General features: G+C 43.0%; 1 protein-coding gene and 1 long non-coding RNA gene across 2 annotated transcripts; both read left to right on the top strand.

Moving 5' to 3' along the window:
- Positions 1-5,117: 5,117 nt before the first annotated feature.
- Positions 5,118-135,889, top strand: STAT2 (signal transducer and activator of transcription 2). The gene is made up of 24 exons (XM_082244373.1): positions 5,118-5,179; positions 22,788-22,964; positions 34,751-34,895; positions 39,488-39,583; positions 48,343-48,435; positions 53,050-53,128; positions 57,688-57,773; positions 64,128-64,276; positions 66,708-66,866; positions 70,945-71,037; positions 72,726-72,785; positions 75,287-75,307; positions 75,399-75,486; positions 77,611-77,667; positions 78,702-78,785; positions 82,887-82,985; positions 86,883-87,018; positions 91,355-91,404; positions 93,161-93,255; positions 102,979-103,118; positions 119,848-120,036; positions 122,336-122,390; positions 132,117-132,367; positions 135,462-135,889. Exons 2-24 carry the CDS (start codon positions 22,834-22,836, stop codon positions 135,569-135,571), a joined length of 2,466 nt encoding a protein of 821 aa, XP_082100499.1. The 5' UTR covers positions 5,118-5,179; positions 22,788-22,833; the 3' UTR covers positions 135,572-135,889.
- Positions 135,890-135,937: 48 nt separating this feature from the next.
- LOC309545555 lies at positions 135,938-136,495 on the top strand. The gene is made up of 2 exons (XR_014224897.1): positions 135,938-136,162; positions 136,193-136,495. It is a non-coding gene; the product is annotated as an uncharacterized lncRNA (long non-coding RNA).
- The last annotated feature ends 107,298 nt before the right edge of the window (positions 136,496-243,793 follow it).

Genomic DNA, 243,793 nt, shown 5'->3' with positions numbered 1-243,793 from the left:
GACTGGCGTACCGGGGGGCCGCCGGCCCTGGGGCCGCTTTGAGCATTGGGACCACGCCGCGGCCGCGCTGTGATGGCGGCTGCAGCCCCGGCCCCCGCTGTGCTCCAGTGACAGATACACTCTTGGAGTCTTTCCTACGTCAGCCGCTATGAGCGGCATTACGTCACATCCGGCGGGAGCGGCTGTGCGGCGGTGGATCATCTGACTGTCTGCATGACGGTCACGGCGCCGATCCCTCCCACACCTCACAGAAGCCAGCAGCAGCAGTAGCAGCATGATCGCAGCCAGGTCACACTGTATGACTGAGAGTGACTGAAGGAAGAGTGGAGCGGAGCGGAGCAGAGCCTGAGACAGCACAGCCAGGCAAGTGTAAATGGGCTGGGGCCTGGGGGACCTCGTCCTCTTGCATTTGGGGGAGAGAATCAGCATATTAGGGCCCCTAATGCTAACCTACCCCCCCCCCCCCTCATACAATGCTTATCTGCCATCCCCCCTGGGGCCCCTCCCCCTAATACAATGCTGTTCCCCTCCTCCTAATACAATGCTAACCCCCCTCCCCCTAATAAAATGATGACCTCCCCCTAATACAATGCTGATCCCCCCCCCCCAAATTTAGGGGGAGGGAGGGGAAACAGCATTGTATTAGGAGGAGGGGAACAGCATTGTATTAGGGGGATCAGCATTGTATTAGGGGGAGGGGGATAAGCATTGTATTAGGGCCCCTGATAATTCTGACATGTCCTGTGCCATGTCCGCACAGCCCCTGACATGTCCTGTGCCATGTCCGCACAGCCCCTGACATGTCCTGTGCCATGTCCGCACAGCCCCTGACATGTCCTGTGCCATGTCCGCACAGCCCCTGACATGTCCTGTGCCATGTCCGCACCGCCTCTGACATGTCCTGTGCCATGTCCGCACAGCCCCTGACATGTCCTGTGCCATGTCCGCACAGCCTCTGACCTCTCCTGTGCCATGTCCGCACAGCCCCTGACATGTCCTGTGCCATGTCTGCACCGCCTCTGACATGTCCTGTGCCATGTCCGCACAGCCCCTGACATGTCCTGTGCCATGTCCGCACATCCTCTGACATGTCCTGTGCCATGTCCGCACATCCTCTGACATGTCCTGTGCCATGTCCGCACAGCCCCTGACATGTCCTGTGCCATGTCCGCACAGCCCCTGACATGTCCTGTGCCATGTCCACACATCCTCTGACATCTCCTGTGCCATGTCCGCACATCCTCTGACATCTCCTGTGCCATGTCCGCACATTCTCTGACATCTCCTGTGCCATGTCCGCACATCCTCTGAAATGTCCTGTGCCATGTCCGCACAGCCTCTGACATGTCCTGTGCCATGTCCGCACAGCCCCTGACATGTCCTGTGCCATGTCCGCACAGCCCCTGACATGTCCTGTGCCATGTCCGCACATTCTCTGACCTCTCCTGTGCCATGTCCGCACATCCTCTGACCTCTCCTGTGCCATGTCCGCACAGCCTCTGACCTCTCCTGTGCCATGTCCGCACATCCTCTGACCTCTCCTGTGCCATGTCCGCACATCCTCTGACCTCTCCTGTGCCATGTCCGCACATCCTCTGACCTCTCCTGTGCCATGTTCGCACATCCTCTGACATCTCCTGTGCCATGTCCGCACATCCTCTGACATCTCCTGTGCCATGTCCGCACATCCTCTGACATCTCCTGTGCCATGTCCGCCCATTCTCTGACATGTCCTGTGCCATGTCCGCACATCCTCTGACATGTCCTGTGCCATGTCTGCACAGCCCCTGACATGTCCTGTGCCATGTCCGCACATCCTCTGACATCTCCTGTGCCATGTCTGCACAGCCCCTGACATGTCCTGTGCCATGTCCGCACAGCCCCTGACATGTCCTGTGCCATGTCCGCACAGCCCCTGACATGTCCTGTGCCATGTCCGCACAGCCCCTGACATGTCCTGTGCCATGTCCGCACATCCTCTGACATGTCCTGTGCCATGTCCGCACATCCTCTGACATGCCCTGTGCAATGTCCGCACATCCTCTGACATCTCCTGTGCCATGTCCGCACATCCTCTGACATCTCCTGTGCCATGTCCGCACTTTTACCACTTTTAACTAGAATTTGCTCTTTTATATATAAAGCCCTATATGCTTTTATAACTATCTTATCTATGATAGTACACTCTTCAAATTTGCTTTAAAATGCATGGCTTTCCCTTTCATGAACAAGAAAGTAATGGCGTTATGCTGTTGGGCCGGTATAATAATGCTATGGGGCTGGTATGAAATTTTTTCCAGGGCTGAATTTTATTCCCAGTCCGGTCCTGGTTGTCAGTAATATTTTTGTGAGTTTTCAGTTTACAATAAAGGAAGGCTATGGACCTAAAGGAAGAATAAAGCACTGGGCAAATTGGGAGTTTATGAATAGGAACCGCATGAGCCTGTCCGGTTGGTGGGCTGATTGGGAGGACAATGGTGATAGAGGACTCTAAACCTAGGGGCCAACTGCAGTGCCATTGTTACTTAGTGGGTAAAGTTGAATAAAATCCAGTTAAACATGCGTGTGTGTGTATATATGTCACTACCATTTTCCATATCCCTATACATACAATGTGTTCACTAGGAAGACATTATCAACACTTCCTGCTGGCACTACCAACTTGAGATTGCTGTCAATGGGCAGATGTGGTTCCCAGAGAAGTTTTATTTTTTTTCAAGGTTCTGGACACTCATGCATACTGTAGTCCCCCTTGCAACCTTGTCCATGAGCCCTTAGGCCCCTTTTACACAGGCGGACCGTTCAGATCCACCTGTCAGTTTTTCAGGTGGATCTGAACGGATGCCCCATGCATCTGTATGGGGCATCGGATGTCAGCGGAGACATGTCCGCTGACATCCGATCCGATCCGTCAAATCCGGATGGATGGAAACCCTATTTTACATCCTTCCAGTGGATCAGATCGGATGAGAATGGACAGACGGTCCGTTCTCATCCGATTCCCCCATAGAGAACAGCGGGACCTGACAGCTCTGTCTCTGCATACAGCGCGGAGACAGAGCTGCCTTCCTCCTACTCATCATGGGATCGGCGGATCGATCCCCCGCTGAGAAAAACTGAGTCCACCAATGGACTCCCATGTGTGAAAGGGGCCTTAGGCCCCCTTTCACAGATGCTGTCCGTTTTTTATCCATCCATTGACGGATGAAAAAGGGACATCAATGCATCTCATCTCGTCATCCATTTTCATCAGCTTCCGTCAATGTCCGTTTGTTGGAACGAATGAATACCCTATTTTTCATCCGTCAAAAAAACGGACCGGATGAAAAACGAATGTAAACGGACAAACGGTCCATTTTTCATCCATTTTGCATTGGTAGCGGATGTAAAAAAAAAAAAAAAACGGATGAAAAATGGATAAAAAAACAGATGAAAAACGGATACATTGTGACGTGACTGAACTGATGAACTGAACAGACCATATGTGTGAAAGGGGCCTTAACCACTTGCCGACTGCCGCACGACTATATACTGCACCAGTGGCGTACTGGTACATCGCTCGCCCACAAACCTGTAGGGGTGAACGCGCGCGCGCTCCCGCCCCCGCTCGTTCCCTGCCATCCCCGCGTGTGTGACCGGCGGCACCAATGTCCTCCGGCCACTCACAATCTCACTCAGGAGAGGGAGAAAGACAGACGGCTGATGTAAACACAGCCGTCTGTCATTCTCCCTTAGATCATCACTGAGGCTATGCGATCCTGCTATGTAGGATCGTATGTCTATGTGATGATCTAACAAGCCACGCCCCCCTGACAGTTAGAATCACGCCCCTAGGGACACACTTAACCCCTTGATCACCAATAAAGTTAACCCCTTCCCTGCCAGTGTCATTTTTACAGTAACAGTGCATATTTTTAGCACTGATTACTGTAGTAATGTCACTGGTACCCCCAAAAGTGTCAAAAATGTCAGTCAGGGGTCCGATCTGTCCGCCGCAATGTCGCAGTCCCACAAAAAAGATCGCAGATCGCCGCCATTACTAGTTAAAAAAAACAATAAAAATGACAAAAATCTTTCCCTTAGTTAGTAAACGCAATAACTTTTGCGCAAACCAATCAAAATACGCTTATTGCGATTTTATTTTACCAAAAATATGTAGCAGAAAACAAATTGGCCTAAAATGTTAAAAAATTTTAATTTTTACATTGTCTTTTGAGAATTTCATATAAAAAAATTTGAAAAATATTGTTATTTTTTCAAAATTGTCGCTCTTTTTTTGTTTATAGCGCAAAAAATAAAAATCGCACAGGTGATCAAATATCACCAAAAGAAAGCTCTGTTTGTGGGAAAAAAAAGATGTCTATTCCATTTGGGTACAGCGCCGCACGACCGCGCAATTGTCCGTTACAGTCACGCAGTGCCGAATCGCAAAATAGGGCCTGGTCTTTGAGCAGCCAAATCCTCCGGGGCTTCAGTGATTAAGCTGCTGGGCGGTTTGAGCCGCTCCCTAATCTTCTAAAAAAAAAGAATGTTTTCATTGCTTTCTGAGGCTTTCTTGCAAATAGCTCCTCACCCCCTCTCTTACAGGTTGTCACCCGGACAGGAAGTGAGGGGCAATCCCTTAATGGGGTCACAGAAAACACTAACAGAAGTTGTTACACTTCCCCACTTTATTTAGAACCTAACCACTGGCCAGCTGCAATACTTATATATATTTTGCAGTTTGCTAGCGGTCTCCTTGGATTATGGCTGAAGATATCTGCCATAACCTCTGTTTCAGAGTACAGCCCCATATCAGCACCACATGTCTGTAATATTGCCAGCAATTCTCCTCCCACCCACCAAATACATATATAAAAAAACACAGGGCCGCCTACTTCCTGATGTCATACCAGGGAAATGGGCTTGTGGAGGTTTCAGATCCCGCCTGCTGCTGCCAGTCTGCTCCTACGTGACCAATCATGTGCCGGTATCACCACTCAGCTGCTCGGATGGGCGGAGTTAGCCTCCGCCTTGCTCCAGGTGCCCGCCCATCGAGTCTCCTGGCTCGCTGTTGCAGTATGATTGACGTTGGCTGCAGCCAATGAGTGCGAAGCTAGGGTGTACTGTGTTGGTGACACGGAGCTGTGCGGCTGTGAGGGGTGGGGTGTGTGCAGAGCGGTCACCTGGACGAGGCTCGGTAAATAAATCCCTTGTATAAAGTATAAGGAGGATAGAGCTATGCTGCATTGTGCAGTGTTTATTATAGGGATGGATATATGGCATTGTATACCTTCTGTAATAGCGAAGTGCTGTGTACATTGGTGGAGATGAGCGTGTGACTTGTTGTGGGGTCATCAGAGGAGTGCTAGATGAGTGACAGTGTTGTAATACTGGATCAGTGCAGCTTGGCTGGAGATTTCTTTACTTGTCTGAATAGTTCTATGTAATGTGATCACAGAAGAGAAAATCGCCAATAAATGCAGCTATATATATATATATATATATATATATATATATATAATCGTTATATATCTAGGGCCCTTTCATACTCGGCTCCATTCATAGCTGAGCGTATCATTTCTAGGTGTTGTTTGCAGACGTAAAATCTACTTTTTTGAGGTTCAGTCTCCATCGCGGTAAAATTGCGCAAACAGAATTGCGGGACGCGTGTCGCCCAAAAAAAGTGCAAGAACTTCTTTTGGACGAAAGGCGTCCCGCTGTTCTGTTTGTGCATTTTTACCGCAAAACGCCAATCGTCGGCAAAATCGCGCCGTTTTTGTGGTGCCATTGCAAGTCACAGGAATCGCACAGGTGTCCCGTGACTTGCAATGGTTCGGGATCATGGGCAGAATCGGGGCAAAACATTGGGCGACAATCGTCTGCAAAATTGCACCGTGTTTGGGGTACCATTGCAAATCACAGGAATTGCATGGGCGTCCCACGACTTTCAATGGTTCAGAAACGCGGGCAGAATCACAGCAAAACATTGGGCGACAATCGTCCGCAAAATCGCGCCGTGTTTGGGGTGCCATTGCAAGTCACAGGAATCGCACAGGTGTCCCGTGACTTGCAATGGTTCGGGATCGCGGGCAGATTCATGGCAAATGTTTTATGCAGGAGGTGACCAGCGCTATGGAGTTTATAATAAATACAAAAAAAGACCTAAGGTGTAAGCTGCCAACAACCAACCCTGAAAGGGTTAAAAGTGATAAAATTGTAAGAAAGGTTGAAAACGGCGCTACCTTCAAAGTGCTAATGTGCCAAATAAATAAATAAATAGTGTATAAAATAAAGTGCTGGTGTGTATTATTTTAAGTGCTCATATTCTGAGTGATAACGGGTTAGATATTGCAACACTTATCAATCATAAGTGCTAGTGCCAGAAAAAACTTGAAAAGAAACCAAACCCGGTGCTTTTATTCAAAATAATAATGTGTATTACAGTGGTAAATCGTGGAAGTTTACATAAATAACATATACACAAAAGGTGCTTATTTTATTGGAAGAATGACTGTAAAATAATAACCTGTTATTATGACGTGCTGTGATCAAAAAGTGATGTGAAACTTCACATATATATGCAAGTGAAAAAATAAATGAAGTAGTGAGTCCTCTCTAGTAGAGAAATGAGAAAACAGGTGTTGATAAAAAGAAAAAGGAGAGCACGGGTTGCAAACACCAATGTAGCCACTAGGTGTCGCACCCGGCCAGTATACCACCTGTATATCAATAGGGACCAATATGGAATCCTGGGGTTCCCTCACCACGGTCTCTCCTCGTCCCGAGTACCTCAGAATATAAAAAGAGAGAGAGAGGGGGACCCCTTGGTGCGATGTATGGTGCCAATCTTTAAAGGGCGAGGTAGTAACTCACGGTTAGGCTGTCCTCGATCAGTGAAGAGAAGCCGGGAAGCTTCCGCGTTCCACGGCCCAAGCTCCAAATACCGGAAGTGACGTAGTGACGTAAGACTCCACCCTACGCGTTTCGTAATACAACGTCTACTGGAGCGGCGTCAACATATCGGGCTCCCGGTGTTAAATAGCCGCACTGTCTCCTAGGTAACCAAATGGCTTCCGCCGCCATATTGGTACTCTCAGACCTGAAGCCGGACGGAGGACACCTTTAGCCTCACTGCAATGCCGGCGATTCTGGTTCTGTAATGGAGGGGCAGCTTTCATCATTTCGGGGACAGCCAATACCGATCAAGGTGTATATGTAAACTTGCAAAACATAGGATAAAAATAAAAATAGTTTTATTTCAAAAAATCCTTCTCCGCAAAAAAAAGGAGAAATAAAAGCAAAAAAGCAAAAAAAAAAAAAAACTTTATTTAAAAACATGGCGACAACGGAACTATCTTATAGCCAAACTAATAACCAATTCCATGGGATATATAACACTTCTCTCTGCAGGCCCATTCTGATATTCAGTGTGCAAAGGGGAACAGCCGAGGGGCATGTCAGAAAGGTTTTCCTAAATAACAGGGTAATCATGGATGGTTAATGATTTAAAAGTTATATAGATAAAAAATGTAAAAAATAAAAATAAAAATAACAAAAATGAAAATCAATAAAATAAAATATAATAAATATTTGTATTAAAATAATGTCTATACTTTGGAGTTCTAATGATCTGATGTTCATGTTGATGTTGCTTCGGATATTTCCTAAGTATTTAAACGGGATCAACCATATTATCCAACTTACATATTTTAATCATGTTGATTTTATATTGATGCTGGATGAGAAGGCTTATTCCTATTCCTCATTATGCTGAATAAAAATTCCACGTGTTTATTTTATGTTTGTACCATGCTGCTAGGTAGAATTAAATATATAGTCCAATGGTTTTTATGTTTAAAATTATGTGTTGAGGTTGGACGAGAAGGCTCCTCAGAATTGTAATTCTTTTGTGGTCTTTTATGATATCTTGGTTTAGTGAAAGGCAATTTACTTTTATATGTATGTATATATACACGTCTAGTGCGGGTGACCCCAAATACATATACAATCGCTGGATAGAACAATTTGTTCCACTAGGAAAAAGTTTTTATATTTATAGCAATTATTTTCCGTATGGTGATAATATACCAAAAAATTGAATTTGAGGCAAAAAAGTATGTTGCTAGGAGTTTGTTTACAGGCAATGTGAAAATATACAATGAAATGCAGATATGCTTGGAGATATAAAATACAAATATCCAAAAATTGATATTAAAAACCAAAAACGATTATTGGAGTTCTCAATAAGAAAAAGATAAAAAATTAAAAAAATTAAAAAATTAGGGAAGAGGTATAAAATTTAATTAATATGGGAGATTGGGTAAAGACTTAAAACCTCTAAAAACTTTTAAAAGACGGGAATCTTTTAAAATCCTATTACAAACCCCTTCCTTAAACAGAAATTCTTTCAAAAAAGAATTATAAAATAGGATACTAAAAGGAAGAATTTTTATAAGAATTTTTTAAAAGGAACTCTTTGAAAAGAGTTCTTTAAAAAGGATTTAAAAAGGGGGGGGGGGAAAGGGGGGGGGGTTTACAAGATAAAGGATAAAATGTATATAAAATTGTGGATTAAATGTCTGTTATAAAACAATTTAGATCTATATCTACATTCAACCCATCAGGGCGAAGAGACCTCATCAGAAAAATCCTTCCTTTTAGTATCCTATTTTATAATTCTTTTTTGAAAGAATTTCTGTTTAAGGAAGGGGTTTGTAATAGGATTTTAAAAGATTCCCGTCTTTTAAAAGTTTTTAGAGGTTTTAAGTCTTTACCCAATCTCCCATATTAATTAAATTTTATACCTCTTCCCTAATTTTTTAATTTTTTATCTTTTTCTTATTGAGAACTCCAATAATCGTTTTTGGTTTTTAATATCAATTTTTGGATATTTGTATTTTATATCTCCAAGCATATCTGCATTTCATTGTATATTTTCACATTGCCTGTAAACAAACTCCTAGCAACATACTTTTTTGCCTCAAATTCAATTTTTTGGTATATTATCACCATACGGAAAATAATTGCTATAAATATAAAAACTTTTTCCTAGTGGAACAAATTGTTCTATCCAGCGATTGTATATGTATTTGGGGTCACCCGCACTAGACGTGTATATATACATACATATAAAAGTAAATTGCCTTTCACTAAACCAAGATATCATAAAAGACCACAAAAGAATTACAATTCTGAGGAGCCTTCTCGTCCAACCTCAACACATAATTTTAAACATAAAAACCATTGGACTATATATTTAATTCTACCTAGCAGCATGGTACAAACATAAAATAAACACGTGGAATTTTTATTCAGCATAATGAGGAATAGGAATAAGCCTTCTCATCCAGCATCAATATAAAATCAACATGATTAAAATATGTAAGTTGGATAATATGGTTGATCCCGTTTAAATACTTAGGAAATATCCGAAGCAACATCAACATGAACATCAGATCAGAAGAACTCCAAAGTATAGACATTATTTTAATACAAATATTTATTATATTTTATTTTATTGATTTTCATTTTTGTTATTTTTATTTTTATTTTTTACATTTTTTATCTATATAACTTTTAAATCATTAACCATCCATGATTACCCTGTTATTTAGGAAAACCTTTCTGACATGCCCCTCGGCTGTTCCCCTTTGCACACTGAATATCAGAATGGGCCTGCAGAGAGAAGTGTTATATATCCCATGGAATTGGTTATTAGTTTGGCTATAAGATAGTTCCGTTGTCGCCATGTTTTTAAATAAAGTTTTTTTTTTTTTTTGCTTTTTTGCTTTTATTTCTCCTTTTTTTTTGCGGAGAAGGATTTTTTGAAATAAAACTATTTTTATTTTTATCCTATGTTTTGCAAGTTTACATATACACCTTGATCGGTATTGGCTGTCCCCGAAATGATGAAAGCTGCCCCTCCATTACAGAACCAGAATCGCCGGCATTGCAGTGAGGCTAAAGGTGTCCTCCGTCCGGCTTCAGGTCTGAGAGTACCAATATGGCGGCGGAAGCCATTTGGTTACCTAGGAGACAGTGCGGCTATTTAACACCGGGAGCCCGATATGTTGACGCCGCTCCAGTAGACGTTGTATTACGAAACGCGTAGGGTGGAGTCTTACGTCACTACGTCACTTCCGGTATTTGGAGCTTGGGCCGTGGAACGCGGAAGCTTCCCGGCTTCTCTTCACTGATCGAGGACAGCCTAACCGTGAGTTACTACCTCGCCCTTTAAAGATTGGCACCATACATCGCACCAAGGGGTCCCCCTCTCTCTCTCTTTTTATATTCTGAGGTACTCGGGACGAGGAGAGACCGTGGTGAGGGAACCCCAGGATTCCATATTGGTCCCTATTGATATACAGGTGGTATACTGGCCGGGTGCGACACCTAGTGGCTACATTGGTGTTTGCAACCCGTGCTCTCCTTTTTCTTTTTATCAACACCTGTTTTCTCATTTCTCTACTAGAGAGGACTCACTACTTCATTTATTTTTTCACTTGCATATATATGTGAAGTTTCACATCACTTTTTGATCACAGCACGTCATAATAACAGGTTATTATTTTACAGTCATTCTTCCAATAAAATAAGCACCTTTTGTGTATATGTTATTTATGTAAACTTCCACGATTTACCACTGTAATACACATTATTATTTTGAATAAAAGCACCGGGTTTGGTTTCTTTTCAAGTTTTTTCTGGCACTAGCACTTATGATTGATAAGTGTTGCAATATCTAACCCGTTATCACTCAGAATATGAGCACTTAAAATAATACACACCAGCACTTTATTTTATACACTATTTATTTGGCACATTAGCACTTTGAAGGTAGCGCCGTTTTCAACCTTTCTTACAATTTTATCATTAGATTCATGGCAAAACATTGGGTGACAATCGTCCGCAAAATCGCGCCACGTTTGGGGTGCCATTGCAAGTCACAGGAATTGCACTGGCATCCCGCGACTTGCAATGGTTCGGGATCGCGGGCAGAATCACAGCAAAACATTGGGCGACAATTGTTGGCGAAATCGCGCTGTGTTTGGGGTGCCATTGCAAGTCACAGGAATCGCACGGGCGTCCCGTGACTTGCAATGGTTCGGGATCGCGGGCAGAATCGCGGCAAAACATTGGGCGACAATCGTCTGCAAAATCGCGCCGTTTTTGGGGTGCCATTGCAAATCACAGGAATCGCACAGGTGTCCTGTGACTTGCAATGGTTCGGGATCGTGGGCAGAATCACGGCAATTCTGCCCACGATCCGAGATGCCTGTATGTGAATGAAGCCTCAGAGGCCCTGTTCACACCTGAGTGTTTTCAGGTCATAAAACGCTTATCTGTGAAGTCTCAAAACCCCCAACAAGCAAAATTCCATTCATTTCAATGGCCCCTGTTCACATCTGAGCGTTTTGTCACCTGAAGCAAAACTCCTGAAGTTCACAAAAAGTACATGAGCTTCTTTTTTGGCCTTTTTTGATTACCAGCATTTTTGTTAGATGTCAATTCCTGCCTCCAAACATCTGCAAAAAACACCCAAAAACCGTCTGAAAACGATCCGTTCAGGTGTGAGTGGAGCTTCAGGCGAGAAAACGCTCAGATGTGCACAGGGGCCATTGAAATCAATGGGACTTTTCTTGTTGGGCGTTTTGAGACTTCAGAGATGAGCATTTTATGAGCTGAAAAACGCTCAGGTGTGAACAGGGCCTTATATGCAATCTAAAAGTTGCGATTTTACCATGATTTTGACTGAACTTGAAGCAATGCCTAGGTCTTTGGACCTCCAAAACGCATAAAAAATCGTCTCAAATTAGTGCAGAGACTACTTTGAAGTAATTGCAACTTGAAGTCACACTGACATGTGAGAACCACTGAGGGTGTCAATGCAAAGTTAATGACACCCCCCAGATCAGTTCACAGATCGCAGTGCGAACTGCTAAATTGTGGCGAATTGGATTGCAAAGGTGTGAACACCCATGCAATCCAATTCCAGTGCGGGCCAAAAAAAGGGTCCTGCCCCATGTTGGTGGGAATTGATGCAAATTCATCCATACAATCTGTATGTCTCAATTCGCATGTCGCAGATATCTCATGTGATCTGCACAGCAGTGCAGTGTAAATCGCATGCGATGTCTGACATCCCACCAGTGTGAACCCAGCCTTAAACCCAAAAACAAACATTTATTATATTGCAGCTTATCAATTCTAAGATGTGATGTCTGTATCAGGTTTTTTTTTTTTTTTTTTTTGCTTTTTCTTAGGCTTTCTTCTGATTTCACCTGTTGATCCAGCCAGTAAGTCTGTTGTTTTTCCAAATAACTAGCTCTATTCTAGAGGTATCAGTTACAGGAATGAGACAAACCATTTAAAGTGTTCCTAAACCCCCAGCAGTAAACTCAGACTGTACAGTGGGTACGGAAAGTATTCAGACCCCCCTTAAATTTTTCACTCTTTGTTATATTGCAGCCATTTGCTAAAATCATTTAAGTTCATTCTTCTTCCTCATGAATGTACACATAGCACCCCATACTGACAGAAAAACACAGAATTGTTGACATTGTTGCAGATTTATTAAAAAAGAAAAACTGAAATATCACATGGTCCTAAGTATTCCGACCCTTTGCTGTGACACTCATATATTTAACTCAGGTGCATTCCATTTCTTCTGATCGTCCTTGAGATGGTTCTACACCTTCATTTGAGTCCAGCTGTGTTTGATTATACTGATTGGACTTGATTAGGAAAGCCACACACCTGTCTATATAAGACCTTCCAGATCACAATGCATGTCAGAGCAAATGAGAATCATGAGGTCAAAGGAACTGCCTGAAGAGCTCAGAGACAGAATTGTGGCAAGGCACAGATCTGGCCAAGGTTACAAAAAGATTTCTGCTGCACTTAAGGTTCCTAAGAGCACAGTGGCCTCCATAATCCTCAAATGGAAGACGTTTGGGACAACCAGAACCCTTCCTAGAGCTGGCCGTCCGGCCAAACTGAGCTATCGGGGGAGAAGAGCCTTGGTGAGAGAGCTAAAGAAGAACCCAAAGATCACTGTGGCTGAGCTCCAGAGATGCAGTCAGGAGATGGGAGAAAGTTGTAGAAAGTCAACCATCACTGCAGCCCTCCACCAGTCGGGGCTTTATGGCAGAGTGGCCCGACGGAAGCCTCTCCTCAGTGTAAGACACATGAAAGCCCGCACGGAGTTTGCTAAAAAACACCTGAAGGACTCCAAGATGGTGAGAAATAAGATTCTCTGGTCTGATGAGACCAAAATAGAACTTTTTGGCCTTAATTCTAAGCGGTATGTGTGGAGAAAACCAGGCACTGCTCATCACCTGTCCAATACAGTCCCAACAGTGAAGCATGGTGGTGGCAGCATCATGCTGTGGGGGTGTTTTTCAGCTGCAGGGACAGGACGACTGGTTGCAATCGAGGGAAAGATGAATGCGGCCAAGTACAGGGATATCCTGGACAAAAACCTTCTCCAGAGTGCTCTGGACCTCAGACTGGGCCGAAGGTTTACCTTCCAACAAGACAATGACCCTAAGCACACCGCTAAAATAACGAAGGAGTGGCTTCACAACAACTCCGTGACTGTTCTTGAATGACCCAGCCAGAGCCCTGACTTAAACCCAATTGAGCATCTCTGGAGAGACCTAAAAATGGCTGTCCACCAACGTTTACCATCCAACCTGACAGAACTGGAGAGGATCTGCAAGGAGGAATGGCAGAGGATCCCCAAATCCAGGTGTGAAAGACTTGTTGCATATTTCCCCAAAAGACTCCTGGCTGTATTAGATCAAAAGGGGGCTTCTACTAAATACTGAGCAAAGGGTCTGAATACTTAGGACCATGTGATATTTCAGTTTTTCTTTTTTAATAAATCTGCAACAATGTCAACAATTCTGTGTTTTTCTGTCAGTATGGGGTGCTATGTGTACATTCATGAGGAAGAAGAATGAACCTAAATGATTTTAGCAAATGGCTGCAATATAACAAAGAGTGAAAAATTTAAGGGGGTCTGAATACTTTCCGTACCCACTGTATATGCATGCTTATTATACTCACTGTGGAATCTAAGTGATTAATCATCTGTGTTGTGTAAAAAGGCTGTTTGATCCTGTCTTTTCTGATCCTCCCCCTTCTTCCACTGTCCCCAAGCCATCTCCCAATAGAACAGAGCCTTAGTGCTCTTAGCTTAGTTTGATGTGTATTGTTGAAGAGTTTTTTTTTTTTTTTTCTTGGTAGGGTACATGTGATCAGCACAGGGTCAATCAGCACTGTCCAGACAGAGGGTCAGGGGTCCTGCAGCCTCATAGGACAGTCAGACTAGAATGAAAACTCCTCCTACAAGCTTTAACCAGACACTGATAAAAGTTTCAAGACTGCTATATACTGCTGATGAGAAAAGGTATTTATCAGTTTATATTTACTGAAATAATTGCGTTTCCATGTTCTGTGTACTGTGGGAGACCAGATATAGTGAATGCAGGGTCCTGGGTTTAGTAACACTTTAACACAGACCATGTGTTACAAAGAGAGGTAAAGCCGCCCAGCAGTAATCATTGTATTCTGTTGGCCTGGTAGGCTCCCTGCACCCCCTCCCCGGGCCTGCAGAATACAATAGCGCTGTGGGAGGCATGGAATAAAGGGATTTTCACCTGTGGTTGAAGGAAAGAAAATCGCTTCCTCTATGACTTTCCTTAGACAGTGACACCAGAACTATTGTCCCCATTGGAGGATTTCCACTCAATTCTGGTGACACCTTTGCCATGGACAATGACAAAACACTCTACTTTTTCTAGTCTTTTTCTGTGTTTAAAATGAAAACTTTTTCCTTTCATTTTGGAGAAAGGAGGGACGTTTTGGAACCCCTGTTGGGTTTTTATAGCTGTCTTTGCACCATTGGAGAGATTCATCTTCTTTTTGTTTCCTGGTGATTATTGTCACCGGGACTAAAAGTGAGGAATGGGGGGGGGGGGCTTCCAATGGGAACTCCTGTTCTGGGGTTTTAGATTGACAGTGCATGCTTCGACAAGTGATCGATCTTTTTCGATTGGAATAATCATAATATGGATGAATATCTATTCGTTCAATATGACAGATGGGAAAGATAAGTTGGAAGATATGATCATAAGTTGTCAATTGCATCTTTGTTTTGCACTATGCATTCTTATAATCTGATCGATACAATCAAATTTATGTCCAGTGCAGCATGATTAATCGGTTTCCGCCCTGGCCAATCGACTCAGTTTGATTAACTTCTTCCTGCCTGCATTATAGCCGAAAGATGGCTTTACGTCCTCCTGTGCGTGAACTGCCTGCATGCTCCCTGTGGGGCGCACGGAGCTCGCTCTGTGATCAGCGAGTCCATGAGACTCGGCTGATCACAGATCGGCCCTGGCCCCTTACCATGTGATCAGCTGTCAGCCAATGACAGCTGATCATGCAATGTAAACAGCAGCCGGTGATCAGGCCTTTTTTTTTTCTCCTCCCGCTGTAAGTGTGAAAAAAAAGCTAATCGCCGGCTGCTATCAGAGGGACATCGGTCCCGAAGAGGAAGAGCAAATGTGCCCACCAGTGCCACCTACCAGTGCAGGTCAGTGCCACCTATCAATGCCCACCAGTGCCCCCTACCAGTGCAGGTCAGTGCCACCTATGAATGCCCACCAGTACCACCTACCAGTGCAGGTCAGTGCCACCTATGAATGCCCACCAGTGCCACCTACCAGTGCAGGTCAGTGCCACCTATGAGTGCCCACCAGTGCCACCAACCAGTGCCCCCTACCAGTGCAGGTCAGTGCCACCTATGAGTGCCCACCAGTGCCACCTACCAGTGCAGGTCAGTGCCACCTATGAATGCCCACCAGTGCCACCTACCAGTGCAGGTCAGTGCCACCTATGAATGCCTACCAGTGCCCCCTACCAGTGCATCAGTGCCACCTATGAATGCCCACCAGTGCCACCTAACAGTGCCCCCTACCAGTGCAGGTCAGTGCCACCTATCAATGCCCACCACTGCCACCTACCAGTGCCAATCAGAGCACTATCATCAGTGCTGCCTATCAGTGTCACCTACCAGTGCCTTATCAGTGCAGCCTATCAGTGCCGCCTCATCAGCGCACATCAATGAAGGCAAAAAATTACCGGTTTGCAGAATTTTATAACAAATTGTAATAACTTTTATTTTTTCAAAATTCCCGGTCTTTTTTTGTTCAGCAAAAACGTAAAACCCCAGTAGTAATTAAATACCAGCAAAAGAAAGCTCTATTTGTTTGAAAAAAGTATAAAAATGTCATTTGGGTAGTGTTGCATGACCGCGCAATTGTCATTCAAAGTGTGACTGCACTGAAAGCTGAGAATACACCTGGGCAGAAAGAGGGTTTAAGTGCCCGGTAGGCAAGTGGAATGCCGCAACCGCGAGCCAGGCGATTGGCTTATGGTTGTGGCACCGTCCCATAGACTTTTGCAGGTGGCGACACCTGACAAACCATGTTAAATGTGCAGCAGCTGCAAAGATTAGCATACGCAGCATGTATACAGCCCCCCTCTGACTATGTTATTTTTTTACGTGGGTGGCAAAACCATGACTCAAATGCCTGTTCTTACTGCCCCCTTGCTGCCTGTGTAAATGAGGCCTTACAGCTCCATCCACAATAATACAAATAAAACCAATTTGGCTTTAGATATATTTGTGAGGAGTCAGGTGGGTGTGAAATGAGTGTTATTTAGTGACACTTTGTGATTTTTAGCAGGGGGGTTTTCAGTTCTGTAATGTCAGATTGTGCAGAATACAGGAAGTGGTTGTTAGAGAGAGAATGTGACAATGACTCTTCTTTCCCACAACACACACTGCTACTCTGTGGCATAGGAGTTGGTCAGTGGGTGCTTGCAGGGCCTAAATTTGAAGTACTGTAACTGGTAAAAAACTGCTTCGGCCCTCTTGGCAGGGTTCTAACTTGTCCCAACCCCCACTGCTGGCCCTTTTGCTGGACAGCTTGGCCCACATATCAGGGCTCATACACAAAGCCAATTAGGGACATTCACCGCCTAGATCAGCGTATTTCTGCATTGGGTGCAGCTTGTAAAAACTAATGTCAGGCTTTAATGCCGATTCCATCTAAAGTGGGGTACACACTATAAGAAAATAAGTCGAACGATCGTCCGATTTTCCTCGTCGTTTCACAGCAAATTGAAACCGATGAACGAACATTCGTACGAAAAGTCTCATTCGACACAGGCTTTTTTTTTTAGTTTATTGTTTCTGATCATGCGCAGTTTTTCTTTTCTAATTTTTCTCGTACAAAAATCGTACGAAAATGGTACACATTAACCACTTAACCACTTTAGAGGATTTGGCTGCTCGATGACCAGACCCTATTTTGCAATTAGGCACTGCATGAATTTAATGGATAATTGCGCGGTCGTGCGACGCTGTACCCAAACGAAATTGACATCCTTTTTTTCCCACAAACAGAGCTTTTTTTTGGTATTTGATCACCTGTGCGATTTTTATATTTTGCGCTATAAACAAAAAAAGAGCGACAATTTTGAAAAAATAACAATATTTTTCACATTTTTTTATATGAAATTCTCAAAAAAAAATGTAAAAATCAAAATTTTTTTTACATTTTATGCCAATTTGTTTTCCGCTACATATTTTTGGTAAAAAAATCGCAATAAGCATATTTTGATTGGGTTGCGCAAAAGTTATTGCGTTTACTAACTACGGGAAAGATTTATGTTTTTTCTTTTTTTTGCGGAACTGCGACATTGCGGCGGACAGATCAGACCCCTAAGGGCTCATGTACACTGCAACTTGTAAATCGATGTTTAGGAGCAGTTGGGCGTTTTTTTCAGAAGCCCCTGAACCCACCTATATGTTATCTTATCTGTCCATGTACATCGGGTCATTTACAGGCAGTTGCGTTCAGTGTCGTTTTTTTTTTTTTAAAGCAATTATTTGCATTAGAACGTGTGTTTCCCGGCGTTTCAGATGCAAAAACGCGGCCAAACGCGACCGAACACGTTCACCCGCATTTAGCGCTTGCATTTTCAGGAGGCCTATATATATATATATATATATATAATGTGTGTGTGTGTGTGTGTGTATATAATACACACACATATATATATATATATATAATATATATATATATATATATGGCAGAGTGGGGTCACCCTGGCATGACAGTCACGTCACTCTAAACACCGGTCACCCTGACATGGCAGAGTGGGGTCACCCTGACATGGCAGCGTCAGGTCACCCTAAACAACGGTCACCCTGACATGGCAGAGTGGGGTCACCCTGGCATGGCAGAGTCAGGTCACCCTAAACTCCGGTCACCCTGACATGGCAGAGTGGGGTCATGCAGCTGCCATGCCAGGGTGACCTGACTCTGCCATGTCAGGGTGACCGGAGTTTAGGGTGACCTGACTCTGCCATGCCAGGGTGACCCAACTATGCAGATTTTGGGTTAGGGGTATACATACGTGTGTGTGTGTATATGTATATGTGTGTATATATATATATATATATATATATATATATATACACATACACATACACACACACACACACACACGCGTATGTATACCCCTAACCCAAAATCTGCATAGTTGGGTCACCCTGACATGGCAGAGTCAGGTCACCCCTACATGGCAGCTGCATGACCCCACTCTGCCATGTCAGGGTGACCGTTGTTTAGGGTGACCTGACGCTGCCATGCCAGGGTGACCCCACTCTGCCATGTCAGGGTGACCGGTGTTTAGAGTGACGTGACTGTCATGCCAGGGTGACCCCACTCTGCTATATATATATATATATATATATTCATTCAACTGAAAATGGCTGAAAGACATATTTCTGTTGCATTGTGGGTATTTGGGAGGGTCTCCAGAAGTGTTTTGCAAAAATCGCCTCTGAACGCAAACGCCACTGAACGCGTCCAAACGCGGCATGCAAACGCGACAAAACGGCCGTTTTAAACGTCGTTCTATAGTTGTCAAGTTCCAGCGTTCAAAGGACTTTTTCAAACGTCCCGTGTACATGAAGCCTTACCTGAATTGTGGCAATGCCAGATTAAGATCATGAGGGGGGTTGAATCCCCTAATACTTACCTGAGCCCCATCTATCGTGGTATGTTCACGAGCCCCTCAGCTGTCCAGGACTCTCCCTCCTGATTGGCTGAGACACAGTAGCGGTGCCATTGGCTCCAGCTGCTGTCAATCAAAGTAATTTAGCCAATCAGGAGAGAGAGTGGTTGGAGTGAAGGACAACTCTGTGTCTGAATGGACACACAGAGCTGCAGCTCGGCTCAGTTGCCCCCATAGCAAGCTGCTTGCTGTGGGGGCACTCAACAGGAGGGAGAGGCCAGGAGCAGCAAAGAGGGACCCAAGGAGGATCCTGGCTACCCTGTGCAAAACCAACAGCACAGAGGAGGTAAGTATAACATGTTTGGTGATTTTATAGAAAGAAAAACAAGACTTTACAATCACTTTAAATACCCTAAAGTGTTACTAAACCCACAAGAGTAAAATCAGTCTGTATATGCAGTAAAGCATTGTTGTGTTATGCTCACTGTGGAACCTAAGGGGTTATTCCTCCACATTGTGTATAAAGGCTGTTTGATCCTGTCTTCTCCCCTTCTTCCACAGTCCCCAATTCATCTCCTGATAAAAGTTTTGGAGTCAGGATGCACATATTCAGTTTGGTGTTTATTGCTAGAGGGTTTTTTTTTTTTCCTTGGGAGAGTGCATGTGATCAGCACAGGGCCAATCAGCACTGTCTAGACAGAGGGTCAGGGGTCCTGCAGCCTCATAGAACAGTCAGAGTAGAATGAAAACTCCTCCTACAAGCTTTAACCAGACACTGATAGAAGTCACAAAACTGCTATATACTGCTGATGAAAAAAGGTATTTAGCAGTTTATATTTACTAAAATAATTGTTTTTCCATGTTCTGTGGGTGACCAGATATCTGGTGAACTAACACCATGCACCCTCCCCTACTGACCCAGTCCCTGCTGTAGTTGCCTCCGTGGGTGATGAGCTGTCAGTGCCCATGCAGCTGGTCCAGCAGTCTGTGGATTTGAAACCCCCCTTCTTCTCCCTCTTCTCTGTGCAGCACTTCCAGGACAGATGAGAGCGATTCTCTGTGGTGGTTCTGACCTAACAGAAGAGTGAGAATTTCAAATCCCTGGACCACTGGACTAGTTGCGTGGGATCTGACAGCTCACCACCCATTGAGGTAAGTACAGCAGGGACTGGTGTGGACTGGACGATATACAGTTCACTTTTAGATTTTTCTGTAAAGGGGAACTAACACTTTAACGCAGCCCACGTTATTGTAAAACGTAACATGCATTAATGTGCCTTCATTCCTGAACCGCAGAGATGTACCTTAGTAAATCAAGGCTAAAGTCTGTCTTATGCATCTTGAATAATGGAAAAGAGCTAATTGAATAGCCATCAAGTTTATTTTTGGCTAATAGATCATAACATAAGAGGTGAAATAATTGAAGAAATGCGTTATTTAAAAGTTGAATTTATTTGAGTTTACTGTTCATAAAGTGGAACTCCAGCCATGTTTTGAATACAGTGGGGGGAAGTTCAAGAATTTCGGATGCTGTCTATGGCCCCACTAGGGAAATTCATCTTTACTTCCTACGTCAGTGATCGTTGGCATGGGGCAGAAAATAATAGGAAATGTCACATTTTATAGTAGTCACCATATTTAATTGTAGACACCAAATATGGGATTTCTTCTTCTTTCCTGTCTTACGACTAGGACATGGAACAAAGGGAAATCTTCCCAATGGGGACAAAGACAGCAAACAATCTGGCAAGGTCCAACCTTTCCTATATTATTATTATTATATAGTATTTATATAGCGCCGACAGTTTACGCAGCGCTTTACAACTTGAGGGTAGACAGTATAAATACAATACACTTTAATACAGTAGGAATCAGAGGATCAATCTCCTTATCTCTCTCTCTAAGAAGAAAGATGTTTCTGGCTGGATTTCCACATTGACAGAACATAGAATAGCCTTGGAATTGCATTACGTTAGTCTTTATAATGTACAGTGCCTTGCGAAAGTATTCGGCCCCCTTGAACTTTGCGACCTTTTGCCACATTTCAGGCTTCAAACAAAAAGATATGAAACTGTAATTTTTTGTGAAGAATCAACAACAAGTGGGACACAATCATGAAGTGGAATGAAATTTATTGGATATTTCAAACTTTGTTAACAAATAAAAAAACTAAAAAATCGGGCGCGCAAAATTATTCAGCCCCTTTACTTTCAGTGCAGCAAACTCTCTCCAGAAGTTCAGTGAGGATCTCTGAATGATCCAATTTTGACCTAAATGACTAATGATGATAAATAGAATCCACCTGTGTGTAATCAAGTCTCCGTATAAATGCACCTGCACTGTGATAGTCTCAGAGGTCCGTTTAAAGCGCAGAGAGCATCATGAAGAACAAGGAACACACCAGGCAGGTCCGAGATACTGTTGTGGAGAAGTTTAAAGCCGGATTTGGATACAAAAAGATTTCCCAAGCTTTAAACATCCCAAGGAGCACTGTGCAAGCGATAATATTGAAATGGAAGGAGTATCAGACCAATGCAAATCTACGAAGACCTGGCTGTCCCTCTAAACTTTCAGCTCATACAAGGAGAAGACCATGCAGATCAGAGATGCAGCCAAGAGGCCCATGATCACTCTGGATGAACTGCAGAGATCTACAGCTGAGGTGGGAGACTCTGTCCATAGGACAACAATCAGTCGTATACTGCACAAATCTGGCCTTTATGGAAGAGTGGCAAGAAGAAAGCCATTTCTTAAAGATATCCATAAAAAGTGTTGTTTAAAGTTTGCCACAAGCCACCTGGGAGACACACCAAACATGTGGAAGAAGGTGCTCTGGTCAGATGAAACCAAAAATCTAACTTTTTGGCAACAATGCAAAACGTTATGTTTGGCGTAAAAACAACACAGCTCATCACCCTGAACACACCATCCCCACTGTCAAACATGGTGGTGGCAGCATCATGGTTTGGGCCTGCTTTTCTTCAGCAGGGACAGGGAAGATGGTTAAAATTGATGGAAAAGATGGATGGAGCCAAAAACAGGACCATTCTTGAAGAAAACCTGATGGAGTCTGCAAAAGGCCTGAGACTGGGACGGTTATTTGTCTTCCAACAAGACAATGATCCAAAACATAAAGCAAAATCTACAATGGAATGGTTCACAAATAAACATATCCAGGTGTTAGAATGGGCAAGTCAAAGTCCAGACCTGAATTTAATCGAGAATCTGTGGAAAGAGACCAACCTCACTGAGCTCAAGCTGTTTTGCAAGGAGGAATGGGCAAAAATTTCAGTCTCTCGATGTGCAAAACTGATAGAGACATACCCCAAGCGACTTACAGCTGTAATCGCAGCAAAAGGTGGCGCTACAAAGTATTAACTTAAGGGGGCTGAATAATTTTGCACGCCCAATTTTTCAGTTTTTTTCTTTGTTAAAGTTTGAAATATCCAATAAATTTCGTTCCACTTCATGATTGTGTCCCACTTGTTGTTGATTCTTCACAAAAAATTAGTTTTATATCTTTATGTTTGAAGCCTGAAATGTGGCAAAAGGTCGCAAAGTTCAAGGGGGCCGAATACTTTCGCAAGGCACTGTAATTCCTATGTACTGCTTGTTTAGTTCATTTACAAAACTGAAGTCAACAGAAGAAAATGTAATATGTTTTTTTTTTTTTTAGATTTCTATAGTTATATAAAATTTCTTTCCAGCTAATTTTATCGCTCCTCGGGTGAAAGTGCTTTGGTGGTTTACAACATGAGCCAATGGGACTCCCTGTTGAACCTACCTGGACCCTTCAAAGACCACCTCCTAGGACTCTACAGTGACCAGATTCTACTAGTGGAGGTCCGGCAGTATCTGGCACAATGGATTGAATCACAAGACTGGTGAGGGAGGCATATAAGCTTACAAATACTACTTATAGGGAACATTTCCAGGGGGAAACATGGAAGCAGCAGATAAGGACCTTTGTCTTTACTTTGGCTTTCCTTTTCTGGGCTTTGGGGTTCCTGGTCAGCAATGGCAGCTGCAGTATTTCTCTCCGTATTTGAGTAAGATTGCTTGGTATATAACTAAATAAGTCCTTGAGTCTATATAGGTTGGATTTACCCCATGCGTTGCAATCAGCACGCGTTAAGTGCGCTTGAGCTGATGTGCATTGACATGCTGTTTTAACACACACAGGGGAAGCAGTCTCTGCCAACAGAACACAGAGATTATTGCTAGCAGCTATACCAGCCGCTAGCAATCATCACATTTAACATCCGACCGGCTGGTTGTACTCAAGTTGATTGATCAACTTGGGTACATTCGGCCTACCCATACATGGTTTGAACCGTCTATGGCCGGCTTATGTGAATTTCATGACTCCTTTCTCATTTAAAAAAAAACATTAACATATTCTAATCCAAAATATTATTATTATTTTTTTTTTTTTTTTTTTTTAGAATCGTTCTCCTTTTTGATCAATAAATCATGATAAAACATTCCTTGAACAAACAAATGCCTTGCCCATGCATTAAAGCTGAATTCCAGGTATGGAATATTTTTGCATAGCTACATTGATCCAGTTTGGACCAATGTAAGTATGGATGTGCCATTCCTGTGGGATCCTGCTGGAAGCAGGAAATCACTGTAATATCCGCTGCCATTGTAGTGAACCCCACTAGCTTCTGGATGCTATGATATGAGACTTCACTTCTGTTTACTGAACACAGGCCATCACCTGCTTGACATGGGTCTGAATACTTTACATTTTCTGAATGAATGCAAAGTGTTCTCTGATTGGACGAGGTGGAAATTGTGACTTCACTGCCCCACCTCTCCACCTCATCCAATCAGAGAATGCTTTGCATTCATTGAGAAAATGCAAAGTGTTCCCTGAATGGTGCCCCCAACGAGCGAGCGGCAATCAGTGTTCACAATGCAGCAGGACTGCTGCTCAGCATGGGACCCAGAAGCCCATGAAGATCACTGTAGTAGGGATGCCTACTACAGTAGTGTCCAGCTTCCAGGGGAATCCCAAAGGTATGACACACACATATATATATATATATATATATATATATATATATATATATATATATATATATATATATATACATACATACATACACAGGACTATGCAATAGTTATAGGCAGGTGTGAAGAAATTCTATAAGGCAAGAATGCTTATAAAAATATTATTATTAAGGATTTCTATAGCGCCAGCAGTTTAATCAGCGCTTTACAATATTAGAGGGAGACAGTACATATACAATAAAATACAAGAGAATTTTGATTTATTTGTATCAATTTACAAAATACAAAGTGAGAAAACAGAAGCAGAATCTAAATCAAATTAATATTTGGAGTGACTACACTTTGGCTTCAAACCAGAATCAATTCTTACACTTGCACAAAGTTAGGGATTTTATAGGATTAGAGACAGGTGTATGATTAGGTTGAAACGCAGTCATTAACTGAAATAGAAAAAGCTGTGCTAAAAACTGGGTGAGGAAAAGCCAAACTCTGTTGCTAAAGCGAGTTCATGTCACAGGTAATACACCATGGCAAGACTGAGCACAGCAACAAGACACAAGGTAATTCTACTGCATCAGCAAGGTCTCTTCCAGTCAAAGATTTCAAAGCAGACTGGGGTTTTAAAATGTGTTCCTTTTGAAGAAGCGCAAGGAAACGGGCAACACTGAGGACCATAGACACAGTAGTCGGCCAAGGAAACCTAATGAAAAAAAATGAAGACACATCTTGCTTATTTGCTTTTGACATTGGAAGATGTCCAGCAGTGCCATCAGCAGAGAACTGGTGGAAACCAAAGGGACCTAGGTACACCCATCCACTGTCCAGAGAAGTCTGGCCAGAAGTGGTCTCATTGGAAGAATTGTGGCCAAAAGGCCATACCCCTGACATAGAAACAAGGCTAAGCTACTAAGCTATGCATGAAAACGCATGAACCGGTTTGCAGAAAAATGGCAGCAGATGCTCTGGACTGATAAGTCCAAATATGTGGCTGTAGTGGGAGGCAGTTTGTTCACCAAAGGTCTCGAGAATGACACAATAATGAGTGTCTGCAGGAAACAGTAAAGCATGGTGGAGGTACCTTGAATGTTTGGGACTGCATTTCTGCAAATGGAATTGGAGATTTGGGGAGGATCAGTGGTGGGTTTCTCAATGCTGAGAAATACAGGCAGATACTTATCCATTGTGCCATACCATCAGGGAGGTGTATGATTGGCCCCAAATGAATTCTGCAGCAGGATAATGACCCCAAACATACAGCCAATATCATTAGGAACTATCTTCAGCGTAAAGAAAGAGAGAAGTGCTTATGCCGCTGTACAGAACACTGGTGAGACCTCACTTGGAGTATTGTGCGCAGTACTGGAGGCCATATCTCCAGAAGGATATAGATACTCTAGAGAGAGTTCAGAGAAGAGCTACTAAACTAGTACATGGATTGCAGGAAAAAGCTTACCAGGAAAGGTTAAAGGATCTTAACATGTATAGCTTGGAAGAAAGAAGAGACAGAGGGGATATGATAGAAACTTTTAAATACATAAAGGGAATCAACTCGGTAAAGGAGGAGAGCATATTTAAAAGAAGAAAAACTACCACAAGAGGACACTGTTTTAAATTAGAGGGGCAAAGGTTTAAAAGTAATATGAGGGAGTATTACTTTACTGAGAGAGTAGTGGATGCATGGAATAACCTTCCTGCAGAAGTGGTAGCTGCAAATACAGTGAAGGAGTTTAAGCATGCATGGGATAGGCATAAGGCTATCCTTCATACAAGATAGGGCCAGGGACTATTCATAGGATTCAGATATATTGGGCAGACTAGATGGGCCAAATGGTTCTTATCTGCCGACACATTCTATGTTTCTAAAGAAGAATAAGTAGTCCTGGAAGTGATGGTTTGGTCCCCAGAGAGCCCTGATCTCAACATTGAGTCTGTCTGGGATTACATTAGGAGACAGAAGGATTTGAGGCAGCCTTCATCCACAACCGATCTGTGGTTCTCCATGATTTTTAGAACAACCTACCTGTTGAGTTCCTTCAAAAACTGTGTGCAAGTGTACCTAGAAGAATTGATGTTGTTTTGAACGCAAAGGGTGGTCACACCAGATATTGATTTGATTTGAATTTTCTTCTCTTTATTCTCTTTTTTTTGATAAAAATAAACTAACACTTCTATGTCTAAAAGCATTCTTAACCACTTGCTGACCAGCCACAGTACATATACTGCAGCTGGACGGCACATGCAGTACATGTACGTCATTTTGCCTGCTCAGGCTAAGAGGGGCACTGCGTGCCCGATTTTGGATCCCGGGACTTAAGGCCCGGTGATCTTGTGATAGCTATGCGATTACATGATTACGATGTCAACAACTCTGTTATGAATGAAATCATAACAGCTGTGTTTCCTATGCTGTGATTGGCCCACAGCTATTACATGATACCTGGGCAAATCCCAGAACTCTGTACCATGTGATAACTGTACCCAATTACAAATCACTAGTAATCACAGCTGTCATAATTGGTTGAACCATTCATGTCAGTTTAGAAAATCTTGCTGTTACAATGATCTTCATTGTAACAGCAAACAAAGTGTAAAAAAAAAAAAAAAAAAAATTGCTGAGTACATTCCCAGAGTAGTACGGTGTTACTAGGGTGACACTACTCTGCTTAAAGAACACCAGTTAGTGTCCCTGTCACTGCCACATACAGTCGTATGATTATTCTGAGCTGCACTGATGTAAAAATAAATAAATAAATAAATAATTGTGAAAAAAAAGTATTCAATTTCCTTATTTTTTTTTCTTAACAAAAATTGTGACAAAAAATTACAACTTCAAAAAACTTGCCATGCCTTTTACTAAATACCTCAGACTTTCTTCTTTACAAAAAGAAGACCGTCTTTGTGGAAAAGAATTTGTACTGTCCTGACATCTAAGGGCTTCAAGAAATTAGATAGGCCGTTAGTATATCAGAATAAATCAACCTTTTAAAAAAAAAAGTTATATGAGATAGATAGTTTGCAGACGCTATACCTTTCACACAAGCCAATTCATATACACTTGTTGGCATTTTTTTTCCCCCAAAGACATGTAACGGAATACGTTTTGGCTAAAACTTATGAAGAAATTTGATTTTATTTGTTTGACCTCATATTATATGTAAATCTAAAGAAAATTGTATAGTATGTATTCAGATTTACATGTATTCAATTCACACATACAATACATTACTTATGGCAAAATCTATGAAAATAAGAAATATTTATGCTCATATGCGCATACCAGAGCAAAATACTGACCAGGAAAGCAGATTTTTCAATTTTTTTTTTTTTTAGTAAAAAACACTTTTAGAAAACACACAGAGCTTGTTTATGCACCTGTGTGTACAGGCACAATATCGGTGAAAATAAAAAAAAAAAAGAAATGCCGTACTGAGCTTTTTTAAGCTGCAGTGTGCAAGAGACCTTAGGTGGTTTAAAGGGCAACTTAATTTTCAGTGAAGCTGCCTTTTACTGTTTCCCCCACCCCTCTGAGTGTAAAGGGCTGTACACACCACCGTACACATTTGGCCCATGTGTACGGCAGCCAGTACGACATAAGGCGGCCGAACCTTCAGTCGAGGGGGCATGATTGCAAAAAGTCTGCCAACTGACATCTGATCAGCTCTCTCATTGAAGATGTGTTCTGGCGGGGTGCCCATTCAGCTCAGAGGGGGAGATCGCTGTGATTACATCAGATTGTTAGTACAAGATCTCTCCCCGAGCTCCTCAGTTTTTTGGTTCAGGGGTTGAACTAAGTAAAACTCAGTGTGTACTAGGCTTAACCCTCATGGCAAAATTCCTACCCCTTCTATCCTGCTTCAGATATCTTTACTGTGTGCCATTTCTGTGGGTGGAACTATACTTCTCTATAGGACTGGGACAACCATGAGTATGGGCCAGCCAAAGGAATGAATGGGGTGACTGGCACATCTGAGTATCGGTTAAAGTAAAAGTCCACCTTAACACTAAAATCCCTGCACCTACAGGCATTCATGATCTAACACTAACCTATCTAACCCTATAAAGAAGAGATCAGTATACATACCTTTTTTGAAGCCGATCCGATCGGATCCCACGCTGAGCTGTTAGCCGGGCGTTGGCTGTGGAGGTGGGTGCAGAGGATACATTAGACAATGGAAGCCCCATATTAAGTCTATGGGTTCCCATTCATTTCACAGCCATTGTCGGCTGTGTCCTCTGCAGAGCTTCTTCCGCTGGAGACTGGATCGGATTGACTTCAAAAAAGGTATTTATACTGATTTCTTCATTACAGGGCTAGATAGGTTAGTGTTATTTCATTGAAGTCTATAGATGCAGGGATTTTAGTTTTAAGGTGGACGTACACTTTAAACAATATTGCCAGGCCATTTTTACAAAGATGCCCCTGCAGTACAATGCATGGTCTGCTTTTGAGGTCCAGGCCTCCTTTTGAAATATTAGTTTTGAGGGGGTGAATCTTTAAACACCTGTTTTGTTACTAAGGCCAGTATATTTTCTCTTACGTCCTCCGACAGTCGCCGCCTCTTCATATTCGTCACATATGGGGTATTAGACTTTGCTCCGAAGGAGTAGCTAGGCAACAGAATATGTTAACAATAAAGCTTTAACATATCCCACCCTCAAGGGGTGGTCCCCTCAGTCAATACCCTCCTACTTCCTGCAACCATATCTCAGTTTTAATGTCTAGCTTGTCAGGAGTGGCTGGCTCTCTCTGTGCTGGGACTTTTTGTCCCAGACTCTTTCTTCTTTTTAATATTTTGTTTGAGTTTTCTCTCTACCTTTATTTAGCTGTTATTTTTGTCAGCATTAGTTAGTTCTTCGGACGAAGAGGATCATGCGGACTGGGTCTCGGGCTGATCCCCCTGATCGCAGGTCGTGGGTCAGTGGCTTCCCAGTCTGCCATCGAGCGTTCAGCCAGGTAACGCTCCTGGCACAGTGAACGACCCATCCCTGTTCGGTGCAGGGATGATTGGTGAGGTGGCCACCTCACCGGACGCTGTGCGGTTTCTGAACCGCCATTGTGTGCGTCTTGAATTGCGACTCTCCCTGCCTCATGTGCAGCGGCTTGTTCGCCTGTGCGGGTTCCCCACGCCATGTGAGGTAAGTGTATCTATGTGGGGACCTGTCTGTCTGGGGGGGGTCTCAGTCTGGGACTGTGTAACCTGCCTTTAATCACACTGCTTGTCTCCCTATCTCTCGGCTGCATGCTGTGGGCTGCAAGGGGGGGGGGGAGCTGTATGACACTGAGTGTGTCAGACTGGGCTGTGTGAGGAGCTGTGTGCTGTGGGGCATGTTTTTAATGGCATGTTGGGGCATATACAGCGATCGCTGAGGCGATCTAACATGTATCCATATAATGGGATAAAATTGTGTGTGATTTTATGCACTGTGGAGCGGCGATTTCGGCGCCAAACGACGCCATTTTACCGGCGCCCGCTCCGGCCGCATGGTTTACATGCACGGCGGCCATTTTCTTGTAGCCTCCATAGGCTTACATAGAGCGCCCTGGCAGCATCACTTCCTCTCTCCTGGAAGCACCGATCGAGGCAGCAGCAGCAGCAGCGGAGTCTCCTCAGGTTTTATCCTTCTATTCCTGTGTTCCATTGCCTGTATTCAGTCTGTATATTCCCTGTGGGGGTCTCATTGTGCCTGAGTGTGGTGCGGTGGGCTGCGCTTGCCGCGCTTGCTGTAAGGGGGCAGTTAACCCTTGGTTGTCTGGCATACAGGGGCAATGGATTCTCAGGAGGGCAAGTTTCCCACAGTATTGGTGGAAAGCCAGGGGACCGCTGTTTCCCCCCCAGGGGGGGATTTAGCCACTATTGTGGCTGGCCTTGCTGCACAGGTGCAAATGCTGGTGGCTGCTCAATCTACTAAACGGCCCAGAGTTGCTCTGTCCTCTGATTCTGAGGGTGAAGGTGATGGGGCTGTTCTGGCAGGGACCTCCCTATCGGGGTCCCGCTCCTCTCTTGATCTAGTGGGGTCTGAGGTAGAGGCTGAAGTTGAGGGGGTTGATAATTCTCCCCCTGGCTCGCCTGAAGAGCTTGCAATCATGGATGAGTTGATTGCTTCCATTAAGCAGACGCTACGTTTGCAGGACGAGGTGTGTCCCCCGGCTGCCTTGGCGGCTTATGGGACGCAGAGAAAACGCAGGACGCCGCAGGTTTTTCCCTGCAATGCTGATTTTCAGCGCGCTGTTAAGGACCAATGGCGCGATTTGCGCAAGCCTTTTGCGGTACCAAGTAAATTTAAGCTGCGTTATCCTTTCTCGCCTGCCACTGATGAACGGTGGTGTGTGCCTCCGCCAGTGGATCATGCTATTGCGGTTTTGAACAAAGCCACTGCGATCCCTGCAGAGGGATCCCCTGTTTTCCGTGATGCCACGGATAGGAGACTGGAGTCTCTTGCCCGTCATACTTATTCTGTTACGGGTTCTATGCTTAAGGCTCTGTTTGCTTCTCTCATGGCGGCCCAGGCGATCGCAAGTTGGACGCAGATGCTTAGGCGCGTCCTAGTGGCCGATTCGGCCTCGGCGGCGACCCTGGATATGGTGGATCAGATCCACCAGGGTGTCATGTATCTGTGTGATGCGGACCTGGACCTGATTCCGTTGGCTGCGCGTGTGCACAGCGTGGCGGTGTTGTCTCGCCGCCTGGTTTGGTTGAAATGTTGGTCGGTGGACCAATCTTCACGTAAAACCTTAGCCAATCTGCCTTATGATGGGTCTCGCCTTTTTGGGGAGTCCCTGGATGTGTTGATTAAGGGGATTACCGGGGGTAAGAGCACTCTCTTGCCCCATTTCCCCAAGGCTAAGGGGGCTTCTGGGAAGAAGCATGCTCATTTTCGGCCCCCTCAGGGGTCCTTTCGTGCCTTTCGGCCGCACTACAAGGGCAAACCGTTCAAGGGCCAAGGCTCTCAGAAGAAGCCCTGGTCTGGGAAACAGAAGTCCGGTCAATCCGGACCTGCGGCCCATAACAGTTCGGCCTGAAGGGGCGCCCTCACCCAGTTTTGGGGTGGGGGGACGCTTGCTCGGTTTTCTTCAGCCCTGGTTGGCCCGTGTGAGGGACAGATGGGTTCTGGAAATCGTTCGATCTGGTTACAAGATCGAGTTTCTCTCTCGGCCGGAGAGCAGATTTTTTCCCTCAAATCTTCAACTGTCTCCAGAGCGCCTGCGGGATCTGCACCTGGCGGTGCGGGACCTGAGGGCTCAGGGAGTGGTGGTTCCGGTGCCTCATCGGGACAGATTTCGGGGGTTTTATTCCAATCTGTTCACCGTGCCCAGGAAGGAGGGCAAGGTTCGTCCGATTCTGGACTTGAAAGCTCTGAACCGCTCTGTGCGGGTTCGCAAGTTCCGCATGGAATCCCTGCGCTCGGTGGTGGCTGCCCTGGTTCCGGGGGAATTCATGGCCTCCATCGATTTGAAGGATGCGTACCTTCACATCCCCATATTCGGGGGTCATCAGAGGTACCTTCGATTTGCCATTGCGGAGGATCACTACCAGTTTGTGGCGTTGCCCTTTGGGCTCGCCTCGGCTCCGCGGGTCTTCACCAAGGTGCTTGCACCGGTTCTGGCATTATTGAGAGCCCAGGGCATTTCTGTCCTGGGGTATCTGGACGACATTCTGGTTCGGTCTGCGACCAGACAGGGTCTGGAGAAGGACCTGTCTGTCACAATGCAAACTCTGCAGGAGTTCGGTTGGACGATAAATGTTCCAAAGTCGACACTGAGTCCGTCGGTTCGTCTCCCCTATCTGGGAATGATACTGGACTCGGTGCAGGCGAAGGTCTTCCTGCCGGAAGACAAACTCAGGACTCTTCAGGAGGAAGTCAGGTCCCTCAGGGACGTTCCACACTCGTCTCTGAGGACGGGTATGAGATGTCTGGGATTGATGGTCTCGGCCTTCGAGGCGATTCCTTTCGCGCAGTTTCACACGCGGGGTCTCCAAGCGGAGATCCTGTCCAGGTGGGACGGGCGACCTCAATCTCTGGATCTTCAGATCTCGTTGAGTCATCGCACCAGGGAAAACCTTCTGTGGTGGCTCCAGTCCCCGTTGGTGTCCGGGGGCAAGTCGTTTCGTCCGATCTCGTGGACGATAATCACCACGGATGCCAGCCTGTCGGGCTGGGGTGGTGTTCTGGGCGTTCTGTCCGCCCAGGGGACCTGGTCGGAGGGGGAGTCTTCCCTCCCGATCAACATTCTGGAATTGCGTGCTATAAGGCTCTGTCTTCATCGCTGGACGGACCGGCTGCAGGGCTGCCCGGTTCGGGTGCAGACGGACAATGCCACGGCGGTGTCCTACATCAACCACCAAGGGGGCACCAGGAGTGCCCGAGCGGCTCGAGAAGTGGCCGACATTCTGTCTTGGGCCGAGACTCATGTCCCGGCGATAACGGCGGTTCACATTCCGGGAGTGGAGAACTGGCAGGCGGACTATCTGAGTCGCCAGACCCTGGATCAGGGGGAATGGTCTCTCCACCCGGCTGTCTTCCAGATGTTGTGCGCGAAGTGGGGTCTTCCAGATGTGGACCTGTTCGCGTCTCGTCTCAACTACAAGGTGAGAAGGTTCGTGGCAAGGACGCGCGACCCTCGGGCAGACGCGTCGGACGCGTTAGTGGCCCCGTGGCATCAGTACAGGCTGATGTACGCGTTTCCACCGATTCAGTTGCTGTCCAGGTTCCTTCGCAGGTTGCACTCGGAACGCAGCACGGTGATTCTTGTGGCACCGGACTGGCCTCGCCGGTCCTGGTACGCAGACCTCGTGAATCTGGCGGTCGACGCCCCTTGGCGTCTGCCTCTTCGAGACGATCTACTGTCTCAAGGACCGATTTACCATCCTGCTTTACAGTCGCTGGCTTTGACGGCCTGGCTGTTGAGACCGAGGTCCTGAAGGAGAAGGGTCTCTCTCCAGAGGTCGTTCATACTTTGATCAACGCGAGGAAGTCTTCCTCGGGGAAGGTTTATTACCGTACTTGGAAGGCCTATTTTGCCTGGTGTGAGTCCAGGGGGTTTTCACCCCGCACGTACTCGGTTTCCCGTGTGCTGTCTTTCCTTCAGACGGGTGTCGATCAGCGTTTGGCGCTGGCTACGATAAGGGGTCAGGTGTCTGCGCTGGCCGTTCTGTTTCAACGTCCCGTGGCTTCCAACTCCTTGGTTGGCACTTTTATTCAGGGTGTGCGGCATCTGGTTCCTCCTAGGAGGGATCCTTTGCCCCCTTGGGACTTAAATCTCGTTCTATCTGTGTTACAACGTGCTCCTTTTGAACAGATCAGGGAGATCTCGTTGTCTATGTTGTCCAAAAAGGTCGCCTTTTTGGTGGCGATCACTTCGGCTCGCAGGGTGTCGGAACTGGCGGCTTTGTCCTGCAAGTCTCCGTACCTGGTTGTTCATTTGGATAAGGTGGTCTTGCGACCTAATCCTTCTTTTCTGCCGAAACGAGTTTCGGAATTCCATCTTAATGAGGATATTGTTTTGCCTTCGTTGTGCACGAAGCCTAAACATCCGAAGGAGGTGAGATTGCACTCTCTGGATGTTGTTCGGGCGATAAGGGTTTACCTTAAATCGACTGAGTCTTTTCGTAAGGCGGACTCCTTGTTTGTTCTTCCAGAGGGTCCTCGGAAGGGCATGGCGGCTTCGGCCTCTACCATCGCCAAATGGATCAGGCAGACCGTTGAACAGGCCTATGCCTTGCAGGGGAAGGTTCCCCCTGTGCCTGTGAAGGCGCACTCTACTAGATCTCTGAGTACGTCTTGGGCCTGCCGTCATGGGGCTTCTGTAGCCCAGGTGTGTAAGGCGGCGACTTGGTCGACCGTGCACACTTTCACAAAATTCTACAAAGTAGATGTTCAGGCATCGGCGGATGCTTCCTTTGGCCGCAAGGTTCTTAGTGCGGCTGTTCCATAGGGTCCCTTGTTGGGGACTCCTGGCTGTTGGGATAGTTTTTTGTATCCCCTGGTTTTTTTGTCTTTTCCTGGGTTGTTGTTCCTGTTGAGCACTTATTTTTGCTGTTGCCCAGCTGGTTTCCTTCCTTTGGTAAGGTTCCTTTCTTTGATGTGGAGACTGCGTTGCCTTTCGGCGCGGATGCGTTTCCCACCCCTCATGTTTGCACTGCTTTGGGACGTCCCCATATGTGACGAATATGAAGAGGCGGCGACTGTCGGAGGACGTAAGAGAAAACGGAATTTTTGTAAAATCTTACCTGTAAAATTCCTTTCTCTGAGTCCTCCGACAGTCGCCGCCCCCGCCCCTCTTTTGGGGTTTGAATGTATACTCTACTGCTATTCCACTAAAACTGAGATATGGTTGCAGGAAGTAGGAGGGTATTGACTGAGGGGACCACCCCTTGAGGGTGGGATATGTTAAAGCTTTATTGTTAACATATTCTGTTGCCTAGCTACTCCTTCGGAGCAAAGTCTAATACCCCATATGTGACGAATATGAAGAGGCGGCGACTGTCGGAGGACTCAGAGAAAGGAATTTTACAGGTAAGATTTTACAAAAATTCCGTTTTTCATATCTTTCATACCTCTGGGCAGCATCCAATAGGGACTTATGAAGGAGCAGGCCTTTTCTGCAAGAGGTTTTACTGAGAATTTTTGTCTCATTCTATTTCATTTACAGGAAGCTGGCAGCAAAAGATCCGTCGTTGGCCAGTGTCCACTTCCAGAATCTCTTGGAACATCTGGACATGCAGTATAATCATTTTTTCCAGAGACAGGAATTACTGCAAATGCACAAATTGCGTAAATTCAAATATGACATACAGGTAGCCATTGGTACTCTGATTTTAAACTGTGATATGTAAACACACAGGCATAATGGCCTTATTCAATGTAGATTTTGTATTTCTAAGTTATGTCTCCACTGCGATTACCCATATGAACCAAGTAGAAACTGTTTTGAAATGATCTGACTTTAGCAGAGTGAATTTGGATTGGTTGCTATGGGTTACTGAACTTGAATTCCAACTGTCCAATTTTTTTTTAGGAAGACTCAATTGGGCCACCCATTGTCCTCTATGGGGAGGAGGATGTCAGCGAACATGTGTCCTCTGACACCCGCCTGGCATCCGATCCGACAAGATCCGCTGAAAACCGATGTATGGCGATACACTCACCATCTGTCAAGCAGGTCGTATCAGATTGGATCAGATGAAAACGGACAGGCTGTCATTTTCATCCGATCTCCCCATAGAGAAGAGCGAGACTCTGAGAGATCCATCTCTGCACAGTGAGTGGAGACAGACCTGTCATCCGCCTGCTTAGCAGGAACCGGCAGAGCAATTCCCACTGAGCAAGCGGAGTACGTGAAAACAAATCCGCCCCACGTGAAAAGGGCCTTAGCCCTATGCATTCTGGGCTGTTCTAAACGCCAGGAGAAAAGCAGCATCAAAAATGCGCCTAAAAGCCATTTAAGCACGTCAAGCAATTGGACATTCATTGGCCAAAATATTACACTATTGATGGGCTTTTAGAGGCAGGAAAGAAAAATGCAAAACACCTCTAATAGGGGCGTTTAAAATGTTCTGTGTCCATGAGGTCTTAAAGTTGAGCTCCAGGCAGATATAAAAGGTACATATTAATGCAGCTCTTTATTTATTAATACCTACCTAAATGCCTAGATTTCATATTTACATTTTTTTAAATGTAAAAACCTTTAATTATGAGGGGCGTTTAAGTCAAATTGGGACTTTTGAGTTTATATCGTAAAAGAACAAATTTCAAGGAGTCGAAACTGCATTTATTTTTCAACATGCTCCCCTGCTACATTTTTAAACTCATCCTAGTGTTTGTCTGGAAAGCTTCAGGATGGAAAGATTTCTCAGTACGCCTGAACCATCCTAGGACTGCTTCACTTCATCATCGGTGCTGAAATGCTGACCTCCGAGTAACCCTTTTATGGGTCCAAACAGGTGGAAATACTCATTTTTATGAAATTCTGTTTCTTTTTGCCTGGCCTACTCAGGGCTGACACAATGGTTAGAATCTCTTGTATGCTTTCCATACATCTGAATTCAGTGCATGCATGTAGGAAGTGTGTGCTTTTCCTTTTTGGCTCCTTTCAAATGGGGGAAATTCCACTCCATCAACAGGGGATCAACTCACAGGTCCCCTTCTGATTGGAGCAGAGCAGGCATATTACACATCCGTGTCCAATCAGACACGGACAGGGCCCACTCTGCTCTACGAGCCGCCAGGTGTAAATGGACTCTGCTGTCCATTTACACCCGACTACCCTCCCTATCTGATAAGCCTAGCTAGAAAAGGACATGTACCCTTCTATATTTTTTAGCAGACTAGATCGGACCCAGGAGGTATGTAGGTAGAAACGGACACACGTCAGTTAAAACCGGCATGTCATTAGGGATGTATGGACCATCCAATCAGAAAGGTCCACCTGAAAAACTGACAGGCTAGTTAGCGTCAGGGTCCCACCACATTTTTTAACAGTTATTTAGCGTCAGAGTCAATTACAGATTGCCAGTAACACTAACACGCATACACACACTATACACCTCCATTACTAGTATAGTTCTGATCAGATCAGTATCTGATCTGGTCAGAACTATACTAGCGTCTCCATAAATTAGTGTTCCCAAAACGCGGTGTTTGTAGTGTTTTTTGAGTGCATTATCTTAATAAAAAGTCTAAAAGTCTCTATGTTGTAATCCTTGAGAATAGATTTACTACAAAGTAAATGCAGCTACAGAGGTCATTGAGAGCTTGTTTTAACATCTTCCTGCTGGTCTAATATATATATATCCAGCACTGGGAGGGAAGGGGAATCCTATGTGGCTGTGCTAAGAGTTTGCTCACTGTGCGCTCCCAGCACATTGATAAAGCTGTCATCAGCAGCTCCCATTCTCGATTGTGATTGGGAGCCAACAGGACACGTTCTTGATCATGTGACCGCTGTGACAGCCAATCACGATTAGAGTTGCACCAATACTAAGCATTTGTTGTTACTTGTATTCGTGCAAATGCGGTGCGATTTTAGCTAATACAAAAATAAATGGGCTGAAATTGCACTGCAAAGAATCTCATGTAATTTGAGCAGAAATGCGGTGCAATTCCTGTCCGAATCGCATGGGTTTCCTGCACCGCTCCTGTGTGAACCCCAGGCACGTGCAAGGGGAGGGGGGGAAGAGGGTGCTTAAGCACCTACCCCTTTGCCCTTGATGCCCAAAGTGCCCTTTTGTCAAGGTAGACATCCCAAGTCTCCCACGAGGTGCAGCTCCCTGACACCCACAAGTCAAAAGTCAGAACGGAGCCGATGCTTCCTGTGTAGTTCCGGCTCTATTCTGTCGCAGGTGGAGTGATATCAAATGCTTCCTTCAGCGCTACTCATACTCCGGCATTGATGTGTCTCAGAGGAGCCAGCATTTCCCGCCAGCAGTACCCGCCATCAGTGCGCACCAGCAGTAGCCACCAGCAGTACCAGCCAGAAGAACCCACCAGCAGTACCTTCTTTATTATTTTGTATAACAGAGAAGAAAAAGTCTTCAGGTTGGCACAACTTAAGACACAAAATATTTTTTAGCTTTTAAACTTCAAATAGTCTTTTCTGTTCTGTTTCTTTTTCAAAGCTGCATCACAGCATTTTTCTGCTCTATCAATACAGAATGATCCGTATCGATACGCGTATCAGGAAGGAATGTGTCACAATACATTGCTGTATTGAAATTTTGAGAACAGCCCTATTTAAAGCCCTGTTCCATGTGCCCCTTATATACTTTTGAGCATCTGCCCCTCCAAAGGTCTCTGCACGGCCCTGGTGAACCCAGTCCTTCAGCTCCTCAATCAAAATTGTTTTTCAAGCACTGCCACTCGATTTTCAAGACCATTGACATATGCTTTTTTTCTTTTTGCGACCCTCCCGCTTCTTTGGAACCAACACAGGATATGAAATAAAAGGGGCAACCAACTGCCTGTCACAGCGTGCATAACCTGGGTTCACACAGGAGCAGTGCTGGAAATCGCATGTGATTCAGACAGGAATCACCCCGCAGTCCTGTTCAAATCACATGCGATTCTTTACTGTACAATTTGAGCCCATTCATTTTGTATGGACTCAAATCACACTGCACCGTGCAGTATCTGTAATTGGTATCAGCGAGTACTTGAGTAAAAATATCAGTACTCATTTTAAAAAAACAGGTATTGGTGCATCCCTAACAGTGATCATGTGATTGGGAAGTCACTTGCTCATTCTCGTATTAACACCCACTCAGTGGGCCACTAGGAGGGGGCAGCAAGGAATTAAACAACTCCTTGCTGGTTTATTAAACAATATGCTAAAATAGTGTGTCCATATAAAAACATAAACCGTTATGGATCCTATTCTTATAGTCCCTATTTTCATAGCAGTATGGTATTGGTGAATCCTGACACGTTTTGCCCGTTGGGCTTCTTCAGGGGATGAATTATCCACTTAGGTTCAAGATATGGCAGCAAGGAATTAAACAACTCCTTGCTGGTTTATTAAACAATATGCTAAAATAGTGTGTCCATATAAAAACATAAACCGTTATGGATCCTATTCTTATAGTCCCTATTTTCATAGCAGTATGGTATTGGTGAATCCTGACATGTTTTGCCCGTTGGGCTTCTTCAGGGCATGAATTATCCACTTAGGTTCAAGATATTGTATCAAGTAAAAACACAGTATAAGTTTTCATAAACACAATTACAAAGATACAAAAGCACACACATGTATGTTCAATAGTGTTGATCTCACAAGCTTACCCTGCGGTTGCATAAATGCCACCTGAATCTATAGTCAAAGATGTTTATAGTGATGCGAAAACCATAAATGTCCAATTGCATTTCTCTCTTGTTCTCTATGTAAACACTTTATTGTCCATAGTCCTGGCACAGGTGCACTTTAAAAGCTGTAACACATATTAGGCTTGATTTGCTAAAACTTGGGAGTACAAAATCTGATGCAGCTGTACAGTGTACCCAATCAATTGCTAACTTTAGCTTGTTCAATTAAGCTTTAACAAAAAAAAAAAAAAAAAAAAACAAGGGACTGTTTGGTTATTATGCAGAGCTGCAACAGATTTTGCACTCTTCAGTATTAGTAAATTAACCCCATTATTGGATTGTGGTCAAAATTGGAAATGGTAAAAACTCCCCCAGACAAAGGAGAAGGGCACATCGCTCTAACATTGGAATATTGCTCCTTTATTCTTGTTCTGTTGACAATGCTCAGAATTGTGAATTTAATGCCTCATTTGATAATGGTCGCCAGGACAAATAAAGAGAGTAAATCTATCCATCATGAAAAATTTGCTTTGGATACACCTTAATTCAATGAGTTTAAATAATCAATCCTTTTTTTCCCATTTATTTGCAGCATCTATACCAGGAAAAACCACATCAACTTTCAGAACAGATCCGTAATATTCTGCAGCAGGAGAAACAAATTCTCTTAGAAGCCCAAGAAATGGAGGTTTGTTTTTTAATATTGTAGAAAAAACTCAAGGTCACTGCAAATCACGTGTCGTTTTTTTTCTTCTTGGTAGCCAGAAAAGCGAAATAGTTATTTTAAAGATATGATCTGTAGTGGTGTCATGATAAATGAACCATCTTTTCACTCTTCAAAACTAAGCTTATTTTGTAAAGAATTGTTATTGTACATCTTTGATGTCCACCACAACCAGTTAATCCAGTTTCAACCTGTTTTTCCTTCAAATGGGTTGAGAGTTTCTGCAGGCAACAGCGCTGTTTTTTTTTTTTTTTTTTTTTTTTTTTTCCCCAAGTTTTAAATTTTTTTTTTTTTCAGACCCAGCATTTGCTGTTTTTAGACGAAGACAGTGGCATACAAATAGAAACCACTAAAAGTAGAGATCAATTTGTGCTGATTCCAAATAGAAATTGTACTGTTATGTTTATAACTCTGCAGTGCTTCGGATAGATCCTCCCTTCTCCAAAAACTTTGCAGGACCTGACTTCTAGCTTGAAGTACCCTGCCCTGTTGGATGTTGGATAAGGCCTTGCCTGGGGGAATTTCTTATGACAGATGCCAGTGTGTCGAACTGGGGCAGAATCCTGAATGCATTCTCAGTGCAGGAGACTTGGTTGCCAAAAAATGCTCATTGTCCCATCGTCTTGAGTGTCAGCAGTTTGGTTATCCTTGCTATCCTTCTTGCTGCAGGGTCATTCAGTCAGTCCTTTATTTTGTAGTGCCACAGCAGCTCAACCATCATGGAAGCAACAGTAGTTGAGTTGCATAAGAAGCAATGGTCCTGATTCTGACTTGGGTAGTACTGCATGTTCCAGGTCTATCCGTCACCCCTTCTAGGCGTGAAGAATTGCCAGATGGGCTTCCTAGGTCATTAGTGACTGGACCCAGGGGAATGGTCTCTGCACCACAGAGTGTCCCAAGTGCCCTGCCTGTAGTGCGTGACAACAGACATGGAGTCTGCTTCAAACAGGACAGGTACAGGTGCATCTCAAAAATATAGAATATCATCAAAACATTAATTTATTTCAGTAATTAAATTAAAAAAGTGAAACTCGTATTTCTCTTTCATTCAATGACAGACACAGCTCCTGATTCTTCTTAACCATTGGGTTATACTTCACCCTATAGGAGTAGGACACTAGACAGGAAAAAGCTTGACTGTGCCTATGGGCAGTCCCAGGGGGTATTCACCCACTCTCAGCTATAGGCACTCAGTTATTTTTCTGCCTAGTCAGGAGTAAGGATCTTGTTCCTTGCTAGGATCTTTGGTCCTGACGATTTTTTCTTTTTTTTTTCTTTTTAAATTGAATATTTTCTTATCTTTGTTCATTTGTTCCTGTGAGAATCTACAATTGCCGAACTGGGCGACGGACTGGATAATCTAAATCCAGAGGGTCCCCCCAGTCTGGCCAGCGAGCATGAGCAGACCGCAGCTCAGCTGCGACATTGCCCCACTGGACAAGGGCTGGCCTGCGAGTTAAACGTCTCGCGAGGACGCATACAACCTGGTCTGGGCCTGAGTCACAGTGTTTCTCCTGGCTAACAGCACCCACATTACGATGGAGCGGTAGTCTGTCTGGAGCAGATCCCACCCTGTTCCTGCTATGCTAAGTAGCTGTCCCCCCTCTACTCCTGGAGCGTTTTGGGGTGGACGTAGGTACCCCTCCCAGCGCCTCTACTAAATTTTCGGTGGTCACTGTGGGTCTTTTGTCCACCCCCCGGGTGAGGTTATGATCTGGCTGTTGCCACCTGCTCTTAAGAGGGGCAGGTTGGAGTTGCTGCTGACCGGGTTTTCCTGGTGCGCAATGGGGGGTTCCCTGCAGCAACCCTGGTGGTTGGTGACTAGGGCAGGAATGTCCTCTGGGCTCCCTGTGGTGATTATTGGGCTGGGGGAGCAGATAGTTTAGCATCCGTGGGTACGCGCCTCACAACTTAGGCCATGGTTTTGCGGTCTACTAGTTGGAAACTACGTGAGGCCACTGTGAGGATGGCTGAAGCCACTGCCTCCCGTTTGGGCATCCGCCCTCTCCTCCGCTGCCCCTGGGGCTTGTGTCCAAGCATCTGGGTGCCCACAAAAATTTAGGCCGCGGCCTACTAGGCCTTGCGGCCGAGTCGGGCGCCTCCCGCCTCCGTTGGGTGGGTGGCCTGAGTGCATTTAGCTGAAGCCTCCACTCTTCCTTTGGGCATCTGCCAGGCTGGTATTCGTGCACTTGGGGCTGAACCTCCCCAAAAATTTAGGCCGTGGCTTGCGGCATGCTAGGCCATGTAAAAGAAAGGGGTGACACTGTGGGGGCACTTTATTTTTTTAATGACAGCCTTGCCACCATTGTGTGGGGCACTTGCCCCTTTTAGCGCTGCCTGCGCGTCCGCGTCATGACGGGCGGCCCTCTTTTAGGGGGGCTATTTCCTATTATGTCCTCTATGGAGGGCTCGGAGGGCGACCCTTTGCGGGATCGCAGTTGGCAGCCTACCTCGATTGTTATGTTTTTCGGGTGAGCTTAGTATATAGCAACCCTACTGGGTCTGCGTCCATGCACCCTTAGTGCTCAGATAGTGTAAATGATTCCTCTGCTCTTCTAGCCGTGCAGGAAAAGGCACTGGTGGATGCACTGTTTGTGTCAGTGCATGACACTTTAAAAACAAGGTTGCGGTTGATGCTGTGTTGGAAGCGCCGGTCCCTTTTAGCACCCACAGGCCCTCCAAAGCGATGGGGGGTGTTCCCTTTTCCACTTACTTTAACAACATTGTCACAAAACAGTGGGGTTGTCCAAAACGCAGTGGTTCCTAAGCGCTTTTTGCTTGCGGTGTCCTTAGGAGGATTAACTGCGTTAAAGGTGAACAGTCCCACCTGTAGTGAACTCGTCGATTTGCAGGTTAAATAAAGCTACCTTCATTCCGGTTGAGGAGTCCCCGACCTTTAAATATCAAGGAGGTAGGAGGGCAGAGGCTCTGGCCCACCATATGTTCGCTGTGGCTGGTTCGGCACTCAGGCTGGTATTTACTATTGTCCTGGTGTCGCAAGCTCTGACCGAGTGGGCTAAACTTTTACCCTGGGTCCTGGAGGGGAAACTGCTTCAACCCCCCCCCTGGTCTGGTGAAACTGGTGGATCAGTTGGTCCAGGGGCTGCAGTTCATCTGTGATGCCTCTTTGGATGCGGCTCCTTTTGATTTTTAGGCTACCTGCATCAGCAGTGGTCCTTCAGCGTATTATCTGGCTGAAATACTGGTCTGTGGACCAGACTTCTAAGAAAGCCTTGTCCTGATCTCCCCCCTGTAGGGGATTGTCTGTTTGGAGCTTCCTTGGATGACATTGTTAAGGGTCTCACAGGGTAGGAAGAGTACTCGTTGACGTGGGCCATTCTCCTCGGCTCAGAAGAGGTTTTTTTTGTCCCTCAGGGTCTCAAGACCAGGGATCAGAACGCAGGGCCTCCACCAGAGGTTCCAAGAGGAACTGGCCTGGCAAGCCACAAGTGGGTTCTTCCATACCTGCGGACAACAAGATTGAGTTTGGTCTTCTCCTCCAGAAAGGTTCTTCCCTTCCAACCTGCACTTGATCCCAGATTACTTATGGATTGCTTTGGGGTAGTGCAAGACTTGTGACTTCATGGGCCGGTTCCGATTTTCGGAATGTTTTCAGGGGTTTTTACTCAAACCTCTTTACAGTTCCCAGGAAGGAAGGCAAGGTACATCCAATTCTGGACCTCAATGCGAGTACAGAAGTTCCGCGTGGAGTCTATTCACGCTGTAGTGGCGTCCCATCGTCAGGGGATTTCTTCTCGCTTCTGTCGACATCAAGGACGCCTACCTGCACAATCTAATATATCATTTTGCTGTGGGCGAGGAGCATTATCGGTTTGTGGCGTGGACCTTTTGGTCTCGCTCCTGCTACCTCGGGTCTTCACAAAAGTGTTGGGCCCGGTGCTGGCATTGGTTGAGGTGGGGATTGCGGTACTGGGGTACCTGGACGATTTTCTTCTGCGAGTGGAGTCTCCGAATGCTCTGATGGACAACTGGAGATTGCTCTCCGAACCCTGAGGGTGTTCGGTTGGATTATGAACCTTCAGGAGTCTGCTTTGGTTCTGTCCATAAAAAACGGACTATCTGGGTTTCTTCCTCTGAAAAAACTCCAGACATTGGAGGAGGCAACTCAGCTTGTGGTGTTCAGCAGATGGTCATCCCTCCTGGGCTTGCATATGGGTGCTTGGACTGATGGGGTCCACCCTTCTCTGTGTTCCAGGCTAAACATCCAAAGGAAATTGCCTTGCTTGCCTTGGATGTGGTTTGAATCTTTTAGGAAGTCAGACTCTCTATTTGTGCTCGCAAAGGGTTGTCCGCTTCTTCTGCGACCATTTCCAAATGGATCAGACCAACGGTGGTTCAGGCCTATTGCATCAGGGGTCAGGTTTCCCCTTTCCCTTTCAAGGAGCACTCTGCTAGGGCGCTTAGTGTCTCCTGGGCTTCCGTCATCAAGCTTCAGTGACGCAGGTTTGCAAGGCGGCCACCTGGTTGTCGGTGCACACTTTTTTACAAAATTTTTATAACGTGGATGTGTTGGCATCTGCAGATGCTACTTTGCGCTGCAAGCTTTGCTGGCTACTGTTTAGAGGATCTGGTCCTCTTTGAGAGTGTGTATTGTTTTTTTTTGTTTTGTTTTTTTCAGATGAGCTCCAGTTGTTTTATGGTTGAGCTCCATGTTACCTGGTTGGCTATAGTTAGCCTTGGGAATTTTTTTCTGCTCTTTTCCAACCCCTCATGTTTAACACTGCATTGTGACATCCCAATGGTTAAGAAGATCGGGAGCTGTGTCAGTCAGTGAACGAAAGAGAAAATGAGATTTTTGACTTGCCATAAAATCCATTTCTCTGATGTTCATTGACGGAAACAGCACCCACCTCTCTGTGTAGTTGTCTTTCTTCTGACACTGCTAACCAAACTGAGTACTTATAGCAGAGAGTGGGTGTAAACCCCCTGGGACTGCCCATAGGCGTAGTCAAGCTTTTTTCTGCCTAGTGTCCTAATCCTGTAGGGGCCAGTATAACCCAATGGTTAAGAAGAATCAGGAGCTGTGTCCGTCAATGAACATCAAAGAAATTAATTTTACTGGCAAGTCAAAAATCTCATTATTTTATATAGCTGCGTTACACTCAGAATGATATATTTCAAGCATTTCTTTTTTTAAAATGATGTTGTTTTATGGCTTACAGCTAATGAAAACCCAAAATTCAGTATCTCCAGAAAACTAGAATATTACATAAGACCAATTAAAAAAAGATATTTTTAATACAGAAATGTTGGCTTACTAAAAAGTATGTCTATGTACAGTATAGTATACACTATACCAATACTTAGTTGGGGCTCCTTTTGCATGAATTACTGCATCAATGCGGTGTGGCATGGAGGCGATCAGCCTGTGGCACTGCTTAGGTGTTATGGAAGCCCAGGTTGCTTTGATCATATGTGAAACCAGAGTGCTAAAAACCTCCAACACAGGGGATGGGTATGATGAATCAATTAAAAAAGCATAAGAAGCAATGTGTGTAGTAACTCACAAGACATAAGTAAAAGTCAGGCTGTGTAACATCATCAGATCTTTAAACATCCTCTGGGGGGAGGGAGGTGGTGATGTCCACTCCAAAGCGCCGTCCGTGGCTGAGTAGATGTTTAATGGGAGGAAAGAAAGCCAACAGCCTCCCGCCTCAGTGTACGATGAGCGGTCAGATGGAGGTGACCGACGGCTGCAAGGTTCCGTGGATGGATGGACGCTCTCCCGTCACCAGGGGTGGTGAGTACAAACAGCAAAGGAACGGCAGGCACGACGCGTTTCTGAGCATGCGCGGGGTCGATGTACCCGGCGCTCTCTTTCCTCAGGTGCACCCACACACACTGCTTACTACACACATTGCTTCTTATGTATTAATAAACTGTCTACACTTGGAGCGCTTCTCCTTTTTTGTTTTTTTCAGGTTGCTTTGATAGCGCCCTTCAGTTCGTCTGCATTGTTAACTCCCCAAATCATCACGGTCTGTGGAAAATTTTGCATCTCATTTGGAAATCCAGGTCCCAGAAACGGAAGAGGAAGGAGGAAGAGTAGAGAGGCACACATTTCAAGTTGCATGAGGTCCAGGGTGAAGTTTCCACAGTCAGTGATGATTCGGGTAGTCATGTCATCTGCTGGTGTTGGTCCATTGCGTTTTATCAAGTCCAAAGTCAGCGCAGCCCTCTACCAGGAAATTCTAGAGCACTTCATGCGTCCCTCTGCTGACCAGCTTTATGGGGATGCTGATTTCATTTTCCAGCAGGGCTTGGTAACTGCCCACACTGCCAAAAGTACCAATACCTGGTTTAATGATCATGGTATTACTGTGCTTGATTGGTCAGCACATTTGTCTGACCTAAACCCCATAGAGAATCTGTGGGGTATTGTCAAGAGGAAGATGAGAGACACCAGACCCAACAATGCTGATAAGCTCAAAACAGCCTGGGCTTCCATAACGCCTCAGCAGTGCCACAGGCTCATCGCTCCCATTCCATGCCGCATTGATGCAGTAATTCATGCAAAAGGAGCTCCAAGTTTTGGTATAGTGCATACTATACTGTACATGGACATATTTTTCAGTAAGCCAACATTTTTGTATTAAAAATCCTTTTTTATTTATTTATTTTTTTTTTTTAATTGGTCCAATGTAATATTAAAATTTTCTGAGGTACTGAATTTTGGGTTTTCAGTAGCTGTAAGCTATAATCATCAAAATTACAAAAAAAAGAAATGCTTGAAATAAATCGCTCTGTGTGTAACGCATCTATATAAAATATGAGTTTAATTTTTTGAATGTAATTACTGAAATAAATTAACTTTTTGGTAATATTCTAATTTTTTGAGATGCACATGTATGTTGCCAGGTCTAGGAACCCTCAGGCCTTTGCTATGAATGCTCTAGTGACTTTGTGGGTTTGGTTCCCTTTGATCTACATTTTCCTCTTCTACATCTCCTTCTGGTCTATACCACAGGATCAAGTCGGAGGGAGTTTAAGTGATCTTCATTGCAAAACACTGTCCCAGGACCATGCAACGTTCCGATATACTTAAGTTCCTGCTGCACTGTGCTTGAGCCCTTCCAGATCACCCAAACCTTCTGTCTCAGAGGGTGCTCTACCATTCCACTTTGCAATCGCTGGCTTTATCAGCATGGCACTTGAGGCCTTTCAGATTACCCTTTGAGATGCACACTGTCCTTCCTAAAGTCTGGTCCAGTATCTGTTTTTGATTATCATCAAGGGACAAGTTTCAGCCTTGGCCTTGGTTAAAGCTTTTTTTTGCAGGTGTTGCCCCCATTACTCCCTCTGTGTCTTATCTGGTAATTTTGTGGGACCTTAACCTGGAGCTCCCTGCCCATTTGAGCCTTTTAAAGATACTTCCTTGCCTGTCTTTACTCGCAAATTCTCTTTCTTTGTGTTTTTATCCCTATAGGGCAAGTGTCCAAGCTGGTGGCCTTGTCCAGCTAGGAGCCTTTCTGGGTGTTGCTTATGAATAAGTTTTTTTCTGTTTTCTGCCTTAGGTGGGTTCCACTCTCCACCTTTGCAAGGACATTGTTTGTTTTTTCTTTCTTATGTCCTCTTCTGAAACATCTCAAGAAGGTTCCTGTTCATTGCTTGGACGTAGTATGTTCCGTGAGGGTCTCCTCTCAACTACAGTTTTCTTAACATGATCAGATTTCCTTCCAGCCTTCCCCAGGGATCCATCAAGAGAATCCCTGCCTCTTGCTCCACCTTTGCTAGGTGGATTAGAGCTGTCACTCTTCAAACCTGTGGTCTATAGGATGGCGTTCCTTTTTTTCCTGTCAAGACGCACTCTTCCAGGTCTGCAAGTATTTCATGGGCATCAGGGATCAGAATCTCAGATTGCAATGTCTCCCCCATGGTCTTCCATTTTCATGTATAAGTTCACTTGGTGAAATGCTCAGGCCTCCTTGGCCAGCATGGCTGTTTATGCTTCAAGCCACTCTTAGAGGTTAGGGTTCTTTACCTGTATTATATGAGAAAGAAAACACTCACTTACCTTTTAGAATATGTTACTTGGAGTACAGTGCAGGACACTGGAACCTTCCCACTGTCTGTATATCCTCTCATAACTTTCTAAAATTAAGAATTGCTGACACCGGGAGGGGTTATATGGGGGTTCTTACAGCTTTGTTTGCCAGTGCCCAATTACCTGAAGGTAGATGCATATGACCAGGGGAGGACTGGGCCAGGGGGCAGAGGGGCAATTGCCCCCCAGGCTGCTCTGATGCCCCGTAAAAAGGCTGCACCGCTTCTGCCAGACATGCCTAAGGTTTTCTAGTGATGAGAAGTAAATAAAATCATTGCTGCTGCTGACCTACTGTGTGCGGGTTAAAGACAAGGACAGAGCACAATCCTGTTTTTTGTTGCATACATTTGTGGATACATGTAAAGTCACATTGCGGCCTCAAGGCAACTCTGCAAATTATGCTCCCTAGCTCAAACCCAAGTTACCAACTATGGGATAAACTAGGAGCATACTCCCCTGGAGGCAGCCTGCTTTGACATTCACATTTATGGCACTGTTGTGTTTTCAGTCTTGAAAACCTCAAACTGACAGCAGTTTTTTAAAAAGCAATGACAAGCTTTTATGGGAGAATTTCTTTACAGTATACCAAATAGTGAATGCATTTAATTTTTGCAGTGTGTAACCATCTGTTTCTGAATATGAATGGTCCTCATTACAGACTCAAAATGGGCAACCGGTGCAAGTAAAAATGGAGACGGGACAGCAAGAGGAGATTGAGCAACGCGTTAGTAAAGTAAAAGAACTAATCCAGGTAAGTAACCTTAAAGTGATTGCAAAGTCTTGTGTTTTTTTTTTTTTTTTTTTTTTTAATACCAGACATGTTATACTTGCCTCCCCTGTGCTGTTGGCTTTTCATAGAGCAGCCCATATATATATATATATATATATATATATATATATATATATAAAGCTGAACCTCTGTTTTTTTTTAACTTGTTAACTTGTTACAGGGTCCTCTCCATACCTTCTCACAGTGTGCAGCAAGTTGGATAGCCCCTGCCTCACGTATTGAATGGAGGCCATCCAGCATCACCCTTTCATTAATTGGATTTCAGTTATTATATTCATAGAGGCTCACCATCAAATGTAGGCATTACCTAGAGCAGTCTCCATGCAAATGCAGCCTGTCTAGGAACTCCTCAAGATTGGCATTTTAATATTTGGATAACTCCTCCAAAAGGCTAGCCCACTGCTTGCATCAGTGCTGCGGGTCCTTAAGGGGAGTATTGAGTCAGGGTGCTGGGATGTTTTCAGGAAGCCATGTACAGTGCCCTATCAGCCCCTCTATTATTTGCCTGCATTGCAGAGAGACGCAGAGAGACCCGGTGAGGATGTCGCTGAGTCTAAAATAAGAATGTGATGGAAACGTTAAGGTTTTATTCAAAACTTCATTAGCATGTTGATAGTGGGGGGAGAGGGTGTAAAATGTAAGCAGGGTAAACTTCAGCATTAAAGGGAAACTCCAGTCAAAAATGAAAATGTTCCTATTAATAGTATGTTAAATATCTTTATCTTTGATATTATTCATTTTCTGGCTAGCTGCTTGTGTAGCTTAGAAAGATTTATCTAAGCTAGACAATCAGCTTCTTCCTGTTCTTCACTGACAACGCTATCTCTGATTATCTGAATTTGCTAAGCTGTCTTTCACTTCCTGAAAGGTTGTCTGTCTTTCTTAGACAGGCATGCCCAGACCTGCCCAGCCCCACCCCCACCCCTCTTATCTTTCACAGAACACAATCTCCTCCTGTCTTTGTAGCCTTGTTTAAGCTGGATACACACTATTCAACTTTTGTGGTTAGATTTCCTTCAGATTTTCCTTTTCTATGTAGTGCAAGGGCCTGCCTGATTGCATACAAATTGAAAGTGTCTAGGTTTGACCTCATATTATATGGTTTTGGTAAGTCTGAAGGAAAAAGTCTAAAGAAAATTGTATAGTGTGTATGGCCCATTAGGCTAGCAGCTTCTCCTGAGAGGGAGAGAGAGAGAGAAGGGGGGGGGGGGGGGGTCACGTGGCCGGAGCAGTATATGAAAGGAATAAGGTGCAAAGGAACATTTTTGAAAGTTTATAGGGATACAGATACATTTCTATTGCTTAATGAGCGAGTAATGAGTTTTAGTTGCCCTTTCCACTAGTGTGGCTTGTCACACATGACAAGTGACATCCCATTGATTTCAATAGCACCCGTTACCATCTATGCCACTTTGAAAATCAGCAACTTTGAAAAGGTGCCTGCACTACTTTGATGCGACTTTGATCCAGAGTGTAAAGTTGAATTCAAGCTGCACTCAGTCGCACTCTAAATCGCACAACTTAAGAGTCGCACTAGTGGAAACGTAGCCACTTGGCTAGAGTGTGGCTTTGGAGTGCTACTGAGTGCAGCTTTGATCCAACTTTACATTCTCTAAAAGTTGCATAGATGGGAACGGGTGCCATTGATTAGTCGCACTAGTGGAAACGTAGTCTTTATGTGGTTGCCTGTACTATGATCATTGTAGACTGAGCTGAGACCCCAGAGCACTTCCAGCTACACTGACAAAACCTGTTGGGGCTTGGTGAGGGCATCTGGTGTTAGCTCACCTCTACAGAAAATCTGAAAAGGTGACCTAACACTTTAAAGAGGATCTATGCTGTCATAAACACAAAAAAGCAAGCAGAGGGCAAAGGACCAGTCTCCAGTATTGCTGGTAGGTTTACTACAGCTAATCTAAGCCTTCGGACTGATCTGTTTATACACTAGTTCTTTTGCGTGAAGGTGCCCATTTTAATAGAAGAGGAAAGCTTTCTTTCCTTCACGCTGCTTCCTGGCGGCCCTTTAACCACTTACCGATCGATCCGCCATGTAGACCTACGTTGGCTGACTTTTAAGTGGTTGTACCGGGATGGTGCCTCTAGCTAGAGGCATCACCCTGGTACAGTTTTTTTAGAGTCGGCGGTCGGCTTTCCGGTGGTAACGACTGATCGTTATGCCCCCCCTCCCGCTGCCTTCCGCGGCTCTGCCTGGGTCGCCCATGCGGCTTCGATCGGGTCTCCGATGACGTAACCCGGAGGCGGCGTCCATGACCTCACATCCGGGTTACTCGGCTGCTAAAGGCGCCGGATTTAAAAAGTGAATGTATTCACAAATGCCGTTTTCGGCGTTTTGAATACATAGAAGTGTAGTGGAGGGGTCTAGGGTCTTTAGACCCCCTCAATCCCTCCATAAAGTGTACCTGTCACTGCCTATTGCTGTCACAAGGGATGTTTACATTGCTTGTGACAGCAATAAAAGTGATCAGATTTTTTTTTTTTTTAAAGCCTGTGCTAAAATAAAAAAAAAAATTAAAATAAATAGAAAAAAAAAAATTTTAGCTGTCGCCGTTAGCTCGCACACGAAAGAAAACGTATACGGGATGTCACGCCGCAAATTAAATCGCTGGTCAAACCACACATGTGAGGTATTGCCGCGATCGCCAGAGCAAGAGCAATAGTTTTAAAAAAAGAGCTACACTCTAACTCTAAACTGGTCACCGTTAAAAATTTTTAAAGCGTCGCCTATAGAGATTTTTATTGACCGTAGTTTGTCGCCATTACGCAGGTGTGCGCAATTTTAAACCGTAACATGTTGGTTATCAACTCGGCGTGACATCATCTTTCACAATATACAAAAAAAAAAAATGGGCTAACTTTACTGTTTTTCGTTTTTTTTAAAATGCAGTGAAATGTAATTTTTCGTAATTGTTCCAAAAAAATGGTACTTGAAAGACCGCTGCTCAAATACTGTGTGACAAAAAATATTGCAATGACCACCGTTTTATTAGTCTTTGCTAAAAAAATATATATAATGTTTGGGGGTTCTAAGTAGTTTTCTAGCAAAAAATACTGATTTTAACTTGTGAACAAAATGTGTCAAAAATGGGCTCGGTCCTTAAGTGGTTAAGTTGGCTTTAATGCTGGGAGGCAGCGCTGCACTCACAGCACCGGCTAGAAAAGCACCAAGAATAGACCAATCCAGTACACCTAGAAAGCCAGATTCTGTATTTAAAGAACCTTTAAATATAAAAGTGCTAACAATTTAACATGGTTCTAAAGATAAAATGTTTATTTGACTTTGAAGGATAAGTTCACCTTTAGGAACATGTTACACTTATATTTAGGATGTACCATCCTCCTATCCACCCACCAACTGCCCTGCCAGTGCTCTCTGCGCTTGGTGACAGCGAGTGGGGGATCTTCTCCCCACACCCGCTGTCACAATTTGAAAACCGAGTGACTGAGCGGGGCTACCCCCACACAGCCACATCATTCATTCATAGTTTTGTGTGAATTAATAGACTACAAGAACCGTCATCCATTGTAGCCGACAGCTTGTAGCTCTCAGTGAACTTCGCTTGTGAGTGCTCTTGTAGTTCATTGATACCTCTTGCCATTCAGTTACTGCCTGCTCCTGAATACGCCTGATTGGCTGGCCAATTGCGTTGGGCGGGACATCTGGTGATGTGATTAACGGGCCTGTGGAACAAACGCCGGGCGGCGGCGTTTCCAGGACTTGCATCAGATCAAGTGGTTAATGGGACTGTGTTGAAGTCTGTATACATACATTTTAAAAAACAACAACACTGCACAATGTGAGTTCCCCTTCTTTTCTAATATTGGCGACACACAAATATCCAGGAGAACTGTCTGAGCAAGAGGTGGAGAGGCTGAACCCTGCTGCCAGAGTACCCAGGGGAGTCGTTCCCCCAAGCCTGCCATAACTTCTGTGCTGAACATGAATACAGTTTATTTGGTGCTGTGAGTGTGGGGAAGCACTGCATTGGCACTGAGCACTTTGTGGAGCATGAACAGCTGACTGTTCTGGCAGGGGGGGCGGTCCCCCTATCAGAACACAATAGCACAGCAGGGGAGATCACTGTACAAACTTTGAAATGTTAGTACAGCGGCTCCGATCTGAGCTGTTCGTTTTTTTTCATTCAACCTGCTATTGGTGTGTATTAGGCTTAAGTCTTGCTTCACACCTTATGACTGTTGGTGAGCTGTGGTGTCATTCATTATAAGTTGCACTCCAGTGCTCCACTGTAACACACCTGTATTGAAGCCACAAAGTATGGTAATGCACTACATACAAAGCAGAATCTGTTCTATTGAAGATAGAATAGCTTCTTGGTCAAAAACAGGCCCCAGCACCCCCACACCATTTGCATCTCATTATTGGTGCATTTCTATGATGCCAGTTGTGTGTTACCAGGGAGGGTGGGCAAGGTTTTCACCACCATTTTTCTTGTCAATCGAAATTTGAGGAACATACTATTTTGCTGTTCTACACTTTGTTGCAAGGATTTATGCTAATGTCAAAATATTCACAATCTTTGATCTATATGTTTGCAGTCTGTAGATCAGAAAGTGAAATTTCTAGAAGAGCAGCAAGAAATTTTCGACTTCAGATGGAAAACATTCCAGCGAGAAAGTGAGTATTTTATTTTTAGTGATAACATAAAAAAAAATGAATTATAATTATGAAAATGACAAAGATTGTCTACAAAATGTACATTATTGAAATATTCAGTTGCAATTTCTTCATGTTTCTAACTTAAAGAACCAGTCTGGACTAATAACTTTACCTATGCAGTTAGGCCCTCCCCACACTGCATGGGTTAAATGTTAGTTTTGGCTACAGGATGATGACCATGACGAAATATTCAGTTTATTACCTGCTCCCCACAGGCTTTCCCCCTCTGTATACGACCTGTCCCTCAAAGCACCTCCTTTTCTGCTCGACGATGTCATCAGGTTCAATGCAGGACTAGTATACAGTTCTGCATTAAACATGAGGACAGCTAGAGCCTACCCTCATTCCGGGAGCATAGGACAACAGAGAAGAGCCCTGGCTGTCGGAAGAGCAAAGAGTAAGGTAAGTATTTGCACTTATTCATTATCCTCTGGCCCCCTAAACAAGCTTTTAAAGCGGTGTTCCAGCCTCCCACTCCAAAAATTTAAAGTCTGCAGCTACACATACTGTAGCTGCTGACTTTTAATATTAGGATACTTACCTGTCCTGGAGTCCAGCGATGTCGGCAGGGCAGCCAATGTTTCCATCGGCTGTCGGGTGCTGCCGCTGCCATTGCCAGTAAGGGAACCCGGCAGTGAAGCCTTGCGGCTGCACAGGCGGGTCCCTACTGCGCATGCGCATTCGGATTGGCACGGCGGCGGGGAAAGGAGGAGGGGGCCAAACTTCTGAGGGGCAGCGCCGCGGCGCCATCTTCCGGAAGTGGGGAAGGGTACCTGTCAAAAACAGGTACCTGTTCCCCCCCCCCTCCCCCCTGAAAGGTGCTAAAGGTGGCACCGGAGGAGGGTAGGAAGCAAATGAGTGGAAGCAAATGAGTGGAAGTTCCACTTTTGGGTGACACTCGTGTAGTTCAGGGGTGAAGGTCCAACTACATAGGTACATTTTACAAAGGCCCAAAATGAGGCTTTAACAGTTACTCCAATCTTCTTTTTTTTTTTGGTTTCATTATAAGTATAAGTGAGCCATATTTAGCTTTTCTCTATATTTATATTGTCTCTATATTGCTTTTTAGATGTTCAGTTAATCAGAAGTGTTAAAGGAAGAGAATACATTTTGGCAGTTATACAAGTGTTTTAGAAATGGGAGGTACCTGTTTCAGGAGTGTTGCTGGAAAAAATGAACCCCGAAACGAAAACTTGAATCTGTCAAAACAAAACGGCAAGGCTAACCCAAAGGTCCAGAGTCTAAAGATGGCCATACATAGGTCAGGTATTTTTGTTCAACTGTTCAACCAAGGGGTTGAAATAAAAAAAAAAACTGACCTGATTCCCTTTATCCACACATTTGATGTGGATGCAGTTTTCCTCCCCACTGTGTCGTATTTTGACAGCAGGGTGACTTCCCTGCCATCAGCATATGCATTCAGCGCTGCAGTCTATTGACTGAGTGAGAATATACTGACAGGGCAGCTGAGCAGAAGTCTATTGGTAGATCAACTTCTATTTAACTGCAGTGGCCACACATAGATCAAAATTACTCCGGTCATTGCTGAACCAGCTGAATTTCTATGTATGGCAGGATCTAATTGTTTATAGGCAGCTTCTTGTGTATAGGCAACTTTACAGTAAACCAACACTTACGATAAAAGTTAAATGAACTGACAGACCAAGATGTACAGTGCCTTGAAAAAAGTATTCATACCCCGGTAAATTTTCCACATTTCTCTTTCGTCCGTTAACGGACACAGCTCCTGAACTTCTTGACCATTGGGTTATACTGCCCCAAAGAAAAAGAACTTGACTACGCCTATGGGCAGTCCCAGGAGGTATACTCCCCCTCTCTGCTAGAAGTATTCAGGGGTAAGGACCTAGTTCCTTGCTGGGATCAATTTTTTCTTTTTAGATAGATTTTTTTTTCTCCTGTTTTTTTCCTGTGAGATCTACAATCAACTGCCGGACTGGGCGAAGGGTTTGATAATCTAGATCCAGTGGTCACCCCAGTCTGGCCAGTGAGAATGCACAGACCTCAGCTCTGCGCTAGTTCGGCCGTAACATTGCCTCACTGGACGGGGGCTGGCCTGCGAGTTAAACGCCTTGCGAGGTCGCATACAACCTGGTCTTGGCTTGCAGCGTTCCTCCTTGCCGACAGACCCCCCCCCCCCCCCTCGTTTTGATGGCGAGGAGGTTCTGTCTGGAGAGGTGCCCGCCTGGTTCCTGGTATGGTGACTAGCTATTCCCCCCTCTCCCCCTGAAGGGTTATCCACCCCCCCTTGAGTCTAATGGTCCTGTGGGTCATCTATTCCCCCCCCCTTTCCCCCTCCACCTTTACTGGGGTTGTATGGGGGTCTGGCTACCTCCTGGAGAAGGGTGCTGTACTGGTGATGGGGGCGGGAGGGTACGCTGCTGGCGACCAGGCAATCAGCTGTGGGGGGTGCTGTACCTGGTAGGGGGCTCCTGTCACGGCTCCCCCTTCTTGCTCTGTGTCTTGCCTGGGACCCCTCCTGGAGTCGCGCGGGGCCACCATTTTGTTGTAGCCTATTTTCTGTATAGGCTCACGGCAAAGTTTGTGTAACCGCGGCAGCCATTTTGCCTTAGTCCGGCATTGAATTGAATGCTGGCCATTACTATGGAGCCTTCTGGGCTTCCATTTTAGTTGTGGAAGACCCTCCTTATCCCCTTGTGCTGACTCCTGGGCCTCTTTCCTTCCTGGACACTGCATGTGGAGTGCTTTTGATCCTGGTGCTGCCAGTGACTGCCTAGTGGGGTGGTGAGTCTGGTGGGGTTCTCTCTCTCTCTGCTGCAGGATCAGTGGGGGTGTCCCTTACCAGTGTGTTTTGTGCACTTTTGTGGGGTACCCTTATTCCTCATGGAATCCTTGGAGCACATTTTCCCACCTGACCCCCCTCTCAGAGCTTGCGGGGCCCTCCGGGTCCCAACTAGCCATTGATGAACTGAGCGGTCCTGAAGTCCTTTGTGTCCTGGGTGGAGGTGGCTTTTGGGTGGCGGGGTAGTAAAAAGTGCCCCCCGCCTTCCCCTGCTTCATCTTTCTCCTCAGATTCTGAATCTGATCTGGCTGCTGTGGATGGGACCCACTCTGAGGGGTCTGCGGCCTCGTGCCCGGAGTTTTTAGATAGTGAGGATGATTCCTCTACTCCTGTAGCCGCACATGATAAGGCGCATGATAAGGCGCTGGTGGATGCACTGAATGTGTCTGTGCGTGAGACTTTAGAAAGGGAGGATGCAGCTCAAGCTGCGGCGGAGGCACCAGTTCCCTTTTGGCACTCACAAGCAGTCTAGAGCGGCGAAGGTGTTTCCGTTTCCTTCCTATTTTGACAGATTTGTCACAAAAGAGTGGGAACATCCAAAATGTCCCTTTGTGGTCCCTAAATGATTCGCAATGAGGTACCCTTTTGAAAAGTCCCTCCTTAAGAAGTGGGTGGTTTCACCGGTGGTGAATCCTACGGTTTCCAGGTTGAAGAAGGTAACCATGATTCCGGTAGAAGAAGCACTGGCATTTAAGGATCCCGCTGGCAGAAAGGCGGAGGTTGTGGCATGCAGTATGTTCACTGTGGCCAGCTCGGCACTCAGACTGGTCATTATTGCCCTGTTGTCACAAACTCTGACCGAGTGGGCTAGGCTTTTATGCCGTGACCTGGAATGTGAGCTGCTCCCCCCTGCCTTTGCTGAGCTGGCGGGCCAGTTGGTCCAGAGGCTACAGTTTATCTGTGATGCCTCTTTGGAGGCTGCTCCCCTGATTTCTAGACTGTCTGTTAGACCAAGGGGAGTGGTCTCTTCATCCGCAGGTGTTTCATCAGCTGTGTCTCTGGTGGTGCACCCTGGAGGTGGATCTGTTGGTGTCTCGGCTCAACAAGAAGGTGCACAGGTTTGTGGCATGTTCACTGGATCCTCTAGTAGATGCCACAGACTGGTGGTCCCCTGGGGCCATTATCGTCTGTTTTTCACCTCCCCTCCTCTCAAGCTCCTGCCAAGACTCTTGTGCAGGATCAAGACAGAAGAAATTCCAGTCAATCTAGTGGCCCTGGATTGGCCTCGCCGGTCTTGGTACGCCGACCTGGTGCGGCTGATCGTTGATGCCCCTTAGGGAGGATCTGCTGTCCCAAAGGTCAGTCTTCCATCCTGCTTTACAGTCGCTGACTTTGACGGCTTGGCTGTTGAAAGCCAGGTGCTGAAGGATAGGGGTTTGTCTGGGTCGGTGATTCCCACACTACTGAAGGCTAGGAAGTCTACTTTTAAGAAGATCTACCATCATACGTGGAAAGTGTACATTTTGTGGTGTGAGTCACTTGCTGTTCAGCCTTGCTATTTTTGGTGGCTCTGGTCTACCGCCTAGGGATCTCAACTTGGTGCTTTCAGCTCTACAGAAGCCTCCCTGGCTGTATTTCTCCTTTTAAGTTGTATGTGATCAGCTATATATGGAAATAACAGGTGTGTCAGAATACATGACAAATGATTTATCTAACACAAACACATTTACTTTTTTTTTTTTTTTTTCCATTATAGGTTCTGCAAAACTTTCAGCTGAGTATATTAAGGCAAGGACGCAAGACCTGCAAGGTCAATTGAATGAGCTGGACCAAAAACGCAAGGTTGGATTTATTACAAAAATATCTGGATCTAAAATCCAGTTGAATGTTTTCTCAGAAGTAATGTTTAGCTTTGGGACAATTATGCAAATGTTTGCAGTAAATATAACAAAGAAATCCACTATTAAAGTGATTGTAAAACAACCTTCCCATTGTTGCTGGAGGAGTCTATTGTTGTGAGGGGGATCTATTGTTGATGGGGTGGGGGTCTATTGTTGCTGGGTACAGGGGGGGTCTATTGTACTGCTTTTTGTGTTCTCATTAACAAATTCCATACAAACTATTTAGCACCACAAAATGATACTTGGTTCTGGTTTCTCTGAAAGGGGCACTACTGGGAGGTGAGTAGGGGGTGGAACCGAGAGACGGCACTCAAAAGAGGGTAGGGGACAGAGACTTGGGGGGGCTCAGAAGGGGGGGGGGGGAGTACCTGCACCTAGTCTCTGAGAACAAAAACCCTGTCGGCTCCCATCAGGAGCCACTCTGACAAAAATGGAGACACTGAGGTCAACTCACTAAGAATTAAATACCACATTCATTTTTTTCTTAAAATAATTCATGCAATATTTATCTCAGAAGTAGACAATTCACTAAAACATGCCTTACTTGACAAATGAGTTTAATTTTTAAATGTTGTGATATTGAGCACTTAATTCATTAGATTTTGTTTCATCTCAGTTTTTTTCAGTCTATGGCACTGCAGCACAGTGAGATCAAGGAAGACACACTAAGAATTCTGAAACTCTGAAAGCATTTTTAGTTTGCCTTTGCTCACAGGATGACCTTTGTCTGGTGCAGCCTTTGTCAACCAAGGTGCCCTACTGTGTTTTTCAGGGGTGCCTTGGCTAAAGACTGCCCCAGATTGCCCAAAAACTTTCTACAAGCTGGTGAGTTGATCAAGCCTGCCTTTATTGTTACACAAAGCCACAGGTTTAAATTGTGTAACATCACAACCTTGGGCGTCATGCAGGCCAGCAGTCCATGTCCTAAAAACCAGTGACATCATAGGTTAGTAAGAATCAATAGTTCTATGTGCCCATAGTTCACCAAGAAGATCCCCTCATGGACTTTGGAGGCAGACTCGCACGTATATTTATATAAAAATATAAATTTTATTAGAGCATCTTAAAGAAAAATAAAATAACATGACAATACATGAATATATATATATATATATATATATATATATATATATATATATATATATATATAAGGAAATGCAACTGGATACCCTACAACCATCTACTCCATCTAAAAGGCTACCCATTGTTCAACTTCAGGTCAGCCAGGTGAATTTGTTATGGTAAAGCCTAACATTTTTTGGACTCTTATAATCCCTCAGGGGATAATGGGTATATTTGCTTCTAAAAGTATACCTATGATAATCATTAGTCGCATAAAAAGTTTTAGATGGTTATAGGGTGTCCAGTTGCATTAACTTGACTTATGTGATGTCAAAATATATATATATATATATATATATACAGTGGGTACGGAAAGTATTCAGACCCCCTTAAATTTTTCACTCTTTGTTATATTGCAGCCGTTTGCTAAAATCATTTAAGTTCATTCTTCTTCCTCATGAATGTACACATAGCACCCCATACTGACAGAAAAACACAGAATTGTTGACATTGTTGCAGATTTATTAAAAAAGAAAAACTGAAATATCACATGGTCCTAAGTATTCAGACCCTTTGCTGTGACACTCATATATTTAACTCAGGTGCTTTCCATTTCTTCTGATCATCCTTGAGATGGTTCTACACCTTCATTTGAGTCCTGCTGTGTTTGATTATACTGATTGGACTTGATTAGGAAAGCCACACACCTGTCTATATAAGACCTTCCAGATCACAATGCATGTCAGAGCAAATGAGAATCATGAGGTCAAAGGAACTGCCTGAAGAGCTCAGAGACAGAATTGTGGCAAGGCACAGATCTGGCCAAGGTTACAAAAAGATTTCTGCTGCACTTAAGGTTCCTAAGAGCACAGTGGCCTCCATAATCCTCAAATGGAAGACGTTTGGGACGACCAGAACCCTTCCTAGAGCTGGCCGTCCGGCCAAACTGAGCTATCGGGGGAGAAGAGCCTTGGTGAGAGAGGTAAAGAAGAACCCAAAGATCACTGTGGCTGAGCTCCAGAGATGCAGTCAGGAGATGGGAGAAAGTTGTAGAAAGTCAACCATCACTGCAGCCCTCCACCAGTCGGGGCTTTATGGCAGAGTGGCCCGACGGAAGCCTCTCCTCAGTGTAGGACACATGAAAGCCCGCATGGAGTTTGCTAAAAAACACCTGAAGGACTCCAAGATGGTGAGAAATAAGATTCTCTGGTCTGATGAGACCAAAATAGAACTTTTTGGCCTTAATTCTAAGCGGTATGTGTGGAGAAAACCAGGCACTGCTCATCACCTGTCCAATACAGTCCCAACAGTGAAGCATGGTGGTGGCAGCATCATGCTGTGGGGGTGTTTTTCAGCTGCAGGGACAGGACGACTGGTTGCAATCAAGGGAAAGATGAATGCGGCCAAGTACAGGGATATCCTGGACAAAAACCTTCTCCAGAGTGCTCTGGACCTCAGACTGGGCCGAAGGTTTACCTTCCAACAAGACAATGACCCTAAGCACACAGCTAAAATAACGAAGGAGTGGCTTCACAACAACTCTGTGACTGTTCTTGAATGGCCCTGCCAGAGCCCTGACTTAAACCCAATTGAGCATCTCTGGAGAGACCTAAAAATGGCTGTCCACCAACGTTTACCATCCAACCTGACAGAACTGGAGAGGATCTGCAAGGAGGAATGGCAGAGGATCCCCAAATCCAGGTGTGAAAGACTTGTTGCATCTTTCCCAAAAAGACTCCTGGCTGTATTAGATCAAAAGGGGGCTTCTACTAAATACTGAGCAAAGGGTCTGAATACTTAGGACCATGTGATATTTCAGTTTTTCTTTTTTAATAAATCTGCAACAATGTCAACAATTCTGTGTTTTTCTGTCAGTATGGGGTGCTATGTGTACATTCATGAGGAAGAAGAATGAACTTAAATGATTTTAGCAAATGGCTGCAATATAACAAAGAGTGAGAAATTTAAGGGGGTCTGAATACTTTCCGTACCCACTGTATATATATATTATCTTCATGTATTGCCATGTTATTTTATTAGGACATGGGTCCTTTTTATGTAAGATTCTCTAATAAAATGTATATTTTTATACTAATATACTATACATAATATAATATACATACAGGAGTTTGCCTTCAAAGTCCATGACGGGTTCTTGGTACACTATGTGCACATACAATTATTGGTGGTTGAATTGTTGGATGTTGGCAGAATATGACCTAATACACTCCACCCTTAGATTAATTTTCACTCATACGTTGGGAAGGAGTATGTTGGGCTCCTAAGGACATCCTTGTTTGCTCATCCCCTGCCCCTCTCTGTCATGTGGGGTCACATTAGCCTAATGAGGGAGAGAACCTGAGGGAAAATAGAAATGCTGGAATACTAGTCATATATCACCTCTAATGTTGGCTGTCCTACGTGTGTTATGTAAATTTATTAGTTTAGTTTTTACATTTTGGAATGGGGTGCCTGGAGATTGCACATCATTTGAAAGGGTGCCACAACTCAAGAAAAGGTTGAGAAACGCTGCTCTGGTGCAATGTTGCATATTATTTATAAGACAGAGCTAACAATATTGCATTCTCAAACTGATGAATTGTTCTTTTTCACTTACTAACCATTGCAACGTTCCTCTGATTGTTATTTTCTGCATTCCTAAAATATTAAATGTCTGTACCATGATAGAAGTAAGATTTCCTTTTTTTTTTTGTGAATGTACCGATTCACATTTGTGCGATCACAGAGATCGCATGTATACTCGGAGCACACTGCTCCTAAATTACATGCGATCCCTGTGCAGTACAAATTGCAGCCATACTCTTTGTATGGCTGAATTTGCACGGCATCCGCACTAAACACGCTCATGACCCTTTTTTTTTATCCGCAGTAGAATCGGATCGAATAGTGGTTCACACAAGTGCGATCTGATTCTGTGCAATCTTTCTGATCGCACTGCGATATGCAATCGCAACCAGGGGTGTCGTTAACTTTTAATTGACACCCCCTGCGTATCGCATATGGCAGTGTGAACTGCTAGGGGTGCGTATGCGATGCGGGAACAGGCTGCATATTCACAGCCTTCCCGCATCTAAGGATGCTTTGTTATATATTTCACATTTGTTTTTGGTTTTTATTCAGGCATTGGCTCTCAAATTGCAGGTGATAATCATTTATGCAACTATGTGACACGAATTGCTTGCAATAAGTTTTCGTGAATTGACCCCACTGTAACTCATGCAGGGAGCCAGCCTATGTTGTGTTTGGGTTATCTCACCAGTCACTGTCCAGTCTGCAGCTGAGTAAGCATGGACCACTCTCAGACTAGGATCTCCACTTTCTAACTTTTGACGGCAAATGGAGCTTCTGACAGTCATTCTACACAGGGCTGCAAGAACTAAGCAGTATTGGTATATTAGTATGGGTAGACATGATTTGCAAAACCTCCCTGTCAGAGCATTGGCACGCAGCATTGCCTGATCCCCAGCAGTTGAAGTAGAACTAAAGCAAAGCATTTTTTTTTACGTTTATTATAGTGGAGAGGAATTAGACCATCTGTCAGCTTTTTATTGCAGTTTGCACCGTAGTTAGGAAGATTCACCTTTTCTTTTTGTCATGTTTGCTGTTGTCATCGTGAATGAAAGAAAAGGAAAATCACAAATTTTGGGTTGTCACCAAAACAGCAATGGCAGAAATCTTCCCATGGGAACACTACTTCTGGGACAACCAAGAGATTCCTTTATGTTGCAGGGATTTCCTATCACTTCCTGTTGTGGCCGGTTATGGGACCGGAAGTAAAGGAAAAACTCTCCAATGGGATACAGGTGGCAAATAAAAACTTGACAGGGATCATAACGTTCCTTTACTCTATCCAAAATGGAAAAAAAAGCTGTGCCCTAAGTTTTACTTTAAAGGCAGAATGTGGCAGGTTAGGTCACTTGGTGACTAATCAGTAATCACCTCGCCATTCTTAGCCCATCTAAGCATGGAGGTATCATGGTCATGGAAGCACAGGAAAAAACTATTTATTTCAAAGGTATTTAACGCACCTTTATTTTAATAAATTTGAAGTTTATATGTTTATAAGATTCTATAGATGTAGTCCCATGCATCAGTTTCATACACTGTATAAATTCTTTATTAACCACTTCCCGACCACCCGCCGCCTTTTTACTGCGGCAGGGGGGCTCTCCTGCGCAAACCGACGTAGGTCTACGCTGGTCGTGCACGGGAAGCTAGGGGGCGAGCGCGCGACGGTGACGCGCTCCCGCCCCCACTTGGCAGCAGGGAAGCCGATGCATGGATCAGGTAGTTTCGATTGCCACCTGACACCCGCGAGAGAGAAGGACGGTCAGCTGTTGTAAACTCAGCCGACCATTCTTCTCCCTGCAATGACCATGGAGCCCATGTGATCCTTCTATATAGAATCACATGTCTCTATGGTCATTTCAGAAGCCACGCCTCCCCCCAGAGTTAGAATCACTCCCCTAGGGTCACATTTAACCCCTTGATCACCTATACTGTTAACACCTTCCCTGCCTGTGTCATTATTACAGTAAAGTGCATATTTTTAGCACTGATTACTGTAGTAATGTCACTGGTCCCCCCAAAAGTGTCAAAAATGTCAGTTAGGGGTCCGATCTGTGCGCCGCAATGTCTCAGTCCCGCAAAAAATTGCAGATTGCCACCGTTACTAGTAAAGAAAAAAAAAAAAACAATAAAAATGACCTAAATCTTTTGCGTAGTTAGATGTGATAACTTTTGCGCAAACCAATCAAAATAAGCTTATTGGCATTTTTTTTTTTACCAAAAATATGTAGCAGAAAACAAATTGGCCTAAAATGTTAAATTTTGATGTTTACATTTTTTTTTGACAATGTCATATAGCAGAATGTGAAAAATATTGTTTTTTTTTTTTTTCAAAATTGTCGCTCTTTTTTGCTTATAGCACAAAAAATAAAAATCACACAGGTGATGAAATACCACCAAAAAAAAGCTCTATTTGTGTGGGAAAAAAGGACATCAATTTTATTTAGGTACACCGTCGCACAACTGCGCAATTGTACGTTAAATTAACGCAGTGCCGAATCACAAAATAGGGCCTGGTCATTAAGGGGGCAAATCCTTCCGGTCTTAAAGTGGTTAATAATAATGGTGATGATGAAATGTCAGTGTCTCAGTTGTTTGACTTGGCAGAATATAGTTTAACTCTTGTTGTTGTTCTGCATTAAAGGAGGTCCTGAGCCAGATAAAGGAGCTTCTCGGGCTCTGTGAGACCCTTCATGGTTTTCTACAAAAAGAATTGACGGACTGGCTTCAGAGGCAAAAGTTAGAATGCATTGGAGCTAGCACAGACACCTGTCTGAAAAACCTGGAAGGCTGGTAAGCAGATTTGTTATACATAAAGTTTACTTGGAACTCCCGTCAAAACATTTTATTTCTAGTTTTGGTTAGAGTGTGGCATCTGTTAGGGTTGAATGTGTTCCCATTGGAGAGTTTCACACTCTATTTCTGTCCTAGTGAATATTAAAAGCTGAATTTTGCAAAATGTACCCTTGCGATGTGCCTCCACTGCAATGCAGGGGTGAAATGTTCATTTTGTCTAGTGGTGCATGAATAGGGCTCCAGCAAATTCCCTCCATCAATGCTCACCTCCTCACGTACAGTTCAGGGTTAAAAGCCCCACACATGACAAGACAGAGGGACTACCAACAACCTAGGGCTTCAGGCAGAAGAGAACAGCACTGGAGCATGGAATAGGGTAAGTCATACACCTTATCCCTGCACCCCTAGACTAAACATTAATTTAACCCTTGCAGTGCAGGGGGGGGGGAACCTCTGCAAGGGTAAATTTTATTTAATTCCCAGACGTCGGCTTTAATTGTCACTCATACCCTAAGCACCCGTCACAGTTATAGAAGCTGCAACCTTGTTGCCTTGGAAGATCATCTCCTACAGTCAAATGTTCTCTAGCCAATAAATGTGTGCAGAAAATCTTGATATATTTAAAAAAGCATGCTGCTGGTGGATGGAACTTGCCTGACTATACCATTAACAAAGAAACTTGGACAGCAGTTAGTGGTTTCAGATAATCATTTAGTCTTAAAGTAGTTGTAAAGGTGAAGAAAATATACAGCTAGCTCCTCTGTTCTTTTAATCTGACCTACACTGTGTAAATGTTTTGATAAAATGATGCCTGTAAATACCTTATCTCTGATCTTTTATGACTGGTCACAGGACCTCCGGCCTCTCTTCTTCTCCCATCTACGGTTACAGAAGGAGGGGCCAAGATCCCCTCTGACATCTGCTGGGGAGGTCAAATGCTCGCTGTGCTGGCTGCTCAGCCTTTCCCGCTGTAGCCCTTCGATATGGAAGGAGAGCAGGCAAAAACAGATCGGAGATAGGGTATTTACAGGCATCGTTTTAAAAAAACATTTACACAGTGTAGGAGAGATGGATAGAACAAAGGGGCTAGCCCGGCAGTAATCATTCTTTACTTTTATTGTCAGCTAATAATAGTGGTGGGGAGAGGGGGGGGGGGCGGAAAGGGAAAGACACACACACACAGGAGCTGACAGGCAGAAAGGGGGAGGAGGGAGAGGGAGAGAGTAGAGGAAGCGGGATGATGGAGGCACGTAATCTGACCAATGCTAATCCAGGATCAGCAGCCATGATTACCGTGGTCAGCACACACAAGGGGACACAGGAACAGGCAGGATCAACCAGGTTTTTTACAGCTTAGGAAGAAGCAGACTAGTTTTTAATCTCCTATAGGGGAACAGGGGCTCTTCTTCTTCTTCTTCTTCTTCTTCTTCTTCTTTTTCTTTTTTTTTTTTTTTTTTTTTTTTTTTTTTTTTTTTAGGGTTGCAACAACCACTTTAAAAATACAGTTCAAATTGTTGGTTCTGTTATTCATATCAACTCTGTATACTGTACATCTCCTGTTTAACACTATATGACTAAAGGTTTGTATACGCCTGACCATCACACCTACTTGAGCTTGGTGGACATTCCATTCTAAAACCATGGTAAAATATGGATTTACCTTCCCCCAATTATACCAACCTGCTCTTTTCTGGGAAGGCTTTCCACACAATTTTTAAGTGTGCCTGTGTAGATTTATGCCTATTCAACTAAAAGAGCATTTGTAAGGTTAGGTACTAATGTTGGGTGAGGAGCGGATTCCCAATTTGAGGTCCGAACCCTGTAAAGGCCACTTGCGTTCATCCGCATTAAATATATTAAACAGTGTCCTTATGGACTTGGGTTTCTATACAGGGGCAGATGCTGGAATAGATAAAGATTTTCTTGAAACTGTTGCCATGAAGCTGGAAGAGTCTAAAATGTCTATGGATGCTGTATCAATGAGGGCTTATTCACATTATGTGCATTGACTGGCTTTTTTTCAGATGGGATAAATGACAATCATCGCAAGGGCACATACAAACACTTGCTGCGTTCACACCACAATGCAGGTGTGATGGGCCATGCAGTGACGAAAAATGCAGCACATTTGCATTTTTCCGAATCTCAGTGGATGGCACAGCCTTTGGCAATAAAACCTTGAAGGTTTCTTTCTAGAAGCCAGCCTGATTTGCACTCTACAGCTTTAGAATATGAATTCCTATGTGACTCTTCAAATACAGTTAAAAGAAAAAATAGAATAAACAGTGCGATGCACTAAAATGCGCATTACACCACTCTCTGCTGGATCTGACGCTGACAGCGTTTTACTGTGTCGGCGAGTGTGAACCTAGTGAAAATAGTAAGACAAATATTTATTTCTTATTCCATTTCATTTCTTATAACCCAGGATCACAAAGACAGTAGAAGTATTTTTCCATCTGAGGCGTCTTCTACGTCTTTTAAGTGAGCTTGCAGTTCTGTTAACTTATGACGGTGACGTTCTGAAGACTGAGCCAGAAACCTTGCAGTGTAAGCTACGTGAAATGTTGTGTAGTCTGCTACAAATGTAAGTATATTTATCCTCACAATGTTATATTGCCTGTGTGAGTACTTGTGGGTGGTACAATACCTTTTTGCCTCGTTTCCACTGAGCGGAACGGTTCGGGTCGGTACAGTTTGGAAGGGTTAGAATGGTCCGGTCTATTCAGGTGAGCGTTTCCACTGCAAGTCGGGCCACCGGGGACCATGCAGCGAATACACCAGATGAGGTGTTTGTTTTTCTCTTTCATTTGATGTGAGCATTGAGGTTTTCCTGTCCGCCAATCAGTGGAATGTATCGTGTGACTCCAGTAGCTCCGCCCTAACCGTACTATACCATTTCCTATGGCCCTACATCTGAAGGAGGACCAGGAATGGTGCGGTTTGGTTCGGTTGTATGGGTCACTTTCATAATGGAAACACTCAAATTAGCGTACCGAACCGACCCGAACCGATCCGCTCAGTGGAAACGAGGCATTTGAGAGCCCAGCAGTGGGATTTATAACAAACAGAGTCTGTTCAATACAAAAGGGGAAGCTCCGCTTGTTTGCATCCTCCCTTCCCCCATTAACTGACACTTTTGGCACTTTTTTTGGGGGGGGAGTGGATACCTGGTTTTGACACCCAAAGTTGATTGAAGAATCAGTTTGGGTAAGGACACTGCTGGATCCCTGGACAGGTAAGTGGCCTTATATTAAAAGTCAGCAGCTACAGTATTTGTAGCTGCTGACTTTAATTTTTTTTCTGAAGCAGTCTGGAGCTCCTCTTTAAGTTTTAAATTAAATGTAATAAAGTTGTTAATTCTCTGAACTCCTCCCTTCACCCTCGAAAAAGCACAGTCTTAGAAGTTATTGTATTGATTCATGTGAGGATTGTGGCTTTGAGATGCCATAAAACGGCCTGCACCTACCTAAGCCAGTACTAGTAGTGGAGGAGCCTTAAGCTGGATACACACTATCCAACTTTTGTGGTTAGATTTCCTTCAGATTTACCTTTTCTATGTAGTGCAAGGGCCTGTCTGATTGCATACATATTAAAAGTGTCTAGGTTTGACCTCATATTATATGGTTTTGGTAAATCTTAAGGAAAAAGTCTTCAGAAAATCTTATAGTGTGTATGGCCCATTAGGCTCCTTTCACATATTGCCGTATCGGATCGCGGGCAGAATCGGCGCAATTCTGCCCGTGCTCCCGAATGATTGCAAATCGCGGGACACCCGCGCGTTCCCCGTGAATTGCAATGGCACCCCAAATGCGGCGCAATTTTGCTGCGATTGTTGCCCGTCGAATCGTGGTAAAATTGCGCAAACAGAATTGCCGGACGCCTGTCGCCCAAAAGAAGTTCTTGTACTTTTTTTGGGCGACAGGCATCCCGCGATTCTGTTTGTGCGATTTTATCGCGATTCATCAGCGACAATTGTGGCAAAATTGTACCGCGTTTTGCAATTGCAAGTCACGGGAATTGCACGGGCGTCCCACGATTTGCAATGATGCGGGATCGCGGGCAGAATCGGGGGTATTGTACCCGCGATCCAATATGCCAGTATGGGAACGGAGCCTTAAAACATGTCTAAATCCAAAAACAAAAATGTAACTTATTGTAGCTTACCAGTAAGATAAGGATACCTACATTTTTTTTTTTTATCAATTTTTTTTTTCCCTTTATTTTCACCAGGTATTCCTGCAAATAACACGCTTTCAGTCCCTTGTATCTAAGGGGCAGCCATGGCTGTTACACAGATTGGAATTCAAACGTGTCTGCCCCCATTCTTCTCCATTACATGGTGGATGGATGGGACTAGTAGTTTATACAATAGAGATAAGGCCTTTTTGTGTTTTCTTTTCAGCGCACTAAATGTAAAAAGTGCAATACATTTCTGGCAAGATTAAAGGTTAAGTTCACCTTTTCAGGCAGAATTTTGCTTTTTATAATAAATAGAAGTGTTTTCCAATGCCATTTCTGGCCCAACTTTTCCAATGTGTTTTTCTCTCATTTACCTTGTCCACAGGAGGTTTAAAATCTTTTATCTGAATGTTTGAACTGATTTTCAGATTCCATCACTTCTGTAGATTCTATCATTATTCACTTCCCTTTAGGTCATCTCCTAGAAGCCTTAATTTCCTAGTGTGATCACCACTTCTGACCACATCTCCCTCAATACAATACTACCTTCCACCCACTTCCTATACAATCTGATTGTAGAGATCTCCCTTCAGCTATGTAGTACAAGGGCCTGTCAGATTTGATACAAATTGAATGGAATATTCAGGTGGGCCCTCCTATTCCATAGTTCTGGTAAATCAAAAGGAAATTGTACAGAGATTGTACAATCAGATTGCATAGTGTATGGCCATCTTTATACAAGTACATAGGAGGAAGTGGACGGGGACACTCAGTTGTCAGGCCTCGCTCACATCTCCACATAGCAAAGACTCACATTCTCGCATGCGTGTTTTTGGGTGTTTTGGAGCGTTTTCACTTGTCACGCATAGGGCAGCCCATTCAGTTAAATGAATCGCCCCAGTGAAGCTCCAGAACTTATTTTGGAGCTGAGCGTGGTGCGTTACTGCATTTTGTAAATCTTAACGCCTCCCCTGAGCACTATTTTGCATTACAAAATGGGCTTTCATTTGGTGGTAAATGGTAACGGATATCTCCTGATTTTTTTTATTATCAAAGAAAAACTGTCCCAAAATAGTTAAAAAAATATATATTTTGTAAATTTAGCCGTATATTTCTTTCTATTACCATATTATTCTAAATTACCACCAAAGAACAACCCAAAATAAATGTTCCTGCTCTTGAAGAGTTAGGCTCCTTTCACACGGTCCGCATTCCATTGTGGACTGTTCTCTGCTCAGCGGGGGGGATCGATCCGCAGATCCCTGCTAAGCAGGCGGATGACAGCTCCCTTTCTGCTCTGTGTGCGGAGAGGGAGGTGTCAGAGCCCCGCTGCTCTCTATGGGGGAATCGGATGAGAGTGGACCGCCTGTCAGCTCTCATCCGATCCGATCCCCTGGACGGATGGAAAATAGGGACAGGATTGGATGCGGATGGCAGCGGGTGTCAGCGGACATGTCTCCGCTGACATCCGCTGCCCCATAGGGATGCATGGAGGATCCAATCAGATCCGCCTAAAAAACTGACAGGTGGATCTGATCGGATCATTTGTGTGAAAGGACCCTTAGGCCCCTTTCACACAGGTGGACCATTCAGATCCACCTGTCAGTTTTTTTTTGGCGGATCTGAGCAGTCCCCCCATGCATCCCTATGGGGCATCCGATGTCAGCAGAGACATGTCCGCTGACAACTGATCCATCAAATCTGGACGGATGGAAACCCTATTTTCTATCCGTCGATTGGATCGGATGAGAACGGACCGATGGTCCTTTCCCATCCGATTTCCCCCATAGAGATGTATGGGGAACTGACAGCTGTGTCTCCGCACACAGCGCGGAGACATAGCTGTCATCCTCCTGCTCAGTGGGGGATCGGCGGATCGATCCCCCGTTGAGAAAAACGGAGTCCGTCTGATGGACGGAGTGTGTGAAACGGGCCCAATTGTATTTTCTTCTCCTTGCCAGGGGAGAAAAATGAAAACAAACAAGTGTATGTATGTGTAAAAAAAAAAATGCTAGGTCAAGGTTTTATCTAGGTCAGCATCAGTGTTGGGGTCGAAGGTAAAAAAAAACAAAATATTGTACACTTGTGGCATCGCAAGGTAACCTCATCTCTGGAGCAGATAAAAATGAGCAGAGCTTTAAGCTGACCATACACTGTTTTTATTTTTTTCTATTCACACAAACAGGAAGGAGGGAGGTGGTGGATGGAGAAATCTGCTTCCCCTCCATCCTGAGACATTGTATTCTGACAGCAGCATCCACCGCTGTCAGAATACACCGATCAGCTGCTGCAGCTGCTGCTCGAGAACACAATTTCATCAAACAATCAGCATCCATTGAGCAGGGATGGAATTTGTCCAATATCTGTGAACAGGATGAATTCTGATTAATGTATGGCCAGTTTTATATTTCACTAGTGATGCTTCCTTATTCTTGTTGTGTCTGGATAGAATGACAATGACAGTGTCTCTGCATTCTTCCTAGATCTTTTGTGGTAGATAAACAGCCAATTATGCTGTTTCCTTGCAAGCGAGCTTTGGTTTTGAAGACCAGCCAACAGTTCTCTGTCAGAGCCAGGTGAGTCCAAGTTCTGTTCCTTGGAATGGTATGTGTAGAGCGTGTAGCCTTATTCCGTATGGTCCTGTTTTCTAAGTAGCTAAAAATGTGCAACAATGTGTCTGTTTTCCGGGAGCTTTTCATTCAGTCAAACAAATTGTCTAGCACTATGTTCAGTGACAGAAGCTGGAAGGACCAACGTTTTAAATATGATGTCTACAGGATGGTATGGCTCAGCTGCTGTTTAGAATGACGACCTGGAGAGGTGGGACAAAAAGCCAGAAACCATAATCCAATACGCTTAAAACCAAAAGCTCTCAGGGTCCTCCCCAATCCAAACAAATAAATAAATATTCCTCAAGTCGAAAAAATACAGGAGAAAGAATGTCGCCACAATGTAAAGCCACAAATTATTTATCGTAAAAGCACACGTGTCCAAAAAGTCATTTGTACATTGGTGTATATGGAATATTTATTTATTTATTGTTTTTTTTTCTGGTGTATTGGATTATGGTTTCTACCTTTTTTACAGCCCATTCAGACTAGCGCGACACGACTTTGTGGGGCGACCTGTGAAGACTTCGGCGCGACTTGCACGGACTTTATGTAATTGAAGTCAATGCAAGTCGCTCCAGGTCGCCCCAAAGTAGTACAGGACCCTTTTTCTAAGTCGGAGCGACTTGTGTCGCTCTTATTAGAACGGCTCCTGTACTACTCAATGGCGAGCGACCGACCAAGTCGCCTGACAAGTCGCGCTAGTCTGAATGGACTCTAAAGGTCAATAAATATGATCAGTGCCTTGAAAATTTTTGAGCTTTGCTGGGTTCTTAGAAGTCTCACTACACCCGTTTGGTCCTGTTGTCAGCAAGTGCTCGCTAAACTCTTTTTGATGGCCATGTGTGTGGAGCATTAGAATAGTAAATTGAATGTCTGGGAGTCCTTCAGGAATCCAGAAAATAACATTTTGCCTTTTTTAGAAGTAACATCACACCAGGTCATTTTGGTTTTAGCTTGATGTAACACACCAGTCTCATTTTAGGAGTTTTACTCCTCTGAACCTAGAATAAGTCGTCTATAAATTCCAGGGGGGATTTTTGCAGGGATAAGAAACTTTTATGCTTAAGGGGTAAGCATGCAGATTAGTGCTTGATTTTTTTTTTGGGGGGGGGGAGGGGATTTTTGCTGACCCATAGTGCTCATACCTATTGGGGGGGGGACAATTTGGCATGTTTGTCCTGGGCTCTAGATGGCCTTATCCCGGCACCGATAGGCAAAAGATATTCTTGGTGATTTTGAAGTTTTATTCAGGTGTTTTTGCAGACATATTACATTTAACCCCGTTCACATTGGCGCAATCTGACATGTCAAATTGCAGCCTATTGCTGGCAGCGGCACTTTCATCGTTGCGATACCAACTTTGCAGGACTGCAACGATTTCCAAAAGGAGTTCCTGCACTACTTTTTGGCGACTTTGGGGGCGATTTCAATAGACATTTGTGTATGAACCTGTACAGATGTCTTTCAAATCACCCCCGAACTCGCACTGAAATGCCAGGATGAGATTGTTCAAATTCAGCTGAGCACGATTTCAGTTCAGTGTGTACCTTCCCCTAAAGGTACTCTTCGAGGAATACAGTAACTTCATTGTATAATTGCGTTATTGTTTTCTTTTATATAAATGTGAATGTCTGTTCTTTTTTTCCTGCTAGACTGCTTGTGAATCTTCCTGAACTCCAGCAAAATATGAAGGTTTTATGCACAATTGACAAGTATGTTTTAAAAGTCTCAAAACTTGTAAAACGTTTATGTAACTGTCATCTTTTTTTTTTTTATCAAATTACTTATGTCCGAGGTAAAAAAACAATGGACTTTGGATTAAAATGCTGCAATATTTTAAATTTATTGGGCCCATAATTCCAAATCGCAGCCAATAGTCTATTGCATGTCTGCAAGCCATTCACCTCAATGGTGCGTGCGATTGTCATGCAGAAAAACGCGTATTTAAACATTGTGAAAAGCTCATTGTTCAAAATGGAGCATGAGCTTTTTTGCATGATGAACACGCATATGGCAGCCAATATGGGCTGCCCTATGCACGACATGCGAAAACGTATGTAAATTGTCCACGCAAAATAGCAAGCTGGAACGTGAGTTCCCACTACGTGAAGTGTAAATGGGCCCTAAAGCCAACATTTGTTTTGGTTATTTTTGCCTTTCCTGACCCCCTGCCTCATTCAACATGCTTTTTAACCAAAACCATTCTGTTTCATTGTATACCTTTATGTAGGCCCGGTGATATCAAAACTGGGGTTCTATGCTTTTCCTAGCAAGCAGATCATGGCTGGTGGGGGTGAATAGCTTCATGAAAACATCACAGAATTCTGCTGCAGTTCTCCTCTCCAGATCCCTCAGCCCTGACAAAAGCAGCAGGCTGGTTCTTAAAGTTTTGTGAATATCAAAATGTTTTCATGGACACTCTGTATTTACTTACAGATTGCCCTGGGAAACTCCCACATGAGATCCTGAGCTTCCATGAATAGAAACAGTTGAAAACAAATGCATGAAAGTAGAAGGGTCAGAGCAGTAAGGCTGGGTAGGAAAGAACTAGATGATGCCAGATGTCCTCCACAGAAATCGAGGCAGGCTGTATCTGACTTGCTGCTGTTCATAGTGCACCATGGTGGGGAGATTTACTAAAACTGGAAAGTATAAAATCTAGTGCAGGTCTGCATAGAAACCAATCAGCATCCAGGTCTTATTGTCAAAATCTAAAGTGTAACTCCACTTTTGTTGAGAAAAAAACATTCCCCTCTGGGTGATCTCTGTACATTGCAGGGATTTTAACAAACTTTGTTGCAGATTCCTTCCTTTTTGTTATTTTGAAGAAATCATTGTTTGTTCCTCTGTGCCCCTGTGCTGAGTGGGTCAAATGGGAGTGGTCTCGTTACCTATCAGCTTTGGCACCTTTAGCAGGGCTCTAATGAGGAAATCTGCTGGGCCTGCACCCCGTTAGACGTGTTCCTATTGGGAGTATCTCACCAAAAATGACATTTTTGTTGCAGGGGATGCCAGAAATCTGACTTGTATCTTAGTGCAGACTTCTGGGAAAATTGGTGAGCCAATCACACAAGCAGGAAATGATGTTTCTGGGGTGTGGTCAGTATACATTCTGTGTACAGAACAGCTCCAGGTAGCCATATTGCATTGCATTTTCAGAAAATTACAACAGCTGCAGATTGAAAAGGGAAGGTAAATTTGAATAACATTCAATTATAATATGATTTGTTTCGCAATTGTAAACGCTATATTGTTTTTTCTTTATTTGCTGATTTTTTTTTTCTCTACGAAACTGGAGTTACCTTTTAATTGAACAAGCTCCAATTAGAAGCTTACTGGCTACAATCCACAGCTGCACCAGATTCTGTGTGCATCGGTTTTAGTAAATCTATTAAGGAGTGATTACTAGGCAGGGAGTCAGCTGTGTGTCTGATATAGGCTCAGTCCACAATGAATAATTTTTTATTATATTATTTTTAATATTTTAATTATATTTATTTTTAATTATATTAATATATATTTGTTATATAATTACAGTTCATAACATACCTGCCAATGATGGCTTTGTGTAAAGTGACCCTGTAAGGGTTTCCAACATTATGTAAATTCACTGCACCTTGACTCTTGTCACTTGAAAAAAAAAAAAAAAAACTGCTTTGAGCTATGAAGTTCAGACATCAAATAAATGCTGCCTGAAGTTCCTGATACCATGAAATGCTGGACTGCTTTGATCAGGCAAAGCTGTAGCCCTTTGTGCCTCATGCACATAGAAACCTAAAGGGGAGAAGGTATCTCTGTTGTGTTCTGTAATCTTACCTGTGTGCCCAGTAGGGATGAGCTTGGGCGTGTTCGAGTCCGTACGTGCCTGATCCCACCAGGAGGTCAATACTGCATTCTGCTAATCATAGGCAGTGAGACATTTCCCCATCCGCAGCTGCACAGATCAGGAAATGTCTCCCTGCCTGAGATTAGCAGAGTGCAGTGTTGACTTCCTGGTGGGATTGGGCACGTACGGACTCGAACACGCCCAAGCTCATCCCTAGTGCCCAGTAATCCCCTCCAATCTCAACAGCATACTGAGAGGACTTGACTGTCTATATGTGGCTCCACCTGTCTCTCCATGATCCACATACAAGTGGGAACTAATTTACTGGATTTATTTATGTGACTGGTTTACAGCATTTGTAATTACAGTGTTGTTTTTCCCCCACAGGAATCCACCCGATACCAAAGGGTAAGACCATCACTCAGTTCTGTTTAACAAAACTAGATATTGGCATTTTGCTTGCAAGCCACAGTTGACAAGTGTCTCTGTTTATCCAAAGATTTCGTAAATTTAATTTGCTTGGATCGTCAGACAAGTCTATGGAAAATGTTCAGCAAGGAGGACTAATGGTGGAGTACAAACATTTGGTACGTTTTCTTGATTTTAATGTTCAGCATTTACTTGTGAATAATGTTGAATAAGCTTGTGTTCTTTGCTGCGATGTGGCAGTACATGGGTGGGATTGGATTCTCCTCTCTTCCTCATATACACCTTATTGTTTAAGTATCTTCTATTTTAAGACAGCCTGTCAGTCACACCACACATCTTTTTTTCTTCCTATAACTGTGCCTATAAAGGAGAGTGCACTAAGGGGAACTTAATTAAAGCTGAAGTATAGCAAAAGCTTTTTTGGCTGTACTCCTGTGGCCTATTTTCAGCCGACAGCTGGCTAAAGCTTGTTGGCTGACGTCAGAGCCGGTCCACCTAGATGCCTGGGTCAGTATCTCAGCAAGACACTGAGAAACTGAGCCAGCAGCTCCTGCCCCCTCCACAGCCCAGCTCTCCAGGAAGCACTGTAGGGACAGAACAGAGAGCCGGTGACTGACGGTCACTGCTCCCTGCTCAGAGTACAGGGAAGAACTGTGCGATCAGTCTCAGTTCTCAGTCTTAGAGCTAGTGGGGGGCCTAGGTTAGTATACTTATTTATTTATTTTTTGCATGAACATACTTCTCTTTTAATGAGGTCTGCTATTCTTCCTGCTGACCTGCCATAAAGTTTTTTTTGCAGGTGTTCTGATCAAATGTACTTTCCATGCTGCTCTTCTGTGGAGTTGTGTTGCAGATTCAGCAGTTTGCTTTTGCTATGTGCCTCCTCCAAGATGGCCCTAATGTATTCTTTATGGCAAAGTTTCCTCCGAAAGTGGAATTACTTTCTTGGCTACATCAACCCCCAGATGTATAAAGCTGGTGAAGGAAAGTACAGAATATTATAACTCTCCCATGTAAAAAAAAAAAAAAAGATTTAGGACAACGGAAGTTGTCAAACTTATTTATTTTTTTTTTTATTGAGGTTTGTTTTAGGCATAACTATATAGTTTGCTGTCCATTAGATCCAGTTTCTACCCAATCTTAAGTGGTGTTCCCCCAAGTACGAAATGAAAGTTAAAACATTTGTGTATATTTAAAAGCCGTTCTTTCCTTAGGGGCACCAGGATGAATCAGAGTATATATAATGTGTTGAACACTCGCGCCAAAAATAAATAGGTGTATAGAAAAAGGGGGGACTGCTGCTGTAGACAACCCACAGTGGTAAGGATGAAATAAATAATAAAAATATTACCAAAAGCGCATGTCTCCAAAACAAATAGAATAAATAAGAATGTGATGTGGGGGTGAATGGTAATTAGCCTAGTGGCTAAACCAATGTAATTGCTAATAGTGAGAAAATTCAATGAGAAAATGGGTTATGCTATATCACATATCAATCATATATAGTACATCATCTGTTGTGCATCCCCAAATCAATATAAAGTGCTTATATACAGTGTAATATGGCAGTGAATCAATAAATATCTGCGCAATACTCAGAACAACACATACAGTGCTCCTGATATTGATGCAGCGAAAAAACGAATGCCCAATTTGGTGGATATATAATAAAGTGATGCAAAAACATGGAGCATATAAATAAAGCATAAAACAACAGAGTAATGATGCAATGTGTCCATAGTGCAAAAAATGTCCAAAGAAGTCCAAAAAAGTTTTGGTGCTGTGATAGCGTTTAAGCCGTCAAAATGCCACAAACGCCAAGAAGAAACTCCTCTTGTGTCAGGGATGGTGGGTGGATCTTCCAAAAGGTTTGCAGTAGTGGTGACACCCTCCGTGCATGTGAAATATGGTGTAAGAATGCACACTCACCAGAAGATGTTGACCCCCAATACCATACGGTAAGTGGGTCAAATAGGCTTATAGGCAGGAATCCAGCTGGGGTCCCATCTGTCCACGCCCGGGTGGTCCTGGATCCTCCTAGCAGTGGGTGTGTTGGGATAAAAAGATCGCACTCCTTTCAATATGGTCCACAAGGTGGTGACCTGACTTCTCTCAGATGGAACGCACAGACAGGAAGCGTTCTGTGTACTGTGGGAAACCAGACATAGTGAATGCAGGGTCCTGGGTTTAGTAGCACTGTAAGCACTTTTTAGGCTATATCAGGCTCCCTTTTTAGATAAATAAAGCATGACTGTTATTCAGTTTTATTTCTTTTCCCATAGATGCTGAAGGAACAAAAGGCTGGAGTTGGAGGAAAAGGTAGTAAAGGTGCAAATAATGTAAGTAATGGCCATAATTGCCACGGCTTTCAATATTTTTATTCTGCCCTGGAAAATATCTGTAGTTTGTTACATTGTTTGTTTTGTACAGTTATTCCCCACTCCTTGGACTTTTCAGTACTTTATAGTGTTACAACTTAGTATTGAAGTTTGTTGCATACATGTTTTGGACCTGACCACAGATTCAGCCCTATTGGCAATCTATACACTACCATTTGTGGTTCAGTTTCTACCAGAGAAAATGCACCCCCTGAGAGCTACCTTTTATTCAAGGCACATGTACCAGGATCCTCTTCTGTTTGTTTGGTTTCTATGCATTGAAACCTATTTTTCTTCTTTGGAAAGACCCTGCAGTCCCTTCAGATGAACTCTGCATTAAGTTAATTTACGAGGACTACATGTGCGTTGCCTGCATAATTTACAAAGATTTGTGGCATTTGGTTTGAACATACAAATAGTATGGCAAGCTTCAGCCTACACAACGTACCCTAAAGTGCATTTCTGAATTAGAAAATAATAATTTCTTGTTTTTAGGTTTGACAGAAAGGTATATGGGAGATACTGCAAACATGTCAAAAAGGTTCTCTCTTGTGATATAATTTCCAGATATATTGAACATTGCGGGAATTAAGAGAGGTGCATGGAACCCAGCCAGCCCCCAGTCTGATGTACTCAACCACCAGTCTGCCAACCAACCTTGGTTGGGTTGGTTGGCAGACTGGTGGGTGAGTAAATCAGACTGGGGGCTGGCTGGATTCCATGCACCTCTCGTAATCCCCTCAATTTTCAGTTTTTCTGATACAGGGATGGAGACACTAAGCATTACCTGCTTGTGCCTCATTTAAAGTCCCAAACAGCCTATATTGTTCAACTTCCAGATATATAAATGTGTTGCTGGTACTTTTATATAAGTAAACGTATTGTTTGTTTTAGTTATCTTTTACAGGTAGATGTTTGGCTCTTCCCCCTATCTGGTTTCACTTGTTGATATTGTATCTTTTTGCTGTTTTTTCATCATGTTTTTTGTTTTTTAGGGACCACTCAGCGTAATTGAGGAGCTACACAACATTGCCTTTACAACCAAGTTCAAATACGAAGGAGTCGAATTGACTATAGAGGTGATGGTCATTTCTGAGTAATTTACATGTTCAGTGTTTTGGCTCATGGTGTTTTATCCTGACTGACATTAAACATAAAGAGAGATTTTATCTGCATGTGAGCAGGGGATAGTTCCACCTTATAAACACAAATAAATGGCCCTTTCTTATGTGTATTAGAAATGTACATACATTAAGGCAGGAGTGCCCAAACTTTTAAAGAGCAAGGGCCACTTAAGCGACTTGGGCCACAATGAGTGGAGCGGGTGGATGATAGCCCACTTTACTCTGTGTGCCATCCGAGCCGCCCAGATGGAAGAGGACTAATCCCCTTCTGTTTTTTTAGCGGATCAGGTTGGAGGTAGGCGAGTGTAAATGGACACAAGTCCGTCTTATATCTGCCGCTCCATAGCGGCGAATGGAGGGTCCGATTGGGTTGGACCAATCGTGTGAAAGGGGCCTTAGGCTGCTTTTACACTGATGCTCTGCAGTTTACCCACACCACGTGTACAACGCAGTGCGCCTGTGGCTTTCCTGCGGGTTAGCTGCACTTTGCCAAACGCTTCTATTATATCCTGCAGGTGTGGTGCACTTTCTGAAAGCGCACCAAACCCACAGGTAATAATAGAAGTCTATGGCTCAGTACAGGTAACCCGCAGGTGCACTGCACTACACCTGCAGATCAGTTTGAAAGTAGCCCAGTAACCACTGCAGAACAGATACGCCCATACTGTATATACACTGTGATTTTAGTAATAAACTTTCCTTTAATAACAGTCTTCCGTTCAGATATCGCTGGCTGTTGCTGTCCCAGGCAGAGTGCATTTGGTATTACTCCGTCTGTGACCGGAGCAGACGCTATACAGGAAGCATCGGTTTATGTGGCTCTGCTCTGCAGCCACTGGCTTCATTTACAACACTAGTTCTCTGGGAATGGCAGGTCGGCAACCTGTGATCTGGGCTTAAAAGAAAATAAGAGATGGCGCTCAGATGTGCATATAATAAGTAATGAACCCCAGTGCAGACTTGGGTGAATAGTCTCATGAACACTTTATTTGCATTGATCCAATGATTAAAACATGGTATGGGTTAAGCAGCCGCACATCAGACCGGTTGAGCCCTCCTGCCTGCGACCCTATCTGCCAGCCAGGTCCCAACAGCAGCCACCGGTTCCCTAAGGATTTCCTAAAACCATCGGTGAGAAGGTCCAGAGGTTTCAAGGGGCGGTAGGACTGTGTTTGCTTAACCCATACCATGTTTTAATCATTGGATCAATGCAAATAAAGTGTTCATGAGACTATTCACCCAAGTCTGCACTGGGGTTCATTACTTATTATATGCACATCTGAGCGCCATCTCTTATTTTCTTTTAAGTTCATTTTTTATGCTGTCTTGCATTTGAGATTGGGCGAACAGTGTTGCCATCATAATATACTACCAACACATAAACTTTGCATATATGTTTTTGTGCACCTTCTGTGAAGGGACATTCCAGGACTTTCCAACTTTGGAGTAGCGCCAGAACTTTTTGTTAGGAGTCATGTGATCTGGGCTTGCCCAACCCACCATCCCAGAGAAGGAGGTCGCGGGCCTCATCAAGAGGCCTCTTCGGCCAAGTGTGGCCCCCGGGCCACTGGTTAGGCCCCCCTGCAAGGGGTCAGTTCACGCAAAAACTCTTTTTTTTCATTTTGGGTAGATACTGGTGGAGGATTTGAGCCACTGGTAAATATCCAGAACTCAAATGTCAGTATTGGGAGGACTGTTCCTTAATTCATGTTCATGGTGATGCTTTGGATGAGGTTTGCATGATGCAGAGGTCTGGAGAAAATTTTCCCTTGCACATGTACTGTATATAGCAACAGAAAACACAAGAGTGGTCGATCTCCTCCACCCAATGTATTTAATACGGAACACAGGTACACAACACAGATTCCTGAAGGTTGTCAGTAAGTATAGTGATGAAAAGAGCCATCACTCTGTTTCAGACCCTTCACCAGCAGTTTATTGACAATCGGCTAATATCTAGTCATGACAACACTACTAAGCCGAATTTCAATAAGGATCTGTAACCGAGTGCTAGCTCTTTTAATCAAGCATCTACAGTGCTTTGCGAAAGTATTCTGCCCCCTTGAACTTTTCGACCTTTTGCCACATTTCAGGCTTCAAACACAAAGATATTAATACTGTAATTTTTTGTGAAGAATCAACAAGTGGGACACAATCATGAAGTGGAACAAAATTTATTGGATATTTCAAACTTTTTTAATAAATAAAAACCTGAAAAATTGGGCGTGCAAAATTATTCAGCCCCCTTAAGTTAATACTTTGTAGCGCCACCTTTTGCTGCGATTACAGTTGTAAGTCGCTTGGGGTATGTCTCTATCAGTTTTGCACATCGAGAGACTGAAATTTTTGCCCATTCCTCCTTGCAAAACTGCTCGAGCTCAGTGAGGTTGGATGGGGAGAGCGTTTGTGAACAGCAGTTTTCAGTTCTTTCCACAGATTCTCGATTGGATTCAGGTCTGGACTTTGACTTGGCCATTCTAACACCTGGATATGTTTATTTGTGAACCATTCCATTGTAGATTTTGCTTTAGGTTTTGGATCATTGTCTTGTTGGAAGACAAATCTCCGTCCCAGTCTCAGGTCTTTTGCAGACTCCATCAGGTTTTCTTCCAGAATGGTCCTGTATTTGGCTCCATCCATCTTCCCATCAATTTTAACCATCTTCCCTGTCCCTGCTGAAGAAAAGCAGGCCCAAACCATGATGCTGCCACCACCATGTTTGACAGTGGGGATGGTGTGTTCAGGGTGATGAGCTGTGTTGCTTTTACGACAAACATAACGTTTTGCATTGTTGCCAAAAAGGTTGATTTTGGTTTCATCTGACCAGAGCACCTTCTTCCACATGTTTGGTGTGTCTCCCAGGTGGCTTGTGGCAGACTTTAGACGACACTTTTTATGGATATCTTTAAGAAATGGCTTTCTTCTTGCCACTCTTCCATAAAGGCCAGATTTGTGCAGTATACGACTGATTGTTGTCCTATGGACAGAGTCTCCCACCTCAGCTGTAGATCTCTGCAGTTCATCCAGAGTGATCATGGGCCTCTTGGCTGCGTCTCTGATCAGTCTTCTCCTTGTATGAGCTGAAAGTTTAGAGGGACGGCCAGGTCTTCGTAGATTTGCAGTGGTCTGATACTCCTTCCATTTCAATATTATCGCTTGCACAGTGCTCCTTGGGATGTTTAAAGCTTGGGAAATCTTTGTATCCAAATCCGGCTTTAAACTTCTCCACAACAGTATCTCGGACCTGCCTGGTGTGTTCCTTGTTCTTCATGATGCTCTCTGCGCTTTAAACAGACCTCTGAGACTATCACAGTGCAGGTGCATTTATACGGAGACTTGATTACACACAGGTGGATTCTATTTATCATCATTAGTCATTTAGGTCAACATTGGATCATTCAGAGATCCTCACTGAACTTCTGAAGAGAGTTTGCTGCACTGAAAGTAAAGAGGCTGAATCATTTTGCACGCCCAATTTTTCAGCTTTTTATTTGTTAACAAAGTTTGAAATATCCAATAAATTTCGTTCCACTTCATAATTGTGTCCCACTTGTTGTTAATTCTTCACAAAAAATTACAGTTTTATATCTTTATGTTTGAAGGCTGAAATGTGGCAAAAGGTAGCAAAGTTCAAGGGGGCCGTATACTTTCGCAAGGCACTGTATATAGCACAAAGGTCACCAGTTCTCAATTGTGGTTGTGGGGGTAGGGTTATGATGTACCTTAGATCCCATACAGGCTGCTGGACCATAAAGCAACTGCATGCCATGCACATATTATGGTAAATTTATGTAAACCACTCTGTCTGCATTTGTAATAAGGACAATGAGGAAATGCAGTCAAACTGACTTTTGAACAGTTTAGATGCCCTTAGATATATTTGTCGTGATTTTTATAACTCATACCCTGCTTATTTTCGAAGTGAAGCAGACATGTTTGTTGGACAACAAGCATTCTATTTGCTTTGCTTCTTATATTCTCTCACCTTTGTGCATTAACCAATTTGTTAATGAAAAAAACTCTTATACAGTGTTTTCTTGTATTTTGTGTTCTCAGGCCGTTACCTTACCGTTTGTTGTGATCTCCAACATCAGTCAGTTCACAGGAGCATGGGCCTCAGTGTTTTGGTTTAATTTGCTGAGCCCAGACCCAAAGGTAAGAGTCTTTCTGAAGGTGAATAGAATTCCAGCCTAATTTAGGCACTTAACTGTAACAACTCAGTTTAGTATGGATTTGGAAGGGTGCTGAGTTTTTGTCATTTATTCACACTTGAGTTCACTGGTTAAGCCTGCCTGGTACACACGGGCTGAATATCGGCATCTGATCAGTGCTGACTGCTGTGTTCTGGCGGGGGGGGGGGGGGGGGGCTTTAGATCCTCTGCCAGAACAAATATGATATTAGTAGCACTATCCAGAAGGAATGGGTTGTCTTTTAGACATGTCATCGGAAAGGGATACTCTAAACTTCCTACATCCTATTGTGATTCTTGCAGCCATAGCATAACATGAAAACATGCATTGTTTCAGTAGTTCAAAGATAACAGCTGGGCAGACCGGAGTTTTCGGTATTATGGACATAAACCTGTGCTCTTCTCTTTTTACATTTTAAAAAGGAAATGTCCAGCTTAAAGTGATTGTAAAGTCTCTTTATTTATTTACTTATTTATTTATATGTGTGTGTATATATATATAAATTGTACTTACCTGCTCTGTGCAGTTGGTTTTGCACAGGCCAGCCCAGATCCTCCTCTCCTCGGATCCCTGGCTGGAGCTCCTGGCCCCTCCCTCCTGTTGAGTTCCCCCACAGCAAGCAGCTTGCTATGGGGGCACCCAAGCCGAGTTGCAGCTCGTTTTCTCCATTCAAACACGGAGCTGCCGTTAAGTCCCACCCCCTCTCTCTCTCCTGATTGGCTAAATGGTGCTGCTGCTGTGTCTCAGCCAATCAGGAGAGAGAGTCCCTGGTCGGCTGAGGTACTTGTGGACATTGTTGGATAGAGAGGGAGCTTAGGTAAGTATTAGGGGGTCTAAGGGGGGGGGGCTGCTGCACACTGAAGGCTTTTTATCTTAATGCATAGAATGCATTAGGATAAAATAAACCTTCTGACTTTTCAACCCCTTTAAGCGTAGACACCAAAAAAATGAATGCTATTTCATTTTATTATGCTGAAAATGTTGTGTCTCTCTCTCTCTGATATATTTTTACTTGGTTACCTGGGACCCGAGTACCCTGGACTTCATGGCTAAGCCAATAAACTGCCTTTTCACAGTCCAGTGAGGTTGCTTCAGTAGTTAATATGCTTCTATCCCTTAGAAATGGGGATAGCAGTTGAAGCTTAGTCATTAAAGTGGTTGTAAACCTCAGACATGAAATATGAAAAAAGCATATCCCTGTATAGTGAGTATCTGTCTCTGGCTAGAGCAGCCATTGAGTGTAATTTCTGTCTGCTGCCTTGTTCCTCTGCTACCTGCTTAAATCACTTCTGACAAGTTTTCCTGACCCCAAGAGAAAAAATGTGACGGGGGAAGGATCTCTAGCTGATTGACAGCATCCGCTCTGTGTGCTGTGTGAGAGGGGAGTGTGTCCCTTTCCTCCAATCAGCTGTCAGAGCTCTCCTCTCTGAGCTCTGCAGAGTTGTATGTTCAGCTCTCTGAATCCTTTTTTCAGACAGTTCAGACAAGCTGTGTAAATTTGGGAAAACTGCAGATAAACAGGTACAACTTATGTTGGAGGAGTTGTTTCATCTCTGTGTATCACCTGATGCCAGTCATTTCACTGGGTATACTGTATGTAGGGGTTTACAATTACTTTAAAGTGGAATTAAACCCTCCTATTGCTTTCAGCTAAGGAAGCTGCTATCTTGGCCTCTGTTTGATCTTCAACTGCCATGGTGCTGCACATGTGATCAGTTATGACACCAGTCGTTTGATGGTTTGACAGTTTGGCTGAGAGTGCAACCAAAATAACAGTTACATTCCTGGCACGTGCCCTGGAATTGTTGAATCGATGGGTTTTGTTCCGTTTTATGTCAGGAAAAGACCACCCTGTGTTGTCTACTATGCATAACTTTTCAAAGTCTACAAAGGGGTACATGTTCACAATGAGTATGCAGTGTTTTGGCAGTAATAATTAAAAATGTACTTTAGTAAAAGCTTTATTCACACCATATGCTCAAAAAAAACCAAAAACAGATGTGGAAAAAAGCGCAGATTTCACTTGCAGAGACACGAGTTTACATCTGTTGTAATGTGCAATTCAGTGGGTTTTATACACGTTGCAGATTCCTGTGCTGAAAAAAATCTACACATGATACAAGTGTCGTGGTGTGAACTGGACACATAGAGAACAATTGTTTTCTTTCTGCCCTTGCAGAACACTGCAGAAACTCTTGTCTCTGCACATGTTGTGAATAAGGTCTTAGTGTAATTAAAGTGGAATTTTAGTCAGAAAATTAAGTCCAGCTAGATGACTTCAGGCCGGCCCCTTTTGCAGGTCCAGCTTCGTAAAACTTTCAAAACAAGTGCTTATACGGTTTTAAATCCAGTAATACACTGTCTCACCCTGCTTTGCACATGCTCAGTTGCTCTCCATTTTTAGTCACTGCTGAGTTTGTAGAGGCTGATCTGCTGACAGACTTAAAGTGGAATTAAACCCTCCTATCCTTTACAGCCAAGGAAGCTGCTTCTGTTTGATCTGCAACTGGCATGGTGCTGCGCATGTGATCAGTTATTACACAAGCCATTTGATGGTTTGACAGTTTTGTTGAGGATATAAATGTGACAGGTGGCAATCCCGCCATTCCAGGAATATGAATGTTTTTTTAAACCATTAAATCGATGGGTTTAGTTCCACTTTATGGTTGAGCCTGGGTTTACACTTGTGCATTGCATGTGATTCACACAGGAATCGCAATGCATTCCTGTGCACATCACATGCGATGTCTGTGCGGTGTGATTTGAGACATATATTTTGTATGGCTCAAATCGCATTTAATACACACCAAAATGGTGCTAAACCCTTTTTTTCCCTGTATTGCATCGAATGGGGTTGACAAACTGGCAATCGCACTGCATTTTGCAAGCTGTTTCGGAGTGTCATTGTTCTAACCTTAAGAAACAAATCACCGCTCTGAAAGCAGCCAGCTGAGCCGGATGGATCCCAAGCAACTGTGGCAGTCCTGCAGGAATGGGTGCTCACCAAGGTCCGCAACCTGAGAAGTCCATTTAAGTAGAAGTAAAAGTGGCACTTCCAGACCCAGGAACTTGGAAACTTGAGTTTTATTCTTCAAATCAAAGGTACAACATCAGACAGGAACACAAGACAAACTGGACAGCAAATGCATTTCACACCTTGTGCTTATTCATTGCTGTGAATAGCAATGAATAAGCACAAGGTGTGAAACGCGTTTTCTGTCCAGTTTGTCTTGTGTTCCTGTCTGATGTTGTACCTTTGATTTGAAGAATAAAACTCAAGTTTCCAAGTTCCTGGGTCTGGAAGTGCCACTTTCTCTTCTACTTACATTGTTCTAACATTAACACCCGCAGCAGATCGCATGGATGCCGTGCAATTGCAATGTGGTGCGGGAAAAGCACAGGATTTGTGCATTTCCCACATTGCATCAGTGTGAATTGGGGCTTACTGCTGTTCAGAGGTCCTGGGCTTCAGCTAATCGGCAGCCTCCAGCAAGAAGACTCTGGAGCAACGCTGGGGGCAATTTACAGCACACACTCATTTTGGTAGCATAATTATTAATGTGGAATGTATGTTCCTTGCTAAAGAACATTATTTTTTATCAAGTAGATGATACGGTTCCGTTTTAATCTGGCCAAACAAATTTGTCTTGAGAGAAAACATTTTAATGGGGATGGGAGTGGATCTTAGACTGTTAATAGGATTGATATTGCAATGAGTGCAGAAAAATAGGTATATATACGGTATCTGTGCATGTGAGAAGATGAAGGTGAAGATGCCAGACAGATGTAATTTGTGCACTGGCAATGAGAATATTGTCCTAGTAGGAGCGCTGGATTTATTTTTGTTTGCTTCTCTTTTAGGATTTGAATTTTTTCTCCAACCCCCCAGCTGCCCCCTGGTCTCTCCTAGCTAATGCCCTGAGTTGGCAGTTTTCATGCTGCACTCAGCGAGGTTTGAATCAACACCAGCTACAAATGTTGGAAAAGAAACTATGTGGTATACTTTGTTTTTTTTTTTAAATCCTGAATCTTTATAATTGCTATAATCTTATTCTAACACATTTGGCTTCTTACACAGACTGACTCTAAGCTCAGGCTTAATTCTGAACTCTAGATACAATAAAACCAATTGCATGCGGCTCTGTGATCATTAAAGTTGAACTCCAGGATGCAGGTTTAAATCACCCATTAGTTACAAGCTGACATCAATGCACTGTTTCATTGGGCAACTATGTGGCAATTGAGGTTTAATGTTGATAAATGTAAAGTTATGCACTTGGGGGCATACAGAATTAAGAATAAGCATTAAGAATATGCATACATCATACCAGGGCTGGTGCAAGAATTTTTAACACCCTAGGCTAAACCTCATTTTGCTGCCCATTGGCTCAGCCCCTTTGTCCTGCCCATATATATTGGGGGGGGAATTTTTGTGGTGCCTTCCAATGCTCCCCCCCACCCACCACAGTCTTTACCACCATCCTCTTTTCATCCACCAGCCAGCAAGATTCCCTCTTCACCACCCAGTGTCCTAGCACTACCTAGGTTTCTTTCCGACCCCCGCCAGCATCACTCCGCTCCTACAGCCAGCATTTCTCCTGCATCATCTCTGTTCCTACAGTGCCGTTTCAGTGTTCCTTCCCACCCCCACCAGTAGTACTCCCACTCTGACAGCCAGCGTCACTCCCACTCCTGTCAAAAACAGCTCTGTCCCTTCCACTCGTACGGTATTAAACCCCTTAAGGGTACCACTCTTTCTCTTTGTTCTCCTTTCTTTCCCTTTTATCTCTCTCTATCCCAATTTATTTATTTTTTTTTCCCATCTCTCCTTCTATCTTTCCCTTTCTTTTCTCTATCCATCTTTCTTATTCTTTCTCTCCCTTTTTCTTTCTTCCTCCCCCCTCCTCCTCTTTTCCTTTCTCTTACATGTATTATCTCTTTTTATTCCTTCTCTTACACCTTGTTTTTTTTTTCCTCTCCCCCCCACCCCCCATCCCTCTACCACATGTCCATTTCTTGCATTAGTGATGACCATACATTATAGATATATATATATATATATATATATATATATATATATATATATATATATATATATATATATATATATATATATATATATATATATATATATATATATATATAGTGTGTGTGTATAGATAGATAATAGATAGATACATATACACACAGTATCTCAAAAAAGTGAGTACACCCCTCACATTTTTGTAAATATTTTTTTAGATATTTTCAAGTGACTACACTGAAGAAATGACACTTTGCTACAATGTAAAGTAGTGAGTGTACAGCTTTTCAAACAAGCGATCCGATCAGATCCGCCTGTCAGTTTTTCAGGCGGACCTAATCAGATGCTCCATGCCATCCCTGTGGGGCACCAGATGTCAGCGGAGACATCTCCGCTGACATCCGCTGCTATCCGCTTCCGATCCTATCCGTGAAATCCGGAAGGACGGAAACCCTATTTTCCATCCATCCAGCAGATCGGATGAGAACAGACAGGCGGCCCGTTCTCATCCGATTCCCCCATAGAGGACAGCTGTCATCTGCCTGCTCAGCAGGGATTGGCGGATCGATCCCCTGCTGAGCAGAACAGCTCCGTCGGCCGTGCGAAAGGACCCTTACAGTGTAAATTTGCTGACCCCCCCAAAATAACTCAACACACAGCCATTATTGTCTAAAGCGCTGGCAACAAAAAATGAGTACACCCCCAAGTGGAAATGTCCAAATTGGGCCCAAAGTGTCAATATTTTGTGTGGCCACCATTATTTTCCAGCACTGCCTTAACCCTCTTGGGCATGGAGTTCACCAGAGCTTCACAGGTTGCCACTGGAGTCCTCTTCCACTCCTCCATGATGACATCACAGAGCTGGTGGATGTTAGAAGCCTTGTGCTCCACCACTTTCCATTTGAGCATGCCCCACAGATGCTCAATAGGGTTTAGGTCTGGAGACATGCTTGGCCAGTCCATCACCTTTCCCTCAGCTTCTTTAGCAAGGCAGTGGTCGTCTTGGAGGTGTATTTGGGGTCGTTATCATGTTGGAATACTGCCCTGCGGCCCAGTGTCCGAAGGGAGGGGATCATGCTCTGCTTCAGTATGCCGCAGTACATGTTGGCATTTATGGTTCCCTCAATGAACTGTAGCTCCCCAGTGCCAGCAGCACTCATGCAGCCCCAGACCAAGACAGTCCAACCACCATGCTTCACTGTAGGCAAGACACACTTGTCTTTGTACTCCTCACCTGGTTGCCTCCACACACTCTTAACACCATCTGAACCAAATAAGTTTATCTTGGTCTCATCAGACCACAGGACATGGTTCCAGTAATCTATGTCCTTAGTCTGCTTGTCTTCAGCAAACTGTTTGTGGGCTTTCTTCATCATCTTTAGAAGAGGCTTCCTCCTGGGACGACTGCCATTCAGACAAATTTGATGCAGTGGGCAGTGTATGGTTTGAGCCCTGACAGGCTGACCCCCCCCCCCTCGACCCCCCCCCCCCCCTCAACCTCTGCAACAATGCTGGCAGCACTCATACGTCTATTTCCCAAAGACAACCTCTGGATATGACGCTGAGCACGTGCACTCAACTTCTTTGGTCAACCATGGCAAGGACTGTTCTGAGTGGAGCCTGTCCTGTTAAACCGCTGTATGGTCTTGGCCACTGTGCTGCAGCTCAGTTTCAGGGTCTTGGCGAGCTTCTTATAGCCTAGTCCATCTTTATGTAGAGCAACAATTCTTTTTTCAGATCCTGAGAGAGTTCTTTGCAATGAGGTGCCATGTCGAACTTCCAGTAACCAGAATGAGAGAGTAAGAGTGATAACACCAAATTTAACAAACCTGCTCCCCATTGACACCTGAGACCTTCTAACTCTAATGAGTCACATGACACCGGGGAGGGAAAATGGCTAATTGGGCCCAATTTGGACATTTCCACTTAAGGGTGCACTCACTTTTGTTGCCATCGGTTTAGACATAAATGACTGTGTGTTATTTTGAGGGGACAGCAAATTTACACTGTTATACAAGCTGCACACTCACTACCTTACATTGTAGCAAAGTGTCATTTCTCCAGTGTTGTCACATGAAAAGATATAATAAAATATTTACAAAAATATGAGGGGTGTACTCACTTTTGTGAGATACTGTGTATATATAGTTATTACATTTATATTATTATACAGTTTTGGAAATATTTTATTATATCTTTTCATGTGACAACATTGAAGAAATTACACTTTGCTACAATGTAAAGTAGTGAGTATACAGCTTGTAAATTTCCTGTCCTCTCAAAATAACTCAACACACAGCCATTAATGTCTAAACTGCTGGCAACAAAAGTGAGTACACCCCTAAGTGAAAATGTCCAAATTGGGCCCTATTAGCCATTTTCCCTCCCCGGTGTCATGTGACTCGTTAGTGTTACAAGGTCTCAGGTGTAAATGGGGAGCAGGTGTGTTAGATTTGGTGTTCTCGCTCTCACTTCTCTCATACAGGTCACTGGAAGTTCAACATCGCACCCCATGGCAAATAACTCTCTGAGGATCTGAAAAAAAAGAATTGTTGCTCTATATAAAGATGGCCTAGGCTATAAGAAGATTGCCAAGACACTGAAACTTAGTTGCAGCACGGTGGCCAAGACCATACAGCGGTTTAACAGAACAGGTTCCATCCAGAACAGGCCTCGCCATGGCCGACCAAAGAAATTGAGTCCATGTGCTCAGCGTCATATCCAGGGGTTGTCTTTGTGAAATAGACGTATGAGTGCTGCAGAGGTTGAAGGGGTGGGGGGGTTCAGCCTGTCAGTGCTCTGACCATATGCCGCACACTGCATTTAAATGTTGATCTGCATGGCTGTGGTCCCAGGCTAATATAGGAGCCAGGTGAACCTGGGGACCTTATAAGGCTCCTATTACCAAACGTTAATAAACAATAGTTTTGTTGTCTCTCCAGCGGAAACAACTGTTTCTGTGACAGCTGTCAAAGATGGGGTTTTCCTCCTTGTCACTTCCTCTCACTTCCTTGTATCTCCAGAACAGGAAACAAAGAAAATCTTACCAATGGTAACACAGATGGGAGAAACTCATTAGATGTTTTTGGTGGACTCACTTGTTAGTACTCATTAGTACTGTGCTCAGTACAGTACAGTACTGGTCTATTGCCTACAACGTGTTTGCACCTTGTCTCTTTTATACAACCTTGCAATCTATGCTTTTATACAACCTTGTGATCTATGCTATGTCTGTTTTGCTTTTAATACTCATAAGTCATTTTGTTAACTTGATGCAAATATCAATTTCATATATTCTTTCTGCCTAAAGGTACAGTAGGTAAAGAAGGGAATGCTGTGACTTGGACCAAGTTCTCAAAAGTAAGCTTTACACACTGTAAAACTGAAGAATTTTAATTTTTAATAATTACATTTTTTAATGTTTATAAATGTTACAATGAAATACAAGTTAAGCATTTATTGATACAATTGGTAAATTGTATATCTTTTAATTTTAATGTAGAACTATGGTCTCACGTAAAAATGACCAATGTGCCCACACTGTTTTCCCTTAGTCTCCTGCAGAGTTTAAAAAGCGATGTTGATCCTGCCTGTAAAGTCCATCTCATGCAGCTTCCTTTGATGGAATGACAACGCTGATGCACCCTTCCTGAATTCAGAGCAGAGTTGTCCCCGTAATGTAGACTGTTCCTGGGCTACAGTGATCTATTTTGCAGGGAACTTGGCTATCTGCATTGTCCCCGCTGATACACAGGCCAATCAGCAGTGAACCACTTTTAGGCTGGCCATAGATGATACATTTTCTTTTATCCAACAATCAGGTTAAACAAAAGAAAGTCACTCTATTCCACCGTTAGCAAACTCCATTTTGATGGGGGACTCCTTTGCGACCAGCTATTGCGTTTTGATGGTGGGTAGAGTTCTGCTCTGTCAGAATACACTGATCAGTGTTGCCGGCGGCACTGATCTAACGCAAAGAAAACGACAGGCTGGTTGTACTGAAGTTGATAGATTGACTTTAGTACAACCAGCCTGCCCATAGATGGATCCAAATTTGGCGGCTCCCTGCTTCGGCCCGCTTTAGCCCTGCCCCCTACTTTCTAGATTGATTCCCTCTGCTGTGTCTGAGAGGGGGTTTATATTAGGCACAAATGAAGGAGGATTGCCTCACTCAGGAGATGTGAAAGACCTTTATTTTTTGTTTTTAAATATTTTTCTTTACTTTTTTGAGACTTGTGCATGGCTTCACACTGGAGTTGGGACCTTTTTATGATTAGAAGAAAAAAATAAAAATATTGGGACTTTAAATGAGGTGCTTATTAAAAGGACACCTCCATCCCTATTGAGGTTCAAGAAAAATGGGGGAGGGGGAAGGGGAAAAAATATAATGTGTGCAATGAAATATAAGGGGTAAACAAATTGGGTATGGAAATAATAAAAAGGAAAAATAACATATTCATGCAAAGTTGCCATGGTAATAGCAACTAAATATATAAAGTTGCCATGGTAATAGCAACTAAATAAATAGGTAAAAAAGGGGTAATTAATTACATAATTGCCTTAGTAATGGCAGCAGTAAAAAACGTGCATATAAAAATAGGTAAATTCCTGTAAAGCACAAGAGGGGATGTTGGGACTTTGTATGAGGCGATCGATAATAAAAAGTTAAAAATTAAGATAATACATTTTTATTTTTATTTTGAAATATTTGTTAAATATTAACATAAATGGTAGCAATTGCACACACCTGCATAAATATAATAATTGATATATATGCATGGATAAGGACATTTCATGTATGCACAAAAAAATTATTAACAATAACCATACATAATCATGATACATATAATGTAGTAATTGATGATGCCAGCAATTATTTTATGATTTAGATGTACTTTACTTTATGGCACAGTCTTAATTCATTCTAGCAGTTGCAAAAAAAAAAAATTTTTTTATGGTCTGTATTTTACTAAAGATTCATATAACTGTATATTTTTACAGAACCTTACAGTAGGGAATGTCCTAAATAGTATGTGTTATGTTTCGGTATATGTTATATTGTTTGCAGAGAAAAATATGGATTTCTATAGCTAAATCTTTTGTTTATTATTGACAGGAAACCATGCCCAGAGTTTCCTTCACCTTTTGGGTATGGTTTGATGCCATTGTAGCACTTGTCAAATTACATCTTGAGAACATCTGGAACGACGGGTAATTATGCTGTTTTAGTTCAATGTGACATTCTACTTTTCATTACATAACCGAGCATGCTATGGAAAGAGCACTAGGTAATCTCCCAAAGAAAAGAGAGAATTGTAACAACAGTACTACTGGTAAATATAAAATAAGATCACTACTGTAGCATCAAATGCTCATATTTGCCGGTCACCTAAAATCGCAAAAACCTCATTGTAATTTGTGTGCAGAATAAAACATTGTCATCACACAATGAGATCAATGACAGGAGCATCTAGGCCCCTGAAGCTCAACACACAACCTGCTGTCCCTCTTTGTGTGGCCCACAAGATGGTAGGCAGAAGATTGGCAGTGCAAGCCCGTCATGAGGGGGAGGAGCCTAACGGCACGCACGTAGGCTGAAGGGGGAGAAGGCTATCTCCTACATGAAGGAACTAAGGATCCCGACCGCTCCCGACCCCGACCCACCTTCGGCCAGACTCTAGACGCCTAAGCTGCCGGGGATGAGCGCGGGCACTGTGAGCGGTGAACCTCGCTGACCCCCCCCCCCCCCTGCCTGACGTCTCCCTCCATGGTTTGATACCACGCTCCGTGCAGCATCGATACCTGGAGGAGTTCCTCTCGCTCTGCAGCACACTGACGCCGATGCTGGCGAGCCCTGTCTCCTGCACGGCGACGCAGTCGGGCAGCTACAGCGGTGATAGGTGAGGCCTCTATGCTAACTGCTATCGCGGGAAGCCGGATGTGGACAGTGAGAAGCGGGTCCCGAGGGAGCGGACCTCAAGAGAGCTGCCCGGTACACCTGAGTCCTGTGAGCGCTGTGAAGTCTACAGTATAGCTGAAAAGGAGAGAAAGACTCCTCACCATTTTTGCACCGTCTCACCCTATCCAGCATAGTCTATCTGGAGATGCTGATGCCTTGATGCCTGAGGGCTGGGAAGCTGAGGAGACAGGAGAGCAAACAGCCTACAGACGAACAGAAAGTATTTTAAAAGAGGACAGTCTACTAAAACCGTGAGTTACAGAGGAGTAAACCCTCTTTCTATACCATCTCTACTGTCATCCTACTGTTTATTAGAAGGACTTATAAAGACTTCCTAGAGATAATATACAACAAAACAGTATGGTAAAATATAAAGCTAGCACACCTGAGACTGATCTAGCTGCTCCTTGTTTAAACCAGTAACTTCACATTAGTGTCTTTTATTGGATTAGCAGCTGCAACAGTTTCTTCATACCTTAAATCAGCACAAGTTAATACTACATGGTACCTCGGCAGCCGGACCATCATATGCAGGTACATATGTATGTATAGCAATTTAGTAGGTGAAGGAATGAAGGACCTACACAGAGACTCATAAGAAGAACACAGGTGTAAACAAGGACCTCGGAGCTGCATAAAATAATTAACACTTTCTCTGTGAAATAATACCTGGCATTGCCCAAGCATTTTGTATGCCATACAGCATGAGTTTCTTTCTTGCTCTTTTGCTTTTTTTCATTTTTAACATTTAAGGATGAGATCCACCCCAGCTTGTATAAGGACTTGAGTAGGGAGGTGGAAGGCTGGAAGTGCCTCATACTTCTATTCTTTATAGCCGCCTGTTAATACGGAGTCAATATAGAGGTCACTCGGCCTTTCTGTGTCTCCCTCCGGTTTGAATGCAAACAAATTTTATACTGAATATCAATACTGTATACCTAATTTTTTGAGTACCAACATATGGAGTTGTGAGATTTTATAAAGGAACCTCGGAACAACTTTCTACACAATGAGGGGTAAATCCACAAGAGGAGGAGCTATTGCAAAATCACCAAGGGTGACCTCAAGCCCTAACACAATAAGGAAATTTATGACACAAGAAAACTCCTCAGAAAAAACATCTCAGGAAAAACAACAAGGAACAGAGAAGAAGAAAGCGGAGAAAAGTCAAAAAGCTGAAGTAGCTAAATCACCAATCAGTGCAGCAAACTCAGAGTTAAGCCTAAGGACTGAAAATGATGAGGAAGAAGAGGAAGAGCAGGGAGAAACAAAAGAACATGCCCCTACAAAAGGTGATATGCGAGAAATGTTCGCAGGATTGGAAAAATCATTAAAAATCGAATTGGTTAAAATCCAGACCGACCTAGGACGTGTCCAGACGGATCTGGGACACGCCCTGGGACGGGTAGAAGAACTAGAGAAAAAACAAGAGGACCAAACAAAAATAATACAGGGAATGAGAAAAGAAATAAACGAGACCAAGAAAAAAGCCAGAGATCTAGCTTATAAACTAGAGGATCAAGAGAACAGAGCAAGACGAAAAAATTTGAGGATCCGAGGATTAAGGGATACAGCACAGGAAGAAAATTTAGTAGAAAAACTTCAAAAAATCTTAAACCCAGTATTAGGTAGAGGGGAAGAAGATCAATTACTGATTGAAAGAGCCCACCGCATAAGAAAACCGACAGGAGTCCCAGCAGAATCACCTAGAGATGTGATAATCAGGTTTCAAAATTATACAGATAAAGCACAAATATGGGAAAACCTAAAGAAGAATAAATCATTACTAAATGCAGGAAATACAGAAAATGACAAGATACAGATATTTACAGATTTGGCACCGGAAACATTGAGGAGGAGAAGAATTTTAAAGCCTTTGACAGAAGAGATGCAAAAACAAGGAATCAGATATAATTGGGGTTTCCCAGCTAGTTTAATAGGAAAAAGAGATGGACGATCAGCAAAACTCACTTTTCCAGAGGAAACTCAAGAATTTTGCAAAAAACTAGATATACAAGAGCCAAACCTGCCCGGATGGCAAGAAGGTGACAGGGGAGATGAACCAGGAAGAAACTCACAGATGGAAGAACAGCAATGGACATTAGCTAGAAAGAACAAAAGATAAAATATGTGGAAATACTGTCTAAATAATGCAAGCCGGGAGAGAACTTTTTTTTTTTTTTTCTTTCTCTCCTGCCATACGCTGAGGGGTTCTCTCCTACCCTCATATCGATGTGAACTGTGTGGGGGGACTGAGGGAAGGGGGGCCGGGGGGGGGAAGGAGGGAGGGAGGGGAAGGGAGATAAGCTATATAAAGGAAGTAGGATAGCCCCCCCAAAGCCGGAATGTCCTTCCAATTGAGGAAGGAGATAGATCGTGCTAATCCACTAGAGCACCACCCCAAAGGAAATGGGTATCAGGGAGAATGACCCAAAGAAACAACTAAATACCCTAAGATCAAAAGTTGATCAAAAGAATATCAATATGAGACGGAGAGGGACGGAGGTGGGGGGGAGGGGGGGGGGAGGGAGAGAGATGGGAGGAGGGGAAGGGACAGGGAAACTCTCCATTGCCCAAAAGGAAAAGAAATTTTAAAAGTTTGTCAGACCAACAACATGGGTAGTATGCTGTCAGCAGAATTTAAATCGATCCAGCGCCTCCGTGTTCGAGGAGGAGCTGGACCGAGCAGAAAAGATAAAAATGAAAGATGAACAACTAAAAATAATAACATACAATGTAAGAGGATTAAATTCCCATATAAAAAGGTATAAAATATTGGAAGAGTTGAGGAGAGAAGCAGCAAATATAGCTTTTCTGCAGGAAACGCACATTTCTCTCCACTCGAATATAAAACTTTTTTCTAAACACTTTCCTAAATGGTATTACGGGGACTCACCAATAGAGCGTGCAAGAGGAGTAGCAATAGGAATAGCTGGAAATACAGAATTCTCCCTAGAAGAAATGAAAACAGATCCGAATGGCCGATACATTTTTCTTAAGGGACAAATAAGGGGGATGGAGCTGACATTAGCCAATATCTATAACCCAAACAAAAAACCAAGTGAATATCTGGGGAGAATCCTGTATGACCTAGAGAGCTTTAAAAAAGGCTATCTGATAATGGCAGGGGACATAAATTTTTGTATAGACCCAAGCGTCGACAGTACATCGGGTGTAAGGATGCTGGGAGAACAAAAACTAAGGAAAATAAGGGAAAAGTTACACCAGAATCAATTAGTAGATGCATGGAGGGTTCAACATCCAAAAAAAAGAGATTATACTTACTATTCCTCAATACACTCGATGTACTCAAGACTGGACTATTTTTTTATTGACCATCGCCTATTGGAATTTATAGAAACTACAGAAATAGGTACAACCACATTGTCAGACCACGCTCCCCTAACCTTAACAATTAAGACACCGATCCACCACAAAAGTATGGGAACATGGAGGTTAAACGAAGAACTAATTCTAGAGGAAGAAATAGGAAATAGACTAGAAAAAGAACTAGAGTTATATTTTCAAAAGAATGACACACCAGAAATATCATCCGCTACACTCTGGGAAGCACATAAAGCGTATATCCGAGGAATATTAATATCCAGTGCATCAAGAAAAAAGAAAGAGAGGTCCAATCAAATCAATTCACTCATAAGAGAAATATACGATCTAGAACAAAAACATAAAAAAGAATTTAAAAAAGAAATAGAGAAAAACCTTATAATTAAAAGAGATGAATTAAAAGATCTATTGGAAGAAGAATCTAGAAATCATTTCAATAAGATAGCTAGATACAGATACAAATTTGGAAATAAACCAGGAAAATCCCTAGCAAGATTACTGATGAAGAAAAAATCAAAAAATTACATAGAAAAAATTAAAAACAGTGAAAACGAAACAGTTAATCCAACCACAGGAATAGCTAAAGCGTTTCATGCCTTTTATAGTGCTTTATACAACGTCCGGAAGGAAGAAACCTCAAAAATAAGACAGGAAAGAATAATAAATATCCAAAAATATATTAAGGAAGCAAACCTGCCCAAAATCCCAGAAGATAAATTGGAACTTCTTGAAGCTCCAATTACTGAAAATGAAATAAGAGAAGCATTAAAAACCACTCAAAATGGAAGGAGTCCGGGTCCGGATGGATACACAATAAAGTACTATAAAAGATTTAAAGAAATATTAATACCAAAAATGCAAGAATACCTGAATAAAATAGGGAAGGAAGATCTAAGAGAAGAATCTCTAATGGCATATATAACGGTCATACCGAAAGAAGGGAAAGATCAAACCCTTTGTTCTAGTTATAGGCCAATTGCGTTGTTAAACGCAGACACAAAATTATTTGCGAAAATCTTGGCAACGAGATTAAAAGATTTACTAAAAACGTGGATCCATCCGGACCAGACCGGATTCGTTCCAGGTAGAGAAGGGAAGGATAATGTGATACGCACCCTGCTTCTTCTACAAAAAACAAAAAAACATGAGGTCCCCTCCATCCTATTATCAATTGATGCCGAAAAGGCTTTTGATAGGGTGGACTGGGACTTCATGAAAGAAACCATAAAAAATTTAGGGATTGGGTTAAGAATGAGGCAATGGATAGAGGCATTATATAACAACCCCACGGCAAAAATCAAAATAAACGGAAGTCTATCAGAGAAATTTGAAATGAGTAATGGGACGAGACAGGGATGTCCCCTGTCACCCCTATTGTTCGTATTAACCCTGGAACCATTATTGGCAAAAATTAGACAAAATGTAGACATAAAAGGAGTGACGGTAAACCAAGATGAACACAAAGTCGCAGCATACGCTGACGACTTATTATTCATCGTCACAAATCCAAGGATTACTCTCCCAAACATTCAAAAGGAGTTAAAAGATTATGGAAAGTTGTCAAACTTTAAAAAAATCCAATAAAATCAGAGATTTTGAATATAGGGTTAAATACTCAGGAAGAACAAATAATAAAAACATACTTCCCATATATGTGGACAAAAGAAAAATTAAAATACTTAGGGATATATTTAACACCTCAAACTGAAAAATTATACCAAGCTAACTATATACCGTTATTGAACGAAATAAAAACAGAAATAAGAAAGAAATCAAATGGTCAAATCTCATGGATCGGAAGAAACAATGTTGTTAAGATGTTTATCTTGCCAAAAATCTTATACACCTTCTCTCTGTTGCCAATAAACATCCCCGCAACTTTTTTTAGGGTAATTAGAACCTTACTGACAAAGTATATATGGCAGTGGAAAAAACCCAGAGTACAGTACAAGATCCTTACAAGAAGCAAAACACAAGGAGGATTAGCAACTCCAGATATAGAAAGGTATTATAAGGCGGTAATTATTACACGAATGGTGGATTGGACAAAAACAGAAAGGAGGGAAAAAAGATGGGTAGAGATAGAATGTGCACAAAATAATAATCACCTACACAAAACAATATGGATCCCACCAAAATATAGGGAAACACAGGGAGTACATGAACTGACAAAGGTAGTTTATAAAATATGGGATGGGATAAACAAACAACTGAAATGGGAATACAATTCACCAATGATAGCATTAAATGGCACTAAATACTTCCCACCCGGGGAAGAAGAACAGGGTGGAAATTGGATAGGGAACACTCAATTAAAAGATATCTTACACAAAGGTCACATAAAAACACTTCAGAAATTAAAACAAGAAAATAATAATATAAAAATAGACGATTGGAGATATCTCCAGCTGAAACATTTTGTCAGCTCATTACCACAGCCGATTAGGTCTGAAAAAAATCTTAATAACATCGAGAAACTGAGTTACTCTCCCATGCAAAGGCACGGAGTTTCTCAGATTTACAAAATGCTGACGGAATGGCACAGTCTGGAAAAACCTCCATATATAGCAAAATGGGAGAAAGAAATAGGGACACATTTGCAAGGACAGGAACTTGGGACTGTACTAGGGATGGTTGGATCCACAGCCATAGACGTAAGTACTACAGAACTAAACTATAAATGTCTATTTAGGTGGTATATCACTCCAGAAGTGATAAATAAATACCAACCAGGCAAGACAGACAAATGCTGGCGGGATTGTGGCAACATAGGTACAATGTATCATTTATTTTGGGATTGTCCCAAGATAAAAGATTTCTGGCTAGAGGTTAGACAACTGATTGAAGAAATCACCGAAATAAAAGTGCCGGACGATCCATGGGCCTGCCTATTTCATAAAACAACAATACCTTTAAAAAAATATAATATGACTCTGGTCCCAATCATGCTGAATATAGCAAAAGGAACCATACCAAAAAAGTGGAGAGAAAAGGAGAGCCCGAAAATAAAGGAATGGTGTAAAAAGATAAATAACAATTTTAATATGGAATATGTATGTAATACACAAGAGGAGATCCCAAGAAATATGAAAAGAAAATGGGGGAATTGGATAGAATTTAAAAAATCAACTAAATATATTGAATTAAATAGTTAAGCATATCTACCATGGGGAGGCACTGTAGAATGGAAACTGCTGGCAAGAAGGGGAGGAATCCTGGGAGGGGGGGGAGGGTGGAAAAGGGAAATATGTATGATATTTAATATATGAATTACTGTATTTCTTTTTTTTCGCATAACTTTATTATGTAATTTGTGAATCTAAATCAAAATTGGTGGAATACTGTTGTATATTGAAATTTTATATGCAAATAAAAACAAAGTAAAAAAAAAAAAAAAAAGAAGATTGGCAGTGGGGTGCTTGAACGCCCGGATAGCAGGGTAGGTGAGGTTGGGAAAGTATGGTTAAATTTCACTGGCAGTGACCACCAATTTGCAGAGGGGGAGGTGGAGGGGCTTAATAGTTCTGACACTAGTGGTGCGGCTATTTGCAGCCACTGACACCAATGTTGGGAGTTGTTGTTGTACTCACTGACACTATTGTTGAGGGTCATTAATGTGGCCACTGACACAATGTTTAGGTTTATTATTGCATCCACTGACACCAATGTTGAGTGTTTTTATTGCAGCCACTGATGTCAGTGCTGGAGGTTATTTTACATCCACTGACTCTAATGATGGAATGTATTATTACGGGGTTTATTATTGCACTCACAGACACCAATGCTATGGGTTAATTTACTGCCTCTGCCATGAATGCTGGAGGTTAATATACCTCAAGGTCTCTAGACTGAAATTTCAGGGCCCATTAATTTTGAAAAGGTTGCCTAACTTTAAACAATAGGTTGCCTAACTTTACACAATGCACGCAAATGCACTGCCCCTCAGGCCCTAGTATTTTAGTGTTTTTCCTGTCTACATGCTAACTTAGACCAAAGCTTTAACAGTATTAAGAGAAGTGTTTCTGGACTGGAGTTTCCTGACCTGTGACAATAGTGAAGCCTAGGAATGCCTCGCCTATCTCTGAGCTTAGGCAGCCAATGGATGAAACCATTTTTTTCCTTCCACCTTTAAGAATATTGCACATTTCCCCCATCAACTCAGTCAGTGTTAATTGGGGCATTCCTCCTACAGCGCTATTTTATTCTGCCGGGGGGGGGGGGGGGTGTGCAGTGAGCCTTCACGGCTGGCAGAATACAGTGATAATTGCAAGCGGCTATGGCTGCTGGCAGTAATCTCATGTAGAAAAATCCCACAGGTTGGTTGAACACAAGTCCATCGATGGATCGGCTTGGGTACAATCAGCCTGCCCATACATGCATCGAAATGTGGTCGGTCCCAGCTTAATCTGGCTAACGTTAAATCCATGTATGGCCAGCTTTAGTCCTGATTAGGGATGCACCGAATATTCGGCGGCCGAACATTATTCGGCCGAAAATAGAAAAAATAGCACTTTCGGTGTTCGGCCGAATAAGTCAAAAGGCCGAATAATTTTGTGCCGAACAATAGGGCTGAACGATAGTCGATAGGATATCGACTATCGTTCTGTGGCCGTAGGCGATATTCATATCGCCGAGGTCACGATATTTACAGGGGGAAGGGACTCGGAGGAGGACAGGAGGACTCACAGACTTCCGTGTTAGGCAGGGGAAGCCGGGACACTTCAGCGGTGAGCATACATACATTACTCACTCGTGCACTGCAGCCCGCCCCACACATTCAGTGAGTCTTACTCTCCTCCCTAGTTTTTTCAATGGCACATTCAGGAAGCCAATCACGCCGTGATTAGCTGCACAGCGAACCAATCACGCGTGCCTGCACACCTAATTGATTCCGCTGTGCCGCTACTCACGGCGTGATTGGCTTCCTGAATGTGCCATTGAAAAAACTAGGGAGGAGAGTAAGACTCACTGAATGTGTGGGGCGGGCTGCAGTGCACGAGTGAGTAATGTATGTATGCGGCTGTGCTCCTTTCCAGGCTCCTACTAGTCCACCTCCAGCCTCCTACTACCACCACTATGAGAGACTGCCTGTCACTGTATAATCTGATCGAGTCCACACTGACACTGACTGACTGTCACTGAGTAATTGATGTTACCATATTAACCCTGACCTGCCCAGTGCCCTGTATATGCAATTAAAATTTACAAGGCTGCCTGCATGCTTCCTGATTTCCATTCCCAGCATCCTTCCCAATCCCTACAGTGTCACTAACATTAACCCTATGGTACAAGGCTGCAGTGTGCACTGAATCCCATTCCCTACAGTAACATTTAGGGAGAGAGACATGAGAGGACAAGAGAGAGAGAGAGAGAGAGAGAGAGATGAGAGGACAAGAGAGAGAGAGACATGAGAGGACAAGAGAGAGGACAAAAAATTGGCAAAATAAATGGAAAAAATGCGAAAACCGCGTTCGGTATTCGGCCTTTGGCCAAACATTTCATTATTATTCGGCTTCGGCCAAGAATTTCATTTCGGTGCATCCCTAGTCCTGATGTCTTGTTTATGACCAAAAATTTTGATGTCTCACATGCTCAAATAACATTATTCTGGTGTTTGTTCTTTATCACAGCCATGTAATGGGATTTGTGAGCCGCAGCGTGGAGGAATCTCTTTTGAAGACCATGCAACAGGGAACTTTCCTGCTCCGCTTTAGTGAGAGCATTCGCGATGGTGGCATCACATGTTCCTGGGTGGACCACCAGTATGATGGTATGACACACCGATAAAGCAATGCAGCAGTCAGATCGTCTACGGACATCTAAATAGGTCAAATCAAATTTTAATTCAGTCAATAAAAGGGCTTTTAAAAGGTTTTAGATATGCTCCATCTTGTTAAAATTCTGTAGATTACAAACATGCAATGCAGCTATAGTCCCTGGATGGGAGGACAGCCCCCCTAGGAATATTGAGTCAACTTAAACATGGAAAGTCAAGGTGCACGTAAGGGTAACTTAGATCCAGTACTGTATTATTAAGCCTGATCTTTCTTGCTTCCCCCACCTGTGAGTAGATTCATTGCCTTCAAAGCTTCTGGTCATCCTGGCCATCACTTTAAAAATAACCCTGCATGCCTAATGATGATTTGTTTGGAGCCTAAATCCTGCTTGATGAACTTACTAGAGAAATTTGACTGGGAGAATCACACCAGAGAGGCAATTGTTAGGGCCCTATTTATGGCTTGTAAATTAATAATGACACATTGGAAGTCGAAGAGCCCCCCCCCCCCCCCCCCACAGGTAAGGAGTGGATTAATGCTGTAGGTATCAATTCTGGGTAGGAAAAGGGACCTACCAAAGGAATGGGTGGGGGCTCGAGGCGTCCGGGCAACCATCCAGAAAAAAATGAGACAGATCCAGAATGGGCGAAAGAGGAGGAAGGAAAAGAGAAAAGGGAAAGAGCTAAAAAAAGGGGTGAGGAGGAGAGGGGGGGGGACAAAGGAAGAAAAAACAAGGGGGGAAAAATAGTAATAAGGGGGGAGAGAAGAAAAGATCAGGACAAAAAGATAGAGTGAAAGAGAGGGCTGGTGGGATTTTAAGGGTACCGTAGAAAAAGCAATGGCAAAAATGGTAAAATCGAGTATTTTTATTTTAACATATTTAAACCAGATAGGGGGAACATGTATAACACATCGTAAGATACATACAGTCCATTACAGAGGTACAAAAAATAGGCAATGATAGATATATATATATAGCTAATCCGATGTGCAAGACCTCGGAAATTAACCCAACATGTTTCGCAGCCTAGTTGGGGCTGCTTCTTCAGGGGTCTGTATCATGCTATATAATTAGAAGCGTTTAATGACCTATATAATGAAATAACAAATAATGAGACAAGCATGAGAATTATACAAGATAAAAACGTAATGGTTAAACATGCAAATACGGCCCTTATGTATACCATGCACAGTGCTTCACCACAGACGGTCATCCGACAGCACACCAGGGAGAGGGAGAGTCCGGAATCCCCACAATACGTCTTACCCACGGATGTGGAGGAGAGATAAGACCGGGACAACTATATAGCGTATAATGCATGAACCGGAGGAGGTATCCATGTGATACCAAACGGGTTCAAGAAGTAAGAGGAAAAGCCGCAGAAAGTTCCCAAGATGGTATCCAGAAAGTGTGTGAATGAGAAATATAATGACAATCATTTACCTTGAATGGTACTTAGTTTTATGAGACCCAATAGCGGGACTACATAAACTGGAACCCAAAGGTCCCTATCTCTAGAGAGGGAAAATATAGAATATATTTAGAGACCTAAATAATCACAAAAAATGATTAGCTTCAAGAAAGCAAAGGGGAAAAGGACTGGAAAGGAGAAAAACATAGGAGGCAAGGGGGGAAGAAAGAAAGAAAGAAGGGGGGAAGGAGGGGGAGGAGAAAGAGAATGGGGAGGAAATCAAGAAAAGAAGGGGGATAGACAGAGAATGGGGGAAAGAAGAAGAAGGGCGACTACCTCGAGGAGATACAAATAAGAGTGTTGAGAGGCCAATGGTAAAAAACGGTTAGGCATCTGTAGAATATAGTCAGCAATGTCTGGTAGTAATGCCGATTCTCGGGCAAGCCATGGAAAACTCCATAGGGTGTCCAGGCAAATATACCCCGGTGGAGAGAACACCTAATAAAGAAACAAAAAGGAAATGGAGATTTCTCTATCGCTCATTGACAGACGTAGTCTTCTTGATTCTCAAGAGCTGGGTTATGTTGTCTCCGCAGGAGTAGGACTAGGCAGAAAGACAAAACGTTCTGGCTCCACCTTAGGGGCAGTCCCTGAGGGTATATCCTCCCTCTCTCTGCTACAGGGAATCAGTTTTTTTCTGTCTAGTCAGGAGTAAGGACCTAAGTTCCTTGCTGGGATCTTTTGGTCCTGGCAAGACTTTTTTTCTTTAAGAAAAAGACATTTTTTAGGTAGTTTTCTCCAGTGTTTTTTCCTGAGAGATCTTCAAGCAAAAATGCCGGACTGGGCGACACTTGTGGTCACCCCAGCCGGCCTACGAGCGCGCGCAGACCATGGCATTGCGCTTGGTCGGCCGCGACATATTCAAGTAAGTATGCGGGGCCGGGCGACGGGCTGGATGTTGAGATCCAGTGGTCACCCCGGTTTCTGCCTACGAGCGCGTGCAGACCAGAGCTCCGCGCTGGGTCGGCCGCGACGGAGTCCCAGTGGAGGGACTGACCTTGCGAGTTAAAAGTCTCGCTTGGACGCCAGGTACCAGAGAGTCGAGGCGTCCGGAGTGGTCCACAAACCCCCACCCCGGTGGAGAGGGTATTGTGAAGAGAGGGTGCCTGTCGGTTCGGTATGGTGAGTAAACGTTCCCTTTTTTCCTCGTTATGAGGCAGTATGTATTATGGGCCCCTCCATATATGGTCAGTATATATCTGATACTTACAAGTCCCCCTTGTAATACAGCATGTGTTTGTGGGAAGTGGACTTGGTTTAAGAGCTAACACTCTACCCAGCAGACTGTAACATTACAGCAGACATAGGAGGTATAATCCTACCTTATGTGTAGTGTATCTCCTGTAGATCCATATATCGCCTCTTAGCAGAGATGCAGGTGGATGTGCTGGGAAAACGATTTCGGCGGTCCGCCGCCATTTTGCCGTAGACCGAATGCATGTATGTCCTCAGGTCACGCCGGCCGCCATGTTTTTGGAGTCTTATGTCTCTTCTATGGGGGCGGCCATGTTTTGTGAGCCCAGCTACCTCGTGGAGAGCTGGGAACGCCGGAAGGCGTACACAGGGGGCGGAGCCACGTCCTTCTACCCGGGAAAAAGCAAACAGCTCCTTCCAGTCTGTGTAAGACAGACGCTGACTGCAGTTGGTTGGAAACTGCACTGCATCAGTTGGTGAGCCTTGGGGGTCCCTCTCTCTCTCTGTGGGATCGAGAAGCAGGTACTCTGAGGGGCGCTATTGCGCTAGGGGGAGACACACAAAAAAAAAAGAAAAAGTTTTTTGTTTTGCTGGCAAAGGTGTCCTGAATTAACATGGACCCTGCCACTCATGTATCTCCTCCGGATCCCCTCGAGGGGTCTGTGGGATCCTCCAGCACCCCATTGACAATTGAATCATTGTCAGCTATTATGGAAACTTTTGTGTCCCGGGTGGAAGTGGCTTGTCAGGGACAGGGCGCAAGAAAGCGACCCCCGCCTAACCCCATATTATCTGAAACCTCGGATTCAGACTCTGAGCCCATTTCTGCAGTTGCAGGTACTTCATCTGGGATTGGTGTCTCGGGTCCTGTCTCTTCAGACAGTGAGGAGGATGTTTCGGCATCCGCCATAGCCCGAGAGGAAGCGTTGGTAAACGCACTCATTGTATCTGTTCAAGAGACCTTAAGATTACAGGGTATTCCATCGGAAATAGCTGAAACTGAAATCCCTTTTGGGACTAAAAAACGCATCAAAGTGGCGAAGGTTTTTCCATTGCCCAAATGTTTTGGCAATCCAATCGTAGAAGAATGGCGTCTGCCAAAACGCACTTTTACTATTTCTAAACGCATTGACAGGCGTTATCCGTTTGAGGAAACCCTTATTAAGAAATGGACAGAACCACCTGTGGTGGATTCACCAATTGCTAGATTGAATAAAGCCACAGTTATTCCTTTAGAAGACGCTCCGTCTTTTAAAGATCCAGTGGATCGCAAGATAGAAGCTATGTCTCGCACCATGTTTTCCTTGATTGGATCAGCTTTCAGACCTATAATAGCTATTGGTCTGGTTTCGCAGGCTGTAACTGAATGGACCAAGTGGTTACGCCGGGACTTAGAAGAGGTCCCTCAGGCGGTATCAGAGTTGTTGGAACAAATGATACAGGGGTTACAGTTTGTGTGTGATGCGGCGTTAGACGCCACTCCATTATTGGCGCGAGCATCAGTCTCAGCAGTGGTTCTCAGGCGTACACTGTGGCTAAAAGGTTGGTTAGCCGACCAAGGTTCCAAAAAAGCATTGGCTAATATCCCCTTTTCAGGAGAGCGTCTATTTGGAGCCAACTTAGATGAGATCATTAAAGATCTCACGGGTGGAAAGAGCACCTTTTTACCGCAAAATTTTAAAGGTAGAGGAACTCGTCAAAGACGAGGGCCTTCTTTTTCTGCTCACAAGAGGTTTTTTCGTCCCGCGGGTGAAAAAACTAAGTCCTCCAAAGCTCCTGCAGGAGGCGTCAGGGGTCGTTGGTCGGGCAAGCAAAAGCCCGCCCCCTCCAGACCTGAAGATAAACCATCCAAAGCCTGAAGGTGCGCCCCCACCCATAACTGGGGTGGGGGGACGTCTTCGCCGGTTCCCGGATCCATGGCTTTCCAGAATCCCGGACAAATGGGTTTGCGAAGTCATAAGGTCAGGGTACAAGATCGAGTTTCGATCTCTCCCACCGGCGCGATTCTTCCCTTCCAATATCCGACTATCCTCAGATCGTTTAGAAGATCTGCGGAGAGCAGTCACAGATTTACTACAACAAGGAGTGGTAGTCCACGTTCCTTGGACAGAACGGTTTCAAGGGTTTTATTCAAACCTATTTACAATACCCAGGAAAGAGGGCAAAGTGCGTCCAATTCTGGACTTAAGAGCACTCAATTCTTATGTCAACATAAGAAGATTCAGAATGGAGTCCATTCGCACAGTAGCAGCCTTCCTGCATCCAGGGGATGTCCTAGCGTCCATAGACATCAAGGACGCCTATCTTCACATTCCCATTTTCACAGGACATCAGCGGTTTCTACGCTTTTCCGTAGAAGAGAACCACTATCAGTTTGTGGCGTTACCTTTCGGTCTCGCCACGGCTCCGCGGGTCTTCACAAAGGTGTTGGCCCCAATGTTGGCACTTCTGCGCCAAAGAGGCATATCGATCCTTGGTTACCTAGACGATCTTCTGCTTCATGCAGAGTCTCCTCAGACCTTGCTACAAAACATAGAAATTACTATGATTTCTTTACAGGAATTCGGGTGGCTGGTGAACCAGCAAAAGTCATTTCTGGTTCCCACCCAGAGGCTCGAATATCTGGGTCTAATTCTAGACACAGTCAGGACAAGAGTTTTTCTTCCGGTAGGGAAACTCCGAAAGATTCAATCAGCAGTCCAGTTGTTACTGTCCAACAGCTGGTCTTCCCTTCGGACTTGCATGAGGGTTCTGGGGTTGATGGTGGCTTCGTTCGAAGCAGTCCCATTTGCCCAGTCCCATACCCGAATTCTTCAGCAAGAGATTCTTCTCAGATGGAATCGGAATCCGGAATCCCTGGACAATCAGATCCGATTGAGCAAACAGACCAGAGAGTCTCTGGTCTGGTGGCTTCGGTCTCCGATGCTCAGCCAGGGAAAGTCATTTCTGCCAATATATTGGACGATAGTGACCACGGATGCCAGTCTATCCGGATGGGGAGGAATTCTCGGTCAGTTATCTGTCCAGGGACTTTGGTCCCCGGAAGAATCCAGGTTACCGATAAATGTATTGGAACTGAGAGCGATCAGACTTTGTCTGATTCACTGGACCGAGCAGCTCCAGGGCAGCTCGGTTCGGATCCAGTCGGACAATGCCACGGCCGTGGCTTATGTCAATCACCAGGGGGGCACCAAGAGTGTCCGAGCGGCCAAAGAAGTGGCTTGCATTCTTCGCTGGGCGGAACGATTTGTTCCAGCAATCTCTGCGGTGTTCATTCCGGGGGTGGAGAATTGGCAGGCAGATTATCTCAGCCGTCAGACCCTGGATCAGGGGGAATGGTCCCTCCATCCAGACGTTTTCCACCAGTTGTGCCTACGGTGGGGCACCCCGGATGTGGATCTGTTGGCATCACGATTCAACAGGAAAGTTCAGAGATTCGTGGCTCGCTCCCGCGATCCTCTAGCAGAAACCGCAGACGCACTGATCGCCCCGTGGGGGCAATACCAGCTAATATATGCCTTCCCTCCTCTCGTGTTACTGCCAAGACTTCTTCGCAGGATAGAGGAGGAAGGAATTCCAGTAATCCTGGTAGCTCCGGACTGACCTCGTCGAGCTTGGTACGCCGACATGGTCAGACTGGTGGCGGACGTCCCGTGGAGACTTCCTCTCAGGGAGGATCTACTGTCTCAGGGACCGATTTTCCATCCTGCTTTACGATCGCTGGCTTTAACGGCCTGGCTATTGAGACCCAGGTGCTGAAGGACAAAGGTTTGTCAGCTTCAGTTATTCCTACTCTAGTTGAAGCAAGGAAAGCGACTTCCAGAAAGATTTATCATCGCACATGGAAGTCCTACATTGCATGGTGTGAACCTTTGGGGTTCCGTCCTCGGTCTTATTCGATTAGTCGAATATTGGCTTTTCAGCAACAAGGGGTTGAGCAGAAACTGGCCTTGAGTACTATCAAGGGTCAGGTCTCAGCATTAGCCATCTTCTTTCAGAAGCCTTTGGCTACTCATTCCTTGGTGCGGAATTTCATCCAGGGGGTGCGACATCTGGCTCCGCCAGTGCACGCGCCGTTACCCCCCTGGGATCTTAATTTAGTGTTGTCGGTTCTTCAGAAACCTCCCTTTGAAGATATTAGGGAGATTCCTCTACCTACGTTGTCCCAGAAGGTGGCCTTCTTGGTGGCTATTACTTCTGCACGCAGGGTGTCAGAACTGGCCGCATTATCTTGTCGTTCACCATATCTGGTGGTTCATAGAGATAAGGTGGTTCTTCGTCCGAATCCATCCTTCCTACCAAAAGTGGTTTCAGAATTTCATCTGAATGAAGAAATTGTATTACCTTCCCTGTGTCCTAAGCCCAGTCATCCTCGGGAGTTTGCTTTACACTCCTTGGATGTGGTCCGGGCGATCAGGGTATACTTGAAAACGACAGACTCGTTTCGCAAGACGGATTCACTTTTTGTGATCCCAGATGGACCCAAAAAGGGGTTGCCTGCATCTGCCGCGACCATTTCCAGATGGATCAGACAGACGGTAGTACAGGCTTATTCTATTAAGGGTCGGGAGCCCCCGTTCCCTGTTAAGGCGCACTCCACTCGGGCACTTAGTGCGTCATGGGCCTTTCGCCATCAGGCGTCAGTGGTCCAGGTGTGCAAGGCGGCTACCTGGTCATCGGTGCATACCTTTACTAAACATTATAAAGTTGATGTAATGGCATCGTCTGATGCCTCGTTTGGCCGCAAGGTTTTGCAGGCCGCAATTTGAGGAGACCAGTGGTCTACCTCGAGGGTTTTTTCCGTTGGAAAATTTTTCTTTAGTCTCATTCTTTGTTTATAATGAGCCTTTAAAACTTCTAGTTTGGCACCGGTTGGGCCTTCTAGATTGGATTTGATTTTGTCAATCCCACCCCTCATTTGTGGCACTGCTTCTGGATGTCCCAGCTCTTGAGAATCAAGAAGACTACGTCTGTCAATGAGCGATAGAGAAAAATGGATTTTTGTAAGATCTTACCGTAAAATCCTTTTCTCTTAAGCTCATTGACAGACGTAGTACCCGCCCCTCTATCATTGAGTTGGGTTGGGTTAAATTCTCTGTACTGCTTTAAAACAGAACTGATTCCCTGTAGCAGAGAGAGGGAGGATATACCCTCAGGGACTGCCCCTAAGGTGGAGCCAGAACGTTTTGTCTTTCTGCCTAGTCCTACTCCTGCGGAGACAACATAACCCAGCTCTTGAGAATCAAGAAGACTACGTCTGTCAATGAGCTTAAGAGAAAAGGATTTTACGGTAAGATCTTACAAAAATCCATTTATCGCATGACCTGAAGGATTGCAGCGTAAAAGACCCCAGGGCATGATCCCGGCAGGCACTTACCAGCATATGTTCAGGTAAATAGAGTGGCCATCTCGCATCGACTGGACACTACGGATCCCGCTTAAATATTACCTCAACCCGACGCTTAGTGCACGTCATAGACGTGCGCCTCAGCGCGGGTCAGATCCTCAACTGTGCGCGCACAGGAAGCGCGCACAGTGCTGCACTGAACCCGGCCACAATACGTAGCCGCATGCAGCCATGGGGAGCGGAAGTGGAGGTATGAAACCTCAACGTCCAGCAACTCCACCCGAGGATCACACATCCGTGCTGTAGGTAATACAATTAGGATGGAAAAGATTATTTACCAGCATAGGGGGTGTCCGGGCAAGTATGAGAAACTGTGAAACCCATGGCTAGCTGTACCCGGGCTTGCCAAGGCAGATTTGTTTATGGATGGGTTTCTTGGACTTAATGCTAGTTGTTAATTTAACTTGATGGGATTATGGATGTAATGCTTCTATGGTCATGTAATCTTCCTGTATATGTGCTATTTTATATTAGCTGTTTGTTTTCTGGAGTGCTCATTATGTGGTCACTGTCGGCACTAATCCGGACTGTTTCTGTATACTATGCTGAGTATGTGGTTGGCTAATGTTGTTTTGGGTAAAACAATGTTTGCTGTAACTGCTTATAAAGTGTTAACTGGAGTATGGCTTGGGTTTGTTAGTGTATCTAAATCTGCTAGTACATCTAACACTCCCTTCCCCCAGATTAAAAATGCTGCTTTCCTAAATTTCCCCTGTGAATATGAGCATGTTTTATTTCATACTAGGTTAAGCTTTTAATCAGCCAGATTAAACTTATATTGGCCCCTGGATGATACTGCAAACCATTTAACGTGAGAGCAGTTTTTGATGTATCCTGTGTGGGTAATAAATGTTGCAGACATATTTGTTATTCTCCATTTTCTTCTATTTATGTTCTTTATTTTGCAATGACTAATTTAATGCTATTATATAATCGTTTTTATTATGTGAAAATGATCTCAATGAAGCACTTTCTCTATTGTTTTGCTCCATAAAATTCAATAAACCCTTTGTACAAATATGCCCCCGTGCTCCTTCATCCAGAGTGGGACCATCTTTCGTTCATTGGCGGACACAGCTATTCATCTTCATGACCGTAGGGTTATGCTGCCCCCTACAGGAGTAGGACACTAGGCAGAGAAAAAGGTTTGAGCACACCTATGGGGCAGTCCCTGGCAGTATACTCCCACTACTCCCATACTCAGGGTTCATGGACGAAAGGAAGTCCAGACAAAGCCAGCTCAGTCAGTGAGGAGAGAGGAGAGTGGAAAGAGATTCAACAGCTGAGGAGCCTGGAATTAAACCCAGCAGGAAACAAGTCTAAACTGGAGACCGGACCATCCATCGTATCCTGAGGCACCATTTGCGGCCACAAGGGTCTCGCATTCCTGTATACGCCAGCCATTGCCATTCGCTTACCTTTTATCATCATCTGGTAAGGGTGTTTAGGAGTTATGGTGATACAGTTTCAGCATGCTTGTGATTCTTGCATTCCTTATGGGCGTTTTGGATAGAGCTATCTGGTAAGCTGCATTCCTATCGGTGGAGGGGTCTGTTCACATCATATATCACATTATTCAGCTTGATATAAAGTACCTATCGGATTTGTTGGTGGAGGTTTCTCATTCTTTCACCCCTTTTTCACCATTTATCTAAATTTTTTGGCACTTTGGTGACTCACATCTCTAGATAGTGCTATTTTTCTTGTATTACCCCACTTTTGTTTTTGGTTTTACGCTATGGCGTTTTCACTTTTATTCCGCATATAACCATATCACTGAGGCGGATTGGTCTAGACTGCGAGATCCATTGTGCATCGCCCTTGTCGAATCTCTGGAATTTGTGTTCTCATTTGGCACGTTTTTATTGGTTTCTGGTAAGCCTCCCATTCATATGGACTATTCAACTTATTTGATACAATTTTATTATTGTCTGATCACCTTTAGCGCGACTTGTTAATATTATTAATATTATTTAATATTATTATTATTGGTATACTCCCACTTCCTGCTATAGGTATTCAGTTTTTTTCTGCCTAGTCAGAAGTAAGGACCTAGTTCCTTGCTGGGATCTCTGATCCTGGCAATTTTTTCTTTTTAATTGGAATTTTTGCCTCCTTTTATTATTTGTTCCTGTGAGAATCTACTATCAGCAGCCGTTCTGGCCAACGAGTGCATGCAGACCGCAGCTCCACGCTAGGTCGGCCGCGACCTACCTCCACTTGACGGGGGCTGGCCTGCGAGTTAAATGTCTCGTGAGGGCGCATACAAAGTGGCTTCGGCCTGAGTCGCAGCGTTTCCTCCTGGCCAACAGCACCCACATTACGATGCAGTGGTGTCCGGTCCGGAGCAGTGCCCACCCTGTTCCTGGTGTGGTAAGTAGCTGTCCCCCTCTACCCTAGGAGGGTTTTGGGGTGGACATGGGCCCCTTCCTGGGACATTGGGACCCCTGGGTTCCCCCTCACTCTCAGTCCGTGTCTCCCCTCCTCTCAGATCGCAGATCGGTGGTCTATTGCGGCCTGTGCCCCCCATCTGCTCACACCCTCCCTGGGGTGGACGTACCTTTTTTAGGTTAAATTGGGTGGGGGTGGGGGGGATGCCCCCTCCCCCCCGGCGACCGCATAATCGCTCCTCGAGGGGGGTGGACCTGCTGGGGGAGCTTGCCAGGGCTCCCCTCCCTGTTGGCATCATTTTTTCCAGCCCTGGGACCCCGGGAGCTGCGTGGCACCGCCATTTTCTTGTAGCCTGGTTTGCTACAGATCTGCGTCCATGTTTCTGTAGTCTCGGCGGCCATTTTCCTATGGTTTCCCATTGAAAATAGCGGCGGCCATGTTTTTGGAGTTCAGATGGGTGGTGATTCGGAGGTGGGAAGCCCTTCCTCGGCCTCTAGTGCTGATATAGAGATATTACTCTTCCTGATCGCCGCATGGTGTGCAGATAGCTGCTGTGAGCTGACCGGTGATGGTGAGTGCCTGGAGGGGTTGTCTCTCCTTCTTGCTGCTATACAGCGGTAGTGCTGTGCTGGGCCTTGTGGTGCTGACAGTGCGGTGGGGTGTCCCTTGCAATGTTTTTACACTTCGTTGTGCGGTTTCCCCTCTTCATTCATGGAGTCACTGAAGCATGTTTTACCACCTGATCCCCTCTCAGAGGCTGTTGGGCCCTCCGGGGCCCTGCAACTGTCTGCACTGACGGCGATCCTGGAGTCCTTGGTGTCCAAAGTGGATTTGGTCCTTGTCAAATGGGCTAACAAAAAGCTTCCTCCGCCTTCACCTGCTTCCTCTGTTTCATCAGATCAAGGGTCTGATTCGGCCGTCGCGGTTTCTAGCTACCCTACGGTGTCTGCGTCCACGCCCCCTGTGTGCTCAGATAGTGAGTAGGATTCCTCTGTTCCTCTAGCCGCACATGTGAAGGCGCTAGTGGATGCACGGATTGTGTCGGTAACACTTTACATATGGAAGATGCGACTAACGCAGCATCAGAGACGCGGGTCACCTTGGGCACCCACAGGTCCTCCAAAGTGGCGAGGGTGTTTCCCTTTTCCGCCCGCCTTTGACAATATTGTCTCCAAACAGTGGGGGGTCCCCAAAACGCACCTTTGCAATCCCTAAGCGTTTTGCAATGCGGTACCCTTTATGAGGAGTCCCTCCTTAAAAAATGGACAGTACCTCTGTAGTGGACTCCCTGGTTTCCAGGTTGAATAAAGCCACTGTAATACCGGGAGAAGAGTCCCCGGTCTTCTTTGATCCGGCTGATGGGAGGTTGGAGGCCTTGACCCGCCATATGTTCACTGTGGCTGGGTCAGCACTTAGGCCAGTGTTTACCATAACCCTGGTGTCACAAGCTATGACTGAATGGGCTAAAAAGTTTTACGCCAGGACCTGGAGGAGAAGCCGCTTCCTCCTGCCTTTGTGGAGCTGGCAGATCAGTTGGTCCAAGGGCTACAGTTCGTCTGTGACGCCTCTTTGGATGTCCCTCCCCTTCTTTCTAGACTGTCTGTCTCAGCAGTAGTCCTGCAGTGCATTATCCGGCTGAAGTGCTGGTCTGCGGACCAGGCTTCTAAGAAGGCCTTGTCTGATCTTCCATTCCTGGGGGATCGCCTGTTTGGAGCTTCCTTGGATGACATCATCAAAGGCCTCACGGGGGGGGGGGATTGGGGAAGCACTCTTCTTCCTCAGGCTTCCAAGGGTAAGGTGTCCCGATCTTCCTTTTCTGGTCACAAGTGGCCTTTTCGTCCCTCAGGCTCTCAAAACAAAGGATCTAAACCCTTCAGGGCCTCCATTCAGGGTTCCAAGAAGGCTTGGTCAGACAAACCGAGAGCGGGGTCTGCCAGTCCTGCGGACAAGAACTCCTCCGCATTAAGGGGCACCCTCACCCGTATCGGGGGTGGGGGGAACGTCTTCACTGTTTTCCGGACCAGTGGACCTTCTTGATTCAGGACAGGTGGGTCCACTAAGTCATTTGATCCGGCTACAAGATCGAGTTTAGATCATATCTGCCAGAAAGGTTCTTCCCTTCCAATCTGCACTTATCCCCAGATCGCTTTAAAGTATCTCTATGGGGCAGTGCAAGACTTGTTACTTCAAGGAGTGATTGTTCTGGTTCCAATGTCGGAAAGCTTTTAAAGCGGTTGTAAACTCAATAAAAAAATAAATAAAAACAAAAAAACCTGCAAGACAAAGGCATAATGAGCTAGTATGCATCGCATACTAGCCCATTATGTGTAACTTACCTTAAAACGAAGCCCCGACACGGACCCCCGGACATCGCTGCGGGCGCTGCCATGGTCCCTCGTCGTCTCTTCCGGGTTCGGCGGCTCCGGCGCGCTGATTGGCGGGAAGAGACGGCTCCGGCGCGATGATTGGCCGGAGCCGCGATGACGTCACTCCCGCGCATGCACGCGGGAGTGATTTTTCCGGCAAGCTCCCGGCAACTTAATTGAAGGTCCCCCGGACCTTCAGAGCGCATGCGCCGCTCGCGCGAGCGGCTGCATGCACTGTAAATATCTCCTAAACCGTGCCGGTTTAGGAGATATTATTTGTACCTACAGGTAAGCCTTGTTATAGGCTTACCTGTAGGTAAAAGTGTCAAAAAGCGGGATACTACCGCTTTAAGGTTTCTATTCAAACGTGTTTACGGTTCCCAGGAAGGAGGGCAAGGTGCGTCCAATTCTGGACCTCAATGCACTAAGCTGCTTTGTGCGGTTACAGAAGTTCCGAATGGAATCCATTCGCACGGTGGTGGTGTTCCTACATCAGGGAGATTTTCTCGCATCCATCAACAGCAAAGACGTTTACCTTCACATCCCCATTTGTATCGCCCATCAGCGATTCCTCCGCTTTGCCATGGGCGAGGAACAATATCAATTTGTAGCGTTACCCTCTGCTCCTCGGGTCTTCACAAAAGTGTTGGCCCCGGTTCTAGCATTACTGCGTTAGTGGGGGATTGCAATACTGGGGTACCTGGACGATCTGCTTTTGTGAGCAGAGTCTTCGACTGCTCTTTTGGCCAACTTGGAGATCACTCTGCAAACGCTGAGGGATTTCAGTTGGGTTCTGAATCTTCAGAAATCTGCTCTGGTTCCGTCCACGAGCCTGGAATATTTGGGCCTGACTCTGGACTCTGCGTCGGCCAGAGTGTTTCTCCCTCTGGCAAAACATCAGAAGTTGCAGAGAGTGATTCGGCTTCTGCTGTCCAGCTGACGGTCAGCCTTTCGGACTTGCAAGCGGGTGCTGGGCCTGATGGTGTCTACCTTTTTGAGGCAGTTCCATTTGCACAGTTCCACACGAGATCTCTGCAAAAGGGGATTCTGGTGAAATGGAACAAGGATCCTCAGTCTCCGGACAATCTGATCCTGTTGAGCCAGAGCACGTGGGGTTCTCTGGTTTGGTGGGTTCACTCTCTGGCACATCCACTCACCATGGATGCCAGCCCCTCTGGGTGGGTAGGCGTCCTCGGCAGGGAGTGTGCTCAAGGGGTCTGGACTCTGGAATAGTCCATGCTACCGATCAATGTACTGGAGCTGCAAGCAATCAGGCTTTGTCTGGATCATTGGACAAATCGTCTCCAGGGGTGTCCGGTATGGGTTCAATCAGGCAATGCCACGGCCATGGCCTATGTCAATCATCAAGGGGGCACAAGAAGTGTTCTGGCGGCTCAGGAAGTAGCCGGCATTCTAAGATGGGCATAACTGTTCGTTCCAGCCCTCTCTGCTGTGCACATCCCAGGAGTGGAAAATTGGCAGGCGGACTATCTCAGTCAACGGGTATTAGACCAAGGAGAATGGTCACTTTATCCGCAGGTGTTCCGTCAGTTGTGTCTCCGGTGGGGGACTCCCGAGGTGGATCTGTTGGCCTCTCGCCTCAACAGGAAAGTACAGAGGTTTGTGGCACGGTCTCGGGACCCTCTAGCCAATGCCACAGATGACTTAGTGGTTCCCTGGAGTCAATATTGTTTGATATATGCCTTTCCTCCTCTCAAGCTTCTGCCGAGACTCCTGCGCAGGAGCGAGGCAGAAGGAATTCCAGTCATCCTAGTGGCTCCAGATTGGCCGGTCTTGGTACGCCGATCTAGCACGGCTGGTCGCCGATGCTCCTTGGAGACTTCCTATCAAGGATCGATCTTGCATCCTGGTTTACAGTCGCTGGCTTTGATGGCTTGGCTGTTGAAAGCCAGATGCTGGAGGATAGAGGGTTTTCTGAATCGGTGATTCCTACGCTTTTAAAAGCTAGAAAATCTACTTCCAGGAAGATTTACCATCATACTTGGAAGATGTACATTGCGTGGTGTGAGTCTCTTGGGGTTCATCCTCGCTCCTTTTTTGGCAACTCGGATCTTGACTTTCCTCCAGCAAGGGGTCGAGCAGCGTTTGGCCTTGACTACCATCAAGGGCCAGGTCTCGGCCTTGACTCCCCCGATGTGGTCTCCTTTGCCGCCATGGGACTTCAATTTGGTGTTGTCGGTTTTTCAGAAAACATTCGGGAGATTCCCCTGCTTACGTTGTCCCAGAAGGTGGCCTTTTTAGTGGCTACTACTTCTGCGCACGGGGAGTCTGAGCTGGAGGCGCTGCCTTGTTGTTCACCTTATCTAGTGTTATCACAGGGATACGGTGGTTCTTCGACCATATCCCTCATTCCTTCCAAAGGTCGTCCCCGATTTTCATTTGAATGAAGACATTGTGTTGCCCTCCCTGTGTCCTAAGCCTAAGCATCTTAAGGCAGTTGCTTTGCATTCCCTGGATGTGGTTCGAGCAATCAGGGTGTAACTGGCAGCTACAGAGTCGTTTAGGAAGTCAGACTCTCACTGTTTGTCCTCACGGATGGACCTCGCAAGGGGCTGGCTGCTTTTGCTGCGACCATTTCCAGATAGATCAGACAGACTGTGGTTCAGGCTTATTCTATTAAGGGTTAGGTTCCTCCTTTCCTTGTCAAGGCCCACTCTACTCGGGCACTTAGTGCCTCCTGGGCCTTCCGTCATCATTGCTGCAGGTTTGCAAGGCATCCACCTGGTTGTCTGTGCACACATTCACAAAGTTTTATAAAGTGGATGCGTTGGCATCTGCGGATGCTTCCTTTGGCCGCAAAGTTTTGCAGGCTGCTGTTTAGATGACTTGTCCTCTTTGAGGATGTTTTTTTCAGGTGAGCTCTAGTTGTTCTCAGTTGAGCTCCATGTTACCTGGTAGGGTATGTTTTTAGCCTTGGGGAAATTTCCTTTCTGCTGTTCCCACCCCTCATGTTGACACTGCTTTGGAACGTCCCTACAGGCATGAAGATGAAGAGCTGTGTCCGTCAACGAACGAAAGAGAAAATGTTTTTTTTACTTACAATAAAATCCATTTCTCTGATGTTCATTGAAGGACACAGCACCCGCCCCTCTTTCGAGTTGGGTTTATTTCTTCTGACATTGCTTTTTACAAAACTGAATGCTTCTAGCAGGAAGTGGTAGTATACCCCCAGGGACTGCCCCATAGGCATGCTTAAGCTTCTTTAGTCTGCCTAGTGTCCTACTCCTCTAGGGGGCAACATAACCCTATGGTCAAGAAAAAGAAGAGCTGTGTAAGTCAATGAACATCAGAGAAATTGATTTTACGGTAAGTCAAAAATACAATTTTTTTTCTTTCATTTTAGTTGTGGTCATGTGACTGATATACGCTCTTTCTTTGTTTGACCTCCATGGGTCAGGAATCGAGATTCCAAATTACATTACAGATCCCAAGAGCTTTTGACAGCATTACTCCTCCACTGTCAATACGACTTTGCAGGGCTGGGCGGGGGGCATGTTGGCATCGTGTCCTGTAGGTCCCATAGAAAAAGAAGGGTCACTGGACACTTCCCTAGTTAGCAGGTTTAGGAAGTAATAGGAAGCCTAAGATTTGTCAAGGGGTCTGGCAGAATCACCAGGTATTTTGTGTGGGATAGAAGAATGTAATCCCAAATTTTTTATATTTAGGTTTACATATATTTTTTAAATATGGTAAAATTCTCTAGTGTCCCATGTGTCCCCTAAACAGTAATATATTTGATGTGCAAAAGGGCATTTTCCAAAAATGTATGTGAAAATATTTTCACAATTGTCACCTTTCTTGTCCTAGTTTTTTATTATTTTTAGAGATTAGTGGATATGTTCCCTAACTTGATCCTGGCTTCTCCACATAGGAAGCTACTCTATCCGCTCTGTGCAGCCATATACAAAGAAGGAATTAGCACACATCCCTCTCACTGAGATTATTCGAAACTACCAACTTTTAGCAGAAGAAAACATTCCAGAGAACCCACTGAAATATCTCTACCCTAACATCCCCAAGGATGACGCCTTTGGTAAATACTATGAACAGAGAAGTGATGGTAAGTCAAGTACTTCATACTTTGCTTTATCCAGCCATATCCGTGTTTTATCATGGTTACATGATCTTTTACGTTTTTGGGGTTTTATTCGAGATGTGCAATTAGAGATCATACAAATTCTTATAGGTATAATATTTAGGTAATGACCGATACAGATAATATAATAGTGTTAGAAAATATAACAAGAATACCTAGCTATAGATGGCACAGATTATCAAAATCAGACTTGTGCATGATAGCAGCTCTGAGATGAGACTCAAATCTTACAATGTTTTAGCTGTGTTAAATACAGGACTTGGATGTAGGGAAGTTAACAACCCCCCTTGCAAGCAACCTGACCCTTTAAGGACTTGGTCAGTTTTCAGTTTTATGAGGCAACTTTAATAAGGAAGTATGAACTTTCCCCATCACTCCACTCCCTGGCTCACAAAAATCATAAAGTAATGCCTCTAACTGTACATAAAGGCTACATGACAACAGTGGAAGGAAAGCACCTAGTTATTTTTCATTCTTCCACCACACTTCGGGTACCAAATGTTTTATCACGGATACGCTATAGTTTACAATTTTAGGGTTGTATTCAAAATGTTCAAAAAAAGATCACACAAACACTTGTATGTATGACATTTAATTAGGTAAAGACAGATACAGATAACAAATGTAATAGTATTAGAAAATATAACAAGAAAACTTTTCCGCCACAAAGTCCCCCGTCATACAATGTGGCACAGATGATCAGACCCAGCCGCATGCTTTCCCTGGTAGAGACTCAACACTTATAAGTTTTAAGCTGTGTTATAAACAGGGCTTGTACATAAGTAAATGGACAACCTTTCTTGCAAGAAACATCGCTTTTGGATTGGTCAGTTTGTACTTTGTTATGACATTCCTTTGGTATGAAGTCAGCTAAGGAAACTAGGCTTTGGGGGCTTTCTTGGATATTGTGAGACAACTTTAATAAGGAAATAATATATAAACCATCTCATTGATGGGGAAATGTCATGGGAGCAGATAGCACAAAACCTACTCGTGAGTGTACACAACAGCCACCTTTTAGGGTAATATTTTTTACAGATACTTGTCTAGCGCTGTCAGTGTACACAGCGCTTTACATATACTGTACATTCACATCAGTCCCTGCCCGCAAGGAGCTTGCAATCTAAGGTCCCTAACTCACATTCATAGATACATAGTACAACCAATTTAGACAGGAGCCAATTAACCTACTGGCATGTTTCTGGAGTGTGGGAGGAAACCAGAGTACCCAGAGGAAACCCACACAGGCACAGGCAGAACATGCAAACTCCATGCAAGTTTTGCCCTGGTTGCAATTTAAACCAATGACCCTTGTGCTGCCAAGTGGAAAAGCTAACCACTTAGCCACTGTGCTGCCCTCAGTATGGGAGTATTACACCCTTTGTCAGGTCTGTTTGCTGGCTGTGTGTCTGCTGGGAGATATTCACCCCTCTATTTTTCCTGATGACCATTCTCACTTGAACAGAAAGTGAGGAGTAGCCCCAATCTTTCGAGTTATTTCAGAGCAAAGTCTTCCAATGGGGACTCCTGTTCCAGTGACATATCTCTCAAAGATGGGAATTCCATCTACTTCAAAGGGATTTCTTTTGATTTCCTGTTGCATCTCTAGGACAGAAAGTAAGAAGAAACCCCAACAGGAACACATACCGCAATAAATCACTTACTAGGGTTTAACACTTCTGTAATTTAAAACTTTCCTTGTTCAGGCACTTCCTGTTGCAGGGTGAAAACTGTCTCCTGTCAACCTGATGCCTGTGGTGGAGGCTGTGCTGATACATTGCGCAGGCATGGTCCATCGTTGTCACCATCAGCAAGCCTGACCATAGCAGTGATGTGTAGTTGTCTCTGGAGTGAGTCTATTCAGACAGAAAGTGGCTAAAGGAGGCTGGAGGAAACCCAGCACAGAGATTTAAAAAAAAAGGTCAAAACAGTATTTTATGAAAAACAAATATTGCAATAGTTTGATACACAGTGCTTTAGCAAACTAAATGTCATCTAGTTAAAAGTTTAGACCTCCTTTTAAACAACATATCATAGCAGTCCAAGATTTAGATCTTTCATTTATGGAAAACCTTTTCAAAGCAAAACCTCAAAAGAACATGACATTTCCTGACAAACCTGATCTGTTCTGTTCAGTATTATGTATCCTGTTACATGACATTTTGTAGCTATTATTATAAAGTAAAATGAGCCGAATAAACTCTACCTGATTTTTCTGTATAAGTATAAATATACTTGTTTTTTTTTTTTTTTTTTTTTTCAGTAACACTGGATTATCAGAAGTACATGAAGCGAAAGCTAATCATTGTTTCTGAACGGTAAGCTACTGAGTTAGAAAGACAGGAGAGTGATTGTAGCAATAAACGGCTATTAAAGTCCCAAGCATACAATGGGCCTATCTAAGGTGAGGGAAAAAAGTATTTGATCCCCTGCTGATTTTGTACATTTTCCCACTGACAAAGAAATGATCATTCTATAATTTTAATGGTAGGTTTATTTTACCAGTAGGAAACAAAATAATAACAAAAAAATCCAGAAAAACACATTTCAAAAAAGGTATACATTGATTTGCATTTTAATGAGTGAAATATGTTTTTGACCCCCTCATAAAACATAGTTACATAGTAGGTGTGGTTGAATAAAGACAATAGTCCATCCAGTTCAACCTGTGTAGGTGTGTGTGGTCGTAATCATCTCACATAGCCCTGAATGTTCTGATCCTTGAGATGTACATCTAAGAGTCTTTTGAAAGCCACCATACTACCCGCAGAAACCACCTCTTGTGGTAGAGAATTCCACAATCTTGTAGCTCTAACAGTAAAGAACCCCCCACGTTGCCTGAGGTTTAAACGCTTCTCCTCTAATCGCATTGTATGCCCTCGAGTCCTCATGCAATCCCTTCGACTGAACAGCTTATTTTCTAAGCTGAGATCCCCATTGAGATATTTAAAAATTGCTATCATGTCCCCCCTCAGGCGTCTCTTCTCCAGGGAGAATAAATCAAGCGATTGCAGACACTCTTCATAATTAAGGTCCTCCAATCCCCTAATTAGTTTAGTTGCCCTTCTCTGGACTCTCTCCAGCTCCAACACATCCCTCCTGAGGACCGGCGACCAGAACTGGACAGAATACTCCAGATGCGGTCGGACCAGAGTTTTATAAAGTGGAAGGATTATAGACTTAACATGACTTAGTACTTGGTGGCTAAACCCTTGTTGGCAATCAGAGAGGTCAGACGTTTCTTGTAGTTGGCCACAAGGTTTGCACACATTTCGGGAGAGATTTTGTCCCACTCCACTTTGGTTTAGAGGCTGAAGTTTGCCAACTCAAACCTTCAGCTCCCTCGACATTATTTCTATGGGATTAAGGTCTGGAGATTAGCTAGGCCACACCAGGACCTTTATGTGTTTCTTCTTGAGCCACTCCTTTGTTGTCTTGGCCATGTGTTTTGGGTCATTGTCATGCTGGAATGCCCATTTTCAATGCCCTGGCTGAGGGAAGGAGGTTCTCATCCAAGATTTGACGGTACTTGGCCCCATCCATCTTCCCTTTTGATGCAGTGAAGTTGTCCTGTCTGTTAGCAGAAAATCGCCCCCAAAGCCTAATGTTTCCACCTCCATGTTTGACGGTGGGGATGGTGTTCTTGGAGTCATAGGCGCATTCCTCCTCCAAACACAGTGAGTTGAATTGATGCCAAAGAGCTCGATTTCGGTCTCATCTGTCCACAACACTTTCATCCACATCTCCTCTGAATCAATCAGATGTTCATTATCAAACTTCAGACAGGCCTGTACATGTGCTTTCTTGAGCAGGGTGAGGGTGGGGTTCATCCTTACTCCTTCTCAGTGGATTGGATCTTAACCTTCCTTTTAACGCAGGGTTAAACAGAAATTGGCCTTGAGTACCATCAATGGCTAAGTGTCGGCTTTGGCGGTCTTTTTCCAACAATCTTTGGCCTCGCACTCCCTGGTGCGTCCCTTTCTTTATGGTTTCTGACATTTGGTTCCTTCAGTGTGGGCTCCGTTGCCGCCCTGGGATCTTATTGTGGTGCTTTTAGCTTTACAGAAGCCTCCCTTTGAAAATATTCTGGAGGTTTCCCTGCTTGCACTGCCCGGAAGGTGGCCTTTTTTGGTGGCTATTACTTTGCGTGCAGGATGTCAGAACTGGCGGCATATCCTGTCATTCACCTTATTGGTAATTCACAAGGATAATGTGGTACTTTGCCCCTGTCCGTCATTCCTTCCTAAGGTGGTCTCTGTCTGTCATTTGAATGAAGACATTGTGTTGCCTTCTCTGTGTCCCAGGCTAAACATCTGAAGGAAATGACCTTGCATGCCTTGAATGTGGCCTGGGCAATTAGGGTGTATCTGGCAGCAATGGAGTCTTTTAGGAAGTCAGACTCTCTTTGTGCTTAAGGACGGACCTTACAAAGGGTTGTCTCCTTTTTCTGCGACCATTTCCAGATGGATCAGACAGATGGTGGTTCAGGCCTATTACATCAGGGGTCAGGTTCCTCCTTTCCCTGTCAAGGAGCACTCTACTAGGGCCCTTAGTGTCTCCTGGGCTTTCCGTCCTCAAGTGTAAGTGATGCAGGTTTGCAAGGCGGCCCACCTGGTCGTCGGTGCACACTTTTACAAAATTTTTATAAAGTGGATGTGTTGGCATTTGCGGATGCTTCATTTGGCCGCAAGGTTTTGCTGGCTGCTGTTTAGAGAACCTGGTCATCTTTGAGGGTGTATTGTTTTTTCTTCAGGTGAGCTGCAGTTGTTTATAGTTGAGCTCCATGTTATGGTTAGCCTTGGGAATTTTTTTTTCTACTCATATCTCATCCCTCATGCTGCTCATTCCTCACACTGCTTTGGGATGTCCCAATGGTTAGGAAGAATCAGGAGCTGTGTCCGTCGATTAGGAAAGAGAAAATGGGATTTCTCCATCGTTCATTGACAGACGCAGCTTCATATCTTCTTGGCCATTGGGTTATGCCCCTCTTATCAGGAATAGGACACTAGGCAGGAAAAAGCTTTCACCACGCCTATGGGGCTGTCCCTGCAGACATAACACCCACACACTCTGCTACAGCCCTCAGTTTGTTTCTGCCTAGTTTAGGAGTAAGACCTAGTTCCCTGCTGGGACTTAGGTCTTAGCTGTTATTTTTTGGGAACCTTTTTTTGTATTTTATTCTTTCAGTGGAGTTCCTGGAGAACTATAAGCAACAGCAGACTGGGTTTTGAACTGGATATTCTAGATCCTTAAAGCGGAGTTCCAGCCATTTACTCACCTGTCCAACGGTCCAGCGATGCGGCCGCCGGAAGCCTCGATCCTCTCCCTCGGCGCCGGCATCACTGCTGTGGGCACCCGGCTGTTACAGTTTGCGGCTTCACAGCCGGGTACCCACTGCGCATGCGCGAGTCGCGCTGCGCGCCGTGATTGGCCGGCAATCTTCTGGGACCTCTGACGTGTCCCAGAAGATTGCAGGGAGGGAGGGGGAGAGGAGAACTTCCGCTCAGGGCGCCGCGGCGCTCCGAGCGGAAGTGGGAGCGGGTACCTGTCAAAACTAGGTACCCGCTCCCCCCCCCCAAAAAATGACATGCCAAATGTGGCATGTCGGGGGGTCAGGACTCCCTAAAGCAGAAGTTCCACTTTTGGGTGGAACTCCGCTTTAAGGTCTCCTAACCTGGCCAGCAAGCATGAGCAGGTTATAGTCCAGCACTAGGCCTCGCCACGGTAGAGCCCCGATGGACGGGGACGAGCCCGCGAGTGGACCGTCTCGCTGGGACGTGAACGACCTGGAACGTTCTGAGTCGCAGTGCCCCCATCCTGGGTGGGAGACAGTCTGCTCGGAGTGGCGCCCACCTGATCCGTGGTATGGTTAGTAAGAGTTCCCCCATTTCTCTGGTGGTCTCGGGAGGAACGTGGGCCCCTCCATGAAATAGTCAGACCCTCGGGTATACTTCGGTTCCCCTGGTCTCTCGGATATACCAGGCCTGTGTCAGATCATTTCACCCTGCTATACAGATCGTTCCTGCATGCCTCCTGATCGGTTTGAGTCTCTTGTGGGTTTCCTCACACGCACTGCTAAAAGACTGTGTTAGGCTGGGAATTGTTGTACCGCCAGTGCAGCGCTGCAATCGCATTTTTGCGACTTTTTTAAATTGACACTACATCTTTTTAAAATTAGTGAACATGGAGTCCCAGGACAAAATTTCACCTACAGACCCCCTCAGTGCAACTGCGAAACCTTCTGGGTTGCAGCCCCTGTCCGCGCTTACAGCAGTTTTGGAAAGCCTGGTGTCAAAAGTGGATTTGGTGTTAAAAAGTAACATTAGCCATAAGCGCCTTTTGCCTTCGCCCCCCTTTATTGTATCTTTAGATTCAGAGGCAGATGTGGCCACTGCAGATGCACCCCACCCTGGTGGCTCTGTGTCCTCACATTCTGATGGCGAAGAGGACCTGTCCTCGCCAGCCGCTGCGCGGGAAAGCGCATTGGTGGAAGCACTTATGGTTTCAGTGCGAGAAACTTTAAAAATGGCAGATGAGTCTACAGTGTCAGGAACGCAGGTGTCTTTTGGCACCCGCAAATCCCAGAAATAGTGCAAAGTGTTCCCCTGCCCGGAACTTTTTGACAATATTGTCAATGAACAGTGGGGGCGCATTAAGCACATGTTAGTGGTGCCCAAGCGTTTTAAACGCCGTTATCCCTTTGCGGATAAAATTTCACCTGCCGACCCCCTGGGAGCAACTGCAGAACCCTCTGGGTCACAGTCCCAGCCTAATCTCACAGCGTTTTTGCAAAACCTTATGTCCTAGGTAGATTTTGTCATTTCCAGTGTTGCCAGCCGCAAACGCCCTCTGCCCTCGCCTCCATCGGCAGGGTCCTCGGACTCCGAGGCAGATATGGCCGCCACAGACGTAGCCCACCCTAAGGGGTTGGTGTCTTCACATTCTGACTGTGAAGAGGGACCTGTCTTCTTCAGCCTCCACGTGGGAATGAGCATTGGTGGAAGCCCTTATAGTTTCAGTGTGGGAAACTTTAAAATTGGCTGATGACTCTACAGCGCCGGGTACTCAGCTGTCTTTTGCCTCCCGCAAATCCCGTAAATTGCGCAAGGTTTTCCCTTGTCCAGAATTGTTTCATAATATTGTGGATGAACAATGGCGGCGCATTAAGCACATTCTCATGTGCCTTAGCGTTTTGCTTGCCGTTACCCCTTTGCAGAGGCAGTATACAATAGGTGGACTGTACCACCGAAGGTGGATCACCCAGTGTTCAGATTAAATAAAGCGACTCTGGTACTGGTGGAAGAGTCTCCAACTTTTGCGAACCCCATGGATAGACGGGCTGAGTCTTTGTCCCGCCATCTACACATGATAGCGGGTTCCATTTTACAGACTACCTTCGTGAACATATCCGGTGGCGCAGACGGCTACTGAATGAGTGAAGTTACTCAGAAGTCAATTGGAATCTGAAAAGGTCCCCCCTGCGGTGCTGGAACTAATGGACCAGTTGGCTCAAGCCCTGGTGTTTATGTGTGATACATCCCTGCATTTAGCTCTGTTAGTGGCCAGGGCGTCGGCAGTGGGGATTGCCATTAAGCGCATGGTGTGGCTAAAGAGCTGGTCTGCTAACCAGGCCTCTAAAAAGGCCTTTACTGATCTTCCCTTCACTGGAGAGAGACTGTTTGGATCCTCTCTGGATGAGCTGATCAAAGGTATCACAGGGGGTAAGAGTACTCTTCTTCCACAATCCTCCCAGGGCAAGGCACCACGTCCTAGGCGGGGGGCTTCCTTTACTTCTCATAAACGTCTTTTTCGTACCTCCGGGTCACAAGAAAAAGGTAAATCCTTCAGGCCTTCTGGGGGTTCCAAGAAGCCATGGGGAGCAAAACCTAAGACTGGCCAGTCTGGATCTGCAGACGAGTCCTTTGTCTGCATGAAGGGGCGCCCTCACCTGCTTCTGGGGTGGGGGGACATCTTCGTTTCTTTCCTGAGACCCTGAACCTCCTTGATTCAGGACAAATGGGTTCATGAATTGATCCGATCAGGGTACAAGATCGAATTCCAATCGTGCCCGTTGGACAAGTTCTTTCCGTCCACACCGATCTCCAGACCGGTTAAAGTACTTGCGGGGGGCAGTGCACGATTTGCTGTTGCAGGGAGTGTTTGTACCGGTCCCTTCTCAGTAACGTTTCCAAGGGTTTTATTCAAACCTGTTCACCGTGCCCAGAAAAGAGGGCAAGGTGCGTCCAATCCTGGATCTCAAGGCCCTGAACCACTTCCTACGGGTACAGAAGTTTTGGATGGAATCCATCCACACGGTAGTGGCATCACTGCACCAGGGAGGACTTTTTAGCCTCCATAGATATCAAGGACGCATATCTACACATCCCTATTTATGCTGGTCACCAGCGGATTCTTCGCTTTGCAGTAGCAGAGGAGCATTATCAATTTGTTGCATTACCCTTTGGTTTAGCCTCCGCTCCCAGGGTGTTTACCAAGGTGCTCGCACCTGTGTTGGCATTGCTGCCCCAACGGGGGTTTGCGGTACTGGGGTACCTAGATGATCTCCTGTTGAGAGTGGGCGCCTATTCAGCCATCCCCCCGGACAAGCTGCAAAAATTGCAGGGGGCGATTCGGTTGCTGTTGGACAACAAACTGTCTTCACTGTGGACTTGCATGCGGGCTTTGGGTCTGATGGGATCAACCTTCGAGGCGGTTTCATTCCAAACCAGACCTTTGCAAAGGGAGATTCTTGTCAAATAGAACAAGGATCAAAAGTCCTTGGACTCATTCGTTCGGTTGAGCAACAACACAAAGTCTGCTCTGTTGTGGTGGATTCAGTCTCCAGCACTATGCCGGGGCAAGTCCTTCCTCCCATTGATGGGACGGTGGTAACCATGGACGCCAGCCTCTCGGCTGGGGCAGGGTCCTGGGGAAGCTCTTTGCCCAGGGTACCTAGACAGTGGAAGAGTCCAAACTACCGATAAGTTTTGGACCTCAGAGCAGCAAAGCTTTGTCTGAGCCATTGGATGACTCATCTACAAGATTGTCCAGTTTGGATTCAATCGGACAATGCCACGGCTGTGGCATACATCAATCATCAGGGGCGGGGCACCAAGAGTATCTTGGCGGCAAAGGAAGTGCTCGAGATTCTGGCCTGGGCAGAGAGGTTTGTTCCAGCTCTCTCTGCTGTACACATTTCAGATATGGAGAACTGACAGGCGGATTACCTCAGACGTCAGGTGTTGGATCAAGGGGAGTGGTCCCTAAACCCCGGGGTGTTTCATCTCTTATGTGTTCGGTGGGGGACACCCGAGGTCAATCTGTTTGCTTCTCGCCTCAACAAGAAGGTTTAGTGGTTTATGGCCAGGTCTCGGGATCCTCTGGCCGACGCCACAGACGCACTGGTGGCTCCTTGGGGTCGGTACTGACTGATTTATACCTTCCCTCTGTTGAAACTCCTGCCGAGGCTTGTACGCAGGATAGAGGTGGAAGGCATTCCTGTCATTCTGGTGGCTCCAGACTGGCCTCGTCGATCTTGGTATGTAGACCTGGTAAGGTTGGTTGCCGACGCTCCTTGATGACTTCCACTCAGGGAAGATCTGCTGTCTCGAGGTCTGATCTTCCATCCTGCTTCACAGTCGCTGGCTTTAATGGCATGGCGATAGAAAGCCAGGTGTTGAGAGATAGGTCTTTCTGACTCTTTGATTCCTACACTATTGAAGGCCAGGAAGTCGACTTCCAGGAAGATCGGTCATCATATGTGGAAATTGTACATTTCATGATGTGAATCATTGAAGGTGCACCCTCGCTTGTTTTCAGTAGCTAGGGTTTTGGCCTTTCTGAACAAAGAGGTTGAACAGCGTTTGGCTTTGGGCACTATCATAGGCCAAGTGTCAGCTTTGGTTATATATTTTCAATGCCTATTAGCTATGCATGCCTTTATTTGTACCTTCATTCAGGGAGTGCGCCACATGGCTCCTCCGAGACGGTCCCCGCTACCTCCATGGGATCTAAATCTGGTTTTATCTGTTCTTCAAAAGCCTCCTTTTGAGAACATTCGAGAGATTCCTCTGCTTTCATTGTCTCAGAAGGTTGCCTTTTTGGTGGCTATCACTTCTACATGCAGAGTTTCTGAATTGGCGGCGTTGTCTTGCCGCTCACCTTATTTGGTGGTCCACAGAGATAAAGTGGTACTCTGACCAAATCAGTCTTTTCTTCCTAAGGTGGTTTCTGATTTTCATCTGAATGAAGACATTGTGCTGCCTTCACTCTGTCCTAAGCCCAAGCATTCCAAGGAAATTGCCTTGCATTCTTTGGATGTGGTTTGCAAGATCAGGGTTTACCTGGAGGCCACTGAGTCTTTTAGAAAGTCAGACACTCTTTTTGTCCTTACCGAAGGAACTCGTAAAGGATTGGCTGCGTCTGCTGCGACCATATCCAGATGGATCAGGCAGACATCGGTTCGGACTTATTCACTGAAGGGTCAGCTTCTTCCTTTCTCAGTGATGGCACATTCTACTAGAGCGCTGAGTGCTTCTTGGGCTTTTCGCCATCAGGCGTCAGTGCTGCAAGTTTGCAAGGCGGCAACTTGGTCGTCTGTGCATACGTTTACAAAATTCTATAAAGTAGATGTGTTGGCATCTTCAGATGCTTCCTTTGGCCGCAAGGTTTTGCAGGCTGCTGTAAAGAGAATCTTTTTTTTGTTTCTCTTTGAGGGTGTATGTTTTTTGAAGGTGAGCTACAGTTGTTCCTGGTTGAGCTCCATGTTACCTGGTTGGCTACGTTTAGCCTTTGGGGAATTACGTATTTTTGCATGGTCTTCCCACCCATCATGATTATACTGCTTTGGGACATCCCATTGGTCTAAAGATGATGGAGCTGCGTCTGTCAATGAACGATAAAGAAAACTGGATTTTTGTTAGAACCTACCGTAAAATCTTTTCCTCTGAAGTTCATAGACAGACACAGCACCCGCTCCTCTATTTCTGAGTGAATGGGGTTTTTTGTCTTCTAAGCACTGCTTGCAACTAAACTGATTGCTGATAGCAGAGTGTGTGGTGTTATGCCTGCAGGGACAGCCCCATAGGCGTGGTAAAGCTTTTTCCTGCCTGGTGTCCTATTCCTGATGGGAGGAGCATAACCCAATGGCTAAAAAGATATAAAGCTGCGTCTGTCAATGAACTTCAGAGAAAAGGATTTTACGGTAAGTCAAAAATCCAGTTTTTTGACATACCCTAAAATCCATTTCTCTGATGTTCATTGACGGACACAGCACCTACCCCTCTGTGGAGTTGTAATTCTTCTGACACTGCTTGTAACAAAACTGAGTACCTATAGCAGGGAAGAGGGAGTATACCCCATGGGACTGCCCATAGGTGTAGCCAGATTCTTTTCAGTAGTTGTGTCCATCAATCTACATCAGAGAAATGGATTTTACGGTGCGTCAAAAATTCAATTTTAACTCATTTAAATGCAAATCAACTTATAACTTTTTTGAAATGTGTTTTTTCTGGATTTTGTTGTTGTTCTGCCTCTCCCTGTTAAAATAAACCTACCATTAAATTATAGACTGATCATTTCTTTGTCAGTGGGCAAACATAAAAAATCATCAGGGGATCAATCCCTCACTGTATCAGCTCATCCTCTGCCCTTCTGGAGGATGCAGCTGCTGTTGCACACAAGGCTTCTAGAAAGCCACTGGATATACAACCACAGCAAAATCTCCTGGTGCTCTGGTGGGCATAGGTCAGCCCTTCCTGCTCCTTGCACATTCCTATTAGCCATAAAAGTTGTCCATCATAGTGATCGGCCAGTAGGAACATGTAGATGCAAGTTTAGCAGTAAAATAATGTAGTAGCAAGATTTGGGAGCAAGCCATCCCCCCTTCCAAATCTATATAGCGTAGGGTGTACCAACTTGCCTTGAAAAAGTGCATATAATTGGAGTTCAGCCAGCATTATAAATTCATTCCAATAATTGTGATATCATCTTCCAATCCTGTCCTTTTGTATTTTATAAGGCAATATTTTTTTCCCTAATTCTAGGAACATAGATGATTCACAGAGCAGCATTGCTTCTGGAACCCCACAACGCTCTGCTGAAACACCACAGTATGACCCTGATACACCTTTGAGCTATACCTTTGAGGACTTTGAAGCACTTCAAAATGATTTGGTGGGCATGGACCTGAATACGTTTATTAATAGCGATCTTGATCCACAGAACAATATTGCTTCTGGTAGTGCACAGTACTTTCCCGAAGCAGTACATAATTATGCATCTGGAACACCCCATAGTAAGTATCCTTGTACCTGCAAATAAATGATATATGAATGATTAAACCTGCTCACTTTCGGTGAGCTTGTGCTAGGTGCATCAAAATTGCAAAACAAAAGCTGATAAACATTCCCCATGATCCATTGAGCTTGCTTTTCTGCTGCCTCAACAGCAGTTTGGAGGAGGGGATTTCTAGTGAACTGTTTGTCACCAATCTGTGACTTACAAGCACAATTCCTAGATTTTAGCTGCAGCATTCCTATTTGGGTTTAGCAGGAAAGTAGATTAATCCAGTGAAAACTTTAGTGAAAAGCACAGCATCTCCACTGCAACAGCTCCTTAATGTCCTAATAGAGAGTGAAAGAAGTCTAACAATTGCATTACTTAAACTGGCATACATGATTGCACAATTCACTTAAAATGTACTAAAACTAGACAGACCTAGAGAATCCATTCAGTTTGTAAAACAAATTAGACAGGCCCTCAAACTGGTTAGTTATTGGTAAATTTAAAAGAGATTGTACCGTACTATAAACTTTTATGGTGTATGGTTGGCATTAGATGGGAAAATGGCAAGGTAACTCATTGACATTCCCATGAAATTGATCAAGCTATTTTGCAACTTACAAGCATACATAGGCAATACATCTGTTTTGAGTGTCTTCTTAAGTTGTAAAGCAACCTGATTATCCTCCTCTACCAGTGTTATTGCTAATGGCCATGAATGGCACCTCCACCATACCCTTCAGGGGAAACTGATGAGCTCTATCACTCCTACATTTCTGGGTACAATACTGTATTTAATTCAATAATAAATCACTCCATTAGTCCATGTCCATTAGTCAACTCTCTGTGCCAAAAACTGGCTGCATGTAAATATGCCAGTCAGACAATTGGAGAGCTAACATCATGAATACAAAAACCTCTGAATTATATAACATGTGGATGAGTATTTTGCAGAATAAATTGACCCTTAGGCTGGATACACACTATACAACTTTCTTTAGATTTTTTTCCCTTTATAACCATATAATATGAGGACAAACCTAAACCCTTTCAATTTGTATGCAATCAGGCAGGCCCTTGCACTATATAATTGAAGGTAAATCTAAAGGTAATTGAACAACAAAAATTGTATAGTGTGTATCCAGCTTTATTTTTTAACTATTATACAGAAAGCTTCTGGCAGTAAATGTGGTGGTAACACTTTTTTGTAAACTGGACAGATAATGAAATGTTGAATATTACATCAGCTATGTACTACGTCTTATGAGGCATCTTTGTGCATTTTAATGAAAACTTTTTAATATTTTGTCTTAAAGTATTTCTAATATCGGAAAGCTGGGTAAAACTACTAAAAACACAATTCAATTATATATATACAAGGCTGTTTTACTGGTAGATTGATTTTTTGTCCATCTAGTGTGACATGAGGACATGAGCCCTATTATATAGTAGGCATTGGTGGATATATATATATATATATATATATGCTATCTTGTTATATACAGGTATTCACCCTATACACCTGCAGTTCCTGTGATAGGTTTGATGCATCCTTGCAATTCCATGCACCTTCCCCCTTTGCCACTCTAAGTTGATTTATTTTCAGCCATTGTTTAGAGTTTCTTTTGCTGTATGGCATCTTCTAGAATATGGGCACACCTTGGAACTTTCTAGCAACTCTAATCTACTACACCTGGCTGATGTGTGTACGGGCAGTAGGGGATTCCCTTTTGGGTTATTTCACCCCCTGTTCCTTCCTTTGAAATGGCCCCTATGTCCACCTCCCTGATCTTTTATCGTCCTCTCCTTTGCATCTGAAGTCGCTCAGCACCCATTCAATCAGTCCCAAAGAAGCAAGCATATCTTGCGAAACTCATCAATGTTTTAGTATGGAGCAACCTTGGGCCATGTCGTGGTGATCTACATTGATATTACATCCATTGATTCCATTGTTGGATTTCAACATACCTTATGATGTACTGTGGCTCTTTTTCTCCATACAATGCGACTGGGTGCCCTTTGACTCCTTGCTGATCGAGGTGTTTAGTTATGGTTGTTGTATTTTAATTGTAATTCTAATAAAATTTTGGTAAATGTTTAATATATATAATGCCTCCTGCTGTGCCCACAAAGTCCGCTCTTTGGAGAAGTTAATCTAACGTCTCCTTTTTTCTATATATGATTGGATGATAGAAATCAGCAGAGCTTCCCCTCATTTCAGAGCTTCCCCTCAGCTTCTACAGTGACTGCACTTCCAAGTGCACTTGTACTGCACAGTGGATTTGCCTTAGTAAATCAATCCCGAAGTCATCACTTTACTCTCTCCTTCTATCAGCACGTCTTCTGCAGCTGCTGCTTGCTTTCCTAGTCTGAGTTTTACTGTACAGAAGAGAAGCTGATACCAATTCTGGTACTTACCCTAGTTGCATGTAAACATAATAACAATGGAGCTTTTAGCAGCTAAATAACACCATAGAAAAACATACTAAATGGAAACATGTGAATTCTTGACCTCGTTGTCTGCTGACAAAAACGACTAATAGTTCCCCTCACTGTGACCTGCAACTTACCCCGTGGCTAGATTTTGAAACCCCCCCCCCATTTCCACTATCCCCTGTCTTCCCTTATTCTACTTATACCCACTTCCCCCTAACTGCTACTATAATAAAGGAAAATGTATTATATAGAACATGGTTGACTGCTGTAGATTCATATAGAACTGAGGATTACAGCTTTGTGCTCGCACCTAACCCACCAACGACTTGTAAGGTTTCTGTTTGCCCCTGAACTCTTTGTGGCCTGACACAAACACCCCAAGGAATCCAGATGCTGAAACCTCTAGAGATTTTAGATTTTAGAGATTTGTACCCCCCCCCCACCCCAAAATAATATTTTCCCATCCTAACTACCCCTTCTCCAACCCCTCTCTGGAGCTTTGTATTACCAACCAATATTATTCCTAATCTGTATTGTATAATATTCCAACGTGTGTTTGTTTTAATTGACTTTTATAAAAATAATTAAAGAATTAACAGAAACATAGTTCAGCTTTAGGATTGAATTTTATGGATCTGCCACTAACATCTAAAATCTTTTTGTCCTTCTAGGTTCCAGGATGGAACATTTCCTTATAGATCAAAACAGTGACCCTATGCTTTCAGGACCGCATGGGGAATCTAGCGAATTTTGCCAGGAAACATTTAATGCCTACCAGTGATGCCGTGTGTTTACTGCATCCTTGGTTTTTACAATGGAAGTGCACTTGTGCTCTTTTTCTATACATGCACACTGTTTACAGTAATGCCATGTTCCAGGCGATGCCCAGTGTGGTAACTTATGACATTCTAAGCAATTAAGTGAATTGAATAAGGCTTTATAGTTAGAAGGCTTTGGGTATTAAAACTGGGAAACAGACTAAAATAAAACAAAAAATAAAATGGTGAAAAGGTGCTCAGAATGAAAGTCAGTAGTTAATAGGAACCGGTCTGTTATCGTCTTTAACAGTTGTGTAGTCAGAATAATTCAGGCTCATTTCAGGTTCATTGCGATTGGAAACTTTATGCTGGGTCAGTCATTAAGTGACTTTATATTAAAGCTGATATAAATCAAGTAGAGCCTTCCTCCAGCCCTGTTGTATAGGGACCTGTGATGGCTTATAATGATCTGAGAAGGCTGATTACAGTTGGATAATATTTTTGGGTTATTCATTTTTTTTTTGCAAGAAAGTTGATTTTTCTCTTCTGCTTGTCCCTTGAATGCATCCTGAAGGAGGAAAATGTATATACATTTTAGGGGGTTTGCGTAATATGTTTGAATGAGTAAAATTACCTGCTAATAGGTTTGATTTATAGATACGACCTGGCTAGAGAGTAGATTCTTAGCAGCATAACCTATATATATGCCGCAGTAAGAATTACTGCCTCCAGCCCAGCACACAGTCAAAAATTTGATCAAATTGGGGCTTCCCTGTAGTGACTTATTTATTAAGGCAAAAGGCTTTGCACTCTATGCTGTATTCCAGTTTGCTGGATATTACTATTCTAACTGCAGAAACTGAAATCTGTTCAGACAATGTGGTTTAATACTACTTGCTTGTAAGAATTCTTTGTTCTACATTATTAAAGAAGCATATTCATTTAAATGCACCTTATATATGTTTATATAAAATTCTCACTATATGCACAAGCTTGTACAAAAAGAATACAAGCTCTAATTGGCATATGAACTGATTGTAGAGATGGCCCAATAATAAGCCGGTTACTGGCACTCAACTGGGCATCGTCAAGTCTAGATTTATTTTTATTTCCATTGAAGGTGAATACACACTTTGATGTTTAATTTCCTGGTTCTTGCATTTACTGTTGGCTGAAGCTTGTCTTGTGTACTGGGAAAATATGATGAAAGAGAAACTAAAGAAATGTAGGATATCCTGCAAAGTACAGCATTAGATCAACATGGGACAACAAATACAGCTGGTGAGCAGCTCCTTCTACCAGGAGCTGTAATACCAGCCAGCAAGTCCACTCAGCTTTTCCATCCTTCTTTGATTTGTAGGTACATTATTCAGGCTTTTCTTTGTGCTTCTGAGTGGAGTTGATTATTGCCATGACTCCCTACTTACTGTACGTGGCTGTGAATGAGGCAGTGCTGGAAAATTTGAACACACTTGCCCTAGTGTAATGGGTCAGATTCAAAGATACAAGTAATATCACATGATGTGCTAGTAGTCATCCACTCCTTCATAAAACATACTGTGCACTATATATATATATATATATATATATATATATATATATATATATATGTATGTAGAGAGGGAGATATATATAATCCCTCACACAATATTTAGTTCTATCTTTCAAACAATCTACAAATAATGTCCATTCAACAATTAATATCTTCCTTCTGTGGTTTTTTTCTGTGTTTACTTGACAAACGATTTTTCAGCATTCTTCCAAATCATATGTAGTGATATTCCTTTACCATCCACTCCTCATGAACAAAACCTCACATTTTTTTGGTTACATCTCTCCCTGATGAAGTTAGATGATGAAACGCGTTGGGGCAGGGCTTAGTCACACATATTAGGATTGCCTCTACTGCAAGGATGGACTATCTGGATTGATTTTAAAATAATTTGCTGTGATCAATAGTGCTTGTATGCATTTACAAATGTGAGTGGTGGATTTCTAATACTTTTTTTAACCACCTCAATAACCCTAACCCATTACCTGAATGTTACATCCATTTTATTACATTACCTGGACATTTTTCAGTTTTTTGTCTTACGATAGTCTGACTGACAACCTGCAATACAACACTGTACTCAAAATAATTTTAAGCCTTTTCAGTAGTTTTCTTTTTTCTTTTATTATCTAAAGGAAAAGACACAAAAAAAAAATCAATTTCTGATATAAAACACATTGATTAACCACTTGCTGACAGCCCTAAAACAGTTTGAATGATATAGGGCTGCAGCTGTGCGCTATATCGTATGTGTGTATGTTTCCAGCAAACTGGAAACACTGGTACTGACTGTCATCAGAAAACTGGAAACACTGGTACTGACTGCATGGTTAGGAGAGGATGTACGAGTACATCCATTTGAAACAATAAAGTTCACCATCCGGCTGTTTATTGGTCTTCAAGTGGTTGATAAAGAAAAAAATTTTATACTCCCCTTTCCATAATTTTCCTTTCCTGATGCATCTTCATGGCAGCATACAATGGTTTGTGGCTCCGCTCCCACAACCTAATAGGACTGGTTAACTATAAATCAAAGACAGACCCGGCTTGCAGCTTTCTCTGTAACTCTCATCATTTGGGTGGGAATCTGCCATAAAGATGCACCGGAAAAGGAAAATAATGGAAAGGTGAGTACACAATTTTCCATTTTCCTGGCACATCATGGCAGAATAAAATGGGAACTAACATGCCATACGGGAGGGTGCATGAAAAATTATCTATAGGTCAGTAGCGCAAGTATGGTTCTCCGGCTTCACCACAGAAAGATGCACAACCAATTTTTAAAATTTACTGTTTTGAGCTAAGCTAGGTTTACCTAATATAAGTAATGAAGGTGACCTGGGAGGACCATATTGCTGACTGTCAAATAGACTCAGGAGACACTCAGCACTGCGCCGTAACTCCAGTCCTGATCAGGTGAGGACAAAAAGGAGAATGCTGCGAGCCGGGTCTGTCTTTGATTTATAGTTAACCAGTCCTTTAAGGTTGAGGGGGCGGAGCCCCAACCCATTGTATGCTGCCAGGAAACCAGTTTTAAGCTGTGAGCATTTTAATATGATTCTAAACCCTATAAGGAGTTTGTATATTGAGAATCACTGGCGATGTTTCATGTTTGGAAAGGTGGAAGCTACACTCGAAAAAAAATTAGGTTCAAAGAGTCCATAAGTGTGACTACCTTTCCATAATAGAGAGGTAATTAAAAAAAAAGGCAATGTTTTATATGTGTGAGAGGTGTGTATAGTAAAGGAATACCACTACATATGATTTGGAACAGTGCTGGAAAACTCTCTGCATTTTAAACGCTGAAAAAGTTGTGGGAATAAGATTCTGAAGATCGTGTTTCAGCCAAAAAAGGATTTGCTGTAGAGAGACCACAAACGTGATGATTACAGAGTTAGAATCCATATGGGTAGAACTCCATAGGGAATAAGTAAAGGGGAAAGTAATTCTGGGGGTTTGTTATAGGCCACCCAACCAAAGGAAGGAGGTAGAGCTGGAATTTTTAGCACTGTTGGGTAACGCGGCAAAGCTGGGATCAGTCATTATATTAGGGGACTTAACCTATCCCGACATTGACTGGGAAGAGGGGACTGCACACTCACTAAAGGCCCGTCTCTTCAGGAAAACCTTACAGGACAACTACATGTCTCAGTTGGTGGGTTCCCTGACTAGAATGAATTCAGTGCTGGATCTATTAATTACTAATGACCCAGATCTAATCTCAGATGTAGGAGTCTGGGACAACTTGGGTTCTATCGATCACAGGATGATCACATTTAGCGTAAATAACAATATAGCAAGGCAAGAGGGGAACATAAGAACCCTAAACTTCAGAAGGGCAAACTTTCCCAAACTGTGCTCAATGATAGAGAAAATAAACTGGGATCAAACCCTAGGAACACTGACCACGGAGGAAAAATGGGAATGCTTTGGGAACATATTAACCAAAAGTATCTCACAGTGCATTCCAATGGGAAATAAATTTAGAAGAGCCAAAGCCAAACCTGGCTGGCTAAACCATAATGTAAAAAAACTTATTAGGGAAAAAAAAATGGCCCTCAAGGAATATAAATCGGACGACACATTATCGGCTTTCCAGCAATACAAGGAATGAAATAAGAAATGTAAATACGAAATCAAAATTGCTAAAATCAACTTCGAGAGACAAATAGCAGAGGATAGTAAAAAAGAACCCTAAGAAATTATTTAAAATATCAACAGCAAAACACGTGCTCAGAGCATGCTGCACACATAATTGATGGTAGAATGGTTACAGAGGACACAGAGAAGGAAACCGTGCTTAATGCTTTCTTCTCCTCAGTCTTAACACAAGAAAAGGAGGGGTACACTTACCATGACTGTATGGTTAGCAATACTTCACAGGACTTGCTGCTGTGGCTAACAGAGGGTGAAATCAGGGAAAGGCTTAATAATATAAACACAAATAAATCACCAGGACCGGATGGCGTACATCCGAGAGTACTCAAATAACTCAGTAAGGTTATATCTAGACCACTGTTCCTGAATCTTTGCTGATAGTATTTTGACAGGAACTGTACCAGGTGACTGGAGGAAAGCCAATTTGATTCCAAAATTCATAAAAGGGCAGAGGCATGTCCTGGGAAATTATAGGCCGGTCAGTCTGACGTCAATAGTATGTAAACTTCGGAAGGGGATAAGTGACTATATCCAAGAGTTTGCTAAAGAGAACATCATCCGTAGTAATCAGCACGGGTTTGCAAAAGGGTTTTCTTGTCAAACCAATCTATTAACATTCTACGAGGAGGTGAGCTAGATAGGGGGAGACCAGTGGATGTGGTGTACCTGGATTTTGCTAAGGCGTTTGATAGTTCCCCACAAACGCTTAATTTATAAAATAAGGTCAGCAGGCATCGATCACAAGGTTTGCTCTTGGATACAGAACTGGTTAAAGGGGCGTGTCCAAAGGGTGGTAATAAATAACGCGTACTCAGACTGGTCTCGGGTGGTAAGTGGGGGTCTCCCAAGGCTCAGTCCTGGGACCAATTTTGTTAAATTTATTCATAAATAGCATTGAGGATGGGATCATTAGCTCAATCTCAGTTTTTGCAGATGACACAAAATTAAGTACGGCAATAACTTCACATCGTGAGGCAGATATCTTACAGAATGACCTGAACAAAATAACAGAGTGGGCAACTACATGGCAAATGAGGTTTAATGTGCAAGGTATTGCACTTGGGGACTAAAAACATAAACGCCCAATACACTTTGGGGGGAAAACCCCTGGGGGAATCAAAAATGGAGAAAGATCTGGGAGTCTTAGTGGAAGATAGACATGGCAATAGCATGCAATGTCAAGCTGCAGCTGCCAAAGCATGAATATTAGCATGCATAAGAAAGGGGATGTATTCCAGAGATAAAACTATAATTCTACCACTTTATAAAACTCTGGTCCGACCACATCTGGAGTAGTCTGTCCAGTTCTGGTAGCCAATCCTCAGAAGGGATGTGAAGGAGCTGGAGAGAGTCCAGAGAAGAGCAATTAAACTGATTAGGGGATTGGAGGACCTTAATTATGAAGAGCGCTTACAATCGCTTGATTTATTCTCCCTGGAAAGGAGACACCTGAGAGGGGACATGATAGCAATTTACAAGTACCTAAACGGTGATCTCAACATAGGAAAAAAAACCTGTTCAGTCGCAATGAATGCATGAGGACACGAGGCCATACAATGCAATTAGAGGAGAAGAGATTTAACCTTAGGCTACGCAGGGTGTTTTTTACAGTAAGGGCTACAAGATTGTGGAATTCACTACCACAAATGGTAGTAACTGCGGGGAGTATGGCTACTTTTAAAAGACTCTTGGACGCAGATCTCAAGGATCAAAACATTCAGGTGTATTGGAAATAATTACGTCCACACACACCTACACAGGTTGAACTGGATGGACTATTGTCTTTATTCAACCTCAACTACAATGTAACTATGTAACGTGAATACCTTTCCATATTAGACAGTTAACTAAAAATAATTAGGTTTTGTCCATGGAAAGTGGATGGTGAAGGGATATCACTACAAATAATTTGGAAAGGTGCTGGAAAACCATTTTTATATTCTACATGGAAAAGGGAAGATATTTATATTATTGGTATATTGTTGAAAATATAAAACTAAACTAGGAAGCCAAGTGCAAATATTGAATAAGGGGTTTAGGAATGAGTGAATTTGCCCAGGTTTAGTTCTCCGTTTTATAAATCTTACTCGAAATTTGCGATCTTTGTGGTGAACCCCAATGGAATTAATGGGGGTTCATTTTTTCTTGCCATTTGTAGGACTAATTCGAAAGCTATTGTAAATCAAAGACATGGGAAGTGAGGCACTGCCATGTTGGAAGTACGGGCACTGCCATGTTCTCGCTGGGAGAACACAATGATTCCATGGGAGGGATTCACAGTCAGGGTTGATAGAAGAATTGAGTGATTTTATTTCCTCCAAAGAATATGAAAAATGGCAAAATTTAAAAAAAAATATAAAAATGTAAAAAGTATCTCCCTACACAGAATTGTCCAGGTTTCTTAACAGAGCTAACACACACACTGACATTATGGCTACTGTGCACTCACCCTTTCATAGAAAGAGGACTGGATTATCCGCGCCTCCACATTTTGACTCTTACTGCTCAGCTGACCATAGGGCAAAGGAAGCATTGGTTGTTCATTATGTCAGGTAGTGAACCTGTGACGTTTTCCGACAAAAATTGGCAATTTGCCCTGGGATTCCACACAAACCTATGATAGTTAGGAACCCAGGACTCCTCACTAGAGGGGATTAAAATTAGAGTCTCTTAGTGGGTAAGCTGTGTCAGCCAGTCAGTTTAAATGTTTTGATTGGAGCATATAAATAAAACATTTTTACGCTAGCTAGCATAAGGCTCCATTCACATATAGGTTTCTCGGATCCTGGGCAGAATTGCCGTGATTCTGCCCGTGATCCTGAACATTGCAAGTCGCGGTATGCCAGTGCGATCCTTGTGACTTGCAATGGCCCCCCAAACACGGCGCGATTTTGCCGTGATTGTCGTGGTAAAATCGCTCAAACAGAGTCGCGGGACACTTGTCGCCCAAAAAAAGTACAAGAACTTCTGCCCGCGATCCGAAAAGCCTATATGTGAATGGAGCCTTAGAGCTTTGGCAGTGAAGCCAAGAACAACCCAGATGCATCTCATTGGTCATGGCAATGGGAAGGAAAAAAGCTTCATTTTGTCAAGCATGTCAGCCCAGACTGCCAGCATTATGCTGTGGTGGGGCAAAGAGTAGAGTAGCGATTACTTTTGAAAATGAAAGAATAGAAAAAAAGGCAATATCCAGTTAGCCTTTCAGTATGTTTTTTGGCATGTAAAAGAGAACACCAAAAACCAAAACAAAAATGTACAACTGCATTCAGACTAAGGCCCCTTTCACACTAGCAGACCTATTGTGTCCACTTGTAAGTTTTGCAGGCAGACCAGATCAGATCATCTATAGAGCAACGGGTGTCAGCAGACATGTGTCCATTTGACACCCACCGACATCCGCTAAAAATAGACGGATGGGGATCTGGTGGATCGGATCAGATGGCAGTCGGGTGTAAATGGTCAGGCGGCCCGTTTACATCCGACTGCCCATAGATGAGAGTGGGCTGTGTCTATGTTCGCTCTGCATAAGTGGAGCAACATGGACCAGCCATTCGCCTGAACTAAAGCAGAGCCTGCCCCATGTGTAAGGGGCCTAAGGTGTATTTAAAATGTTACATGACATAGGAATGTAGAAATGTATCTCTTCGTCTTGTACAAAAGTGAAAAAATAAAATGAGGAGTATATCTTGGGATATACTTTTTTCATTTCTGTAAAATAAATTGGAAAATACATTTTAACTAAAAATAATCATTAACAAATGATTCACATGCTCTTATCTTTAATATAGTGCACATAATAGAAATATTACATACTTCTAAAGCTTCTGAAAGAAATTCCTGTTTGTCATAGGAAAAAAAAAAACCTTTTCTCAGTTATAGCAAACAAAAAAATATACCTTGTACCTAGCATACAGCAACCAGATCCAGAAACATACGATGTCAAAATTGTGAAAAAATAAATGTGAGAAAGGCGGGGTATTTGATTGACTACAGTAAACCCCCCTCCATTGCGGGTGTTACATTCCGGACCCAGCCGCGAAAAGTGAAAATAGAAAAACCCTATTAAAATGCATTGTAGGCATGTTTTTTTTACTGTCACTGTACGTGTAAAAGCATTTTAAGGTCTTTAAACACACTTTTAAAACAATAGAAACTAATTTAAACATAAAAGATACTGAGAGACATAGCAAGAGCTATGGAAAACACAAAAATATTTAATTTTTAATGATTTATATAGTAAAATAACATTACAAAAAAAAACGCAATATACCGGGACCGCAAAAACTGAACCGCGATGGAGCGGGGGTTTACTGTACACTTATGCTTTGTAAATATCATGGTTCTCCTTTTATCCTGATGTTAATAAGTAGAGCATGTACATCTAATTGTTTTTACAAGAAAAAAAGCTGTCATGATTTTTTCAATAATTTTTTGTGTAACTTTTAGTCTTTGACTGTTGGGATAGAATCATAAGAGCTTCCATTACTGACCAATCCAAAATCTGGGGCTTTCATCCTTATCCTTAAATTTCTACTTGGTGATTGACTGACCCAGCATTTAGAAATGAATTTGGGAATTTTGTCCTGCATAATTGTGGCAGATCAGTGACTCATTACATTAGAACCTTTCCTGAATGGCATGACTGCATGATAAATGATTGCAGTTTTAAAAATAGAATACTTCTTTCACTTACCCTTTGTTGCTTTTAATGATGCTAATCTCCTGCAGATTCTTTGCGGTTACTTTATGCCAACATGTAAGCACTCCTGTGATTGCTCAATGGAATTTCTTAGAGTGAATTCCCTAATACTGACAATAGACTATGGTTGTGTAATGTGTGTTTAACAAAGCAGCTTTTAAGCCTAGTACACTCAATCAGAAAATCCGATGTAAATTACGAGAGCCAATTACGACAGTTCGTCCAAAATTATCTAAAGGGATAAACACAAGCATTTTTTTTTTTTTTAAACTTTTTATTGACAAGATACAAAAAAGACAAATTAGTATAACAAGCATTGAGCTCAACATGTAGCGTGTAGGAATACAACATCTGGTACAAAAATATCAAGTGAAATTCACGTTGCATATGAACTATTTCAACTGAACAAATATGGCAAAGGAAAATAGACAAGGACACAGTACTTTCCAATCGTTTAGAGCCAGGTTAGTAACTGTAAAAGCCCACATAATATATACAAACTTTTATGTTAAAATATCCATACATTAGGTGTATACAATATACCTCTCGAGTATTGGTGATAGTAAGGGTCGAGGAGCACCAAATGTCCCACGCCTTGTTTTTTGTGTGGACAACCCCTATGCTCAAAAATTAGTTTTTCATTAGGGAGTATCTGGTTCACCATCTGTATCCACTGATGAACAGGCAGGGGAACAGACTGGTTCCATTTAAGTGCAATGGCTTTATGGGACAGAAACAATGTTTCTCGAAGTAAAATTCAAACACGAGAACTTTTAGTACGATTTTCGTTTATTCAGTACAGTTTTCATTCAAAAATACAATATGTCATGGACACTGGCTGCAGGGACCCTTTCTGCCTACATTAACCCTGTTATTTGTTATTGCTATTTTTTTTTTTCACATCTTTGAGGGACTGTTTTCTTGTATTTGCCCTAAAGACTATTCCTGGCCTGTTTGAATCTGAACATGTTCATTGAAAGAGCTGGTCACATTGGCCTCTGTTCCATGTTCTTCAATGTAAGAGACGGACAGTCTGTTACTGGTGGTCTCCTGCTATTGTTTGTGTATTGTACTTTATGAGCTTGATGATGGAAGTCTGCTAGTTAATTAGCTCAAGTTAAATAAATCAATGTCATCTATTAGTTGCTAGTGGGAAAGTAGAATTACTGTTTGTGTTGGCTGTTCCTTAGATATGTTAATTATATTTCTGTACACAATTTCATCTGTATATGATAATGTAATCAGGCACCTGACCTGGTGGGGTATATATTCGGTGTGAGTTTGTTCAATAGATGTTCCAGATCTTATACAAGCTATTCTCGGCTAGTTTCGTATGAGGTCGGCTAGACTATCTGATATATATGTTCAAGACTGAAGGAAGCGGTATTCTGGCGAAAGCACACAAGCACATTGTGGGGTTGCGGTTCTGTTACACAATACAAATACAATACAATACATTACATCACTTCCAAATATTTATTCTGTTGTACGAGAATTTCAGTAACCTCTTACATTTCAATGTGGAGACTAGCATGCAAAAACGAAGGGACGAGTCTCCTTCAGAAGTGCATGTGACTGGGGGCCAACCTAGGAGCATCCTTGGAACAGAGGGACAATGCATAGTCACACTATCAATATAAAGTACAACAGGCACCTTTAATGCAGGATTGCCTAGTTTTTGTTCTTGAAGCAACAGCTTTAAAAGATGTTGAAAATTAATTGAAAATAACATGTAAAGGTTTATGAAATTTTTAGTGACTGGGTTTCCATATACATTAAGTAAGGAAACAAGGATAATGATGGTCTATACCTTGCAGCCTGAAAAATAAGTTGGCATTGGCAGCTTCCAGTTGCAAGGTGCTTTTAACTGCAATAAATAAACTGTTTAGCCAGGGCTGAATTTGCCATAAGGCACAGTGTGTCTATAGGCAGCAGATGCAAGAAAAGTGTTTTTTTCCTGTCTAGTTATCAGATACTTATTTTATGCCCATCGCCAGTCTAAATATTGATTTCATATAAGCTTGCTTACTGTTTTTGTTGTGTAAAAGAGGCAATTTAAGCAGATAATTGCTTTGGGTGCAAAGATTGTATAGACATCACAGGCTCTATTGATAGAACTCTAACCATGTATTGAAATAATAATAATGTACCATTCAAATGATAATAATTACAAAAAAAATACTTCTAAAAATCCATATAACACTGTGCCCAGTGGTTACATATACAGTGAAAAATTTGTCATAAAGCAAAACATCCGAAAAAGTTAATGACGTTTAAAATTAAAAGCAGTCCACTATGTGAAATAAATCTTTCAAAGGTGAAAATAGAATAGTCGTGATGTCCATCCATATAGAGATAACTGTGTGTTAGAGAGCCATCACCTGGCACCTCTGGGTGCAGTGCCTGCTCACCTTAAATTCAGACCTACTGCAGGTCTTACTGCCCCTTTAGGATCTTATACTGTTTGCCCAGTATGCTTCCGACTAGATAGCCTATGCTTGTAATATGTGTTCAAATTAGACAAAACTCTGCTTGCAAATGCATACTCCAGATATGTGAAAAAATATATGTACGCTCATAGTGTATGCTTTAAAAAGATGTCTTTTAATAGATTAAGAATTACTTACATAGCTGCTTCTTGTTAACAGCACATAAATCTTTAAAATCCTCCACGATAGATCACATCCTTGCTGCTGCTTCCAGGTACCGGAGACACCAGACGTGACGTCACTGGCTCCGCCATTGGAAGCAATCTAGTTAGAAGCATACTGGGCAAACGGTATAAGATCCTAAAGGCGCAGTAAGGCTGGATTCACACTTATGCGAATAGGATGTGGGTTTTCCCGCATCCAATTCGCATGGCAGAAGAGCGTGACCGGCTCTCAATGGAGCCAGTTTACACAGCCGAGGGGTGGCTGCAGTCCACACTGGAAAAGGGTCCTGTGTGTCTCCATTTTAGGCTGGGTTCACACTATCTGCAACGCGGCTCTCAGCAGGGGGTGCCGGTGCGTCCCCGTTCACCATTTCAGGTCCTAATTTTTGCCTGAATTTGAACCTGAAACGGAGCCAAAGATGCACAGGACCCTTCTGCAATGCGCTCCCCGGCCACCACGAGGATGTGTTAACCGGCTCCATTGAGAACCGGTCAGCCTCCTGTCGTGGGGGAAAACCTGCATCCAATTCTTATAAGTGTAAACCCAGCCTCAGGTCCAAATTCAGGCAAAAATTTGGTTGAGATTCGCACCCGAAACAGAACAGGGATGTACTGGACCCCTGCTTTGAGCCGTGGCCGCAGCTAGTGTGAACCCAGCCTCAGACCTGTAGTAGGACTGAATTTAACCACTTCTGGACCGGAAGGATTTACCCCCTTAATTTAACTAACAATTGCGCGGTCGTGCGACGCTGTACCCAAATAAGATTGGTGTCCTTTTTTCCCCACAAATAGAGCTTTCTTTTGATGGTATTTGATCACCTGTGCGATTTTTTTTTTTTTTTTTTTTTTTTTTTTTTTTTTTTTTTTTTTTTGCACTATAAACAAAAAAAAGAGCGACAATTCTGAAAAAAAGAACAATATTTTTTTTTACTTTCTGCTTTATAACATTCCCAATAAAAAAATGTAAAAATCTAATTTTTTCATGATTTTAGGGCAATTTGTATTCTACTACATATTTTTGGTAAAAAAAAACCCCAATAAGTGTATACTGATTGGTTTGCGCAAAAGTTATCACGTCTACAAACTAGGGGAAAAGATTTGTCATTTCTATTTATTTCTTTTTTACTAGTATTGGTGACGATCAGCGATTTTTAGCGGGACTGTGACATTGTGGTGGACAGATCAGACACCTAACTAACATTTTTGACACTTTTGGGGGGACCAGTGACATTACTACAGTAATCAATGCTAAACATATGCACTGTTACTGTACTAATGACACTGGAAGAGAAGGGGTTAACACCAGGGGCGATTAAAGGGTTAAATGTGTCCCTAGGGGGTGCTTTCTAACTTTGGGGAGATGGGCTTGCTGCATGAACACAGAGACCTGTATTCCTAAATAGGAGGAACACAGGATCTCTGTTTTCATAACTGACAGAACAGCAGTCTGCCGTGTTTACAACGGCAGACCGCCGTTCTGTCTCCACAGGGAGCAATTCCGCTGGACCCGCAAATTGGCTTCCTCTGTGACGAATGGGCGCACATGCGCCCCCGCGAAGCGATGTAAAGTTACATTGTTTCGCAGGACAGTGCTGACATGCTGTAGTATATGTACTGCTGGCGGTCGGCAAGTGGTCAAGTGAGCAGGCATTGCACCCAGAGGTGCCGGGTGATGGCTCTCTAACACACAGTTATCTCTATATGGATGAACATCACGGCTATTCTATTTTCACCTTTGAAAGATTTATTTCACATATTGGACTGTTATTATTTTGAAACGTCATTAACTTTTTTTGGATATTTTGCATTATCACAAATTTTTAATTGTATATATAACCACTGGGTACAGTGTTATATGGAATATTAGAAGTATTATTTGTGTATTTATCATTACAGTGCACCATTATTTTATTTATACATTAATTTTTGGGTGGTAGGTGTTTACCATTGCCAGTGGTGCAGCAGTTCCTTACAGTTGCACATATATGTACATAGCAACTCATAAGTAAAATTATACAATTTTGCACAGAACTCTAACCATTTGTGGCTTTTAATGTTGGGGGGGGGGGTGCACTTTAAGGTTCATTATTACTACATTTTGTTAACACACACATTGCGGCTGTCCAAAGCAAATTTATCAGGTTCAAATCTTTTCTTTTGTACCACTGTAGAGTAGAAAATTAAATAATACTTTTTTATTGGTGATTATATGCAGCAGCCATAATTTATTTGGACCCTGTAATGAGGGGGAAAAAAAGCAGCAAGGGCAATCGGAGCCAATCCTATGCTGAGTTGTGATTTATTGTCTGTACTACAAAATAACAGCTAAAGTTTGATTGGTTGTTATGGGAAATATCTGTACTGTCCTCTAAACACAGATTACTTATAGAGTTATACTAGTCATAAACCATACTACTCAATATATACAGCAAATGAAAATGAACCTTCTCCTTGGTTTTATAGCTGCATATACTGCAATTTTTCTATGTTTGCTGTACTATGACACTTGCTGTGAACATTTTTTTTTATTGTTTGAATATTTTTCTTTATTGACCTGTCCTTTTTTAAATTACCAATGGACCCTGTATGCCACAGGTAATTCTAGTGAGTATCCTAATCAATGTGCAGAACTGAAAAAAATGATAACGATTTTGATTGTGTGTGGTAGCATGGCGATACGCTAACCCTGTTATTTTTTTAATAGATGTGAATTAAATTGGTTGTATGTATATAGTGCTATTTCTTAAAATGTTATACTGTAAACCATTGAACAGTACCATTATCCACCTTTGCTGCAGAAAATATATAACTATTTAGAGAGCTGGTTTTTACTATCCATTATACAGTATAGTATAATATCTTTGGAACATGATTGCTTGCAGTTTAAGTTAAATCTTCAAATAAAAACATAATTTAAATGTTGCCTTTTTATGTATTATTTCATGTATAAGCTCTTATTGGGATAAACTAGATTTGTGTGCTCTGTCAATACAAGCCTGATCTATTTTGTCATGACAAGACAAGGCTGTCTGTGTAAACTTTACATAGGCATAGGTAGGGGTAGCATCTCACTAACGTGGGGTTGCCAACCAAAGTGTACAGATTAAGATAAGATCTTAAGGGGTCTTTTCAGTGTGTTTTAATTACATAGTTACATAGTAGGTGAGGTTGAATAAAGACAATAGTCCATCCAGTTCAACCTGTGTAGGCATGTGTGGCTGTAATCATCTCCCATACCCCTGAATGTTCTGATCCTTGAGATGTAAGTCTAAGAGTCTTTTGAAAGCCACCATACTACCCGCAGAAACCACCTCTTGTGGTAGAGAATTCCACAATCTTGTTGCCCTAACAGTAAAGAACCCCCCGCGTTGCCTGAGGTTAAAACGCTTCTCCTCTAATCGCATTGTATGCCCTCGAGTCCTCATGCAATCCCTTCGAATGAACAGCTTTTTTTCTAAGCTGGGATCCCCATTAAGATATTTATAAATTGCTATCATGTCCCCCCTCAGACGTCTCTTCTCCAGGGAGAATAAATCGAGCGATTGTAGACGCTCTTCATAGTCAAGGTCCTCCAATCCCCTAATTAGTTTAGTTGCCCTTCTCTGGACTCTCTCCAGCTCCAACACATCCCTCCTGAGGACTGGCGACCAGAACTGGACGGAATACTCCAGATGCGGTCGGACCAGAGTTTTATAAAGTGGAAGGATTATAGTCTTATCTCTGGAATGCATCCCTTTCTTTATGCATGCTAATATTCTGTTGGCTTTGGAAGCTGCCGCTTGACATTGCATGCTGTTTCCTAATCTATCATCAACCAATACTCCCAGATCCTTCTCCATTTTTGATTCCCCCAAGGGCTCCCCTCCTAACGTGTATTGTGATTTTATGTTTTTAGTCCCCAAGTGCAAAACCTTACACTTCTCCACGTTAAACCTCATTTGCCATGTCGTTGCCCACTCTGTTATTTTGTCCAGGTCATTCTGCAGGATATCTGCTTCATGTTGTGAAGTTATTGCCCTGCCCAATTTTGTGTTAATGTGATTGTAGAATTATATATTTTTTCTTAATAAAATAATAGTTATGTCATACTTGTTTTCTGCAATGGTTTTGCATGGAACAGCCTCCATCTTCTCCTGGGGTCTCCCACCTGGACTCCTGGCTCCTCCTCCTTTGGCAAGTGTCCCCATAGAAAGCCGCTTTTAGGCTTTACCTGGGGTTTAGGTAAGTAATGGGGGGGGGGCTGGGGAGATCCTGTGACACAAAGCTTTTTTTACCATAATGCATAGGATACATTAAGGTAAAAAGCTTTGGACTTTGAGACCACTTTAATACAATTAGAAAGATCAGCTTTATGTAAATAATCTTATCAACATGTATTTACCCGCTTGAAGATTTTAATGTGATGCATGCTAAAAATCAAACAAATAAGAAGAAATTCTTATGTAGTGCAGTGCTAAATCCTAATCTAACCTAAACTGATCAAATACTATGTAAAGTGAAAAAATTCCAATAACAAAGTGTGCACAAAAATAATAATAATGCAGTGTCCTTGTAAAATTCTAAGTCCACCGGTATTTGTGAAAGTGCATATAAACTTTGTGTCCACAGAGTTTGACCAATGAAGGTATACTGGCTGTTTGCAGTCACTGGTGTCTATGCACAAACTCCTCCACACTGTGAGCACACCTTTGTGTCAACCCACTCCACAGGACTGGCACTCACCTTCTCTCTTTCTCTCTTCCTCTCCCTCTCTTTCTCTTTCTCTCTCCTTTCTCTTTCTCTCTCCTCTCCTCTTTCTCTCTCCTTTATCTCTCCTCTCTTTCTCTCTCTCGTTCTCTCTCCGTTTTCTTTCTCTCCTCTCTCTCTTTCTCTCTCCTCTTTCTCTTTCTCTCTCCTCTCTCTTTCTCTTTCTCTCTTCCTCTCCCTCTCTTTCTCTCTCCTTTCTCTTTCTCTCTCCTCTCCTCTTTCTCTCTCCTTTATCTCTCCTCTCTTTCTCTCTCTCGTTCTCTCTCCTTTTTCTTTCTCTCCTCTCTCTCTCTTTCTCTCTCCTCTCTTTCTCTTTCTCTCTCCTCTCTTTCTCTTTCTCTCTCCTCTCTCTCTCTCTCTTTCTCTTTCTCTGTCCTCTCCTCTCTTTCTTTCTCCTCTCCTCTCTTTCTCTCTTTCTTTCTCCTCTCCTCTTTCTCTCTCTCTTTCCCTCTTTCTCCTCTCTCTTTCTCTCTTTCTCCTCTCCTCTCTTTCTCTCTCTCTTTCCCTCTTTCTCCTCTCTCTCTCTTTCTCCTCTCTCTCTCTCTCTTTCTCCTCTCCTCTCTTTCTCTCTCTCTTTCCCTCTTTCTCCTCTCTCTCTCTTTCTCCTCTCTCTCTCTCTCTCTCTTTCTCTTCTCTTCTCCTCTCCTCTTTCTCTCTTTCTCTCTCTCTCTTTCTCTTTCTCTCTCCTTTCGCTTTCTCTCTCCTCTTTCGCTTTCTCTATGTATATGTGTGTATATGTGTGTATATATGTGTATATATATATATATATATATATATATATATATATATATATAAAAATCTAACATAAGTTAGGTAGGTCAAACAAACTTGACCTCTTTCAGGGTAGATCATTGCAAAACCCACTGAGCAACCCCGTCCAGGTCACATCCCAGCATGGCTCACAAGAATGAAACAGAGCAGCACATAGCTTAATGCAAAAACAGATGTTTAAAACAGAAAAATAAAATCTTACTTACAAATAAAGTGCACTTAAAATGTACACCAATATGGCACTCAATCTTCTAACCCCATCCTGGCCAAGGAACCCCTGGCAAAGTTCTGTTATGTAAAGCATAAGGCAATGATTGACGACGCACAAATCGTAAGTACTAATTTTGTAGAAAAAGAAAAAAGACTGCCATTTAAAACATTACTTTGCGCTAAATAATGCAATACTGTAATATTAATGAAAATACATTGCATTGTCCCTTCAAATTGGAGTTCTAACGTGATATCAAATCACAAAGATGTAGCTAAGTGGTCTGCTTATACTATATTCTGAACCAGCTACACAATGTATTTCTACAAGAAATCTTATTTTCTGTGGTGGTATCAATCAGGGGAGAACTGAGCTGGGGACAGGAGGACATTTGCCACCTGGGCCAGTACTAGCAAGATACTTTGCTAGTACTGGCCCAGTGCTCCAGAGCACTCTGGACCTCAAACTGGGGCGAAGGTTCATCTTCCAACATGACAATGACCCTAAGCACACAGCCAAGATAACAAAGCTTTTGGACAATTCTGCAAATGTCCTTGAGTGGCCCAGCCAAAGTCCAGACTTGAACCCAATTGAACATCTCTGGAGAGATCTGAAAATGGCTGTGCACCGATGCTCCCCATCCAACCTGATAGAGCTTGAGAGGTCCTGCAAAGAAGAATGGGAGAAACTGCACAAAAATAGGTGTGTCAAGCTTGTAGCATCATACTCAAAAATATTTAAGGCTGTAATTGGTGCCAAAGGAGCTTCAACAAAGTATTGAACAAAGGCTGTGAATACGTATGTACATGTGATGTTTTTTTCTTTTTTTTTAATAAATTTGCAAAGATTTCAAACAAACTTCTTTCACGTTGTCATCCTGGGGAATTGTTTGTAGAATTTTGGGGGGAAAATAATCATGTTAATCCATTTTGGAATAAGATTGTAACCTAACATGTGGAAAAAGTGAAACGCTGTGAATACCTTCCAGATGCACTGTATATAGCTAACTGCTTCCTTTTCAGACCTGTGGTTACAGTGTCTGGCAGAGGGGAAAGTCTTCAGCACCGTCTTCCTTTGTGGTTCTGAGATGTCATGTGAATGAATGCCGAGCGTAGTAGAGACTGATGTTTGAAAATGTGAAAAGGTGTGTCACCATTACCCATGCCTTTTAGGAACATACGTCTTTCATGGTGCCTACCAAAGTACACAAGTTACATTTTTTTGTGATACTTTAATCGTGTTTTCTCACTTGGCCAAAAATTTCCAGTCCTCCCCTCTCATCAATACATCATTATTGGTCCTAGCTTGTTTTTTCTTTGAGATCGATATAGTTCAGACATTCAAAAACATCCACAGCAAATAAACTTTACATGAGTGATATCCATCTAATTCTAATCGGTTCACGCATTCCCCTACCACACATATAATTTCAGCCCGAAAAAGATTGCTGTATGGACAGCTAATAATGTCTGCATTCCATATTTCTGAGGCATGGTTCAAAAAGACATGGATCAGAGACCCTGTCATGCCTTAGGTGCTGCTGAAATAGACACTACATGGATTTACAACACTTAAACCCCCTTACCTCTGTCTTTTCTGTTCAGTGACTCTATGGGTGTAAAATGTTATTTTAAAGTAGACCTATAGACAAAACTTTTTTTCTCTTATGTTCATTGATGGACACAGTTCTGCATATTTAGAACCATATGGTTATATTGCCCCCTACAGGAGTAGGACACTAGGTGGAAAAAAACAACTTGGCTACGCCAATGGGCAGTCTTGGTGGTATACATCCCCCTCTTTGCTATAGGCCTTCAGTTTTTTTTCTGTCTAATCAGGAGTAATACAAAAAAACTATCAGCGCAAACCTATTATATGTGATAAAATAACTCAACACCAATTCACTGTGCATAAATCAGGTGTGTGAACTTATAAATCAATAGTGGTGTCCGGCAGCATGCACCAATCGTGTTTCACAAATCACAATAAACTATAAATCATACAAAAATGTGATGCGCCAGAAATATAAAATCAAAAAGTGATGACAATAAATCATATCCAGTTCATAAGGCACATAGGTGCCTTATGAACTGGATATGATTTATTGTCATCACTTTTTGATTTTATATTTCTGGCGCATCACATTTTTGTATAATCAGGAGTAAGGATCTAGTTCCCTGCTAGGATCTCTGGTTCTGGCAATTTTTTTCTCTTTTTTGTTTTCTCTTCCTGTTTTTTTCCTGCAGGGATCTAGAATTAACAGCCGGGCAGGTCGACGGGCTTGATATTTCGATTCAGTGGTCCCCCCAGAGCATGTGTAGACCGTCAGCTACGCACTAGGTCAGCAGTGACATAGCCCCACTGGACGGGGGCTCTGTCATCCCACTCAAATCCCCTCCCCCCTCCGGGGGGTAGCCCTGTGGGCTAACCTGAGGGTTCACAAGGGGGGGCGCTGTACCTGGTGGGGCCCGTGGGCTGGTCACTGGTGGGAGTTCCCCATGTGGGTGTGGGGGGGTCAGCTCTCTATCCCCACTTTCCGCAGGGGCTTGGTGGGTCTCTGCTCCCAGGGCGGGTGTCACTTTGTTCCGGGGAGCCTCGTGGTGGCCATTTTCTTGTGGTGTGTTCTCTAGACTGGCGGCCCTGGTCTTCGGGCGACCATGTTTTTGGGCTCCAGTGGCCATTTTCTGTTGGTCCGGCATGCTCTGGAGCGGCGGCCATTTTCATGGAGCTGTGCCTTCTGGGCCCCTCCTCTTTTCCCGTGTGGATTCCCAGGTTTCCTTTCTTTTGGACGCTTCATGTGGCTCCCTCGCCGTCTGGTGACCGGCGCGCCTACTGGGTAGTGGTGAGTCTGGTTGGGGGGTCTCTCTCTCTACTATAGCAGTGTGGTGTGCAGACACTGAATATCTCTGCTTAGTGCGGGGTGTGAAGGCTCTGGTGAGGTCGGTCCCCTGGTGGTGCCAAATGCCTTGTGCTAGTGGGTTCTTGCTTTATTTTTATGGAGCCTCAGGAGCTCGTTTTCCCACCTGAGCCCCTCTTGGACTTTGGCATTGACACTGATGGCGGTCCTGGAATGCTTTGTTTCCCCGATGTAGGTGGTCTTTGGGCAGAAAGCTAGCAGGAATAGTCCCCCACCTACCCCTGCTTCATCTGTCTTGTCATCCTGAATCTTGCTTTGTCACCACGTACGTAGCCCGTCTTGTCTGACTTAATGCCACGCTCCTTGATCAGTCAGATAGTGAGGAGGACTCCTCCATGACTGCAGCGGCGCACGAAAAGGCGCTGGTGAACACACTGCCTCAGTGCAAGAGACCTTAAAGATGGAGGATGTTGCTAAGGCGGCTGCAAATGTGGCCGTTCCCTTTGGCACTCACAAACCGTTTTGTACATCCAAGGTGTTTCCTTATACATCCTATTTTTATCAATTTGTCTACAAAGACTGGGAGCGCCCAAAGCGCCCCTTTGTGGTCCCTAAACACTTTGCAGTGCGTTATCCTTTTGAGGAATCCCTTTTAAAAAAGTGGACCATTCCACCGATGCTGGACCCTCCTGTTTTCAAGTTGAACAAAGCAACCATGATCCCAGTGGAGGAATCCCCTGCCTTTAACTACTTCTGGACCGGAAAATTTTCCCCCTTAATGACTAGGCCATTTTTTGCGATTCGGCACTGCGTTATTTTAACGGACAGTTGCGCGGTCTTGCGACGCTGTACTTTGAATGACATTTATGTTGTTTTTTTTCCCACAAGTAGAGCTTTCTTTTGGTGGTATTTGATCAGGGGAGGACTGGGCCAGGGGGCAGGGGGGCAATTACCCCCTGGGCCGCTCTGATGCCCCATAAAAAGGCTGCATCGCTTCTGCCACAGACATGCCTAAAGGATTCCTGGTGAAGGGAAATAAAAAGCCCCCACTGCTGACCTACTGAGTGCAGGATGAAGACAAGGACAAAGCGCAGGCCTCCCCCTCTCAGCATAGATGGTGTAAACTGTGTCTGAGCAGAGGCCGGTTTCATGCCCCACTGGAGACTCTTCTGCCCTGGCCACCCCCAACAGAGCTGTCCCAGCTCCCCCCAACCCCACCCCCTGCTGGCCAGTTCGGGAACCCGGATTCAGCCGGTAAGTAGAGAGTATCTGGAGCAGGGCTTCAGCTTGGAATGGGGGTCAGGGGGAGGATTGGGAGAGGGGGTGAGGGAGAGTGGGAGGGGGGCCAAGTCGCTGCACCATGGGCCTCTGGTTTGTACTTGCCCCCTGGGCTGAAAGTTGCCAGTCTGCCCCTGTATTTGATCACCTGGTTTTTTTTTTTCTTTGTACTATAAACAAAAAAAGAGCGACAATTCTGAAACAAAAACAATATTTTTCACTTTCTGCTATATAACATTCCCAAAAAAAAAATGTAAAAATCAAAATTTTTCATCATTTTAGGCCAATTTGTATTCTGCTACATATTTTTGAAAAAAAAAAAATCCCAATAAGCGTATTTAGGTTGGTTTTCACAAAAGTTATTACGTATACAATCTAGGGGAAAGATTTATGTCATTTTTATTTATTTATTTTTTACTAGTAATGGCGGAGATCAGCGATTTTTAGCGAGACTACGAAATTGTGGTGGACAGATCGGAACCCTGACTGACATTTTTGACACTTTTGGGGGGACCAGTGACATTACTACAGTAATCAGTGCTAAAAATATGCGCTGTTGCTGTAATATTGACACTGGCAGGGAAGGGGTTAACCCAGGGGAGAGAAAAGGGTTAAGTGTGAGCCTATGGGGTGTTTTCTAACTGTGGAAAGTATGGGCTTGTAATGTCAACACAGAGACCTACAGAGACAGAGGGCTCTGTGTTGACACCAGAGAGAACAATGGTCTAATCTGGTGTTTACAACAGGGAGCGATCGTGGGTGCCCGGCAGCATTCGCGACCATCGGCCCCGTGCCTCGGCTTCCCTGCTGGAGAGTGGGTGTGGGCATGCGCCTCCAGCAGGGCGTGCCCACAGGAGCGCTCATGCAAACCGCCATACAGTTACGCCGATTCTGAGGAACCTGCCGCCGCATAACTAAGACGGTAGGTCGATAAGTTGTTAAGGACCCGGCTGACAGAAAAATGGAGTCGGTGGCCCGCAACATGTTTACCATTGCTGGTTCCGCATTGAAAACGGTCCTGGCCACTGCCCTGGTGTCTCAGACTCTAATTGAATGGGCAAAACTTTTGCGCTATGCTCTGGGTAGTGAGTAGGTTCCCCCTGCTTACTTTGAGCTAGCAGATCAGTTGGTCCAGGGACTGCAGTTTTGTGTGTGATGCTTCTCTGGATGTGACCCCCTTGCTTTCCAAGCTCTCCGTTTCAGCGGTGGTGCTTGAGCGGGTTTTGTGGCTTAAGTGTTGGTTTGCGGATCAAACTTCCAAGAAGGCTTTCACTGATTTGCCTTTTTAGGGCAATCGCTTTCTTTTGGGGCAACCCTGGATGACATCATTAAGAGTCTCACTGGGGGATGAGTACTTTCCTTCCACAGTCTGGGAAAGGAAAGGAGCCTAGTCAGAGACGTGGCACTTCCTTCTTGGCACACAAAACGTTTTTTTTAGTCCTTCAGGAGCCATTGACAAGGGTTCCAAACCTTTCAAGCCCTCCTCGGGAGGTTCCAAGCGGTCCTGGTCTGGCAAATTGAGAGTGGGTTTCTCTAGACCCACATACAAACCTCTTCGCATGAAGGTGTGCCCTCACCCTATTCTGGGGTGTGAGGACGTCTTTGATGGTTTCCGGGCCCATGGACCTTCTTGGTGAACGACAAATGGGTTCACAAATTCTGTCCAGTTACAAGATAGTTTTGTTCTTGCCCTGCGGAAAGGTTCTTTCCCTCCAATGTGCGTCTGTCATCGGATCAGTTGCAAGCTCTTTTTGGGGCGGTGCAGTATCTGTTGCTTCAGGGAGTGATTGTCCGGGTTCCAGTATTGTAACGGTTTTAAGGTTTTAATCCTAAACCTGTTTACGGTCCTGAAAAAGGAGGGCAGGGTCCGTCCTATTCTGGACCTCAAGGCCATGAACCGTTTTGTGTGGGTACTGAAATTCAGAATGGAGTCCATTCGTATGGGGGTGGCATACCTACATCAGGGGGGTTTCTTAGCCTCTTTCGACATCAAAGATGCCAACATGTGCCCCACACCAGCTGTTCCACCGTTTTGCTGTGGGAGAGGAGCACTATTAGTTCGCGGCGTAACCCTTTTGTCTTTCCTCTGCTCCCCATTTCTTCATGAAGGTGTTGGCCCCGGTTTTGGTGTTGCTACGTCAGCGGGGGATTGCTGAGCTGGCCTACTTGGACGACCTCCTTTTGCGAGCAGAGTCTTCGTCTGCATTGACGGACCACATTGCGATCACTATCCAAACTTTGAAGTAGATTGGTTGGCTTCTGAACCACTAGAAGTCTGCCTTGATCCCATTCAGGAAATAGGATTACCTGGGACTGACTCTGGATTCTGCTCTTGCCAGAGGGTTTCTTCCTCTGTTCCAATTCCATGAGTTGCATTCTGCGATTCATCTGTTGCTGTCCCACAGGTGATCCTCCTTCTGGACTTGCATGTGAGTGCTGGGCCTGATGGTTTCTACCTTCAAAGCGGTCCTGTTTGCACAGTTCCATACAAGGTTCCTTCAGAGGGAGATCCTGATAAAATGGGACAAGTGTCCAAAGTCTCTGGACAACCAGATTCATTTGAGCCGGGAAACCAGGGGTTCCTTTGTCTGGGGGCTTAGTTCTCCGAAACATGGGCAGGGCAAGTATTTTATTGGACAGTGGCCACAACAGATGCCAGTCTGTCTGGGTGGAAAGGTGTCCTGGGGCTGAGCACAGCTCAGGGTTGTTGGACGCTGGATGAATACAGGCTACCGATCAATGTCTTAGATCTTTAGGCGATCAAACTTTGCCTGGATCACTGGATGATCTGCCCCGGGTGATCCCGGTATGGATCCAGTCGCACAATACCACAGCGGTGACATATGTCCATCACCAGGGTGGAAAAAAAAGTGTTTTGGCAGCCCTGGAGGTCTCTGGCATTCTCCAGTGGGCAGAATGCTTCATTCTGGCCCTCTCCGCCGTGCACATTCCAGGTGTGGAAAATTGGCAGGTGGACTATCTCAGTCAGCAGGCGTTGGACCAAGGGGAGTGATCCCTTCAACTGGACGTGTTTCATCTGATATGTCTGCAGTGGACCTGTTGGCACCTCAGCTCAACCAAAAAGTACAGAGGTTTGTGGCAAGATCACGAGATCCTCTGGCTGACTCCCCAGATACTCTGGTGGCCCCGTGAGGTCAGTATCGTCTGATTAATGCCTTCCCTCCTTTCAAGCTTCTTCCATGGCTTCTGCGCAGGGTCAAGACCGAAAGGATTCCTGTCATTCGGGTGGCCCCCTGCTGGCCTCGCAGGTCTTAGTATGCCTACCCCCATGCACTTGGTCGCCGACGTCCCTTGAAGGCTGCCTCTCAGGGAGGATCTGCTGTCCCAAGGACCGATCTTCCATCCTGTTTTACAATCGCTGGCTTTGATGGCCTGGCTATTCTGACCAGGCATCTGTCATGACCACTGTCCAATACAAGGGGAGAAAACACTTGCCCTGCCAATGTTTCGGAGAACTAAGCCACCAGACCAAGGAACCCCTTGTTTCCTTGCTCAGACGGATAGGAAGTATAAAGGCTTGCCTGAAGCAGTGATGCCGACTATGCTGAAGGCGAGGAAGTCTACCTCTAGAAAGATTTATGATCTAACATGGAAAGCGTACATTTGGTGGTGTGAGTTGATCGGTGTTCACCCTCAATCTTTTTCGATGGCTCGGATTTTGACCTTCCTTCAACGAGTTGTTGAGAAGAAGTTGGCCTTGAGTACCATCAAGGGACAGGTGTCTGCCTTGGTGGTCTTCTTTCAGCAACCCTTGGCAATGCATTCTTTGGTGCATACTTTCATTCAAGAGGTTCGACACCTGACTCCGCCAGTGCAGTCATCTTTACCGCCGTGGGATTTGAACATGGTGCTCTCCGGTCTCCTGAAACCTCCTATTGAAAATATTCGGGAGATTCCCCTGCTTACGCTGTCACAGAATGGAGGTTTTTTGGTGGCTATCACTTCTGCTCGCAGTGTGTCGGAACCGGCGGCCTTATCTAGTCGTACTCCCTACTTGGTGGTCCACAAAGATAAGGCAGTTCTACCAAAGGTAGTCTCTGACTTCCATTTGAATAAGGACATTGTGTTGCCTTCCCTGTGTCCCAGGCCCGCTCACCCCAAAGAATTTGGGTTGCATGCCCTGGATGTGGTTCAGGCAATTCAAGTGTATCTGGTGGCCACAGAGTCTTTTCAGAGGTCAGGCTCGCTTTTTGTGATCACGGACGGGCCAAGAAAAGGGCTGTCCATTTCTTCTGCTACAATTTCCAGTTGGATCAGACAGACAGTGGTTAAGGCCTATTCTATCAAGGGTCAGGTTCCTCCTTTCCCTGTAACGGCGCACTATACTCGGGCTCTTAGTGCTTCTTGGGCCTTCCGTCATCAGACGTCAGTGGCGCAGGTTTGCAAGGTGGCCACCTGGTCATCGGTGCACGTTCACAAAATTCTACAAAGTGGATGTTTTTGCATCTGCAGATGCTTCTTTTGGCCACAAGGTTTTGCAGGCTGCTGTTTAGAGGGCCTGTTCTCTCTTTGGGGGTGTATTTTTCAGGTTGGGGTCCAGTTTTTGTTGAGCTTCTGTTACCTGGTTGGCTTCTTTGTTTAGCCTGGGATCTTTTGTCCCACCCCTCATGGTTCTTTTGGCACTGCCTTGGGACGTCCATATGGTTCTGAATTTGGAGTGCTGTTTCTGTCAATGAATGAAAGAGAAAGTAGGATTTTTGTTACTGTAAAATCCATTTCTCTGAGTTCATTAAAGGACACAGCACTCACCCCTTGATTTTTTATACTTCAGAGACTGCTTGTTACTAAACTGAAGGCCTATAGCAGAGAGGGGGATGTATACCAGCTAGGACTGCCTATAGGCATAGCCAAGTTTGTTTTTTTCTGCCTAGTATCCCCCTCCTGTAGCGGGCGATATAACGCTATGGTTATGAATATGGAGTGCTGTGCCTGTCAATAAACTCAGAGAAATGGATTTTACGGTAAGTAAAAAAAAAAATTCTATTTTTTAATTTTGGATAAAGTAAGGTAGGGTTATAACCCCTGTCAGATTTTTTTCACCATCTGTGCCCTATTGGGGAGATTTGCCTTCACTTCCTGGCCCATAGCCAAACAGAAGGTGAGGAAATCCCTGCAAAATAAGTGAATCTATTGGGTCCCCCAGGTCACCAGAACTAGTGTTCCCCCCATTGGAAGATTTCTCCTCTTACTTTTCTAGAGACAGCCAAAATGTGTGTGTTTTTTTTTTTTTTTTTTTCTAGCTTTCTCTTTTAATAATAAAGGTAAACAGGACAAACAGAGAGGGTGTATTTCCCTGACAGGGGCACAGACCGCAATAAAAACCTGACAGGTGTCCTAAACCCTCCCCACTCTATCCAAAACTAAAAAAAAAAAAATGTTGCCTTTAGTTATGCTTTAAGCTCCTTCCTAGTATGCCTTACTGTGACCTGTTTGATTTTAGATTTCCACAGCAGTATAAGAGCCACTATTCCAGGTACTTCTGTTTGCTGAATGAAGAACATCTTTGATCTAATTAGCAAGCCTGACAGTACATAATTTGCGATATGCTCTACTAGCTATTCAGGAACAGCATTAAAGTCTGACATTCTTGAGTGAGGAGTTTATATTATACATATATTATACACATATGTTCTCACTGCCTAATCTATAAAGAATGTTGGCTTGGAGTTTACTGAGCTTTTCCCCTGCTGTCTTCAGTTCCTCAAAAAAAAATACAAAAAAATGTTTATCGTGAAAAATTCCACTGGTGACCATATTTCACAAATCAGGAGCTCACTGCCACCTTAAGTTTGACAAATAGGCAAAGTAAAGTACAGTATTCCATGCTCAGTTCATGTACAGCGCTCAATTCTATCTACTATATACATACAAAGTGCATTAATGCTTGCTGTTTACAGTGGTGATCGAAAGTTTGGGCACCCCAGGTAAAAATTTGTATTAATGTGCATAAAGAAGCCAAGCAAAGATGGAAAAATCCCCAAAAGGCATCAAATTACAGATTTGACATTCTTATAAAATGTCAACAAAAGTTAGATTTTATTTCCATCATTTACACTTTCAAAATAACACAGAAAACTAAAAAATGGCATCTGCAAAAGTTTGGGCACCCTGCAGAGTTAATATCTTGTACTGCCCCCTTTGATAAGTATTACAGCTTGTAAACGCTTTTTGTAGTCAGCCAAGAGTCTTTCAATTCTTGTTTCAGGTATCTTTGCCCATTCTTCCTTACAAAAGTCATCCAGTTCTTTGAGATTTCTGGGCTGTCTGTCACGCACTGCTCTTTTTAAGGTCTATCCATAGATTTTCAATTATGTTGAGGTCAGGAGATTGTGAAGGCCATGGCAAAACCTTCAGTTTACGCCTCTTGATGTAATCCCCCGTGGATTTCAAGGATTGTTTAGGATCATTATCCATTTGTAGAAGCCATCCTCTCTTTAACTTCAGCTTTTTCACAGATGACATTAAGTTACCATCCAAAATTTGCTGAAATTTTATTGAATCCATTTTTCCTTCTACTCGTGAGATGTTCCCTGTGCCACTGGCTGCAATATAACCCCAAAGCATGATTGATCCACCCCCATGCTTAACAGTTGGACAGAGGTTCTTTTCATTAAATTCTGTGCCCCTTCTTCTCCAAACGTACCTTTGCTCATTCCGGCCAAAAAGTTCAATTTTAACCTCATCGGTCCACAGAACTTGTTTCCAAAATGCATCAGGCTTGTCTATATGTTCATTTGCAAAGTTCAAACGCTGATTTTTGTGGTGAGGACGTAGAAGAGGTTTTCTTCTGATGACTCTTCCATGAAGACCATATTTGTACAAGTATCTCTTTATAGTGGAATAGTGTACCACAACTCCAGTGTCTGCCAGATCTTTCTGGAGGGATTGTGCAGTCAAACGTGGGGTTTGAATTGTTTTTCTCACAATCCTGCAAGCTGTACTGTCTGATATTTTTCTTGGTCTTCCAGATCTTGCTTTAACTTCCTCTGTTCCTGATGACTGCCATTTCTAAATTACATTCCGAACAGAGGATATTGACATCTGAAAACGCTTTTCTATCTTCTTATAACCTTCTCCAGCTTTGTGAGCGTCAACTATTTTCAGTTTCAGTTTTCTAGACAACTGCTTAGAAGATCCCATGGTGCTGATTGTTGGGGCAAGGTCAGATGAGTCTGGGCATTTAAAACCTTTGATTTTGACATCACCTGGTCTTCCCAGACGATGATTGAGAACAATCCATGACACTGGCAGGTCTCGGCCTTGCAAAGGGGGCAGTGCATGCTATAAATTCTGCAGGGTGCCCAAACTTTTGCAGGCACCATTTTTTAGTTTTCTGTTATTTTGAAAGTGTAAATGATGGAAATAAAATCTAACTTTTGTTGACATATTATAAGAATGTCTAATCTGTAATTTGATGCCTTTTGGAGATTTTTCCATCTTTCCTTGGCTTCTATGCACATTAATACAAATTTTTACCTGGGGTGCCCAAACTTTCGATCACCACTGTATTTAAGTGGTAATCTTCCCAATAAATACATAAATTCATATACCCCTTCAATTCATATTCAATTCAAGCATAAATTGCTAATATAAAGTGCTTTGGGCTTAAACAAATCAATTTAAAATAAAGTGCCCAGTGAAAAGTGCCTAGTGTCCAGAACGAACGTCCACGGTTTCACAAAGTTTATTCAAGTCTGCCACTTGAATTTACACCTCAGTGCTTGTGCCCAAATCTTCATTCAGTCACCATGTTGTGACCTTCATCTTAACAATCCACTCACCAGATATCTAGACCACTGTATCCTGGGTCAAAACACGCTCAATATCACCAAGGGCTTCCATCATTCTTCCACTCAGTAATATCAGGGGTTTCCACCACTCTTCTGTTCATTCTTCCTAAGGGTATTCAGCACTCCACTCCTTAGACCAGATATCCATACATTAATCAGTATGATGTTGCTTTTTGCTTTTACATGTCACCAATGCAGGTGCCGGCTTTTCTTTTTCTGCCCTAAACATATAACTGTTTGTTTCATCATGGCCTGCTTTCTGTATGATGGGGTCTGGTTCATTAGCCACCTGATGGAATCCCCATTGACCCAGGATTCAGTGGGTCTAGATATCAGTGGGTTGAGAAGGTGGAGGCCACCATATGGTGATTGTATTCCCATGTGATGATGATAATTCAAACTAGGCACTCCAAAAATTGTGTGAGAAGACAAACGGCAGTCATATTGTTCAGAATAACATAAGTCAGATATTACATTTTTTAGAATAGGAGACACATAACAGTAGTGATCTTCTTTCCGTAATCCCAGGAGGGCATCCTCTACAATTAACAAACTTTTAGCTGCATTGCATAACGTCCTTAACAGTCTATTGATTTGACACCGCAGATCCTCTGAACCATATTCACTAACATCTAAACAAAGCAGGGCAAACCGATAACCTTTCATTTAGCCATCATAAGCCCCATTAACAGAACACATTACACATCCCAGTCTGGCTCTAATAGCCATCATAAACCCTTTGAGTCCAGACTTAAAGTGGAGCTCCGCCCAAAAGGGGAAGTACAGCTTTAAGCACTCCTCTACCCCTCCTATGCCACATTTGGCATGTCATTTTTGACAGGTGCCTGCTCCCACTTCCGCTCAGACCACTTTGGCGATCTGAGCGAAAGTTCTCCTCTCAACCATCCTCCCTGCAATCTTTTGGGACATGTCAGAGGTCCCAGAAGCTTGCCCAACCAGTCAAGAGGCGCAGCATGACTTGCGCATGTGCAGTGGGCACCCGACTGTGAAGTTGCACGCTGTCACAGCCGACTGCCCACAGTTGTAGCTCCGTCAAGAGGAGAGGGAGAGAATTGAGCTTGGAAGGCCACATCACTGGATCCTGGGACAGGTGAGTGTGTGTTTATTAAAAGTCATCAGCTACAAAAAGTGTAGCCTTTAATAAACATAAAAACAACGGAAGCTCTGCTTTAAGTAATTAGAAAAGCCAACAGATATCTGTCCTAGCTAATAGTATCAAGTTACCAGAATGTAACCTGTAGCTATTTCAAGATATTAATACATGTAGAAAACTGTATCTGAGGGAGGCTCCGCTGCATGGTTATAAGCCTGTGACATTCCATTGATGCAATGCAGAGCACTCGTTACTGGCCATCTGTGAGTGGCCTTTTATTTGCAGAATATCACTGTAATGTTTAAAAAAAAAAATAGCTGCAAGAACAGTGTGCACCTAAACCCCAGCTTGTGTTCTGTGTCTCTAGTAAATTTGGGCCTAGCCTAGCTCATTAAAATTGTTCTGCTGCTGGCTAATTTTACACTATTGTATAACATCTACAGTCTCATAATCTTTTTAGTGAAACACCTGCTTGAACTAGTCTGTAGTTCAAGCAGGTTTTAGCCTAATATTAACCCAGATTTAATCTGTCCTGCTTACTGGGAAATTTTACACTGCCATATCCGCTGAAGTATCTAAATTCTTGTAGTAAACTCTGTGCTCTTTGTCATTAGTAAATTAGGGTGTAGCATTGCTCATTAAAACAATCCTGCTGTTCACTAGATCTACACTGCTGTATTATATGCAGTCTTCTAATTTTTAAAGTACCTGCATGGAGTTTGCATGTTTTCCCTGTGTTGTGTGATTTTCCTCTGTGTAATCTGGTTTCCTCACAATTTCCAAAGACTTATTTCTAGGTTAATTAGCTCCTGTCTAAATTGGCCTTAGTATTTGTGTCACGTACCTGGTGGTGGAGCCTGACGTAATAGGGAAAGTCTTTCTTACACCTCCTGCTCAAGGTCTCCTTGTAAGGTAACAGGAGGTGCAAGAGCACATAGTGGCAGGAGTGCCTGTTAGTTCTTCCAGCAGTTGGTGCAGGTTAGTGGCTGGTGCATCTACAAAGTCAAGCTGGATGGCAGGGACAGCTGATGGCAGCTGGTACCCTACAGGACTGGCAAGGTGGTCGACAGGAGATCAGAAGTCACTAGCTGTAAGCAGGTAAAAGGCAGCAGGTACTTGGCTGGCAGGCATATGGTTAGCTGGTACTTTTCTGGCAGGTGGCTGATCAGTGGATACCTGGTTGCCAGGTAGTAGCAGGTTAGCAGGGTCGGGCTAGCCAGGTTGGTAACTGACAGTCAGATCAGGTACAAGCAAGAGATAGTAGAATAGTCAGAGTTCAGGCCAGAGTCATCAACAGTAAGACAAGTCTGGGACAAACGGAAGACAGGGACGGATACCAGGCACAAGTGGGGGCCAGTGCAGGCAGAGTTCAGGATTAGTCAGAGGTGAGCTGGGTTAGTAGCAGATGATCAAACACAAAAACAGGTCACAGGCTGCGTGGAAAACACTCTATACCAGACAGCAAGAACCAGTGTAGCAGTTCTGGATAAATAGTCTATATGGTGCCAGTATTAGTGACACGGGCATCGGCCTGTGCACCCATTTGTGCTCCGAAGCAGCAGCTTTTGTATGAGCAAGCCTTCCCTATGTACAAATGTGAGTTAGGGACTTCAGACTGTAAGCTCCTTGAGGGCAGAGACTGATGACATTGTATAATATAAAGTGCTACATATGTTTTCAGCCCTATTAACATACCTGTAGTAAATAAAGCCTGTTTAATACCCCAACCACATAATTCTATTTGAGAGAGTAGAACGTTGATTTGGCATCCAAGCAGGAAGTAGGAGTTTTAGCAATTGTTACCAATCATCCTATAAGTATAAGGGCATTCAGAATGTTTCACTGATTGAAGCCAACAGTAAAGTTCTCACTAGATGGTATCAGGTTCCTTATTACCTCTCAAAACTCTGAACTCCTCGCCACTTTGTTTTTGTAGATGTCACCTTCAAGGTACTATGCATGCTATATGGTCAAAATGTCCTAGAATTAGGGGATTCTGGAACAGAGTTTTTGCCTTACTGAGAGGGGTTATGGGACTCTCGATACCACAATCTTTGTATTACCTTTCTGAATGAGCCACTTCAAAATATCTCTCGTGCTGTCCAAAGATTGATCATTTTCTTTCTCTTGGCGACCAAATTGACCACAGCCAGATTGTGGAAGAAGGCTTCGGTTTCCCTATCTCAGGTTAGGTGGAAAGTCTGGAAGACAACAACAAAGAGAAGGGCGCACCGACCTAGTGCATTTATTAAAATTATAAAACGTATATATTATACTCACAAAACAGGTGTGAATATTGCACACATCAACATGGAGTCGTCAAGGTAGCCAAGGCACTGGGCAATCCTGGATAGCATGCAGTGTACCGCATGGATCTGCTAAGGCTAGGCTGACGTGTTTCGAAGGCAAACCCTCTTCCTCAGAGCCAAGAAATGCTGCTAGACCACACACTGCACTGGCAAGGGGCTAAATGGAGGCTGGCTCCACCCACTCCTGTCCCGCCCCACAGGGGGCAAAGGTCGACAGGCGGGGGATGGAAGGAGCACCCACCAATACCAGCAACATCCACTCAACCCCCCATCTCTTCCCCCCATCAGATATCACTCGAGCGCAGGAGAATTGTTTTACACTCAGGTGGAAAGTCTCCTGGATCATGACCCATGAAAAACTCGCCAGCATCTTAAAGGATTTTAGTAGGCGTTTTAATAATTGGAGGCCATGGGCTTGGTATTTGCGTACTGTATTGACCTATAACTGTACCAGGCAATGTACCTGGATGTCTTTAAAGTCCTCTGGGATTTCTCTGTTTCACTCTCTTATGACTTCCCTTTCAGTCTCTTTTTCTCTCCCTCTTTGACTTTGCATTACCTAGAGATTGTGAATTTTTTTTGCTGTTGATAAATGCTATTTTGTGACTATTGCAGTATTTTATGGGAATTACTTTGGGTTCTGTGGACTTGATGCTATGTTTGTATATTAAGTCACTTTTGCAACTATTCATACTTCAACAGTTGCTCAATGTTACATCAATCCCTAATTGGACTGTCACAATCTTTTTGTTTTGGATTGTATTTTGAAACGTATTACTAATACTAATTTTGAAAATATTAAAAGTAAACCAAAAAAAAAATCCACCAGCTTGCATTCACTTTCTATGGTACATTTTGGCTGATTCTCCCTCATTAAAAATGTACAGCTGCTATTCCGTTTTACACTGCTGAACTATCTGCAGTCTCCTAATTGTTAATGAAAGCTTGAAAAAAATAGGCCAGCAGCGGGAAAGTTTTGCATTAGAGAGAACAGAGACAGCCACAGCACTCTACTGTTCAATTTCTATCTTCAGGTCAAAGCGGTTCTATCAACATTTCCTTAAGTGATGGATGTTTTCTTTCTTGAGATATTTACCTCTTTTTTAATATATACCTTTTTTTTAATGATTTCTGAAGCCAGGAAGAGACATGTCCTTAACATCTTGCTCCCATTAAAACAGACATCTGCTGCAGTAAAGCCCCGTACACACGTAGCGATTGTCGGCCGAACGATCAGCCGTCTTTTGTCCGGTGCTGTCCTGTCGGTTGAAAAGTGCTAAAGACTGCACACGAATTTTGTCGGCCAACAACAGCCGACTGCAGAAGTGATGTCTTGTGATGGTTAACTTTCCGTGTGTTTTTTCTTCTCTAAGCATGCCCAGTCTTGCTCATCTGCTGTTTGTCGGCCGAATTCTGTGCTGACTGACGAACAATCGGCCGTTCTGGTGTTGGCCAACAAAAATTTTAAAGCCTGCACACCAGATTCTGTTCGGCCGAAAAGTCGCAGTCCTTTGTCGGAAGCATCATACTAACAAGCCGACAATCGGCCGATCGGACGTTGGCTGAATATTTACGGCCGACAATCACTACGTGTGTACGGGCCTTAAGTTTGGACTCAGTGCTCTTCTGGTCCCCAGAGTGCTGTTGCTCTGATTCCCCTTGGTGGCTCAGGATGTGACACTTTTTAAATCCATTGTTTCACGAGCACTAGCTGTTTGAATTTGGTGCCCTTTTTTCAGTTGCAGGACTGCCACATGGGCCCACCATCACGCCTGTGCAGCCGCAGACTTGGCCATGATGCACATGCGTGATTAATTTCTACTCCTTTTGGGGAACTCTCTCCAGCTGTCAATGCTGCTTCCTGCTTAAATAGAACCGCACAGAAATCCTTGCATGCTTCCTGGCTCCCAGCCACGTGTAGTGTCTTACATAAAGGGCTTCATCCTTCCTTCTTTGCAGAGGTAAAGGTTGTGGGAACCCATTTGGAGACATCTAGCATGACATGGCAGATCACAGACATAAAAGCAAGAGGTCAGGAGGTTCAGAATCAGCCATTGGCTTGGGGGAGGGTGAAGGGTTCTCTCCAAAGGGCCCTTGTCCCCTCAGTTCTGACCACTGCCCCTGATCTAACTCTTCCTCAGGGACTTCCATTGCTCCCTTGGCTGCACATCTCTCCTCCTATCTAGAAAGGAGTACTGACCCTATGGGTAGGATCTCAACCATTTTAGGGGTCCTAGATAGCAGAGGTCCCAAAGTAACCCCGTCAGCCTGCGCTCCAGAATCGTTCTCCGACTTTACTCTCACGGGTCCTGCCTGAGGAGGAGGTATACGAGGAAGGTCCACCCTCTGTTTCTGAGACATCAGATCAGGATGATATATTTGCTGCTGAGTTCTCTCCAAAATGTAAAGATATAGCTGCTACACTTATTGATATGATTTTTCATTAAAAGCTTTTTCTTTTTCAGAAACCTTTCTCTGAGCAATACCCTATCGAGTAAGGGTTCCTTAAGAAATGTACAGTCCCTGTGGTTGACCCAGCCATTTTTTTTGCCCTAACAAGAACCTTCATGGTTCCTGTTGAAGATTTTTGTGTCTTCAAGGACCTGATGGACCAGAGGTTGGAAGCACTGTTTTTCTGGCACGTCCCAATATGCAACCTGAGGTTGCTTCCATGGCTGTCTACCAGACCCTTGCTATCTGGACTAGTTGAATGACCTGAGAACCTGGTTCTATTTTAATGTATATATCTTTCTACCACCATCTGGAGCTTTTGCCTTTAGCTATTTCAAAGATAGTTTGGCAGATACATGGTGCCAGAAATCCAGGATGTGCCTCCTTTCTGATTACTTACAAATGATCATCTTGCTCAACTGCTCCTTGACAGATTTCCTGTGCAAGAAGCCTTTTAAGTGGATACCCTTTGAGTGGGAATGCCTTCTTGAACATCAAGGAAATTACTGAAGTTAAGCGTACTCTCTTGCTACAGAAAAAGAAGACTTACCCTACAGCAGGTAGGTCTTCAGCTCCTGTATCTATGAAGAGTTAATTTTGCCTCCCTCAGTCCTCAAGCTCAAAGATGAGGACTTCTAAATCCACCAGTCTCGGTGCTCTCTTCCTAATAAAGAGGTGCCACCACTTGTCAGAGTAGGGAGAAGGCTTTTTGACTTCTTGGCCTGCTGGTCCCAAGAAATCGCAGACATTTGGGTCCAGAGTGTTTTATTCAAACTACAGTTTTCAACTCTGCTTCCTCCCTGCTTTTGCTTTTAAATTTGCCATCTTCACTTAAAAAAACAATGACATTCTGCTATGCAATGGCTTCTCTCACAGATGGTTAAAACCCCTGTTCTAGACGAGCAACGATTCCAGGTTTCTACTTGAACCTATTCAATGTCTCAATAGCTAATGGATCCAAAATCTCTGAATGTATTTCTGTCAGTTCCAAAATTCTGCAAGGAATCTGCCAGGTCCGCCTTGGGCTTCAGAGGACATCAGGGATACCTATGGTACTTACATATCCCCATCTTTCCAACTGTGTTTGCCGTTACACACTATGGGCCTGATTCATAGTACGGAGAATTGGCGTTTCGGCGGAATTTTGCGAACCGGTGAATTTTTAAGTCTGAAATTGGTATTCAAAGAACGGCGGGCGGAAAATAACGCCAACTGTGAGATTCATTAAGATCAACTAATGTCAGGACTGGACTTAAAAACAGTCCAGCTAAAAGGTGGACTAATTTTTTCAAAATCACAAAATATGGCAGGAAAAAAATAAAAAATGTGTGGGAAAGATGTGTTATATGATTTTGAGCTAAACTGCTTTTAAACTGTGTGAAAATGTTAAGTAGAAAAAAAGATATTAATAAAAGTGTAAAATGCAAATATAGCTCCAGAGTCAATTTCTGGCAGATAGCCCATGTGAGCATGCTCCAAACCAAAAACAAGGCTGAAAATAACGTTTTTGAAAACGTTAGTGGGAGTTTTATTGAATTTGCGGCAAATACCGCCGCAAATTCGCGGTAAAACGGCGCTATTCCGGCGCTAATAATTTTTTTTTTTTTTATTTTTTTTTTGCACATATCTATGTATGTCTATATATATATATATATATATATATATAGATATGAATCACAAAAAAAATATATATCTATACATAAATATATATATATATATATATATATATATATATATATATATGTGTGTGTGTGTGTGTATATATATATATATATATATATATATATATATATAAACACACACACATATATATGTATATATGTATGTATATATATATATATATATATATAGATAGATAGATACCCAAAAATAATTATATGTGTATATATATATATATATATATATGTTTTATTTATTGATTTGCCTATGTATATATATATATATATATATATATATATATATATATATATATATATATATATGAAAAGGAACACTAACACGGCTCCTCCCCGAAAATTAAACATTGTATATGTGTGAAATTAATATATTTTTGGGTTGGTTAGATATAGAATGTAACAATAATATATGTTTTTTTGCATATGTGTATATATATATATATATATATATATATATATATGCAAAAAACTATATATTATTGTTACTTCCTATATCTAACCAACCCCAAAAATATATTAATTTCACACATATACAATGTTTCATTTTTGGGGAGAAGCCGTATTAGTGTTGCTTGTCATATATAACAACATACAGTTGTAGGTAGTTCAGGGATTCGAACACCCAAATAGACTGTTGCAAGGCAGCGGTGCTAACCACTTAACTACCTAAAGCTAATGACATTTTTTTCAAAGCATGTGTGATTTGTACTTTAAAAAAATTATATATATATATATATAATATATATATTCTATTTAGACCCAATTCAAGCTCGAATAATTTTTATTTATTACATTTTTTTGATGGATTAATTGAATCAAACTATATTATTTTTTAGAGCCCATTCACATTAGCGCGACTTGTCAGGCGACTTGTCAGCCTGACAAGTCGCGGTATGTCACGGTCCATTGAGTAGTACAGGACCCGTTCTAATAGGAGCGACACAAGTCACTCCGACTTAGAAAAAGGGTCCTGTACCACTTTGGGGCGACCTCGGAGCGACTTGCATAGACTTCCAGTATGTGAAGTCTCTGCAATTCGCGGTGCACAGTGGTGCACGCGACTTCACAGGTCGCCCCCCGAAGTCGTGTCGCCTCAATGTGAATGGGCTCTTAAGGTGCCAGTGCATGTATGTTTGGTATAAAGATAACAAGAAACAACAAAAAAAAAACCTCAGAGACCACAATTCCCAAATAATTAACCTAGTTTAGTGAAACTGTATAAAATCAACAAATTTTTAAAAATAATCCTGCATGCTGGAAATTATATATAGGTGTTTAAAACATTTATTTCTGTGAAAAATTAGTATTTTAAATATAAATTGATAGGCTAAGAAACTATCAGTGACATATATTATGAAATAAATGTAACAAAGTGATTATGTTTGTGTAAATTGTGTTTTGCAAAAATTTTGCAAATATGTATTGAGCTTGAGCTTGATTAAATAAACTGACCAAAATATCCAAGTGGTTAGCACAGCTGCCTTGCAACAATGTATTTGGGTGTTCAAATCCCTGAACTACCTACAACTGTCTGTTGTTATATATGACAAGCAACACCCCAAAAATAAAACATTGTATATGTGTGAAATTAATATATTTGTTGAGTGGGGAGCCATATTAGTTTTGCTTCCTATATAGAGCCACATTACACTCTGAAAAATAGCAGTGTTTGAGCTTGCAAATCTGAGAATTTGCAAATTGATTGAACATATGCAGTGCAACCCCAGAACTCAGAATTCAACAACCCAAAAAAAAAAAAGATATATATATATATATATATATATATATATATATATATATATATATATATATATATATATATATATATATATATAAATTACTACATCAAGTCAACACACATAGGAAATGCTTTCAATAATCTCAGAATGAGCACAAAGTGGCTTTTTCATTTAGACTAATGGGCCATACACACTAAGATTTTCTGAAGATTTTTTCCTTTAGATTTACCAAAACCAGATAATATGAGGTCAAGCCTAAACACTTTCAATTTGTATGCAATCTGGCAGGCCCTTGCACTACATAGAAAAGGTAAGTCTGCAGACAATCTGCACGTGTGTATGGGGCATAAGTCTAAATGAAAAAGGCACTTTGTGCTCATGCTGAGATTATTGAAAGCATTTCTTATGTGTGATGACTTGTAAGAAACTTGGATCATGGATGGCCAGCCAAACACTCATTCATTAGTGAACTGGTGATTTTGGTTTAGGAACCAACAGACCCAATTAATTACTTTGCTGGGCGTTTCCTATACTGGGTGGGTGTAGTTTAACCAAGGTTATATAAAGGGATGTATGAGATCATATCATTTGGTCTGTGGAAGGGCCACAGGTCTTTATGTCTGAATTTGCTTTTGGGGGTGGGGGTGGGGGTGGGGGTGGGGGGTTTGCTGCCATGCCATGCCATGCCATGCCTAAAGATCCATATTGCAGTAAGTGTATTCTGTTGGATGAATACTTTTCATGCTCTAACTGTTTGGTATAGTTTTTGCAAAGTGTGTCTTTATGTACTCTATACATGTTTTTTTTTTTATTTTCATGCCTCTGTGTAGCTGTATGTTCTACTGATTTGATGGTATTTAAATGAAAAGGCAGGCTCATGCAAACAATTCACATAAAAGTATGTTGGGTATGTTTTATGCTTAATACTAAGGTGTCTACAACTTATTTTGCTTGACTTTTGGATATTGTAAGCTCTATCTATCCATCATATGTTGTATCTTTGCACTGTAATTTGAATAAAAATTACTTGATTTGGGGTTTTGGGGGGGGGGGGGGGGCATTTCACATGCTTGCTTGAGTGATTACTGATGTTTTATACATGTTCAATAAAACTTATTCATTTGTACACAGCTCCTGGTTTTTTGTTTTCTTTTCTTCATATTTGTCTAGATGTAATTCAGATATCTTGTGTCTATTGAATGTAATCCATTTCTTGTGTGTGTGCAATGGCAGTACAGTATGAACATGGGTAGGGTTTCTTCCTTTACTCCAGCGAAGTGTGTGTGGTGTGGGGTGTGTGTGTGTGTGTGGGTGGGGTGTGTGTGGGTGGGGTGTGTGTGTGTGGGTGGGGTGTGTGTGTGTGTGTGTGTGTGTGTGGGGGGGGGTGTGTGTGTGTGGGGTGTGTGGGGGGTGTGTGTGGTGTGTGGGGGGTGTGTGTGTGTGGCTAAATTGTAAGAAAAAATGTAAGTGTTTATGTATATATTTAGCTAAAAATATATAAATTAAGGAATAATACAACATTTCCATTCAGCCGCTGTGGATGAATGCAACCAAAACATTTAATAAAAAAATCACTAAAAATGATTACTAAATAAAAGATTGCTACAGCGCTCACTCACCTTTTTTAGTTGGCTTAGGTCAGTGATGATGAACCTTGGCAACACAGGTGTTTTGTAACATTTCCCATGATGCTCATCTACACTGCAGAGTCCATGAGCATTTTGGGAAATGTAGGGCAAAAACATCTTGGGGGGGGGGGGGGGGGTTAAGGGTTACCATCACTGGCCTAGGTAAAACATTTCCAATACATTTTAGTTGTCTGTGTGCGCCATTTTTAAAATAAAGCAAAATCTCTTTACAATAAATTGCAAATGGCACATTGGCGTTCGCCCTGGACCAGAAATGACACCAAATTGGCTTGCACACATTCCAGCAAGTGGTCACAATCAACTGGTTAATCATGGTGAGGGCCACTTTCAGCTGTGAAGAAGTGGCATTCATATGCAAAGTAAGTGTGTGTGGGGGGGGGGGGGTCTGTGCTTGTAATCAGAGCATTGATTACCAGTGCAGACCCTTGGGGGATGCCACTAGAGCCACCAGGGATGCCCACCCATGCCACCATTGATGCCAATCAGTGCTCAGGGAACCTGTTAGTGCCCTCCTCATCAGTGCTGCCCACCAGTGCCAATCATTGCCCATCAGTGCCACCTATCAATGCCCATCAATGCTGCATATCAGTGCCACCTATCTGTCTATCAGTTCTGCATATTAGTGTCTCATCAGTGCCTGCCAGCGCAGCCTCATCAATGCTCGTCAGTGCAACAAAAACATATTGATTTACCAAATTTTATTACATAAACAAAAACACATTATTTTAGGGGTCAAACATTTAGGTCTTCTTTTTGCCAATAGAAAAAAACCTTGCAGTGATCAAATACCACCAAAAGAAAGCACTATTTTTTTATGAAAATACTGTCATACATTTGTGTTAGGTACAGGGTTGTTTGACCGCGCAATTGTCATTCAAAATGCAACAGTATAAAAAGCTGAAAATTGGCCTGGGCAGGAAGTGGTGTAACTGCCCTGTAAGGAAGTGGTTAACTATTGAAACATGGGAATAAATATTCCAGGGGTAATCATGCTCAGCTCAATGGTTTAGTGGCTAGTGTTCCTGGCTATAAACACTGAGAGCATGAGTTCAAATCCCAAGTGTGCCATCACCTTCTTAAATTTTAGACAGCTATAAATAAATACTGTAACTTGGCAAATGCATAATTGCACCCTGCAGATATGCATGTTTGTTTCTTGAATATACATGGCCATTGACATGCAATTTTAGGTGATGTAGCCAATGTATTACTATGTGGCCAAAAAAAATTATGGCACACAGGGTGTTATCATGGTCTGGCCTTGAACTCATGACCTAGCAATCGTTGGCTGTGAGCTTAGCCCACTACACCAAAGTGCTGAATACAATCAGACATGCCTGAAAGTTTCAGATGAATAAAGAATGAAGACTGCTAATTAGACAGCTGTGTAGTCTGCTATTAGAAAATCTAAAGGTTAAAACACATAAGATACATAACTATACCTTAAAATTAAAATAAACCATATTAGATGACATTGCTGTGTAATAGTGATTCAGAATAGACAAATTTCCTTTTATGAAAAACACAAAGGGAATTTGGTTAACTCCAAACTCAAATTCAGCCTAAGTTAACTCCAAACCTGAATTCAGTCTAAGTTAACTCCAACTCCGAATTCATTAAAGCATCTAGTTGATGGTTTAACTCCAGCCACTTACCTAATTAGGATGCAATGAGTTTAGGCTGGAGTTATTTCTGGAGAAGTGAGCAGCTCTACTCCAAACTTATACTGAATTAGGCCCTATATTACCAATTTTCTATTTGGCCTATCCACGGCACTCCACATCTTCACATCCTCAGGTCCTATCCGTGCTTTTTGGTTGGGAAATCCACATTATGGGCATACCTGTATAATCTATTAATAAAGAATCTGTCGGTCCAAACCCTGTCAGCTAATGTCCACTTTACTGTGCAGATTTTGCAGAGTTTCAGATGAATCCCCCAAATTCCAGAAGTCCTCACTGGATCTGTCTTCTCACTTGGAGTACCTGGACCTGATATGGCCCTATCCAGAATCTTTCTGCCCAGGGACATACTTCTGTGTGTTCAAATGCTCACAGACTTCATGCCTGCATAAGGGTCCTGGGTCTGATTGAGGGCTCCTTTGAGATGTACAGTACACCCAGTTTCACTACAGACCATTGCAACTTCACATTCTGAATGTGTAGGACAAGTAGACTTGGTTGTTATATAGCGCAATGCTTTTAATCTGCAATGCTTGACTCTCCTTGACGTGGTGAATTTCCAGCCTATTGCTGGAGTATGGAAAACCCTTTCCCTTAAAGACGTGGAAGGTTCCCACAATGCCAGACAGTCAGGCTGGGTAGTAATCCTGGATGCTTTCTTGGCACAGGAGATGTGATCTTTAGATGAAGCATGTTTCCTATCAACATTCTCAAACTCAGGGCAGTTCAATTGTTCCTTCAATGCTGGACCTTTTGGTTGTGATGTCATCCTACCAGAATCCAGTCAGACAATACCATGGCAGTAGCCCACACCAGCCATCATGAAGTCACCAGAAGTCTCACTGCTCTACAGTGTCAGGCCGGATTCTGACTTGGGCAGAACTGCATGTTTTGACCCTTGTCTATCATCCACATACCAGACATAGACAGTTGACAGGTGGATTTCGTCAATCATCAACATCTGGAATCCAGGGAAATTTCACCAGTGGGGAATGCCTGACATTGATCTTCTGGTATTAAGGTATAATGATAACCTGGACAGATTTGTTACCAGATCCTAGGACCCTTTGTTGACTCATTGGATCAGTTCAACCTGATCTATGCCTTTCCCCCTCTACAGCTCATTTCTCTCATCTGCCCTGCAGGATCAAGATGGAAGGCATGCCGGTGATCCTCATTGCTCTGAACTAGCCCAGTAGGACAAACTCTGACTTCAGGCAGACCCTATATGGGCCCTTCCGAATCATCCTGACCTTCTGTCTGTATAGTAATAAGCTGTCTGTATAGTAATAAGCCAGGGCCTACCAGTTCTGTTAAGAGGACTTTATTTAGGGAACGTTTTGTTATAACTCAGTTGGAAGCTGTATTTTTTTTAATGCAGAACGTTCTATGTCCTCTTTATATGTTTGAGCTGTACAATTGTTTTCCAATATGTTAAAACAATAAAAATGAACCTTTAAAAAAAAAAAAAGAAAGTTCTATGTCAAACAGTATAGATATCCAATGTACTTTGTGATTATGTCTGTGCAAGGGGACAGCCATATCTGCTCATTATTTATGCAAGCTATGTATGCTTCCTGCTGCACAATGACTGTACATTGCTAATACTCTTTCATCTATCAGACAGAGCCTATCTGACTAAAAACAGGCTACCTACAGCCTCAAATGAAATAGCCAAAACTCAAGCCAGAACTCATGTGATTTGGTAATGCTAATATTCTCTATTAATTCATCTGAAGTTCCCTCTTTGTCCTTCCCCAAGGTTCCTTTAGGGGGCTACCTACTTTGCCATTGCTTGGTGAATTAAACAAGTCATCATTTAAAGTGTCACTAAAGGCCATTTTTTTTTTTAGTTTTGAACAGAGTGGAGAGGGATTTGAACTCTTGTCAGGTTTTTTTACACTGTCTGTGACTCAGTTACGGAGATTCACCCTCTCCGTTTGTCATGTTTGCTGCTATCGTGGAATGTGAAAGTAAAATAAAATCCCAAATTTTGGGTTGACATCCAAACAGCAATAGGAGGCAATTCTTCCGATGGGGACACTAATTCTGGTTACCTGGTGACACCCCGAGATCCCCTCACTTAAGAGAGATTTGCTCTCACTTCCTGTTTTGGCTACGGGACAGGGAAATCTCCACAATGGGATACAGATGGAAAAAAAAATATATAAAAATGTTTTGCCTTTAATGACGCTTTAAACCGACAGTCAGAAAGGATATTTATACAACCTCAGCTACTATATAACTATGATAGGGTTTCTGCCTTCCCTGTTGAAATGCACTCCGATATGAGAGTGCTTTATGGGTCTTTCAGCATCAGACATCTGTTTCTCAGATTTTCAGAAGTGTCATCTGGTCATCTCTTCACACATTTAAGTTTTACAAAAAGTTCAGGCTTCATCCGATGCCAGTTTCAGAAATAATGTTGCAACTGACAAGATGGGAAACAGAAAAACATATAGAAATTGTGCAATTTAAGCTGGACTCTTAGTTTCGATTTTGTTTGTCAATTTAGATAAGGAAATATTGAGGTTTCACCAAATAACTTTTAGGCAGGGAATTCTCAATAAGTAGGGCCATGCTAAAATTTTGTGTTGTGAAATCAAAAAGGAATCATGAAACCATTGAAAATGATGAGGAGGTAACTGAAGGTCTCAATAAAATGTAATGGCTGAAAGATACCTGAAGAAGAAAGCTGTTGTGTTCTCTTAACGTCTTTTCTTACAAGCCTTAAGTGGACCTGTTCTACAACCATGCAGAGCACAGCACAGCATCTCTTTAATAATGGACCCCGCAGCAGCTTACATATACATTCTGATAGCTTTCCTGCAGCTCTGTTTACTTGTGGGAGCTACGAGAATAATTGATAATTGAATAATATATTCAAGCTTCAAGTTGCAGTTTGGAGCTAATGATGCTTGTAGCTTCCACGATGTTGAGGACACTCTCTCATATCCCATATGACAGCGCTGGTTGCTAGAGCTGTCAATAACCAATCATCAACCACCAATATTGTCATGTGGGAGAAAGTGAAGTAACATGCTTCCCCCATACCTGGAAGTATTGTTTTTTTTCATCTTCCTCTCATTGTCTCATATGGTCTGAATGGGAGCAAAGGGGAAGATAAGTAAAAAATGCTGCAGCATGAGCCTGTATTGAAGTGAATAAATTGTTTTTCCCTGCATGGTGCTTAGGACCATGCCTAGTAATATTTAAACAATTTGCATGGTTTGTCATGGTGGCTCGGGGTAGGGCTTGGTTATGCAAGTTGGGTGGATTTTTATGTGCACAAGGTGTCCTTTAAAGTGACTCTGTCACTTAACAAAAAATACACTGCCACCCGATAAAAAACATAGGCAATTAGAGACCTATGTCTACAGCAGCTTTCATCTTCCCCAGGCTGAGAGGACAATGAAAGCCACTGGCTGAATCCCTGGTTGTTCTAAATTGGCAAAACTCCAGCATGTCCTGGCAGCGTTGGAATTTTCCTACCCCATTATGTCTCATGCACGTTCCTCTAGGACAGTTAGATAGCCCATCATAGTGTTAGACTACATTAAATGCCTGGGGTACAGGAAAGGAAGGCCAATCTTTAACACTAGGAGGAAGCTTTGGAACTTTGCCAAATCAGAATGACCTGGGATATAAAAAAATAAATATATATAATATATATATATATATATATATATATATATATATATATATACAGTGCCTTGCGAAAGCATTCGGCCCCCTTGAACTTTCCGACCTTTTGCCACATTTCAGGCTTCAAACATAAAGATATAAAACTGTAATTTTTTGTGAAGAATCAACAACAAGTGGGACACAATCATGAAGTGGAACGAAATTTATTGGATATTTCAAACTTTTTCAAAAAATAAAAAACTGAAAAATTGGGCGTGCAAAATTATTCAGCCCCTTTAAGTTAATACTTTGTAGCGCCACCTATTGCTGCGATTACAGCTGTAAGTCGCTTGGGGTATGTCTCTATCAGTTTTCCACATGGAGAGACTGAAATTTTTGCCCATTCCTCCTTGCAAAACAGCTCAAGCTCAGTGAGGTTGGATGGATAGCGTTTGTGAACAGCAGTTTTCAGTTCTTTCCACAGATTCTCGATTGGATTCAGGTCTGGACTTTGACTTGGCCATTCTAACACCTGGATATGTTTATTTGTGAACCATTCCATTGTAGATTTTGCTTTATGTTTTGGATCATTGTCTTGTTGGAAGACAAATCTCCGTCCCAGTCTCAGGTCTTTTGCAGACTCCATCAGGTTTTCTTCCAGAATGGTCCTGTATTTGGCTCCATCCATCTTCCCTGTCCCTGCTGAAGAAAAGCAGGCCCAAAACATGATGCTGCCACCACCATGTTTGACAGTGGGGATGGTGTGTTCAGGGTGATGAGCTGTGTTGCTTTTACGCCAAACATAACGTTTTGCATTGTTGCCAAAAGTTTGAATTTGGTTTCATCTGACCAGAGCAACTTCTTCCACATGTTTGGTGTGTCTCCCAGGTGGCTTGTGGAAAACTTTATACGACACTTTTTATGGATATCTTTAAGAAATGGCTTTCTTCTTGCCACTCTTCCATAAAGGCCAGATTTGTGCAGTATACAACTGATTGTTGTCCTATGGACAGAGTCTCCCACCTCAGCTGTAGATCTCTGCAGTTCATCCAAAGTGATCATGGGCCTCTTGGCTGCATCTCTGATCAGTCTTCTCCTTGTATGAGCTGAAAGTTTAGAGGGACGGCCAGGTCTTCGTAGATTTGCAGTGGTCTGATACTCCTTCCATTTCAATATTATCGCTTGCACAGTGCTCCTTGGGATGTTTAAAGCTTGGGAAATCTTTTTGTATCCAAATCCGGATTTAAACTTCTCCACAACAATATCTCGGACCTGCCTGGTGTGTTCCTTGTTCTTCATGATGCTCTCTGCGCTTTAAACGGACCTCTGAGACTATCACAGTGCAGGTGCATTTATACGGAGACTTGATTACACACAGGTGGATTCTATTTATCATCATCAGTCATTTAGGTCAACATTGGATCATTCAGAGATCCTCACTGAACTTCTGGAGAGAGTTTGCTGCACTGAAAGTAAAGGGGCTGTATAATTTTGCACGTCCAAATTTTCAGTTTTTTATTTGTTAACAAAGTTTGAAATATCCAATAAATTTTGTTCCACTTCATGACTGTGTCCCACTTGTTGTTGATTCTTCACAAAAAATTACACTTTTATATCTTTATGTTTGAAGCCTGAAATGTGGCAAAAGGTCGCAAAGTTCAAGTGGGCCAAATACTTTCGCAAGGCACTGTGTGTGTATGTATATATATATATATATATATATATATATATATATATATACACACACACACACACACACACACACACAGTATCTCACAAAAGTGAGTACACTCCTCATATTTTTGTAAATATTTTATTATATCTTTTCATGTGACAACACTGAAGAAATGACACTATGCTACAATGTAAAGTAGTGAGTGTACAGCTTGTATAACAGTGTAAATATGCTGTCCCCCTCAAAATAACTCAACGCACAGCCATTAATGTCTAAAATGCTGGCAACAAAAGTGAGTAAACTCCTAAGTGAAAATGTCCAAATTGGGCCCAATTACCCATTTTCCCTCCCCGGTGTCATGTGAATCATTAGTGTTACAAGGTCTCAGGTGTGAATGGGGAGCAGGTGTGTTAAATTTGGTGTTATCTCTCTCACTCTCTCATACTGGTCACTGGAAGTTCAACTTGGCACCTCATGGCAAAGAACTCTCTGAGGATCTGAAAAAAAGAATTGTTGCTCTACATAAAGATGGCCTAGGCTATAAGAAGATCATCAAGACCCTGAAACTGAGCTGCAGCATAGTGGCCAAGACCATACATCGGTTTAGCAGGACAGATTCTCCTCAAAACAGGACTCGCCATGGTCAACCAAGGCAGTTGAGTGCACATGCTCAGTGTCCTATCCAGAGGTTGTCTTTGGGAAATAGACATATGAGTGCTGCAAGCATTGCTGCAGAGGTTGAAGGGGTGGGGGGGTCAGCCTGTCAGTGCTCAGACCATACGCCGCACACTGCATCAAATCGGTCTGCACGGCTGTCGTCCCAGAAGGAAGCCTCTTCTAAAGATGATGCACAAGAGAGCCTACAAACAGTTTGCTCTTATTTTGTTAAGATTGTGTCAGGCGTTTGTGGCGGCAACCAGGTGAGCAGTACAAAGACAAGTGTGTCTTGCCTACAGTCAAGCATGGTGGTGGGAGTGTCATGGTCTGGGGCTGCATGGGTGTTGCTGGTACTGGGGAGCTACAGTTCATTGAGGGAACCATGAATGCCAGCATGTACTGTGACATACTGAAGCAGAGCATTATCCCCTCCTTTCAGAGACTGGGCTGCAGGGACAGTATTCCAACGTGATAACGACCCCAAACACACCTCCAAGACGACCACTGTCTTGCTAAAGAAGCTGAGGGTAAAGGTGATGGACTGGCCAAGCATGTCTCTAGACCTAAACCCTATTGAGCATCTGACGGGCATCCTTAAAGGTGGAGGAGCGCAAGGTCTCTATCATCCACCAGGTCTGTGATGTCGTCATGAAGGAGTGGAAGAGGACTTCAGTGGCAACCTGTGAAGCTCTTGTGAACTCCATGCCCAAGAGGGTTAGGGCAGTGCTGTAAAAATAATGGTGGCCACACAAAATATTTACTCTTTGTTCCCAATTTGGACATTTTCACTTAGGGGTGTACTCACTTTTGTTGCCAGCGGTGTAGACATTAATAGCTGTGTGTTTTGAGTTATTTTGAGGGGACAGCAATTTTACACTGTTATACAAACTGTACACTCACTACTTTACATTGTAGCAAAGTGTAATTTCTTCAGTGTTGTCACATGAAAAGATATAATAAATTATTTACTAAATTGTAAAGGGTGTACTCACTTCTGTGAGATACTGTATGTACTTATACTGTAAATACTTATTTAGTTGTTCCACTTTATTTATATGTAGCAGAATAATAATTTTCAAGAATTATAGAATTTGAATACATAATTTTATTTGCTTAAATAATAAAAGAACAAAATGTTGTCAAAATAAATAAATACATTTTAAACAAATAAATATATAAATAAATAAATACATAGACACATTAACAATCAAAATGCAATTTAAAGTACTTTTTTAAAAAAATAAATAAATAAATTGAAGTGTTAAAAGGATAACAAACCCTAAATGAATTAAATAAATCATTTCTTAGAAATGCCTAAAGAATAAAGTACATTTGTTAAATACAATTTAAAATCTATATATATATATTTTTTTTTTTTTAAATTTGGTGTTAAATGGCTCTCTGTGCCTCCTAGTCCTCCTTCTACTCGTGCTAATATGGACACAGTGAAATGATTCTGCCTTGTACTGTTTCTCTATTGTCCATCTCATCTAAACTAATCAAGGTTTAATGAACAGCAACAGGGAAGTCAAGTGGCATTTTAAGAAAAAAAATTGTACTGAAAGAAATATAGAAACTGCCATCTAAGTCTCATTTGTGTAAATGCTAGTTGAATGGATATCACACTTTACACTGGCTTCAATGCTTGCAGAGTTGCTAACCTTAAACAAGAACGCAGCATGTAAGGCCAAACTGAAGTCAGAACTCCTGATCTGCATACCTACTCTGTTTAGTGGCCTAAAAACTATCATTTCCAGACGGAAGGTTCACTGAAGGCAACCTCCATATTTCTCCCAGTGCAAGATTCCTATAGTGTTTGCACATCCTTCCAATTGACTTATATAAAGGTTTTGATGGTCCCTAACAAAGTCTAATTACTGTATTTTCTGGCGTATAAGACTACTTTTGAACCTCAAAAAAATCCCCCAAAAATGGGGGGTCGTCTTATACGCCGAGTATAATATCTCCAAGGTAACCTAAGTATTATGAGAGATTACATGTATTACAGTACTTGGGGTACCTTGGAGATCTATGAGAAATCTGATGTTTTTCAATGGTGTTGCCTTGCTTCGGAAGGGGGGTAGTCTAATACGGCGAGTATAGCCCAAAACCTATGTTTTAACTTGAAAATTAGGGAGGTCGTCTTGGTAAAGAAATGTAAATGTGTAATTTGTAAAGTGCTGTAGGACAAAGCAAACAGCACTATGTGTGCTATGGCCAGACCAGTGAAAGATAAATGATGGCTCCAATTTTTAGCTACACTTACCACATTACATTTTGTAAAGGTCCTAAAAAAAATCTGCCATTTCTGTGAATAAGTTAATTATATTTGACCAATATGTATTCTAAATAAACTAGTAGCAATAGCTGACAAACCGAGTTGAACTTAGTGACCATGATATATAATCTTTTCATCTAGAGAGCAAATGTCTAAATGCAGAATTTTCCAGATTCCCTTCTTTAAATGTCAAACCCTCACCTGACAAAAAAACACTGCAAATACTCCAAGCTTAGTAGAACCTGACAACTACATGCTTTGAAGGAAGTCATTTTATGAAGACCAGTGTTAATGACAGAAGGCCTAATTTGCTATGGTATACCAAATTGCTGCCATAAATACTCTTTCTTTCTACAAAAAAAAAAGTCATATAACCCAATTTATAGCTTAGTGATTTGAACGTAAAGACAGAAAAACCCTTGTCCTAATAATGCCAGGAGTTCCAATAAAACTAACATGCTCCTGTCTTATCAATATTGGCTGGACCCAAAGGCACCATCACCCAATGTCCCAATATACAAAAAGCTGATACAACCCATTGGCATCCATTTCAAATTTGATTCTTTCAATGCCAGTTTCTATCTCCATTGGAGACAACTGTGGACCTTTTCCTGCATTTATTACACTGATTAACTAGTGCTCATAGAATTATTACTGTATATACACTGCTAGTGCAGTTGGGTACTAATTATGAAGGATACATATCAGAATAAAACTAAGATATTGGCAGAGGAGACCACTCAATGCTGCTTACTGAGAACACGAACTGGGGATCCACTTTTTTAAAAAGTGGACATCCCCTTCAATATTGCATAGTAGATGTTGTACAAAATGTGTTTTTGAATTTCAAATATAAGTTAGGCATGGCTTTTAATTCAATAAATATATAAATAACCCAATAAATGTAAACACGTGTATAGAGATACACATAGATACTATAGATGTATAGATATACACATAGTTTGTGCAACTTTACCTCTGTACGGAAAAGGTGCACACTTTGGTACTTTACAATATAGATAAATGTAAATTTCCTACAGCCTGCACTAGAGGCACATTCTAATAAATATATAATATTTAACAATGTGGAAAAGGAGATGGGGTATTATTGTTTCTTCGCTGACCAATGATGGGATGGATCCCCGACTGCAAACACTCGAGCGATCAGTGAGCTGGAAGATGCAAGAGGTGTTCCAAACCTTTTTTTGACAAATTCACTTGTTGCCACAAGTGGTTGGGTGGTTGTGGTTTTGACTTCGTAGTCCTATAACCAAGAAAAAGAAAAATAAGACTACAATATAGACATTTACTGTATCAGAGATACAGGGATATTGCTGTAGCTAGTGTCATTTTCTAATTGTTTTAATTAAAAAAATGTTTTTTTTTTGTTCAAATTTTTATTGAAGATGGTAGTACAAATGTTGCATAGTCTAATAACATAAGTTTGCATATAGGCATTGAAATATCAGTTGGAGTGTTGGGCACTAAATTGTGATGGTAGTGTCATAAGGTGCCACCACAAATTGAGAAACAGCAGAGAGGTAATGAGGATGAAAGGTTGGGGGTGCTTTGGGGGATAAAAAAGAAAGAAAAAAATTAAGGTCTATAGTTACTTTATAAAAAAAAAAATCAGAAAGAAGGACTATGTTAGCTAAATGTTTTATTTTTAGTTAACAATGGAAAAATTAACATTGTACCTGATTTATCGGGCAAGGCTTACGATACCACATTACAGTAAATTACTCTAGTTCTGCCTTTATGTCTGTTTTTTAAAGGATTAAATTATATCAGATCCTAAGGATGTTCTTATTCTCGCTATTCTGGGTTCAAGAGAACATAGACAGCCATAGAAACATAATCAGGTTGTATTGCCTGTCTCTGTACTGGAAAAATTCCTAAATCAAATATATTTTGAATTCGATCATTTTTAAAACAACAGTAATTATACAAAATTAATGTATATTCACACTACAATGGTGTCATGCCAAGGTGATTGTAGCTCTATTAGTACTCTTGCAACAACACAGTTGTATGTGAAACTTTTTTTATTTCCACTAACAATTAGTTTTCCAGGGAAAGCATTTGGTGGTCTACCCCCTTCTTCTTGGTCCAAGCAGCACTGCTTTGAAGGAGTTTTTAGACCGCCCAAAAGCTTATCCCGGAAAATGAACTATCAGCGCAAAAAAGTACAGCGCTCAACTACATGTTGTGTCTGGTGTCTTTCAAAACATACTCTGGCCACTAGGTGTCACAACTGGCACCCTATACTCTCCAAGCATGACTTTGGTGAGATTGAAACCCTGCCAGCATCACACTAGCATTACTTTATTCACAGACTTTAAAACTAAAAACTGTAAGAACAAATTTACTTTGAATAATGGTGTTTATTAACTTTTACCTGTAAGCAGTGCAATAAATTGGATAAGACCTCTTTGATGCGCATGACGTCATTTCTCTTGTCATAGTTCTTAAGGTCATCTTCTGTTAATGTATCCAAAACATTCTTGTAATATGACAGTACGTGGTGGATATGCTGTAGACATGTCTGTGGGTGAGACAACGTGCTGAGTTATGAAACCATCAAAGTACTTTGTATAGCATGATCAGAGTTGATAACCTAAACCAGACTCACCACACCTTCTCTAAAATATCAGCATAGTAAAACGGACAACTCCTCGATTAGTAATTGGGCAGATCTCAATTTCATCATTATGGTATGATAAAAACGGTAAATAATTCATGCTTTCCCCTTGAAAAGTAATTTCCTAGGTCTGAGCTTAACTAGCCAATGTGTTAAATAGGGGACTTTTCATTATTAAACACCTAAATATGTTTCTGGCCTTTGTTCACTTATATGTTCCATGGTAAAAAAAAAAAAATGTGCTAATAGGAACTTTTCTTGATGCCCATAGCAAACATTCGAAATCCCTAATTCTGATACTATGGACTATTGAAATAACAGATGGACTAATGCTATGGGCAATAAGACATAGAACACATTTCTGAACATTCCAAAACAGACCCCAAACTTATAGAAGGCTACTGCATAAACTTTCTCTAAACAGCGTTCTCTTTGTTGAGAGAAGATTAAATTAGAATTCTGTGCAAAACATTCTTTTTTTTTTTAAACACTGCGGGAGGGTTAGAAACCTTCTTTTTTTTTATTTTTTGCTTTTACTCTCTTTGTTCAGGTTAGGGAAATTTACCCTTATTTCCTGTGTACCCTCTGTTTTTGGTTGAGAAACAAAGAATTTACCCAATAGGGGGAAACAGGTAGTAATAAATCTAATTCTAAATTCTAAATCTTCCCCAGTTCCACATTAAAGTGTCACTAACAGTATTTTTTTTCATTTTTGGATAGTGTAAGGGAGGGTTATAATTAGCCGATCTGCACTTTTCCCCGATATATCAGAATCGGCCACCAAGGTTACCGATATTTCAGGAAAGTGCTTGTACCAGAGTGATGCCTGCAGCTAGAGGCATCACCCCGGTACCGGCGTCCATAGCTGATGGTCGGCTGTCTTGAAATGACCACCGATGCGGCTGAGAAGCTGCTCGGCTGTTATTACAAGGAGCGGGAGGGGACGCCCCCCCCCTCCCACCGCCCGGTGGGACGGGAGACCCGGGCAACCAGCCTGCACGGCCGTCTCCGTGCAAAAAGGGTAAAATTATGTCACATAGCATAATTCCGTTTACAAATGTTATTAAATATGCCACTCACATATGTGCAAATTAAAGACATAAGCAATGAAGTGATGTCATGACATCACTTCCGGGTACATGGTGCCAGATTAAAAAAAATGACAGCATTCAATACAGCCAAAATTGTCCTTTTGAATGCTTTTAAGTGCAGAGGAGGGGTTTGGGGTCTTTTAGACCCTCAGATCCCTCCACAAGAGTCCCTTAAAAGAATTTTTTTTAAATGTACGAAAATATCGGCGCATATCGGCCGATACCAATATGCATTGGCCAAAATATTGGTATCGGCAACAAAAAACCGATATTGGTCGATCACTAGTTATAATCCCTAATATTTTTTTTTTTTGCCATCTGTGTTCCAATATGGAGATTTCCATTCACTTCCTGTCCTATAACCAAAACAGAAAGTGGGAGAAAACACCTCCAAAGTAAGGGAATCCGAGGGTGTCATCAAGGTTATGAAAACTAGTGTCCCCAATAGAGGATTTCCCCTCTATTACTGTTCGGATGTCAACCCAAAATTTGGGATTTTCTTTTACTTTCACTTTTGATGATAATAGTAAACAAGACAAATAGAGATGGTGAATATCCCTAACCGGGGCACTAATCACTCTCTACTCTATACAAAACTAAAAAAAAAAAAAAAATGTTTTGCCTTTAATGACACTAATAAATCCCTGTGGAAACTGCAAACAGAGAGAGGAATACGCCACATCTTCTACTACAGGCATGTCCAACCTGCGGCCCGGAACCTCAGGCAATGCGGCCCACTGCCCCCTGACAATTTTTTTTTTTTGCTGGGGAGGAAGGAAGTCAGGTCAGGGAGCACGGCCACAGCAGCTAATAGTAGACAGAGGCTGCCTCAGAGGGGGGAGGGGAGCATGTGCAGTGTTTCTGACTCTTACCACCATGACCACTTCAAATCAGTGAAGTGGTCATGGTGGTTAGAGTGTTCCTTTATTTTCGCTCAGAAGAAGTAAACCTCTGTATACTGATTCCATTTCATTTGATCATCCTCTAGTTGTGTTAAATTAGTGTGGGGGGCGCGACGGCGCGGGAAGGGCGCGGCGGCATTTTTATTACTTATATACCTTAACTATAGTATATTTTATATGCGGCCCGAGAAAATTTCTCTACACTCAATGTGGCCCAGGGAAGCCAAAAGGTTGGACACCCATGTTCTAGTAGCACTGTAACTCCATATAATCTGATCTCTTCTTTCATTTAGAATCCCATTTATAAACAGCAACTAATGATGTGTTTTTATCCTCTGACACCTGCTACATTAACATGGGTGCCAAACCTGTGGCCCTCCAGCTGTTGCGAAACTACAAATCCCATCATGCCTCTGCCTTTGGGGGTCATGCTTGTAACTGTCATTCTTACAATGCCTCATGGGACTTGTAGTTACACAACAGCTGGAGGGCCACAGGTTGAGCACCCACATTAGATTGCTCTAATCAGTCCCAAATGTCTCTAAATTTCCAGATCTGTTGTAGAACTTCACAATTTTTCTTTTATTTGTGCTGATACATGTTTTTTTTCTGGCTTTAGATGGCACACATGAAATGGGACTAGCTCAGCTCCTAGGAGTGGTATCCAGTACAGCAGTACATATGCCCCAGATGCCAAGCTGCTATTAATCTAGTTCAGGAATGTTAAACAGCTTTTTGATTTTGACACATGAAAAGGTCATTGGAAGGGATAATTGTTGGAATTCACATTTGATGTTCTATGTGTCTCTACTAGAATATATTGTTTCCTGGATCTGTGGGAAATTCTCAAATGAAAACACTGATATTATACTGATGAGCAGAGTTCCTGAACAAATACTTGTGCTTGTGGTAGGTGTTTCAGTGATGTCACTCTCTAGTAACTTGTGAATTAAACTGCTACTTCCTCTATGTGTACATACTGGCACTGTCAGATAGTAAAAGCACTCGTAGTGACTGCATAATGACTTGTTCTAAGGCTCTTGCATACCGTTGTGTTTGATGAAAGGTCTTGGGGTCCACATCGATGTTCACACTGAATCCTGGGGACTGTCAGAACAAATTTGTCATTGGCTTGCTGTAAAAGATCACAAAAAGGTAATGTTAATGATTTTTATGAGCCACACAAAAGTGGAATAAGAAACTCAAGTGTGCATTATGGTGAATAGCAATGAAGAGAGATTACACATCAAAATCAAAATAAAGGAGAACACCAGGGGCTTAAAATGACCTAGAAATGTAATTTCCATTAATCAATACATTTACTCATCTCATGTGCTTCCGAGGCAGTATAACTGTAATTTGGTTTAAGTGAGTCCAAAAACAGATCCGTAGTTTAAAGATAGTCTATCACGAAGGAAAAACCTGTGCAACTAGATTCTGATAGAAGCAACATATGCCCCTATATTCGAATTCTGGGGCAGTAAAATAAATAATTCACTGGGCAGTTATTGTCCTGGAACTAGCAGGTAGTGGCAGCTTCCATTACTGTTATCAAAGGAAGTTTGCTACTCAACAGGGTCCTTTGATGAACTTTTAGTTTGAATTTATTTAGAGATCTGCTCTAAGGCTAATACTGGCATTACATGTGCTAATTTTTAAAAACGTCTTGTGTTTCCGCGTACAGGGAGCAAAAAGAGTGAATAAGGTGATCCGTAGAGCATGATTAAAAAAGACTATCAATATTTTCGGTCATTCAAAAGCCATAGACATAAGATAACTACGGTTCAATTTGGCTCGTAATAGTTGGTGTTGGAAACAAGCTACTCCTAGGATGAGCCATATTGGAGAAAAAAAACCAGTAAAGAACAATAGATATAACTGTTGCTAAGTTTGGTTGATGGGGGTTGGTATGAGGAATAAGGGTGGAATAGGGTATTGGCGCTGCCTGTACCTGTATTCTTAGCGCCGAGTCTACTACCTTTATTGGTATGAGGAATAGTCTAATGTCTTTAGCCTAATCGCCCCCTGGGCTAACCAATATTGGGTGTAGGATTAGATTTTGATTAACGCTATTCCTTGAGATATGGGCAAGGCCAAGGGTGTCTTCACAGGGCATTAACATGCATGCTCGGTCAATATGATAGTGCATGCTTATGCCATGCCCATTCTAAAAATGATCATGCTGTAGTCACATCTGTCCATGGGTATCTTCATTAGGGCTTTGGAATAGCAAAACAGTTGCCAAAAAAATAGTAGGATTTAAAAAGGTAGGGAAGATCTTGATAAATATGAAAAAAAGTAGACAAGAAAATGATCAGTAAACCACGTAACAAGATTCCAACAGGTATGCTTTAAAAATGTTTTCCTTTGTTTTTCATTCATTATTTTTGCATGCTTTAGGTATAGCAGATACAGGATCTGGCATCACTTTGGCCCGTGTATTTAAATGCTATGGAAAGAACAGTGAATGAATGAATGAATGAATCTGCCATTCTAGATTTTCACTCCAGGTTATGCAGAAAGGTCTATAATTAAAACTAGCTGGTATACAGAAGATGCAAGTAGTCCCACATCTGAGAAAACCACTTACCTTAATATTGTTTACCTGGCAAATATGAAAAAAAAAAACTTTGATTTGTGTTTTGGATCCTATTTGATATGTGAATTATATATGTAATGTGAATTATATATGTAATGTGAATTATATATGTAATAACTAAATCAAGATACTTAATAATAAATACCGGTAAATACAATATCACCACCAAATAGTCCTTGTTTGTCATTGTTACTATGCACAGTTATATAACTTGCTTAAATTATGGCTTTACTATTGCAAAAAAGAATACACTTACTGTACTGTTGTAAAACTTCATTGCGAGGTCTGTCAGGTTTCTTGTGTGGCCCTTGATAACTTCCCAATTGCAGTGGCGTCCCTGGGAAGGATGGATGGGAGACGAGACAGCCATATCCTGGAACAGGGCTAGCAAGACCAGTAGGAGCCCACAGTAGATGGAAGGCATTTTCAAGGGTTTGTGTTGAGAAAAGTGATGGAGAGAATTTCCTGGAGAGCACTAGTAGATCTGTCTTCACTAAACTCTGATAGCTTTATATATACTGTCCTGCTGACTCAGAGTAGCATGGGGGCATCCCCAACTGTTTATGTTTTAGCTATGGGACAGGCACTGTGCTTACTACAGAAAGAGGAGGAGGCTGAATCAGTTGTCAGGGAATACCTTTTTCTTAAACTGAATTGCACAGCGGTCCAGAAATTCCATTTTTGTTTACTCACCTGAGATATAATTCAGTTTCGTGGCCTTTTTTCTTTCATTGTGAGGTAGTGAGGGATAAATCTGTATAATGCTTCTCTGTAAAATCCAGAGACATTCTAGGGCTCCTATTGTTCTAATATAAACAAGAGCTGATAACATAGGCCACTTCTGATAGAAAATAACAATTATTTAGTGCAGCACAGTGTAATATTGTGAAATGTGAGAACTAAATAGAGAAACTGAAAGAAAAAAACTGAATTAAATATAATAATAAAAATTAATAAGATAAGTTATAACTGATCTCCCCCCAAAAAAGTGCTCTCTCTCTCTGTGTGTGTGTGTATATCTATATACATATATATATATATATATATATATATATATACACACACACACTGTATATATATATATATATATATATATATATACACACACACACTGTATATATATATATATATATATATATATATATATATATATATATATATATATATATACACACACACACACTGTATATATATATATATATATATATATATACACACACACTGTATATATATATATATATATATATATATATATATATATATAGATATACAGTTCACTGCTCAAAAAAATGAAAGGAACACTTTGAAAACACGTCAGATCTCAATGGTGAAAAATATCATGCTGGATATCTTTACTGATATGGACTGGGTAATGTGTTAGGAACGAAAGGATGCCACGTAGTTTGATGGAAATTAGAATTATCAACCTACAGAGGGCTGAATTCAAAAACTCAAAATTAAAGTGAAAAATGATGCATCAAGCTAGTCCATTTTGCTGAAATTTAATTGCAGCAACTCAAAATGGTACTCAGCAGTTTGTATGGCCCCACATGCTTGTATGCATCCCTAAAAATGTCAGGGCACTCTCCTCATGAGACAAGGATGGTGAGTATTTCCTCCCAGATCTGGTCCAGGGCATCACTGAGCTCCTGAACAGACTAAGGTGCAACCTGGTTAGCGTCGGATGGACCGAAACATAGTGTCCCAGAGGTGTTCTATTGTATTTAGGTCGGACGAGCATGGGGGGCTATTTAATGGTATGAATTTTTTCATCCTTCAGGAACTGGCTGTATACTCTCACTACATGAGGCCGGGCATTGTCATGCACTAGGAGGAACCCAGGACCTACTGCATCAGTGTAGGATCTGACAATGGGATCCAAGGATTTCATCCCTATACCTAATGACAGTCAGGGTACCATTATCTAACCTGCAGAGGACTGTGTGTCCCTTAATGGATATGCCTCCCCAGACCATAACTGACCCACCACCAAACCAGTCATGCTGAACAATGTTAAAGGCAGCATAACAATCTCCATGACTCTTTCACGTCTGACACGTGCTCATGGTGAACCTGCTCTCATCTGTGAAAAGCACTGGTGTTCAATGGAAAATGCTAATCAAGCTCCACAGTGCCGGGCAGTGAGCACAGGGCCCACTAGAGGATGTCAGGCTCTTAGGCCACCCTCATAAAGTCTGTTTCTGATTGTTGGTCATTTTGTAGGGCTCTGGCAGTGCTTATCCTGTTCCTCCTTGTACAAAGGAGCAGATACCGGTCCTGCTGATGGGTTAAGGACCTTCTATGGTCCAGTCCAGCTCTCCTAGAGTAACTGCCTGTCCGAAGGAATCTTCTCCATGCTCTTGAGACTGAGCTGGGAGACACAGCAAACCTTCTGGCAATGGCATGTATTGATGTGCCATCCTGGAGGAGTTGGACTGCCTGTGCAACCTCTATAGGATCCAGTTATCGCCTCATGCTACCAGTAGTGACACTGACCCTAGCCAAATGCAAAACTAGTGAAAAACTGTCAGAAAAGATGAGTAAGGGAAAAAAATGTCAGTGACCTTAACCTGAAAAAAACATTCCTGTTTTGGGGGTAATCTCATTGTTGCCCATCTAGTGCACCTGTTGTTACTTTCATTAATACAAAAGCAGCTGAAACTGATTAACAACCCCCTTTGCTACTTAACTGACCAGATAAATATCCCAGGAGTTTTATTGACTTGATGCTATACTCTGATTAAAAAGTGTTCCCTAAATTTTTTTGGAGCAGTGTGTGTGTATATATATATATATATATATATATATATATATACACACACAGTACAGTGGCTTTTCTTCATTTTACCCCTTGAAATTGCCTAACTTTCTTTTAAAGTCTACTAAATTGCTAAGAAATGACTATCTAGTTACTCAAGGTATCAAAGTTATATGAGAGAGAGATTAACATAATATGTTTTATATGGTTTTATTAAGTTCTATACGTTTTTATATCCATTTTTGAAACATGTATTTATTTTAATTACCTTTGATTCTACTTCCTTTTCTCTAACCCAGCTGGACTTTTGAGTCTCCTACACATGCATTACACAGCAGAACAAAAATGTACCTCCCCCCACTTATTTTAGACAGTTCCATACAAATGTTTTTAAAATGTTTTGGGAAATTCTGTTATTTATAATATTCAGAGCATTATACAAAACATGTAATACTGTAGTGTAGAATATCTCAGGCTGATCTTGGTGTCCTTTCATTTAATGAAGGTGGGAGGGGGATAAAGTGAAGGAGGAGGACACAGGATACCCTTCAGATGTGTACCAAGGTATAAAGCAATAGCTCAGGGGTTGACAGCGGGTTGAAGGAGAGGTGTTATGCAAGTTGTGGGACAGTGGATCAACACTGGGCTGTGGGGCTCCAGAGAGTGTAGCATAGGATCACATACTGGCTGTCAACAGGAGGGGTAGTGGGAAGGGCAACAGGGGCTAAATAAATTTTATCCGAGATTTTCAAGGGGAGAAGTCACTGCTGGGGATAAGTCAATGCACTTCAATACAAGTGACTGTGAGGTCCAGATGGTTTGACAGATGGGAGCTGGAGAGTTTGGTGGGCAACTTCATTTGCAATGGTTCAGATAATTCAAAGTGAGATAAACAATGAGAATACAGAGGTGTCAGCCATCAAGAGCCCACGTGGTCTCCTGAATCTGCAGGGATTCTCGGGAGAGGAACAGAGGGTAATTATTTGTCCACTCCCAACCAGTTGAGGATATTCACTAATGGGGTATCCATGAATTCAAATAGGTCAGATAAATGAGTGGGGAGTGCAGAATGAAGATCACGTGTTCTTGTGAACCAGTATATCTAAAAATGCTGCGCAATTATTATTGATAATATTAATATTGAACCAACCAGTGGTCAAATGCAAACTAACTGATTAGCTCAAGAAGAAGTTTAAAGTGGAGTTCCACCCTAAAATGTAACTTCGGTCCATCTTCTTGCTCCGGGTCACCTGAAAAACAAATGGATAATCGCAATTTTATTTTTTTTTTTTACTTACCTTGTTTTAGAAGATAGTATACTTACCTTACTTCCTCTTCCTCCCTCGGCGGCCACGGCGAGTCGTCACTTCCTGGCTTGCAATGATTCCTGGGAGCTGAACGTCATCGCTCCCAGGAATCAATGCGCCTGCACCGGCCCAGACGTCAGTTCTGGTGCAGGTGCCGTCATACCTTGCTAAACAACTTCTGGGCATGCCCAGAAGCTGTGCAGGGATGACGCTGCAGCCCCGGAAGTGACAGCGGGGGCCAGTGCTGTGCATCGTGGGGCCGAAGAGGATGGAAGAGGACACAGAAGAGGATCGCGCTGGCTTCAAGCTGCCCACACCTGAGATGGCAGCGCTGGACAATACATTTTCAAGGTAAGTATTTCTTCTAAAAAGTAAGTGCAACCCGGGAAAGTTCAGAGACTATCCATTGTGGAATGCACTAGCCCTGACTGTCCCGGGGGTATTTTTATGTATTTTTTTTTTGTTTTAGGTGGAACTCCGCTTTAAGTAGCCTTTAACCCCAACTTCAGGCACAAAATAAAACCTTTGCAGTGGTACCCCTTGCTCTGCAAAGGTTGTTTTCTTGATAATTCTAGGGGTTTGCAGAAGAGGCTGTACTGCTTACCCAGGTAGACCGGTCGCATTGGGTCAAGGGAGCCTGTTGGAGTGAGGAGAAGGGTTTACAGCCTCTCTTTTACAACTAAGATCTAACAAGAATTTAACCCTTGTATTTTAGAAAGTGGGACCTCACTGCAAGGTTTTTTTTCCCCTGAAGTTGGGCATTAAGGTCTGAAGTTCGCAACAGGACAAGGTAGGTAGCAGTGTAATGCCATCTATGTCAAAGTTGATCCATCTTTTGTTCCAAACCTGACCCATAATCTCTTCTTTGACTGTGAAAAAAACATAGTCAGCACAGGACATCCCTGGGAACTGTGTGGTTTGATCTGTTGTTGGGGCCAGCTAGATGAACCCTATCTAGTTTCAGAGCAGAGGTAGGCGGTTTGTCCAAGAAGGTTATATAACAAAACATTAACTAGAGAGCGGATTGAATAATACAAAAAATATTCAATGTAAAAACGTTCATGCACAATAAATCATGCAATAAATGTCATGATCAAATAAAGTACTCTGAACAATATATGATAATACTCTTAACCAAAATAGATTTCAGACCAAATAAGTTCAAATAAAGCAATTTAACAATACAATAACTAAAAAATTACCATCACTAGTATTTAGTATTCTTCCAAGTGTAGAAATATCTTTAATCCAAAGTGACCACTACCACTAATGCGGTACAAGATGAATGCTATAAGATAAGGCAAACACAGCTTGTATTCATTCCTAAGATCTTCTAAACAGGTACAGTGCACTTTAAAGGATATGTTCACCTTTTGGGAACATGTTACATGTTCCACCCGTTTTTAGGGTGAAACACGTAACATGTTCTCACTGCTGCAGCCGCTCCCTGCTGCCCTCTCTCCCTGTGACAGAGATAAAGGGAGAAGTTCCCAGTACTAGCTTTGTACTAGTTCTGTGTATGAATGAACTCTTTGTGGCTGTCGGCTGGCAAATCTCAATGAACTACCACAGCCCTGTTGAGCACTGTGGTAGTTCATTGAGTCTTCCTGTCAGTGTGAAACTGCCTGGCCGTATGATGTATGGGCAGACAGCTCACACACACAGTCTGCTGGAGACCTGCATGGCATCAGCGACCTGCTGATTGCTGGTGCAAGGCTTTCCAGGCTCCTAAAAAAAAAATATATATATATATATATATATATAGTAAATGCACATTTTTTACCTGCAAAAAATGCATTTATTATTTTTTTAAAAAGTGAACTTATCCTTTAAGGCTTCACCTCCATTGCCGCCCTCTCCTCATTTAGTGATTAGATTTCATAGCCAGCACAAAAATAACAAATAATAATGAAAACTACAATAATAATAATCAAAAAACAAGGCTCACATAGTGTAATATCTTAAACATCCACATTTATTAGACACAAATATTAAGGTACTCACAAAAACTGTTTGAGAATAGGCTTAAAATCAAGCATATAGATGTTTCAGCAAAGATATACAGAAAAGTCTCCATCCACCAGCTGCTCGATTCCTTCCCCGCTCACAAAAAGAGCAAAAATTACAGGACACAGTTCCTAATTCACTCCAAATGTCAGGCTCCTCAGGCTCCATGTCTACATGTTTCATCCATTCTGGCTTTATCAAGGGGATGGCATTTGGATGTCACTGTTTTTTTGCTCTGCTTGTGTTTTCTCAAATTTTATTTTCAAGGTGGTTTTATTGTTATCCTGTGTACAGATCTTGTGTTTGTAGGTCTTTGCGGCCATGGAAAAGCAGGGAGGATTTGGGGGACTCAGAGGATCTGGGCTGGAGGGGTCAGTGTCCAATGTCCAACAAGTTTTATTTTTTTGCTACTTCCCAGTGAAGAAGCGTGGTGGTGGTGGCCAGTGAGACAGAAGTGGGTTAAAACCCCTAAATATTAGTACAGGACTGATTCCCAGGAGCCCTAGGAATTTGGTTGCTTCCCATTCTTGGGCATGTTGGTAGGGCTAAATGGATCAGCTGAAGTCAGATGGTGCAGTAGATTAGTGCAGATCACTAGATATATGTCCCTATGCCTCCATTGCCAAGATATTTTTTTACCTCATATCCATTTTTTTATGTTTGACAAACATTATTAGAACCCTGTTCCCTGATACACTATGCTACTAAAAGTATTGGGACCCCTGCCTTTACATGCACATGAACTTTAATGGCATCCCAGTCTTAGTCCATAGGGTTCAATATGGAGTTGGCCCACCCTTTGCCGCTATAACAGCTTGAACTCTTTTAGGAAGGCTGTCCACAAGGTTTAGGAGTGTGTCTATGGGGATGTTTGACCATTCTTCCAGAAGCGCATTTGTGAGGTCAGGCACTGATGGGGACGAGAAGGCTTGGCTCGCAGTCTGCACTCTAATTCATCCCAAAAGTGTTCTAACAGGTTGAGGTCAGGACTATGTGCAGGCCAGTTAAGTTCCTCCACCCCAAACTCACTCATCCATGTCTTTATGGACCTTGCTTTGTGTACGAGTGCGCAGTCATGTTGGAATAGGAAGGGGCCAACCCCAAGCTGTTCCCACAAAGTTGGTAGCATGAAATTGTCCAAAATGTCTTGGTATGCTGACGCTTTAAGAATTCCCTTCACTGGAACTAAGGGGCTAAGCCCAACCCCTGAAAAACAACCCCACATCATAACCCCCCACCAAATGATTTGGCCTAGTTTGCACAAAGCAAGGTCCATAAATACATGGATGAGTGAGTTTGGGGAGGAGGAGCTTGACTGGCCTGCACAGAGCCCCGACCTCAACCCAATAGAACACATTTGGAATGAATTTGAGCGGAGACTGTGAGCCAGGCCTTCTCCACAACATAAGTGGCCGACCTCACAAATGGGCTTCTGGAAGAATTGTCAAACATTCCCATAGACACACTCCTAAATCTTGTGGACAGCCTTCTCCGAAGATTTGAAGCTGTTATAGCTGCAAAGGGTGGGCCAACTAAATATTGAACCCTACGGACTAAGACTGGGATGCCAATAAAGTTTGTGTGTGTGTAGAGGCAGACGTCCCAATACTTTTGGTAATATAGTGTATGTCAAACTTGAATGCTCAAAAGAAAGGAATGCTGAGGATGTATTTCTCCTCTAATGCTTGCTGGAGGAAATCTATCTACATTTAAAAAACAACTGTGAATGAATAGGCAAGATTCTGGTTCAAAGCCACCTTGGTCAATGGTTTTTCAGTTAAGCAAAAACTATAGCTGCAAATTTACCTAAAACTCATATTGCACTGTATAACCCTTGTCCCCCTGGTCAGGTGAGTCCATCCCAAAGAAAAGATAGAGCAGTCCCCTAACTATAAAAGGTGTAAATACTGCGCTAACCAAAAAACTAAAGCTGCCAGCACTACCAACTGACAAAAAGATTGGTGAAAAGAATAAAAAAATATATAAAGCGCAGCGCTATAAGAAGAAGAATGAACCCAAAACTGTTCATATATCAAGTGCATAACATTGAAAGGGTTATATATTGAAGTGAATAAATAAGATAACTCCCCTATTCAGAAATGGAAAATTTAAAGTCCATTATTGAAATGTCCCATAAATTCAATCTATGGGTGAAAAAATTGGTCACCAGTGACAAAAAAAGTCTAAATATCTAAAGTCCAAATAAAAGAGTAGAAATCTTGTTCTCCGTTGTAATAGTAAATATATGTGCTTACCAGAGCAAGTGGACTTACACTACCATAAGGCAAGCAAGTCACTTAGGCTTCAAGGTTAATTTCAGGTGTCTTTGAAAAAGATGTCATCTGGTGCTGTTTCCTGAATGTATAATCCTCCACCGGGGGCAGAAGAGAGGAACTCCTCATCCAGACCAGATTGTAATGAGTGACATAAAAAGAAAATATATATATAGTGTGTGATACCGCCTATGATGAAGTATCACATAAAACGTGCACACATTATCACCCACAAATTGTGAATAGTGGAATGTGGAACATTCCCAAAGGTGCAGGCCAGGGAGAGATAAAGTGACCAAACAAGACCGTCACCAGGTATAAAGATTAAATATGCATTTACCAGAAAGCAAAAAATAAAAAACAACCAGAAGGATAATTGTCCTGAAAAGATGCTAAAATCCACTAGTAATGCATGAGTCCCGTCACCAAAGGGAAAATCCTGGTAAAGTATACGCTTACCAGATAGCATGGGTCTATGATACTATACAGCATATGTTGCAGTTTTTCCAGAAGATTAATTGCTAAATTTTCTATATATTGTCGTATCAGATGGATTCAAATCGGAAGGATTCAATATTTTCAGACGCTAGTTCAACCCACTAAGAGAAATAACATGAACAGATTGGACACTATCGACTGGCATGATGTACATCTGAATTAATGAATAGAACTAAAAACTGGATCCATTCGTTTTACAAATCTGAGTTATTGAACAAATTCTAAAATTGAATAAATTTCCCCATTGGCCCGAAGAGTTATCACATCATGTGATGTCATCCGAATTAAACAAATGCATTTGTTATTTTCGTTAGAACTTCTTTTCAGATTTGTTGACATTTGTTTCTATATTCATTTAGAGATTCGTATACATCAAAATCTCAGAAAAATAAAAAAAATACATATCTAATAGGGGTGAGCACTTCTTGCAGGACATAGCGGTGGTAGGGCTGCACAAATTAGAGGTAGGGCGTGCCTTTTTTTCCCCAAAGTAGCCAACCAGCAGTCACAGAACACCCAGCATAAAGTTGACTGACTGACAAATCCGTCTACATCTACATCCTTTCAAGTGCAGCGCATCTAGTTGTTTATCAGACTTGATAATGGCCCCTTTCCTCCTCTCTGAAGCTGTCTGTAAAGGATTATGTATCTTTAATGTAGCCCCCGAGGCATCATGAAAAGGTCCTTCCACTGCTGTATGTTAATTTGTTTTTACCATTTTGCCTTTAATACATGTCCCCATGGCAAATCCCAGATTGACTCTTTTTTGACAATAGTTGGTTTTTGGCCCCACAAAACAATGATTTAAATATCAAGATCCATGGATTACAATGAGGTTCGGGGGAAAAATTTCGGGGAAAAATTTGGATTCACTGAATTTTTCAAACCTTCTATGAAATTGAAGAATTGAACCCACTGATTCCTAATTGTGAATTAAAATTAAATTCAACACTGGGCAAGTTGGGCTTGATTGTTATTTGGATTCTCTGAATTTTGTGAAAACTGGCCGAAAATTGACTGAAACTAAAAAGAGGGATGGCGCATAGAGTGGACAATCAGTGGGGGGTAAGCAATAAGAATTTATTCATATTACCAGATAAAATGAAGGAACAACGCTTGGTCGTCCAATCTTGGGCTTCAGATGAAGACGTTGTAGGGGTCCCGGAAGGGTCAGATGGAGTTGGATAGCTCAATTTGAAGAGACCTCTAGGGGAGCAGATGGGAGACCCCCATGGAGTAGTGGAGCGGAGCTAGATGGAGAACTGTTTTGTGTGTGCTTGGCTCCAACTCCATCTGACCCTTCCGGGACCCCTACAATGTCTTCATCTGATGCCCAAGATTGGACGACCAAGCATTGTTCCTTCATTTTATCTGGTAATATGAATAAATTCTTATTGCTTACCCCCCACTGACTGTATTTTAATCTTGGGGTGATTGTCCACTCATACCAAGTCCATGCACCATCCCTCTTTTTAGTTTCAGTCCATTGCATTTACATCCCTTGCCAGGGATTGTCTGCACTGTAAGTGGTGGATACTATATTAACTTCATTACTATCACGATCAATACCATTTTATACACATGTGGTTCGTGGATTGAGTACCCCAAGAATTGTTTATCCGGAGGTCCAGAGCCAGGACTATTCTGGTTGCTGGCCGAGAATTGAGCCCACCAATGTGCTCATCCCTAATTATGAATTATAATTAAATTCAACACACCCAATGGGCAATTTGGACTTGATTGTTATTTTCTTCTATGAAACTGGCCAAGAATTGAACCCACAAATATGCTTATCCCTAATTGTTAATTTAAATTCAATTTAACACATCCAATGGGCTAGTTGAATTGATTGTTGTTACTTACCCGTGGAGTGTTTCCATGTGTTTCTTTCATTATGCTTTTTATATCAGTATTCACGTTGTAATTTTGCCGATATTGTACTGATCAGGTATATATTTCAGTGCCTTATGTTCCATTTTTTTTTTTAACTTTGTTATAAGCAAATCTTTATAAAAAGAGATTAAGCATAAAATGTATTTCAAAATTAATCACTTCTCCCACTTTCAACACCAAATGTATTGTTTAATTTTTACTAACAAATAATAGTAATAGCTGCATTAAATGTATTACAAAGATATTTTATGATGAAGGTTAGCAGCTGGCAAAGAGATTTTCAAAGACCTGCATGCGTTGGGGTTGATTTACTAAAGGTAAATATACTGTGCGCTTTGCAAAGTGTAGTTGCACTCTGCAAGTGCAGTTGCTCCAGAGCTTAGTAAATGAGGTAAAGCTTCACTTTGCAAAGAATACTCAATCACATACAAGGAAAAATAAAACAAACAGCATTTTTGCTTGCACATGTTTGGATGATGGAAGTCAGCAGAGCTTCTACTTATTTACTAAGCTCTGGAGCAACTGCACTTTTCAAAGTACACAGTCTATTTGCCTTTAGTAAATCAACTCCAATGTTCCCACCCTAAGCCTTTTCAAGCTTGTCAGCAGCTGATTTCCACATCAGTTTAATTAATAAAAAGTCATCAATGGTCAAATCACACAGTGGTTTTGCAGGCTGCACGTTCAAACAATTATAGAATTGATGGTAATGGTTGGTAGTTTTTTTAACCCTATTAACTCACTTATAAAAAAACTAAAGATATGTTTTGAAAATGACTAAGCATACAATCCACAGTACATTTAGAGCCGGTTCACATATGAGCGATCCGACTTGCCGGGGCGACCTTACAGGTCGTGGTGTTCAGCTCGCAAAGTGACCTCGGAGCGGCCGGCACGGACTTCATATCATTGAAGTCAATGCGGGTCGCCCCAAAGAAGCTCCGGACTCGTGTCGCTCCTATTAGAACGGGTCCACAGCTTCTCTATGGCAGGCGACCTGTCAGGCGACCAGGTCGCCTGACAGGTCGCCTCAGTGTGAACGGGGTCTTAAACACAGTTATTTTCACAATTTCATTATCCCTGTTCAAATAGTAATTGAAGGTGAAGGGATGCACACTCCACCCATACTGGGACAAGGTCATCCAGATCCCAGGGCAGACATGCCAAATTCCCTCCCCCCCAAAAAAAATTGAGCGCTAATTGATTAGCTCAAATCCTCTCATTCCACATATGCACCTAGCACAATTCTGCCTCCCAAAAAAACAATAATTCTACCTTCCTCTACCCCTCAAAATTTTACCCCATGCACAAATCCTCTCCCTCCACCACTACAAATCCCCCTTCCAGCACAAATCACCCTCCCCCATTCCCCCATCCCAGCACAAATCCCCCCCCCCAACATTTCCTCTACTAGCACAAATGCCCCCCAATTATCTCTACTAGCATAAATCCCCCCCCCCCCTCTATATTACCTTTTCTTGCACAAACCCCCCAAATATCCCTCCTAGCACAAATCCTCTTCCCCCATCTCCCTTCTCAACCCAAACCCCCCCCCCAATCACCATTCCTAGCACACAAAATCTTGCTGCATGACATCTTTAGCAGACTCTTTGGTTATTGCATATGGGGTTTTAATGGAGTCTGTGGGTTAATTTATATAGCACCAACAATATACACTGCGCTTTAGATATGTATGGGGTTTTAATGGAGTCTGTGGGTTAATTTATATAGCACCACCAATATACACTGCGCTTTAGATACTGTCCCCATCCTCAAAGAGCCTACAATCTAAGATCCCCATTTCACATTCATACATACACATATTAGGACCAATATAGAAAAGGTACCCAGAGGAAACCCACACAGGCAAAGGGAGAACAGGCAAACCCCATGATGATATTGCCATGGTTGGGATTCAAACAGAAAACCCTAGTGCTGCCAGGAGGAAGTGCCACTGTGCTGCCCACTATATTGTAAGTATGGGCAAATGTTGTAGTTTTGATTCATTATACAGTATCATTTGGATTACTACACTGTTTATTTAAAATGTATATATAGAATATATAACATTATCTCCCACAGTTAACAGGGCTGATTGTGGTCATTATGATGTAATAAAAATGCACGTTACCTCAGGAATGTGGATGCACATGTTGCCATGGAAATAAAATTCCTCATTTAATATAGATGGATAATTATTCTTTATGTTTTCATGACTATCCTGTGTGCTTCGTTAGCCTTTGTGTACTAATTGGGGAAATTACACCTTTGGTAACTTCATTTAAAAAAAAAAACACTGTGAAGGTATTTTCTATTTAATTATGGGATTTTCCATAATTGTACTCATTTGAATCAGTCATAGAGAAAATGTACAGACAAGAAAGGTGTATATGAGAAATTCAACATCATAGTATTTGATGCATATTGCTAAACCATGCCCATGATCCTCCATTAGTAACTTTCCATGGAATTTGTATAGAAGCAAATGATTTAATGGTTGTAATGACTACTATTCACTTATTTTTATTAACCAGCACTGAAATACAATCATAAAAGAAGTAATATAAGCTCTGTGGATCCTTTCAAATCTATATTTCTAATATGCAGAGGAATGCAGAAAAACATATACAAAAAATACATGGAAATTAACCACTTCAGCTCCCATACCCATACACCCCCTACAAACCACAACAATTTTTACATTTCTGCTATCTGTTTATTTTTCAAGATGGCATTTTTTAAGATAATGTAAAACTAACTTTATTTATTTATTTATTTTTTTAGGACAAACATGTTTTTTTCTTGGTGATATTGTCTTGCAAAAATTATTATATTTTTTTATGCAATCCAAAGCAAAAAACAAAACACACACACACACACACACACACACACACACACACACACACTATTATTATGGTACAAAGTATTATAAAGTTATTTCCAAACAAAATAAATACTTTTGGTGACTCCTTGCAGACCTCTGAGTTTTGTCCTGCCATTTGCGGTAGAGAAAAGTACACCTCTTTGGTTCATGAGGATTTTTCAACCATGTGATTTGATCTCTGGGTTCCAGCTGACCGCGCCTTTCTGGTAAAATATGTTGCACAGTCATATGATCATTATTATTATGTTATGCAAACACACTGTAAATCATGATATGTTCCCTCTAGATATCCCAGTCCCCCTGAAGAAGACCTGTATTAGGTCGAAACGCGTTGGGGTTGTCTTTCTTCCATGACATTGTGGTTTTCATTGTGCGATTATAATGCTGTTACCATTGTCATCTTTGTAACCGGAGCTCATAACATACTTACCCTTGACGGGGTTGTTTTTAACATTTTACCTATTAATTTTTTGCTATTTTTTGGTATTTTTGGTTAAATAAAGAATTATCTTTTAGAATCTTTTGACTCTTATTCCATTTATACGACTTTTCACTCTCTGCTGCCTAAAAACCCTCTAGGGGTTGATGCCCACCATGGTATCACTTGTTTCTAACAAAATAAATACTAACCAAAAATTTAAATATTATTGTATCAATGGTTGGAAAAATAGAAAACTAGAAGGAACATTTTCATTTGGCTCCGTGGACATTATGTACTTCACGCTGCAGCACCCCAGACTAGAGTGAGCTCCCCTATCCCTCTCATTTGTTTATTGGATGTATATATGCGCTTGGCAAGTTAAATACATGTACAGGCATTATATATTGCTTTTGTGGATTTAATAAAGTGTTTTAATGGTACTGCACCAGTGGGGTCCCTCTGTTATGTTTTTTCCACATGGTTTGGAGCTAAGGATTATCCCCCAACCTTCTGGTTTATATGAGGACCGCTGTCCACATTGCCTTGGTGGAACACCACAGCCAACAGTAATATACACAGCGAAATTTTCCTTATCCACGAGAGTGGTAGGCAACAAATGAGGGTGAGTTGCTAATTTGACGGGTGTGGAGCACATTGGTGGTGGATCTCATTTGGGTGTCACCTTATTATTAGCACTGGAATCTCACAAGATCATTTGGTTTATCACGTTTATAGAAGTTATTTTTTGGATTTCATTTTTTGGGCTCACATTTATTCACAATATATTTAGTTTTTTGGATTCCATATCCAACATTCATATTGTGGACTTATTTTCTGGGCACAGTTTATTGATGCGCTATTATTTGATTTATTGAGGATTGCTTTTATTTTATTTTATTTATTGGTGTTGTGCGCAACTAGTGTCATGGTTTTCTTTCACTATTTTTATTATTGTTTTATTTAAGTTGCGGCATATATATATATATATATATATATATTTCAGCACACATTTGAAATTTTGATTTTTCAAAAGGGTGTGTATACATCTTTAGCGCAAGAATTTTTGCATTTTTATTTCAACAACTATATTTGCCTAAGAGCCCAATTAGGAGGGTGCTACACATGTATCAGTTAGATAAAATAAGTCATGTATTGATGGTGACATTGGGATAAAATAAGCCCCGTATTGTTGGTACCAGAGCAATAAAAAAAAAAAAAACATGTGTTGTTGGTAACAGTGAAGTAAACTGAGCCATGTATTGTTGGTACCAGTGGAATATATTAAAGTGATACTAAAGTCTTGTTTTTTTTCCCCATTAACCGCCTTAGCGGTAATCCCGAGCGTGACTCGGGGTTGGTTTTTCATATCAGCAGCGGTAACCCCGTGTCACGCTCGGGGTGGATTGCAGAGAGCGCAGCGGTGTTCTCTTACCTTATCCTGGCGATCCAGCGATGATCTCTTATTGCTGTGACCGCCAGCCGAGAGTCCCGCCGCTCCTCCGTCGGTCTCCGTCGGTCTCCGTCGCTCTGATCACTTCCTAGTTCCGTTCCCTGCAGCAGCAATGCTGCATGGGAGCGGAACTAGGGAGGGAAATTAAAAAAAAAAAAAAAAAAAAAAATGTTGCACAAAACACATTTTATATTATATATGCATATATATATATATATATATATATATATATATATATATATGCATATATATATATGTATATATATATATATATTTATGCATGCATATATATATATATATATATATATATATATATATATATATATTGCGTATATATATATATATATATATATATATATATATATACCGGTGTATATATATATATATATGCATATATACATATATATATGTATGCATATATATATATATATATATATGTATATATATATATATATATATATGCACACACACATATATCTATATATAATATATAATGCATGAATTATAATCTAATCAATAATATAATTTTATTATATATATTATATATTAAATAATAAAATAATATTATTGATTCGATTATAATTCACGTGTTTGTGTTTCAAATTTATCACATCTGGGATGTCTACTAGACTCTTGTTTTGGTCAGGTTTAAGTCAGTAATTACTAAGAATTGTAGGCCTATAATACATAACGCCAAATTTCCATGAAAAGAATTGTACCGCTTTTGGTATGTAATTCCTGACAGAATCATACCGCCAGGGAGGTTAAAAATACCAAACATGTTATACTTATCTGCTCTGTGAAGTGGTTTTGCACAGAGCAGCCCTGATCCTCCTCTTCTCGGGTCCCTCTTCGGTGCTCCTGGCCCTCCCCTCCTGTTGGGTGCCCTCACAGCAAGCAGCTTGCTATGGGGGCACCTGAGCCGCAGCTCCCTGTGTCCATTCAGAAATGGAGCCACGGCCTGACCCTGCACCCTTTCTCTCCTTAGGTAAGTATTGGGGGGGGGGGCTGAGGGGGGCTCCTGCACACAGAGGAATGCATTAAGATAAAAAAAAACATTCTTTCTTTACTACTTTATGCCATGTATTGTTGGTACCAGTGAAATAAAAAAAGCTATATATTGTTGGTGTCAATGGGATAAATAAGCCATTTATTGTTGGTACGAGTGGAATAATATAGGTCATGTTTGTTGGTATCAGTGGATAAAATAAGCCATGTATTATTAGTACCAGTGGGATAAAATAAATCATGTATTCTTGGGACCAGTGGGATAAATTGGCCATGTATTGTTGGTACCAGTAGCTAAAATAAGCCATGTACACTGCCTGGCCAATAAAAAAGTTGCCATCTGGAATTAACTAAGCAACTAACTAAACTAAGGATGCAGTAACTAGCCCAGGGCTCAAAATTTTAAGTCCTGAGCTACTAGCCAGGCCTTAAGAGTTACTCGCCACTTGTTGCCCCACCCAAACCCTACCCTGCACCGGCCCTAAACACGCCCTCGTATAATATCTCATAAAATTACACTGTTAAATGTTTTATTCAGAATTAAGTTACAAAAATAAATATTAAAAACAACAACCGAGAGAGGGAGGGTTCAACAGAGAGAGAGAGGGGGTTTGACAGAGAGAGACAAGGGGGGGGGTTGACAGAGAGAGGGGGTGACAGGGAGAGAGAGGGGGCTGACACGGGGAGAGAGGCAAAGGGGGTGACAGGGAGAGAGAGGGGGCTGACACGAAGAGAGGCAAAGGGGGTGACACAGAGAGAGGGAGAGAGGGGGGGTGACACAGAGAGAGGGAGAGAGGGGGGTGACACAGAGAGAGGGAGAGAGGGGAGTGACACAGAGAGAGGGAGAGAGGGGGTGACACATCGAGAGGGGGGTGACACAGAGAGAGAGAGAGGGTGGGTGACACAGAGAGAGGGAGAGAGGGTGGGTGACACAGAGAGAGGGAGAGAGGGGGATGACACAGAGAGAGGGAGAGAGGGGGGTGACACAGAGAGAGGGGGGTGACACAGAGAGAGAGAGAGAGGGTGGGTGACACAGGGAGAGGGAGAGAGGGGGGTGACAGAGAGCGAGAGAGAGGGTGGGTGACACAGGGAGAGGGAGAGAGGGGGGTGACACAGAGAGAGGGAGAGAGGGGGGTGACAAGGAGAGAGGGGGGTGACACGGAGAGAGAGAGAGGGTGGGTGACACAGAGAGAGGGGGGTGACACAGAAAGAGGGGGGTGACACGGAGAGAGAGAGAGGGTGGGTGACACAGAGAGAGGGAGAGAGGGGGTGACACAGAGAGAGGGAGAGGGGTGACATGGAGAGAGGGGGGTGACACGGAGAGAGAAAGAGGGTGGGTGACACAGAGAGAGGGGGGTGACACGGAGAGAGGGGGGTGACACGGAGAGAGGGAGAGAGAGAGGGTGGGTGACACGGAGAGAGAGAGGGTGGGTGACACGAAGAGAGGGGGGGTGACACAGAGAGAGAGAGAGGGTGGGTGACACGGAGGGAGAAAGGGGGAATGACACGGAGGGAGAGAGGGGGTGACACGGGAGAAAGGGGGGGTGACACGGAGGTAGAAAGGGGGGGTGACACGGAGGGAGAAAGGGGGGGGTGACACGGAGGGAGAGAGAGAGAGGGGTTGACAGAGAGAGATAGAGATGGTGTAGAAATACCACTATAAATAGACTATAAATTATAGACTGTTGTGTGATCCTTTGCACTTAAAGGTCAAAGAAAAAATATATAGATAAGTCAATATCACAAATGCTGCTACTTAATAGTTAATATGTAGAATTGAAATTCATCAAAAAACTGTAGGTCTTTCTGACTAAAATTTCAGTAGCGCAGGGATGGCGGTAACCTCTTACCATTCATACAATAGGTTCAATTGAATCACTGCGGGTGCTGATGTACCACAATGAAAATATAATAAACCAAACAATTATAAATATTAACTTCACAGACAAGTAAATGCATAAGATGAATGCATAAATAAAATAAAATAGAATCAATAAGAGTCCATGAAAAGTCCATTAAACTTGAAGTACATGGAGCAGGAGGAAACTGTTCATCCATAAAGGGTCACTAGTGTAGGTTTATAGGGAGCACCCTTGCTTGCCACCACCAATGTGCCGGGAGTAATACAGCTGGATTTTAGACTCACCAGAAATAGATGCCTCCCCACTTTCATGGAACATACGCCCATACGGCATCCACATTGTTTACTAGCAACAAGGGAGAGGAGCCCCGGGTGACTGATCTACCCAGTGTGGAACCATAAGCGGTTACTGGTGTCTCCTGATCCTCATTCTTGGAGTTTTATATATTTCTTTCATGTGCAAAGCAATCTGCCAAAAGTGAGTGTGATATTTGAAGTTTTATGAATAAATTTTATATTTGAAACGGTATCACGCTATTGGAGGCTTTCTGTTTTTGTCATCCATATACACTGGTTGAGAGGAGTTGTCGGCAGTATATCAGGGGAACCATTATTGTATCACATGCTATATGTGCCTGTTCCTTGAAAGTGGGGAGGCATCTATTTCTGGTGAGTCTAAAATCCAGCTATATTACTCCAGGCACATTGGTGGTGGCAAGCAAGGGTGCTCCCTATAAACCTACACTAGTGACCCTTTATGGATGAACAGTTTCCTCCTGCTCCATGTACTTCAAGTTTAATGGACTTTTGATGGACTCTTATTGATTCTATTTTATTGTATTTATGCATTCATCTTATGCATTTACTTGTCTGTGAAGTTTATATTTATATTTATAATTGTTTGGTTTATTATATTTTCATTGTGGTACATCAGCACCCGCAGTGATTCAATTGAACCTATTGTATGAATGGTAAGAGGTTACCACCATCCCTGCGCTACTGAAATTTTAGTCAGAAAGACCTAGAGTTTTTTGATGAATTTCAATTCTACAGAGATAGAGATGGGGTGAAACAGAAAGAAAGAGGGGGGGGTGACAGGAAGAGTGAGAGGAAGATGACAGGGACAGAGAGGAAGATGACGGGACAGAGGGGGGGGGGGGGTTGACAGGGTAGGGTGGTGTAAGTCACAGTGCTCATCTTACTCACTCAGTCAGAGATGTTCACCATGTAGCTGCTGGCTGCTAATGAAACTTTCCCGCCCACACACTCTTCACACAGGCATGGGCTGCACTGAGTGTGGCACAGGGAGAGAGAGAGAGAGGGAGGGGGTGGGAGAAAGCGTAGCAGATGCAGCCTCTCCCATTCCTGGAGGGGGGGAGCTGCTAACTGGGCTATGAAACACACACACACAGCCTTGTGACAGGAGGGGCAGGCTGAATGGTCGAGCTGCATATTCCCCCTACAGTACAGCCTTGTTCTTACTCGCCCTGCTCATCAATCCACTCGCAAAATGTGAGCAGGCGAGTGGAATTTTTTTAGGGCTGAACTAGCCTATTGGATAGTTACTGCATGTGCCCAAAGAATGATGTCAGCTGACTTCCTAATGATACTGAATGACCAGGGTATTCCATCAATGGATGTTTTCTTCCCTGATGGCACGGGCATATTCCAAGATGACAATGCCAGGAATTTTTCAGGCTCAAATTGTGAAAGAGTGGTTCAGGGAGCATTAGACATCATTTTCACACATGGATTGGTCACCACAGAGTCCAGAACTCCATTGAGAATCTTTGGAATGTGCTGGAGAAGGCTTTGCGCAGTGGTCCGACTCTCCCATCATCAATACAAGATCTTGGTGAAAAATGAATGCAACACTAGACAGAAATAAATCTTGTGACATTGCAGAAGCTTATCAAAACAATGCCACAGCAAATGCGTGCTGTAATCAAAGCTAACATCCAACATGTGTGACCTTTTTTTTTTTGGTGGCGACTTTTGTTTTGGCCAGGCAGTGTATTATTGGTTCCAGTGGGATAAAATAGGCCATGTATTATTGGGACCAGTGGGATAAATTGGCCATGTATTGTTGGTACCAGTGGATAAAAAAAAAGGAATGTTTTATTGATACCAGTGGGATAAAATAAGCCATGTATTTTTGGTACCAGTAGATAAAATAAGCCATGTATTATTAGTACCAGTGGGATAAAATAGGCCATGTATTGTTGGGACCGGTGGGAAAAATTGAACATGTATTGTTGGTACCAGTGGATAAAATAAGCCATGTATTATTGGTACCAGTGGGATAAAATAGGCCATGTATTGTTGGGACCAGTGGGATAAAATAGGCCATGTATTGTTGGGACCAGTGGGATAAAATAGGCCATGTATTGTTGGGACCAGTGGGATAAAATAGGCCATGTATTGTTGGGACCAGTGGGATAAATTGGCCATGTATTGTTGGTACCAGTGGATAAAATGAACCATGTGTTATTGGTAGCAGTGGGATATAATAGGCCATGTATTGTTGGGACCTGTGGGATATAATAGGCTATGTATTGTTGGTACCTGCGGGATAAAATAGGCTATGTATTGTTGGTACCTGCGGGATAAAATAGGCCGTGTACTGTTGGTACCTGTGGGATAAAATAGGCCGTGTATTGTTGGTACCAGTGGATGAATAAAACAGGCACCATATCATTGGTGCCACTGGGATAAAAAGCCCCTTTTGTTGGGTGTCAGTGGGATAAAAATAGCACCTTTTGTTTGGTGCCAAAAAACAAGCATTTTTTCTGTCTGTGGGAGCAAATTAAACCCGAATTATTGGTTTCAGTGGGAGCATGACCCCACCCTCCCCAGTGCCTTACATTTATTTACTAAAACCCACCCCACCTGCAGCAATACAAATAAATTGCTGTTTAGAGAACAATTATTCTCTATATGTACTATAGGCAATAACACCTAAACAGAAGTGCTTTTACACACATCTATCCTCCATGGCTTTTTAACATGAAATGGACCCCTCCCACCCACACCTTACTCACTGTTTGCAATTCAAGAAGCAAAAGCAGCAGAAAGAGGATGGGGTTAGGGGGTGTGACTGAAAATGGGCTTCTACACATCGCTCTGTCTTCTAAGTGCCTTCAGGAGCAGGGCATTCTTGCACTCTTGGGGCACATAGCAGTAGACTGCAAAGTTCTATGATCCTGTGGGACAGTGTTCAGAATCCCAGGACTGTCCTGCAGGATTTAGGACACTTGGCAGCTATGTAATTTTGATTTATGGACACTAGGTAAAACTTTTTGTATGGAAACGTATCCATACAACACTTCTACACCATTATTTATTTGTATGTATTCTCAGGGTCTATATCAAGTGTAGCACTTTTTTTGAAATTTAACTCCCTCCCATCCGCGCTACAGCCTATATACGGCTGCAGCGCGGACTTGAATTTTCGGGAGGCCGTTTTTAAACGGCCTCCCAGAAAGACTCTCCCCGTGATCAAGCCATCAACCACGTGATCAAGCCGTCCAATGAGAGATGATCTCATATGTAAACATATGAGATCATCTCTCATCGCCGGCGCTTCTTCCTCACACAGACACTGCAGTGTGAGGAAGGAGGGGGAGCCGACAGCCGCCGGGGACACAGCAATATAATCAGGGCACTGATCACCAGTGCCCTGATTACTAAAGGTAAAAAAAACACACAAATTGCCCCCCCATCAGTGCCCACAGTGCCCGCCATCAGTGCCCCCATCAATGCCCACAATCAGTGCCCATAGTGCTGCCAGTCAGTGCCCATCACTGCCTGCTCATCTAGGCACTGATGAGCACTGACTGGCAGCACTATGGGCACTGAGTGTGGGCACTGATGGTGCTGCCCATCAGTGCTCATCAGTGCCACCCGTCAGTGTCCATCAGTGCCATCCGCCAGTGCCCATCAGTGCCGCCTATCAGTGCCCATCAGTGCCGCCTCTCAGTGCCCAGCAGTGCCGCCTCTCAGTGCCACCTCTCAGTGCCCAGCAGTGCCGCCTATCAGTGCTTATCAGTGCCGCCTATCAGTGCCGCCTATTAGTGCCGCCTATCAATGCCGCCTATCAGTGCTCATCAGTGCGGCATATTAGTACCTCCTCATCAGTGCCCATAAGTGCCACCTCATCAGTGCCCATAAGTGCCACCTCATCAGTGCCCATAAGTGCCACCTTATCAGTGCCCATCAGTGCAGCCTATCAGTGCCCATCAGTGCCGCCTCATCAGCGCACATCAGTGAGGGAGAAAAATTTATTTTCAAAATTTACTCGCAGAAAATAAGAAAAACTTTTTTTTTTTTCAAAATTTTCTGTCTTTATTCTTTTTTTTTGTAAAAAATAAAAAACCCAGAGATGATTAAATACCACCAAAAGAAAGCTCTATTTGTGTGAAAAAAATGATAAAAATTTCATATGGGTACAGTGTAGCATGACCGCGCAATTGTCAGTCAACGTGTGCGAGCGCTGAAAGCTGAAAATTGGCCTGGATGGGAAGGGTGTTTAAGTGCACAGTAGGCAAGTGGTTAATTCAGCCAGCGAAGTACATTTCAGGGCCTTTTTTGCCCATTTTTATTTAAAAGTAAAATGTTATTTACTGTACAATTACCATGCAGGCTTGGTTCTCACAGCACTGTGAGCAGAGAGCTGCTGACTGTCAGTCAGTAGCTCTCTGCTCTGCCCCCTCCTTGCTCACTGGAGTGCTGGGCTGTGGAGGGGACAGGAAGGGCCGGGGTAATGATATCACGTACTGGACACACGAAAAGCTGTAGCAAGTGGCCATGTTGATCAGTAATCATAGGTAAGCCATGACAGTCTTGCAAAACAGTTACACATTACTGCAATGCTATTACCCCCTCCCTCCTCCTTTAATTCATTGAATGCATAGGTTTTACTCTTTTAAAAAGCTATTATCTAAACTCAGAGACTTCAGAAACCAGCGCTTAGGCCTGTGCAGAGCTGTAAACAGTCCTGGCAGGATATCTGTATCTGCTGTCCAGGCCTATCGTAAAACTATGACCATGCCATAAAGGATACCCAGAACTAATGGGGATTGTAAAAGGCAATCAGAGAGTTCTGCCAATTCAAAACGTAACTAATCCGCACACGATTAATGAACTCAGGAACATGACACATTAATAATAAGTATATATTTAAATGAGAAATGTTGTATTGAACGAAATAAGATCATACATGACACACTAGCACATACAGAAAGGAAGATAGTTGTCAGCTATTCCCTGGGTGACAAGTTTATCTGAGCTACCCTGTGTTTAGTATCCCTGGACACAAAATTCAATGCTGAACAATAATCTATCAGTTTCAAGAATGCAACCGGTACATATTGGAAGACATGAATAGTGGTATAAAACTGTCTGTAGAGGAGGGACCTGATATTGTCATAAACCCAGGACAGCCCATGGACACTCCGTTTTATTAGTCAGGGGCATCTGTCAACACCCCTTTGATCCCAGAGAAAAGAGAAGATGCCTAACCAACCATGTACAGCTTTGGCTGTACTTCTCCTTTAATGGCAACCCAGTGTTAGTTAATAATGATTTGGCCCACCCTTTGCAGCTATACCAGCTTCTACTCTTCTGGGAAGACTGTCCACAAGCTTTAGGAGTGTGTCTGTGTAAATGTTTGACCATTCTTCCAGAAGTGCATTTGTGAGGTCCGGCACTGATGTGGAGGAGAAGACTTGGCTTGCAGTCGCCACTCTAACTCATCCCAAAGGTGTTCTGTCAGGTTGAGGTCAGGAGTTTGTGCCAGCCAGTCAAGTTCCTCCACCCCAAACTTGCTCATCCATGTCTTTATAGACCTTGCTTTGTGCACTGGTCCAAACCATTTGGTAAAGGGGAATTATGGAGTGGGGTTGTTTTTTAGGGTTTGGGTTTGGCCCCTTAGTTCCAGTGAAGGGAACATTTAAGGCACCAGCATGCCAAGACATTTTGGACAATTTCATGCTTCCAACTTTGTGGTAACACTTTGAGATGGTCCCTTCCTGTTCCAACATGACTGCACACCAGTGCAGAAAGCAAGGTCCATAAAGACATGGATGAGCGAGTCTTGATCTCAACACAATAAAACACCTTTGACGAATTAGAGCAGAGACTGCGAGCCAGGCCTTCTCTCCACAATCAGTGTCTGACCTCACAAATGCGCTTCTGGAAAAATGGTCAAACATTCCCATAGACACACTCCTAATCCTTGTGAACAGCCTTCCCAGAATAGTTGATACTGTTATAGCTGCAGAGGGTGGGCCCACTCAATATTGAACCCTACGGACTAAGACAGGGGTGCCAATAAAGTTCAACTCCTATCCTTAGGAACCACTAACAGGCCACATTTGAAATATTACCATGGGGAGATGCACACTAGAATACTGCAATCACTGAGCAGCAAATGAGATCACCTGTGATGTATTTCAGTTATCTTGCAGACCTGGCCTGTTAGTGGGTCCTGAGCACAGGAGTTGAGAACCACTTGTGTAAAGGCAGGCGTCCCAATACTTTTGGTGTATGTTAGTCCCCCAAAATATAGTTTGGATTCCCATCTACGTCCCGGAGCAATGTTCCACAAACTATGGCCCACAGGTTGCCATAGCTGTCCCCTGCAATGTGATGGCCCTAAATGCACGGCTTTCTCATTGCAAGCCATAGGAAGACAGTGAATGTAGAATTTGTTCCAGCACCTGACAAGTATTTAGTAGGCTGTGCGGCAAAGTTATCTCCTGCCCGACAGTGCATGTATTGGTATGGGCATGACATCATCATAAAGTTTCCTCTGCAACAACAATTGCAGGGGAAAACTTTCTGAATCCTACTTTCACTTATGGTAGGGCATTTATTGCTCTCGCTGACACCAATACTGGTGCATTTATTACTCTCGCTAATTACTGACACTGGGGTAATTTGTTTTCCTGCTGGCAGCCAAAACAGGGCTTTTTTATTTTCCAAGTGGCCACCGACGTAGGGGCATTTTTTTTACTCCAACTAATTCCAAGGAATTTTTTTTTTTTTTACTCACTTACCTTGGAGGACAGGGTACTTGTTTTACTACTAGTGGCTGTAATCTGGTCGCCCAAAAGTCTGACAGTGAAATAGTCCTTTGCTTAAAAAGTTGGAGAGCTAATGTAATGCTGATGTAATGCTGATTTTTTTAGCCGAAAACGTCTACAAAAATAATCAGCATTGGATCATGATGTGCTTTGGTAGAAAGGATTGTTCACTGAAAGAAGTTCCATGATATCATCAAAAGAGGAAGTAATGAGTCAGTGAAAATACTTGTTTTTAATTTTAGCGAAGAAAGAATTGGAGTTACTAAACAGTGTACTCGAAATGATAGGAATTATTACAGCGTATGATGCAATGTTTTATCAAGTAGGATGCTTTTTTTAAAATTGCACTATAATAATAAAAAACAGTACTGTAAAGACAGCACAGCTATAATACTCAACTCTTTGATGGCCCGTGTCTCCTGCCATTCTTCCCTTTCAGCACTGCAGCCTCTATCAGATTCTTCACAGCAGTGCTAATTTTGGCAGCAAATTTCCATTCAGTTTAGTTATAGTCTTTTGACTAAAATGCCATTTTAGTTTTAGTCGTCTTTTGGTCTCTTGGCTAAAATGCCATTTTAGTTTTAGTCGTCTTTTGGTCTCTTGGCTAAAATGCCATTTTAGTTTTAGTCGTCTTTTGGTCTCTTGGCTAAAATGCCATTTTAGTTTTAGTCGTCTTTTGGTCTCTTGGCTAAAATGCTATTTTAGTTTTAGTCGTATTTTAGTCATCTGAATTGTTTTAGTCATATTTTACTCGACTAAAATCTCCACAACATTTTAGTCAACTAAAAATCAAATGGGTTTAGGGAAAAAAGGATTGCCTTATTTAACCACTTTAAGACCGGAAGGATTTGCCCCCTTAATGACCAGGCCCTATTTTGCGATTCGGCATTGCGTTATTTTAACGGACAATTGTGCGGTTGTGCGACGCTGTAGCCAAACAAAATTGATGTCCTTTTTTCCCACAAATAGAGCTTTCTTTTGGTGGTATTTGATCACCTGTGCAATTTTTTTTTTATAAACAAAAAAAGAGCGACAATTTTGAAAAAAAAAAAACAATATTTTTCACTTTCTGCTATATGACATTCTCAAAAAAAAATTTTAAAATCTAAATTTTTTCACATTTTAGGCCAATTTGTTTTCTGCTACATATTTTTAAAATCACAATAAGCTTATTTTGATTGGTTTCTGCAAAAGTTATCGCGTCCACTAACTACGGGAAAGATTTATTTCATTTTTATTGTTTTTTTTTTTTAACTAGTAATGGTGGCGAAGCGATCTGTGATTTTTTGGGGGACTGCGACATTATGGCGGACAGATGGGACCCCTACCTGACATTTTTCACACTTTTGGGGGTACCAGGGACATTACTAAAGCAATCATTCAGTGCTAAAAATATGCACTGTTACTGTAATAATGACACTGGCAGGGAAGGGGTTAACCGTATGGGTGATCAATGGGTTAAATGTGAGCCTAGGGGAGTAATTCTAACTGTGGGGGGCGTGGCTTGTGAAATTACCATAGAGAAATGTGATCCTATATAGAAGGATCACATGAGCTCTGTAATCATTTCAGGGAGAAGAACGGTCGGCTGTGTTTACAATAGCTGACCGTCCTTCTCTCTCAGCGGGGAACGATCGCGGGTGTCAGGCGGCAATCGGAGCCCACTAGCTTCTGGCACGCGACCGACGTAGGTCTAGGTTGGTTTGCACAGGAGAGCCACCCTGCCACAGTAAAAAGGCGGTGGGTGGTCAGGAAATGGTTAAACATTTTTCTAGGTTTATTATATACTCCTGGAGTAAAAATCTAATATTTTATTATTTCTGGTATTAAGGTTTAGTGCCGGTTCACACTAGGGCGACCTGTGAGGCGACCTGGTCGAATCACAGGTCGCCGCAGGTCGCCTCCCATAGGGAAGCTGCGGACCCATTCTAATAGGAGCGACACAAGTTGCTCCGACCTAGAAAAAGGGTCCGGAGCTTCTTTGGGGCGACCCGGAGGCCACCGCCATAGACTTCAATGTTATGAAGTCCGTGGCGGCCGCTCCGAGGTCGCGGCGCGCTGCTCGCACCGCGACCTCCGAGGTCGCGGTGCGAAGTAGCGTCGCTGCAGTGTGAACCGGCGCTTAAACATGCACTACAAACACTGATTTAGTCAATGCAAGCTATAGGAAGACAGTGAATGTAGAATTTGTTCCAGCACCTGACAATTTATAAATATAACCAGGTTTCATAAACAAACAAAAATATTGCTTTTTGACAAACAGAAGTGCAAATACAAAAAAAACAAAAACAAAAAAAAAATGTAAACTCTATTGGCTGTAATGTCATTGCACATATTACCTAAATATATAACCAGCATTAAGGCTGCATTCACATGTCAGCGTATAATTGCGGGCAGAACCGCAGCGGTTCCGCCCGCGATTCGGAGATTTATTGCAAATCGCGGGACGCCTAGCGTTGCCCGTTGATTTGCAATAGGCCCCCAAACGCCGAGCGATGTTGCCGCGATTTACGCCCGCCGAATCGCGGCAACATCGCGCAAACAAAATCGCGGGACGCAATACGCTCCAAAGAAGCTCTTGTACTTTTTTGGAGCGTATTGCGTCCCGCGATTTTGTTTGCGCGATGTTGCAGCAATTCGGCGGGCGTAAATCGCGGCAACATCGCTCGGCGTTTGGGGGGCTATTGCAAATCAACGGGCAACGCTAGGCGTCCCGCGATTTGCAATAAATCTCCGAATCGCGGGCGGAACCACGGCGGTTCTGCCCGCGATTATAAGCTGACATGTGAATGCAGCCTTTATATTAAGAAAAAAATTAGAAAAGCTTTTTTTCAAATTTTTTATCTCTTTCTGCAGTTTAGTAGATGCCCCATGCTTATGCGTTGGTGCAATACATGTTTAAACTTTAATGTGCTATTATTACAGGCTCTGGATGGAAATGTGTTGCCGATTTAGAAATGGCCAGCAGAGTAGTTTTAATTTTGATGTCAATTTTCAATTTAGTTTTAGTCATAGTCTTTTGAATAAAATGTCATTTTAGTTTTAGTCGTGTTTTGGTCATCTGAATTGTTTTAGTTTTAGTCGTATTTTAGTCGACTAAAATAGTGTTAATTTAGTCGATGAAAATATTTTGGTCGACGAAATTAACACTGCTTCACAGTATTCAACATTTATGGTATTATTGGATGCCTGTTCTCCCTGAAGCCCTGTACACACTATGAGAAGATCGGAAAAAAATATTTGTACAAGGAACAATTGTTCGATTAAGACCCCGTTCACACTGGGGCGACCTGTCAGGCGACCCGGTCGCCTGACAGGTTGCCGTAGGTTGCCTGCCATAGAGAAGCTATGGACCCATTCTAATAGGAGCGACACAAGTCGCTCCGACTTAGAAAAAGGGTCCGGAGCTTCTTTGGGGCGACCTGGAGCGACCTGCATTGACTTCAATGTTATGAAGTCCTTGCCGGCCGCTCCGAGGTCGCGGTGCGAGCTGCGCGCCGCGACTTGTGAGGTCGCCCCGGCAAGTCGGATCGCCCCAATGTGAACGGGGTCTTAGAGAGTGAAATTCCACTTTAATTGGAGAGTATGATTGATGGCACAGCTTGTGATATTATTTTTATAAATGTGTATAAAACGCATGCAAAAATGTATCTGTTTTGAAATGTTAAATTATAAACCAGTTCTTACAATACTGTAGGTAACATGTTAAGGTCTGTTACAAATCACATGCAGGCAACCAAGGGGTTTCAACAGGAAAGAGCAGCAGGTAAAGGTGAGTACATTATGCCCCACATAAATATTGTTATATTATGGTGGCTTATAATGCTCTTTAGACGTTACAAACTTTATTTATAGCTAGCACTCAGCATCCATTAATTTAAATACATAAATGTTCATATATGTTTAGTAATTTAACAATAGAGTCTTCAACCACCTAATGAACCCCCATTTAAATATATATCTATAGCCAACTTTTTTATTTTATTTTAATAAATTTGGATAGAATAAAGAATGGTTTAAACCTTGTTCCTTTTTTTTTTTTTGTAAATAAGGGAGTTAATAGCTCAATAGGCAACCCCTCTGGATCTAAAACAGAAACTGTTTGCTATTTTGCAATCTGAAAATGGCTGTGCACCGACACTCCCCATTTAACCCAATGGAACTTTAGAGGTCCTGCAAAGAAGAATGGGAGAAACTGCCCGAAAATAGGTGTGCCAAGCTTTTAGCATCATGCTCAAAAAAGACTCAAGGCTGTAATTGGTGCCAAAGGAGCTTTAACAAAGTATTGAACAAAGACTGTGAATACTTATGTACATGGGATTTTAAAAAAAAACAAAATTGAATACATTTGCCAAGATTTCAAACAAACTTCTTTTACGTTGTCATTATGGAGGATTGTTTGTAGAATTTTGAAGAAAAAAATGAATTGAATCCATTTTGGAATAAGGCTGTTAACAGAACAAAATGTGGAAAAAGTAAAGCACTCTGAATAATTTTCTGATGCACTGTAAGCAAGCAAGCAAGCCAGAAGACAAGGTGTAAGGGTCCTTTCACACGAAAGATCTGATCAGATCCGTCTGTCAGTTTTTTAGGCGGATCTGATCGGATCCTCCATGCATCCCTATGGGGCAGTGGATGTCAGTGGTGACATGTCCACTGATACCCGCTGCCATCCGCATCCGATTCTGTCCGTGAAACTCTTTTTCCATCTGTCCAGGGGATCGGATCGGATGAGAGCGGACAGGCGGTCGGCTCTCATCCGATCTCCCCATAGAGAGCAGCGGGGCTCTGACACCTCCCTCTCCGTATCGATCCCGGAGATCGATACGGAGTCTGCCTACGGAGGCAGACTGTGTGAAAGGAGCCTTATGCCTCGTACACACGTACCGATTGTCGGCCGTAAATATTCGGCCGACGACCGATCGGCCGATTGTAGGCTTGTTAGTATGATGCTTCCGACAGCCGACAGCGCACTTTCGGCCGAAAAGAATCTGTCATGCAGGCATTAAAATTTTTGTTGGCCAACACCAGAACGGCCGATTGTTCGCCAGTCAGTACAGAATTCGGCCGACAATCAGCGGATTAGCAAGACTGGGCATGCTCAGAGAAGTAAAAAGACACGGAAAGTTAACCATCACATGACATCATCTTCTGCAGTCGGCTGTTGTTGGCCGACAAAATTCGTGTGCAGTCTTTTGCACTTTTCAGCGGACAGGACAGCCCTGGACAAAAGACGGCCAATCGGTCGGCCGACGATCGGTACGTGTGTACGAGGCATTAAGCAAGCAAGCATCCCTTTTTTCAACTACTTCTGGACCGGAAGGATTTGCCCCCTTAATGACCAGGCCATTTTTTGCAATTCGGCACTGCATTAAGTTAACTGACAATTGCACGGTCGTGCAACGCTGTACTCAAATAAAATTGACCTACTGAACACTGCTCTAAGCAATAATGCTCTCACTCCCCAGCAGTCTGATATGTCCTACTGATCACTGCTCTAATCAAAAGTGCTCTCACTACCCCAGCAGTCTGATATGTCCTACTGAACACTGCTCTAACCAATAGTGCTCTCACTCCCTGAGCAGTCTGATATGTCCTACTGAACACTGCTCTAACCAATAGTGCTCTCACTCCCTGAGCAGTCTGATATATCCTACTGAACACTGCTCTAACCAATAGTGCTCTCACTCCCCAGCAGTCTTATATGTCCTACTGAACACTGCTCTAACCAATAGTGCTGTCACTCCCTGAGCAGTCTGATATGTCCTACTGAACACTGCTCTAACCAATAATGCTCTCACTCCCTGAGCAGGCTGATATGTCCTACTGAACACTGCTCTAATCAATAGTGCTCTCACTCCCTCAGCAGTCTGATATGTCCTACTGAACACCGCTCTAACCAATAGTGCTCTCACTCCCCAGCAGTTTGATATGTCCTACTGAACACTGCTCTAACCAATAGTGCTCTCACTCCCCAGCAGTCTGATATGTCCTACTGAACACTGCTCTAACCAATAATGCTCTCACTCCCTGAGCAGTCTGATATGTCCTACTGAACACTGCTCTAACCAATAATGCTCTCACTCCCCAGCAGTCTGATATGTCCTACTGAACACTGCTCTAACCAATAATGCTCTCACTCCCTGAGCAGTCTGATATGTCCTACTGAACACTGCTCTAACCAATAATGCTCTCACTCCCCAGCAGTCTGATATGTCCTACTGAACACTGCTCTAACCAATAGTGCTCTCACTCCCCAGCAGTCTGATATGTCCTACTGAACACTGCTCTAACCAATAGTGCTCTCACTCCCCCAGCAGTCTGATATGTCCTACTGAACACTGCTCTAACCAATAGTGCTCTCACTCCCCGAGCAGTCTGATATGTCCTACTGAACACTGCTCTAACCAATAGTGCTCTCACTCCCCAGCAGTCTGATATGTCCTACTGAACACTGCTCTAACCAATAGTGCTCTCACTCCCCGAGCAGTCTGATATGTCCTACTGAACACTGCTCTAACCAATAGTGCTCTCATTCCCCAGCAGTCTGATATGCCCTACTGAACACTGCTCTAACCAATAGTGCTCTCACTCCCCAGCAGTCTGATATGTCCTACTGAACACTGCTCTAACCAATAGTGCTCTCACTCCCCCAGCAGTCTGATATTTCCTACTGAACACTGCTCTAACCAATAGTGCTCTCACTCCCCAGCAGTCTGATATGTCCTACTGAACACTGCTCTAACCAATAGTGCTCTCACTCCCCAGCAGTCTGATATGTCCTACTGAACACTGCTCTAACCAATAGTGCTCTCACTCCCCCAGCAGTCTGATATTTCCTACTGAACACTGCTCTAGCCAATAATGCTCTCACTCCCCAGCAGTCTGATATGTCCTACTGAACACTGCTCTAACCAATAATGCTCTCACTCCCCAGCAGTCTGATATGTCCTACTGAACACTGCTCTAACCAATAATGCTCTCACTCCCTGAGCAGTCTGATATGTCCTACTGAACACTGCTCTAACCAATAATGCTCTCACTCCCTGAGCAGTCTGATATGTCCTACTGAACACTGCTCTAACCAATAGTGCTCTCACTCCCCAGCAGTCTGATATGTCCTACTGAACACTGCTCTAACCAATAGTGCTCTCACTCCCCAGCAGTCTGATATGTCCTACTGAACACTGCTCTAACCAATAGTGCTCTCACTCCCCCAGCAGTCTGATATGTCCTACTGAACACTGCTCTAACCAATAGTGCTCTCACTCCCCAGCAGTCTGATATGTCCTACTGAACACTGCTCTAACCAATAATGCTCTCACTCCCTGAGCAGGCTGATATGTCCTACTGAACACTGCTCTAACCAATAGTGCTCTCACTCCCCAGCAGTCTGATATGTCCTACTGAACACTGCTCTAACCAATAGTGCTCTCACTCCCCAGCAGTCTGATATGTCCTACTGAACACTGCTCTAACCAATAATGCTCTCACTCCCTGAGCAGTCTGATATGTCCTACTGAACACTGCTCTAACCAATAATGCTCTCACTCCCTGAGCAGTCTGATATGTCCTACTGAACACTGCTCTAACCAATAGTGCTCTCACTCCCCAGCAGTCTGATATGTCCTACTGAACACTGCTCTAACCAATAGTGCTCTCACTCCCCCAGCAGTCTGATATGTCCTACTGAACACTGCTCTAACCAATAGTGCTCTCACTCCCCCAACAGTCTGATATATCCTACTGAACACTGCTCTAACCAATAGTGCTCTCACTCCCCAGCAGTCTGATATGTCCTACTGATCACTGCTCTAACCAATAGTGCTCTCACTCCCCAGCAGTCTGATATGTCCTACTGAACACTGCTCTAACCAATAATGCTCTCACTCCCTGAGCAGTCGACAATGAAGAAAGCTGATTGCTGGGTTGAGGATATTGCACACCTCCCTTCGTTTCCCTATTTAGCCACGTGTGTGAACATGTCAGATGTTTCAAACCATGTCCACAATAAATAATATTCTAAATACATTTTAGAATGCCTGTTATACTCTTTATATTGTTAGCCTAAATTGGGTTGCTGCTTTTTCTTCAAGCCAAGCCCGAACACTTTAGCGGTGCACAGCACATTTTTTTTTTAACTACTTGCCGACCGCCTGCCGCAGATATACTTTACGGCGGTTCGTGGGAGCGCTCCTGGGGACGCGTGCACGCCTCCATTAGCCAGCGGGGAAGCTGACTCACGGGGTCGGTGGCCGAGATTGCTGCTGGGCACCCAGGATCACTCCCCGTGGTGAAAGAACAACGGTCTGCTGTTGTAAACACAGCAGACCGTTGTTGTCTCAGGAATCAGCACAGAGCGTCTGTGATCCTCTTATTTAGGATCACAGGTCTCTGTGTTGATTCCACAAGCCTATCCCCCTCACAGTTGTAAAGCACCCCCTAGGCATACACTTAACCCTTTGATCGTCCCTGAGTTAACCCCTTCCCTGCTAGTGTCATTATTACAGTAACAGTGCATATTTCTAGAACAGATTACGGTAGTAATGTCATTGGTGTTTAGTAATTTAACAATAAAGTCTTCAACCACCTAATTAAGACCCATTTAAATATATATCTATAGCCAACTTTTTTTTATTTTAATACATTTGGATAGAATAAAGAATGGTTTAAACCTTGTTAGTTTTTTTTTTTTTTTTTTGTAAATAAGGGAGTTAATAGTTCAATAGGCAACCCCTCTGGATCTAAATCAAAATAGCAAACAGCAAAAAAAAAAAAAAGGGAGACCAAGACTTAAAAAATATATATTTGCAAAGAACAATATTGTATAACGCTTCAGGTGACAGGTAAATTGCGTCCCCACTCTGCGACCTTTTCAGGGAAATTGCTCCTCCGCCAACTGCAGAGTATGTAGTGAAGCAACATGCCTAATGTACTGCAGTGATCTATGCCAACACTCCTCTCGCATCTATCCCAGGTGCTTATATGTGACATCATATGGGATGGAAGAGAGCAGAGGGCTGGCAGGGATTAGTGCACCAAAAGAGAAAACAGCAACTTGTCACTACAGGTTCCCTGCTCTTTTACATATGAGTGAAATCTCTGATCCAACTGACCCCTGTACACTGCCCTACTGAACCTTCCTCCACTCTGGCGGGTCAGCAGGGCAGAGGACAGGAGGGAGGGGTTATAGGGCAGAGAACAGGGGTCAGCAGGGAAGAGGACAGGGGCCAGTAGAGCAGTCCTCTACCTTGCTGACCCCTCTCTTCTGCCCTACTGACCCAATGTACACTGCCCTGCTGACCCCCATCCTTGCCCTGCTGACCCTTTTCCTCTGCTTTGTTGACCCCTGATACACTGCCCTACTGACTGCTGAACACTGTCCTTCTAACTCCTGATACACTGACCTGCTGACTCCTTTACACTGACCTGCTTACCCCATCCTCCACCCAGCTGACTCCCTGTCCTCCATCTTGCTGACACTGGAAAAGAGAAATGGACAGAGGGCGCACCAGCCTAGCACATTATCTTTAAAACAATTTATTGCAATAGACATGTATACACATTATACTCACAAAACAATTATGAAACATGGGCAATAAGCAATGAGGGATCACCAGGGGTCTCCACTGGGCATCCTCAGCTGCCGCAGGCCGTGGAAGGATGTAGACCTCCAAAAAACTGCTTATGCGTTTTGGGGTGTTCCCCAAACATCAGAGCTCAGATGAAGGGGGAACACCCTGAAACACGTAAGCGTTTTTTTGGAGGTCTACATCCTTCCACGGTGTAATGTTCTGGTACCTCTGGTACTCTTATTCCACTTTCCAATTCAGTGTATGCGTCCCACCATTCTCTTCTGGTAGGTGCGCATACACCTTTAAGACCGATGCTGTCATCACTGAGCGCCGCAGAGCGGCTATTTCAACCGCCGGCGTTCTCACTCACATGTTCGTTCAACCTGCCTTGAAGCTCATATGCTTACAAGCGTACCTCGCTGTCGGAACCTCGCTGCTGATCCCTGTATCCCGCTACCGGATCACTCGCTCATACCGAACCTCTCTACTACTGCTTGCTATTAGTGATAAGTACCCCGCAGGGGAATCCTCCATAACCTTCCTACTAAGCTTACACTATCTAGCTCTGCATATTAAGGACTGTAACTATCATCTGCACTGTTGTTTAGATTGCTAGCTCTTGAGCCTACTAACATCTATCCTTGCACTGGGTTAGTCTCTCCTGTATGTCATCTGCTGTCCTACCACCTACTACCATACATGATTGCTAACCTATCTGCATCCTACCTGTTACCATCTATACTCTCATGAACATTTCTCTCAAGTGCTGTTCACCTATTGTCGCTGTTCATACCTGTCTCTTCAGCTCATCACCACTATACTGCTATATACATCTATCACCCCAGGAACATCTTATTGAGTGTGTATATTTGTATGCTGAATCAGACAGACCACAGTGATGAGTCTTGGGAGTTGGAATTGGTATTTCAACGTATCTCTACATGACTGCTGAGTGGAGTTTTTCTGCAGCTGCAAATCCATCTTGTTTCAGAAAACGCAGGAGCGTTACACACGGCCTGCGGCAGCTGAGGATGCCCAGTGGAGACCCCTGGTGGTCCCTCATTGCTTATTGCCCGTGTTTCATAATCATTTTGTGAGTATAATGTGTATACATGTCTATTGCAATAAATAGTTTTAAAGATAATGCGCTAGGCTGGTGTGCCCTCTGTCCATTTCTCTTTTCCAGTATCTGCTTTGGGTTACCATGACCCGTTGAGAGTGGCAGCACAGCCTGAATTTACTGCAATTCGACCTGAATCGCATTTTCAGGATACCAGCCGCAAGGCCACCCCTCAAGCGCAGGAGTCATTTGCTCTTTCTCCATCTTGCTGACCCCTGTCCTCCGCAATGTTCACCTGTACACTGCCCTACTGCCCCCTGTCCTTCGCATTGATGATGGAATATGAGTAGTCCTGGAATATGAGTAGTCCACAACTGAACTGAACTTCGAGAATTAGACAAAATCTACCCTAATTCTCAGAGTTCAGTTCTAAAACGTTTCAAAGAAAGTCTGAGAAATTACTTGTTGAATGCAACAGAGAAGTAAAACTTTTTTTTGCCTGCTAAACAAGACACAACAAAATTCCATCACAATCATTTAACTAAATTTTCCAGCAGGCAGTGGTGAGGTTAAAGCGGAGTTCCACCCTGGATTTTTTTTTTTTTTTTTTAATACCCCCGGGACAGTCAGGGCTAGTGCATTCCACAATGGCTAGCCTCTGATCTGTCCCGGGTTGCACTTACCTGTTAGGACAAATACTTACCTTGCAAACGTCTTGTCCAGCGCTGCCATCTCAGATGTGGGCAGCTTGAAGCCAGCGCGTCCTCTTCGGCGTCTTCTTCCGCCTTCTTTGGTCCCACGATGCTCTGCGCCGGCCCCGACGTCACTTCCGGGTCGCACGCGTCATCCCTCCACAGCTTCTGGGCATGCCCAGAAGCTGTTTAGAAGGGGATGACGCGCGCGACCCGGGAACTGACGTCGGGGCCGGTGCAGGCGCAATGATTCCTGGGAGCTATGACGTCCAGCTCCCAGGAATCATTGCAGAGCCAGGAAGTGACGACGGGCCGCGGCCGAGGAAGGAGGAAGAAGGAAGTAAGGTAAGTATATTTTCTTCGCTACGAGGTAAGTAAAAAAAAAAAAAATATGCGATTATCCATTTCTTTTTCAGGTGACCCGGAGCGAGAAGATGGAGGTAAGTATAAAAATAGGGTGGAACTCCACTTTAAATTACCTCATCAGCACCTACTGTGCATCTGGAAAGTATTTACAGCGCTTCACCTTTTCCACATTTTGTTATGTTACAGCCTTATTCCAAAATAGATTCAATTTATTATTTTCCTCAAAATTCTACAAGCAATAGCCCATAATGACAACGTGAAAGAAGTTTGTTTGAAATCTTTGAAAAAGTATTAAAAATAAAAAACAAAAAATCACGTGTACATAAGTATTCACAGCCTTTGCCGTGACACTCAAAATTGAGCTCAGGTGTATCCTCTTTCCACTGATCATCCTTGAGATGTTTCTACAACTTGATTGGAGTCCACCCGTGGTAAATTCAATTGATTGGACATGATTTGGAAAGACACACATCTGTCTGTATAGGGTCCCACAGTTACCAGTGCATGTCAGAGCACAAACCAAGCCACAAAGTCCAAGGAATTGTCTGTAGATCTCTGAGACAGGATAGTATCGAGGGTACAGAAAAATATCTGCAACAGTAAAGGTCCCATTGGCCTCCATCATCCATAAATGGAAGACGTTTGGAACCACCAGGACTCTTCCTAGAGCAGGCTGCCCCGGCCACACTGAGCGATTGGGGGAGAAGGGCCTTAGTCAGGGAGGTAACAGAAAAAAACAAAACCACAAGAGCAAGAAGGGGAAAAGTTTTGGGGACACACTTGGACTGTGCCCCCCACAGCCTTACAGGGATACTCTATGCACCCGGAGCACCCCTCACTGGACTCTTACATTTAGAAAAGTTAATACTTATCTGCAGGTATTAGGGCCATTTGGGCCATTTATTAGCACTGAAGAACTTTTCAGTACAATAATTATATATCATAAGTGACAGATGAGCAGTGTGCCGTGTTTACAGCGGCACACCACCTTCTGTCAGTTCCTGCAGCGATTGCTGGGTTCCCGGCGGCCATCGCGGCCACTGGACCCCTTGCTTAGTTGCAGGGCAGGAGAGTGGGTGTGTGATCGCGCTGCCGGCGGCGCCCGAGACCCGCCGCACGGGTACGGCGGTTTGCGCAGGAGAGCCAGCCTGCCGCAGTATATCTGCGGCGACTGGTCTTAAAGTGGTTAAAATGTATGTTTACAACAATGACTTTTAGAATGGGGGAGGGTGGCTGCCATATAGCAATTTTTTAAGTAAAAGGTCCACTTTAAATTGACGTCTTATGCTATTTAAGATATGTTTCCATGTACATGATTGAAGTGTTACTGAAGGAAACAGTAAAAAATAGTCGGATTTTCATTGCCGATACCGATATTTTGGCCATTGACTATTGGCATCGGCCGATACAGTATCTCACAAAAGTAAGTACACCCCTAAGTCAAAATGTCCAAATTGGGCCCAAGGTGTCAATATTTTGTGTGGCCACCAATTATTTTCCAGCATAGCCTTAACCCTCTTGGGCATGGAGTTCACCAGAGTTTCACAGGTTGCCACTGGAGTCCTCTTCCACTCCTCCATGGCAACATCATGGAACTGGTGGATGTTAGAGACCTTGCGTTCCTCCACCTTCCGTTTGAGGATGCCCCACAGATGCTCAATAGGGTTTAGGTCTGGAGAAATGCTTGGCCAGTCCATCACCTTTACCCTCAGCTTCTTTTTCAAGGCAGTGGTCATCTTGGAAGTGTGTTTGGGGTCGTTATGTTGGAATACTGCCCTGCGGCCCAGTCTCCAAAGGGAGGGGATCATGCTCTGCTTCAGTATGTCACAGTACATGTTGGCATTCGTCGTGGTTCCCTCAATAAACTGGACCCCCCCAGTGCCGGAAGCACTCATGCAGCCCCGACCATGACACTCCCACCACCATGCTTGACTGTGGGCAAGACACACTTGTCTTTGTACTCCTCACCAGGTTGCCGCCACACACGCTTGACACAATCTGAACCCAGTAAGTTTATCTTGGTCTCATCAGACCACAGGACATGATTCCAGTAATCCATGTCCTTAGTTTGCTTGTCTTTAGCAAACTGTTTGCGGGCTTTCTTGTGCATCATCTTTAGAAAAGGCTTCCTTCTGGGACGACAACCATGCAGACAAAATTGATGCAGTGTGCGGAGTATGGTCTGAGCACTTACAGGCTGACCCCCCCCCCACCCTTTCAACCTCTGCAGCAATGCTGGCAGCACTGATACGTCTATTTCCCAAAGACAACCTCTGGATATGATGCTGAGCACGTGCACTCAACTACTTTGGTCGACCATGGGGAGGCCTGTTCTGAGTGGAACCATTCCTGTTAAACCGCTGTATGGTCTTGGCCACCATGCTGCAGCTCAGTTTCAGGGTCTTGGCAATTTTCTTATAGTCTAGGCCATCTTTATGTAGAGCAACAATTCTTTTCTACAGCTCCTCAGAGCGTTCTTTGCCATGAGGTGCCATGTTGAACTTCCAGTGACCAGTATGAGAGAGTGAGAGCGATAACACCAAATTTAACACACCTGCTCCCCAATCACACCTGAGACCTTAAGACACTAATGAGTCACATGACAACGGGGAGGGAAAATGGCTAATTGGGCCCAATTTGGATATTTTCACTTAGGGGTGTACTCACTTTTGTTGCCAGCAGTTTAGACATTGCTGTGTGTTATTTTTGATACATAGATGTAATTTCATAATTGCCCTTAAAATCCCACTTCTAGAGGAGAAAATATTTCCCTATAAGAGTTTTTTGGTTTATTGGCCCAAGGTTTTTTGTCCACTTTTTTTGTACGTTTTAAAATGAGATTCACTCATTTTCAAACAACATTTCCCCATTGAATACTGAATCAAACATCAAAACTGAACCAAGCGAGATTCGCCCAACATCTGTTCTTCCTGTTTACTATTCATCAGGGTGAATTTAGCCAAATTCACCCTGCATAATATTCAAACTATTTCCTGATTTGTAGTGGGGAATGTGAATTTAAAGTGTTTCTTGATTTGGAGCTGTGTATTTTTTGTCCATAAGAATGCTAATCCTGTTTTTTCATACAGGTTCACTGCTTTCATGGTTAACTTTTTTTTATTTTGTATTATTTTCTTTAAATTGTGTGCCCCCCCCCCCATGCAGATTGGTAGTATCATCTTAACAAGGGAGCAAGGAGTCCCTCTGCTATGCTAGTACCAGCCCATTTGCCCTTATGCATTGGGTGAGATGCTATGGTTCCCCCCAAAAATGGGGTTACAAGTACTCCCCCTATGCGGATGGGCTCTGGGTTCTTCAGCGACCCTGGGGTTCTTCCCATGGGGGGGGGGGGGGCAAGTAGGTGGTCATTCCCTCAAGGCTGAACTGGTTTTAAGGATGCCTTGGCCCCTTAAACAGTTCAACAATGTGTGAGAAAGTGAAAGTTTGAAAAAGAAATCACCAAAAACAAAAAGTCTTGACAGGTGAAAGGAAAGGGTAGCTCTGTCCACCCTTCATTGCTATACCACCTCCCTGAACAAAATGAAATTTCCCACCACTGGAACAATTTTAAGTGCCCAGGTATTTGTGATGATGGAGTTCCACGCGACATCACTTACTCCAAATATGACCAATGATGTCATGACATCACTTCCCATATTTGACATTAGCTCAGATATACAATTTTATATACAGCGCCATGGAAAGCTAATACCAGAAGATAAATGAAAGGCCGATTTTGCTATTTAATTACACATTGACCCAAATAATTACATAGACAAAAGAAAACAGCCTCTACTGCACTTTAAACATTCAAATGACATTCAACCCTGTACCATTTGGTAATGCTAGATCAGCTGCCTGTAATATAAATAGATACTGTAAATGTCAGCAGAAACTCATGGGTGAATTCTGTCAAATCTTTGAGGGACTCTTTTGGGTAAATATTCACAGGTTGATTTGCCCAGTGAATCTTTAATAACTATATCTCCCAAAACCAAACTTGAGTTAAAGTTGAACTCTGGGAATTAGACAAACTCTACACTTGCAGCCCTGCCCCTGCACTGCAAGAGTTAAATGCTTGTATGCTTGTTTGGTTTAGGGGTACAGTAATAGGATGTATCACTTTCCTTTTCCCTTGCTCCAGCATTGGTACCTTTGCGTCATCACTTGCAGTGCAGGGCTTTTGAACCCGTATTGTATGTGGTGAGGAGAGCTTGTGACTTAAGTGCCTAAAAAAAGGGACTTTGTGCGTCTGGCACATGGATAGAGGGACCTTGCTGGAGTAAGGAATATGGTAAGTACTACACCTTACTCCTCTACACCATAGACTAAGCAAGCATTTTCCCTTTGCAGTGTGGGGGCACTTGAAGGGTAGAGTTGGTCTAATTCCAGGAGTTCAACTTTAATCCCTAAAATGAGTTTGGTTATCACTGCCATTATGTAAGTTACACTGTCATCATAAATTAGCTGGTCTAATATTTAGCACCTCAGGAGACACATGCCGACAACTTTACAAGATTACATAAGTACAAATTCCTTTAAAACCAAATCAGAAAAAGTCCTTTCTGAAAATATTATTTTTAGGAAAATACTCCAGCACAATACGAATACAATTGCATAAATAATTGTATAATACATTTTTTTTAATATAAATTCCATGTGGCAATTAGGTTAAGATCAATTGAGATTGGCAAGGACACAAATTAATACGATGGCAACATTTTTACAGTTTTGTGATTTCTAAGATTCGGAATTTCATTACAATATCCTAGGTGAGCATTGATCCTTATGCAGTAAATGCATGTGTCATTCAAATCATATAACATAATTGTTGGGACCTCAGGAGTTAATTTGGGAGGAAATAGTTGTAATTTTTTTTTTTATCATATACTGTATACATTGTGACATTATGAAAGGCAAGGTGGTTGATAAACGTTATGTTTCACCTTGCATGCGTTCATATGCAGGGAACTAAGGTGGACTCTGGAACAGGTTTTAGAAGCCACTTTGGCAGGGTTGGTTCTGGACCAGACTTTATGGTCCACTTGTGACCACAAGCGGGTGGTATAAATTGAGCAAGACTGAAGATTGCTCTTGGCCTGGGACTCAGGAAGCCAAAACCTGAGAGATCTACTGATGTGAAGTTTGCTTTGTGAGAGTAAGAAAACGGTTTGCATTATCTTTGTTTTGTGGGTGACTGGAATAAGCCCTTCACCTGTGAGTTAGGAACCTGAAAATGTTTAGTTAGTGCCTGAATGGATTTATTTTCTGTCTGTTTTGTTTGATATACATGAAACCTTTTAAGAAAACCTACCATCTGGACGATCTTTTTCTGAGGACTTGTTGAACCCATCCGTGCCCCACCCCAATGTCTTTATATATATATATATATATATATAAATGCTCAACAGTATTAAAAAAGTATGCAAAATGTTAAAAATATTTATTTCAATCAATAAATGAATTCAAAAATTCAAACAAAAGTCCATCAAGTGTTAAAGGGCAAAAAATCAAAAAACTCAGTGCCAGTGATTTGCAAACTTCAGTGATCAATTGTGAGTGTGGGTACACTAGTGCTCCCCCTTTCTCCAAGGTCTGCAGGGGTCATAGGCATCAATCACAGAACTGTATATCTTCTCCTATATGTGCCCAACGGTAGAGACCTCTGATATAGACCACAGACACCCAGGGGCGTACTGTGGGGTTGGCCAGAATGGCGCCCGCCAGGGGTGCAGGCCGGGGGGGGGGGCAAAAAACACTGGCAGTGTAGTGTAGCAGACACAGTGAATTACCGCTCCTCCATTCAGCCTGCGCCCCCCCGCTCCAATCCTGGAAGCTGCATCTCTCTGTGTCCAGGGCCAGGCAGGCGGTGACAGTCAGTGTTGGAGCTCCGTGAATAGGCGGCTCCCCTCGTCACAGGGCTCTGCTTCTGCCCACATGACCTCATCAATGGGCTCCTCTAGGCAGCTCCAGGCAGGGAATGCACTCTGCATTGACGGAAGGCCTGGCTGGCCTCTCAGGTACAGAGAGGGGCTGTGTCCCCCCCGGGGAGCTGTGCTCAACTTGTGTCCTCCATGGATATACTCCACCACCACCACCCTCTGTAGTGTGCAGCCTGTATGTCCCTCCCCCATGACAGGTTATAATGTGCAGGGTCATCTGTGTTTGCATTGTACCTCTCTCTCCCTGTCACCCCCTCCTCTCCATGTCACCCCCCCCTCTGTCCCTGTCACCCCCAGTCCCTGTCACCCCCCTCTCCGTGTCACCCCCCTCTCTCCCTGTCACCCCCTATCTCTCCCTGTCACCCCTCTCTCTCTCCCTGTCACCCTCCTCTCTCTCGGTGCCACCCCCTCTCTCTCCCTGTTACCCCCTCTCTCCCTGTCACCTCCTCTCTCTCCCTGTCACCCCCCTCTTTCTCTCCCTGTCACCCCCTCTTTCTCTCCCTGTCACCCCCCTCTCTCCCTGTCACCCCCCTCTCTCTCCCTGTCACCCCCTCTCTCTTCGTGCCACCCCCCTCTCTCCCTGTGACCCCTCTCTCTCCCTGTCACCTCCTCTCTCTCCCTGTCACCCCCTCTCTATCTGTGCCACCCCCTCTCCCTTTCACCCCCTCTCTCTCTCTCCCTTTCACCCCCCTCTCTCTGTCCCTGTCACCCCCCCTCTCTGTCCCTGTCACCCCTCTCTCTCTGTCCCTGTCACCCCCCTCTCTCTCTCTCCCTGTCACCCCCCTCCCTCTCTCTATCTCCCTTTCACCCCCTCTCTCTGTCCCTGTCACCCCCCCTCTCTGTCCCTGTCAACACCTCTCTCTCTGTCCCAGTCACCCCCTCTCTCTCTGTCCCTGTCACCCCCTCTCTCTCTCCCTGTCACCCCCTCTCTCCCTGTCACCCCCTCTCTCTCTCTCTCCTTGTCACCCCTCTCTCTCTCCCTGTCACCCCCCTCACCCCTGTCACCCCCTCTCTCTCTGTCCCTGTCACCCCCTCTCTCTCTCCCTGTCACCCCCTCTCTCCCTGTCACCCCCTCTCTCTCTCTCTCCTTGTCACCCCTCTCTCTCTCCCTGTCACCCCCCTCTCTCTCCCTGTCACCCCCTCTCTCTCTCCCTGTCACCCTCTCTCTCTCGGTGCCACCCCCTCTCTCTCCCTGTTACCCCCCTCTCTCCCTGTCACCTCCTCTCTCTCCCTGTCACCCCCTCTTTGGCAGAGTTGGTTCCAGACAAGATTTTGTGGTCCACTTGTGACCACCAGCAGGTGGTATACATAAAGCAGGACTGGAGCAAGAGATTGCTCTTGGTCTGGGATTTAGGAAGGTTTGCATTATCTTTGTTTTGTGGGTGACTTGGAGAGGTCCTTCACCTGTGAGTTAGGAACCTGAAAATGTTTGGTTAGTGCCTGGATGGCAAGAATTTATTTTCGGTTTGTTTTGCTTGATTTACATGCAACATGTTAAGAAAACCTGCTGTCTGGATGACCTTTTTGCCAGGGAAGGTGATTCCGATTTGAGCTACTCCCCCACAACATATATATGGCATCTGGGTCTTAAGTGATTTTTTTTGTCTTCTTCTCCTATTATCCTGTAAAATGTGTTGAGGCCTTGTATAATTGAATAATAATAGAACAGAGCCGCAAAGATAACACACACATAATACACAAGAAAACAGTAGCTTCTTATCTTTTCTACAGATGTTGGCTAAAAAGTCTAGGGACAACCCCTACTACTTCTCCTTTTTGTTGCAGCTATAAAAAGTTTAGTGAACAAATGGGGATGTAGCGCTCGACAGAAATATATAAAATAAATACAAACATGTGAACCATATAAACCATATAGGATGATTCGTGCAATAAAGTCTCTGGTGTCCAAAGCAATTAGATAATTGACAGCCAATATGGAAGACACAGACTTGATAGGGTGGTTTCCTTAGCAAAGCCTTCACCTTCACACGATCACCCAGTGGAATAACTATATGAGCCGCTTACCAGATTTAATGGACCCCTTGATTATAGGGGGTCAAATGCGCTGTGTACTCCAGTAAGGAACTCTAATGCATCTTGCTCCCATAAGTAGAGGTCATCACAGCCAGAGTCAGTGCCATAATCAGAAAGCCAAGCTTGGCTTTATTTCCCACTTTATTTATATTCAAATTTATATATAAATTTATTTATATTAATTAATTTTTTCACACCATTTGCGCAGTTTTTTTTACCCCTTTTCTCATAAAAAGTTTAGTAGTCCTACACTTGTATGTATGTGTATAACATATTTATGGAAAAACAAATGTAATTATGCTAAAAATATATACTATATAAAAAAACATACAGTCCAAATATGGAAAAGGCATATTTGTGAAAATTGTATAGTCCCCAATCCCACAGACTAATTTAATTCTGTAATAGGGTGTATTTGTCCTGGTAAGAGTCCCATTTAACGGTGGACGTGGTGATCACAAGTACTGGCTCAAGATAATATTTTCAACAGCACAGTGGTGTTCCTGCACATAACTGGGACTGGTATACAATTTTCACATACAGTGGGTAAAATAAGTATTGAACAAGTCACCATTTTTCTAGGTAAGTATATTTCTAAAGGTGCCATTGACATGAAATGTTCATCACATGTCAGTAACACTCTATGCAATCCACATACAAAGAAATCAAAACAAATAAGTTCAGAAATTAAGTTATGTGTAATACATTGGAATGACACAGGAAATAAGTATTGAACACGTGAAGAAAGGGAGGTGCAAAAAGGCATAGAAAACCAAGACACCAGTTGAAATCTATCCGTAATTATAAAGCAATCCTTCCTCTTGTCAGTGTAAATTGATATCAGCTGGTTCAGTCTCAACTGACAGCCTATAAAAAGGTGTCTCATTACCAAAGTGTCACACAAGAAACACCTCATAATGAGTAAAAGCAAAGAGCTCTCTCAAGACCTTCGCAACCTTACTGTTCCAAAACATACAGATGGGATTGGTTACAGAAGGATTTCTAAACTTTTGAATGTTCCAGTGAGCACTGTTGGGGCTGTAATTTGGAGGTGGAAAAAACATGATTTCATAAACCGTCCACAGCCAGGAGCTTCTCTGACATAGGAGTGAAAAGAATTATCAGAAGAGTTGCCCTGGAGCCAAGGACCACTTGTGGGGAGTTTAAGAAAGACCTGGGATTAGCAGGTACAATTGTTTCAAAGAAAACAATAAATAATGCACTCAACTGCCATGGCCTTCGTGCACGCTCACCACGCAAGTCTCCATTGCTGAAGATAAAGCGTGTTAAAGCTCTTTTAAAGTTTGCTGCACAACATTTAGACAAGCCTGTGAACTTCTGGGAGAATATTTTCTGGTCAGATAAGACCAAAATTGAACTCATTGGATGCCATAATATGCACCATGTTTCAATGTTAAATGGCACTGCACATCACCGCAAAAACACCATACCAACTGTGAAGTTTGAAAGTGGTAACATCATGGTATGTGGCTGTTTTTTGGCATACGGTACTGGAAAACTTCATATCGTTGAAGAAAGGATGAATGGAAAAATGTAGTAGAAGATGAAACAAGGGTGGACATTTCAGCAAGACAATGACCCCAAACACAATGCTAAGGAATCTCTCAAGCTCTTAAAGTAAAGCTGCTTGAATGGCCCAGCCAATCACCTGGCTTAAATCTAGTAGAAAATCTATTGAACGAACTAAAGATCAGAGTTCATAGAAGAGGTCCACGGAACCTTCAAGATTGTATTTGTTTGGAAGAATGGGCCAAAATCACACCTGATCAATGCATGCAACTAATTTCTCCATACAGGAGGCAACAAGAAGCTGTCATTACCAACAAAGGATTTTGTACAAAGTATTCAATAAATTTCAGTTAGCATGTTCAATACTTTTTCCCTGTGTCATTCCATTTTATTACACTTAACTTCATTTCTGAACGTATTTGTATTGGTTTCTTTGTATGTATGGATTGCATAGGTTGTTACTGACATGTGGTGAACATTTCATGCTAATAGCACCTTTAGTGCCCATTCACACTACCACGACTTGTCAGGCGACTGGTCAGCCTGACAAGTCGCGGTCCATGCAGTGCTACGGGAACCGTTCTAATAGGAGCGACTCAAGTCGCTCCGACTTAGAAAATAGTTCCTGTACTACTTCGGGGCGACATCGGAGCGACTTGCATTGACATTCATTATATGAAGTCCGTGCAAGTCGCAACTTCACAGGTCGCCCCTGAAGTTGTGCCGCGGTAGTGTGAGCCGGCACTTAGAAATATATTTACCTAGAAAAATGGTGACGTGTTCAATATTTATTTTATCCACTGGATTTGTTTTTTCTATATTTGTAATTGGACAGTATGTTTGTTTTTACATTTTTTTGGGATTTAATTGTCATATGCCAGATCATTTCTCTTTTTTAACATGAGCTTCTATGAAATGATGCTACTGTATATACAATTACAAGTGAAAGTAAAGTGTGTTTGAATTAAATTACAAATCATGTTTACCAGCTCAGCTTCAAATAGATAACCTATACTTCTACTTCTACTGGTCTGTTGTAATACTATAATGTTTATCTCTCAAACCTCCCATGGCCTTATCTGATGTTTTACATCATTTATTTGCATTTTACTGTACCACAGAAATGGCTCAGCATATGAGTAAGCACACGATGAGTAAAATGTTTGTTTCACTGGTGAAAACCTCTGTTATGTCAGTGCACAGTTTTGGAATTAACCGAAAGTGGCAATTGATATCTTTTATAACAAAACAAATTCGATCTACATTGTTAATAAAGTAGAACTCTGGCCCAAATGTATTTTTATTAGCTATGGAACCACAGGGAAGGTTGGAACCTCTTTCAAGTTTTTGTTATTAGTGCCCCAATTGAGGGGATTTCCCCACCACATCCAATCCTGGTAACACAAGAAGAAGCAAAGCAAATCTTCTAACAGGGACAGATACACCAAATAGAAACCTGACAGAGGTTCTAAGCCTTCTTCTATTCTATCTAAAACTTAAAGAGATTTTGTCTGGAATTTTTGCTTTAACCACTTGCCTACCAGGGCAGTTTTTACATTTTAAATACACATATTAACCACTTTACCACCGAAGGATTTTGCTGTCTTACGTCCAGGCCACTTTTTGCGATTCGGCACTGTGCAACTTTAACTGACAATTGCACAGTCATGCAACGCCGTATCCAAACGAAATTTACGTCCTTTTTTTCCCACAAACAGAGCTTTCTTTTGGGGGTATTTGATCACCTGTGCGATTTTCATTTTTTGCGATATTAATTAAAAAATGCGACAATTTTGAAAAAATAACAATATTTTTCTACTTTGACAGTTAAAAAATATCCAATATATTTAATTTTTGTCATATATTTAGGCCAAAATGTATTTAGCTACATGTCTTTGACAAAAAAATTCTCAATGAGCGAATTTTTAACCGCTTTATGACCGGAAGGTTTTACCCCATTCCTGACCAGGCCATATTTTGCGATTCGGCACTGCGTTATTTTAATTGACAATTTTGCGGTCGTGCAACGCTGTATCTTTAAATTAAATTTATGTCATTCCCCCCCCCCCCCCACAAATAGGGCTTTCTTTTGGTGGTATTTGATCACCTGTGCGATTTTTACTTTTTGCGCTATAAACAAAAAATGAGCGACAATTTTGAAAAAATAACAATATTATTCACATTTTTTTATATGAAATTCCCCCCCAAGAAAATGTAAAAATCAATTTTTTTTATCATTTTAGGCCAATTTGTTTTCTGCTACATATTTTTGGTAAAAAAAATCGCAATAAGCGTATTTTGATTGGTTTACGCAAAAGTTATTTTGTTTACTAACTAAGGGAAAGATTTCTGTCATTTTTGGTGTTTTTTTTAAAACGAGTAATGGCGGCGATCTGCGATTTTTTTTGCGGGACTGCGACATTGCGGAGGACAGATCGGACCCTTGACTGACATTTTTGACACTTTTGGGGGTACCAGTGACATTACTACAGTAATTAGTGCTATACATATGCACTGTTACTGTATAAATGACACTGGCAGGGAAGGGGTTAATTTTTATTGGAGAGGGGGGGGGGTTAATGTATGCCTGGTGCTTACTGACATGTGTGGGGGGAGGTGACTATGTGACACAGGGACAGATCACAGGTTCAGCTATGCTAAACCCTGCAATCTGACCCTGCCTGTCACTTAGGAGATCCGCCCGCTTTGTTTACACAAGCCGGCGGATTTCCACACAAGATCCCCGACGATCGGGGAAGAGCAGCGGTGATCACCGCCACTCCTCCCCTGGCCCGTAGGTCTACGTTGCCAGACGATAACGAGCCACTTTGCCGCAGTACAGTCAACGTGACTGGTCGGCAAGTGGTTAAAATCAGCATTTTATGCTAGAAAATGACTCAGAACCCTCAAACATTATATATTTTCTGAAAGTAGAGGCCCTGGAAAATACAATGTTGGCTGTTGCACATATAGAACTGACTTTTAAAAAAAAAAAAAAAATTCTGGTTTAATTTACAATATTATATTTCTTAAACATTTTCTGAAACCATTAAAATACTGAACATTAACCGCTTGCCGACCGCCCCATGCAGATATACTGCGGCAGGGTGGCTCGGCTGCGCGTAATCACGTAGATCTACGTGATAATGTGCACACGGTTTCGGCGGCACGCACGCTGTGTGATTAGACACAGCGGGACCCGGACCGCGAGAGGAGCGGGCTTTGATTGCCTCTGGCCCCCCATGATCTTCGGCTAGAATGACAGAAGAGCCACCTGCTTATATAAACAAAGCAGGCGGGTCTTCTGTCAGAGAGGCAGGGAAAGATTGTGTGATTCAGTTAAGCTGAATCACCGATCTCTCTCTGCCTCTGTCCAACCCATCCCCCCACACAGTCAGTAAGCACAAAAGGGAACATTTAACCCCTTGATCACCCCCGGTGTTAACCCCTTTCCTGCCAGTGTCATTTATACAGTATCAGTGCATGTTATTTAGCACTGATTACTGTATTAATGTTACTGGTCCCCAAAAAATGTCAAAAATGTCAGTTAGGGGTCTGATCTGTCCGCCGCAATCCCGCTACAAATCGCTAATAGCCGCCATTACTAATAAAAAAAATAAAAAGTCCATAAATATATCCCGTAGTTTGTAAACGCTATAACTTTTGTGCAAATAATAATAATATATATGCTTCTTGGGATTTTTTTTTTACCAAAAATATGTAGCAGAATACAAATTGGCCTAAACTGATAAAAAAAATAGTTTTATTTTTAAAATTTTTTTTTTAGGGAATGTTTTATAGCAAAATGTAAAAAATTGTGTTTTTTTTTCTAAATTGTCGCTATTTTTTTGTATTTAGCGCAAAATCTAAAAACCGCAGAGGAGATCAAATACCACCAAAAGAAAGCTCTATTTGTGAGAAAAAAAGGACATCAATTGTATTTAGGTACAGCGTTGCACGACCATGCAATTGTCAGTTAAACCACGCAGTGCTGAATCGCAAAAAAATGGCCTGGTCATTTAGGAGGTAAAACCTTCTGGAGCTGAAGTGGTTAAGTGGAATGAAAATTGCTTTTATATGTAATTTATTCCCTTATTTACTATAGTCAGAACTATGAAATGCATTGCTGACAGGTAAATACACTATACCACCAAAAGTATTGGGACGCCTGCCTTTACATGCACATGAAAAACCACTGGGGGTGACCGCGCACAGGGGGTAATCAGTATTAACCTAGTACTGCTGCTATCTTATTGTCTTTATTAATCTTAATAAATCTTA

This window comes from Pelophylax lessonae, assembly GCF_965119305.1.
Source record: "Pelophylax lessonae genome assembly, chromosome: 2".
Lineage (NCBI taxonomy): Eukaryota > Metazoa > Chordata > Amphibia > Anura > Ranidae > Pelophylax > Pelophylax lessonae.
Note: the sequence above shows the minus strand (reverse complement) of the source record. Positions and strands in the feature narration are given on the sequence as shown.

Excerpts from the sequence above, each read along its gene's own strand:
- STAT2 (XM_082244373.1), top strand. The coding sequence starts at position 22,834 with ATGAGCCAATGGGACTCCCTGTTGAACCTACCTGGACCCTTCAAAGAC. Across the intron at positions 75,308-75,398 it reads AATCCACCCGATACCAAAGG|ATTTCGTAAATTTAATTTGC; the intron begins GTAAGACCATCA and ends GTTTATCCAAAG. Across the intron at positions 75,487-77,610 it reads TGGTGGAGTACAAACATTTG|ATGCTGAAGGAACAAAAGGC; the intron begins GTACGTTTTCTT and ends CTTTTCCCATAG.